Source organism: Colias croceus, chromosome 2 (assembly GCF_905220415.1).
Source record: "Colias croceus chromosome 2, ilColCroc2.1".
NCBI lineage: Eukaryota > Metazoa > Arthropoda > Insecta > Lepidoptera > Pieridae > Colias > Colias croceus.
This window is the reverse complement of record NC_059538.1, coordinates 1448279-1736636: the sequence shown is the minus strand read 5'-3', so window position 1 is coordinate 1736636 and position 288358 is coordinate 1448279. Positions and strand designations below refer to the sequence as shown.

The 288358-nt window shown below is 35.5% G+C and overlaps 12 protein-coding genes across 22 annotated transcripts in view; 6 read left to right on the top strand and 6 right to left on the bottom strand.

The window, feature by feature from the left end:
- LOC123704976 overlaps nt 1–45357 on the top strand; it is a 49253-nt gene extending 3896 nt beyond the window's left edge. Inside the window, exons 2-32 of the mRNA XM_045653501.1 lie at nt 7185–9556; nt 9646–9710; nt 10350–10537; nt 20619–20818; nt 21188–21359; nt 21769–21954; nt 22373–22670; nt 25732–25908; nt 26246–26404; nt 26573–26791; nt 27121–27234; nt 27450–27660; nt 27834–27987; nt 28467–28572; nt 30742–30900; nt 30984–31148; nt 31248–32423; nt 32499–32569; nt 32640–32746; nt 32819–32957; nt 33551–33710; nt 33911–34029; nt 34102–34201; nt 34636–34708; nt 35400–35522; nt 38394–38525; nt 38837–38967; nt 39651–39792; nt 42032–42134; nt 42594–42690; nt 44373–45357. Of these exons, the coding sequence (XP_045509457.1) occupies nt 7192–9556; nt 9646–9710; nt 10350–10537; nt 20619–20818; nt 21188–21359; nt 21769–21954; nt 22373–22670; nt 25732–25908; nt 26246–26404; nt 26573–26791; nt 27121–27234; nt 27450–27660; nt 27834–27987; nt 28467–28572; nt 30742–30900; nt 30984–31148; nt 31248–32423; nt 32499–32569; nt 32640–32746; nt 32819–32957; nt 33551–33710; nt 33911–34029; nt 34102–34201; nt 34636–34708; nt 35400–35522; nt 38394–38525; nt 38837–38967; nt 39651–39792; nt 42032–42134; nt 42594–42690; nt 44373–44450 (7689 nt within the window). The 5' untranslated portion in view covers nt 7185–7191 and the 3' untranslated portion in view covers nt 44451–45357. The remainder of the gene's footprint in view (nt 1–7184; nt 9557–9645; nt 9711–10349; nt 10538–20618; nt 20819–21187; nt 21360–21768; nt 21955–22372; nt 22671–25731; nt 25909–26245; nt 26405–26572; nt 26792–27120; nt 27235–27449; nt 27661–27833; nt 27988–28466; nt 28573–30741; nt 30901–30983; nt 31149–31247; nt 32424–32498; nt 32570–32639; nt 32747–32818; nt 32958–33550; nt 33711–33910; nt 34030–34101; nt 34202–34635; nt 34709–35399; nt 35523–38393; nt 38526–38836; nt 38968–39650; nt 39793–42031; nt 42135–42593; nt 42691–44372) is intronic.
- A 204-nt stretch (nt 45358–45561) lies between these two features.
- On the bottom strand, nt 45562–126456 carry LOC123705268. Its single transcript, XM_045653980.1, has 20 exons — nt 126312–126456; nt 86062–86129; nt 73600–73675; nt 63142–63278; nt 61062–61145; nt 60635–60772; nt 59955–60091; nt 59335–59540; nt 58617–58775; nt 56967–57105; nt 56444–56594; nt 55337–55447; nt 54875–54984; nt 54329–54603; nt 53767–53993; nt 53128–53352; nt 52638–52783; nt 52058–52186; nt 47258–47385; nt 45562–46782 (listed from the first exon to the last, which is right to left on the bottom strand). Exons 4-20 carry the CDS (start codon nt 63271–63273, stop codon nt 46709–46711), a joined length of 2571 nt encoding a protein of 856 aa, XP_045509936.1. The 5' UTR covers nt 63274–63278; nt 73600–73675; nt 86062–86129; nt 126312–126456; the 3' UTR covers nt 45562–46708.
- LOC123705154 (cysteine-rich with EGF-like domain protein 2) lies at nt 101647–126270 on the bottom strand. 3 transcript variants are annotated; one of them, XM_045653820.1, is made up of 3 exons: nt 126053–126270; nt 104103–105082; nt 101647–103072 (listed from the first exon to the last, which is right to left on the bottom strand). In XM_045653820.1, exons 2-3 carry the CDS (start codon nt 105068–105070, stop codon nt 102883–102885), a joined length of 1158 nt encoding a protein of 385 aa, XP_045509776.1. In that variant the 5' UTR covers nt 105071–105082; nt 126053–126270; the 3' UTR covers nt 101647–102882. The 3 variants fall into 3 exon arrangements, with proteins under 3 accessions (XP_045509776.1, XP_045509782.1, XP_045509771.1); XM_045653826.1 differs by lacking the exon at nt 126053–126270 and adding an exon at nt 112801–112888; XM_045653815.1 differs by lacking the exon at nt 126053–126270 and adding an exon at nt 105165–105322.
- Nucleotides 126457–127764: 1308 nt separating the features above from the next.
- Nucleotides 127765–139949, bottom strand: LOC123705200 (casein kinase II subunit beta). Its single transcript, XM_045653893.1, has 8 exons — nt 139827–139949; nt 139516–139591; nt 139321–139423; nt 138787–138886; nt 138336–138427; nt 137661–137850; nt 136788–136888; nt 127765–127907 (listed from the first exon to the last, which is right to left on the bottom strand). Exons 2-8 carry the CDS (start codon nt 139585–139587, stop codon nt 127876–127878), a joined length of 690 nt encoding a protein of 229 aa, XP_045509849.1. The 5' UTR covers nt 139588–139591; nt 139827–139949; the 3' UTR covers nt 127765–127875.
- Nucleotides 139950–142502: 2553 nt separating this feature from the next.
- On the top strand, nt 142503–146685 carry LOC123705223 (casein kinase II subunit beta-like). Its single transcript, XM_045653921.1, has 6 exons — nt 142503–142873; nt 142946–143048; nt 144441–144537; nt 145261–145352; nt 145776–145965; nt 146428–146685. The coding sequence occupies exons 1-6, from the start codon at nt 142802–142804 to the stop codon at nt 146522–146524; spliced, it is 651 nt and encodes a 216-aa protein (XP_045509877.1). The 5' UTR covers nt 142503–142801; the 3' UTR covers nt 146525–146685.
- A 2188-nt stretch (nt 146686–148873) lies between these two features.
- On the bottom strand, nt 148874–153754 carry LOC123705063 (xaa-Pro aminopeptidase 3). 2 transcript variants are annotated; one of them, XM_045653642.1, is made up of 10 exons: nt 153564–153754; nt 153198–153460; nt 152614–152763; nt 152242–152378; nt 151679–151917; nt 151238–151408; nt 150802–150908; nt 150585–150722; nt 150004–150124; nt 148874–149437 (listed from the first exon to the last, which is right to left on the bottom strand). In XM_045653642.1, exons 1-10 carry the CDS (start codon nt 153604–153606, stop codon nt 149268–149270), a joined length of 1539 nt encoding a protein of 512 aa, XP_045509598.1. In that variant the 5' UTR covers nt 153607–153754; the 3' UTR covers nt 148874–149267. The 2 variants fall into 2 exon arrangements, with proteins under 2 accessions (XP_045509598.1, XP_045509607.1); XM_045653651.1 differs by having other exon boundaries at nt 153573–153754.
- Nucleotides 153755–154203: 449 nt separating this feature from the next.
- On the top strand, nt 154204–164321 carry LOC123705208 (casein kinase II subunit beta-like). 2 transcript variants are annotated; one of them, XM_045653903.1, is made up of 7 exons: nt 154204–154294; nt 154551–154626; nt 154698–154800; nt 155195–155294; nt 156100–156191; nt 162637–162826; nt 163265–164321. In XM_045653903.1, the coding sequence occupies exons 2-7, from the start codon at nt 154555–154557 to the stop codon at nt 163377–163379; spliced, it is 672 nt and encodes a 223-aa protein (XP_045509859.1). In that variant the 5' UTR covers nt 154204–154294; nt 154551–154554; the 3' UTR covers nt 163380–164321. The 2 variants fall into 2 exon arrangements, with proteins under 2 accessions (XP_045509859.1, XP_045509867.1); XM_045653911.1 differs by lacking the exon at nt 154204–154294 and adding an exon at nt 154328–154402.
- Nucleotides 164322–166253: 1932 nt separating this feature from the next.
- LOC123705036 (amidophosphoribosyltransferase-like) lies at nt 166254–196702 on the bottom strand. Of its 4 annotated transcripts, none has more exons than XM_045653592.1 (14): nt 196573–196702; nt 187905–188101; nt 185254–185362; nt 183172–183318; nt 182486–182609; nt 180454–180584; nt 179970–180088; nt 179442–179477; nt 171923–172012; nt 171491–171649; nt 170489–170616; nt 169343–169564; nt 168652–168772; nt 166254–168198 (listed from the first exon to the last, which is right to left on the bottom strand). In XM_045653592.1, the coding sequence occupies exons 2-14, from the start codon at nt 188092–188094 to the stop codon at nt 168044–168046; spliced, it is 1731 nt and encodes a 576-aa protein (XP_045509548.1). In that variant the 5' UTR covers nt 188095–188101; nt 196573–196702; the 3' UTR covers nt 166254–168043. The 4 variants fall into 4 exon arrangements, with proteins under 4 accessions (XP_045509548.1, XP_045509565.1, XP_045509557.1 ...); XM_045653609.1 differs by lacking the exon at nt 196573–196702 and adding an exon at nt 195234–195345; XM_045653601.1 differs by lacking the exon at nt 196573–196702 and adding an exon at nt 188320–188888.
- A 726-nt stretch (nt 196703–197428) lies between these two features.
- LOC123705114 (multifunctional protein ADE2) lies at nt 197429–203499 on the top strand. The gene is made up of 8 exons (XM_045653746.1): nt 197429–197588; nt 198510–198713; nt 199897–200154; nt 200250–200375; nt 200478–200563; nt 200839–201007; nt 202592–202809; nt 203150–203499. The coding sequence occupies exons 1-8, from the start codon at nt 197570–197572 to the stop codon at nt 203348–203350; spliced, it is 1281 nt and encodes a 426-aa protein (XP_045509702.1). The 5' UTR covers nt 197429–197569; the 3' UTR covers nt 203351–203499.
- An 895-nt stretch (nt 203500–204394) lies between these two features.
- On the top strand, nt 204395–214091 carry LOC123705185 (uridine-cytidine kinase). 3 transcript variants are annotated; one of them, XM_045653872.1, is made up of 7 exons: nt 204408–204583; nt 204959–205218; nt 205902–206041; nt 206455–206552; nt 207717–207765; nt 212681–212704; nt 213211–214091. In XM_045653872.1, the coding sequence occupies exons 1-7, from the start codon at nt 204488–204490 to the stop codon at nt 213354–213356; spliced, it is 813 nt and encodes a 270-aa protein (XP_045509828.1). In that variant the 5' UTR covers nt 204408–204487; the 3' UTR covers nt 213357–214091. The 3 variants fall into 3 exon arrangements, with proteins under 3 accessions (XP_045509819.1, XP_045509828.1, XP_045509836.1); XM_045653863.1 differs by lacking the exons at nt 212681–212704; nt 213211–214091 and adding an exon at nt 208240–210304 and having other exon boundaries at nt 204395–204583; XM_045653880.1 differs by lacking the exon at nt 212681–212704.
- A 4711-nt stretch (nt 214092–218802) lies between these two features.
- LOC123698954 (receptor-mediated endocytosis protein 6 homolog) lies at nt 218803–258685 on the bottom strand. Its single transcript, XM_045645792.1, has 33 exons — nt 258089–258685; nt 256423–256646; nt 252898–253065; nt 252013–252225; nt 251505–251688; nt 250742–250933; nt 249897–250003; nt 248819–248992; nt 247635–247807; nt 246587–246704; nt 245937–246078; nt 245157–245263; nt 243955–244063; nt 243301–243424; nt 242451–242554; nt 241605–241700; nt 241298–241365; nt 240736–240859; nt 240368–240459; nt 239579–239752; nt 238698–238863; nt 237896–238137; nt 237228–237355; nt 236514–236673; nt 236029–236140; nt 235105–235313; nt 233793–233935; nt 232212–232301; nt 231769–231883; nt 231159–231306; nt 220986–221099; nt 220438–220605; nt 218803–219860 (listed from the first exon to the last, which is right to left on the bottom strand). Exons 1-32 carry the CDS (start codon nt 258380–258382, stop codon nt 220459–220461), a joined length of 4761 nt encoding a protein of 1586 aa, XP_045501748.1. The 5' UTR covers nt 258383–258685; the 3' UTR covers nt 218803–219860; nt 220438–220458.
- A 348-nt stretch (nt 258686–259033) lies between these two features.
- Nucleotides 259034–286367, top strand: LOC123698631 (dual specificity mitogen-activated protein kinase kinase 7-like). 2 transcript variants are annotated; one of them, XM_045645375.1, is made up of 16 exons: nt 259034–259300; nt 266263–266354; nt 266963–267106; nt 267409–267636; nt 269439–269618; nt 270135–270281; nt 270825–270901; nt 271187–271450; nt 272322–272420; nt 272859–272940; nt 273229–273329; nt 273920–273993; nt 274311–274389; nt 280073–280188; nt 285183–285225; nt 285574–286367. In XM_045645375.1, the coding sequence occupies exons 1-16, from the start codon at nt 259156–259158 to the stop codon at nt 285650–285652; spliced, it is 1950 nt and encodes a 649-aa protein (XP_045501331.1). In that variant the 5' UTR covers nt 259034–259155; the 3' UTR covers nt 285653–286367. The 2 variants fall into 2 exon arrangements, with proteins under 2 accessions (XP_045501331.1, XP_045501322.1); XM_045645366.1 differs by having other exon boundaries at nt 285111–285225.
- The last annotated feature ends 1991 nt before the right edge of the window (nt 286368–288358 follow it).

The window sequence follows — 288358 nt, the reverse complement described above, 5'->3', positions numbered from 1 at the left end:
GGTGTTTGCCCATAAATCACCCTGCTTGGCCTCTGACCTCCGGGTTTTAAGGATTAGGGTCTCGGTTCCCAGGCTATGACTTAATACTTGAGGTGGTCTAATTTTTCACGTTACTTTTTTCGTGTCTATGCTTTTCGACAGATACAAAATATTTTTTGTTGTCTATGACATAAAGTGGGTTAAAAATATGTAATTAAATTATAACACTTCAAATTATGATAAGGATTTTCAAATATAATACAATATTATGTACATTGTACACGACATCTATAAAATTTAATATCTGCTCTCTTTTTTAGGGTTCCGTAGCCAAAATGGCAAAAACGGAACCCTTATAGTTTCGTCATGTCCGTCTGTCCGTCTGTCCGTCTGTCCGTCTGTCACAGCCGATTTACTCGGAAACTATAAGTACTACAGTGATGAAATTTGATGGGAATATGTGTTGTATGAACCGCTACAAAAATATGACACTAAATAGTAAAAAAAAGAATTGGGGGTGGGGCCCCCCATACATGTAACTGAGGGATGAAATTTTTTTTTTCGATGTACATACCCGTGTGGGGTATCAATGGAAAGGTCTTTTAAAATGATATAAAGTTTTCTAAAAAACATTTTTCTTAAAGTGAACGGTTTTTGAGATATCAGCTCTCAAAGTCGTAAAAAGTATGTCCCCCCCCCTCTATTTTTATAACTACGGGGTATAAAATTCTAAAAAAAATAGAGGTGATGCATGCTAATTAACTCTTTCAACGATTTTTGGTTTGATCAAAGTATCTCTTATAGTTTTTGAGATAGGTTGATTTAACTGTAATTTTGGTTAAGTTATTGTGCTTACACTGAAAACGATGGCTGAACCTTATAAGATAGATCAAATAAGTTTATTATATTTGCTGCTACGGAACCCTTTGTGCGCGAGCCCGACTCGCACTTGGCCGGTTTTTATAACTCTATTTTGTATAAAAAAAGTCTGCAAATAAGTAATAAAACTCTAAATGATAGCAACAATAAGCCATGGGTCGTAGTAAAACTCCAAAGACTTAATATTTTAATCATAAAAGGTGGTTGTAAAATTTTACGACTTCATTATTGACTGGTACAGATTAAACAACGTTGCTTTTATAGCGGGGAAGTACATAAAATGTTCTTATTTTATTTCGCGATTTAATCGCCCCATATTGCTTTCAGTATATTTTGAAGAAATCAGACTTTAATTATCTGCATACTTACCAAAGTTTGGCCAAATCAGCCCAGCTTTTTAAATAACTTACTTTTGCACTAGACTACTTCAAATAATAAGTCAAATTGATGTACGGCACCCAATGCTGTCAATTTTATCAAAAATTACTTTTCACCTAAGATTATTATGTACGAAGAAGTTGATAATGCTATACTTACGACAATCTATAACAGCACAAGAAGTTAACATGGTAATAATTTCTTACCAAGTTAATAATAATGAGCAATAACTGTCGTGGAATCTAATATTCCCGCCCCTCAATATCGCCTCGTAAATTTCCCATACTACAAGAACGATTGTTGTCAAAAATAAATCATAGCAACGTGAACAGAAGAAAAAAAAAGTGGATCCGAACTCCTTGGACAAATACTGGCACAATACGACTCTAGCCTCTATGGTTTAAAAAATAAAACGTTGACAGTGACAGCTGCGTTTGAACTTCGAACTTCATTTTTGCACTTCCTTAAACAATGACAAAGGAACGAACAGGATAACAATGGCTCGGAAGATTCGGAATCTGCTCCAGATCGGATAACAATTGCGTATTATTACTCCAATTTTTGTAACAACAATTGGGAAGACAACAATGCTCCCAATTTAAGGAAGCCTTACTTATCTTAGCTTTGATATAACGGCATCTGCCGTAACTTAAACAAGGAAATTTTTTGCATGATTATGTGATATACTAAAGTAAAATTATTGTGCAATATTGAAAGTATTGTGACATTAAACATATTTTTATTTTAAGGATCATAGATATTTTAAATTTTATTACTTAAACCTATTTTCTTCTCCATTTACCTATTTTATGTTGAGTTATTATTAAGATTTTAAGAAAACCAACCTCTTTTCTATAGTTACAATTTTCCCTAAAACATAATTAGTGGCTTGTGCCGGTCACAAAAAAAAATTGTCTCCGTTCTATATTCGAATTCATTTAAACCAAATTTAAACTAATTTTAAACCACATAAAATCAACTAAGAATATTACGTCAAGTAGGTATTCTAGTTATGTTTAATATTTACACATAGATAATATTGCTGTCTTACATCTGTGATTATAGCTTACTATGCAGTAATGTTAAGCCTTTCAACAGCTGTGTTGTATCAGCTTTTTTATCCTATAATTGGGCCGTGTTATGAAATAATTTTACAACCAGATAAGGTGGGATTACGTTATCTCAACTAACGATAATACCTATATTGATTTTCTTTATGTGGTATGTGGTATGAAGTATGTCTAGGGATCATAAGAGCACCTGTGGTTTATAATTGTTTTTTATAATTCCCTTATAAATTTCCTTTTTCGATGTTAAATTCTTGTATATGTAAGGAAGGAGTTAGGAATAAGGTGGGGAATGATTGAATTTTTTAAATATTTTAAGTCTCACGTTGAAAGATATAAAATACTTAGTTTATTTCAATTTTATATTAGATCATTTGTAGCGTCGTATTTATATTATTTTGTTAATTTTTTTGTAATTGTTGTTCATTATCCAGTTGTAATATGTGTCATTTTTGTGAATAAATGTTTGTTTATTGTCTATAGGTACTCTATATTATGTATTTTGCTTTATTTTAATATTAATAAGGGCTGATTTTTCAATCCATAGTTAAAACTTATCCGCCCAATAAAGTATTACACGATAATATTAAAAGTCACCTGTAAACTGTCAAATACGGCAAAAGAATATATTTTTGAAATGGTAGTTTAGTACTTTATTCGACGAATAAGCCCTTAATCTGTTTAATTATCCAATTTAAACAAAACAATCGCGATGAATCCTTTCAACCTACCTAAACAAAAGACGCATGTCACTAAAAATGTGACCTACGTCAAAAATTCCAACAATTAGTGGTAATTAAAAATGTGTTATTAAATTTGCCGCCAAAATTAACATAATAATATCATCGTCTATGCCTCTGCCATATGGGCATAGATTATAGATCAGAGATAGTATCCGAACATATTGTTAGTACGTTAATAGCTGAAGGTTGTTGACCTTACCAAAATTTACACCTGGAAAACAAGAATTAAAGATTTTTTAAATTTTAATGGGTTTAAAACGCGGTTTTTTTTTGTTCTGAAAATAGAGCTTTTAACTTTACCGTGCGTAAAACCAAAGAAAACTTGAAATATACTTTTTAATAAATTATTAATTAATTTAATAATGCGTCAATATTATTTTAAACAGAATCGAAAACGTTCGTCGCATGTGTTAAGAAATCAAATATTAGACTAGATTCCATTACCTGCTAATAAATATCATTCTCTAAACACATTTCATCATGTATCCTGTATATATATTTCAATATTCATTTCATAAACTGCACGCCCACACGAACTCGGCAAAGTAATAAAAAATAATCTGTACAAGAGTCGAATATCCGTTCAAAGATTTTATGAGATATTATTTTGCTCTAACTTTGTGTTACACATTTATTTACTTTTACTGTTCGAATCTAGTGTATGTTTTAGTAACACTAGCTCAAGTTTGTATCTAGATCAGTAAAATACCGACTTTAGAATATGTATAAAATAATTACGCGTAAAATTAGTACATACTTTTACATTTTTATAACATTCTCTTAAAGGTGCCTATACACTTACACTATACAGTTTATAAACGAGTAAAAAGTGTGTCTATTGATTAAAACTTCGTGAAAAAAGGTTTCTCTGTATAGCGCAGTTATATTGACGAAATGCGTAAATAAAAAAAATAGATTTTGAACTCACAACGAACACCAACGTTATCACGCGCATTGTACTAAAAGTTTTTGCCGCCAAAAGATCTTTGACCCCCGTTTTATGTAAAAACTGCCCACCCGGAAAAATTAAAAAAAAAATCCTCAAAAAACGACGTGTGGCACTCGGGGACTGCCGCGGTAAAGCTATTGCATGCTATGCCTTCAAGCCACACCTCCGCCCATCGGAGTGGGGAGCGTGTGGTTTTTTCGTTACGGAATTTCTCGATTCGGTCCCCGCGCTCAAGGCCCGCGATAGAAGCTATGCAATAGCTTAAAAACACAAATACCAATAAAAATTAAAATTCAGATCATTACGACTGGGTTCGCTCAACTTGGCTGCATAAACAATGCATATTTTTCCCATTTTACAGAAGTGTCCCCGAATAGGGGTGGCACAACTGAATTATTCATGAACCACCTGCCCTCAAACCGACGTTTGTTTTACAATAAATAACTAATTTCTAGTCATGCATAGTGTTTCTTTTAACAACTGTTCGCTTTTAAATGTGAAGCATATGATAAAGTGTTCTTCATTTTTTTTAAGAAATAAACGTAGGTATTTTTTTTTCGTGAGTAAACAGTAAAACATACGCATTTGTGGTAATATAATATTTTAAGTCATCTAAATATATTAAAATCAACAAGTTATAACTGCGTTAAAAAAAACCGACTTCAAACTTGCACTTGCAACATTTACAAATACAGACAAAAATGCTCATAAAATAAAAACTACTGGGCCTATACGAATAAAAATTTTATGGGACCAATTCGACACCATCCCGCATCGAACAAAAAAGAATCACGTAAATCGGTTCAGAAACCTCGGAGTAATCGGTGTACACTGTACATACATAAAAAAAAAGAAAAAAAAACATACCGGCCGAATTGATAACCTCCTCCTTTTTTTGAAGTCGGTTAAAAACACATGGATAATATTATAGAGCATGATGAAAATAATGTGTTACTAAGTACCTAACGTCTATACATTATTATTTATTACATCAAATAAATGCAAATCACTTTGCACTAATTTTAAAGTACGGTAAATTTTTATCTACATCATAAAGTAACTACTGAAAGGCGCCTTGTTCATCAATGAAACGAGTTTATGCGCTGAAATAAAAACTTCGATCATATCACTTACAAAAATATCACAAAGCTTTCTACTAACAGTAAATGCAGTATCATTAAAAATTCACTCGCAATTTTCTCGAGAGCTCCCATCGCAAAGGATAGTCTCTTACATTGTTGCTGATTTAATAATATATTATTTCTTTGAAAGCGCTACTTCGTGCATATTTCATTACCTACTGTAATCAACCCACTCGAGATGTACTCGAAATTCGTCTAGATAACCATCAGCTAACATTTCTTTCAATTAAGTTTCTTCACAATGGAAAAAATATTCGCTTTGGCACAAGCCGGTTGTACCTTTCATACCGACATCACTCCTCTTTGTTTAGCCGTATGTGTCACTCTTATTTCGAAAGCTATTAAGCATACATTTACTAGTTTATCCAGAAATAGGTTTTGTAAATTGACATTCGTATCCAATATGGAACCCGAAACTTGTTTCCTTACATTGAACGAAATGTCGTTGTCGCGACGCACGGACCGTACAAATCTAAATTTGCAGGGATCAATCTAGACCTTATTCCATTATACATTCAGGAACTGCGCGATCCAATTCCGTAACCTATGTTCGCGACGTTTTTGTTCTCCGACCCCAGGTTTTGGGAGTCGAGACGTGCATTCGATATTAAAAAATGCTGCGAGAAATCTTAAATTCAATTGTAATTTGAAAGCAAGGGAGAAGGATAATGGATCCAGTCGTACGCCCTGTTTTTGCGGTGTTGTATTTAGTTCGCGAATTCTTCAGGGTCGTTTTGTGTACACACTGGTTTCGGAACGCAGCATGTGTCTGTCATACTATGGTCCGTATAAAGCGCGCCAAGTTTCTAATTACACAGTCAATTTGGTACAGCGGGAAGTATGAATTATTGCCTTAGCGTAACCGAGATGAAATCGGCCGTTTTTAAATTCCAACAAAGGCACATTTAAAAGGAACTCCGAGGAATGAGTTTGCATAAGAATTGAATTTTAATAGCATATTAGACTGCGATTAGGATGCTTATTGACGTATGATTGACCTTATAATTCTCTGAATGTGCTATGTAATTATATTTCAAGGTCTTTCAATTAGTTGATGCAAGTAGTAATTTGTTTTGTTACGAAAATTTGAGTTTATTTTCACAAGAGCTCTAGCTTTAAATAAGTATTATTCTAACCTACAAAATTTTCTGGAAATAATAGATTCTCCGATTTCCATTTCAGTCATTAAACGCATCATCGTTTTAATTCAATTTGTTATCGTTCGGAAATAGATCACGATCCAAATATGAAATAACCATGGATAATTCTAGATAGTCAATTACAAGTCTATCACGACGTCGGCCATATTGTGATGTCCGTGAAATTGTTCTATGTGCACATTCCAGCCAGTAACTGTTAGAGAAGAATCGTGACAAATCAGCTGCTTGTCATATAGTATGATGGATGCTCAAATTTACCTGCTTTTTTGATTAAATGTATGAAAATCGCAAAATCACACTTAGAAGTTGAATATTAGATAACTGTTGTTAAAAATGTCAATAATATAATCACGCTTTTCAAAGAAGTCTAGTTGAAACACAATTTCAGTTTGCGTTTTAAATTCATTTGATTCTAAAGTGAAGTAAACCATTCTGTGTTATAGAATTAAACTGCATAGTAACTGGCTCATTTTAAATCGGAACATGTACTAAATAAAGCGCAAGATACAAAAGAAGTATCAATCAATCTTAATCTTGCCTTAGAAAGTATTGCATATAAAGGCTACTTACCACCGGTTTTGATACAAAAAATTGTTCGTTATGTTACCGTTCCGCCGCTCTTTGTAGTTAAGGTGGGTTCATTTATCTGTCACGGAAATTGTGTGTACTGTGCTTTTTATTTAATAACTTTGAAATAAAGTAGATCAACAAGACATTTGCGTGGATATAGGAAGGATATAATATTTTTTGTTGTTTATGACTAAAACTGCTGTGGAGATATAGTTAACATTTGTTAAGTGTATTAAATTTATAGTGTTTGAACTCATTGTTGCTCGTATATCGTAGATAATTCCGAGATATTAATATGTTTTTTTTCTTTGTTTCAGTTTCAAAATGCTTAAGTGGGCTGTCTATGGAAAGAAAAATCAAGATATTCAAGTTCATTCTGAAAATGAACACGAAGAAATAGATATTAATAGACGACCATACGATGATAAGTTAAGAAGATCTCTCGATGCACAATCTGTTAAAAAGAGCAAAAAACCCAGCAGATATCAGAGAAGATCTTTAGGTGCTGCTAATAGAAAATCTAATGTAAAAAATGTAGATAAAGAGAATATTAATTATATAGGAAATACACCAAATTATTTTAAAGAAGGCTTCGTTAAGAAGCTGGATAATAATGCGTTAAAAGATGTAAGTAATATTACACCTACATCAGTCACACCTAATTTTGAGCGGAGAAAATTTTACTACGATGAGAAGGAAGATATACCACCAGACTTACCACCGACTCCACCTACTTACAGTAGAAGAGTTCGTGAGGCAAAGAAACGAAAATTAGAAATGACTGCGTCGAATAACAATGAAGTTTTTTCTAGAAATAGCGCCGTATATAAATCTGAAAGAAGAATTAAACCTGTTGACCGAAGTCTCTTGAGTGGTTCAACTCTTAGTCATAGTGTATCTGAACCATCACTTAATGATTTATCTGAGAGGTTGAGTATGACAACGGGAAGTAATAAGAGTTCTTTTACTTTTTCAAAACCGCTCAGTAATATCAAACCAATATGTACTACAAAAACTGCAAACGAAGATATTGCAGAAATCGAATATGATGAGGATTTAGTCATCAATTGTATAGAAAAACCTTTAGTTGATAATAGCAAATTAGAAAAATCGACTTTACCGATCTTTGGACATCGAATGTTTACAGATAATCCCTTATACTTTAATAAAAATGAAGAGGATTTGATAAACATAAAACCACTGAAGAGGACGAGAAAAAAATCGAATGAATTTGAAAGTTCCTTTAAATCTCCTTCGATAGATAAAAGAGATGTTCATTCTTTAGTAAGAGAAGGTTGCTCTCCAGTATCAGTAACACCTTTATCGATTAAACTTGCTGCGTTACGATTTAGTGCTATGAGTACACATACGAGAACTCAAAGGGAAGAATGTCCGAAGGCTGATGTAACACAATATTTCCCAAAGGTAGATAACCCTTTCACGATATCGTTGAAAGACGAAGAAATTTCCACTGAAATGGAAAATAAATTCATACTAGATAAAGATTCTTTAAATAGTGTCGCAGAATCTACCGTTTCAACTACTGAAATGGGAGATATTACGCTGGAAAAAATGATTGAGGATATAATCAAAAGTACGAAGATAGTAAAATCAAAAAGAAGAATAATTCAACAAACTCATCATAATCCCCATATAGAAGAAGATATTTCACCAATGACGGAATCGAAAGACCTTTTTGTTAATCCGCAAACAAATATTAAAAGCAATTTAATAAAAGAAGCTAAATGCGTTAACATTTCTAGAGAAAATTCTGTGTCACCAAAATCAACACCAACCAAAAAATTGTTTCAAAGAGATACAACGAAACTATTAAAGAATGTACCTATTGGGGGTTTTATTTTAGATGATGGTGATGGTTACAATGAACGGGAAGTAAGAACTCCAGATACAGACATTAAAACTAAACAAAGATATATAGAATGTCTGAATAGGTCGTTAATGAGATCAAGATCGATGACCTGTGCAAGCGAAACACAGAATTTAGAAAACATGTCATCAGAATCCACGCCAGATTTATATTTAGCTGTACAAGAATGTGGAAACAATAGATTAAGAAGACAGAAATGTATACGCAGAAAGAAATCGACAGTGAGCAATGATAGTCAGTTTAAACAAAAACAATTAGATTCCAAGTCACTTATTCTCGCGCAAGATATGGGACTACCGAGTCCTGTATCTGCGTCACCGGATAAGTTTCCTTGTGAGCCTGCCAATGATTCTCACAACAACGAAGTACCTTTAGAATTACCCAATACTTCCTTAGCATCATGTGTATCACACAGCAGTCTGAAACCTTGCAAGCCAATACAAAACATAAGATCAAAGGAACTATTTACTTTGAACCATGAAAACGGCATACCTAGTCCCATTACGCCAATCCCGAATTTAAAACGAACGAGCAACATTCTTAGTGAAGAAAGAGCGCATAAAACTAGCAAGTTATATGAAGATATGCTACCAAATGACATAGCTACACCCGTAATTGAACATAGGTCGTCAAGAAGATGTCTCACGTACTCTCCTGAAGAAAATAGTATAAGTAGTAGTGAGGAAAAACGGGGTAGTATAGCCAGCAATCGATTGGAACGAAGCGCAGATAGATTTCAAGCTCTCAAAGGAACTATTGACTTGGAAATTATAACTAGAAATGAAGTAATAGACGTGCACGGTGAGTGGTGACTATCGGCCCCTTTTAGTAATTTATATTTATTCTGAAAATATAAGCAAATTTTATTGTAATTAATGTTGTTTTTGCAGTTATCCGATGTCGAGATTTACAGCGATCATCGGGGAAAGTGGACGACATCAACGCTTACGCTAAGGTACTTATTATTAAATTTATGTGCTTCCAAACTTTAATATTGTACTTTTCATTTAATTGTAAATAACAGATGTTTCATAAAGTAAACTTTATTATTTTCTTTAACAATAATCTTCAGTTGGCATTCTGATATTGCTTATTAAAATTGACCTTTGTTCTAAATGTCTATTTAGAATCATATATTTCTAACCTCGCGCGTGTTAAATAAAAAAAATTGAATGCGTAGCATCAAACGTTTAAATGGATCATTTATTTTATGATTTTATTGCCGCAAGTAATTTTATTACTTTTATTTCGTATGGTTTTATATTAGCTTTTCGGTTTAGTTGTAAACGAAACTGTGACCTAAATACTGTTCTTTAATTACTTATTTAAACAAAAATTTTATGAATTACACAAGCAGAGATAAATTGAAAGCTTTTGAAATAGAATTAAAGCTGCAGTTTTCAAATATTATGCAAACATCTTCATTAACTCTTGCATTCATTAAAAGCCTTTCCATTTTGTTAAATAACTGTCATTGCATTGTGTTTATTCAATTACATTAATGTGTATATTTTTAAAACTTTTGGATGGTGCTTACACCGCTCCACAAACTTAAAATCTTGACACATTTCAAACACAGTACACTCGTGTTCAGGTCGTGATCAGCGGTGTGACAGAGGCTCAATCTCTTCCCTCTCAGAGGTCTATATTTCAACGTACCTCCGTCCTCTATGGCAAGAGGGAACCGGAGTTCCAGAGGCACTTGAAGCTGCCCCTCCCTTCTGCTGTATACGACCACCAAATGCTCCATATTTCTGTTTGGCATCGAGACAAAAAATACAGGTTAGTTTCACAAGACAAACACGTAATTGAAGAAGCTTTAACACAGTAACGTTTCTTAACATCGTGATTGCGTTTAATTTAACGGATCATTATTGCTTATGATTATACCATGTAATCCATAATTTATGAGTAGAATGTCTACTTGTTGCAGTAAAAGTTGTATTCCAGAAAAAGAGTTCATAATTATATCATGAATTACAAATCAGCCTAAACTTTAAACAGGAAAAAGAAATACCCAATATTTTAAGCTGAAAATCAGGTGTTTTAAGCTTTAATAATTAATGGCATCATTATTAGAATTTATATTTTACATAAATAATATAGTACCTAAGTTTATTTCAGTATCAACAAACGTAAGATTTTTGGCAAGCGATTCACTCCAAACTCGATCATTCAAGAAGCTGCGTCGTGTGCAATCGAGCTTATCCGAACAAATATATATTTTTAAACCTCTAAGTGCATAATGCATTTAAAAATTCAGGTCAACTATTTATTTGCGTTATCTGTTACATTTATGTGTGAAATGAGACATAATTGTGGTCAAAATAAATTTTATTATAGTTAGTATTAGATTACCGCCCGCGGCTTCGCCCGCTTTGTCTAAAACCTAATAAATTATATATACTAAAACCTTCCTCTTGAATCACTCTATCTATTAAAAAAAACCGCATCAAAATCCGTTGCGTAGCTTTAAAGATTTAAGCATACAAAGGGACATAGGGACAGAGAAAGCGACTTTGTTTTATACTATGTAGTGATGATAGTGACTAGTGATAAGGAAAATGTTATTTCTGAAATATGAACATGTTATGTGTATTTGGATAGTAATTCATATTGCACGTCTCATTTTAAGTAAAGGAATCAAATGCAAGTACCATCAACTTAAAAAATCTATCATTACGTATGATATCCTGTCCAAACTAGCCAACCAACATTCTGGAGCTTTCTCAACTATACTACGTCACACGTCCACTCTTGTGCAATCTCAAAGACGAATTAAGCACTATAATAGCAGGATATTCATACATAAGATAGAGGGTACAATGCGCATCAGTGGTTGCGCACAACGATCGATCCTCTAGCCGCTAGCGTAACCCCGCCAGTCGGCATAGACAAGTCCACCCTACACCCGCCTCTTGCGAAATACGCAAAGTGTACAGTGCTTGTGATAGTGTGTGGATTGAGGATTTATATCGATAGCACGTAAGTAACGCACCTAGAGCTTACAACACCGCTTGTTGTGTGAATTTTTCAAGATACATTTTGGATTTTGACTTTTCGTGTGTCACGAGGAGCACGTTACCAAAATGTGACTTTTTTGTAATAACAGTAATATAATATATGCTAAACCCATAGGATTTAAATAATAAACGACATCAAAACTATATGGAATTCAAAATCCTCGTTAAAACAATGTAAATCATAATGAAAGCTCTAGCATCGTTAATTTAGTTAATTACCAACGCATTGCAAACAATACCACGTTAATTACATAGATGAATACATAAATTACTAATTGTATTCATAAAGTGGTTTGCCAGAATAAAATTATCAAATCATTTGTCGGTAAGGGAGTGTTCTTATTCAAGCGGAGTTATGGCGGTCTCTTATTTCACGATTCGTTAACAGAACACAATTTTTTTTTACAAATAGAAAGGCTTCTACTTCTCCATATCAATAGTAATAATTCTATATTTCCTGTTAATTCCTTCATAAAATTACATTTTCCTTTGTCGATCTGTACCTAGATATGAAAAGGTATCTAAGGTTCGACTCCTTTTACCTTTCATATCGTAACTCATCGATTTTCTCCATTTCATTAATGATTCCTCAAGGACATGTATCTCTACGTGTATATTCTTTCCTTGGCCATATTTCTTAGTTATTTAAAAATACATATAAAGCTCGGTTCAAGCGTCTATTACCAAATAACCTAATAACTCCCAACTCAAGAAAAACGATAATTGCAAAGTTCGTAAAACCTAGTGATCTCTATAACCTGGCGATCGGCCAGAACATCGAAACCTCTTAGCCACGAAAATAAAAAGTATTTTAGCAGAAATACAACAAAAGCCTTCATTCAATGCGACTGCAGTTCTAATTGCTACTCTAATGAGGTACCAATTAAAACCCTTTTTGTTTCTCAGCCAGCTTTCGAAATGAATGCGTAGGCACGCTTATTTTTATCGATCTTCAGTCATATTTAGAGACAATAACGCTTGTGTTCAAAATAAGCACCGTCTTCCTTTGGCTTAATAGGTAAATGCCATAAAAGTAATCACAGAAGAAGTGATCACGATTATCATAAAGATACTTGTAATTTAATGAGATTGGGTACACAATTTAGCAAAACATATGCAATCATTAAAATTTAGATTACTACTATTACTGGGTTTGGTAATTCAGACACTTTAATTTTAAGCCACATATTTATGCGTTCATCATATTTTAAAGTACTTCACATCCTAGCAGATAAGCCCGAGAGATTCAAAAGAGCATTCAGTCTAGTTTCCGCCCTACTGTAATTAAAACGTTATTAATAATTAGACCAACATCATCCCTAAGCTTAATAACCCTTGAATCTACCGAGTTTACAGTACTAATTCATAATATATACTCTGAGTAATATTCTGCGATATTTACAATAGGTAAGAAAATACCTTTAGTGAAGGTAATTAGTTTACACAAAGTAATTGGTAGTTCAAGTATTTAATATATTGTGGTTTGCTATCTACAGTTTACTGTCACATTAAATTATTTAACTATAAATTTATTTGGAGTATTAGAATATGAATTGTTTTTCACTGTGTGATAGAGTTCATTATGCAATAACTTGGTAGTTTTTGTTCAGTAAATCTCTTAACCTAACTATAATTTATCATGGTTTATCCTCTGGCAAGGAAATGTTAAGAAAGTGTAAGAAAGGTTAAAAAAAAGGTCCAAGAAAAGGTTTAACATCTATAGTTTCCGCATTTTTTTTATTTTCGTATTTTTGATAGATGGGAGCTTTTAGTATATTAAAACAGTATTATTACCTCTATAATAAGAAGATTTGTTGAATGGAAGAATTTCTCTGCTACTAATTCCTACCATTATATCTTCAAAGACCAACTTCTCTAAGAGCTTGAAACATTTCACGCTCCAATAATCTCGATTCCTCACAAACAATCAGTCCTTTCTCATCTATAAACTATTCTAAACTCTAAAGTTTCTTATCTTCAATACCATTAAGTTCTACAAGTAATCCATTTGACTTATTCTTCAGTACAAGGTCGTCTGACCATTGCTACATAAAAATGGCATTACAAGGAGTAATTCGGTAAACAGTAGACACAGTTTACGAGGTACGTGCCACCCTAAACAGTAATGGGACCATAAAACTACGTTCTTGTGGTCTTTCAGAAAGGGCTTAGCTACATTGTTGCTTCTTTAGTCTGTCTAGTAATTGAAATTGGGACATTTGTAATATTGGTAATCATGGCGCATGTAGAAATTATTAATTACTTGATTTTATGATCATCTTAATTTCATATTATTTCATACGTAAGGACTAAACGCGCAAGTTAATGAAAATGTAACTTTAGCATTAGCGTATTAAAACTGTTAAACGCATTTTTAAATAAATTTTTCAATTAACGCAAATCTCCAATATTCAAGAGCTTTCTTTAAGCTTTATTCAGTTTCAGAAAAAGATAACATCTGAATTAAATCAAGAAGATTCATGTCAAGATATTCTAGAATCATCCATATTAAGGTCAAGCCGCCTTCCAGTCCATTGTAATGACACTCCTAATCAGTATACTTAGGTCAAAAAGCTAGACAAGGGCGCGGTTCCCCATCGAGATATGCTATGGCCTTGCAAATTGCTTCATTCTATAATTAGCCTGTACTTCTAAATCATCGTTTTTGCATCATCATTAACGATATTCTCTATAGAATAAATAATAGCGCACTCATTCTGTGTTTTGACCTTATTGTTAAGACTCTTTGTTTTCTTTTGAAATAGCATTATATCCGAAGTCCGAACCATCTTTGATGTTTTTCTTTCGAAAGAACATTTTCCAAAGATTTTTTAATAACTTCAAGGGTTTACATTTTTACACAAACTCAGAAATATTAAATTACTGAAACTCCATAACCTTGTTATAGCCTCATCTTTTCAATTTCTTCATAATATTTTTTAATTAGAATTCTGAATTCTTTAACTTTTCCATCTTATTGAAAAATATAAAAACTAAATCTTATCATCAAATACGTAATAATCTAGCTATCTAACCTTTTCACTTCAAAGCCAACATTTCTCGCTATTACGTTGAATGACGTCAGCTCAAACCACACTCAGAATAGAGTATGATAATGAATTTAAAATGTACTTTAAAGTATGAAAAGCTTTACTACTTCTGCATTTATTCTCTTAGGCTTATCTTCCAGTTAACATGACAAATAGCGTATGAACATTTACATGAAAAAGTGATACTTTAACAGTTTTAAATAGGCTATCATTGACATAATCAGCGATACGTGAAACTGGCCCTTCCAGTTTCATCGCTATGATTAACTGCCTATTACTATAATTAAAAAAGTATTTCTAGATTCTCAATTATATGCCGGTATGCTAATCCGTACGCTCTAGTTAGGTAATGGGTATCCGTAATGTAAGTCACTTGGTTATCCGGCCGTAAAGTGGTGGTCGCTCCAGGATGTGTTTTTGTATCGACTCCTAACATTGTAACGGTGCTTTTCAATTATCTCGATTATTTACGGGTATTTACATATAAGGATGTTGGACGGAAGTCGTGTGCCATAACAATCCGATTATTCCCACACTCGATAATTAATGATGTCGGGTTCTTAATCTTGGGTTAGTTTGGATGTAACATATAATATGACAAGAATTGGATTATAAATTTATTTATTTTATTTTTATCTTCAATCAGTTCCAAAAGTTCGTGTTTATCAAACCCGAAATTTTGTGGGTCATTTGTAACAGGATGGCGGTTCTACAGGGGACTTAGTACGCAATGACTAAAAGAAAAATGATGGTCAGAACGCTGATACCGGATACCTTAAGATACTAAAACGTTTTATATTAGAGAATCTTAACATAAAATATTATAGTATCTTCACCGTGTGTGACGCGCTTTAGGCTACTATTAGTAGCACTTTCGAATCGTCATTACATAAGTATTTTTAACATTTACCACCGATTCGGAAAGCAGTATCTATGGAGAAGAATCGGCAAGAAACTCCATATTTGCTCTTTTAAAATCAAGTCAATATTACATAATATGTAACTTATATCTAACTACTACTAATCAATAAGTTAAACATCTTGTATTGAAATATATTATATTTTTGGAATTCTTACTTTCTCTCATCAAAATTTGTTCCTACTTAATTTTTTTAGGTACTAGAAAAGTTATTCTCATGAATTCGCAGATTATCAGATTATAGTCCATTTAATATCTTGGACAACTTAACAATAAACCCTTATCAAAACATTTAACTCAACTAACCTTTTGACATTAAATTTGTGTTATATTTTCAGTAATTTTATGCGGTCACCTTCAGTATCACCCTTTGACTTTTAATTTCTCGCGCAGAAACTTGGTTAATTTAGCGTGCTTGTTTAATAAGATATTACTTCTTAACCATAATTTAAAGCTTTTCAATATTTCGTAAATAGAATGGAATCATAATTATTATAAAAATAGCTAACTTTCATAATATTTAATACATATTTATCAGCTATTAATAAATAAAAAAACAAAAAGAAAAAGTGTGTCGAGCAAACGTGCCAGAAATGATACTTCTTTCTCAAGATTCAAAGATGCTAAAATCGTCGCCTTACTCTATGACGTGACGGTGTTGCCATGACGCGACCTTGAAATTTTGTCCTCAACGCACATATAAAGAAGTTTCACTTCAATAAAAGCAAGAAGATCATTTCTTAGTAAATACATACCAATACATTATGTATAATGCTTAATCTACAGCTGAAAAACGAAAAAAAAGAAAACCGAATGGAAAGCTTAATTATCTGTGACAATAGAAGAACAATGCAACATTCGCGCCAATATTCAAGAATGTTTGCGAATTCAAACCGTTTCAGTATCTTGTTTCATTAGCCGCGTCCCAGTTGCCTAATTACTCTTTCTGAAGTGGGGCATGTCCTTAACTCTGAGCCCTTACGTCATGAGATGATCTTGAATTGCTAGCCGAGTTTTTTTTTTGTTTTCTGTAACTCTTTGTAGCGATGTTCTTTTGTAACTCACGTGTGAGAGGCGACAGATATGTTAGCTTTGTTTAAAGGAAAACTACACTTTACAATTAATATTTTTGTATATATGAGATTCTCTCCCGTTTTATGGCCTTTTTATAGGATAATAATATCGTATTTTGTTGTACTTTTCTTAATAAAAACTAACGTTATCTAAACACTCGATGTTACAGTTGTATAAATTTTATGCCTGTGATTGTAAAAGACATTTATTGCACACAATACAGCCTATAAAAAGTGAATAAGGAAGTGTTTGTAAAGCCGAAGTTTTTTGGCAAGTTGCCATCTCCTTTCTTATTTAAGACATCATTTACTTGGTTCAAAAGAAAATAATAAACTGGACTACTTGGTTCTCGGACTACTTTCGTTTTTAAGTTCATCTCTGTGATATCATGCTGTAGGACTTGTATTTTATATCTTATTCATAATGGTCAATGAAACTTACCTTTTGAACCTTCTCCTGGCCAGGCCTTAACATTTATTATACATTTGATCTTCGGTTAGTAATATAAAGTACCTTTTTTTAGTAACTATACCTTTCAGTTTTATGTGTCTTAAGGGACACACCGCGCGCCATCTATTGAGATGATTTAACAACCATCTCAACCAATATGAAGCACTTTTCAGTGAATACAATATTGTAACGATGGAACACGACCTCTTCTTGAATTTATATATTTTTTTTTTTTTTTACTCTAACTATACCTTTCAATTGTTTAAAAATGCATTGACTTAAATAAACCTCGTTATGATCCTTCTGAATCACTGATTCTTATTGTAAGATGATATTATACCATTTTAGCTATGTGTAATGCATTAGATATTGTGATAAAACCTATAGAAACTTTGTAATATTAGAGTCCATTTCATTCAGGCCATAATAAAGCGTCCTTGACCAGACTGTACTTGGAATTATTTGCAGACTGTATTTACGTATTAGGAACACGACTTTATCGAGTGTGATTTGTGATGCCATAACCCAGTTATGCCAAGTTTTCAATGAAAATTACCCAGGTTTCCTTTCTAGAACAGATATACTATATAAAAACATCTAAGCCTGGAAAATATAGAAGGCTGATGATCTACCTGTTCATAAACAAACCCGATCAGGGAAACATGTATGTGAAATGTGTCTGCTTCATAATGCAGAAATATATAAAGCTTTTGACTTTTCCTTCACAGAACCTAGATTAGAGCTTGAATATTATTGTCTAAGTACATCCAAAACGCAATCTACCAATAAAATATTTTAAAGTATCCATTTCTAAAAACATTCATAAAAAAGTAAGCTATTAATCTCAATCGTTCCTTTAACAATCTAAATAGCCAACCATTTACAATGGCGTAATCAAAATTGTTATAGGAAATTGTCCAGAAAAACTTGAAATAGGTAAACTTTGTAAAAGAAGTTTAATTTCCACTTGAAAGGAAACCCCTCATAAGTAATGAAGGGGCAATTTCTTATGTTCGCGTGTCTAACAGCTATTTGGTCGTTTAACTCTTGATTACTATAAAATGATAGATATATTCGTTATTTTTCTTTTGCCCTTTAAAAGTAGATTTTACATTCGTAGTTAAATGTCAAACGATACAGCTGCTTAGTTCCTTTATTTTTTCATTATTTATTCGGTAACGAACGAAAAAATTTTACTGGTTTTCGTAACATTCTTAAATTAACTCGTGGAAAATATGTTGAATAAGTGTGGTAAATAGAACTACTAAATTTAATTCCCCAATACGGAATAATTACATCATAATTACTTTAACTACACGTTTCCGCGCAAACTGCATATATTCGTTTACTAAGTGGTATACTTCAATTAACTTTAATCAATTAAATATTGCTCTCAAATGCCATCACCATTTCAGTTCAGACCCGCTCATATAAACAAGAACCATGTCTTTCATCTCTCAAACGGTGGCCGGATTGAGTCACCCGCGTCGTGAGGAGGTACAACCTCGCCAGCATTGCTCCCACCAGCACGCCAGTAGAAACTTCCTTTCCAGAAAGAATAGTTTGCCAGAATGGGATCCACCTGAAAGTAGAGTTAGAAAAAACAGTCTCCCGGCTGACCTTCTCGATACGAAATCGGAAGCGACTCACAGCCCACCTATTTTAGAGGAAGAGTGACAACAATCTCCGTAAGTTGGTCCTCTTGGTGTCCCCCTGTCACTCTAGTTGGCATGGATGCACTACGTGTGAGAGGGAGAAAGGCTTTCTGGCAGCCCTTGCATGATTAGAAGCTTATGTGATTAGGAAAAGCACGAACCTATAGATGAGTGTTGTGATAAATGTTACTGTAAGCGAATATCTATGTTGTATGTAAGGAAAATTGGAGCAAATTTATTTTTAACGCATTGCTTTTACGTCCCTGTGTTTACGTATTAATTATAAAACTGATGACCAACAAAAATATGACAGAAAAGGTTTCTGCTATATAAAAGGTGAATAAATAAACGATACTGCAAAATAATTGACTAGTACTGATAAAGTAATCGCACTATCGATCCAAATAAGACATAACAGAAAGGAAATTAGACTATTATGGTCTAAATGTAGTCATAACGAACCAGAGCACTAATGAAATAACCAGTCTGTATATGGATGGGGACAGAATACATGAATGAGTTAAGAGTTATGTAATTGACTTGTATGAGCGAACTTTGACAAAGTTAACTGGCACTTTGCTTTTTAAAAGGAAACATGCCAAATAATCCAAATTGAAGATAGACATCTATTTTAACGACTTGCTAGACTGGAAAGAAGAAGTTACATAAGAAATACATGAGTGGACAAATGTCCTTGAAAAGTATGTAATTATTGGATTAACCCAGCAAGGTCGTAGAAACTTTCCCCTCGCCTGTTGAACTATTCAGGCATGCGAGGTTTTTATAAGCTAGACTTGTGGGAAACAGCGTTAGTCTGCGATGAGGTCAAAGACTTTGAATAATTAATTCACCTGGACTATGATATTGATTAAAATTGTTGCTAGCCTATGAAATACAAAAGAATTATAATAAAATTTTCAGGCTGAGCAGCATAAGCTGAGTTTATGAATAAAATATAAGATCTAACCGTGTGAATATACGAGTATCTACTGCAACTAAATAAAAAAGAAGAAATATAGCTTAATCATGTTTCATTTAGCAAATTTCATCACATTCTGTGAAGTTCAAGAACATACTGACTGGCATATAACATCAATTTAACCAAACTTAATATTTTCTTAGATAATAGTAACATAATGAAGATTGAAAATAATAGAGTGAAATCGCAAACAACGTAAGCCCAAAAACCTACATATTAAGGTGTCATTGTAAGTGGACCAGAAAACCTTGTCACGGTGCATTAACTTAATGTATGAGGAATAAATTAGTCCAATCATCATGACTATTACAAATTCATTCATATTTTAAATGAATAGTGAAATTTTTACCTTCTTAATGCTATGGGTTGTTCGGAGTGGCACTTCGTTACTTTGAAATTTGTGTCATCTTATCATCTTTTTAGAAAATAATGTGCTAACCAAATGCTAACTGTGCCATCCTTTTTTTTTAAACATCGAATTTAATGTCAATGTCTTGTGTTCCAAACCATCGCTTACTTGTCTCTTTTTTTTTTTTGAATAAACTATCTTACCGATTACACTTTGTATTATATTCAATGCAACTAGCCCAGAATTGGGGAATCTCTGACCCAAATTCATAGACCACCCTAACCATCTATGTTTTACCTGAAACAAAGGTGTTCATCGCTATGAATAATTCAACCTGACCTAAATCCAAATCTCCTTGTTACAGGAGGAGCGAGTTTCTAGGATGCGTCTCGTTCCCGCTAAAAGATGCTATTAAGAGCGACATATCCGGCACGTACTTCTTGCAACAGGCGACCGGCCGCCAGACGCTCGACGCGTGCCGCGTGACTGAGGATCGACGAACCATGGCCACGGATAACACGGAGACCAGCACCAATGATGGAACTAAAGAGAACAATGAAAAAGGTGATGATTGATATGAATAGACGATATTTTAAAGTGACCAGTTGATTAATTAGCAAAATTATTACGAGTTATTGCTTGGGTTGGATAGTTTAATCGGAATAGTTTAAAGCAGTGGGAATAAGTATAATTTATATATCCTTGACCTTTGGGAAAGTACTTTCATCAAGAGAAGTTTTATAAAAATATTTTCTTTGTTTTAACTGTCTATCTGTCAGCAGAATTAATCAGACACATACATCTTATCAAATTTAAGCAAACTGTAACATTCTGAAAAGTGAACAGCATATTACGTTATAACTTTTTCCCTATAGCATAATTCATCATTATCCTATAATCATTACCTTTTACATTATAAAAATAACCTTACAGATGTCGCAACAAACGGCCCTACAGCTAGTCAAGCGCAAGTCAACGCAGCATTACAAAAAGAAGCTGATGAGAATCTCTTCTTACGATATTTGGAACTCGACCCGCCGGAGGATCCGACCGCGCCGAGACGGGCACAGAGGAATGGGAGGACACCGTTTACGATTACTAGAAAGTGAGTGTTTTTATAGATGGTAGAGATTGATTGAGTTGTTAATATCAATTTTTGAATGAAATATAAATTTCTACTCAAGCGTCTACAAACATTAAACTTTTCGAAATGATTTATATACCCTAATAAACGTATTTGACATATAAAGATTAGACAACTTATCCAACTTATGATCATCCTATTGTACTAAAAATTTAAGCAATAAAAGAAAAAATGAATGTATGTTACGCCTTCATGTAATAACAACAGCTGGTCTACATGAAATTTGGGTAGAAGATATGGGTAATTTTTTTTATCTGGGATTATGTTATAAGATATGGGCATAAGGGTTACTTTTTTATCTGGGTTTAAGATAAAGGTTATTTATAAGGACAAATCAAACACCTCTTTAACCAACAATTATTTATTACAGACTAGTCCGCGGCACAGGCGGAGGCTTCGGTTTCACAGTAGTATGGACCCGTCCACCGCGCATAGAGCGTGTAGCTGCGGGTGGGGCTGCGGAGCGCGCGGGCCTGCGGGCTGGGGACTATATCGTGTTCGTGGGGAACAAGAATGTGGTCACAGCCAGTGAGGAGGAGGTCCGGGGGCTTGTCAAGTGAGTATAGGTGTACGAAGTATAGGTGTACGAAAATGATTCGTTTTGAGATCTTTTTTTATAAAAAAGCGGACAAACGAACTGGTGGGTCGCCCGGTAGCGAGCGATCACCTTGTCCATGAGCCTTCAAAAGAGCAAAAAGATCTGGAGGTGTTGTGAAAAACAGACTAGATATTTTTAGATGATTTCTTTAATCGTCCTGTCTTCATCTGACTAATAATAATATTAGCTGATGGAAATATACAACTAAGTTTTGACACTTATCTACGGATGGTAAAGTCACATCTGAGGTGTGAAACTGTCCTAAATAACCATCAGCTTACCAAATAAATCAGCTTAAAAGACCGAACATATATTTATTGAGACCAAACCATCACCTCTTACCACAGACACTTACTAACCACTTCTTCCTCCACAGATCAGCGGGCCAAACCCTCAACATAGAGACATTCCGCCGCGTCCCCCAGAACGGCGTGGGCGCGCGGCGTGCACAGCCCCCCCTCCCGCACCCCCCGCCGCACACGCCCCTCCCCCCGCACGCCCCGCACACGCCCCTCCCCGCGCACCCCGCCCCACAGACGGACACGCCCCCTCCCCGCTCGCCCCGCGCCGCGCTCGCGTCCCCCGCCGCCCGCGCGCCCACCGCCTGCTCCTCCACCAGCCAGTCGCTCGACAGGCGCAAGCTGCACCTGCCGCAGGTCACGTTCTCCAAGGAGGTCGGTAACGGCATCATTGTGTAGTTCTAGAACGTTCTAGAATGTTCGACGCGCGAATTAAAGCAAGCCGCACGTTCTCCAATGTTGTCTGCAGTGTCGTATTGGAACGTTCTGGAACTATCGTTGCGTACTTTAGTTAGATGCACCTGCCGCAGTGACGTTGGTAACGGCATCATTGTGTAGTTCTAGAACGTTCTAGAATGACCTTTTCCAAACTGGCGTCTAGAATATTTTGGAAATTTTTGAAAATAGAACATTCTGGAATTTATGACGAGTTGGTTGTAGTAAACTAGTAAATTGGTAATGACGACGACGACGACGACGACGATTATTGAATTCTAGAACGTTCTCGAATTTTGGACGCAAGGATTGTACTTAGCTACACAGATCACAAGTCTCCTCAGAGCTCGTCATCATTGTTTAGTTCTAGAACGTTCTGGAATTTTTCATTTGGTTTACGCAGCGTTCATGAGAGAGGAGGTTGATTATGCTCTTTTCTTTCTTCAGTGATAAGATTATTCTGTCTTGTGATTGAAATAGATTGATTGAATTAGTTTAAGACGCTCTAACGGCTATTTGTAAAACTTTTCAACTACACCTCTGGAGAACGCTGTAGTAAAATATAAAAGGCACGTCGACGAAAAAATAAACCTAGTCAAACGTTTTGGTAGATCGAATTTGGATTTTAATTAGAAAATTGGTGCTAGCGTAGACCTAGTGTATCTGTCGCAGGCAAATTGTATTATTTCGCCGTTTACAAATGCTCGGCATTTTGTAAAATGCTGAGGATTTACTTTTTCAAAAATTCTACAAAAAGACGGTCGCGAGCCGACGGAGCCCCACTTCGCGGGGCTCCTATTACTGCGTAGTTAAAAAAACACAATCTAACTTAACCCATCCCCTTATCCAAACAAAACTTCTGATTACGAATTCTCGACATAGTACAAAATGCCAAGCGTTTGTAAACAGCGAAATAATAGGTACAATTTGTTATTTGACTGCGACAAATCGAAATTGTACAAAAATACGGTGTGCTCCTCTAACCAGTACAGAAGTAAACATATTATATCTTTGTTCTCCTAGATTTAGTTTAGTGTAACACGATACATTCCATTAATTTAAAGTTTGCTTATTTTAATTTATTCTTCGGCTTGTACAGTTATTTATGTAAAATGTAGGTATTATAATAATTTCTCAGAAACTTTTTATGTGTTAGTTTGCGAATCGAATTAACACAAGGGGGAATCGTTACGTTTAAGATTTGTTTTTTCTTTGTTGAAATATATTTTGTTATTATTTATTTCTTTCTTTGTAAGATCATGTGTGTTAATATTGTCATTTCTATTCTTTTGAACTTTTTTTTTGTAATTTGTTTATTTTGTACGACACTCGATTTTATTTTTGTAGTGATTCAATTTTTTCTTAATGGAAGAAGTTTTGTTCCTGTTATTTTATTTCGTTTTTTTTCTAATTTATGTTTCTTTTAAGTGCAAATAAATTTATTGCTTTTATTTTGTTTTGTTTTATTTTTGTTTCATGCTTCCTTTTACTATTTTCTTATTCTGTTGTGGTACCTTTAATTAAGTTTTATTTACCCAAATGTATTTTATGAAATTATCGAATCATCATTCATAATCTACTCTTTCATATTACTTACCTACGATGTGATAGCAAATACTTCGCATTACAAATAATAAATTCAGTTAGACATGTATTGTGAAATACAAAGACATTTATTTTAACTTGTACAGTATACTACTCTAGTTTATCCTTGTCTTTCGAGCAATCGTTACCTTTTCTACTTATACATCTGTCAGAATCGACGTTCGAAATCGAAAATTTATCAATAATTCCAAAAGTTTTCAAACTTCGGTCAAGTGAATGGTTCATTGGGACGACAGTAAATCTCATTTGCAACCTTGTCCACAGTCCGGAACATTGTTAAAATTGCAATTAAATATTTTTTTGCTGTATGGTCGTGAAAAAAATTCCAAAAGTTCTGCAAACTTGACACAGATACCGGAATTACATACCGAACGGTTGTATAAATTTGCAACATTTTTCGTTGACCGGAACATGTTTATTTATAATTATTTTTAAATCGTGGTTATTTTTTTCGAGTAAGGTCTCGGAATAATTACGAAAGTTTTGGAACTTGGTTGCAAACTTCGAAAACATCTATTCTGATGCATTTACAAATTTGCAACCTCATTCAGTTGAATAAAAAAAAAACAATAATATTCAATATTAAAAGATGTTCCGTACACTGAGATTGGTTGCAAATTTAATACGTGATATGAAATATTATATCGAAAACTTCCCCAAGTTTGCAGAACTTTTGTAATTTTTTTCACGACCATACAACAAAAAATAATTTTAACAATGTTCCGGACTGCGGACAAGGTTGCAAAATGAGATTTATTGTCGTCCTAATGTACCATTTACTTGACCGAAGTTTGAAAACTTTTGGAATTATTGTTAAATTTTCGATTTCGGATGTCGATTCTGACTGATGTATAGTGTTTAATACTAGATTTAACGAGAGATAATTCTGAATGTTACAAAATTTTTTATTGCATTTTAAAACATGGTAAATACAATTAGTAATAACTATATCTACATATTTTCCAATCAGTATGTCTCTTCGAAGCAATATAGACAAAAAACAACAATATAAATGTACCTTAATCTCTCTAGAAACATCTATCATAGTAAAGACATTTAAATATTATAAATTAGGTACAAAATAATCAAAAAGACATTGCACAAATGCAAAAAGATACTCCAACCAGGAAGGAAGTGGTTACTGATTACTCCTAGCTGTCAGGGCAGTACAATGCAACTTGTCTTCATATACTTCATTAGTTAATTCGTAGTTTCATACCCTTGATTAGATTTCTGTAAACTTGACAAAACCAATTAATATAAAAGATCACCCAATCCTGCCATCTTATTGTACTGAAAATTCTCCGCACAAATGCAATAGTTCACCCAACCTTACCATCACAGTTAACATTATCAATGAAAGCAAAAGATACTCCAACCATAAAGTGGCTTGCAGCCGCCAGGTCTGTCCACGGACGGCAGGAAGCGGTCACTCCTGGCAGTGATTGCCAGGGAACAGCACTACGCAACTTGCCTGCAGTTTGGCTTAGTGCGTTTCGTCACACCGCTGGCTGAGAGAGCGGATCTGATCGCTCCTAGCGATCATCAGTTATTATTCCAAAATATTGAAGAGGTAAGTAATATGATAAATAAAGAAAACAATCGATTAGATGAGAATATAGAAGAGCTAATGAAAGATGGAGAGATAATGAAAGAAATACAATGTAGGTTGAAAATATAGGGATATAAATAAAAAACAAAAACATATTGTAGACTCAGTCTAAACTTAGTAAAATCTATGTATAAAAGTATGCTTTAATTCAATGTATGAAAAATCCACATACTTTTATTCAAGATAGTTTTATAAAAGAAAGAGAAGTTCAACCCGTTACAAACTGGACAATTCAGTGACAATAGCTCTAATTAATCAACAATCAGCCTCTAATAAGTTTAAATTGAATTAATTCCAGATTTTTAGGCTATCAGAAGATATTTTAGATCAAGTGGTTCAAGATGACGGGGAAATCCAAACATCAACGGTAGTCGCTGTGTATTTACAGAAAACGCCTGTGTTCCTTAGTCTTTATAAAAAATATTGTTTGGGATTGAAAAGAGCGGATTGTGTGCTAGTAAGTATTATGTAACGTTTCTTATTTATTCCCAAACTTGACTCGTCTCTTTATCTGTCTTTTTGTTGATTACGATACTACTGTATTTTCATCAAATTTAAGCTTCCAAATTCCGCATCAAATTTAGCATATAAAAAAGCTCTCCTCATTTCTCATTTATTTTTCAAGGTAAAAAAGTCAAAAGACCCCAGCGGAGCCTTCTCTCGATTCTGCACAAGTCCCCCTATACCTAGAAGAAGGCCAGACATAACGTCATTAGTGCACAAACCACTAGAGCAGTTCCGGGAGCTCTTGAGGCTGATGCGGGCTGCGGCTGCTGGTAACGGCTCTGGACCTTACGATCAGCTGGAGAAGAAACAACTTCAAGTTATTGTAGAACAATTACAGGTACTGTCATGCCATTACTCTTTAATGCCATAATATTTAGTTTGGAGCTGTTTGCTCCAGATTTAAGATATAGCCAACACCCTGTTCACTTTTTACAATATTGTTGATTGTGGCAAAATATTGGCAATAGGTATTTCAAAAAGTTTCTTTTCTATGCCAAAATTATTCAAAATCAGTATCTCATAATATGTGAAAATAATAAGATTGGGATACTTAAATTAATGGATTCAAGAAACAGAGTTATAATTAGTTTTCATAATCTAAATATATTAAAATATATTATGTCTGTGTCTTTATCATTTTCCTAACATGTTCATGTTGTCCAACAGAGTGGTTATCAAGATGTAACAGCTGGTTCAGGTCTAATGGGACTAGCTGGTGATGGCAAACCCTTACTGTCCGTAGCTGATCTTGAAAGTAGACTTGTGTTCACTAGATGTAAGGTAAGGCAAGTCCCACGTCATTTTTTTCAATATGTTATACGTTTTGACCGTATTTCATCGTGGTCGTCATCATTGTTGTAAAATTTGGAATTATTTTAAACTTGATTTAATTTTCAATGCCTCAATATTATTTATCTTGCGGTGTTACATATTTTAGTGATCTTTAAAACTTAGAATAACGTACCGTACGTAACTAATATTAACATTTTTTTCAGCCTTTCGTACTTAGCACTGCAGGGCGGCAATGGATATTTGGAGGGGAGCTGTCAAGAGTCGAAGGAAGAACGGTCAGACCCTATTGGGCGCTATTATTCTCAGACCTTCTTTTGTTTGCTACCGTCTCGAGGGACAGGGTATTATTTGTCACAGAAGAACCGGTTGCTTTAGCCACTGTTTCGGACGCTCAGTTCAATGTTAGAAAAAAAGGTAAGTAAGTTTCTTGTCTAATTATTTATTGCCTATTTAAACAAACATCTTTATGAAAATTGCCTCAGGTGATGTGATAATAATTTATTTCTTTTTTCGAATATTTAATGATTGTTAGGAAGAGGATACAATTTTTAATTAAAAAATTTATCAATTATCCTTTCTTCTTGCAGCGACGGAATTTCGGCTAATCCTTGGTCGAGCTGGTGGGGAGAGTCCACTCGTCTCCTGTGCTCCCAGAACTCCTGGAAGACAACGACCAATAGTGCTTCGAGCACCGTCTATTGATTTAAAAGCCGTGTGGCAGAGTTTATTGCAAAGGCAAATGTAAGTAATTTTTATACAATATACTTACTACAATATAAGTCACCTTATTGGTCCTAAAACTTTACAAGTACAAATAAAATAAACACAAGTACAAATAATAAAATACAGTACAATTATAAATTTATAAGTACAAATAAACTGATCAATCAAATTATAGATTTAATAAGCACAATCACAGCCTTAAGCACAATTATTATTTTTTATTTTTATTTTCTTTATTTAAGGATCACAAAAGGTCGTTACATGTGTACTTAGGTTAAATACAGTTTTTTATATATAAGTTGGCATATGCACAACCGGTTATATGTGACCACAGCTTACATGATTTTAACCGATTATAACATTATTTTAATCGATTAAAATTATGAGTTTATGTTAAAATATTTTTGTTGCTATGAAAAATAACCACAGTTTTTATATTGACAATCAAAGAAAATGAATTCAATATTTTATTAAAGTTTGATTTATTATTGTTACAGAAATCGAGCGCATACAATGTCAGGGACACCACTAGGCTCTCCACTGGATTCCCCAGACCCGCAACTGACCTTCAGCCTGGCGACACTCGACTCACAGCAACGACAGGTATCAGCCTCCAGTATACAACGACACTCGAGTCTCGCGCTATTACCAGCAAGCTCCTACCGTTCCCATCTAAACATGCTCGTCGAAGAACGACCAGAAAAAGAGGTCCGAGTTAGTTTCGATGTTCGAACTGATTCAGATTCCCCTCAGCCCCAACCCGTTAGAGGCCCTCTAGCTACAGTATGGAAAACTGCCCCCACACCAGAAACACCATCTGCCAATCTTTCACCGGCTGATTCACAAACCTTCTCTTCTCACTTTGTATCAACATCTAGCATCGAAAAGAATGGAGAACCCGCATCCCCTAGTGCCCTACTCACTCCCGATGGCCCTGAAGATTATTCTGGACATTCCCCATGTCGGTGGGAGTCGTTTGAAGCCGATTTAGCACTCGCTGACTTAGATGTCGATCCCTCTTATAAACATGATGTTGAAGAACAAATATTTTTACCCGATGACCCCCTTCTACCTCGTGTAGTTCTCCCAGAAAGGCCAACCCCTCCCGCGTATCTAGAACTTTGATCTGCGGAGTCGGATCCGGAGCTAGTAGACTCTTGCTTTCCCCGGATTCATAGTAAACACTAAACAGTGTTTGCCCCAAATGTTAGTACAACAATGTGTCAAACTCGTTAAGAGATATTGAATGTAGTAGTGTTCACGGCGTCTATAGATTGTTACGTTCTCAAACCTGAGAGAATATATTCTTAGGAGATTTAATTGGATTGTTAATAATTGCTTATTGATAATAAGGTTGTGGTAATAGATTTTGAGAGACATATTTTCGAATATTGCCCGTAATTTTCCAAAGAAAAATTTTAAAAAGTACTCGTAGACTAAGCCCCGAAACGACGAAACAGAGCTAGGCACTAACAAGTAAAACTGATTAAAGAACTGACTTTCCAAATGGTTATAATGTTACTGAGCGTATAATCATTCAAAACTGCTATTTTACAGTATTATAGGATTCAGTGTCAAAAATGTAACTATAGGGTACCAAGTTGTAGGTAATATTTATACGATACGAATATTTATAGTTTTCTAACGTTCGCTTCTTGAGTCTTCCGTCCTTTTCTTATGGCATTCTACTTGTTTTTTAGTACTTACGATAAATAATCCATCTTGGCGTCCTTCTTCAGATATTTGTCAGTTTGGACTCGTGTGTTTAGCTTTCTTGTTGATTTCTTTTGATAGATGTGTAATGCGCATGTTTATAACCGAGCCTTACTAATATTGTACAGGTCATGTGGATATTTGGCGATTAGTTTTGCGATATCCGTATCATAAAACACATTTTTGTTGCAAGGCATAATGTTTATTTTAGCATCATTATCACTTTTAGTAACGTACTCAAAAGGAAATGTGTTACAATGAAAAATGGTAGTTGCTGTTATATAATTCCAAATAACGTAGTGGCCGTTCATTTGACAACTTCACAAAATTGCCTATATTTATTGCAATTAACCCATGATCGCGTTATGTTATAATCGCTAGCATCGTAAAATGTTCACATAACCTAACTCGGAGTTTTTGTATGAATATGACCTAATTTTTCTACCAAATAAAATTCGTATTTAGTATCAGTAATTTTTGACCTTTTGGCTGTGTGTAAATTAAATAAGTCTCTTAGTAAATGTGGTAAAAAGATTTTATAATTTTGAGAAAACATTTTACTTGTTTCGGGTTTTTGTGAACTTAATATATTTACTGATTGGATGTTTTTTGTTTAGATAGGATCAGTATATTTTAAAATAATCGGTGAATAAAGTGAATTTGTCAATGGTGATTTTTTTTTATTTCGTATACCCTTGTAATTGTTCAATGAATCTAATAGTAATACTACCATTTTTCTTTGTAACGCTATACAAGAAATTTTACTATTGAATTAAATAGAATTTCAATAATAATCTAATAAACCCTACACTACACACAACAGAACATCTTTAACGTTACAATATAAGGTAAGTATTACACAAGATGACAATATTATGCAGTGATATAATTGGAGAATAGCACTAACATAACATTCCGGTGAGTAAAACCTTAATTCTTTATAATTACTATCTCAAAACTAATACCCAATCCACATACAGCATACAATTTCTTTGTTTTTTTTTTGTTCTCAGAATAAAAACAAAGAAATGCTTAGAGCTAAAATTCCACATTTTATAGACACGTCGGAGTTCCGCTGAAACGCAGACAGGCGCAGGAGGCAGTGCTGCAGAGGGAGGTCGCAGTTCTAGGAGTAAAGGGTCCACGTTGCACTTGCAACGATGGATGACGCAACTGCCTGAAGCTGACGAGCTGGATCCTCCTGAACCCGATATGGAGGTAACAAAAAACTTGAATGAATCTTACTTTACTTAAGTGAGATTTTCGTCATGCTCGTAATCATCAATATTTTCCTTCCTTAGATGTGGAGCATTGAAGAACTACGAAAACGATCTAAAGAATTAAATTTACTGGAAGTGGCAGATCTTGTTGAGAAGCATGAAGTTAAGGAAAATAAAGAAACAGTACAAGTTGAAAAGAAGGAAAATGAACACAGTCCTTCTAAGAGCAGTAACTCTGGAAGTCAAGTGAGTATTATTCATTTATCAATAGAATTAGAAATGTAATGAAGCTGAATCGCTGAATAGAATTCAAATTGATCATTGATTTATGTATTCCGCTTTCAGATCACAGTAAGAACTAGTCCAGTTGTTGTAGATACATTACCAGTATGTAGACAGTGCCACAAGAAATGCTTGTCGAAGCCAAATAGTCCTTTAGTGTCCCAAAAGGAATCGTTACCTTCTAAGCCAAAGCCAGAAGCATCTCCACAAAACTCGATTTCGAATCGAAGTTCAAAGAGTGTATGTAGTGCAAGTTGTGAAAAACGCAAACCGACTCAATTTCACTGTCACTTGGAACGAAAAGGTGCTATACGAATACGTCCAGAAGACGGCCCCAAAGCGGCCATAAAGGTTATTGATTCAATTGAACAAAGCCAAAAGATGTTGAAATCGAAATCGTATGAACTTAAAACTGATTCGCCTGTTATGACTCGAAGTAGCTCAGATGGTAACACAAAGAGTCAATTGGAGTTAAGAAAAGATCAGTCAATAAGATCGCCGAGTCCTACTTCAAGTAGTAGAAATAGTCCTTTATCCACAAGTCATACAACATGTAGCTCAATGGTATTTAATTCTAGCTCTAATGATTTAAGAATATCAAACTCAAATATAACGAATCCAGTCCAATGTGTGATAGCTCAAGAAAAATATATAAATGAAGTTAAGTGTGTGGAAAGTATAACTTTACCAAAATCAAGAACTTCATCTCATTCATCGTCACCAACAGTTTTAAAAAAAGAGGAGTTAACGAGACAAAAGGCTGAAACCGTGCTTAATAAAGTCTTAGGTATTAATATAGTAACTAGAAGAGAAAATGTTGGTACACGCCTGAGGACGTCTTCAGTTTTCTTAGATGATGACTCAATGCATGAAGACGATAACGATTTTAAAATAGAACGAGGTTTAAGGAGATCTCCTAGAATGGGTATTGCAGCTGTCAGTAGAATGAATGGAGATATTACTAAGAAATCGGAACTATGTGAAGAAATAAATGCTAATACAAGTGATGTTTTATCGGATGAAGATACAGAATTGGGACCACTTATGTTAATGGGTCTATCGGCTATAAATCCAGCTGCGCATTTGATGAGAGTAGAGCCATTTAATAGAGCCTCAATAACTAACTTGACTAACACTAATTCAAGGCCAAGTAGTATCGGCTCAGTTAAGTCAGAATCACCAATACCTAACATTGCTGTTGTACCGCCTACACCTGATTATAATACTACTAATAAGACTGTACGTTTCTATATTATAACTGAAGATATTACACTTTAATTAAAACTAGTTTATGTACATTCTCACATTTTCCAGGATGAGCTTATAGATGATTCTCCTGATTCTCCTGATGTCCCCGATGATCTCCCTTATATATCATTAAAAAGGTATTATAATTGTTCTTTTAAGTGGTGATCACAATTAATTATATATTTATTAAAGAAACATTAATTTCAGGTACGGTACAATGTCAAGTTTAGAAAGACTCCCATCTGATGAGACTGATGATGGTAATATAAGACTGACATCACAAGAGGTGGAAGCACCCAAACCTTACAATGCAGGTAATACAATCAATACCATATCCATTTTTCCTCCTTCATTTCATCAATATAATATTTTATTTGGTTTTTCAGTAACTAGTTCCGCTGCAGGCATAATGGGCTGGACAGCCCGAGCCGGGTCATTTGTAGTTGAAAAGATGAACATCTTCAGTCATACTGAAAACGTGCCAAATACTTCAATAGCTCACAAGCAGCCCTCTTTCTTAGAAAGGTATAAAAATGAATATTTTTTTTCACTACTACTTACTTATCATAAGATATTTATTGGAATTCATATAAAATGTTGAAACTATTTTCTTTTCACTTATTAGGATGAATCCAACACAATGGGATAAGAAACGCTGAGTGTGAGGTTAATTGAATCGTGGCCTAATCTAAGCATTTATCAATGTTATTAATAATTTATATTTTATACTAGTGTAGCTAATTATAGATAGCTAGCGAGGAGTTCTATAGTGATTTTAAAGATAATACTTATGTAATGTGTGTTACTTATGAACATTTTTTCCAGATTTTAATATTTTAGACTTAGAATGTTTTTACAAATTAGAACATTATTTAATAAGCTTTCGAGATTACTAGATGTAAAACAATGTGTGGGATTTATAAGCTAGAACGTAGAATTTTTTAAAAATAATCATCGTTTTTTTATTACTGCTGTTAATTAGAATTAAGAGGATAGACGAAATATAGATAGAACAAATTCAAGTTTTCATATTATTTTATTTGTGATATAGCTAGTTTTTGGACTGATTTTGAATTGAATGTATTTCTACTCATTAATTTTACTTTTCTACACAATAGGTGTTTAGGTGTAAGTGAATGGAAGTCAACATTAGGCACAGAAGATGGAACAGTTGAGACTGGAGAGGGAAGTGGAGCTAGTGGAGAGGAAGCTTGGGGGACGCCTTCATCTGGCGACCTCTCTGACAATTTACCAGATTCGGATCATGGCACTCTATCGGTATATTAAACAATAAATACTCTTTGCTTTACTAGTTTTTAACAAATACTTGAATTTAACATATATTTTACGGTTAAACAATGACAAACTTATTTCGTACATTCATTAGAAAATGAAAAAACAAACCCTTTATAGTCTGCAGAAATGCTGAAATAAAATGATGTGTTATTATGTAGTTGAACAGATACCAATTATTTCAGTCACCTACAAAGTCTTCTTCATCATATGCTGGTGATGATGATACCGAACTTATGATGGACGAGCTTCTAATGGCGCCGACAATAACAGGACCTACTACTTTAAGGCCACTTTTACCCAGGTAGGTATCGTAGTTTTAAATATACTGAAATGGGTTTAACTAAAGGGACTTATCAATGTATGTTGTTTTCAGAGATGTATTTAGAAGAAGACTAGAACCATTATTAGAAGAAGAGTGCTCTGACAGCGGCAGTGAAGACAACAAACCCACCCCTACCAACTCGGATGACCAGGTGAATATCTTAAAACACAGAACTTATCTAAAGAAAACTTAAGAATGATCATTGTCATTGATGTTTAGTAAATGTATCCAAGAATGATGTGAAAGACCTTTTTGAGTCTTGTAGATCCATCAATATAGTGTTCAACATAATTGTATTAGTCCTTAAGTAATAAATGTTTATGAAACTTCAGATGCAGTAATACTTCAACATGTTGGATACCATAGCATGTGAATGATAAGACAATTTATGTGCTTGTTGCATGATCCAAAATAACGATTTTCTATAATTTTAGGTTCTTCTCGGGGTTCCGCATTAGATTGTTTTAAATTTTGTATTATTTTCATACGTTAGACTTACTCTGGGGTTATTGGCAAATGTGAATAGAAAGTAGATAGGTTGTAACTCACATTGTGACTGGTCCGCTGGTGCGGCACTTGACGCAGGGCAGCGAGTTTGGCCCCGATGCTGACGATTGTTGCGACGCGCCGCACCTACCGCCCTCTGCTTCCGAGCCGGGTAAGTTATGTAGTGTATGGCATATATCGATGATATAGTGATTATGTTTAGAAAAAAAGCGATGTCATAATTGATAATAGCACAATGAATAACAGTATTTTTATATGAAAATTTAATGCTAATGAAATACGTGATAATGATAGAATCATAATATTATTATAATGATAATAATTTATACCCAAATGAATATGTATAATATGTTAATATTAAAATGTTGTTTAACGACTTTTGGTACAATTTTAAAAATGTTATTTGTCTTATTAGGCATGTATTGTTATGCATGATAAAATAGTAACGTTTTGATGTCCATCCATAGCATGGAAATAGGTGTTATCCCCTTTACAATTATTTTTTTATATAAGATCATTTGATGTATTTATTGTTGTGTTTGGTTGTTAATCATTCGTAATGTAATTGTTTAGATATTTTAATAATTTATATTTATACAGTTATTCAATATTTTCTTCAATTTAGCAGCTTTAAAATCCTTAAAATATTTATGATCGGTAAATAATAATCTTCACACATAGCTGCCGATTCCTAACTTTTATAAAATCCAGTCGGTTCTATTCCAATTCCAGGAATAACTGAACTGCCCGCCCATGGAAAATTTATTCCAAAGATTATTTTAACACACTTTGTAGCTAACTAGGTGAAAAATAACAACTAGTAATAGAAAATACTATTCCAGAAGCAGGGGACGGTGTGCGCGGCGCGGGGGTCGCGGCGGATGGCGCGGGGCGTGGCGCCGCATGCGACCTGAGTCCAGACCGGACTCCTACCAACGAAGTGCCTTCGATACCCTTACAATCTGGTGAGTAATGCCAATAAGAGATACGAGGTTTTTTAATATTGTGCCAGGACGTTAACGAAACTGGTCAATAGGCATGACGACAGTATCCATAAATGATCGTATTAGTGTTTTTAAGGGAAAATGTATAATAAATAAGTTTAATACAGTGACTTAAAAATCTTAAAAACACTAAGATTAATGAGATTATCAATAAAATAAAACATTGAAATTCTGCAGTTGGCCATCTTGACTAAAACACGCGTGACGTCACGCTTAAGTAAACAACTCACGTCAGATGTATTTTGTTGTTATGAATATGTTGAGAATACGCATTTTTATTTATTTTCTATTGTTTCACGTATGTTTTATCGACTCAGAACAGAAATATAATTGCGAATTCACGAATACGTGGTTTCGGGGTTCTCCGCACCAACTTTATACAATCATTTCTTATTATTTTCTCGCTTCAAATAATTACTAACACATTTTTGAGCATTATTTTAATGTGGATTATCACTGCAATACTGCACACCACTTATAAACTTTGAAATTCGTTTCTATAACACATATTAAATAAATATTTTTTTAATTTTCTTCGCAATGCATACAAATAATTACGTATTTACTAAAGAGTGACGTCACGCTTACGCCATGACACCTCCGAGCTGTTTTGGCACAGTTGATATATTTTTTTTGAAAAATGGCTTTTATCTTCGTTAAATTTAAGTATATTACCGAAATATAGGGTTTTTCTTGTATAGTAAACGTATACACACATTATGGAAGAGGATTTCAAAATCTTTCGTCATGCCTATTCTCCTTTATTAAAAGGCAGAGTCGCTACAGGAAGAATAATCTAATACAAATTTATAAAGAATAGAAAAAATTCGATCACGAGGCGGGACTCGAACCCGCATCCTTTCGCGCCATTCCGGGGCGGATGCCTAACCAACTCAGCCACTCGTGACCCGCCAGAGCAATCGAATTTATTCTATTCTTTCAGTTTTTTGTGTCTTAAGGGACACACCGCGCGCCATCTATTGAGATGATTTTACAACCATCACAACCAATATGAAGCACTTTTCAGTGAATACTATATTGTAACGATGGAACACGACCTTTTATAAATATAAATTTATATTTATAAAAGCATTTGAATGCCATAAAACCGAAAAAATATAAATTCAATAATCTAATACCTTAAAAATACGGGGAGCTATTACTAACTTTGGAAAAAAATAAATATACAATACATTGTATGTACAATAACTCATTATACGAAAATAGAAATTATTATAAATCCTGTGTAGATAAGTATCTTCTTCTAAGTATTTAACCCTTAAATTGATTTCGTCCGTTTTAAAAGACATAGTATTTACACACATGCTGGCGCTGTTATGGCAGACCTAAGCTTCGCTAATCGGTATATTGGGAAGAGACTAGCTATGTCCTTCGCGTACATGCAGGTTTTTTTACCAAAGCCATGTACAGTCGCGAATGGTGACCATTTGAAAATTGCAAAAAACGGATCTCTTGACTCTTTTGATAAAATTGATAATATCTGTAAGTATTTTGGCTATTTTGCTTATAATGTTATATTATTAGTTAGAATACGATTGTAAGTATAGTATTTTGACATAATTTTGACATATTTTACAATATTTGGTATACAAATATTCGTTTATATACGATGTCCCATAAAACGGACGTTGACAACTTGGAGTATATACTAGGGTATTCTTCACATGTCCTATGTAACGGACGTTGCCAATAAGGCCCTCCATTTTCAACGGAATAATTTTGATATATTTTTCTCTATTTTTATTATATTTTACAGGAGCATGACTTGGCAATCAATAAAAAATTCCCTCACTACCTCTGGCGGAAGCTGAAGAGTCTGGCGTTGAGTTGAGATGTCGATTTCGAAGGAAATGTAGACCTACAGGAGTGATTTCACTATGATAACAGTGTCAATCATTTACCCCCAGCACCATACCTTCGGAATTATACGACATATTGATTTGAGACACAATGAAGATTCAAAAAGTCAGAATTTTTACCATCAACAAAATATTATTGCTGCAGAATTACAGCCATTACATGAGGTGTGAGATGAATCTTCCCTACTTCTCAGTAGTTCTTCAGCCACAGCATCATGTTACTTACCAGAAATACCACCCAATGTTTGAAAATTTAAATAATATAATACCTTACAAATTAAAAAACAGGCAGACAATGGATATAATATATGCCAAAGAATCCAAAAAAAGCGATTTAAATTTCCTGTTCGTTTTGGTACTTCAGGCATGGTATACGACTTCTTTGCATACGATGAAGCAAACACATTTCAAACTGTACAATTTAGTGAATGGGAAGAGGACTTTCTTGGTGTATTAGATAAGTTCTCAGGCTATGTAATACTATTTCTATTCCAATTAGCATATTCTTAGGCTGTGATTTTTAGTACTGTCGTTTTTTAAAATCCATTATTTTTAACGATATCGTTAAAGTTTTAACCAACATTTTAAGACAGACGTTTGAAAAGCTTATTCTAGATCCTCCATAATTATAATTTGATAATAATTTTGAATTACAGAGTTGAAAATGTGCATTGTAGTCATGTACCACGGTTGCAGGAATAATGTACAATGTCCGTTATATGTGACGGTTCGAACATGTACATATAATTGGCAATGTCCGTTTTATGTGACATAGTGAAAACAATAGAAAAAATTAAAATTTTTAATTTTTTTTTCATTTTCCTCTTTTCTATCCTAATTCCAATACGTCCTCCAAATTTGGACATTATAAACACAAGTTATCTAGGGGTGACAATTTAAGGGTTAACCATGACAAATAATTTTGAAGAAAATCAAATTGGTGTTATTCTAGTTTCAAAAGAATATGTGGAACGAGTGTCTGTTGGCGGCGGCCGTCGGGACTCGCTCAGTTCAGCCAGTACCCCTTCCACACTCGAACGCACCACCATACACAACCCCACACCGATGCATCAGCTGTCACCAGGTATGGGAAATCGCCATAATTTGAAGTGTTCCGTAATGGAATAAGCACATTTTTAAATATAATTAATAATTGTTAATTAAATGTCGACTCTTTAAACTCTTATAGACAGTCAATAAACAGTTCCCAAGCCCACATAACTATCCATAGAATCGACTTCACGCTCCCTTTTATCCAATTTTTGCTGCGAAGCAAAGCCTTGTGTTCAATGTTCATGGTACGTATTTATTACGCAATATGCGATTCAGTTGATTGTCAGTTGTTGCAAATGTTACCACTTTGAGGGCATAAAGAGAATATTGAACAATCCACAGCTTCGGAGGCAGTCCCAGAGCCAGCACCAGCGGACCGTCCGGCGACGCCCGAGCGCCTCACGCCGCGCGCGGAGATGCGCCTCGCGCTCGACCAGGGGAGGGACATGCTGGCGGAGCAAGAGAAGTCCTTGGTAAAATTTATAAAACAGATAACTAAATAGTTTCGTGATGTGATAGGTTTTGCCTTAAAAGAGTTATTAGCAACCCAATTTTTTTTATTGAAGAACCTTGAATCAGAGATCTGTAATAATAACACTAGTTGCCCAGTTTTCTTATTTACTCTCCTTAGGAACCTTCCTTGTTCCTTAGCAAAACCATTAAAAAATTGCCGAATTGGTCGAGTTTATACTCAGCTTAAAGCAGCACATTTGGCGATATATTATTATTATATAAAGAACTAGCTGTGCACCGCGGTTTTGTCTCGGTTTACGGTTGGTCTTGGCGTAACCCTCCTCGATAAATGTGCTATCTAACAAGGAAAGAATTTTTCAAATCGAACCAGTACTGTAGGTCCTGAGATAAGTGTGTTTAAACAAACAAACTCTTCAGCTTTGTAATATTATTAATTATAGCTGATATTTATTGAATACTAGCTTTCCACCCGCGGCATCGCCCGCGCAGTCAAAGAAAAACCCGCATAGTTCCCGTTCCCATGGGATTTCTGGGATAAAGCCTATCCTATGTCCTTTCTCGGATATCAAAATGTCTCTATACATGCAAATTGGTTCAGTAGTGAAGGCGTGATTGAGTAACAGACAGACAGACAGAGTTACTTTCGTATTTATAATATTAGTATGGATGTTATGTGGTGTAGGGTGGCGGGTCCGACCACTGGTCGTTTCGCGCGGCGTGCCAGCGGTCGCTGGTGCGGCGCGTGGCGAGCGCGGACGCGGTGACGCTGTGCCGCCGCACCGCCCCGCATACTACTTCGCACAGTTCTGTATATGCTTGGAAAGGTAACGTTCTTTTTGTTTAAATCTCATTTATTTATTGATCTAACTCTATAATAGTTGTACAAAATAGGAAACCTAAGAACAGTACAACTATTTTGGCATTTTTATTTTTTACTGAATCCCACTTCCCAAATTTACTCATATTACAGTTATTAATAGGCCAGTAGAAATCGACACAAAAAAACCCTAAATTCGCAAAGCACGATGTAGTTCTGAATTTTTGGTATGTTGTTTGGATTAGTTAGGGTGATGTAAATCCCAATATGCAACTTCGAAAAAGTTGTGCTCGCTGCGCACCACGTGATAAACTGCGAAAATTTTGGACTTTTTTCACTTTTTGCTCTAAAAGTCATAAACTATGCGTTTTCGACAAGTATCATTCACTACATAAATTAAGGTTATTAAATTTTCAACAATTTAAGCCTAATTACAGCTCTCTAAAACTGTGGCCATTCGAAGATGGTTCATTTTTCCCGAAATATTAAAATTTTTAGTATTGCTCCCGTTTGAAGCAAAATATTGGCAAAAACCGCTCGTTCTATGAGAAGGTCGTTTAATAAAGTTGTAGTGCATTTAATTTTCTTTCATTAGAGCATAGAACAAAGTCTGTGAGACAAATAGTTCACTCACAATATCTGAAAAACAAAAAGAAGGTAGAAATAGATTTTTAAAGAATTGAAACTGAGGGCATATAACATCATAAAAGGATAATACTTTTTCATTTGCACTTTGCAGGATAGGTAATTAACAAAATTACAAAATTTGGGAAAGTAGGAAAAAAGATTATACGCAAATAATAAACTGCGAAAATTTTAGACTTTTTTCACTTTTTGCTCTAAAAGTCATAAACTATGCGTTTCCGACAAGTATCATTCACTACATAAATAAAGCTAATTAAAATTGCAACAACTTAAGCCTAACTGCATCTCTCTAAACCTTATAACAACTAAGCTGTGGCCTTTTAAAGATAATCAGTTTTTACCTTCTTTTTGTTTTTCAGATATTGTGAGTGAACTATTTGTCTCATAGACTTTGTTCTATGCTCTAATGAAAGAAAATTAAATGCACTACAACTTTATTATACGACCTTTTCATAGAATGAGCGGTTTTTGCCAATATTTTGCTTCAAACGGGAGCAAAACTAAAAATTTCAATATTTCGGGAAAAATGAACCATCTTCGAATGGCCACAGTTTAGTCGTTATAAGGTTTAGAGAGCTGTAATTAGGCTTAAATTGTTGCAAATTTAATAACCTTAATTTATGTAGTGACATAGTTTATGACTTTTAGAGCAAAAAGTGAAAAAAGTCCAAAATTTTCGCATTTTATCACGTGGTGCGCAGCGAGCACAACTTTTTCGAAGTTGCAAATTGGGACTTACATCACCCTAACTGATCCAAACAACATACCAAAAATTCAGAACTACATCGTGCTTTGCGAATTTAATGTTAATTTCCACTGGCCTATAATGGTTTATTAAACTCAAACTCAAACTCAAACATTCATTTATTCAATTAGACTACTATTTAGTAGCACTTTCGAATCGTCATTACATAATTATTTTAACATTTACCACCGATTCGGAAAGCAGTGATCTATGGAGAAGAATCGGCAAGAAACTCATTACTAGCTTCCGCCCGCGACTCCGTCCGCGCGGAAAAATTAAGATTTATTTTTTTCTACTTATTTTTCCGGGATAAAAAGTATCCTATTTTATGCCCAGAATAATAAGGTATAATTATACCAAGTTTCATCGAAATCGGACCGTTAGTTTTCACGTGATGCCTGAACATACAGACAGACAGACAGACAGACAGACAAAAATTTTTTTAATCACATATTTGGGTTTGGTATCGATCCAGTAACACCCCCTGCTATTTATTTTTTCAATATTTTCAATGTACAGAATTGACCCTTCTACAGATTTATTATAATATGTATAGATTACATGACATTATTTACATTACATGACATTAGGACTGTGATCTTCTGAATAATTCGCATGGCAATCGCTCTACCTCCACAGTTAATTTTGAGTTTTCAAGGAAATTTAGAATATTACTGTTGAATTTGACAATCTCTTTTTTACAATAGAATCTATAAATAATAAACTAAATAGAGGTTCAAAGGATAAACAACGTGACTAAACAGAATTAACTCATCGAAACACACACAATGTATTTCTAAAACAATAAAATTCTAACAGGCTTAACACATTATTAAAACCAAATAATCATCCCCAGCTCCAGAAAACGAAACGAAACTTATGGAGATGGAGCAACTGGCACGAGCGGAAGCTCAGACGATGCGTTCGCGGACGCGATCTCAATGCCAGAACGGGAAGATGTGAGTATACATTATTTAGTATTAGCTGTTCATACATTTGTTTATATACAGGATGTTTCATAGATTGGTGGATCGGTAAGTATTGAATTATACGATCACGTTTAGAACGACCAAATTACTTGAAGATCTTAAACTTGCTGTACTTGGTTAAAAGAGTTGACTCCTTAAATAGCAAAAATATTCAGAAATGTTATCATTCTAAAATGAAAAACTCGTGATCTTTTAGTGTAAACAACTCGTATTCAGTGTTGTTCCGTATTAAAACATTGCATAGAATCTTTTCGTACGAACTAAGAACAACGAAAGAATGCTCCTTGCCTAACAACAAATGATTTTGACAAAGTGGGGTTACAATGAGCATTCTCTCGTTTGATGTAAATGCACCGTAACACGTGTGCATACCTTTATCATTATGCTAGACTACATTTATATCTTCATGAACTACGACGACACTTCCAGTCTGGGTTTCCTCCGACGCCGCGCGTCCTCCGATAGCCCCCGCCGGGAGCCGTTCGTACTGAACAGCGCGCGCCCGTTATCCCCGCGCCGCACCACTGTGAGCAACCACGGCTATTACAAGATCTGCTTTGTCAATGGCCATATCTAAGCACCCCGCTGGATTTAACCTTCCTTTGCTATCTTTCAGGTGGCATGCAAATGCATTTAATTGAAATTTGATTGGGCCCTCTTCATAATGGTCAGCGTTGGCCCAATGATTAATGTTTGAGCCACTACGATGATATTTAATAAACATCTTTACTCGCCCAACGCTGCCTATTGTGAAAAGGGCCAATTATAAGTAAAAAGGTGTAGATATCGAGTATCGACCAACATTCGATCTTTGAAAACGGTACACTAACGCACATACGATTAAATGATAAAGTAAAACGACATTAATCAACTATAGTGAGCGAAGATTCAACTGAAGCAAAGTGTGGCAAATTAGCCGCATTGCGACGTGCCAATTCCGGACCTCTAATAATACAACTACACCTTTTTGCTTATAAATCATTGGATAGATATTGAGTGCATTTGAGTGCAAGCAAGGACTAAGCTCAAATGTTTTGGGAGTATTTGTGCCGAATGTATACGATTTCTCGAGGTTGTCTTTATATGAAAGTAATGCAAGAGTTAAATTTGGGAACATTCTCTGAATGCTAGTATGGGAACTCGCATCTTTAACTGCCAACTGTTTCTAGTCTTTTTGAGCTTACTCTTTCTGGAAGAATTTTTTTCTATTAATTAGGATATGATCGGTACAATAATTAAAAGACGGTTCACCTTACATCGTATTTCATTAAACTGAGCTTTGGTACACTTTAAGAAGCACCAAATTTTTAAGGTGAAGATAGCACTTAAGTAGTTTCATAGTTTTAATAATGGTAGGAAATATAAAATTCTTTAAAACAAGGACAATTGAGATACTCCAAAGTTTGTTAGCAAAATTGTACGGAAGTCAGAATCGGCTACAATAATATGGTCTAATAGGTAATAAGATTGTTAATGTACGACAATCGTACGCTGTTATTTTCGAAAAATTTCGCTAAAATTGTTGCTAATTTTAAAAATTGTTGTGCAATGTGTCTTTTTTGACATTTGGTCAATTGTTCTTTGCTTATTTTATAGTTAAATAGCGGTGTTTTCTGGGACAATTCCCTTTGTGACCTTCGCACTCACTGTTTTAACACAAGTATATAATAACTGAAAACATAAGAAAACCTAAACAGTCTCGTGCCAAGGTTACAATGAGAATGTTACCCCGCGTATCATCTTCTTCAACTGACAACCAAACCTGTCAAAAAAGTGTCAGTTTTCCCGCCAAAATGTACATTCAAATACCTTATATTATGTAGAAGATGATGCGTCAAAATTGGCTGAGAAGTTTAAATCCAGCTTATCAACAGCCTATAATCGACCGTCTTGTTTAAATCTGTCCATTTATTGGAACTAATGTTCTAGAAATACATTTTTAATCAAATTCATAGCGCTTTTATTTCGCCCTGCTTGTTTGCAACCCTATCCTTTCCAACACAATATTTATAGATATTTTTGTGCTCGATGTTGCATCTATATTAATACTTCAACAACCTCCATAATAATACAAATCGTATAAATGACACTTCCCACCATTATAATTACACAATATACACATATTCCGACTAAAACACTAAACAATTTTGAACATTATTTACAAGGCACGCATTAAGTATATATTGTTATTAATACAAATTCTTGCAGGAAAGACAATTCGACAAAAGATTTTGGAAACAAGTGACCCGGAGAAGACAATCTTGTGGTTCCATCAGCCAAATCTAAAGACGTTAAACATAAGTGTTCAAAGATAATAATAGAAGACTTAGAAGTGACAGAGAGTAGGTAGTTAGTGCAAGTGTTGCCATTACGGACATTTTAAAGAGGTTAGGGAAGTGAATTTTTAAAATAATGGACTTTTAGTAAAGGGAATGCCAAATGTTGTCAGGTACGTAAGTAATGCCAAAATTATGAACGAATGGGACCTGTCGATTACTCTTCATATCGTAGGTAGGCTCTTGGCTTAAATATTGTAGATAGGTGTTACAAATTGTAAGGCCTACAGTGTGGAAACTGAGAGAGCGGTCTAAAGTTTCTCATACATAGTTGTACATAGTAAAACATAGATAATATATAATTTGTACTAAGCTTAAAACTTTGTATAGTTACTTGTTTTAATGCGTACGCTGTTGACTATTGAGAAAGTAAATCGTTTCATATAATAATTCATCTTTTTAGACGTCCTTCTCATTCTAGTTTTGAAGAGCTGGTCCTTTGGGTGGCTACATTTTTAGAAAATCTATATACATTTTTAAATTTATTATTCCTTGGCTGGTTGAACATTTAAAGTGGTAACTTTTTTCTACGATAAAATCATTTTGAAAATAGACAAGACAGAGCAAGATATTCGCCCAACTAACTACTTACATTTCTGATATTATCATACTAATATTTCTTACACAAGTGAACAAAAGGCTTGGAGAATGGAGATGCTGTAAAGTACAGAAAATGTGTGAAATAATTTTTAATATAGTAACATTGCGTGTTCAACCAGCATACGAACAGCTTGTATTTGCGTCTCGCGATAATCTGTGAACTGTTTTTTGTAGTTAAATGTGACGAATTTATTAATTTTAAACCAGATCAATTTTTAAAATCTTGTTTGTGTCATATTTCAAAGGTGGAAAATAAATTTCTCGATACTATTATATTTTTCATTTTTCAGTCATTCCCCAATTTTTCATACTTACCTTTCTCTACAAAAGTAGCTTATGTCTTTCTCAAACGTCAGTTCTATCGATTGGCTAAGTTTCATCAAAATCTGTTCGGCAGTTTATATAAAATATCGCCGAATTTATAATGTTAAAGTAGGGGAAAAGCAAATAAAACAATCTAATTGGAATGTAAGTACATTTATTAAATTCATCAAGTAATCTAATTAATTGGTAGGTAAATACATTTGTGTTTAATTCTATTTTAATCAATATATTTTATCTATCCTTAGCACCCCAAAACAAGGCCCCATTTTTACAAAATGAAACCTTTGTTTTACAATCGTTTGCATTATTAATGCTATGGCTTGGTGCTTACAATTTTAAATTCTGCAATATTTTCAAAAATAAACGTAAAAATATCCACGTTATATAAACATCTACAAAACCGTGACTTTAACCCTTTCCTAAATCCAAACTCACATAGCAAAGGAGGCAAAATAAGAAAACGCGCTTAAAAAAGTACTTTTGCCTCATTCGCTAGGTATAGACAATCCGTTTATTTTATTTACAGCTAAGTTAAGCACGAAATTAGAAGCAATAGGCACTGGCAGGTTTGTCAGACTTAAATTAAAAATATACATCTACTGACAGTTCTGATAAAAAAAAAAAAAACAATTTTGGCGCCAATTTATTTTTTCTTTACTTTTTTTTATTTCTATATTGGCAACTTATTTTACAGTATTTGTTCTTAGTCATAGACCATAGTATTGGTAACAGGAAGTAAATATTGTTTTACATTAGAAAATTCTGGTTTATTTTAATTATAGCTTGTACATTGTATAGTATAATTATCTGTTATTATTTCAATAAAAATTGGCACAATGTTAGTTAAATATGGAAGAATTATGAGAATAGTATTAGTTACGTATTAATTATTATTTATAATCATTTGTTATTTAAAACTTAACAATATGCGAGATTCCATTGTCATAGAAATTGTTAATAGAAAAGCATATAAAGAGTAAATAGATTTTATTCTAAAAAATAAGAATTGGACGGAATTTCCTTATAAAAAGGTACATTTCAAGTAAAAAATAAGTACGTCGATTAATCACAAATTCAACATAGATTTTATTGTCACATAAAGGCAGTGATCAAGTATCACAAAGAAATGAGCTTTTCATTCAGCTTTCACTGTTGAAATATAACAAACCATAGACAATATTAAATCTCGAGATTTTTTTTCACGCGTATTCATCTATGGTTGCTTTTGAAATATTTCCTGTAGGTACAAGAGTATTCGTTCGGAAATTATTTTGACAGCTGCGTTTATTCCCGCCATTCTCTCGTCGCTTGGAATGTCCGAACTTCAGACGATGTGAAAGTCGTCAAGCCTTGTGGTCCTGTAAATAAATATAGAGTTTATTTTTTAATTTGTATAATATTTTATATAGATACCTATGTGATTTATTTTTAATTGTCTTTTCGCGATATTATGCTGGAAGGATTTCGGAGATGGCCGATGAAATTTTCATTTTGTATTTTATAATAAGGTGAAATTATATTGTACTGAGCTAGAAACTAGATAGTCAGTTTATAAAATAAACGAGCTAACTGATAATATCCTCTCTTTCCCCTCTCGCTCCCCTCTTGCTACCGTCTCTTTACCGTCTCCCTCCCCTCTTCATCTCTTCTCCCTCTCCCTCACCTCTCCCTCCCCCTCCCTCCCTTCTTGGTGCCCTCTAGCTGCGCTCTCCTTCCCCTCTCGCTATCGTCTCCCTCCCGTCTCCCTCCTCTCTCCCTGTCCCTAACCCTCTCCCTCCCTCTCTCTCTCCCGCACTACCTCTCTATCCCTCCCCTCTCCCTCCCCTCTCTCACCTCTCATCCTCCGTCCTGGCGTGGGTGTGACGTCACCGTCGGGCACCGTCCACTGTTCCGTCACTTCGGTCGCGGAGCGCGCAAGAGACGGTTGGCTCACGGAGCGGTGGAGGGAATTGCGCCACGAACTGAAATGTATAATATAGGTACATGTTTATTATTTATATTGTGTTTATTTAATACTTTATTGTACACACCAGAAGAAATACAGAAATAATATAAAATCAATGTAGCGATGTCGCTCAATCTCTTCCACTTTTATGTCTACTATTATTAAAGCTGATAATGTTACTTGTTTGGATTTGAGCGCTTATCTGAGATCTATGAGATACCGACCGGCTGTCAAAGTGTCAACAAGTACGAAAACATACCCAGTGTAAATAATTCCAGTTCAATTGTTTAAAGTGCACAAACTTTGGAAGAAATATTTATAAAACATAGTGAAAGTGCCCGTGAACAATTTAAATAATAAAATTGAAGAATTATTAATGGCATATTGATTTTATAATAACAGTAATTATTAAGAGGTTATAACATCTGATTTGATTCAATTGACAAATCAAGTCATAATAGTGACAGTTGTCTGATTTTGACACCTGTCCGATTTCAATCACAGCTGGGGTTGCCACCCGTTGTATAAAATTACCCAATTTTATAAATATAAAAATGAATGAATTTGAAAAACTTTTTGATAAACTAAGGATGGAGATGCAGGAACAGACAAAGAATATAATGTGCAGAATCGATGAAAAACTCGGCCCAGTTTTACAAGAAATTACCAATTTAAAAATGGAAAATCAAAATTTAAAAGCCAAAATAGATTATTTGGAAAGAGAAAAACGTCAGAAAAATATTATAGCTTTTGGAATAAAAGAAGACGAAACCTCAAGTATGGACCTATTAAAAACAACCATCAATTTATTAACATCTGGAACTGCAATTGATTTAACGCCAAGTGATATTAACAAAGTATACCGCCTTGGTAAGAAAAATTTGCAAAGTGATAAGCCTCGTCCAGTTCTTATCTCCTTTTTGAGTTTATGGCAAAAAGAACAAGTAATACAGAGCAAGAAAAAGATTAAAAACGTTTACATTGTAGAGGACTACCCAAAAGATATTTTGGATAAAAGGAAATTATTACAACAGCAACTAATTGAAGAAAGGGAAAAAGGAAGATACGCAGTTATAAAATACGATAAACTTATAGTGCGTGATAACAAAAATAAGAATGAAAATCGTAAACGTAATCGATCAGAATCACCAAATAAAAACATCCCAGACAACAAACAAAAACTTACAGAAATATCTAAGTCTCACAGGAAAAACGCTTTCGATATTATGAGAGTAAGAAGCAACTCTCTCTCCACTATCCCCTCCTCTGCAAAAAACTAACAAAACCCCGACAGCTGGTTAAAGACCAACTACAAACTAGAAGAACTTTTAGTATAGCACTCCCCAATCCGGCTTGTCACCGTGGGGTTTCAGACTACAACCCTCCAAACCAATCAACCGCATCTTACAATAAAACTTTAAATTATAGAAAATTCAACATTGCCACATTTAATGTCCGCACTTTGAGAACCGAGGAACGCCAAGCAGAATTTGAACTAGCTATAGAACAAATACGTTGGGACATAATAGGTATCTGTGAAACGAAAAGAAACGAAGAAGAAATGTTAGAAGTAGAAGGTAAATATATATTTTTCAACAAAGGCAAGGAAAAAGGAAGGAATGGCGTTGGTTTCCTAATAAATATTGCTCTTATAAAGGAAGTAGAAGAATTCATAGGAATATCGGATAGAATAATCATGTTAAAGATAAATATACCAGGTTACAGCAAAATGTGGACCATTGTACAGACCTACGCCCCACACGACCAAACTGATAGAGAAGAAAAAGACAGTTTCTATAGATTATTAACAAATGCATTAAAAGAAACACAGTACGACAATTTAATAATAATGGGAGACTTCAACAGTCAATTAGGTCAAAAAACAGAATCTGAAAACGAGATTATGGGCCCTCATACTTACGGTAAAAGAAATGATAATGGAAAAAGATTAATCAACTTTGCATTAGAATTTAACCTGAAAATCATGAACACACTATTTAAGAAGAAATTTAAGAGAAAATGGACTTGGATATCCCCGGACGCCAAAACCTGCAACGAAATCGATTTTATACTCACAAATAAGCCACAATATTTTGAAAACGTAGAAGTCATTAATACACTTAACTTTAACTCAGACCACCGATTGTTGAGAGGTACAATAAAATCAATAGAACCAAAAAGGTCAAGAAAATTCATAAAACAAAACTATGACAAAATTCCACCAATTCCAGATGATATGTTGAAAAGTTTTGGCCATATACTCAATAACGAAATGCAGATAAATAGCGATAAATCAGTGCTATTCAAATATAACGTATTAGAAAAAAACCTTATAAAATTAAAAGAAAACTTGATATCTGTGAAAGTTAAGAGAGATAAAGTGGGGGACGAAGCAAGAAAACTTTTGGAAACTAGGAAAGAACTGTTAAAAAATCGAAAATCCAATAAGAAAGAAATAGAAGAAATTAGTAAACAGATCAATAGGAACATAAGAAACTTTAAAAAGAAAACAAAAATTAAACTAATACAAGAGCAAATAGAAAAGACGGGTGGAGTGAAAAAAGCACAAAAACTTTTAAGTCAAGACAAAAATTGGATACCTAAAATAAAAAATACAACAACTAACACGACAAGCTCAAATAGAAAAAAGATTTTAGAAACTGCTACTATATTCTACGAAACACTATACAAGGACACCGCTACATTACCTATAGAAAATCGACTTTATAAGATGGACGAAGAAAATGAAGAAATACCACCGCTTCTAGTGAGTGAGGTAGAAAAGGCCCTATCATCCCAAAAAGACGACAAAGCACCAGGCGATGATAAAATCAGCAACGAAATCTTAAAGAAGACTGCATCAGAGACCCTCCCTATTATTACCCATTTATTTAACGAAATATATCAGACTGAACAAATACCCAAACAGTGGACCGACACAACGATTATCTTACTGCATAAGAAAGGAGACAAACAATTAATAGAAAACTACAGACCAATAAGTCTAATGCCTAACCTATACAAAATATTTGCCAAAACAATCCTAAACAGAATATCAAACACCTTGGATGAATCACAACCTCGAGAACAAGCTGGCTTCAGAAGCAATTATTCAACCCTTGATCATATTTTTGTTATTAAACAACTTATAGAAAAATGTAATGAATACAATCAACCGTACTATATAGGATTTGTAGACTACAGCAAGGCGTTTGATTCTATAAGACACGAATATCTTTGGGTGGCATTAAAACTACAGGGAGTCCATCAAAAATACATAAACCTCATCAATAACATCTACAGTCAAATTTCGGCTAAAATTAGGCTTGAGAGAGTTGGAAGAGACTTTGAAATACAGAAAGGGGTGAGACAAGGGGATCCCATGTCACCAAAACTATTCTCGGCTGTTCTTGAAGGTATTTTTCGGAATCTAGACTGGGACCTTTGTGGTATAAACATTAATGGCCAGCGCCTAAACCATCTAAGATTCGCAGACGATCTCATTATAATAGCTGAAACATCTGAAACTCTACAAAAAATGTTACAACAGCTTGCCGACCAAAGCGCAAAAGTAGGACTTTTAATGAATACATTAAAAACAAAAATAATGACCAATAGAACTAAAATTCCAATAGAAGTCAACAACAGGTACATAGAGTATGTGGAAGAATATTTTTATCTGGGACAGATCATATCTCCCAATGATCTTATGACAAAAGAAATAGAGCAAAGGGTAGCAAGTTCTTGGAAACGATTTTGGTCCTTGAAAAATATTTTTAAAAACGACGACATCTGCCAGTCATTAAAGAGTAAGGTTTTTGATACATGCATACGCCCAGTGATGACTTATGGTTGCCAAACATGGTGTTTAACCAAAAAACAGTTACAAAAATTAAAGGTGTGCCAACAAGGAATGGAGAGAAGCATGTTAAAAATTAAAAGACGCGACAGAGTAAAAATAACTAATATTAGAAAAAAGACGAAATTGCATAGCATTGTGAGGACAGTCAAATCTCTAAAGTGGCGTTGGACAGGGCATATAATGAGGAATAAACAAGGAAAGTGGACTAAAGATCTCTTGGAATGGTATCCCAGGGAAGGAAAAAGGAACAGAGGGAGGCAAAAAATTAGATGGGAGGATGATTTAAAGGAAATTGTAGGAGGAGCGACCTGGAGAAGAATAGCACTTCAAAGGCAATCATGGAAGAGTTTGGAGGAGGCTTTTGTCGAAAGGCAAGCAAGATACCCAGAAGAAACCTAGTTAAGCTATTAGATTATTATTACTTGTAAATATCTTGCAATAAAGGCTTTCATTCATTCATTCATTCATTCATTCATTCATTCATTCATTCATTCATTCATTCATTCATTCATTCATTCATTCTGAGATCTATTGGTACGAATTAAAAAATATTTTGTGTAAGTAATCCTGAGTTCATTTAACTAGAAGTGTAGTACAGATTAGGATTACATTTAATTTTAGTTAATTACTTAAATGTTTTGTTAAAAATTATGTCTGTTCACAATATTTATTTACCCTTGATTTACCAAAGTGAACTAAAAGGAAACAAAAATCTTAATTCTAAAACATAGTCATTTACTTATATACTAAAACACAATTTACCATACCAAAGCTGAGTGTAAACTAACAAATTTATTTAATTAAGAAAGCAAATCATCAAACTCACGGGTTCTGCCCATACTGGTGTTCCGAATCGCTATCGTCGTCATAGTACCGTCCCAACAACGTGCCCGACACCTCCGAGTGTGTGTCCGCGCGCTCGCGGGCGTAGTCCACCATCATCTCTGACATCGATCTGTTAATATTGAAAAAAGGAACTTTGAAGCCCTAGATTATGAATAAAATATAATACTAAAACGTAACTTATGAATAAGAAAGATGTCAAAACATTGTTTAAAAGCCAGTTACCGATGTAAACAAAGTTATCACTATCACTACATAGTGTAAAACAAAGTCGCTTTCTCTGTCCCTATGTCCCTTTGTATGCTTAAATCTTTAAAACTACGCAACGGATTTTGATGCGGTTTTTTTAATAGATAGAGTGATTCAAGAGGAAGGTTTTAGTATATAATTTATTAGGTTTTAGACAAAGCGGGCGAAGCCGCGGGCGGTAAGCTACTTAGAAATAAATAGAGGAAGTCAATAAATAGCGAAAAAGATTTATAAGATTTATTCATTATAAACCTAAAATCTGTAGTTTAAATTATTGTTATCGGAAATAATTATAAAGATAAATTCTCCCTCACCTCATATCCACATGATCGCTTCTATAAGACGACCTGCGTGAGCGCGGTTCCCTCAGTGAGGTCGCGTCACTGTCGTACTCGTACAGAGTGGGGAGCGAACTGCGCCGGGAACGGGAGTCCCATTCGCTCTTCTTGCGGTAACGGTTCTGGAAGAGATATTTTACAATTAAATAAATAATGTGTTATAGAACTTAAATTTAAGCACGACTAGGTACCCGAAAGAGTTAAGGATGACTTCGAACTTAATGCAGACAAGACGGACATTAACAAGTAAATTTTAAGCCTTTATTGATCCAAAAATCTGATTAAAATTTGATTGCTATGCTATCATATATGCATATTCACTAATTTGACATATTCTTTGCATTCGAGACATTAGCTAATTACAAATGAGTGAATAGTAAAATTACCTTAACACAAATCAATTGAATCGGATTTGTAGACAAATTATATATTGAAGGAAGCAATTGATAACTGATCAAGTTAGTACCTTCGGTTTATCCGGCGGCGGCGCTAGTATCCGTATAATGACCTCCCACTTGGGCGGGGTATATAAGGGCGCGAACCGCTGGTCGCGCGCCAGTCGCGTGAAGTCCTCGCGCGTGGACGAACGTGCGAGCTCGCGGCGGAGCGTGCTCTCGTGGGTTATGAGCTCGCGCCAGCGGAGACGCTCGGAACGGGTGAGGCGGTAGGAACGCTCGGTTTCGGATAGCACCTAGAGATTAATATAATGTTTTATTAAATCCTTTATTCTAAATAACAATAGAAAAATAATAATATGTCCATGTTGAAACAATGGAGAGGTTTCTAAACTAAAAGGCAATGCGAAAACTTGGTTAGATAATACTGATTTCAGAAACCGGGAGCAACCTTATTATTTTTTGTGGTCAAGCGCTTTCCTATCAAACAATAAAAAAAAAAAAAAAAAAAAAAAAAAATTAACAATGAAAAATTGTAAAGAGCAAAAAATAGGTATCAATTTCGATATGTATAAATGTGCAATAACTGAGGAATTTAATCCAGTTAATCTGAATGAATGAATCAAGAAAATAAACTGAAACATCACAATCATCACAAAAATGTTACAATCTATACATAAACAATAGCTTCATTATCATATTATATTTACCTCATCCTGCGCCTCGGTCTTCAAAACCCTGGTCAGCACACTCCAATTGGGAGGTACGGGTGGTGCTGGAGTGGGTTCCGGTACATCATCATCATCTTCCTCCCTGAACAGTGGGTTCCTCGCTGGAGGCAGTTCTGGTAGCAGTGGAAGATCGGGTGACGAGGGCTGGTAGGTTGTGGCTGTTTGCTTGATTAGCTCGGGGGAGAAGAGATCTGGACCGCCTTTACCTAAAAGATAACATTTCTTATTTAACGATAGGTATATCACAAATGATAGGTCTGGTTTGAGAAAATCAGGGCTTTAATTGAATTTTTAGACTTTGGAAAAAATTTCAATATTTTCAGAATATATATTTCGAATTCAGAGCATTACAAAATGAAAAAAAAAATTCTACTGGATAAGTACCCCTAAAACTTCAAAAGTAATAAGGAAATAGTGCATTACTATTTTGGACCTTCGATATGAAAAGCATTTCGTACTACAAACAACACTCAGTCTAATTTTAGAATCGGAGTGACCTAGCTGATTTGAAATCAGATCTTTTATGAATGACTACACTTACCAATAAACTTCTGAGGCGGCAGCGACATAGGTACCCTCTCCATTTTCGGCGTCAGCGTCATCCCGGACGCGGAGCTTATATCCGAGAAGTTCTCCCAATGCGAGTCCGGGAGCGTGTGGTTCCGGATCGTCACATCGAAGTGCGGCGCTGGAGGCGGCACTTGCTGGTACTCCGTCACCAGGCGCTTGTGCCGCTCTATGTCCTCTATGGTCTTCTTCTCGGTTATGGTTCGGAGGAACACGTCGTCTACCACGTGCGATGTTATCTCTGGTTTCCTGGTGATGATGAATTTAGCACTTTATTTTTAATATTTATAAACAGATTTGGACGAGATTTTAGAAGCAGGAAGGAAGGACTGTAAAGGAATAGTCAAATGTTTTCGACAAGGGGCAATTACACTAATTCAACTTTAACATGCAAAAATATTTTATACCCCACTCGGTGTACATGGTAACAAATATTCTCAAAATCGGTACATAATAATTTTTAGTTATCATAAAATAACTCAAAATTAGTCAATAATCATTATCACAGAAAATGCTGTACCTGGCAGGCATGATAGGCGTTTCTGGCATGGGTTCGAGGCTCTCCATCAGCATCTCTTGTTCTTCTGTCTCCAAGCGCTCCCTCATAACGGGAGGTGGTGGAGGTGGCTTCTATACAAATAAACATTATTTAAGAATTAACTAGATTAATAAGACGTAATAGGGCAAGCTATTTTTTAAAGCCATTTGAAGCTTCCCATATTGTACAGTTTAAGCTTCTTTTATAAGCGGCTTTACGATCAGCATGGTAAGTAGAAAATCCCGTGAAACTATTTTAAAAGCATTTTCTTGAATAAACACTTTAAAAAGTCTCAAGATCAAATTGAGAAAAAATCTTTCTGGAATTTTATTGGATTGATCTGTAAAAAATACTCCCAACCCATGAAGTTAGTAATTACCTTATCACCACAATTATTTTACCAAAAAAACGAAACATAGTGCAAATGGAAAACACGTGTCTTACCTTAATATGGAACATTCTGGCATGTGACCCGTCCGTCACTTCCGTGACAGAGTGCGTGTCTGTCATCTCAGTGTTCAGTGACACTATGGACCTCGGACGACGGGACCACTCCTGGTTAGTGACAATGACGGTCAACACTTGTTAGGTGAACACAGATGTATGAAATGGAATTGTGCTAGTGCATTGTAAGAATTGTGTCTTGACAGAATTTGGTGATACAAATTACGATCAATTTTGCAGTCAATCAAAAATTGTGAAAAATTGATAGTATGCAACTACCTCCTGGACACTTGGGATCCTGGATTCGATCCCCAGTGGGTACTAACAAAAAACATCTGGCAGAAGACAAAGAAGCTGATTCCTACGAGTCCGTGAAGAGAATCGATCAGTGAAACATAGAGAGCATTTGTCTCATAGGGTGAAACACGATTTCACGTATGTGTGTGTGTGTGTGTGCGCGCGTGTGTGTGTGTGTGTATGCAGCATTGTACGTGTTTTTGTGTGTGAAAGTTATCAATCGACAATAGAAGAGGTGAACTGATGGGTGAAAGTGTGTGAAATACTGTTTTCCTCATAAACTCATGTGTTGGTGAACTGGTTTGAACTTAAATTATATATTACCACATAATTTTTCTATTAAAAATACCTAAAACCTTGTGAGTCACACATACCCACTCACTCTTATTGTAAGCTGTATCAGTCTCTCATTAATTTAAAACAAAACACAATCAAGTGCACACTGCCTTATCTTTCATCAAAATATATGTACGTAATATTATCTAATATCCCTCAATTCTAGTCTCCATCTGCCACACACATTCACTCATCCTATACCGTACCAATCTCCACCCGCTCCACACACACACTCATCCTCCACCGTCCCGAGTCTCCACCCGCCCCACACACACACACACCCATCCTATACTGTAGTCAACACACATACCTGTCTCACCCGCTGCATCTCAGTATACAGCGGCGGTCGCAGCGGGCGCTCCGGCGGCTGCGGCTTTTGCTCTTGCCGTACCATTCTCTTATCAAACCCAATATACACACACACATCCTATACCTACCAGTCTCCACCCACCCCACACACACCCACACACATACCTGTCTCTCCCGCTGCACCTCAGTATACAGCGGCGGTCGCGGCGGGCGCTCCGGTGGCTGCGCGTGCGCTGCACGAGCTGGGAGCGGCAATGCGCCAGGGGATACTGTGCGTACAGATTCTTGGCGCTCGTGCTCTTCTATTAGCGTCTGTCTGTGGATTTGGTGGGTAGTGTCATTTTTTGACTACGATTTGTCAGTAAGAACATTGTCTGGATGTGGGCCTTTCAGCCATTACCAGCATTGACAAAATTGAATTTATACACAATGGTATAACAGGTATCAACATTCATAAAACAATGTCTAAAACACTAAAATTGTGTTTTCTTCATTGTTACATAACATTTAAACCGGGACTTTTCACTGATTTGTAAGTTTTTTTTTTCAATATGTAACATTCAATAGAAATAATCCCAAATTAAAACATCTAAAAAACTTAATAACCACAAAAACAACATTTATGATATTGAATTTTCAATTCAATAAAAATCGACCATATTAAACTCAACCAAATTACAAATCTCACCTCATACTCCCACCATCGACCTCCGTAGTAGTGATAGTGGACTGCGGTGAGGGCGGTGCGGGCGGGCGCTGCACGCGGACGCGCACGTCGAACGCCGGCGCCGCGCCTGCACGCGAGCGGGACTGAGACTCGTGGTAGCCTGGTTAGTGGTGTTATGTTATGTTTGGTTAAAGTGTAAGGTGCATTAATAATTCGAAGCACCGTGATATAAAATAATATAGTGGGTAGGGAGTATAAGTTGCATTAATTCCGGCTCGAAGGACCGTACAATGATTGGGTATAGTCAGTAGGTATAAGTTGCATTTATTCCGGTTCATTTTATGAATACGTGTAGTGAGGTGATGGTACGTTAATACCGGCTCGAAGAAACGTTAAAAGAACGTGTTTAGTAAGTAAGTATAAGCTATATTTCCGATTCGAAAATGAAATGAATATAGAGTATAAGTTGCATTAATTCCATCTCGAGAGATGGTTAAGTTAATAGGACACATTGATTTTATACATCCGGCTTCAAGGACCATTTAATATATACATATGGTACCATATACAGGGTTACTTGTAAAACACCAGCAACCTCGAAGGACAAGATAGCTAACATAATAAGTAACAACATTTGTTCTACGACTTTTGATAATTTGTTAGATTTTATTTTCATACAAAAAAAATATTCATTTAATTTTCTGTTTGAATATTATAAACTCTACGCGCATTCCAAAAATTACGTAAACAAGAAGCGAACGGGAGGGGAAAGGGGGCGTCGCGTCGTCCTTTCAATAATGAATAGAACATAGACTTACAAATGTTAGGAGAGTACAATAAAAGCTTAAAAAATCATTTAAAAATAATTTATTGCGTTATGCCAAAAGTCGTAGATCAAATGTGGTTACTTATGATGTTAGCTATCTTGTCCTGCGAGGTTGCCGGTGTTTTACAAATAACCCTGTATAGACAGTAGGAATAAGATACATTAATTCTGTTTTTAAGTATGTAAGGGATATATTGATATAATATAGGTCTGGCTTGAAGAATCATTGAATGAGTATAATTAATATAAGGTGCATTTATTTCCGCTTGTATTAAATTATTAAATAAACGTTAGTTCCGTTATTTAATGGCCTTAACGGGTACAGTCAATAGATAATATAAGCTTACATATTCTAGATTTAATGTATTTAATGGAAAGGTTGTTATAGATCCGGCTTGAAGGACTTATTACTGAATAGTTATAGTGAGGTGAAGTTACGTTAATATCCAAGGATTTACGAAACATGATGTTATGGATCCGGCTTGAAAAACCATAAAATGAATGAGTATAGTGGTATAAGCTGAATTAATTCCATCTCGATATATCATAAATTAATGAATTATTAGCACACATTGATTTTATATATCCAGCTCGAAGGACCATTTTATGAATATCTAATGGCTATAAACAGCAGGTGTAAGATACATTATTTCTGATTCTAAGTATTTAGGGACAGGTTACAGATCTGGCTTGAAGGACCACTTAATCATCAATTTAAATGATGCTCATATCTCTGATATTAGGCATCTAACTAGCCTGTGTAGTGTGTGGTTTAGATGGGACATCATTTAAGTTTTTTTTTTTTTTGTAAAAAAAATCACTATAAAAATACACAAATATCTTACCTTCACTCTGATACTCATCGATCATAAAGCCAGCATTAGCATGCGCATGTTCCGCTTCACTTGGCGTCTCTGAAGGATAGTCTGATGGGATCGTATCTGAGGCCACACTTGCGCTTTCCGCTGCTGGGTATACTGGGTGTGCGCGAGGGATCTTCACCTCTGTGCGAAGGGAATAAGGGTGGAATTAGCGTGAAACGTTTTGAAATTTGGAAATCTGAATAGGGAACTATTGTATGTATTTCTTAGTAGAAGAACATATTTAGTCCTGAGACAATGAGTTCAGGATAGAAAATAAAGGTCAGTATTGTCGATTGCTCGAAATCCAAATACCTTTAAAAAACTAAACTGTCTTATCCTTTAAAGGAACTACCTAAAATTATTTCGCAAAATTTTCAGATATAGACTGGACATGTTTGTATTTAAGGTACAAGTCCGAGACGGGCCGCAGACCGCAAACTGCAACAGCACACTGCAAGCGACAACACTTGTTTCTATGAACATCTATGAAATTGATTCTAAGCGCGGCGACATTGCTGCCTGCAGACGCAACGCGCAGCGATTCATAGATGAATCTATGCACAGTTTAACTTTAAAAAAATATAAAGTCACACAGATAAAACTTACAATCCTAACAATCTGCATCGGTGTACATTAAATTTATTAAATTGACGAACACAAAAGTTAATAATACCTATTCTTTATAGACGTCCAAACTTACCCTGAATACTCTCTCTACTAATAATAGACGCAGAAGAATCATCAATCAACCGTCTCGGAGCTGGCAGAGCTCTTCTTCTCAAGCATAAGTAGGAGACTCCAAGACCCAAGAGAAGAAGAGTCAAGAAGAGAATTGCGCAGATGATCATGAGTATGTGGGTTCCTGCGAGAGGAGCTTTCGCTGGGAGTGGACCTGGTACATCGTTCCTGGAAATTGTATATAATATATTAATATGCTGGTTGGGAGATTATATTCCTGCGCTAAATATAAAACATAATGTTGATTCTTTACAGATGCAGCATCTATGTTAGAGCGCTATGATAAACACTAACAAAGCAGATTTTTATACCTCTTATGTACATAATACAATAGATACTTACACATAATATTTTTTTCGAAAAATTCAGAATCAAGTAAAGTTAAGTAAAATTTTCTATGCAAAAAACGCTCAGTGCCCTAAAAAATAATGATATCAAATCCGTTCTAAGTCAAAGTATTCTAGCCTATGCAACTTATACTTTGAATGCAGACAATTTCTAATCGTAGCAAATTGGCCTAAAAATTAGGAACACTTTAAACAAATCCTGTTTCTACCTATTCAAATTTAAATTGTCACTTACGTAGCAAGCAAAGGTTCGTTGATAGCCACTATGGGAGGTGGGTATCTGCAGACGATGGTGATCACCTCATCGCCATCCATCTCCAGCCCGGGGTGGAATCTCACCACTATGTTGTTGGTGAACACTCGGAGGGGGTCCTGGAAAATTAGAATTAAAAAAATAAAATAAATCTTTATTTGCCAAAAACATTAACTTACAGAAATATGTACGCTGACTCTGATGCTGGATTTTTTAGCTACCAGATGTGCTATGGCACATATGCTATATGCTATGGCATGATGTAGATGATGACGTAGGATGTTTGGTATCTATAGCTTGAATCACGCTATCCAAAAGCTACTGAGCAATATTTTATTGGTATGCCTGTACTGGTATTTTCTTATTTATTAATCCCTTATAAACAGATATAAATCTCTAATTTTTGGCAAAAACTTTTTTAAGCATAATTAAAGTAATTAAAGTAAGTAAGCAAACTATAATAGTTTGCTTACATATTATCTTAAGTAAGAAAAAATATTTTTTAATCTTTTATTGTATGAACAAAAATGTAAAATAGTTTTTACTTTTTGTTCATTATGACTGCAAAATAAAGAACTAAAATGAATCAACTTTCTTATAACTTTTTTTTCATATTTAAAAAATAATACCTAATAATTTTGTATTAAAACTATCTCAAATACCTGTTTGGTGCCACATCCCTTGAGAGGCAACTCCAGTTTGTACGAAGTAGCGCCCTTGCCTGCCACTTGGCAGGCGGAGTTTCGGTCGAAATCAGCGTACGCGATCCCATAGAATTTCTCGTTGAATTTTAATTCGATCTGAAACATTATTATAATTTATTTAATATATATAACATTCCTACTGCTCTAATCAGTAAAAAAATAATATCGTCCGGAAATTTGCATGTTGTAGAATCAAAAAGTTCAACAATATAGCTAGCCCATTGGCCAATTCAAAGCCAAGTATACTTGGCCATACTTGGCTTTGAATTTGGGCATTTCGGTGGTCAAAATCTAATCGTATAGTTAAAATGGGTTTTTATTTTCGACTCTTTGATACAGAAGCATAATATTTAATACGTACTAATATAGTTGTTTTAAACTTTACCTGCATAGAACCTGCAGCACAGTTGAGCGCCGCTCTCGTTCGATTTAAAAATATCACAGGACTTAGGTCGTCGAGTTTTGTGACCTGGAAGTAAAAAATAGTTAATAAGTAAAAATTAGAATTGCTTTTATGAACTTTTAGTATAGCTGCAGTACTACAGTAGAGTATAGTATGAACTTGTTAACAATAATTATAGGTATGTTAGAGTCAAAGATATTGGATTTATACATAATATTATAACCACGTACATATCTGTCAACTGTGTTATAACTGTAACAATAAATCATTAATAAAGTCGTGTGTGTGTGTGTGTGTGTGTAAAAAATATTTTTTTAATGTGCGTGATGTTTTTTTATTTCTTTGACTAGATACCTCATTAAACCCTCCCTTTTGTTAAAAATACTTTAAGCGTCGATCTTTAGGCAATCTTGTTCCCTTCAAAGCCTAAAAAACCTATAAATTTCATTTATTTTACGACCCCGTACATATCTCTTGTTAAACTAGAGATGTACCTATTTGTCTTGTATTTGCACTGAAAATATATAACTAGCTGTGCCTATATTTAGCAGCGCTGTCTGCTGTCTTAATAAATCTGGCCGACTAATTATTTGCCAGCGGTTATCAGCATTGGGGCCCGTTTCCGTTCGCACACGTCACGGTATTTGACGCGTGAAAAATATGTTACTTACCTACTTTGTTTAATAATTTTAAGTAAAAAAATCATGCGTGTGAGTCACCTGATGAATAATCATGAATAATAAAATCATTACATTAGTTGGACGCCACTAGTATTATGGTGTATAGCAGCTGCTTTAACCACCTTTGCTATCCGTGTCATTTCATTTCATAAAGGTAAACTTCCATCATTAATCGGGGGAAATTATGTTAATTTATTTTAGGTATTTAACATTTTTTTACTGATACATGTTACATCTAGCTATGAAAATGGTAAATAAATGACTGCACTTATTATATTTACACCCAAATTGCTATGACTTCTGAATTTGAATGAATCTTTTTGAAATTGAACTTTAATTTTGAAGATTTGAATGTGAGGTGGCTTATGTCATCATCGCCATTCCCAATGTTCAAACCTTACTATACACTATTTTATTTACATAATTAACAGTTATTGCCGTCTTTAAATTAATTGTTTTTAAATAGTTAACAATGGAAACGCGTCCACCAGAGGCTAGTTTATTCGCCACACCGCCGGTCCGTTTGAGCGTTGTACTGATTGTCAGGAATCTCCGTAACAATGTACCACGGTCCGCACAATGTAGCACCGCTCGTTAAGAAAAAGAATAATTTCTGTATGCGATCTGATAACGAATGAATGAGCGTTTATAACATTTTATATAGCTGTGCCCCGCGGATAGAACTATGGGCAACGTTCATCCCTCATTTTCACCTGAGCGAGTGATTTTTAGTACAACGTATTGGAGGCGTCGAAAAATGGTATTTATTAATTTTTACATTGCTACATCATCATCAGCCCATATACGTTCCCACTGCTGGGACACGGGCCTCCTATGAGGGTACAGGCCATAATCCACCACGCTGGCCAAGTGCGTGTTGGCGGATGACACATGTCGTCGAACTTTTTAATTCTTCGACATGTCATCTTTTACATTGCTTAATGATGATGATTACAATGATGTCCGTTGGAATTACATATAGCAATTCTTAACATTTACGAGAAATTATTTCAATCGGTCTTAACGTTTAGGTACGTCCTGCAAAACTTACATCGTTTGGTATTTATTTATCGACTAGTGCAGAAAGTATCGATAAAGAAATGTCGATAATGAAAATGAGTGCATATTTCTAAAACCGAAAAATCAAACCAAATTGTGAGACTATACCTGAAAAATATCCATTTACTTACCTATGATAACTAAAGTTTTTCAGACATAATAAATGGGGACATCCATTTTCATGATAAAATATATACACTAGCGAATACGTGTTTGTTGACGCCATTACAAGATTGTGTCTTGGGAATAACTGTCAGTGTCATATCATCATATGGATCATGTTTGTTCTTTGTCGTCCTTAATTGATAGAACAAGAACATTACCTTTCCATCAAGCACGGTCTGCTCCGGCAAGCCCTCACCCTGGTACGCGATGTCGTTCGCTTGTGATCCATAGTTGGACTGCGCCTGCGCAGCGGCGAACGCGCAAACCAGTGCGCACCAAAATAGCGCCATTTTTGCTGTAAAAAATATATTTTATAAGTATATTTTGTAGGAATAAAAAAAATCCGTGGTTATATTATTATTTAATTTGTTACCTCTAATGTATACACTGCTTTACTGTTAAAATATTCGCAATGTGTAATTATAACATGCTTAGATTATTATCGATGTAACTACGTCATATTTAAACTAAGTTATGTATTTTTAATAAATAATTACCATTTCACTTAACAACTACCCATTTATTGTAACCATTTACCCGTTTATTTCAGTGTATTTTTTACGTTTTCAATTCCCTTACATTCGAAAAAGTACCTTACACACTACCCTTATATCGTATCCTTTTGATATTTATCCCGTTTTTAAAGTATTTACATTCATATTATTTAATTAATAAAACAAAACAGCCAAGTCCCGCCCAAAACAACTTTTCACAGCACAAGGTTGCCAGCCGTGTATTGGCGCCACACCTTGACATTTTTTGTGTTTGACAACCGCTTATGTCATTGCTGTCTATCTATACATCTGTGTATGAAATCCTGCTCTATTTTTTACAACAGTACCTACTAAACTAACTACCTGTACCTACTAACTATTTACAGTAGCATGGATCGGACATTGAATGATTAGGGGTGTTCTTATTTTCGGATTATATTACTTTTGTCAACAATTATCCTAACTACGAACATAATATTTAAAAAAAACTATTGAATTTTATGATATTTTTAAGAAAATCTAAGGGACTCTAGATTCTAGAACAACCAAAATTTTCTCTATATATCCAATATTTATTTTAGATGAGAATTACCTAGATGTTTGCTTCTATGCTCTATCTCTCTATATAGAATGAAAACATAAGTACTATTATTTTTATAGTATAAGGATAAACCTTAGTCACGCCTATTTTACAGTTATACAACCAGTCATGTGCATATAATTTTCTAGTATGTTGTATGTTCCTTAGAAAATATTTCCCGATTAACGACGTAGACAACTAGACACAATAAAACTGCGATTCGTTGACCTTATGTCGCCAATGCAGATTTCAGGTATGACATCATATTACGGATAAGAATATTAATGATTTGAAACCGGTATAACGTATAATATAATATTATTTAATTCCATTTTAAGATTCTCCTTATTAATTGGTTAAAAGCAAGTTATAAAAAGATACTATGTCAAAATTGCATTGCCGCCAATTTTCAAACGTCACAGAGATGGTCACAGATTAAGTATCTATAAATAACTCTATGACATTTTCGTCTAAAACCGCAGTAGGTGCGCTTATCTAATATGTACCTAAAGAAAGTACAAATATTAAGTTCAACGACATGTATTGTCGCAAAAGCTAATAAACTTATTAAAATGACCAAATACACGTACAGTTCAACGGCCGCCATATCATGTTCCGTGCTTGCTCGTAAATTTGGCGGCAAATGTCTTTGCCAAATGACGTTTAGTTTTCTGGAACTTTCAGAACTCGTTTTTACTTGGAACTGTAGAATGTATTATACAATTCCTGTGAAGTTCGTCCTTAGACTTTAAAAGACCTTTACAAAGAATCCGACGAGAAATATAAACTGATCATATCAAAGATTTTTAGAGCCCTATTAAAGATATTAACTTTTTAAATAAATTGAAAAATAATGGAACTTTTCACATTTTTAAATAATATTACATCGATCATCGTTAACCACGAACAAAAAACTTTTGACAGTTTCCACAGATTATGAAAGGTAATTTAACCTAATTTCCTTTTCCTCACAATGAAAATAAAAAAATCTAAGGAAGCTTTGCTCACGTAAACTCACATATCTGTAACTAGCTTTCTAAAATATTATCAGTACTTTTAATACATGAAAGTATTGAAATCCATTTTAATTGAGTCTCTCCAACTAAATTTCAATCAGTAAAAACGTTTATAGTCAAAAGAATGTCATACAACAGTTTTACAAAATATTTAAATACTCTGAAACGTGAGAACATAAACCAACACATTATGTCACATGTATTATATCTTATCATAATTTTTGTGGACGTTACTTTGCTTCTTAGAATGAACATTGTTGCTGACCGTACATTAATTCCATCACAGTTATGGGTATAACCGCGAAAAATTGTACATGAGTCATTTTTTCAATGTTCCCATTTTATTTCTCATATGGCATCAACATTTTTTGACAATAAGTGCTTTTTTAGATATGTAATAAAAGGTATGCTTGTGTTCTTTTAGATTCATAAAACTCAATTTATCTCTTGCAGAAATATTTTATTTTATATTTTTTTTACTGGCCTCACTTTTATTTCCATACAAAAAATATTTGTCCACCTAACACCCTTGTGACAAAAACTGATAACCCCTACGAAATGGTATGACTGCCTCGCATTTTTATGAAAAATTTAAGTTATTCGATTCTTATTCAACATGTACATAAAAAACTTTTAATGCACAAGGCCTTAATGGATTTTTTATGATTATTTTAAAAACTGTCCACTTTTTTTATACGTGTGTAACGTCACGTATGTAACGTCTCTAACTGCCATAATATAACAATTATCAGAATCCTTCTCTAATTTTCTTGAGTGGCAACACTATTGGCATGCTGGCAACATTTAAAAAACAAAGGCAGCCTTTTTTTTCTTTGAGAGAAATGATGTTTTGTGTTGATGTGAGATTTGTCGCTCGAAAAAAGTGTTTTTAAAGTGTTCGATTGCGAGGTAAGTATATATATTCTGTCTTATTATTATAAATCTTTACGTAGGTTTACTATAAAACTAAAGAATCAGACTACTTCGTGGGTCTTAGCATTCACAATCGAGAAGTAATTTTAATTTAAGGTTATGTCGCACGCATTTTTTGTCATGATTATAACGATGTGTAACGAAATGTGTTACGTTACAGTCATGACATATTGTTAGGCTTAGAACACATATGTCTATTAAAAAATTGCGCGAAATATTTTCAAATCTAAACGGCTGAACGGATTTTGATGCGCAAGATATCATTGGATTGGTCTAAAATATCATTGTCTATATATATTTTTTTATATTTTACCCGTCTGCGCATAAAAAAAGGATAACGTTTTCAAATCTAAACGGCTGGATAGATTTTGATGTGCAAGGTATCATCGGATTGGTATTTATCTCTAGAATATCATTGTCTATATAACTATATATATATTATAACCCGACTGCGGTTAAAAGGAGGATAATATTTTGTAGCCGTGTAGCCTCCGACTGCGTGTTATGAATTTGCAGTGTCAGTCGGGTTTTTTTAATTTTTTTTTCAGATGAGAAGATCAAATTACAGTTGGCGTTGACGAATGCCGAAAGGCAAAAAAATATCGAGAGAAGTTACAAGTTCAAAATCCCGAGAAATATAAAGAACTACAAATGAAAAATGCAGAAAAGAATAAATAGCGGGAAAAAATTCAATTTTTTTCAATACAATTTTGATTTATATGCATCTTTTTGTTTTAATTCATTATTTTATGATATGAATTGGTTTTACCTTTATCTCCATTTTTTCCTGTCGTGTGAGTGTGAGACACCGAGTCGACGTTAATTTTTTAATGCTAGGAAGAAAAGATGACTGTTATATGAACTAAGCTTTATAATGGTCATGTAAGTAACATTCAGTCATGTATGTAACGTTTGTTATTATGTCATGAATGTAACGGTACAATTTTTCGCGGTCATACCCTTATACGCGCTGTTACCCGCTACGTTATGTTTGAAGAATAATAAGTACAAAACAAAATTTAATGAACAATAAAGAGAACACGACACTGCACACAAAAATACTGAAAATTTCATTTCTAACCAAACGGTTCAGTTATTTCCTAATGACTAAGATTGTGCCACAGTTTTAGTGATAAATAACTATGAAGAGTTATGTATAAGATTACATACATACATACATACATATGTACATACTTATCGATAATCTAATCATCCATCATAGTACTAAAGACATACAGAGACACATCGTAGGTGATCTTATAAATCTATCTATTCATGAAAATGCCAATCTATCTAAAATTAGTATTAACTATCGAGATTATATTGATTATTTTTGATGTATGAGAAATATGATGTCGTCTAGTGCTAAATGTCGCTGAAAATTATTATTATCTTTGCTATTTGCTATATAAAAGATATTTGAAAATATAATTCAATGTTTTTATGACTGAAACTAACTTCACGAATAATTGCTATTTTTCTCGGTCCACGAAGTTACTGAATTAAGAGTATGATATTGAAAATAGTACAAATTTTTTGTTGCACACTATTTCCTTTAACCAATATCTCTATCTCCATGTTACATGTCTAACGATTTGTCTTAAAACAACATACATTATGTGTATGTTTGTACTACATGTTATAAACTTGATTATATTACTTAAGGATAAAACCCACCATGGTTCGATTAGCACAACTCAAAACTTAAATGTACGTGGATGTAAGGTAGTTCACACTCGAACGTCTGAACTTATTGAGTACTGCGGTTTTATAATTACACAAAGATGGCTAGTACATCTAGGCTAATAATATAAATTGCTCTACCCATTTGAAAAATTAGTTTTAGAAACTTATAAATTTTTTTCAGATAAGATCGGACGAACTTCTGTCAGAATTAAATTAAAAAATTGGGGGGCTGGTCGAGCTGCTTGTAACAAAAGTTAAGTACCCGCAAAAGCATTTCTCACAGAGAAGTAACAAGAAGACTCTTCTCCAACTATGATCTCAATTGTTACTAAGTTGTAACCGTTCGTGCATCACCAGCATGCACCTGACATATTTATGAGCACTTTGCATGTGAATGGAAGTTCAGTGGGCGCTGACATTGCACCTACTCATTCATTGCTTAATGCCCCAGCGGAATGCGGCTGAAGGTTCATGCCTTTACCAAAGATAATACAATACTATACTAGTATATACCAACTAGCTATTACCCTTCCTTCACTTGGTCAAAGATAATGCCCATGGGAATGATACTTCATAGCAGTAAAAAGCTCTAGACCACTATGCATAGGCATAAAAATCATACAATAATAGCGACCCGTTGCGACGTAATAGAAAGACAAAAGGTAAAAACCAACATGCTTTCTTGTGTGGAAAGAATAGAGAATTATTTTCGCTATTTTTTTTTCCTTCTTCAGTGATACAATATGGCTTCAATGATAATATGAGGACCGAAGTCGACTTCATGTAGTATGAATCGTGGAAGCTCACAGCTTTAAGCTCATCTTAAAGCGGTCACCCATCATTAAACTAGCACTTAAAAAAGCTGCTTAACCAACAACTTTTGTTAGGTATATTGCTAGAGATCAATATACCGGATCTTAGTATCGATGTCGAATGTAAAAAATTGGTCATTAAAATCGTCCAACTTCCATTAAATACATCGATAAAAAAGGAAACCACCTACCCGAAACACGCAACTTTTTGTAAATAAAACACTGCGCCTTCGCAAAAAAATTACAAATCAAACCATCATTGAATAAACGCAGTCGAATTTAACCCATATTGCGTACAAAATAAGAGTGATAATAGATGTCACTATATGACGTAATACGACCTCCCCAATACATTTTTGGTTGTATCCACTTTCACTTTTAACATATTGATAATATAAGTATGCGAGTTTATTGTTTCATTACGTATTAAATACAAGTTAGTGTAACAATGGAGTATGTTGTTTGCTTTTGAACATGTGCGTCGGCCGTCGGTCATGCAATTCTTTTCGTCGCTTTTGTTTTTAAAATATTTTTGTTTTTTTTAAAGAGTTTGTTTTTTTAAACCAAGTTTTAAAGAGCAGATATGGGATTCCAAAGATTTATCCGGTGCATTGATAAAATCTTATGTTTGTTATGTTACCAATTTAAAATTCGATTATTTTTGGAACGAGTTCGGAATTAATTATAGCATACCTAGTCTACAATTTTTAATATAATATGTTTATTCGAAGAAGTTTCATTAAATACGTTATAATTTTGATAAAGGAAAATCTCCATGAGTATAATACCTTTATATTATGTATATTTCGCATAATATATATTTATTTAACCATTTATTGTACCACACCATTTAACATATAATATATAGTTGTACAGATTCGAGGTAAAGTACAAAAGGTGACCTTATCGCTTAAAAGCGATTTCTTCCAGGCCTTCCTTTATTATATTTAATATAATATATATAGGTATACTAGATATTAAAAAGTTAACTCAATCTCAGACAGTTATTTTCGCTATAAAAATCCAACATTTCAACCATACCTCGTTAGCTCTACAGTTTGTTTTGGCCTAAATCCCGTTCCTTAACAAAAGCAGTAAAACATTTTATGTTAGTGCTAGCTTGTACCTGTATTGAACTAGCGACCTCGCGCCAGCCATGTCCTACTTTTAGAATGGTTAAATATTACATAAGACACATGAAAAACTTGACTATTGTGGGCGAAATGGGGATAAGATGAACATCCATGTTCCTTGCTTGCTTATTATATTTATTTAATCTAAAATATATATTTGGTAATCTTTTATTAAGTGTTGATGCGCCAGTATGGCAAGGCTCTACAGTTAGACGAGTGTTTTTATCCCTCATGGAAATCAAAATGAGTGCAGTGCAGCATGCTTTTTTTAATGTATAAGGAGATTATTTTTGGTGGTAAATGTTGAAAAATGTTATGACGATTCAAAAGTACTTAAGAAGACTCTAATTGAATAAATAAATGTTTGAGTTTGAGTTTTATGACAGCATGCTAGCAAAATACATATTAATTATGTATTTATTAATTAACCAACCCTAAATGTTTTTGAAATCTGTCGATATCTCATAAGCTTGAACTATATAGAGTAAAGAATTTTTACATTTGAAAACAGCTGCTTTTCCAACGTATGCGATTGCGTCCAAAAAGATTTTTTTTAACCTATATAGCAAATTTCAACCTTCATTATATTCATGATATCTACTATAATACTAATACCAACTCTGATCGGGGAACAGGCGTGAACGCGGTTGAACCTCGTGAAAACCGTCCACATTCACGTTCGCGTCTGTTTCACGGAGCTTCACGACACTTATGTGGAGCCGCCATTAATCCCAAAATTATAACTCTAACTTAACCATATTCCAAGCCTTTCAAAATTGCACTATCGATATCATATCGCCAAACCATCGAACTAGTCCAAACCAGTTATGAGTAACAGACTAAGAGCTGGTGACATACCGGTATGTTACACAATATACCGGTATCGGATTAGGTCAGATTTGTAGGACTAAAGCTGTCTTTGATACACTTTGTTATTATATTATAATATATTGGCAGTGCTGATAGTACTTATGAGTTGAAAATAACACACTTTGTTATTCAACTAAGAATAGGATCTGTTGAGCGCCATATTGCAACGTCATAGCTGTTAATTCAAACAATAATAATAAAACGATACAAAATGTTATGTCCTTCTTTGTCTCTGTTTCGGAATATACGTGAGTTGACATTCTGTTATATTACCTACATTATACGATGCATACTAATTATCAATGCATTCGCATATCTGAGATTTTTACGTGATGTAACTCTACTTAGGTAGCGCAATTGAATATGATTAAATCGCACTTTTTTATATAAATTATATTTCAATTTATAGATAAACTATACCAATTAAATTGATATGATATCATCATAACTATATTACTTGTCAAAACAAGAATATACGTACACATAATATACATTCATACATGATGGACAGTCCAGTAAATAGAGGACTCACTCTCCACTCATTGAATACCCGACCAATTAAAATACCACTATTGTGTGACATCAGAATGCACATAAATAAAACATTACGTCAATCAGCATTATCGGGAGACTATTTATGGCGGCTCTACATTAGTGCCGTGAATTTACGCACGAATTTACGCCGCGAATTCACGGTATGAGTCTCCACAGTACGCCTCATACATAGGATGCACGCAATCGTTCGTGAAAACCACCGTGCAATGGACGTAGAAGCTGCTGCCATAATCACTGTTACTATAAGTTACTATGGTAACTATGGCATGGGGCTCCTTCTCTCACGGGATACACTACCAACTCTGATTGGGGAACAGGAACTAACGCACGCGAACGCGCGTCTACAATCACGTTCACGCCTGTTCACGGAGCTTCATGGCACTAATGTGAAGCCTCCACTATATGAAACGATAAGATTAGTTCTTTACAAACATATATCGCTATGCCTCCTCGCACATCTCTAGTGAAAAAGCACCATTTGACTTTAGATCAAGTTGTGTACGGCTTGACACGTGTTCATGCTAGAACCTTTATAGAATGCTTTTATTTTGAGTTATGTATAATATGTAGTAGTTTATCAGATTATGTACTGTAACTGATTCTATCGTTACGTTAGTCTTTGAATGTACTGTTGGGAAAATTATAGCATATTTAAAGAACTTTTAAATCTGCGCATTTTACTTATTTATGCAATTTATTGATTTCTTTATTGATAATGAAAACCTACAAATTTTCCATTCAACCTATTTACTATAACTGTTAAATGCAAAGTGCATCGGCATTTGTTTTATATTTCTGTAAATGTACCTTGTACGATCACTTTTTACTCAATATTGTATTTATATCAACAAAGTGTATTCAACCAAGTCAACACTATAATATATATTCCACAAAAAATCACACAATTTATCACACTACAATCTTGTTCCCGAGAAATAGTGAGATATTTAAATAAAATCTACTTAACATTTTTCACACATACTCGATAGCTTTTTTGTTCGATACATCGTCAATACCTTCTATTTAAGCACCTTGTTATGCTAGGATATTTTTTCCACAACAACTAACGATTTAAAGAACACTATATAATTAAGAGGCAAAGAGATGTAATAAAAGGTTGCGAAATTGTTTAAGTATGGTGTAAGTAAGTATAGACGAGAGAATGTGAAGTAAATAAGGTAATAAGAAACTTATTATTGTCCAATTTAGTTGTAGGTTTTCATAGTAAATCTTTAAGCACTGCAAATTAGACATACGCTTTTTAAATCAATAAGATTATTTGAAGTATAAGTTGCAGTAAATAATAATACCTAATTATGTAGAGCGAACTCTATAACTGTTAAATAAGTCTTTAGTAAAATATGGCGAAGCATTTTTATTTTTATTACTGAGCCCATATAAAACTATGTGTAAACGAGTAAATATAAATATATTCTTTACAAGATTCATGAATATAAAGCTGCATTGAAGTGTCATGTATAATGAACCGATCTTTAGATAGCCTAACCTACCTTGTTAAACGTTATCAATAAGATTTAAACCATAAATCGATATCAATAAAGTCCAAATATGTTTGTATTTATTTCCATTTAAACGTTCAATGCGTTGCAATGTTGCAAGCTATCGAGATAGCCCTGAGATACGTTCAAGTATTGTGTTGCCATATCATCGAGCAAAAAATATAGAAATAATTGTCATGAATAATTAATTTTCAACAAAAAGTCGTATGGTAAGTAACTCCTGCATGCATTTACAAATATATTTAAATTTTAAGTAATTAAATTTCGGTACGCGAAGTTCTAATCTTTCAAAGGGTATTTGAATTAACATAATTTATTACTTCCTCTATAATTTTGAAACACATTCATATTCAAATATTATGTATCATAATTTTAATATATTGCAAGATTTAACTTTCCCATCTCTTACGTCACTTAACTTAAAAGTTAAAAATTATTTTTAATCTATCGTCAATCAACGCTTTCAATAAAAAAGAAAACATTCCTTTTTCAAATGACGCGGCAATTCGAAAAAGAAACGTCAAAAATTCCCGCGCAAAATGTAAGGTTATGTTCACAACATTAACTCATCTTGAAAGCATTGGAGCTATTCATACTTCACAAGTACACATAATTGCACTCTGAGCACATTCTCGCAAATTATTATAATTAGTGTAATTCAGAGTAATAAAGCACGTTAGATTCATGTAATTATAATGCGGTATGTTGGAGCTAAACAGTCTCAGAAAAGTCGTAAATATGCATTTTTTTATTCGTAGAAAACTTATTTTATTTACTAGACTAAAGATTGAATAATATTATAGTTTACAGATTAAAAAATACCGAATGAATTATATTCCATTTGCCCTAAATGTCTATATTATAATGTCTATAATACGTGCAAAAGCAACAAAAAATAAATATTATTTTAGTAGCGAGCTAAAACAATAGCTTTTATTTGATATGTTTTTTGCACTGAATACATAACACCTAATACATTGTGTACTGTGAATTAATCCATAAAATTAAAATACTTACAATAAAATTTATTTTCTAACACAAGATGGCGGGTTTCGTTCTGGCGGGAAAACTTCGTCACATCTTTGTCTCGTTTCTGCAACAAGAGATACAAAATTACATAATATATAAAAGACGATAAATAATCTACCAAAAAGTTATTTTCTTACATATATTATATACGTTCTTATTATTTGTTTCTTTTTAGCAGTAGCATTCCTACTTACTACGTCTACAAAAAAAAATCATTTATAAACAGTTTGATAGCATCTTATGCATCACCTCCTTTTATAGCAGCAATCGAGTTTCTATTAAAACAATAAGTAGACATAATAACAGTAACAATAACGGTCATCATATTATATCATCAAATTGCAATAACCGATCACAATATGTGCAAATACATTGAACTATTTGTTTTTTTTTTGTGGCCAGTAACAAAAAAGTTTCTTAGTAAGTAGTTATCGAAACTTTTTGCTAATAAAGAATAGCTTTCAAATGCTATTGTATCTTTTATCAGATAGTCAATACATTGTAACCTGTACGTGTACACTTGCTATAAAAAGTCCGTTACTATCACAATGGTGATAGCTGTGCCCCCGTCTGTATTGTATGCAGATGTCGACAGATAATAAATATATAGTCATGACGCCTACTGGCGTTTTAACTTACTGTATTACTAAGTGTGCATGAATGTGAAGATGCGTCTTGTTTAGATATATCTATACGGGATAGTTCTACTAGATCTTCTTCATCATCATCATCATCAGCCCATATACGTTCCCACTGCTGGGACACGGGCCTCCTATGAGGGTACAGGCCATAATCCACCACGCTGGCCAAGTGCGGGTTGGCGGATGACACATGTCGTCGAACTTTTTTTTTTTTTTTTTAATTCTTCGACATGTCGGTTTCCTCACGATGTTTTCCTTCACCGTTCGAGCAGTGGTGATGTTACAACATGCGCAGATAAATTGAAAAATCAATTTATTTCCTGCGCGCTCGCCTGGTCTCGAACCACGGACTTATCGATTCGAAGTCCGAGGTCTCACCACTGAGCCACCACTGCTCCTCCAGATCTTCTTATACAACACCAATTCTTTATAAGATTATTTATTAGAAACAGTCCCATGAAGACTCCCTATGTTTCAATTAAAATGATACAATCACATCGACTTCTTTATACTAGAACAATGAATAAAACAAGTATGATAGATACTTTATGGACGATACCGCAAATGTCCTGCGAAAAAAAGAACTTTCCAATTATTTTACCGAAGTTATAAATATGTAACTCTATTATAAAAAAAGATAGAGCAGAAAACTGATGTTCTGTGTTGTTTATCTGCCTCTAACCCAATTTTTGTTTATGATTCAACCATGGATTCAACAAAACAAGATATTTAAAAACTTTATATAACCGCCCCTTCAGAATTCTATTACAAAAATTTCCAAATATATTTCAAACTAACATAGATTCCTTTAGTCTGCAAAAACTTTTTACAACATTCATGGTTCACCGTTCATACAATCACGAATCATTCTTCATCATATCACTCATCGTTCCACGGAAGAACGAGAGTGGAATTGCAATGAGTGAGTCAATTTGTAACCAACATGTCGCATGGAACAAATATTCTGAGTATTGACTCGTACTAATCATAAATTGTAAACGTGTTGTCATATTAATTGATTGTTTTACGACTATTATTCATGTATGCTAATTTCTAAAAGTCCTACCTACGAGAGCTAATTAAAGATTTTATAACGATTTGAATTTCATTTGTTTCAGCTGCATACATTGAGTATATAGTTGGATATTCGAATAAAGAAATAACGCATGTAAAATTTTATGAGCGAAAATTTTCATGACTCAGAAACAATCAATGCGATTTTGATACACTTTTAGCCAAGAATGATGAATATGCAAGTTTTGTTTTACTAACTTATTCATAGTATACCCAATGAAAAATAAATATGAAAAACATAAGCTCTTTACAAACACAGTGGGATAATAAGCATAAATCGCGTTTAAAGTTCATTATTCATATTAATAAAAGATTAAATCCGTTTATAAATTGATTGTTTAATTAATTACAACAATTATTGTATTAATTTACCTTAACTGTGATAGTTAAGTAATAAATTGCGTTTTTCATTAAGATAAATATTAAATGGGGCAATGTGAAAATAAGTAGAAAATTCATGATCTAATCGTCTTTAAATATTGTTTTTCAGGTATATTTTTCCTAATGGGTAGAGTTTTAACGTACTTAATTAAGGTTCAAAAACTTATTTCTATTCTTCTTCTTCTTTATATGATATATTATCACATACCTACTCATTATTATTTTTTAATTGCATCAAAGATTATTATTTTCGGGTTAATAGCTAACTTCACGTACATCTTTAATTCCCATTGTTTAAAATCCTGGCTCATATACACATGAATGCGTAACAAAATCAGTAATGTATATCAACAACTGCCCCTTCACAACTACTTTTAACACTTTTTTTTTACCACTGTTCAGCCAGTACTTTACACTAACCGACCGGCGAATTGCACTCCTCCTTTTGTCGCTCAAGACCATGAGATAAAACCTTTTTTCTGTAATCACATGTTTATTTTTTATCTGAGGCTGTCAAGGTCGCGCGGGAACGGGTTGATACAAACGTCTAGTTAGCGAGATATGTGACGTGGTGGTATTTTTAAAAGCTTTTTGTGAAGTTTATTTTTTTGATCGCAGCTACAATGAGGTATTTCTCTTCTTTTTAACTGAGCATAATCGCGTTTAACGAAGTATTGAAGCCGTGTGTGAGCGTTGCAAATATTAAATTGTCGTTTTGAGTTGTTTATACGGACTGAGAAGAGACCGCGACTTCTTTAGTGCCAATCATTTAGTTTTTGTGCGAGTTAATTTAAGGACGCTGTCACAAATCTGCGTTACTCAAATTTAGGTATCTAACGTCGCCACGTGGTTCGCGGGAACATCACGCTCACGTAAAAGACGTAAACATAGCGCATTCCATTTTATAGACCATCTTCATACTTGATATTATTATTTATTTTTATATTTTTATTGAAATTGATTCCAGAAGATTACTGGGAACTTTAAAAATTCATTTTGCTACTATTATTAGTAGGTACGATCCTTATAAGTATTTTAGTGTATTCAACCAACTTAAAAAAGTGTGACTATTTTACAACAATTTGAATATGAATTGTATTATTGATACAATATCGAAGTTTTTTAAGAAATGTATAAAATACTTTTTTAAGAATTATTATCATACATAATATTATGTTACCGGCAATATATTAAACCCGGCATTGTATGCAATTCTTAGTAAATGTATGTTATTTCGAGAAACAGTCGGAATGAAATAAATTAAATTCGTTACCACACATTCACATTACCTATATCTTTAAATCTGAACTTTTCCTAAGTAGCAAACACATTTGCAAATGTGGGTGGTTTTTGGGGTAGCTATTAACCAATATGAGGTCAAAACTAAAATCCAAGATGGCGCCGACGAAAATTTGAAATCTTTTCGTCATGGGTGTCATTTTCAAGGAGTTGGAGTCGCTATTAATCAATATGAGGTCAAATCTAAAATCCAAAATGGCGCCGACGACAATTTGACATCATTTCGTCACGGGTGTCATTTTCATGGTTTTTGGGGTAGCTATTAACCAATATGAGGTCAAAACTAAAATCCAAGATGGCGCCGACAAAAATTTTATATATTTTCTTCATGGGTGTCATTTTTATGGTTATTGGGGTAACTATTAACGAATATGAGGTCAAAACTAAAATCCAAGATGGCGCCGACAAAAATTTTATATATTTTCTTCATGGATGTCATTTTCATGGTTATTGGGGTAGCTATTAACCAATATGAGGTCAAAACTAAAATCCAAGATGGCGCCGACGAAAATTTTACATATTTTCGTCATGGGTGTCATTTTCATGGTTATTGGGGTATCTATTAACCAATATGAGGTCAAAACTAAAATCCAAGATGGCGCCGACGAAAATTTTACATCTTTTCGACACTGGTGTCATTTTCATGGTTTTTGGGGTAGCTATTAACCAACATGAGGTCAAAACTAAAATCGAAGATGGTGTCGACGAAACTTTACATCTTTTCGGCATGGGTGTCATTTTCAAAGTTTTTGAGACAGCTATTACCAAATCCCCAATGTAACCGTCGATAATTAGGTATATTTTTCTTACTCCTTTTAAGTAAACTTAAATAAAATAACAAAAACGTTAACAACCACAGTTTTGTAGAAAGTCTTAAAAAAAAAACAATTTTAAAGAACATTGAAATGCATATTTAGAAATTTAATATAAAACGCAACTCTGTGGCAATAATGTTAATATTCTGACAGATATTATTAACTTTAAATATATTCTTTAAATATATTCGCTAAACTTTATTTAAAAAAAAGTTTATCTAAAACATTTAAACAAAGAGAATAAAATAAAAAAGAACGTGTGTGCCGAGAAAACGTGTCAGGAGTGAAACTTCTTGGGCGAGATTCATAGATACCAAAATCGCCGCCTTGCTCCATAACGCGACAGTATTACCATGACGCCATCTTGAAATTCGACGACCATCTTGGATTTTAGTTTTGACCTCATATTCGTTAATAGCTACCCCAAAAAACCATGAAAATGACACCCATCACGAAAAATGTCAAATTTTCGTCAGCGTCATCTTGGATTATAGTTTTGACCTCATATTCGTTAATAGCTATCCCAAAAACCATGAAAATGACACCCATGATGAAAAGATGTCAAATTTTTCGTCGGCGCCATCTTGGATTTTAGTTTTGACTTCAAATTGGTTAATAGCTACCCCAAAAACCATGAAAATGACACCCATGACGAAAAGATGTAAAATTTTTGTCGGCGCCATCTTGGATTATAGTTTTGACCTCATATTCGTTAATAGCTACCCCAAAAACCATGAAAATGACACCCATGACGAAAAGATGTAAAATTTTCGTCGGCGCCATCTTGGATTTCAGTTTTGACCTTATATTGGTTAATAGCTACCCCAAAAACCATGAAAATGACACCCATGACGAAAAGATGTAAAATTTTTGTCGGCGCCATCTTGGATTATAGTTTTGACCTCATATTCGTTAATAGCTACCCCAAAAACCATGAAAATGACACCTATGACGAAAAGATGTAAAATTTTCGTCGGCGCCATCTTGGATTATAGTTTTGACCTCATATTCGTTAATAGCTACCCCAAAAACCATGAAAATGACACCCATGACGAAAAGATGTAAAATTTTCGTCGGCGCCATCTTGGATTTCAGTTTTGACCTCATATTGGTTAATAGCTACCCCAAAAACCATGAAAATGACACCCATGACGAAAAGATGTAAAATTTTTGTCGGCGCCATCTTGGATTATAGTTTTGACCTCATATTCGTTAATAGCTACCCCAAAAACCATGAAAATGACACCTATGACGAAAAGATGTAAAATTTTCGTCGGCGCCATCTTGGATTTCAGTTTTGACCTCATATTCGGTAATAGCTACCCCAAAAACTATGAAAATGACACCCATCACGAAAAAAAGCCAAATTTTCGTCGACGCCATCTTGAATTGTTTTACCCCACCAATCTATTCAACAACCCATAAAAAAGAGGATCTCAGGCAAGGTAATTTTAAATTACAAATAATTGGAATATGAAACTTATACAGAACTTTACTCATATAAAGTATCAAATATTTCAAATCACGAAAAAGACAGTGCACGCACAATAATCTTTTTTATTTCGTTTTTATTTTTGGCACGAGGAGCGATACACCCGTCCTTCCAAGAGCGCTTCTGAGCGCGGTCTGACGAACCGCGAGAACAAAATGTATGAAGAAATCGACAAGTATTTTTAATTTAGCTCATTATTGAAATAAAATTTTGATTTAGATTCATAAAAATTACACCATATATAAAGGACTATATATCCCTCAATAAGATATAGTTAAGAAGATAGATTAGGCTCTTAATTTTCCTAAAATGGTACCGGTTTAGACCCCATTTTTTTGCATTTTATGCGTTTATTGTGATGGAAAAAACGTATTTCAGCGACAATTTTGTATGACGTCGTACAATTTTTATAAGATGAACGTAGAGCTGAATATATTATCTTTAAATTAAGATATTACTATGTTCTCACGTGTAATTGCTTTAAGTTAAATTGGTACCGAAAAACAGCGTGTTTTTGTAAAAATACGTTATAGCGTCCTTAAAGGAGCCTATTTATTTTTTCTACGTAAATTACATACTCTTTTAGATAGATTTGGCCATGATTTTTCTTTTAATAGTACCACAGACTAATAATAATATACTACTTACGTACCTACACAAATAGTACGTAAATCACCAATGACGATTTTTATCTAGATTAAATAAATAAACAAGTAAAAATAATTGACAATTGTAATATACTATTCAAATGCTGGAATTTTAGAAAATTTGGAACATTTACTTATACATTTTAATTTATCCATACTAATACATATAATTATTATAAATGCGAAAGTAGGTAACTCTGTCTGTCAGTCTGTTACTCAATCACGCCTAAACTACTGAACCAATTTTCATGAAATTTGGTTTTAATACTCAAGAATGGACATAAGCTACTTTTTATCCCGGAAATCCCACGGGAACGGGAACTATGCGGGTTTTTCTTTGACTTTGGGGGTGAAGCCGCGGACGGAAACATAGTTTCTTATAAAAATATATTACCTATTTCTTAAATCTATATACATTTAAGAAGAAAACGTGTATACAGTCATAAAATAAACACAGAACCAATATAGCGTTCAAGGTTGCGAATGAAAATGTATTGAAACAGGAAATTGAGTCAGTGGTGATGCTATGACAAGAAACATACATAATTACGAGGATTCACACTTCTAGGATATAACTTTAGTTATATTATGACTTGATGACTTGGTTCTGTTACTTATATTGTTATTAATATTATAAAAATGCAATTCCTCTCCTCAAACTAACTTCCTTCCGTACGTCTGGTTGTCTGGAAGAAATCGCTATTTAGCGATAAGACCGCCATTTGTTTTAATTTATAATTAACCGACTTCAAAAAAAGGAGGAGGTTATCAATTCGGCCGGTATGTTTTTTTTTTATGTATGTACACCGATTACTCCGAGGTTTCTGAACCGATTTACGTGATTCTTTTTTTGTTCGATGCAGGATGGTGTCGAATTGGTCCCATAAAAATTTTATTCGGATAGGCCCAGTAGTTTTTATTTTATGAGCATTTTTGTTTGTAGGTATTTGTAAATTTTGCAAGTGCAAGTTTGAAGTTGGTTGTTTTTAAATTTTAACGCAGTTATCACTTGTTAGATTAAGTTCCTAGTTAAGTTATGTCAGAGCAATAAAGTATGAATAAATAAATAAATAAATGCAATTATGTGCCTTATATTGTTTCTATAGGTCTATTATATTTTATAGTTTTGTGAGGTTCGAAGTCGCAAATATATTTTTTCATAATTGTGTTTGATTTTCGAGGTAGAAAAATTTAATCGTAAAAAAAGTAAAGAGGAAAGACAATGAATTATGTAATAAGCATATATATTCTTATATTAAATTATAACAAATACATAATACATCGTAACCTTCTTTTTGTATTAAATTAAATTAATACTAACCGGATGATCAGAACAAGGTAAGACTATTATCACGCTATCCAAAATATCTGACCTCAAAATTATTGTATAAACGAGGTATAATTTGCGTTCGAAGCGTAGTTCCTTACACAAATTCCTTACATAAATTCCAACATTAGTAATTTAATATTCTTCAACAATACCCAATACCTATTATACGTATCCAAAATTATATTCTATTATATTGTTATTTCTTATTGCTTGCTTATTCATTTCATAATTAACACATACTAAACTACCCATAAACTTGACCAAAAATATTATCTCCTATATATATTATATAACTTATTCATTATATATTTATTGAATATATGTACTTATTATTATCTAATTGCATACTCCTTCTATCTTAGAGGCGCAAACTAGCCATGTGGGTATCTGGCAGAATTACCAGCGTTGTGGAGTTTGCCTCTGCAACATTTATGCTGAGCCAGGGCCTTTTTGTAGCTACAATGCAATTTTGATATGTCTGATGTAATTTCGATTGTTATCATGATATTTTATTTTTGTAATTTTGTAATCTTTTTATTTATTTTTGTATTTTTTTTAATGGTGTCTTGAATGTATAAGCATATCATTGTGTTGTTTGGCTCAATAAATCTTTTTGTATTGTATTGTATTGTAAATATAACTCAATGTTCAATGTTTTTGTACGGAGTTTTCAATCGAAGCTTTATGACCGTCAATAGTAATATAAAATATTATATTCTTTTGTTCAAGTTTATTTCTATAATTTAAATCGTAAACATAATATATAAAATCTAAAACAGAAACTACGACTGTTATTATGAATTTACCTACCTATATAATCTATACTAATAATATAAAGCTGAAGAGTTTGTTTCTTTATTTGTTTGTTTGAACGCGCTAATCTCAGGAACTACTGGTCCGATTTGAAAAATTATTTCGGTGTTAGATAGCCCATTTATCGAGGAAGGCATGCTAACACCAACAGGAGCGGAGCAATGCGGGTAAAACCGCGGAGCACAGCTAGTATAGAATAAGTCGTCTATGACTTAGACAATTCTAATGATAAGAGAATGCTCATTCATGCAAAAACCGACACACCGATAAACATGAAATTTGTAACACAAATAAATACATAGTTTACAACCAAGTTAAACATATACAAAACTTCTTATCCCGGTATCTCTCAGGAAAAGCCGCAGCGGCATGTCTACAATACGTTATAACATATTCAAGACCACTCCAAACTCATACAAAAGACATCAACGATACCTTTGACCATTCAAGAAAATTACTACAATTGATTTTCATCCTTAATTCTTTAGGCTAGAGACTAAAATTTAATAACACATTACAGTTTTCCTATAAGTCGAAAGAGTAAACAAATCGTGAATAAACAATCGTGGACGGATGTCAAACAATTCGTCGATACGAAACGCAAGCATGATTTGCCTTCACAAGTTGGTTGTTATATTATGATTTCAATTCTAGTTTTTATAAGCACTATAATAAGAACCATTTTCCTGTCAAATAGGAGAACTAACCTTTATCAAATACATTTGGTCGTTTGAAACAGGAAGAATAATTTTCACCTTTAAATTAAGCTGGATAGGGTTCGATTTAGAATTTAGTGTCGGTATCTTAATTTCTATGAATTATTGGAAATCCTAAACATCCTTACAAGGAGGAAAAATAGCATAAAATGTCTGGCTCTTTGTACGATAGATTATTATTAGTTATATTATAGGAACTGTTGAAAAAAGTAAACGAAAGGAAGCGAGATAGGTGATGGAAAATGAGATATTATTTTACTTATCGCGAATGTTGAAGTCGTGGGCAGAGACTTGTACAAGTAAGTATACACTTTCCTGTTTACGTATAAACTATCGAGATAAACATGTATCATGTAAGAATATTAAAAAAATCAGTTCATAATTACGAAATTCCTAGGTCAAAGTTTGTAAATCTGGAGATAAATAATAAATCTCTATGAAATTGTTGATCACACCAAGATAAACATATTACATCAACACAATAAAACAACACTTTTATGACCATTTCCTCTATATACACACATACACACACTATACACTAACACACACACTAACACTAATTCAGACATAACAAACACGATCAATGAACTACACTCCTAATTAAGTTAGCACTTGAAAGATATGAACCTGTTCCCGGGTTTATTCGTTTGATCTAGAGTTAGCTGGTAAAAAAATTAACCGACTGCGATGTGTATGTTTCTTTGACTCTTATTTAAGTGTAGGTAAATAGTTCGATTTTTGATGTAGAGCTAGAGAGAGTAGAATTGTCACAAAGGAATAAGGGGTATTGTAGCCCCTTTTTTAAATTTACGATATTAATTAAATAATTGTTACCTTTTTATGATTATTACAACTAATCTATAAAATGAGTAGTTGAAAATTGTTCATAAGACACGTACATTTTTTGCTCTTGTATCTTTACTTACCTACTTGCCATACTTTCTTACAATAATACCTAATCTAAATTTCGTACAAATAATGACCACTATTAACAAACAAGACGCCCTTACAAGTATTACACAAGCACAGCCTTCGTGACTCCTCTGGCCGTAATTATATGAACAATTCACGGCTGTCAGAGCATTACTGTCACAACCACAGGTACTGTTATTATGTTTTAGGGTTCCGTAACGTTTTAAGAAGTAATTAAAAAGACAATTAAAAGTTTGCTTTTTATATCCTCCCCGTACTTAGAAAAATAACATAGGTGTTCCATCCAGAATGATAACGAGAAAGTTCAATATTTATTTTGGTCATTACTTGAAAATTATTTTTATATGCTGCTTTTAATCTGGCGTTACCTTTGTTACCTTTGATACAATACAATACATAAGTTTATTTGTAAACTCACCCACATAAGCATGAAAAAGTTTGCAATAAACATCATTTTTTTTTATTACTGGTATTGTACAATAAAGTGTATAAATAAAATAAATAAATAAATCATAAAACTTAACTACATTATAAGTAGAAAATATCTTAGCATTGCAATCAAAAATATTTACCTGTACAAAACACAATTCCTCTACCATACAATTATGTAGGTATACTCAAGATATATTACAGGGTATATTTCACCCTGTGACATACGTATATTGAAATCATCATATATTTTGGAAGCGAAAATACGGGACCGCATTATGCAATTTGAGTGAGCGTGGTAATTGGATGGTTTTAAGCAAGAATGTACGTCAACGCGTTTTTGTGTAAACAAGTATAATTTACCACCCAAGATGTTAATGTAAGTGTATACATTTTAAAATTTCGCGCTTTATTTTTGAATACAAATAAAATATCGTGTACTATATAATATATAAGAACTAATTGTGTACTTAAATATCAGAAAGTTCTAAAAGGAAGAATAATAAGTTAAATCCTCCATTATAATGAAAGTAGAGCTAAAAGACATTTTAAAGACAATACATAAATTGGAAAAAAAACGTGTGTGCTTTAAAAGTTATAATTTCCAAACGATTTTAATCGTATTCTTTTTAACGCCTCTAAACGTTGCACCTCTTTACCTACAGCGAACGCGATTAAATACGATAAAAAATTAAGGGATTAATTTGCGCTTGAGAAGATTTAAAATTCACAAATTTAATTCGTAACTAAGGCCAATCAGTATTATGCCTTTAGTCGTAGCAAAATATTACTACCATCTTCATTACCAGTTAAAAGATAAAAGAAGGAGGAAAATTTCCCACTAAAGAAGGAAAAATGTGCATACATCTACAAGGTATGTATTAGAGGAAACATTTGAACATTAACACCGTATAAAACACGGATAAAATGATACCACAACAAAAACTAATGTCTATTTGAGCCGCTTGATGACATAGCTACAAGCATTAAAATGTCGTTTAAAAAACTATAATAAACACAAGGGTAGAAACGAATTACCAGCTATTATTACTTTTTCTTGACTTATTTTAATAAAAATTATAATGAAGATGACTGCGGCGTTAAGAAAAATTCCATACTCAGAACGGCAAAGAACAAAATTTGAGATAGCAGATTAAAAATGCCCGCCGCATGCAATAAATTGGCGGGCATAGACAGGCAACATCGCTCTACATTATCTGTGCCCTATATTATTTTTATTCTGTGATCTTTCTCTCGAAGATTGTATCAATGACGTTCTTGCGTGCATTGAAATAAGGGTTGAAACTTTCGTTTTTTGCAAAGATGAATTTGATATCCAGGAGTTTTATAATTTTATTGGTTCGAAGCGTGTTGTGCGTGAATTATTGTCGTGTTTTAATTGATACAAGTGGGCGTTAAATGTAACAAAGATAGGCGATACAGGAGTATAAAATATTGAGCAATGTTCGAATGGAGAGGACGCAATAAATTGCGATAGTCTATTTTAGTGCACTGGCAATTTTTTACGCTTTATTTTATAAGTAACAAGTTCTTACTGTTTACATTATTACAACTAGGACTATTTGTATCGAGGCAGTATCTGCATGTATATGTATATTTTGAATACTCGTTTTTATCACTCAACGAAAAAAAGGAACTACCTACTTTTGTACTCGAAATAGAGATCCCACAGTCGATTAAATTTATAAACTTATACTTCTACCGTTCTACGTGTTGGAAATTTCAACATCTATGTTTAACCTTGTTTTTTTATCTAAATATTTTCTTCCTTGCCATTTTTTAAACGGAACAGAAACTTGCTATCATTTAATCAGCTTACAGGGAATAGATACATACAAAATTTAATATAACTTATTTACCTCGTTATAGCTATGTTGTCTTCCATAGATACAGTAATCTTTTATGGCTGCATAAAGACGTTCGTTATCTGAAACAATAAAAATAAAAATTAAGTACAACCTTTAAACAAAATAAAATCGAAACACATTAATTGGTTAAATATATTCTTTAAATAAATTAACCTTTAAATTTTTTTAATCAAAACACTGCTCACTTGTTTTTGTTTATTTATTTTTTATTGTTACAATAATTGAGGTTAGATAGAATCTCATTTCCCGCGTTTCCCGCCATTGGCCTTCTAAATTCATTCTTAAATAATCTGTCAAAAATTTCAAACGTACTTTTTTCGAAGCCCCGCTGACCAAGGTCCTGTCAATGTGACTCCTTCGACATTTGGCAGCCGGTTCCTAAACTATTGGCGAGCGAAATTGAGCTTCAATAACATAATTCAAAGTTCTTTTTAGAATGTGATGGGTTTTAAAATTGAAAGTTGCGAGATGCTTTTTATTTGTTGCATCCCGAAGACTACTAACTAAGTAGCATGCGTATTTTTTGGTTGGCTTCTTAGAAAAATGAAAATTCATCATCCTTATTCTTCAAGAATATGACGAAACATATTATTAACTCACCACAGATCTACAAAAAACCCACAGATAAAGCTAAATTCAAAAACATTTTTACATAAAACTCTGTTCGTAAATAATTTTTTCTAGAAAAATTCTTACTTGTATGTCCTTCAAAGTATACTTATGTGTAATTACATACTGTTTATATTATTACTGTTACTTCCTTTATGAGTTATTTGTTTTATATTTTGTAGTGTAAAAGCATTTAGTTTTTATAATAATTATTAGGTTTTAATACTTAGGCACTATAGAAACCAACATTCCTTGAGTATTATTACACCGACGTGACGTGGTTCTGCCAGTCTGGGAAAATGTTTATCGAAAAATAGTATTTTTATTTACGCAATTTCGGACTATAGTACTAGATTATATCTAATTATAATTGTAGAACGGGATATTCCAGCCAATTTTTTAAAAAAACAATATTCAATTTTTTTTTGTCCAAAACTTGAAGTTAAATGTGTTTGCACTAACATATCTATTGAAATAAAGAAATCTAAATTGAAATGCTCATCAGGTCACTAAGGTAAGATCGTGAGATAATTTTGAAGTGAGAGTAATTTTATCATAAATCTCCAAACCACATTATGCCTCTATCACATTCTCTATCAAACTGTAAAACATAAAATCTGTTTTATGAAGAGGTAGATTTTATATTTTGTATTGAATAAAAAACTCTTATAAAGATTTCTGATTAAAAGAAAGACAGTACATTTATTTTACAGTTATTATAACAATAAAATAATTAAAAATAACTATACTTACATTACAAAGTACCTAATATCCACTGATTTGAGAATCTAAGGACATTTACGGAACTTAGATTAGGTATATTATCCACTGACTTTCAGTGGAGACCACATTGACACCCTGACTTCAGTGAACATAATATGAATGGAAAAAAATGTTGTGTGGTTTTATGAAACCACGGTAAAAGTGAAACTTTTTTTCACACTATAGACATTTAACTAAAAATTATCGTATTTGTAAAATAATTATCGTACGTATCGTGCGTCACGCGACATGCGCTACACAGACCAAAAAGTTTGAGACGATGTAATAAAAGTTTCACTTTAAAAAAATGTGACTGACTGACTGACTGCCTACTATTATGATCATAATATATTAGGCATAGATCAATACTTGTAATAGTTATTTTAAATTCACGGTGAATACCGTACACAAACTTCCTATACAACATTTGGTTAATCAATGCAACTAAACAGATTTCGACAAGTGTATACACTAGTCTTAATATTTTACGGGTATGTACTTATGCAGGTAATTCGAGCACGATCGTGCCGTACCGTTCCGTTGTCGTGATCTTACTGTTATTCGACTTTTATACTATACGACACGATTCATTAATCGTATACTTAATTAAGAAAATCACATAAAGTCTTTATTTCAGCAAAATAAAACAAGTCACCGAAATTTCTGTTACTTATTACATGAATACATAGATTAATTCGTATAGAAGTACTTAGTTTATCTCGTGGAAACAAAATTAAAAAGTGCGTGTATGCCGAGCACGTGTCAGAAATTAAACTTCTTTGGCAAGATACAAAGATACCAAAATCTTACTCTATGACGTTTTTTTTTTTTTTTTTTTTTTTTTTTTTTATTGGTAATAGGGAAGCGCTTGACCACAATCTCGCCTGATGTTAAGCTGAGATGCGGTCTAAGATGGAACGCGCTTCCCTAGAAGGTACCTGTTCACTCTACGCTTGAAGACCCCCATATTGTACTCGTCGGGGAACACAGACTCAGGAAGCATGTTCCAGTCCCTCGCGGTTCGGATAAAGAATGTGGAACCGAACCGCTTAGTCCGGGTACATGGAACGTCCACCATATGGCGATGCCTAGAATCTGTGCGCCTCGACGATCGATGGAAGAACGGGGATGGCGGAACGTGGCGATGGCGGACGTGATGGGATTGCCATGACGCGACCTTGATATTTTACTCTCAACGCATCTAAAGAAATTTCACTTCAAAAATACTGAAAACAAAAGTCTTTTTTGTTTTCAGCATTTTTCTCTTTCATCAATTACTCCACGTCTTTCATCAATTAAATATTATTGATGAAAGACGTGGAGTCATAACATAACACATATAAATACAGTTTTAAAAGAAGGATCTCATCTTCTATTAATTTTCTAAATAGGTACATCGTTTTGCAACGATTAATGCCACGTGTCGTGTGTTGTAAATCAGATTTAGAATTGTGATAACAAACGTCTTACCTTTTTTAGTTGAAAAGCATTTAGAAAGGCATAACTTGACACAAGGTAACGCATCGAATAAGGTTATTTTTTATTGTTTCACTTTATTGCTGGCCCACATTATTATATTCGTATTTTTTATTGAAAATTTAAAAAATAAGCTTATAACCATCTGATAACCTTACTTGTGCTTATATAATAAAACTGCTAGCTATTGTTTGAAAATTTTAGGAAACTACTTTATCTTGTATGTATCAGATCTTCGACAGTATTTTGTATATATCAGATTTGTTAGGTACCATAATAAATCCGCCACACTGGCCAAGTGCGAGTTGGTGTATTTTAGATGTCAAACTTTTTCAGTTCTACGCTGCTTACGCTACATTTTCTTTCACCAATACTGTATCTAAGCGCTTTCTTAACCGATGTACCAAAAAAGGAAGTTTTTCAATTCTTATAGTTTTTTTTATATATTTTATTTTTATGGAAAAATAGGTGCTCAATCTTAAGACAGTTAGTTTTAAATTTATAAGTATGTACTAGCTTTCCGCCTATGGCTTCGCCCGCATTTTCAAAGAAAAACCTGCATAGTTCCCGTTCCCGTGCGATTTTCGGAATAAAACCTATCCAAGTTATCCTCATATGTGCTAAATTTAATTGTAATCGGTTCAGTAATCAGTAGTATTTGCGTGCAAGAGTAACAAACTTATATGCACATACATCTAATATTCTCACAAACTTTCGCATTTATAATATTAGTAGTATTTATAATTTAAATGTTAATAAGAGTTTTAATATCAATAATTATAATTAATGAGTAATAGGATATTGCACAGATAGTATTCATTTAATTAATTTCCGTGTTCTGTGAACTTTATTCTTGTGGTATACCTATGACTAAGTAGAAGGTGTGATGAATATTGATTGATGTGTCACATAAAATGATAATTAGCGTTTAAATAATAAAGGCTACAAATCTGTATGAGCGGCGATCACGATTATCACAAAAAAGTGAATTTCACGCGAGTTAAGCTCACATGTAAAACTAGTATACCTATAATAAATAAATAAATCTATATACATATATAATAAATCTGTAGAAGGGTCAATTCTGTACATTGAAAATATTAAAAAAATAAATAGCAGGGGGTGTTACTGGATCGATACCAAACCCAAATATGCGATTAAAAAAATTTTTGTCTGTCTGTCTGTCTGTCTGTCTGTCTGTATGTTCAGGCATCACGCGAAAACTAACGGTTCGATTTCGATGAAACTTGGTATAATTATACCTTATTATACTGGGCATAAAATAGGATACTTTTTATCCCGGAAAAATACGTAGAAAAAAAGTAAATCTTAATTTTTCCGCGCGGACGGAGTCGCGGGCGGAAGCTAGTTGAAAATAATTCTGAATAAAAAAACCGTACTCTTTGAACTGAATATGTAATTAATATGATTGGATGTATATAGGATATTCAATATAAACGAAAAAATGGGAATGAAATAAAATATATCCCATATTTCTTACTAGAGTCTATCTATCTAGAGATGTCGATATATTATTGAGAAGTATGTAATTTGAGATTTTGATATTCGAAATAAGATCCCCTAAACAAATTAAATGACAACTTATGCATATATTGAACAACAGTCTTTGAAAATATGTGTAATAGAAAGTTGTCCATAAATTATAATTCCATAATTCGGGATTTTATTGGAAACTCATCGCAACGGAAACGATAAAAGTAAAATAAGATGGCATGCTATGCAACCTTTTTTACATAGTATAAAGAGAGAAGTACGCCAACTGCCGGCGTTTAAGAGCGCACGGTATCTAAACTCGCTCGGCAAAGGGTTGTCACTTCTCACATTGATATCTACACTAATATTATAAAGAGGAAAACTTTGTTTGTTTGTTTGTTTGATTGTAATGAATAGGCTCATAAACTACTGGACCGATTTTAAAAATTCTTTCACCATTCGAAAGCTACATTATCCACGAGTAATATAGGCTAGGTTTTATCCCGGAAATTCCACGGGAAAGGGAACTATGCGGGTTTTTCTTTGAAAACGTGGGCGAGGCCGCAGGCGGAAAGCTAGTAAATAAATATTATAGGACATTATTACACAAATCGACCTAGTCCCACAGTAAGCTCAATTAAGGCTTGTGTTGTGGGTACTAGGCGACGATAAATATAATATTTAATAAATACATATATAGATAATAACACCCAGACCCAAGAACAAATAATTGAGTTCATCACACAAATATTTGCCCTGACCGGGGATCGAACCCGGGACCGTCGGCTCAGTAGGCAGTTATCTAGTTACTTTACCACTGCGCCAACCGCGTCGTCATAATCAAATGTAAACAAGTATATTTTCATAATCCAACTTCTACTGTAAAAATCTATTACACAATTCCTAAAAGAGAGCCGATAAGCCCTCATTACAATAATGCACCACAACATTTCATAACCATTCGTAACATAATCAACTAAAACAAAAGCGAAAGCGGAGTTTTAATTTTATGACCAAAACTCTCATGACATAAAATCAACAATAGAAAATCTCTACATCATTGTTACGCTTCTTTAACTGACTTTCATCTCGAGCATTTCTTTAAGAAAATCGATATGTGTAATCGATGCTGATCTTGTTGCATGTGATATCGATTCGCGGATATCGATTTTGTATCGAGTTGCAATTCCCGAAGATCATCATTGGATAATGGATATTAAGGTCACAGTGTCACCGGCCGTGAATAGCTGTAACTTTGATTATAAAAGTGTATGTAAATAATATGTACAGATCATAGTACCTAGATACTAATTTAAAGACATTGTAAATTGTAATAGTTAGTGGTAAGTAACGGATTTCTCGCGATAATAGCTGTTGTTCTCTCGCGTGGATAGACTTATCTATACGACTATACTCTTTACACTTAGCTGATATTAGGTTTGTTATACGTATTCCAGTCATCCATTATTTGCGTACCAAAATCTAAAAATTTGTCAAATCGCTTAGTGTATATTGCGTGAATAAGAAGACATAATTAATGTTACGTAAAAAGAAACACAATATGTTATCTTTACTTTTTCATTTTTTTATAATTTTTATTAGCGTTTGCTTGTGGTAGTGGTTTGTCTTGGTTCAGAAGAATTCAAAAAGGATTAACTAGGTATCTATCTATTTAGCTCTTCGTCATGTCACTTAAATCTTTATCTCACATTATCCTTTTACCTTACATCACTAATAACCATACAGCATTCAACTATGTAATACCAACCCAAAGGCAATCGTTCGCAATCACAGCTTCGTGTGAAATACTTAAGTTATCATTGTTAGCCCACAGGACGTCTGCGTTTAGCAACAGGCAACACGGAAGAATATCAGGTTTTACCCGTTTCTAGGTCTAAGCTAGATTAGATAATATCGACGCATTCAGTGCTTCAAACGCGTTTGAACGCTTGTGCGAATTGAGTTCAAGTTTATTTCTTTTTTTTTTTTTAATACCACAGATAAGAAAAATTATTTGTAAAAATGTATGGGGCAATTATAGTTAATCTCTTAAAAACAAAATTCTACCTATGTTTTTAGTTTTCCAAAATGTTGTTCTATAATTAACTTATCATGTATTATTTTTACTTATTAACCTATGTCATGTTTCATTATTTTTTTATAGTACCTACATTACAGTAATATTCTCGTCGTCAGTTTAGTTCGTGGGATGTGTAATTTGATCCTAATATAGTCAGGACTGCTTTCAATCTCTTCCAAGAATACTGTTGAATAGGTTTGTGGTATCAAATAAAAAATTTGGATAATTTTAATTGGTACCTATAACTGACTACTGCACTAACTAAACTACATTAATGTACAATATAGAAATTTTACCTGAAAATAAAATTTGTATTATGTTTCCTAAGACGTCCGTAGTCCATTATGAGAGAGAGTACATCGCCTTTTTCCCCGTGAAGTCGCTAGATGGTGCTAGTTTTAAGCCCGTCACGTGGTACCGCCGCCAGCGCCGCGAGTGGTGGGGACAAAACTCACCACAGTTCCGGCAAGCCACCAGAAATATCCTCATTGTTCGTCTCATAAATGATACGGTAGCACTGGTGCAAGAATAACACCAGGAAGACCTTATCTGGACTACGGACGTCTTAGGAAACATAATACAAATTTTATTTTCAGGTAAAATTTCTATATTATGTGTTCCGTTTGACGTCCGTAGTCCATTATGAGAGAGTTGTTTGTTATCTCCTGGTGGCTTGATAAATAAAACGCAACAATGTGATAGAGTAATGCCCCAAAAAGGTTATAAATATCCTATAAACAAAGTATATACTTAATGTATAAAATCATGACTTTGATAATTATTGAAAATTTGTCTCAATACCTTATACATGGTACATAATACATCCATAAATATACTACAAGTACCTATATCTTGTCAATATTTTAATCAGTATATGCCTTTCAACCTGAGTAGGCTGAAAAATCTCGATTGTGATTACTAAAGACTTCTATTTTGATTAGCATTATAAACACTACGACAATAATATAATAATAATTCCACCATGTGGCGGAAACACGGGGGTTCGAATCCCACCTTGTGATCGAATTTATTATATTCTTTAAAAATTTGTATGTAAATACTAAATAATAATGTTTATAAACATCTCTCTAGTTTACTTTTGCAAGAATGTCATTAACTAGATATTTTTCCAAATAGATTGATGATGCTACTATAACTATGTAACATCACCCAGATTTCGACCTCGACTCGAAAACAGCTCGCTTTACCCTGCCACCTATGATAGCCGCTGTAGCTGGTCTCACCGGATGCTGTGTAGTAATAAACAAATTAGTCAGAGAACCTCTTATGGATTGGAAATGCAAAGAAACGTTCTTATGTGCCTTGGAACTGGATTTATATTTACATAATAATTGCTAGTATGTGGAAGAATATGTTTTGGAGCCCAATGCGGAATGCGAGGTTAAAACGCGTCTTCACTATCGACCCATTGTTTTGAATTGTAATGTAAACAGGAATAAATAGAGAACACATCCAAAAGCTAATAACAGTAATCACATAGCTGCGCGTTAATAAATGCAAACAATTTTTTGTTTATTTTATTAATCACATAGATAAATAATTATTATGCTGATTTATTTTAAAATTATTTCGATAAGAGTTTTTGAATAATCTTCCTTGCCTTCCGGATTTGTAATTTTGAAAGATTTGTTCTAGCTAAGGAAATACCCAGAGGTAATGTTTGCTTAAATGATCAGATGAAATTTTAATATAATTTTATTTTAATACAAACTGACTGATTTTATGTATAAGAATAGTGTACTAAACCGTCAGTTATACATAATTTAGCTAAGCATTTAGCATCCTTTTATAGCCTGGTCAGTAGTTACCAGCAGTCTATGTATGTTTCTATTTTTTTAAGCTGTCCATCAAGGTGTACAACAGATTGATCTATCCAAAATGAGCCAGACTTTCAGCTGTAGGTTCTGTATATGAGTTGGTGCTGAACCTGTGCGTGTTTGTCAGTGAACGATTGAGAAGACTTATCCTGATACTAGCACGGCTCTTGAGGTCTGGGTGCAAAGACTGGTTCTTCCACTTGGGTAGTATTATAATGAACTCGAGGCAATAGAGCCGGTTGTTTAAGTTTAAGTCTGTCTTACTTGAGATGACGTAAGCTGTTTGAGCTGTGATTAAAATTTATTTGTAGAATTCCCCTCTGAATGGAAATGTTTGTGTCGACTGTTCGAGCACGTTGCATTAGGAGCCGGCGCGATTGCGCGAGGATTCGGCTTCCTAGCTGTACAGCTTGTGAAGTGTTCAAACGTTCAAACTAATAACTCTTGTCAAAGAGATCTCGTTCTGCCTTTGAATGAAATTTTTTCTTACTACCTCGACTGTCAAGGTTAGGAAAGCTATTACTGCAAACATTTCAATTTCCATACCAACTTTTTTGACACTGGGTCCAAGGTCCTTTCATTCAATGCTTTGACTTTCATGTGAATTGGATACGGCTGGTAGATATACTTGTTTTTACACTTACTTGCTTTTAAAAGATGTTTTTGAACTAGATCTTTAACAAGTGCGGCAGTTCATTCTTCCCCGGAGGGAGACAAAGGTTTCAAAGTTGATTAGCCCTAAGAGGCGTTCCTGTAGCGCTGTGGCGTGTGTCAGTACATCCTTCCCCGGAGGATGATAAAATTTGCAACGATGACAAACCTTGATAGGCGTTCCTGTGGCGCTACAGCGTGCGTAAGTGCATCCTACCCCGGAGGGTGATGAAGGTTTCAAAATGAAAAGCCTGAGAGGCGGTCCTGTACCGCTGCAGCGTGCGCCACTGCATCCATCCCCGGAGGGTAATGGAGGTTGCAAAAATAATAAGCCCGTGGGGCGTTCGTGTAGCGCTGCGGCGTGCTCCAGTGCATCCTTACCCGGAGGGTGATAGAGGTTGCAAAAGTGCTAAGCCTGTGAGGCGTTTCTGTAGCGCTGCAGCGTGCGCCAGTGCATCCTTCCCCGGAGGGTGATGAAGGTTGCAAAGGTAATAAGCCCCGAGAGGCGTTCCCTTGGCGCTATAGCATGCGGCAGTGCATCCTTCCCCGGAGGGTGATGAAGGTTGCAAAGTTGAGAAACCCTAAGAGGTGGTGTGCCTGCTTGAGGGACCAACTGCCTGCTATTAAGCCTGTTTTTAGGCACTGACACTTTCAATTTACCATTTCCATTTTCCAACTTGCTTCCGTGCTCCAAACCATTCGTAGAAAATCTTAAACGCTCGGGTGTCAGAATAGATTCTATCGGATTGATATTCCAAAGTAGGTTAGAGACGAACTTTATTTCGAATTGAGTTGAATTGCAATTCCAAAGTCTCTGCAAGCCAATCAATTGGCGATTTGTGCTGAACAATGAAACAATATAACATAATATGTAAATTTTTTACATTTCTTGCAAAATAAATAATTTCATTTAATTTCAATGTGGTATACATGCTGTTCTGGTGAATGTAAATCATTGCCCACGTAGATCACCAAGTAAAGGCCACAGTCCCTTGGTTCTTGAGCAGTCCAGTTTGTGACTGTCGCAAACATTCTATGAGCTGACGCTAGCCCGAAGGGCTGATACGTTATCTTAAGTAATCGACCTTCGTTTATGATGTATCTATAATATCGATATGGTATTCAATAGTGATACAAGGATATAGGAGGCGTCGATACGTACGGGTAGTCGATAGCCTCGCAAATACAAAAATTATAATTTTAAGTAAAGTATGTCATGTCACAGTTAACAGTGGGTGTGAAATTGAAAATTACTCTGTATTTGCAGAACTTGCTTTTCTTAATTATAAAAAGGGGTGATTAACAATAGAGTCGTGGTGTTCGATTGACGAACCCCTGATGTTCAATAGTGGCTTGAATCTCCAAAGACATAAAATATGATGTCCGAGTTAAAGAATAAATAAATATTATTACCTCTAAGTGAAAACTATGGCTGGTTTTCGAATTACATGGTATTCGAGGGTGATGAGATTAATTTGAGCTTTGTTTGTTGAAAATCTCTCCCCCCCCCCCTTTTTATTCTTTTGGTGTTTCCCCTGATTCTAACTTTTGTATTGATGAAATGATTTGAAACGACTTAAAAAGTCGATCTTAGCGGTTATTGAATGTACTGGTAAAAACTGATTGTGACGAGTTTTAAACCAACTTATCAAATCCGCCTATCTGCATACGCAGCGTATGCCATGCCAGGCGTATGCCATGATTAGTAAGTTAAAAAAAATACATTCCACAGCGGGAGGAATTTTATATGAATTTAAACTTATCAATAATCTCCTTCAAAGCATCTCTATTAATTCTTAAGTTTATTTGTATAGAGAATAGATATCGCATTTAAATTTAGCAGTAATTAGGCACAGAGTCGCGGACTAATTTAATACGTCAGGCAAAAATTATTATTAATATATTTGTAAGAAATTGATAATAATAATTTACCTATTTCTATTGTGCTTACAAGATATAGGCAACTACATTCTACTTGATTCGACTCGTATCGGATGGATTTTCTAATCTAACGATAATAAGAAATCGTTTTTTTTTTTTTTTTTTTTTTATATTTACCCTCAATTCGGAAAAGGAAGGCACAATTCACATACATTTATAATGTCCGCGTAGCGAATACGATTCAAGGAGGAATAAAATCAAAAGATCGAAACACGTTTCGGATCTGCTTTCGGCAATTAATACTATCTTAAAACCGATATTTGTGAAAATGGATTATCTAACGTGTAACATCCAGTAATAACCATTCACGTTGAAAGATTTGTATTGAAATCATCGTAAATCACGTATAATGTATTAATAACATGACTCACCGTGTTGAGACAATATCTCAAACCTGCACACGAGCGGCTGAGCGCGCGCTGGCGGCGCCATACACGCTGCGGCGGTTCCTCGTCGTTGCTGGACCCCGAACAAGTAGAACTCAGCTCGGAAACACGTAGAAAGCGCACTGTTAAGACGCTCGACACGATTCGGTAGGCCCTTGGCCTGCGCTATAGACCTATGGTCGCGATGCCACGCTCGTGGTTGCAGATTTATACTTCATATAAATCCGAATTTCGTTCTTAGTTTGAAATAACGATAACGCAGGTAACACTATTCAATATTCATTTCACTATGAAACGTAACGGACTTTTTATAAAACTATAAAACTATTTAAAAATAAAAAACTGAACTTTCTACTTCAATCTCGAAAGTTCGTTTAAAATTGTTACTTAAATTTATTTAAATTTAAATTATGAATATATGTATTTTAAAATACAGTATTTTAAAATAACATAATTATAATCTAACGACTTGCGTACGGTTTGAAAAACGACGCAACAATGAGGATATTTCTGGTGGCTTGCCGGAACTGTGGTGAGTTTTGTCCCCACCACTCGCGGCGCTGGCGGCGGTACCACGTGACGGGCTTAAAACTAGCACCATCTAGCGACTTCACGGGGAAAAAGGCGATGTACTCTCTCTCATAATGGACTACGGACGTCAAACGGAACACATAATAATGTATTTTTTTTTTCTGGATCTTATCTGTGTAGTTCGTTAGTGTGTTAGACTGAAGTAAAACTGAAGAAATATGTATTTTTATTACCTGTAGTTCAAGTTAAAAAACACAACCCAAATGTTAAACTTTTATTTCATTTCGAACATATTCTTCACGCATGCAAATGCCGTGATGAATAAAAAGTATAAGGCAATTAACACACGCGAATCGGTAAAAAAAACTAAGTGACAACACTTCGTGCATACTACCAGACTATAGGTCTACCAGAATCTCATGGCATATTTATAATTATGAAATAAAAGATTTTCATATGGCAATTTTATTTGACAACTATCAAATTGGTTGTCAAATTATTTGTCTTCTTTGGAATTTATTAATAATTTTTAGGATTTTGTCTAAAAATCTTCGAAAATGTCGAAAAAGCTGCTGCGATCACAAGCAACAGGTGTAGTTTATAATGTGTATAGAAAAACATTCGATGAAGAAGGGTCAAACACATAACAATTTTCAATTTAAAATATTTTATTGGTAAATTGGACTTACCCGTTTTGATACTTAAAATTAAAAATATTATAAGTAGGTAGCTATAATATTGTTTGTTGATTACAATATAATTTTATTAAAACTTATTACAGGAGTTTCCAATACGGCTATTCGTCAAGTCCAAGCTGTCCAAGTCAATTTTATATTGTGTGTATCTGTTAATACTTACGAAAATAAACATAGTTTTTATTTATTTTATAAAAAAATATTAGCATTATCTTGTTTTGATCTGCATTATCATTACATCCATATTTTTACATGGCATAATGATAATATAGGTATGTGTAAATAATAATACATTACATAGATAAAAGTAATATGTATATAAAAGTAATATGTAAGTATGTACCTACATAATATTAAGTGGATATCTCATTATTAAGTACAGTATTGTTCACTTATGTAATGTGACTAATGATGTTGAGGACAAAATAAAAAATAGGCAGTATCAAGATCGTTCAGTCCATTTTCCCTAGGGTTGCACACTCAAAATTTTGATTTCCCTAATTGCCATCAGATTCTGGTTTACCTATACTTACTACGCGTCAATAACTTCGATTGAAGAGACCGCGTGTATCACGCACTGCAAGTACTGGACGCAATGAGCTGAAGAATTAATAACACTTTAATTTCTACTTAATATCCAGTTATCTACACGACTCTACACTACCTAGAGCGTAATTTTATTGCGGGCAGGAGCTGGCTAAGGATTTACCAAAAAACCTGTCATAAATCGTACCTACCTACTAAAATTTAAATCTTCCTATAATTAATCATTATTACATTTCTTCTCCTCTGGCTTGGTACGTTTATGCAAAGCGTTTATTCATAACTGAAAATATGATTTTGAACTAACGTAAACATTTTCAGCGTTATTTTTAGCAATGTTATATTTGTTGATCCGTCTCTATCTGTTCTTCTACGTAACTTTATGCAATTTCTGCCATCTACATACCTACACTTGTCGTATGTAACATTTGTTCAAAGATCGTTTACGTTAACAGTCCGTTTCTTGCTCCGTTTACATCAAAACAGATAAAAAATATTACTGCAAAAACAAGCTATCATTTCGTAGATATTAAAAGATATATGTAAGTATAAACCAACATCTCGATTCCGCAAACTGGCAAATCAACTTGACTTTTTTGGTCAATCTATAACAAAAACCTGTTACCTGTTTCAAAGTTCGCCTGTATACATAATCCTAAAACATTGAGTTTTAAATGTTCTTTTCTTACGTTTATCTGTGCTTTTCGAAATGAGCAACTTTAATATTTATGGTTCACGGGATTTCAATTTCATCTTGTTTATGGTATGGGTAGGTATAATCAATTATTGATTCATGTGATTTCGTTTTTTTGTAAAAACTAAATTGGCTTGCGTGTAAGTGTCAAATGTAAAGAAGTTTATGGATCAAGTTTGATATTCAAATTAACTTGGGAACTTATACCCTATACTGACTATTTAAATTCGAGTTGAATTACGCGTTTAGTCCTATATAGGTACTTACCTATATGCTTGTGATAAATTTTTATAAATAAAAATGTATGACTGGATTTCTTAATATTAAGATAACCAAACATTATTGTTACCCTATTTACTTAGGTATTAATAATAATTAGAGAACCGTTAATGTTGTAACCTATTGTATCTATCTAATTATTATAACCAAAAAAGTAAAAATTATAGTCGTGTGGGCAGTTAGGTATTTTAATCATTTCTATAAATAGTTAAGGACTAATATGGTCTTGCCAATTTATAGGTATTCATAGATTGTACTGACACTTTTTGATCGCTCTTAGATAGATAATTAAACTTGTTATTTAAATCGACTTAGTATCTATTCCATTATTTAATTAATAAAGATACATTGAATACTGGTTTGTATCTTAATTAGTCTATAAAAAGCTTATGGAGATGCTCCAGTTATCTATAAAGTCTGGACATATACACACATGTTGTCTTAATGATTAGCTCGACTATTCAGCAAAATTGCCATTTTTTGAAAAAAAAATAAACAAAAAGTATTTTTAGTTTTCGATGGGTACGAGGTAAGTAGAAGCCACAAATACCAAAAAGTGTCTCTAGTGTTCACAATATTCATCACCTTTTAAATAAGAATAACAATGCGAAAAAGGCGTGTTTACTTATAACAATTAGCACTGTCAAAACACACATTACTTCTGAAGACACGTAGAGGCTATTACGTTTGCATATGTGTTACGTAATTGCCACCTACTGAACGACCGCAAAATATTAGCTCAAGCGAAATACCTATTGTAACTGTATATTTTGAATTGTTTCAAATCTTGTATACCTATAAAATATTTAGTTAATTGATCGATTAAAAAAATTACACTCAATTAGGGAACGCTATCCAATAATTAAAAAAGCTCATCAAAATTTGAACCAATTCCTTGTATAATTTTACGTAGGTAACGTTATTTAAAAAATCCTATTAAAGATTTTTCAGACTTTTACTATGAAAATATCCTTAGCGAAAAGATGAATATCTAATTAGGTATAGGTAGTAGGTATTTATTAAATAATTTTCTAAATAAAATTTAAAAAGTGCACGAATTTAACCTGTATGCAGCCTTTCAAGCTACAAGCTTATAACTTGTACCCAAAAGAACGTACACATTACAAGCAAAACGGTGTCAAGGTCACATATCATGATTGACAGCTCCTGTTATACCAATCTTGAGGCTTTGATAATATTATCATTGTATTTATTAGAGACAATTTTAGAAAGATAACTTTTTAAACCCAGAATTTTGGGAATATTTTTTTGTCTTTGCTCGGTTTTTTTGTATACAGTAACTATGTGGGTTGTCTGGAAGAGATCGCTGTCTTAGCGATAAGACCGCCTGTTGTGCTCAACTGTATCTCTTTCTTTTATATATTTGCTGTTGTAATTTTTATGTCCTGTTGCACAATAAAGTATTGTTGTTGTTGTTGTTGTTATGTGCCTAATTGTAATATTAAACACTTATTTTATTTTGCAAGTTACAATCATGAATCAGGGGAAATTAATACATCATCCTCATCATCACATCTACAAAATTCAAGAAGCAGTCTCTTAGGTGATATATATAAGGGCTAAAAGAAACAACAAATATCTCCTAAATAATATATTTTCAGCTTTCACATAAACGGAATCCAGCAAATAAATTATACCATTAAAATAGGTCAACACAACCAAAACCAATTTTTATAATTTTAAGATCATATTAGTTAAATTAATTTAATAAATTAAAGTGTTCAGAAAGATTCATACAAAAAATTAACGAAATTTTGCAGAACCTAAATGAATAAAATCTCACTTTGATATCGATATGACTAAAGAACATATGGTGATTTTTCGTTTTACGTATTATAACATAATCAAAACCATTTTATACCTTATAAATTATATTTGTAGCACAAAATAAGAAAAATATCACAAAAAACATGGACTGTGATTAACAACCTTTAAGATAAAATTAATAATAAAACAAATATGATACAGCATTAAAATAATTATGTATGAATTATTACGTATACTTACTTCTATATTAATAATGTTTGATTATTATTAATAATAAATTAATGACAGATAGGCCAAGGGAGTTTACAAATTACAAAAATACAGGAATTTTTGAGTAAAGGACGTACAAAATAGACATTTTTACGATAACGGTCACAAGAATACATAAAATAAAGTATGAAAACTCGATTTCCCAATCTTTGCAGTCGTCCGAAACACAAAAAAAGAAACGCATTAAAAAAATATCGTACTTTTTCACGATCTCACTATTTCTCGATAACTGGTTAGTACTTATTCATAATTTGCAACTTTATGCCGTGAATTGAAAGTTTGGGAAACTCATAAAAAAATTATTAATCGGATGTAGGACAAATTTTATTTAAAAAAAGCTATCAAATATTTGGAAAGACATGAAAAATACCTTAAACATGGAAGTGCAAATAAAAAAGTGTCAAAGCAAAATTAATTTAATTTTCAAATAAATTTACATCTATTACAGTGTATATTTATTAAAAGAGTAGGTACAATAACCCATTACTTGTATATTCATATTCGATTCATGTTTGTTTCACTAGTTTCACGTCTTTATATTCAAAATAAAAAAAAAATACGAAATTACTTACTAACGATATTTTTCGTCCTCAAAGAACCATTAAAAATGTCAAGTATATAAACAAATCAATTAAAACTCATCCCGCATTCATGACGTACAACATTCGACCAAAAAATCGCGATTTTTTTTAATTTTTTATACAATTTAAGTCCCATGAAAGTAGTGGAACAAACGCCGTAAAAAGTTCAAAGATCCTAGCCTACGTATAAAATCTTATGTGCGGAAAAGTTGCATCAAATCAAAATCTTTCATATTGACGAGGCCGGTGTGGCCATTTATCATGCAATAGTACTCAGCTCCAACAATATACGATATGACCATGATGCCAACAAAGCTCCCAAGGGACGCCGACTTCGGAAGTAAAATGCCGGTCGCAATCAAAAGCCCGATGTAAGTAATGTACCTTTAATAAATTGAGTTTATTAATGATTAATAACTTTATGTGTAGCTGTTTCCATGGGAACTGTGAAAGTTAGGTTTTCTTTGTCTGAATAGGGGTTAGTATGATTGATTTATAATATTATATGAATGTATTAAATATTGAAACTGTTAATAATTAATATAGATGACTTGTTGAACCTTGAAGTTACGCGCCATAAAAGGCTACACCAACATAATTGTGTATGTGTCACAATAGCATTGACATAGTCTAAAGTTCATAAAACTACATTATTACATACTGCTGCTTGTATAGCATGTAAAACTAAAATAATCAACTTCTATGTATTAAAATTTTTTGAAGAGATTCCACATACAGTGAAAAAAGCCCATTGATATGAAAATTTTATAAAAATTACAACCTAACAACATAAGGGTTTTAAAAATAACACATGTGACTATAAAACCGCTTTTTTTATAATTAATATCAAAATCATTCAGAACTTGCCATAGTTTAATAAAACTCTTACTCCCCTCTTTTAATTTATGTTAACATGATATGTAAAGTTTATAAATAATTAAATAAGGTATATAATTATGTAAAAATACTTACTTCATACTTATCATGTAAAAATAATATTTTAAATATATAGTTTATATTCTAAAAGCGGTACATTAAGTTTAACTTGATGAGTATGAATTTAACCCCCATTTGCAAAAAAAATGTTCTTGCAAAGCTTCCAATGGAGTATCAACAACCAAATATTTTGATGAATGAACTAACTTTAATAGACAAAAAGCAAATCATGAAATTAAAACAGAATATAAATATTAAATAATATGATGGTATAAAACATACATAATATAGTACACAATCCCTGTAGAACCCTGGATGAATAAAAAAATACATAGACCAATTCCCATCACCAATAACTAAAAAAAATCTTTACCTAAATTATCACAAGCTTATAGCTCCACTTTTCTGTAAGAAACACAATCTCATTAGAAGAAAAATAAATAAAAACTTTTTTAACAAACAACAGAGCAATAATTACCTTGTCGTGGTGAGTATTTCTGATTGGTCTTCATCTTCCCTGTTAGCAATACATAATTCTCCTTTCTTTGAATACCCTGTAGCACATTTACTGCACATATCTGGTCCATCGCCATAGCAACCCTTACAGGATTTATCACAAGCTATACACTCATAAGAACCCAGTGTATTCTGACAGAACTGGTCCGCGTTACATTTGTTCAAATCGTCACACTCGTTTACATCTAAACAGCCTTCTTCAGAGTCAAAAATGTACCCATTTTTGCACGCCACACAGTCTTTTGGTGTGCCTGCTCTACAACCACCCATGCAGGATCTATGGCACTTGGAACATAGGATTTTATTCTCGTCCTTGTATGCTAGGAAATAACCTGAAGAACAGGTTTCGCAGTTGTTCCCTGCATAACCAATATCACAAAGGCATGTTCCATTACCCTTGCGAGTTCCATCTCCTCTACACTTGCCATTCCCGCTGCATAACTTCTCATGGTCACCGGGACATGGTGAACAATCTTTACCGAAATGGTGCTTCGGACAACACAATTTTAATTTATCAATACAAATATATGTGTATAGGTCATCAGATTCATCTGGGTTCTGTGCCCACCATTCTTCAATGAACTCTTCGGCCTTCTCAGCTACGTGATGGCACTGAACCGAATGTTTCGACTCCTCCTTACATATACCGTCTTGAATATCTACGAGCCGAATTTCACTTCGTTTATACGATTTTTTTAGCTTCTCCTCCTCCCACGCGGCATCACCGCCTTCGTACTTCCCTCTTGCTGTCCTTTCGAGGCCTTTTTGAAACGATTCTATGAATAACTTACAAGATTGGCACTCGCCGAGCGATTTCGACTGACTTATTATACCGGGGCTTATAACTGGCGGTTGGACCGTGCAATAAACGGAAGTAAGCAGTATTAAATTGATAAAAGTGGCGGGTAATACTATTCCAGATCTTATCATCGTAGTTATATCCTGAAACGAAGAGATTTTTTATAGAAACCACTAAATATTGTGCGGTATATACCGACGTTGAAGGCACAACAGATTTACGTACCGACGTTACGCTTACAAACTATTTTACGTAAATTTATTTTGGCACTAAACGCTACCGTCCTAAGCAGCTTTTTAACAATATATGGTGATAATCCATGCAGATTTTAATTAATAAATTATCAAAAGACTGACGTGTTTTATTCCGACTAGCTAAATAAAACTGACGGATGAGAAATGACGTTTCACATCAGCGAGTCTGCAAGTCAACTGCAAGTTTGACATTCAATATTTTACGTCATGCTACGTTCCGTTTCAAGGTGTAAGTACCTATGTTATATTAATTGTATAATTTTTTTAAAAAGTTCAATCACAAGTTCAACATAATATAATTATTGTAACATATCAGATTATTCTGAAATATCCCAATAAATTAATTTATTATATATAATTTATTTATTCGAAAGGAATTGAAGAAATTATTAAAATAAAATTTCTATTTAAAAATAAAATTAAGATATTAAAAGATTGAATAAAATAAAATAAAATCTACTTACACATCTACCATCACTCTACACTTGATGATTTATCATTTACCTAACGCTATTATCACTATAAACGCGGAACTTGCTACGATAGTAACATGGTGCGAGCAATTTGGCCTTACAATTACAATCAACCCTTCCAAAAGCCAAGTGACCATTGTTGGAAGTCAGTACCTTATTTCGGAGATTGACTGGGGTATCTTGCCTACTGTAAAAATTGGGTGTGTGGATGTTCCTTTTAGCAAACAAGTTAAAAATTTTCAACATCTCCAGCTACTCAGTCGTAAATTATATGCTGCATCTAGCTCTTTACGACGCCTTCGCAACTTTCTACCCATACCGACAAAGGTTATGTTAGCACAGTCTCTTCTCCTTCCTATTCTTGACTACGCTGATGCTTGCTTTCTCGACTTAACATCTGAGCAATTGGATAAGCTTGAGCGACTTCAAAACCATTGCATTCGGTTCGTGTACGGTCTCCGTAAATACGACCATGTCTCTCACTTTCGTAAGAAGCTCAAGTGGCTCCCAATCCGCCTTCGCCGGAATGTTCATTACCTACTTCTTTTGTATCGAATCCTTTTCAATCCCAAATCTCCTTCTTACCTAAAAGACCAGTTCCAATTCCTGCACTGTGATAACTATTCTCTCCGATCTGTGGACAGGTTAGTGTTATCTATCCCTTCGCACCGCACACATTTCTATGGTGGCTCCTTTTCTGTTACTGCCGCCGGTTTATGGAACTCCCTGCCCGTTAGCATCCGAAAAGCTCAAACATTGTCTAGCTTTGCCAAACAAGTCCGAAGCCATTACCATAACTTAGCATTTAACTCCGATCAGTAAGTTCTATATTATTTTAATTAGTATTTTGCTTTATTTTTCATTGTTATGGTTTTCTTCTTCCTCTTGGTTTTAACGTATTGTATGAATAACGTATGTATGTTTTTTTTTTTATATAGTGTTATTTAGTTTTATATTTTATTTTATATATGTGTTATAAATATTGTATGTATTTTGTGCATATGAGTATGTATATGGATTAGTTATATGTATGCATATATAAGTGTATGTATTTATTATTTATGTAGTTGTGTACTTCTGACCTACCTCCTCCTTTATTACTTCACACAGTGGGTTGCCTGGAAGAGATCACACTTTAGTGATAAGGCCGCCCTCTGTGCTAGTTTAGCTATAAGTTTTAGTTTTATGTTATTTGTATAACTAGCATAGTAAAGTGTCATAAATAAATAAATAAATAAATAAAATATGAATGAACTAAATACCAACCTTTAGTTATTACCGCGAAAAAGTTATAACTTACAGAAACATCATCGCCTGTGTCCATAAATATCTCACGTACGAACGCGTGGAGCATAATTCTGATGAAAAATTATCGATTTTACGATACGAGTCTCGCAGATCAATATCATATTGTGCGAATAAGCGAGTAATGTATGAATCGAATCGGCGGAATGATCATCACTCATTCGTTTTGATTCCCGCTTTCAGATTAAGTCTCGTCTGATTACAATGCTATCCATTAATTGAACAAAGAAAAGGTGTATGTACAGTTTTTGTATGAACGTAGAAATGTCTCAAATTTTTCAAATCTTCAAATAAGTGGGATCTTAAAATCAATAGGAAATTATATAATTCGAAGCTTCATAATTCCCTATTCAGTATTCCTTAGCATGTCAATAACAATAATTATTATTAACAACACAATATTATATTTATTGTAAGTAAATAGAGCAATGATTAAAATACATATAGCGTTAAAAAATTATTGTAATCTTGAGATCGAGTTTCAAACAAAATTATTAATTGGATCATTAAGCACAAGAAGCAGGCGCGTAGCTACCGCCGTATCTGCCGTATCAATATACGGGGCCCCCACGCCAAGGGGGCCCCCAACGTGCGTAAGCAAAAATTATTAAAAACTTCCCAATTTTTTTCAGAAATGATAAAAGTCAAAAAAGCAATTTTCTGGCCTCCTGTGTAAAAATTTTGGAATAAGTGACAGATAGACAGTAATTATGATGAATACTTAAATATTTCTTTTAATTTTATGCAAACATTTTTTTTTTCTTTTGTGAGAAACCATTCCTAAGGGCCCCCAAACAAATTTTTATACGGGGCCCCGCCAAGGCACGCTACGCTTCTGTCAAGAAGACATAATTATTTTAAAGGTCTATGTATAGTGAAGTTCATCTCAATCCCTGCCATTTGATTGGACCACGGAACTATAATATATTATATTTTCATGGTTTGGACAAAGCACTTTACCTAACGTCACATTACGTAGACCATCTACACGCTTACATAATTTCCTGCTTTCACCAACTACAATGAGCATTTGCCTCGCTAAAGATGAGAATAAATGTTACATTAATGTTAATTTTTATGAGAACATTTCTATTACTAACACTTTAGAACAGAAGTGTGAATTAGATATAAATCATGATACTGCACTTATTAGAATATTTTGAATGCATAATGTACTGTTACGATAATTTTGTAAAAATATTTGGGCTGTCATTGGAAAAAGAAATAACAATTATATCAAACACTAACTGTGCCCTGCGGTTTTACCCGCAGTTGATCTTAGCGTGATGATATTTTATAGCCTTCAAGCCTTCCTCGATAAATGTGCTATCTAACACCGAAAGAATTTTTCAAACCGGACCAGTAGTTGAGATTAATAGTGCGTTCAAACAAACAAACAAACTCTTTAACTTTATAATATTAGTATAGATTTTGTAACGAGTATACCTACTTGTTGCAAAGTCCTCTTTATCCTAATAATTATGAAAGTCCACGGCGCCGGCCGGCGCTTAAATTCCCTCCTTACGGGTTATCGTTAAGTAGTATAAAAAACGTAAAAAGAAAAAGCACGCATGAATCCGCTATTGTATTAAAACGATAAGACATCAACGCAAATAATAAAAGTAGAATGCATCGCAAGCCGCCAAGAATTACGATGTTTTCTAACTATAAACAGGCTAGGACACAATTAATATGAACATATAAAGCTTTATAGTAGTTATCCTGTGCTTTGTGTGAGTGCTCTGTTGCGACTATGGTCTGTAGTTTATTTTAATCTATGCGCGCTTTTGGCGGGAACTGGGTAACCACAGATTATCTACTCCATTTAAATGTTAAATAAAACAAAATGGATCGTAACACCGCGGTTTAATATAAGCCTGTTTGTGGATTATAGTTGATATCATAATATCTTTGAGCTCACTCACTGCTATAAGATATTAAATGCTGCCATTATTTCACTTCTATTTTATATGCAGATAAAAAATTGTCGGTGAGTTTTATTTGCAAATTACAACGTGAGACTGAATATTCAAAGGTGTTATTATGGAGCTGTATTATTGATAGAGCCGGGTTTGGTGCCGCCCAAGTGCTCGTATAAACGATTACTGCGGCAGTATAGACACTTTAGAAATATATTTTTTCATCATAAATACATGAGAACTATAAAGAGTGTTAGTAATTTTCTGAGTTAATGTACTTGAATGTTCGCCCATCTGCCATATTTGCAGGATATTCCCTTGAAGTTAACCTGGTAAAATATGTTAGCATTTAGTTTTCAGTTCTATTATTTTTTCTATTCATTAAAAGTTTTTCAGATTAGATATATGTTGATTTGAATAAATGTACAGTACTCCAAAAGAGAAAACTTCGTCACAGTTCGGTAACTGTCATGTTCCTCGAGCATCTGAAGACAATATGTATATAGAGTGGTTAAATGCATTTTCTTCATGCATAATTTAGTAAAATTTGTTTAGTCAAATGAAATACATTTGGAAATACGACAATTAACGAAGATTTGCATGTGCATTATTACTTTTGGAGTACTGTACTTAGAGTCTTTGGATGTTGCTATTATAATTTTCTTTCTTTTTTGGGAAATATGGTTTCTTGCTACAACAATATGTTTCAAAACCAATAATTTTAATTCAAAAGCTAAATTATAATATTAAGCTACAAATATTTCACGTAAATCAAATTCAACGTAGATTACGTTGAAATTTCTCTAATTTATATAAATTACTACAATTTGTATCTAAAACCTTCTATTATTTTACATTGGGTGAACTCTAAACCACGAATAAGATGACTTTAATAAACAACCACAAAATGCAGAGTCATCTAAAATATCATAAAATAATTTGTTCGATACAATCAGCTAATTATAAATTGAATGTACGTGAAATTAATGCCGTTGAGTTCTTAATTACTTCCGTTGTCGATTGCTTTTTTTCGTGACTCAAATTTTAAGGTCTGTGGGATCGCTACAGATAAAAAATTCCATGCGTTAAGGGCCATGTAGATTAAAAATAATTAACGGAAATACATAAATTGTTATTTCAATCAAAGTCAATTGATTGGAGTGTTCAAGACACGAAAACAAGAAATTATTAATTTTAGAGCTCTCTTAATTCGTACCTTTTATTAATTGCACGGTTTTATATAGATTGTCTCTTATAAAATAGTTCTCATTTATATCGAAATCATTGAACAAATATGAAATAATAATAATAGACTCCGAACAGTCTGAGATCATTCCTTTACTGACAAGTGCTAACTGTTGAAAACCATTATTCTCTACCAGTCTTACATATTATAACGTTTCATACTTGTTTCATTCTATAAAAACAGCAATTATATACAGTCAACTTGAGCCAAGTTTTTATATGGAAACTGTTTAGTAAGCGGATCGCCGTTCTTGAGTCACAGAAATGACGTCATGTCGCAAATGCCAACCGGCCGAGCAAGGCCTCCGAATAACGCCTACGATGGAAACCAGAATATTGTCGCCAAAACTTGGAATAGACCAACAATCCATACTAATATTATAAATGCGAAAGTAACTCTGTCTGTCTGTCTGTCTGTTACTCAATCACGCCTAAACTACTGAACCAATTTTCATGAAATTTGGTATGGAGATATTTTGATACCCGAGAAAGGACATAGGCTATTTTTTAAAATCCCGCAAAAATTACGCAATCCCGGAAATCCCACGGGAACGGGATCTTTACTTTGACTGCGCGGGCGAAACCTAGTCTTATATAAACGAACCAATACTTAAATTGAATGGTAAGCTTTTTCTCTCTTCTGTGAATGGCAATCTTTATTTTAAATCTATCCATAGTAGGTACTTGTGTAGGTACTATTCAAAGTAAGGATTTTTCTTCTGTGTTCGAAATACAACAATTATAAGCTAAAAATTTTGAGGTTTATATTTAAAAAATCGAATTAAATCCCTACGAAATAACGGTATATATATTTACTTAACTTAATTCGCATTCAAGATTACACAGGCATAAAATATACTCAAACGTCAAAATAAAATAATTTAAACAGGCATGAAACATAAGTGTTTAGGGTAACAATTCAAAACCCGTCGTCGTTTTAGATAATGTCGCTTTTAAAGTAATAAACTGCCATAGACCACCATGGACCATGTGAGATATAGGGTCGAAAACCTCGAAAACATGGAGATGGGAACAATAAAAAGTCGTTTACGATACATTTATACTTATCTATACTAATATTATAAAGCTGAAGAGTTTGTTTGTTTGAACGCGCTGATCTCGGGAACTACTGGTCCGATTTGAAAATTCTTTCGGTTTTAGATAGCCCATTTATCGAGGAAGGCTATAGGCTATAATATAGCCTCCTGTCCTGTTGTACTTAGCGTGACAACGGGAGCAAAGCCTCGCGGGTCAGACCGCGGAGCAAAGCTAGTACAATATATAATTCTTAATAATAATAAATCCTTTATTTGCATTTAAACATGGTATTTTAAGGTGTTATAACTTACAATATTACAGCATGTTTAGCCGTTATTTAACAGCGTGCAAAATTATTTTATTACATAATATCTGATATTCAAAGTATCTACTCTATCACTCTTGTTAAAAAAAAACTAGAGATCTCATAGAGATCATGACACATCGTATTTATGTCATAGTTTTCAAGGTCCTCAAACGAGTTTCAAATAATATATTCAATACATCATTATTTACTTAGTTGCGGATTTATTACAAATGTACATTAATATTTTTGTGCCTATCTACGTCTTTTGTAAGCTCTTTATTCTTTATTAGGATTGTTTTGAAGTGATTGGTCTTATTAAACGATATAATATCATTTAAATAATAATTTTGCCATGTAGGCGTAGATAAATATACCTATATATAATATAGTAACAGTCAAAACCGTAAAATGACTGAGGGCGTCGGTCAAAAATGTTTTTGACTGATTTTTGCAGAAGTGTTTTTGGCCGACAATAAGTTTTGACTGTAACATACATAAAAAAATGTACACACGTAAGAAGTGAAACTTCTTTATGACCTTATTTTTCAAAAAATAATTTACAAATGCAACTTTACAGAAATACGTCGCATCACGCGTGGTAGGGATAAGAAAAAGATGGCGCGTAACGGAAAAATGTCACGCGTAACGAAAAAATGTTACAATAATTTTTTTTCCAACCCCGATAAAGAAGTTTCACTTCAATAAATTAATTCTTTAATTGACAAAGATTTCACATAGTTTATAGATATTGTATACTTGCGTCAATTTTAAGTAAAGCCAAGAGATAGATATTTTTGTAAAATAACATAAAACCTATTGATAACAGTAGATAGGTTAACAGTTACGATAATAGCACTTGCAGTCTTTTCTTCTTTTATAAAACATTTATAAAACCACAAATATCACTCATAATTTCTAAATTGGCCTTCCCAGAAGTCAGAATACATTGCTCCCTATATAAGACCTTTTTCTAAATGTAATCTAACATGTGGAGCAATGTATGTCCCCTCATCAGGTAACTTTAGTCACGTAGAAGCATCCTGCCAGTCGAGACTATAAAAAATCCACAGCTAATCGTCGGTCATCGCTCTATGCTTACTTCGAAATGGTTTGAAGTGAAGAAATTACATGCTTACAGCAATAAACATTGAAATAATACTGTTTATTTACTCTATATGACTATATCTAACGCTTGAGACTGTGTAGGATGTAGGTGCTTATAATGGTCAAAAAGGTATTCAAAAAGAATTTTATATAATGATCAAAATGTAGAGACCGGTATTAAATATCATTTTAGCAACTCTACATCTGCATACTTACTAAATTTCAGCTGCTTCAGAACACAGTTTCTCGTGAAACAGAAAACAGAAAGTAGCATTTTCGCAGCCCATCTTCACGTCCGTGCGAATTAGCAATATTAAGTATTTTAGGCTTACATTTCATTTTTGTATAACTACTAAGTAACTACCTACTATGCAATTAAGTTTCAATTTGAAAATAAATTACATTTTGTATTTGTGTTAAATCGCATAAACAATTAATTAGGAAATGACTAATATAACAAAAAAACAACATATTTCTTGAGAATCTCATTTGTAATTAAAAATACACGATTTGGTCTTTTAGCACACATATCACGCAAACAAAACACAATATTATGATTAAGAAGCCCGCCTTAATTTTTCAGCGGTTAAGATAAAAAATCTTGTCATTCCGTTTTACGGAGACGAGTAAAAAGAGAACTCGTCACTTCAAATCGAGCTGTATTACTTACATTAAATATTTAATTTTACTGCCATAGCGGGCGCGCCGGATGCTTACGGGAAAGACAAGTTCCATTTTGGACGTGATGTGTACACAAGTGTTGCCAGCCATATTGCCTAATTTGGAACGCCGATGACAAAGCGGCGTTCTAGATCTATTGTGCGATTTAAAAAAGTTATAGGTCTACCAGAATCTGATGGCATATTTATATTTAAGAAATAAAAGATTTTTATGTGGCAACTTATTTGACAACTATCAAATTGGTTGTCAAATTATTTGTCTTTTTTGCAGTTGATGAATAATTTTAAGGATTTTGTCTAAAAAATCTTCAAAAATGTCGAAAAAGCCGCTGCGATCACAAGCAAGAGGTGTTGTTTATAATGTGTATAGAAAAACATTCGATGAAGAGGGGTCAAACACATCACAATTTTCAATTTTGAAGATTTTATTGGTAAATTGGACTTACCCGTTTTGATACTTTAAATTAAAAAATATTATATGTAGGTAACTATAATATTGTTTGTTGATTAGAATATAATTTTATGAAAACTTATTACAGGAGTTTCCAATACTGCTATTCGTCACGTCCAAGCTGTCCAAGTCAATTTTGTAATGTGTGTATCTGTTAATACTTACGAAAATAAACATAATTTTATTTTATTTTTATTTTATTTTATAAAAAATTATAAGCAGTTTTGATCTGCATTATCATTATATCGATATTTTCAAATGGCATACTGGTAATGAATATACAAATATAAGTATGTGTAAATAATAATATGTATTACCTGTATAAAAGTAATATGTATATTTATAATTGTATATTATACATGTAAGTATGTACCTACATAATATTAAGTGGATATCTCATTATTAAGTACAGTATTATCCACTTATGTAATGTGACTAATGATATTTGATATGAATGAGGACAAAATAAAAAATAAGCAGTATCAAGATCGTTCAGTCTATTTTCCCTAGGGTTGCACACTCAAAATTTTGATTTCCCTAATTGCCATCAGATTCTGGTTTACCTATAACCAACTTTTTTCTTTTTCAATAATACCAGACCATAGATAATTTAAAATTCTATTCTAAATTCAAATAGCTTTTCTATTAGCGTTGATGTATTCTAGATTAGATAAGTTCTTTCCTTTATTCCATTTCGTTGTTTGGCCTAAAGCGCTAAATCGGACTATCGATGCCCTGTTATTTGGCTAAGTGCATGGAAGATAATAGGCAGGGCTTAGGAATGCTGCATAGGATACAAAGAGCCACTTTTGTGCACGCTTACCTGCAGGCGACTTTGGTGTGGTCCAATCATTTGAAGTGAGTAATATTGATTTGTTGTTTATATTTTATAAGACTTATATTTCAATTTCAAAAAGATCTCATCGTTTTCCTCCGAGCTTTATAATATGTAGTTATAGTAGAGACTAGAGATTCAGGTGATATGTCCAATAATATTGGCTTATATTATGGCTATATGACTCTGTTTACCTAGGAAAATGTGCATACCTACTTTGTCATTTTATCTAACAGATACAATGACAAAGTATGCACATTTTCCTAGGTAAACAGAATATATCCAAAAGATATTAAACCATCTACGGTCTCTTAAGTATATATTAGTCTGATATGCATAAGTTTATCTAATCCTAAGAGAAATTTCTATATTTCGGTAAATATTTATGTACATTAACAATGTGTCTCAAATTATTATTCATCTCTGTGATTTTGTAAGATATAGAATGAATAAAAAATATTATAATTGATATTGCGTGTCAATCTGTTTGTTGTATTAATTGCATTTAAAAAGCATTTTGTTTATTACATTAAAGTCTTGTCATAATCGTTTATGATTCTAATTTTGAATTTCGACACCGGTAATTGCAGCCTTAAAATCGATTCAGTCAATACGCGAGTGGACGGTACCGGTTTTTTTGAAAAAAGTTAATGACAGGGCAGGCGCTCGAGCATGGAGTCGAATTCGTTACTAATTTATGACACGATTCAAATTTCAAACTGCATTTAGGGTGCTTATCCGATACGTTCGAAATTGCAGCACTTTTTATTTTTTTTAGGGTTGCCACTCGATTGGTGTAAAGTATTAAGAGACCTTATAATATAATATTGGGTATTGATATGCTGAAAGTATGGATTAAGGATTTAGTAGGTATGCACACCACAGACATGCATAAATGTACCTAGATTGATTGGAATAGGTACATATATATTTATTCTAGCCTATACGTATTACGTACGTATGCTGTGAGATATTACGCATCCTATCTTAACGATAAATAAAATAAAATAAAATAACTTATCGAAAATGTAACTGTAGTAAGTACAAGTCTGTGAATATGGGTGGCACGTAACGGCAAATAACATACATAACATATTATGACAACCCTATCCACATGTCCACAACACGACACCACGGTGTAGTGAACACCCTTCCCAGATGCAAGACAAAACATCAAAAACTCGAAACCATAATTTTGATGCTACTACTTCTTATGTACGTTTAAAAATAAGTTTAACATTAATTTATCTGTTAAACAAAAATAGAATGAAAAAAAGCAATCGACTATCGATACATGCAAAAAAATGTTTCCAAACAGGTGCTCAGCCTCATGTCTTTAATCAAAGTTTTTATCCAATAATAATAACGAACGCAGTAACGAAGCGGCTGCAGAAATGAAAAGTGACCAAGAAATTTTATATTCGATGTTGACAGTTGACATAGATAAAAAATGCGCGGCCTTTATTATCGATAGATCGCAGCATGGCGTCTGGTACCATAGAGTAATGAGATCGTGTATTTACGATGTGTTTTTGCTTTGTTAGGATGCTTTTAAAATATAATTATTATCATATTATATTGACAGCAAATTATTCCTAAAAAGAAGTATACCTACCAGTTACCTAGTACATCAAATGGGTGCTATTAAAACAGTTCAAAAATTACGCTATACAAGTCATAACGTAAGCGGGTTTACCTAATTTCAAATGGATTATTTCATATGAATTCTCATAATTAAAGAGCGCGTAATAACATGTGCTAAATACTGATCACCGGGGTGGAACGAATTTTATTTACATCGCATTAACCATACTGTGATGTCATCTCTATGTTAGAATTACTTTGTAAGTCGTAGATATGCTTTTTTGCTTTTTCTTCGTCACAAAGATTCAAGTAGGAATATTTTCGTAATAGAAGACAAATATTTTTTTAGAATAATTAAAAATTCATGTAATACAATTTTAAATTATTTAAAAGCTTGCTTTATCATTGTATCATTATAATATCTCCAGATGTATATATATATATATATAAAGTTTTTATTATTTTCCAACTAGCTTTCCGACCGCGGCTTCGGCCGCTGTGTCTAAAACCTAATAAATTATACTTATAAATATATAAACCTTCCTCTTAAACCACTTTATCTATTAAAAAAACGCATCAAAATCCGTTGCGTAGTATGTAGTGATAATTACCAACCAACAGACCATGATTTTTAACTTTAAATTTCAATAAAAACTCAACACAATGATTTGTCAAGATGCCCACAGCTTAAGTTGCATCTCAATCAAGCGAACACAAAAGATAGCCAAAGGTAGAAAAGGTAAAAAAACAAAAACCTCATTACAGTCCTGGAGTTAACAGCTTATTCAGAGAATTAGTTTCGTTAATCACACCGGAATGGTTGTTTTATGGCCATCAATGTAGGTAGAGATCTTTTTGAAATTTATAAGACGGTGCAAAGACTATATCAAAAAAATAAACAGAGTGAAAAAGCCTTCTCAAATTAATAGTGATCCTACCATAAATATAGAACATTACGAGGATTTTATTAAGCAATTTCCCAAATATGTTGAAAGGTTTGAACCAAGAATTCGTTGAAATCAGCTTAATGTTATACTAACTCTTTACTAACTACAATTACCTGTAAGACAATATTATAACCACTGAAAAAAAAAAGAAATTTAAACTTTTGTTCCAAATTCGAACTATTCCTTTTCCATCATACGTCAAACGCACAAATTCCCGCCATTTACCCATGATTTTACCACGAACGTAGGAGAGGCGGAACAAGCGCATTCCACCGCGGGCCTGTGAACGGTAGGTGTACTTAGAATTTCTGAATGGCCTAGGAACCCATTAACGGGCCCTGTTCCTACGATAATGCAGAGGCATGCCTGTCGAAATGGCGCGTTGCACTATCGTTGCTATGGCAACGCGATACCGTATACAGTCGTTTGGAAATGTTCTGTGAAATCTAAAAGCTATAAGGAACTCCAGATTTTATCCAACGTTTTACATTGTAAGTACTTAATGTGATATTTCGATAGATGCTGTGTTCCTAATGGCTAGCATACGACCTGCGTCAGCAATAAATTATACATTATATTTTATTGATTAAGAATAATTCATTATTAACTATTAAATTTATGGTTTTATGTATCAGATTAACGTGAGATTAACGAATGCATATAAACAACAAGAGAGCTAGCATACCATAAAGCAGGGCCGCGCCGCCCCTGTGTGCGAAGTGTGCGGCGCACACAGGCGCCGAGACAATAGGGGCGCCGCGCCGCCACTGCCACCTAAATTATTTTTGTTACCTATATGATTGTTTTTTGTAGTGAAGTATCGACAAGTAAGTAGGTACAATAGGCGCAACATAGGCCTTGTAAACAACAAAACATCTATAACGCTTATTGAACAAGTCTTTCAATATTTAATGTTTATTATTATTCACGTTTATGGTTTCATTTTACGTTTAGGGTTTTAGTTTACATTCCTTACGAGTTCAACGTTAAAACGGCGGCAGTTCTTTGAACCAGAGAAAAAGTACTAAGTAGTAGTTATTTTAAACCGTAGAGGCGCCGAGTTTGTATGAGTACGAGTGAGTTTCTGAACGCAACCCGATGCGATGCGTGCGACGCAAGCGGGGCCCGAGGGTAGGGTCACGGGTATTCCCCGATTTTAACGAACGAGATAGCTAAGGCAAAACAAAACAAATGAACAATCATTTGATTGAAAGTATGTGTGTGTTTTATAATCATTGTTTGACTGATTGTTTTAACGTGTTTTCACGATGAGTGATAGTAATCATGATAAAAAAAAGAAATTATCTGGTTACCAGAATCTAATAAGGAATAGAAAACAAGAAGAAGAATGTAATAAAAATGCAACTAAAATAAGTAAATATTTTACGGCTCAACCATCCACTTCGACACAATCTTATGAGACAGAAACCAGTCATGTTATCGATGAAAGTGTTATTAAATCTGATTCAAAAAACGCTTCATGTAGTGGTAAGTGTGTACTTTTTATGAAATTTTGTATAAAATAAATATTACTTATAACTTCAGTTTGGGATATTTAAAAAAAAAATTTTTTTCAATTTTGAATGGAAAAAATTAACTTTTTTTCGACGATTTGACAGAAGGAACAGACAGACAAAAATTGTAAAAAATTATATTTTATTTTATGTATCTACTTTTTACTGAAAGCGTACATCCATAAGCATTTAGTAAAAAGCGGTTATTTTAATATTACAAACAGACACTCTAATTTGTAAAAATATAAATAATTATTCATAGATAGATAAATCAGTTTATTCAGACAAGGAGATAGATAGGTACTCATGTGAACAATATTATGTATTTGTTTGTCTGTTATTAATTTAAGATGTGGCCGCCGAAGTTACGTCTGTGCCTGTGCCTGATACACCATCGCATCGTCACCGTCAAGACAATTATCGTCACCAATACCAACTTTTAAGACTTGTTGTTTTTTTAAAACATAACATAGGTAGGTAATAGTCATATTAGTATCTATTATTATGCTTAGAAAAAAGTCAGCTTCTTTGTTATTCATATTTAAGTAAGTATTAAATAAAGCATGTTAAAATTTTGTTCGAGTTTTATTTTTCGCAGTAATTGGCAAGCAGAAGCGAACGGGATTTACCTATTTAGTATCCTAATTCCTAAATGTTCCACAGTTTTGTACACTTAGATATTAATGTTAATATTATCTAAGTACTGTAAAACTGGAGAACATTTATTTCAGTCAAAATTAACAATTAAAAATATTCATTCAAAATTAAAATCGGTTTTTTATGATGATTTCTTTAAAAAAGAGGCGCATCATAGGTTTCGCACACAGGCGCTGCCGGGGGTCGGCGCGGCCCTGCCATAAAGGAAAGTCGGCAACTTTTGTGTTGTCAAATGTCAACAATGAGTAAATGCACTGGTATAAAGCTGCGTTTCCATCAAAGGAAATTTAACTACCTTTGTGATGTCAACATTTTGTTGGTTACAAGATTGAACTCCCGGCGAGCTTATTATAATTATTTTTAACGATGTCGTTAACAATAAATGCTTAGGTCATAAATTACAAAGGTATTTTAAATATTGGAGCAGTAAATTTTAAACTCAAACTCAAACTCAAACTCAAACATTCATTTATTCAATTAGACTACTATTTAGTAGCACTTTCGAATCGTCATTACATAATTATTTTAACATTTACCACCGATTCGGAAAGCAGTGATCTATGGAGAAGAATCGGCAAGAAACTCCATAGTTGCTCTTTTAAAATCATGTCGATATTACATAATATGTAAATTATATCTAAATACATAATATATCATAATATACAAAGAACTGTCCTGTGGTTTTTACGCGACAACCCTCCATGGGTTTTTATCGTCCATATATTCCTGAATACTGTAGTACGCTCTCTGAACTAGTACATTTTTTATATAAGTTTTAAATTTAGAACTACTAAACTCTCTAATATTATGAGGAATTCTATTGTAAAAGCGTATACCTTGACCCATAAATGAATTTTTAACTTTAGCTAATCGGAAAAATGGCATTTCAAATCTATTTCTGTTCCTTGTGCCATAACAGTGTCTATCTCCTACTCTTGTGTGTAAGTCGGCGTTTTTGTGTACATGCAAAATATTATTAAATATATACTGTGATGGTAGAGTAAGTATACCAGTATTCTTAAAGAGATCTCTTAGTGAGTCCCGAGCACGTAAATTATATATAGAGCGAATGGCTCTTTTCTGTAAGATAAATATAGTTTCTATATCTGCTGCCCTGCCCCATAGTAGAATTCCATAGGACATAATACTATGAAAGTAGCTGAAATATACCAATCTAGCTGTATCTTCATCGGTGAGATGCCTTACCTTTCGGACTGCATATGCTGCTGAACTGAGCTTACCTGCAGCGGTGTTGACATGGGCTCCCCACTGTAGTTTCTCGTCCAATGTTAACCCAAGAAATACAGTCGATTCTGTAGGGTGTAATACCTCCCCGTTCAAGGTAATATTTCTGCTCAACTTTTTAACGTTAGGTAGTAAAAATTCAACACAAGTTGTTTTTTTGGCATTTAATAATAAATTATTAGCAGTAAACCAGTCGGATATGTGTAAAAGAGTACTGTTCACTTCGTCAACATTTGGGTCATGCCTATCCACATTGAATATTAATGAGGTATCATCTGCAAACAGAACTATTTCACACCTATCCTGTAAATAATAAGGTAGATCATTGATATATACCAAGAACAAGAAGGGTCCTAAAATAGATCCTTGTGGAACACCAATGTTAATTGACGCACCGCTAGAACGTTCTCCATTAACAACTACAGTTTGTATCCTATCATGAAGGTATGAGGCTATGAGGTTCTGAGCTTGTCCTTTAATCCCATAGTGATTAAGTTTGCGCAATAAAGTACAATGTTCAACGCAGTCAAATGCCTTGGAGAGGTCACAAAATATCCCCAAAGCATTTTTTGAGTTTTCCCATGCCTTATATATATGTGTTAGTAGTGCAACTCCAGCATCTGTGGTTGAGCGCCCCTTTGTGAAACCAAACTGTTTGGTGTGCAGCAAATTATTAGAAGCAAAGTGACTAGTCAATTGGTTTAATATTAACTTTTCGAAAACTTTACTTAATGTTGGTAAAATCGAGATAGGTCTATAGTTGTTACAGTCTTCTTGATCACCTTTTTTAAATAGAGGTATAACTTTACTAAGCTTTAGTAAATTAGGAAATGTACCATAGTCACAACACCTATTAAATATGAAAGCTAAATTGTTTGCAATATTTTCTATTATATTATTAACTAAATTTACGGACATTCCCCAAAGATCACAAGTATTTTTTAAATTAAGTGTCTTAAATGCTGTAACAATATCATTAGCAGTTACGTGACGCAATTCAAATAATGTACTGCACCCCGCAACATGGTCCCTCAAAAAGGTCTCTGCAAGTATTGAAGACGAATTTAAATTATTAGTAATGCTAGCAGGGACACTACTAAAGAAATCTTCAAAAGCAAGCGCAACATCAGCATTTTTGTCAATAACCATGCCATTATTTACAAGTTTTATGGTATTACTTGATTTGCTTTTACCCATTTCACCATTAATAATAGACCAAACTGTTTTAACTTTATTATCCGAGTCGCGTATTTTATCCCTGATATACAAACGCTTCGCAGTAAAACAAACAATTTTAAAAGTTTTTGAGTAATTTCTAACATAACTAAGAAAAGATGGATCTTTATTATATTGCTTCATACCATATAACTCATAAAGAACAATCCTACACCTATGTATGCTAGGTGTCGCCCATTTACTAAATGGTAAATCCTTGGTAATATTTAAAGATTTAACTTTAAATATTTTTTCAAATTCACTATGAACTAAATTAAAAAGATTTTTAAACATTTCACAAGGATTATTATGACAGGATAAATGCAGTGTAAACTGATGAGTTATGTTCAGGATTACCGAATATTAGTGGCGGGTGTTATAACACCTCCATGCGGGGCATTAACATTATTCTTAACTAGTTTCTTTCTACGGCGTTACTCACGTGCATTCGTCTTATTGCACTACCAAATACATACATACTAAGTATTCCAACTTTACTAAATTTTATACAAATCCTTACGAAAAAAACATTCAGATTGCATATTATAGTACCTAACTAACTATTTCGTTTTATTTCTACCTTTATCTTTAGTTTCCTGTGATTACCATTAAGACAAACTTATAAGATTAACAATTTATCTTTCTCAACAAAAACCCTGTAAATAATTTAAATTGCTCCAGTGCACAGATACACAATTTGCACATGGCGGTTTATTCGAATAATGTGGAATTTGAAAACGGAAACATTCTTAGCACGTATACGGCATAAGAAAGTCATTATAAGATGATATAAGCATTTTAACGTAATCGTAAATCTTTAGCTAATCGGAAAAATGGCATTTCAAATCTATTTCTGTTCCTTGTGCCATAACAGTGTCTATCTCCTACTCTTGTGTGTAAGTCGGCGTTTTTGTGTACATGCAAAATATTATTAAATATATACTGTGATGGTAGAGTAAGTATACCAGTATTCTTAAAGAGATCTCTTAGTGAGTCCCGAGCACGTAAATTATATATAGAGCGAATGGCTCTTTTCTGTAAGATAAATATAGTTTCTATATCTGCTGCCCTGCCCCATAGTAGAATTCCATAGGACATAATACTATGAAAGTAGCTGAAATATACCAATCTAGCTGTATCTTCATCGGTGAGATGCCTTACCTTTCGGACTGCATATGCTGCTGAACTGAGCTTACCTGCAGCGGTGTTGACATGGGCTCCCCACTGTAGTTTCTCGTCCAATGTTAACCCAAGAAATACAGTCGATTCTGTAGGGTGTAATACCTCCCCGTTCAAGGTAATATTTCTGCTCAACTTTTTAACGTTAGGTAGTAAAAATTCAACACAAGTTGTTTTTTTGGCATTTAATAATAAATTATTAGCAGTAAACCAGTCGGATATGTGTAAAAGAGTACTGTTCACTTCGTCAACATTTGGGTCATGCCTATCCACATTGAATATTAATGAGGTATCATCTGCAAACAGAACTATTTCACACCTATCCTGTAAATAATAAGGTAGATCATTGATATATACCAAGAACAAGAAGGGTCCTAAAATAGATCCTTGTGGAACACCAATGTTAATTGACGCACCGCTAGAACGTTCTCCATTAACAACTACAGTTTGTATCCTATCATGAAGGTATGAGGCTATGAGGTTCTGAGCTTGTCCTTTAATCCCATAGTGATTAAGTTTGCGCAATAAAGTACAATGTTCAACGCAGTCAAATGCCTTGGAGAGGTCACAAAATATCCCCAAAGCATTTTTTGAGTTTTCCCATGCCTTATATATATGTGTTAGTAGTGCAACTCCAGCATCTGTGGTTGAGCGCCCCTTTGTGAAACCAAACTGTTTGGTGTGCAGCAAATTATTAGAAGCAAAGTGACTAGTCAATTGGTTTAATATTAACTTTTCGAAAACTTTACTTAATGTTGGTAAAATCGAGATAGGTCTATAGTTGTTACAGTCTTCTTGATCACCTTTTTTAAATAGAGGTATAACTTTACTAAGCTTTAGTAAATTAGGAAATGTACCATAGTCACAACACCTATTAAATATGAAAGCTAAATTGTTTGCAATATTTTCTATTATATTATTAACTAAATTTACGGACATTCCCCAAAGATCACAAGTATTTTTTAAATTAAGTGTCTTAAATGCTGTAACAATATCATTAGCAGTTACGTGACGCAATTCAAATAATGTACTGCACCCCGCAACATGGTCCCTCAAAAAGGTCTCTGCAAGTATTGAAGACGAATTTAAATTATTAGTAATGCTAGCAGGGACACTACTAAAGAAATCTTCAAAAGCAAGCGCAACATCAGCATTTTTGTCAATAACCATGCCATTATTTACAAGTTTTATGGTATTACTTGATTTGCTTTTACCCATTTCACCATTAATAATAGACCAAACTGTTTTAACTTTATTATCCGAGTCGCGTATTTTATCCCTGATATACAAACGCTTCGCAGTAAAACAAACAATTTTAAAAGTTTTTGAGTAATTTCTAACATAACTAAGAAAAGATGGATCTTTATTATATTGCTTCATACCATATAACTCATAAAGAACAATCCTACACCTATGTATGCTAGGTGTCGCCCATTTACTAAATGGTAAATCCTTGGTAATATTTAAAGATTTAACTTTAAATATTTTTTCAAATTCACTATGAACTAAATTAAAAAGATTTTTAAACATTTCACAAGGATTATTATGACAGGATAAATGCAGTGTAAACTGATGAGTTATGTTCAGGATTACCGAATATTAGTGGCGGGTGTTATAACACCTCCATGCGGGGCATTAACATTATTCTTAACTAGTTTCTTTCTACGGCGTTACTCACGTGCATTCGTCTTATTGCACTACCAAATACATACATACTAAGTATTCCAACTTTACTAAATTTTATACAAATCCTTACGAAAAAAACATTCAGATTGCATATTATAGTACCTAACTAACTATTTCGTTTTATTTCTACCTTTATCTTTAGTTTCCTGTGATTACCATTAAGACAAACTTATAAGATTAACAATTTATCTTTCTCAACAAAAACCCTGTAAATAATTTAAATTGCTCCAGTGCACAGATACACAATTTGCACATGGCGGTTTATTCGAATAATGTGGAATTTGAAAACGGAAACATTCTTAGCACGTATACGGCATAAGAAAGTCATTATAAGATGATATAAGCATTTTAACGTAATCCATTTGAAAATTAAAATATAACTTTCTTCTCAAATGTTTCAAGTTTCGGACAAGTTCATTAGATACGAGTTTCTTGGTAACCCAAACCAACGAAGAAAGAATAAACTTCAAAAAAGTTTAGCGTAAGTAGTCTTTTCATCTGTTATAATTAATATAAAGTTTAAGTAAACTTACAAGAGAATTAAAGATCATATACCTAAATAAATTTGTATCCCACTTTAACCCGTTAAAAATTACCTAACAATCAACTCCATTTTCAAAATGTTCTTCAATAGTCCCTCCTAATTGCCCGCCTAAAAATATCGTCTAACAAAACGCGTGTTATAAGACGCAAGACTCACATCCTGCGCTATTGTTCAAGCTCAAATGATCATTATCTGTGCAATTAATCCGAATACCACTTAATAACGTCTGAGATCACACGTTTTTTACTCCTAGAGTCGTTCAAATTTATTTGTGAGAGTCATATTATTTATTTTCATTTGTAGTGAAAATAATTTTCTAATTTCAAAATTGCGTCAAAATTAATTATGTAGTTTTATTCCAGAGTCATTATTATGTTAAATACACAATAATAAAATTTACATTATTTTATATTTGATTCAATACATACAGGTTGGTCAAAAATTCTCGTTGTACGAATTAAAATTCCTAAGCTACTAAGCACTGAAAAAATAGACAACACTTGAAAAATAAGACTTCTTCATGCGCAGTCGGGTAATTTGAATACAAGAACCATCAGTAAAGGCCTTATACATAGATTGTGCCAACCTTACGCAATGCAGGCATACCGATATTGGGCAATCCCAATGTACACTCACATCAAAGTGTAAGTGATATTCACGAGTCAAGTCCTTTCTAGTACTGGTCTATTTCACAACGATGGAAAAGCTCTACGTATTTGTAATTTAGTAAATTTCTAAAAAATTCGCCAATATTTGCATTCTAAATTATATTGATTATATAACATACAACCTTGCATATCTTGGTCTGTTACTACCTACATTAACTTTAAGAAAAGCGTCGATCGCAAGTCAGACATTTTCCCGATGAAAAACTCGCGACACTGCGCTCAGCAAATAGAACTTTGCAATCATAGACTAAAGTACAACTTACCTATGTATTGTTACAACACAGCTGCAGCTATCTCACAACGGAATCGTTTATTCTAACAGGAATCTAATTGCGCGCTCATGCATAACAAACAACTCTGATATTATTTACAATAAAACCTTCATTTGAAAAACCTTCTATTGACTTATTGGCGAACACGCACGCAAACCTATCAATAAATAGGTACATTTATCTATTAACAGTTAAAAGCTAGTTCCCACAAGAATATGTTGTAAATCATACGTATAAACTGTTAACCAACCTCTTTCGTCGTCTGATGTTCGGGTCCAAAATTGCGTTGCAATTAAAAAATCAACAATCACAGAACTATTATGAAACACTATAACGGCACGTTGACAGTAAGGCGCGGAGTTGCGGCGCTGAGCGACGTGCGCGGGCGCTGACAGTTCGACACAGACTGACGATGGAACAAGATTATGCAGTGAACGTAATGACCTTCCTGCCCACAAGCCTGGCCAAAACCTCTTTTCCTTGTGACTCCATATAGAGAAAATGACATTTATCAAAAAAAATAAAAGAGCACCAGATTTGCCAATGCTTTTAATACCAAATGAATAGAGCGGATTGTAGAGCAGCGAGCTTTTTTCACAGTTACACGAAGTCTGAGAAAAACAAATATTTTCTGTTGGAGTGTGATCGATATTTGAGAAAGGAATCAAGATTTCAGATACCGGGATGTTTATTTTTCCAACTACTTTTGAACTCGTCAAGCTTCATAAGCTCTACATGCTAACAAGAAAATTGTAAATAAGTTACTTAGGTACTTACTTTCTCTTACTGATCTTCATTTACCCTTCAATTCTTCATCCACAATGACCTTCTAAAATCTGCTGCGCCTTGCTGGTTTAACACCCATGTTAAATTGTCTGAAGGTAGAGTTGCCTTTAGAAAGAAATCGTCTCTATAACTTCGCCTATAGATAATAATTATCTTCTTACTCATATACCTACCACGGCATAGTAGGTACTGAATGAAAAGAAAAGTAGGAAAGTTCCTTCTGTACTCATGATAAATGATAACATCTGTTCATAATCCGATACTCTATTTAGGGCGTTGCCTTTTATTACGACCCTATAGAGTAAAAAAAATAAATAGAGAAAAAAAACAAGGGCTGCTCTATAACGCCACTCTGACCGCCCCCTTGGTACAGTGGTTGACGCGTGAGCGTAGAACCCTGTACCCAGTAGGTCCTGGATTCGATTCCCGGTGGAGACGAAGAAAAAAAAATGTCTCGTTCTGGCAGGACACAGAAGGCTGATCACCTACTTGTCCCTAAAGAAAATTGATCAGTGAAACAGATGTATAATATGTGCATTTGCCCCTTACCCCTCTAGGGAACATGGGACTTCACTTTCTAGCCACTGCTTTTCTTGTTTATATTTTCTGTGAAAAATCTCGTATTAATAGCTCTACTTTTTATATTATCAACTAGCGGTCCGCCCCGGCTTCGCCCGTGGTGCATGTTTACGTTTTCTCCCTCATGAGAACCATCCTCATACTTCAAGGAATATAATAAAAAAAAATGTTCGAAATCGGTTCAGCTATTAGCGTGATTTGTGCATAGCAAAACATTTGGCGTTTCGTTTTTAATAATATTTTCCAAAATTATCTACAAACCGTAAGTACTCCGTAAAATCATAGAAACTCTCACTAAAAACGTTCTTAAACTGAGGATCAACATTAACAACCCAAAATAAACATAAATAACTTTATTCCAATAAAAAACAATCTCATAAAAACTAACTTCAATAAATATTAATTATTGTTCTTTGCTAGCGTTACCGTTGTTTTCTTGATAACGTTATTCATTTGGGGAGGTTTGCTGCCGTCTTCGTCTCTGCAGCAAACAAGACACTGTTAGCACAGATTAATTAATATAATACTATACTAGTACTATATACCTAGCATTAGGTTTAGGTTAGGTTTTTTTCTTTTAAGCTATTGCATAGCTTCTATCGCGGGCCTTGAGCGCGGGGACCGAATCGAGAAATTCCGTAACAAAAAACCTCACGCTCCCCACTCCGACGGGCGGAGGTGTGGCTTGAAGGCATAGCATGCAATAGCTTTGTCACGGCAGTCCCCGAGTGCCACTTGTCTTTTTTTTTTTATTCACAGATCTAAAACATAAAATTTTTTATAATTTTTTTTTTTTATTTAATAAGGAATTGAAAAATACTACTTTATATTATAAACCATAACTATCAAATACGCTAAAGTTTTGGATAGCAATAGCAAAACGCAGCGGTTACTTCAATATAAAAATAAAAAATGTTTAAGACCACTAGCGCCATCGCGCGGTTTCTCTCGTAGGCGAACCAGCGGGCGAAATCTATATAGCTCATGTGTTTTTGTAGTACGTATAATCAAAATCCGTTCAGTGGTTTTCGTGTTGTGTTGCGCAATGTAAAAAAAAAACCGTTCAGTGGTTTTCGTGTTGTGTTGCGCAAAGTAAAAAAAAGAAAACAGTCATAAGAACTACGAATACTTAGATGTGTAAACTTAGGTACCTACAACGTAGAATTGTAATATTAAAACTAGCTGGTGCGTTGTGCGCGGGCTGCAAGCAGCCCGCGAGCCCCTTTTGCCCCTGGGTTGAAGCAATAGGGCAGTCATTTGAAAATATATTCGAATTTTCTGTCCATTTGTTACATCTGCTGACAGCGATTCTACAGTCAGTCGCTAATGCTTATAAATTCCCCATTCAAGTGTTTTCCACTCCGGGAGGCTGTCCACCTTCGAGGGAGCGTAGTGCGCGGGCTGCAAGCAGCCCGCGAAGCATCCCAGGGCAGAAATCTTCAGTCATTTGAAAATGCATTCGAATTTCCTATCCATTTGTTACATCTCATAACAGCGATTCTACAGTCAGTCGGTAATGCTTATAAATTCCCCATTCAAATATTTTCTATTCCGGGGGGCTGTCCACCTTCGAGGTTGCGTGGTGCGCGAGCTGCAAGCAGCTCGCGGCTCATCTCAGGGCAGAAATCTTCAGTCATTTTAAAATGCATTCGAATTTCCTTTCCATTTGTAACATCTGCTAACAGCGATTCTACAGTCAGTCGAAACTGCTTATAAATTACTTAATCAAATGTTGTTAAATTTTTGAAACGTCTTATCGATAGCGGGCAGTGACTTTTCATAATAAACTGTTCAAGAGTTAACCTAACACGCTCGTCGCTTCGCTCCTCGCTACCTATTTGAATATTTAGGCCGGCCGCTGCCGCGACTCGCTCGCTTCGCTCGCTTGGCTCGTGCGATAGGTAGTTCAAAAGTTAACCAAACACGCTCGTCGCTTTGCTCCTCGCTACCTATTTGAATATTTAGGCCGGCCGCTGTCGTGACTCGCTCGCTTCGCTCGCATGGCTCGTGTGGTAGTTCAAAAGTTAACCTTACACGCTCGTCGCTTCGCTCCTCGCTACCTAAACTGCTTATAAATTACTTATTTAAATATTGGTAAAATTTTTGAAACGTCTTATCGATAGCGGGCAGTTACTTTTCATAATAAACTGTTCAAGAGTTAACCTAACACGCTCGTCGCTTCGCTCCTCGCTACCTATTTGAATATTTAGGCCGGCCGCTGCCGCAACTCGCTCGCTTCGCTCGCTTGGCTCGTGCGATAGGTAGTTCATAAGTAAACCTAACACGCTCGTCGCTTCGCTCCTCGCTACCTATTTGAATATTTAGGCCGGCCGCTGCCGCAACTCGCTCGCTTCGCTCGCTTGGCTCGTGCGATAGGTAGTTCATAAGTTAATAAATATTTTCTACTCCGGGAGGCTGTCAACCCTCGAAGTAGCGCGGTGCGCGGGCAGCAAGCAGCCCGCGGCGCCGTCCTTTGCCGTTGCTATTCAATCACCCTTCCTACTATGGATATTTCCATACAAAATTTTCGAAAAAAAAAATTTCGCATTTTACCAAAAAAATTTATATGCCTGGAAGCGGACCAGGTTTTGAAGTATTTTTTACTTCGGCGACCCCGACCTACCTGTCACCGGTTCAGAGAGCCGTTGAATTTCGTGATGTATGGAAAATGGAAACCGGGGGTCGGAGAGAAATTCTGAGTATGCAGTTTTGTAAATCTGGCCGATTAAAGCACAGAAGTCAATTTTCAGACCGATCGTAAAGTAACCGGCGCCACCATCTTGCTTTGAAAAATTGGCCATTTTTGAAAAAAAAATTGCGTCCAATTTGAAATTTCTCGATTGCCCTGGTAGCGCCCCATCTTCCTGATCATTTTTTAGTTCTACACCCCCCACCTATCTCGCGCCGTTTCGGAGAGCCGTCGAATTTCGCGTTGTATGAAACTCGGAAACCAGCGATGGAAACTCGATTATGAGTATGCCACCTCAATGTGCGGCTCGATTAAAGCCCCTGTGCCAAGTTTCAGCGCGATCACACCAGCGATGGCCGTTTTAGAATTTGTATGGCGGCGGCCATTTTTTCCGCCATTTTGAATTTTTTTCACTATCTGTGGTAATTGCTCGAGGTCTACTCCAACTTTAGTTTGAGCACCCCAGATGTAGCTGCTACCGTTTGCGCGGGCCGTTGACCGTCTTGGAGAGATGAGGGAAAGTTTAAGATTTCGGATTTTTCTGGATATCCTGGGAGCTGGACGAGTACGAATGCGTCATTGGTGTATTTCTCCGTCGTGCCACCTCGTCTAAATTTACGTTTTTATGTTTGCGCCAAAAATGGAAAAATTCCAAAATCGAGCGTCCCACTGTGGCTCCCTGGTAGCGTCCCAGGGTGGTGATCATTTTTAGTTCCGGGCCCCCCAACCCAACTCGCACCGTTTCCGCAGGCCGTTGGAGTTTACGTTGTATGGAAGTTGGAAACGGGGGCCCGGAGCCACTCGAACGGGGCACCGATCGATTCACCAGCTCGAACAGAGCACGTGTGCCAAATTTGGGACGTAAGGATTCATAAACGGCGATTTTGGCAAAGTACGGCGGCCATCTTGTTTTCGCGAAAATCCCCATTTTTCCACCACCCCTGGTAATCGCCACCAGTTCCTAGCATTTTTTGTTCAGACACTCCCCCTCCAAGTGCCACCGTTTCTGCGCACCACCAGGGGTCCACTCGGTATTCGAAGGTGATCGAGATCGCTATATTTTTCCTCTGGTCACTCGGCGCACCTCTACACGATCACGTCGAAATCCCCCCCACTTTCCACTTAGTTTCCGAGAAAAGCGATGTCAGTCAGTCAGTGAGTGAGTGAGTGGTAGTGTAGCTTTATATATATGTAATTTACATAAAAATATACGTTCTATACCCCGCGGTTTTACGCGCATTACTCTGCTCCTATAGGTGTAAGCATGATGATACATAGCCTATAGTCTACTTTGATACATGGATTATCAAACGGCGAAATTATTTTTTTAATATCGGACCCGTGGTGCCTGAGATTGGCGCGTTCAGCTTTATAATATAAGTATAGACTAAGCATGTCGGTGAGCCGAAAACCTTTTTCCCTACCAATAAGTGTTGGTATTTGAAGTGTGTTCATAATGTGAACAGGCTGATAATAAGCGCTGCCAGCGCGGATTATCAGCAAATACTGAACTTGGTTTTCTTTTGGTTTTAAGTTTGGTTAAGATAGTGGCATATTCGTTTGGTTAAGATAGTGGCATAGCTGTGAATGTTACAAGCGCGTTACAGCGTTACTGCTACTTTATCATAACTACATATTAATTCAAAATGATGGAGTTAGGAGTGCACATTGCACGTGTATAAGCTGCCATGACCAAAAATTAAGATTTCCTAAATTCGATGATTATTCAATGAATGCATGAATGATGAGAATTATTAATTCGATGATGAGATTCTATTATTATATTGTCATCGCTATGATAGATTCCTTTAGGCTGTGTTTCCACCAGAGATGTGCGATTCATTTAGTTTGAAGCGATACTATTGGTTCGTTACAAACACGAATGCCTCGCTACGAATCCTCGCAAATCTCTGATGGAAACGCAGCCTTAATATCAAATTTAATAAGTGTTATCTGTGTTACCTACGTAAACTGTACGTATTACATAATATTATTATATTCAAAAAAATATAAATATATAAATAAAAATATGCCAAAAAATGTTGTGTGGTTTTATGAAACCACGGCAAAAGTGAAACTTTTTTTCACACTATAGACATTTAATTTAAATAAAAATTATCGTATTTGTACGATATTTTTAGTTAATTATCGTACGTATCGTGCGTCACGCGACATGCGCTACACAGACCAAAAAGTTTGAGACGATGTAATAAAAGTTTTACTTTAATTATATCGGTCTACCGAATATCTATTAAGAGCTAGCGCGCAAGAGCAACTTTTGTCTCCGCAACTATTTAGTCTCTCCCATAAACTCGTCGCTACGTGCGCGCACTTTCTTACTAGCCCATAGAGTTGATGGGAGAGACAAAATAGTTGCGGAGACAAAAGTTGCTCTTGCGCGCTAGCTCTTTCATGACATTTTAATATACCTACGAGTACCTACGTGAAGTATATTCCAATTTAGAATCCTTATCACCAATTTCAATATTTTACCCAAGGAAAGCATGCAGGATTTTGGTTAAATTAAAAAAAGACCACATTTCTAGTATTATTTTTATTTACCATTACGTAACCAGTACATTAACGTAAAACTTGTCGCCCTTAAACAAAATGCTTTCTTTGAGAGAGACAAAGAAAAAAAAATTGCTTAATAATACTAATATGTAACTTATATTTTACGGGTATAAAAATTACAACATCTATATCGTCAGAATTTAAGATGGATGATATATTAGCGAAGTGCATTACCAAGTTTTAAAACGTGAATTTATGTCAAAAACTTTCAATTCATAACCTAAAACACCGTTTAGTCCCAAATTGCCGTTAATAAAAATTTACTATCTGCTATAAAAACGACTCAAAAACATTTAAAATTCATCTGTAATGGTAGGTACGTTAACATCGACTTAAAAACCAATTAAATGAAAGAAAATTACTACTAATCTATATGGAAAATTTTGTCATCATTTAGTTTTATTATTCCTAACCTAATTAATCGATGCCGACTTTAAAATCAAATCAATAACTTCGACTCTTCTATAATTTCATTAAAACAATTATATTGCAGCCATAAACATACACACACAAAAATTTCGAACATATTATGTATACTGAACCATGCGTTATTCAGACATAGAGCGGCCGTACATGGGCAGCTCGAGCAGTTAACGGCATTGAGATAATATTACTACGTATGGAGGAGACACCACGAACAAAATCTGTGCGCCATTTTTTTGCTCTCACTAAGTTTTAAAAATTATTATCTAGTTAGGTACTTACCGATGAAAGTTATTCCTTTGCACTTTTCCGTATTATTTGTATTATTTGTGCAATATAACACACACGAAGGCATATTTGATGTGTTTCACTTTAAAACAAATAAAAAATGAGCGTACAGTTACGCCATATGGCGTATGTTGAGCGGAACATAAGTGATGTAGGCGGTGTCGCCTCCATATGTATATCTCAATGGTTAATGGCTGAGCGACGTACACGGACTGCTCGAGCGGTCGGTCGTTAACTCCTCGAGCTGTCGCTACAAACCGCGCAATTGACGGCTTGAAGCGGTCGCGACGGCTCGAGCAGTCCGTGTACGACAGTGAATGAATGTCTATAGTTAACTACGCGGTCGCGGCTTCAAGAGTTCAAGCCGTCCGCGTCGGTCTCAACTGCTTGAAGCGGTCCGTGTTGGCCATAAAGGCCTATTCAACTAGAGTGGTATCCGCTACCGCCGTGGGTAGCGGTATCGCGATGGCTACGCGATTAAATCCCTTACGAAGTATCGGTCAATTAAGGAAAGCTGGCATGTTCACAGTACTCACACTTATGCAATTTCACTTACAGTATGTTCAAAAATAAATGCGACTCTAGTTTCATTTTAGACTTGAATTGTAAAATGGGTGCGTTGTAGATAAATATATGCAAATGATATACACTGATACATAGATGAAAGCATTAAAGTAATTACAATCGTAGACATAGTGCTGTCACAATTATAGGCAACTACCACTAACAAATACAACATTAAATCCAAATCTAAGACACACAGTCTGCAGCTAACTGCATATTAGGTAAAAAATACACATATACATAAATCCAATTTTGACGGCAAAATAATCAATTAATGTTAAAATAAAACTAAATTTAATCAACTGTGTTTTGGCAAAGTTAAAGTTCACATTTTGTGATGCTACTTTCCCTTTAATTAGGTATGCCCCATAGTAACTTTATTGGGTTGAGTTCTGGATGGTACGGTGGAAGGCGCAATACACTATGTCCATGATCTTTGAGGATTGCATCACGTAAAAATTGTGTATAGTTTGGCTTATTTTTTTAATAATGTGGATAACTTTGATTATTAATTAGTAATTTGATTTTTGAAAAAAAAATGCCGATTTTAGTCAAAATTTATATTTTTCTAACAAGATCCTTATCATCCCAATTTCCACCTTGGTGAGAAAAATTGACATTTCTAATGAAAATGAACAAAAAATTAAATGATTTTATTAAATACTGTAAAATAGTATATAATTCTTCCATTTACTGTATCACAAAATTCTTCATAGATTTTTAGATATTCGTACTACACCAATTACATCACCCTGTATTTATAAACAATTGCAAAATATGACACATACATAGGCCGGGAGATACTGACACAAAATTTCGGGTCATTTGTAACAGAATGGCGGTTCTACAGAGGTCTTATTACGCAATGACAAAAAGAAAAATGATGGTCAGAACGCTGGTACCGGCGGACTAGTCGCGTGGGCGTAAGTCACACTCGTCGGATAAGTAAGACCCCTCTAGACCGCCATCCTGTTACAAATGACCCGAAATTTTGTGTCAGTATCTCCCGGCCTAACATGTGCAATGTGTAAATGTGTTGACGTTCCAGCTCTTCTTAATATACTTATATATTATAGAGACTCATATCGCGTACCCATCTGAGATCGCATACCGCACTAGTTTGAATAGGCCTTAAATTAGTTTTTTCTCTCCCCTATTTCCCACCTTTTAGTAATGCTGTCATAAAAAGATTTGGCCTATGTTCTTCTCGAAATCTTCTCTATTTATATAATATCAAACTACCTCCAAATCAGTTAACAATATTCGTTCATACTATTAGTATGGATTTAAATGCACCATGGATTTAAAAAGGAAGAACGATCATGAGAACGAACGAACGAACGAACGATATGGACAGAGTATGACTAACTTATGAAGTTGATTTTGCGTACTTTCTTTAAATTTTTGTATTCTTGATAGAGAATATACAAGCTATTTTAAATTTTTGCGTCAGAAATTTAAAGTTCTCTTTTCTTTGATTGAAATTATCAAGGGACTGTTATGAAGGCAGATTTGTAAATAGTTAAAATACGAAATGACTTCAATTCGATATCCCCACCTGAATTCTTTCCCCGTCCAATCAGTTTTGAATAAAAAGAAGACTACCTACTTTTTTCATTTGAAAAATAATTTTAATTAATTTATTTTAGAAAAGCAAAATGACACTAAACTTAAAACAAAACTACAATGGATGAAAATATTACTCTAACTAAATACTTTATATTGACGGTAGTTCCACAAAACTTTAATCTACTGTAGTAAAATGAATCATTTCCTAATGGGCCCTATTCACAAACGTTGGGCGAGTAGAGGCCATTGCGATAGTGTAGAGGGCCTAAATGTCTATGATCGGCCATCATTGTAGATTTTTATTCATAATCGCCGTAATGGCGGCAAACATCGACGATCATTTGTTGGGCCAACGCTGCCCATTGTGAAGAGGGCCATTTAGATGTGCACCATTGATTTAAAACTACAGTCAATAGCGCGTGAAGGCTTCAACAGTGGGCCAGTGAAGGACTATGTCTTTTTAAAACGCTTTTATTAGTTTTTATCAAATATCATTTATGAACAAAATGCCTATCAACGTGTCATTGCTATTTTTAATATAATTAAAAGTGAAGGTTGATCTTAAATCGGATCTCGTACTTATATTATAAGTGAACATAATAAGGCGTGTATTACAGAATCGTGTCAAAGATACGGTTCCCTTTAATGCCAAGATTTCAGGGAGTATTGTAACTAATCAAATTTGAATATATCCATATTATGTACCTTTTTGTTTATCATTCAAGAGTTCAAGAGTTAAATTCTACAGAGCAAAACTGATTAGAATTTTGTGTTATCAATCAGATTATTTAGCGACTATTTAATAACCACACAATTTAAATAATAAATGATTAGTTAATTATTTCAATTATTTAAGGGGTAAGTAAAACTTAGAAACAGAATTATTGAATTAAAGTATTTTTATTATCTAATGATATAAGAAATGGAAAATAAAAACTTCATTGCCATAATAAAAATCTATGAAACTGCAATATCGTGATGTATCCAAAACATAACCTAACTTTATTCCCTCATAAACATCAATCCGTCTCATTCGCTCTTACGACGCAAACATAAGAGCGAAAGAGACAACACCAACCATAGACAATCTACAATCGACACATACTATAGCATTGAACTATTCGAATCGAGCGCAACAATGAACCGTGAAAAAACTATTTTTTCTTCCATACATCAAGATTTCAACGACAATAAAACATTCCTCGTTATTATTTAGCTTTATTATCACAGCTAGGTGTGTGTACTAGCGTTTACCGTTGTTGTACGAGAGTGTACGCAGGGACGAGCGCTTGAGTCCAGCGGCCGCTTGCAGTTGGATCTGATAGGCCAGCGGGTGGATCTTGAAGCCGTATAGTCTGTAAACAATTATACACGAATCAATCCATTAGACTTATTAAACCGAGGAAATTCAAATATATTTTTAATTATTATCACGAGACGGGATTCGAACCCGCGTCATTCCGGGGGAACGCCTGACCATTCGGCTACCTACATTATTGCTGCTGGATCGTGATCAGATAGAGCAATCGAATTCATTCTGTCTTTCAAATTAGTATGTCTAAGGGACACATAATATATTTTCTAATATTTAAAAAAATATATTTATAAAACATTTGAAAGCCATAAAATATCTAATTTAAAAAATTAATTTGAATTAATTACAATTTACATGATAGTCACAGTCAAATTTTTTTTTTCTAAAATCCAGATAATAATGCCTTAACTTTAGGCAGTGTGAATTTCGATAATTAATTCCAAGTCTTGCAACTGATACAGAGCATGACGGGTCAGAATTATACATTAAAATAACATTAACAGTGAAATCTCACTAATCCGGCTAGTCAAAACCGAAGTGTGCCAGATTATTGGAATGGTCAGATTACTGGATAAAATTGCAATGCAGTACGTAGTGCGATACTCTAGTATCGAGAACTAGCTGCTCCGCACGGTTTCACCCCCGTGGCTCCACTCCTGTTGGTCGTAGCGTGATGATATATAGCCTATAACCTTCTTCGATAAATGGGCTACCTAACACCGAAAGAATTTTTCAAATCGGACCAGTAGTTCCCAAGATTAGCGCGTTCAAACAAAGAAACTCTTCAGCTTTATAATATTAGTATAGATTACCTGGGCACAAACTGCGACGTGGGCCGGTGGGGCCTATAGTCGGGGTGCACCATGAACACCATGTGCGGGAAGCCGGTGCCGAAGTAGGCGCCATCAGTGTGGTGGTGACGGGACGACTTCGGCGTGTACACGTCCATACACCGCGGGCAGTACAGCTTCACCATCGCCTCGCCGGGCACGTCTGACAGTCCTGTGGGGGAAAAATATACATTTGAATTGTAATGATATTTATATGAAACTAGCTTTCCACCCGCGGCTTCGCCCGTGCAGTCAAAGAAAAACCCGCATGGTTCCCGTTCCCGTGGGATTTCCGGGATAAAACCTTTCCTATGTCCCGGGGTAAAAAGTAGCCTTCTCTTCCTTCCTTTCTTGAGTATCAAAATATCTCTATACCAAATTTCATGCAAACTGGTTCAGTAGTTAAGGCGTGATTGAGTAACAAACAGACAGACAGAGTTACTTTCACATTTATAATATTAGTATGGATTTAGCTGGGTTGCACTGGTAAATAATTTTCGTTTTCGAGTCTAAATTAATTTAAATTAAGCTTACTCTAGTTCTTACTAGGTTTATAGCACACTTCAAAAAGCACACAACACACATACACAATCTACATAAAATAAAAGTATCAAAAATAATATGAAGAAGTATGGACTTCTTTTAAGTTTAACTTACCAATAGGCAGCATTGGCTGACATTCACAGTACACTCTTGGACAGTGACCAAAGTCACCAGTTTGGAACTTCTCTAGCATTTGACCAATTCCTCTGAAAGAGAAACAATTTTCAAAATATTAGAGCCTTGTTTAATTTCTTAATTTGAATCAAAAATGCAAAAGGAAGAAGTCAGTATGTACACACAGATTAAGTTTAAAAGCCGTACACGGACTGCTACAAGCAGTTGAGACTGACTGCTTGAATCCACGACCGCACGATGAACTAGACATTCATTCACTGTACACATGCCTGCTCGAGCAGTCACGACCGCTTCAAGCCGTCAACTGCGCGGTTGATAGTGACAGCCCAAGCAGTCAACAACCGACAGCTCAAGCTCAGCCGTTAACTGCTCGAGCAGCCCATGTCAGCTGCTCTAAAATCGTCCATAGATTTTATCTTAAGTTAATTACCTGCTAGTTAAAATATATCTGGCATGTATTAATCCATACAGCATTTCCGAGGCTTGCTCAACAAGCTCTGATTGATTTGGGTTTTCTTCCAATCCATCATCTAAAAATATTATCATATTAATGTTGTGTATAGTGACAAAACAATAAAACTTAAGCATCGTTTTAATGTAAGGACTAAAAATAATTATTGAGATGAGTGATATGAAAACTAGCAATATTACTTACTGAGTAATTTAGATTGAAAAGGTCTAAAGAAAACTCTATGATAGTATATTGTCTATTCCACAATAACATTTTTTTGTCATTAACTTTTTATGGCAAATGATGGCTAACTTTCTAAGTGATATAATATAACCAATACAGCATTAATCATTATCCAATTAAATATTTACTAGGTATCTAGTATGTTAAAACAGTACAACCTCAAAGCATATTATGACAAATAAATGTAAAACAATCATGAATACATTGAAACTGTTATTCAATATTATCCTAATATATCAACTACCTATATATACATTTAATTATTCTTACCAGGTTCTAAATCTAATATCATATCCAAGGCCTGTCTATAATGTGGTACTTGTTCATTGAGGCCTGTCAAGTTGAATTTATCACTTATATAGTCCTCATCCACCTAAAAAATAATAAATATTACACATGTACTCATATTTGAAAGCATTTAAGCAAATACATTTATTTACTCGACAAAAGATAAATCATCTATACCTCGCAAAAGAATTCATTTCCTCTAAGTCCGCAGAACCATGTAATCCACGATACCTCCTCCGAGCTGCTCATTTTTCTTAAAAATAACAAGTTTCTATTAGATTTCTTGAAGTTTCGGCATTAATCAGAATTTAATAAAACAGCAGGCGTAGAGCTCACAGCGTTTCTATGTTTTGACAATTAATATAACACCAGGTTTTAACTTTTTTTACGTTAATTGATGCCTAAAACTAACTATGGATAAGAAATTCATATTATGATTGACACACGTTTTATGCATATAAATTTAATTTATTACGCTAGAACCTCACCTTTTGGTACCTTGATTAGCCACGCTTGACGGGAGGAGATTCTGCCTCGGGATGAGGGAGAAATTTATTTTGATTTTGATGCTTGTTCGTGTTTCGTCTACATGCTTCTTGTCTATGGTAAAATTTCAAAGTAAAATTTTGGAAGCACCATTTAACGTGCATTTAACAAATTAAAATCTATCTGTGATTTATATTTTCTTTGGACATACATATATAGGCTAAACGTATATTTTATAGTTCTGGCTTACTTTTCGGTGTCCGAACACCGAAAGCATTGCTCAGGCATAGCACCATAAACCTCCATAAACCGTCTGTAATAGACGTACAGGCCAACGACGACGGCTTACTTTTAATTTTGAATCGGATTATAGGTCAAATTTTCCTGTATACTTACAGAAAATTAACAAAAGAAGTTTATCGTCTTGAAAAATTGCAGTATTAATTTTATTTATGTAGTATAAAAATTCCAATATCGATTATTAATACCAGAACCACCTACTCGATTAAAATAATGTTCTACTTTGACAACAATTACAAGCAATAGGTACCACTAAATTAAATATATTCGATGAATATTTCAAACTACTTAAGGCCCCGTTTCCACCTGCAAGTAAACTTCTGCGAGAACTGTCCAACAGTCTGTCTGTCAGCAACTTGCAAGTCTAATTCCGCGTTTCCACCTGCAAGTAGACTTGCAAGTTGCTGTCAGACAGACTGTCGGACATTTCTCGCGGAAGTTTTCTTGCAGGTGGAATCGCGGCCTAAGTCAGACATAGTTCCAGAGTACGTAACTACCGTAACTACCTAGTTCGTAATTCGCACAGTATTTCACATAATCATTACAAAGTACTCTGTGTTACTAACATATTTATATATTCATATAAATATGTAAGTATATTACATAATCTGTGTTATAGGTTTTCGGCAATTTGGGCACGGCAAGGGCACGAAAGTTTAAAATGTATAGGTACTTCGTAGTTTTTGAGTTTTGGGCTCGTTTTGGGTCTCAAGCACAGAGTCTCAAGTGTAGACAGAGAAAACCACGAGAAAACTGTCTCGAGTCCGCTGTTGTTTTTGAATTTGTGACAATTGACATATTTTCAATAACGAACAAGTTGAGCCCAAGGTTGAGCCCAAGTTGAGCCCAAGGTTGAGCCGCTCCGAGGTTGAGCCCCTGTCACGAGCCCTGTTAAGTGTCAATAAGTTACTCTATGGGCCCTGTGCTCTGTGTGACTGTTCATTGTGCCCAAGAAGCTTATATCTAATTCACTCACACAGAAGATTAAAACCTCAGATTAAAACTAATACACTGGAGATTGCACTATGAACGTTGACTTGTCACGGGAAGGTATGAACTTGAATGACGCCTGGTTGTTTTTTTGTCCCTTTCACACCTAACTTGGCAAGTTGGTGTGAAAGGGATGAAGGAACAACCAGGCGTCATCAAGGTCATACCTTCCCGTGACTTGTCAACGTTCATAGTGCAATCTCCAGTGTATTAGTTTTAATCTGAGGTTTTAATCTTCTTGATTGTGCCCAATAAATAAATTGAGTCGATACATATCAAACTCCGGTAAGTCCACTCCCCGCCAAAATTGAGATAACAATGGCGCCAATTTTGAATTGTAAAACTAAACCAGTCTGTACTTTTCAAAGTTAGGTAAGTCAATCGTATCTCTATTAAAATAAGGTTTAAAGTAAATGTTTTTTTTCAAACTCCGGTATGTCCGTCTACAGTGGTTTATCAAACTCAGGTAAGTCCATTTCGACCAATCACAGCGCAGTATGGCACTAAAATGGCTGCCATTTCTCTCAATTTTGTTGAAGCTAACACGTGTGTCCAATGCTTATAAATCGTTTTAATTGATAAATGATGGAAGAAAACAGTTTTACTATAGAGGTGGTGGTTCTAGACAAAGCAAGGAAAAAAACAATAACAAAAGCTAAAACAGAAAAGGCTCAGAAAAAAGCTAAAAGATAAATGAAACTAGACGCACAGCACACGCACAGTAGTTATTCCCAGCCATGAAGCCCAGGGCCGTACTGAGATTTTTTCAACCGTTTTGATTTATTGACCCCGCTCTTTGCCCAGCAGTGGGATGATAAAGGTTAATAATAATAATAATTTATATCTTTTAATTTACATATTATATTTTAATGTCCAATGCTTACAACGCGACGAACTATCTACCCATTTCCACCACCTCAGTACGTCCCAAAACTGAGTTCTATCAAATCCCTGTAAGTCCATTAGAAATTTTTCAAATTCCTGTAAGTCCAAGACGATGTTTTTCAAAACCTGGTAAGTTTTGCTGGTACATATCAAACGCCTGTATGTCCAGATTTAAATCTAATTTGGTGGCATAATCATTAAGTAATACATTTCTTTTTCTTCGTAAAAATAATTCTAATGTATTATATTATATCCGTCATAAATTATAAAGGTCCAAACATATTGTTTTTATAAGTTATTAAAAATACCTCGATTCCCACATTTCTGGAATGGACTTACCGGAGTTTGATATGTATCGACCAAGTATCGACTCAATTGTGCCTGTAATCAATGAATCTGTAATCTGTATTCTGTCCATAGACAATAGAGGAAGGATGTATAACTGAGAATTCTGTCATCTGTGTTGTTGATGACAGTGTAACTTACTTAATCTGTGATGACAGTTCATGAGTTGGACGGACTACAAAAATATAACAATTAATTTCTGTTTTATATTATTATTTTTTTGTGTATTCTTAGAGCAAATAGGCGTGATAGTTAACTTAACAATTATACTTTATTCACCATTTACGTGCTTTAAGACAGAAATGTTACTTAATTCAGACGTGTAGTAAAGTGATTTTTAAGGTTACACATGAAATATATTTTCATCCAAACATAGGAATGCTTCATAATTGGCCATACTGAGTTTAATTCGGAATTCATTACCGAAGGTTTCGTAAATAAGTATTATTTTAGCAACATGAGTAGCTCGGATGAGGCGTCGTGGATCAGTTGGTTTTGTAGCCTCAGAGGGAATGAGTTCTTCTGTGAGGTAAATAGACTTCATCTACTTTTCATTACAATAAAGTATACATATATTAATGCGGATATTATCTTATTTTAGGTGGATGAAGAATATATAAGTGATAAGTTCAATTTGACGGGTCTTAATGAACTAGTACCACATTATTCACATGCCCTGGATACTTTATTAGATGCAGAGCCAGGTAAGTGTAATCTGTGAACCTTTAAGTGTAACAGACTAATAGGCATGACGAAAGATTTTGAAATCCTCTACCATAATGTGTGTATACATTTACTATACAAGAAAAACCCTATATTTCGGTAATATACTTAAATTTAACGAAGATAAAAGCCATTTTTCAAAAAATATTTATAAACTGTGGCAAAACAGCTCGCAGGTGTCATGGCGTAGGTGTGACGTCACTCTTTAGTAAATACGTAATTATTTGTACGCATTGCGAAGAAAATTAAATAAATATTTATTTAATATGTGTTATAGAAACGAATTTCAAAGTTTATAAGTGGTGTGCAGTATTGCAGTGTGAATCCACATAAAAATAATGCTCAAAAATGTGTTAGTAATTATTTCAAGCGAGAAAATAATAAGAAATGATTGTATAAAGTGGGCGCGGAGAACCCCGAAACCACATATTGTGTATTCGCAATTATATTTCTGTTCTGAGTCGATAAAGCATACGTGAAACAAAAGAAAATAAATAAAAATGCCTATTCTCAACATATTCATAACAACAAAATACATCTGACGTGAGTTGTTTATTTAAACGTGACGTCACGCGTGTTTTAGTCAAAATGGCCAACTGCAGAATTTCAATGTTTTATTATCAACATGTTTAAAAAATACTCTAGCGACCAGTCTAAATTTATGGATAATTTGCTTTCCGCCCGCTATGTAGAAAACCTAATAAATTATATATTAAAACCTTTCTCTCGAATCACTCTATCTACTAAAAAAACCGCATCAAAATCTATTGCTTAGTTTTAAAGATTTAAGCATACAATATAGGGATCAAAAAGCAACTTTGCTTTATATTATGTGATGAGCAATGCCTTCAATTTCGGATAGCTATATTAATTGCACTGCCTCCTTGGTACAGTGGTTGACGCGTGAGCATAAAACCGAGGGGCCCTGGGTTCGAGTCCCAGTGGAGACGAAAAAAATGTCTCAGTCTAGCAGGACACAGAAGGCTGATCACCTTCTTGTCCCTGAAGGAAATCGATCAGTGAAACAGATGTATGCATAATGCATGTGCCCCTTACCCCACTTGGGGACACGGGACTTCACTTCTTATAAAATTTCAAAGACTTGAATTTGATATTTTTGTTTTAATGGCATTCAAATGCTTTATAAATATAAATTTATAAAGAATAGAATAAATTCGATCGCTCTGGCATGTCATGAGTGGCTGAATTGGTCAGGCATCCGCCCGGTTAGGCGCGAAAAGGATGCAGGTTCGAGTTCCGCCTCGTGATCGAATTTTTCTATTCTTTATAAATTCATATTTTCAAAGACTTGTTAAAGAAACTATATAATTTTAATTTTACTCAAATTATTACATATTATTTAAATATTTTAGATGATGATATAGACAGCGTGCTGCAACCAGATCTTTTAGAACAAGCATCCGAATTGTTATATGGATTAATACATGCCCGCTATATATTAACAAACATGTAAGCTATGACTGAATTACATTCATTTCTTATGTTTGTAGACAAGTCTAAGAAATTGTTTTCTTTTTTACAGATTTTATATATTACTAGCTTCCCGCCCGCGGCTTCGCCCGCTTGGTCTAAAACCTAATGAATTATATACTAAAACCTTCCTCTTCAATCACTTTATCTATTAAAAAAAGCCGCATCAAAATCCGTTGTGTAGTTTTAAAGATTTAAGCATACAAAGGGACATAGGGACAGAGAAAGTGACTTTGTTTTATACTACCTATGTAGATTGTAGTAATTATATTTGATGTGAACCCTATTTAATATTATAAATGCGAAAGCAATTCTGTCTGTCTGTTACGCTTTTTCTGCTTAAACCTCTCAACACACACATTGGCACTGACAATCTTTAGACCCTGAGAAAGAACATAGACTACCTTATTGCGAAATATGTACCACGGGCGAAGCCAGGGCGGACCGCTAGTAATTATATATATCTTCTATAAACACTGAATAAATCACATTTAAAATCTGTTTATTTCTAAAAAAACAATAGCTATGCTTGTCTGGCAGCTGAAATCGCTCGAAGCGATAAGACCGCCCTCTGTACTTGTTCTGTACTTTGCTGTATAATTGTTTTATCCTCTCTTTTTGTGTACAATAAAGAATTTTTATTATTATTATTAATAGCTACTCAAATTAAATCAAATACTGAATGACCTTGCTTGATTTCAGAGGTATGGGTCAAATGTTAGAAAAGTTTAAAAATGGCGATTTTGGTTATTGTCCGAGAGTGCATTGTGAGAATCAGGCTGTGCTTCCCATTGGTAAGTCAAAATTTAATCTACATATAGTTCTTAAATCTTAATATACTATTATTGCTTGAAATATGTTGAAATGTGTTTGTAGCCATTGGCGAAAGTCCTATATAATTCGCCGTTTTCTGGTTGAATTTGCTATTTAATTGAATGACTAGCGCATTCATTGAATGACTCCTATTTATGTGTAGTTAAAAAAACAACAAACCTAACCTAACCCATCCAAAGTGACGGGCAAAGAATATGCTAAATAACGTTTAGTCAAGATGTTGTATGTTACATTAAACAACTTGACGAATTATCTTTAAGTCATTCAATTAAATTTCGTCACTCAATGAACGCGCTAGTCATTCAAAAAAATAGCAGATTCAACCAGATGGCTGCAACATATGTATTGTGTATTCACATTGCAATTTGCAATGTATGCTTCAGGTCTCTCAGACATACCCGCTGAGGCGATGGTAAAGTTGTACTGCCCGCGATGTATGGACGTATACACGCCGAGGGCGTCACGGTTCGACCACACGGACGGCGCTTACTTCGGCACCGGCTTCCCGCACATGGTTTTCTTAGTACATCCAGAATATAGGCCGCAACTTCCCACATCCCGATTTGTGCCTAGGTAATACGCACATTCACTACACTAGTTTAATTTACTAATAGTAATATAACACCTAACTCACAGTGCAACTCACTAGTGTACACTACAAACCACTAACTCACAGTTCAACTTACTAGTGTACACTACAAACTACTAACTCACAGTGCAACCCACTAGTGTACACTAAAAACCACTAACTCACAGTGCAACTCACTAGTGTACACTACAAACTACTAACTCACAGTTCAACTCACTAGTGTACACTACAAACTACTAACTCACAGTTCAACTTACTAATGTACACTGTACACTACAAACTACTAACTCACAGTTCACTCACTAGTGTACACTACAAACCACTAACTCACAGTGCAACTCACTAGTGTACACTACAAACTACTAACTCACAATGCAATGTTTTTTTTTTCATTCTCTGATTTTTATTTGTTATTAAAAATTATTCATGTTATTATTTCATTTCAGATTATACGGTTTCGAGATTCACCCACGAGCGTACGAAATTCAACTAGAAGCGGCCGCCAAGAGGCCTGACCGCTCGGTCAAGGGTAAAAAAAATTAACGCGAAGAACGAAGGCCGCGCCTTCTCGAATATTACTTCTAGAAGCTAACTGTCAAATGGAACGTTATAAATTTGAAAGGAGAGTTGGAATCTTTTTAAAACGATGTTTGAACTGTTACTTCGTTTTCGTCCTTAGATAAAATAGAAACTTCTGGAATTCGCCAAATTATTTTTTTTTAAGAATTGGCATTTAGGGACAGGAGTTAAAATGTTTAAATCGTTTTCAAACGAATGTCTTGCTGTTGGTCTGATGAATACAGTTTTAAGATTTTGTTGTTTATACAAACTACACAATATAAGAAGTATTCCTTCAGGTTTCTATATAAAAATGAGATTACTAAGATACTTTATTGTAAGAATAATTTTAAAAAATGGACCAATTATTATGTGGATACATAAAGCAATAATTCTTTTTTTTTTTTAGAGAAAAGATCTTCTAGAAAGTCTTTAGAAAAAGTAATAAAATTATTAGACAGTTAGCAAAATAACATGGAGCGAACTCTCGAATTAGCCTCATGTAGTTAATAAATTATTATTGCATAGTCAAGTTATACTACATATTTTTAGTTATTATTTACTTGTCCAATTGATTTATTGTTGTCACACACGCAGTATTTTGGCATTTTAACTGCGTTTTTTGTGTGTAGAGATGAACGTAAAAGTAAAATATAAGTATGAATTAATTAGAAACAAATAAAAATCATAGTATAAAGAGAAAAGTAAGTTATCTTCGAACAAAGGTACATCGCGCCGTTTTTATGTACGCGGAGCGTTTGGCCACGCCTTCCGTTCATGTACGTACGCAAGCACACAACGCCGCTCAGTTCCTTCTCATGGACCATTCTCGTACAAGCCGCGTTATTGCTGTGAGCGGTCGGTGTTTGTTTATACAATTATTTAAAGCTAGCTTTCCGCCTGCGGCTTCGCCCGCGTTTTCAAAGAAAAACCCGCATAGTTCCCTTTCCCGTGGGATTTCCGGGATAAAACCTAGCCTATGTTGCTCAGTGAAGATGCAGCTTTCTAATGGTGAATGAATTTTTGAAATCGGTCCAGTAGTTTATGTGTGAAAACCATACATACATAAATACATAATTACAAACCATTCCTCTTTATAATATTAGTATAGATAGATCAATGTGACAAGTTACAACCCTGTGCCTCGCGAGTTTAGGTACAGTGCGCTCTTAAAAGCCGGCAGTTGGCCTACTTCTCTCTTTATACTATGTAAAAAAGGTTGCATAGCATGCCATCTTATTTTACTTTTATCGTTTCCGTTGCTATGAGATTCCAATAAAATCCTGAATTATATTGTTGACAACTTTCTATTATACATATTTTCAAAGACTGTTGTTCATAAAGTACATAATATGTTGTCATTTAATTTGTTTATAAGGGGATCTTATTTCGAATATCAAAATCTCAAATTACATGTTCAGTTCAAAGAGTACGGTTTTTTTTTATTCAGAATTATTTTCAATTAGATTTTGGTTTCATAGGTTACAGTAAATGAGTAAGCGGAGAACCCAAAATATATTTACATATTTTTATATAGTACTTACACAAATTTCGGTATTATTGTACTAAAATTTAAATGTACATAGTATAGATATACAGAGATATAAGTCACGTTGTTATTTTTTTAAACTTGTATCGGATGTATATTTTTGTCGTTTTCTTTACCCTTTGTAAAGTCTCATCAAACATTTTGTTTACGGACATTTTTTCGTTAGTATACTTGTTACATAATGATAAGTAATAAATATTATAAATAAAGTTTAAAAAGCTAAAAATACGCTTTAATATAGAACCAAGTGGACATAGCATTTTTTTTTATTATTCAGAACAATGAGATAAACTCGTTAAATTATTATATTGTCACCAAACTTGATAGTTTGAATTAAATCTGTCGGATAAGAATGGGTCAAATTCGAGTCATAGGCCGGTTGCAGAGCTTCACTGACCATCAGTGCGTACGTCAGTCGCGCTTGTCATATGTATGGAAATACGCGTGCGTATGGTCGGTCTAGCTATGAACGGTTTTGTGAATTTCCGTACATAATATGACAAGCGCGACTGACGTACGCACTGATGGTAGGTGAAGCTCTGCAACCGGAAAGATGTCTCTTCATACAAACATACAGGTGCAACTAATATAAGCGTGTTAAAAATGATGCCTTTTCTTTATACAATTATCCTGCATGCTTTTCAAATTTAAAATATTTGTTTATTTTATAAAAATAAATTATAATACTTTCCTTAATATTTATAGTACATACGGGGTGTATGACAACAACTGAATTCTCTATGTCTCGTGTCACATCTCAACAAATATGATTAAATAAAACAACATTCATAGTTAAATTATATTATCATTTATTTATAATTAGTTATTTACATCTTATCATCTCGTTTTAGGTATTTTAGACTCCATAAAACTGATATTAATCACAATAAATATTTTATTAATTGTACCCCTTCAATATTGTTTCCAAAATATACATTATCAGTGATCGCACATTTGAGAAAACAAAATATCAGTCATTGAGAGTTGATCCTCAGGTAAACCTAACGCTAGCAACATTTTCAAAATAAATCGACCAAAAGAATAAATTCGATCGCTCTAATAGGACGAGTGGAGTTGGTCAAGCATCCGCCCCGGATCAGCGTGAAAAGATGCGGGGTTCGGGTCCGGCATCGTGATCAAATTCTTCTATTCTTTATAAATTTATATAAAGCGACCAAATTAAATATTCTGTTTTCCCACGATCGCCTCTATATCGTGCACTTCCTTTGCGCACGCGTCGGTTAATACGATCGGATCTCCTTCTGTTATAAGTACATCATCCTCAATCCTGATGCCCACTCCTCGGAACTCCTCTGGGACGGTAGTGTCGTCTGGCCGAATATAGATTCCTGTAAGGAAAGTACCTATTATTATAATTTTTTTATCGTATTTAAAGTATTTTTCAGGACGCAGTCACGTTTCATGCATTAAGTGGAAGAAATTATATTCTCTTGCAGACTCTTTATTTCATAATAAATCAATTCAAAGGGAAAAATTCAGGAATAAGATGGACGGAGAAAGTAATTTTGTCATCTTGAGTTGTGTTATATCTTTTTTTTTCGACTTGGATTGACACAAATTTTGAATACTACCCACAAGATAGAAGATATTTTGCTTCGGCTCTACAGTAATAAGGATACGTGGGGTGGGCACAGTTTCCCTCTATAATAAAAAAAAAAAAAATTGGTTGTCTGTAAAGTCGGTTTACTGACGATAGCTGTTGAACGTGACAACGTCCGTTTGTGCTTCTTTGTCGCTCGTTCCGCGCTCTCGCTCGCACTTCAAGCCTTACATGGAACGCCTCAGATGAGTCAGAGCGAGATAACGCCGCATGAGTCATGTTTTTTCGTGCGTGCAGCCGGTTTTATCGAATTATAAGACGTCACGTCAAAAAAAACCACCCAATCCCACTCACCAGGCTCCACAGTGACCACCATGTTGGCGCACACGGGCACGCGGCGCCTCACTAGCGGCGCGTCGTGCACGTCCAGCCCCAGGTAGTGGGACACGTGGTGCGGGCACAGGCGGTACGCGCGCTGCGGACAGACAAACAGACAAAAAGCTGAAATTGGAGAATTTGAGGCGGAAAAATGTTCATATTATCATAATAGTGAGTGTTGCCAACTCAGGGTCTAGTGTCGCCATTTTTCAGAGCTTAAGTAGCCTATGGGCTACTTCAGATAAATAAATTGAAGTAGCCTAAATTATATGGAGTTGTATTGGAGATGTTTCAGATTTGGCAGTTTACAGCTTGCGCAGGAATTGTTTTTGACAAACATGAAAAATAGCAAATATTGAGTTTAATTAGGCAGCAGTTCTTTAATATGAAGTGATAAAACATGACTATCACAGTTTAGAAGATAAATAATTTTGGATATACCACCGAATTCCCATAAGATAGTCCAATTTTTTTTTTTCAGTTATAAAAGTTCTTAATTTTAAAAACAAACATTATATATAACATACTTCAAATCTATTATGCTCAAATCAACTCACCCCTATTAATTCATTAGTATCTATATTCTTTGGAAGAATGCCTTCTTGTTGTAGGGATGTGCCGAGCAATCGACACATGTGGTCGAAAAGTTGGTCCAACGCTGGCCTCTGCTCGCCCAAAAGCTCAATTAGACGTTTCTAGAAAAGACATTTAAAATAAATACTCTTGCAATCGATTATACGGATGTATTTCACATGAGAAATTACACATTTTTACCTGTACAGAAAGAACAAGCTCGTACAATATTCTGTGGTGTTTGGAGAATTTGCCGGAGACAGGCCATGTGCGCGATATATCCGAATTGTAAAGCCAACGCTGACAACCTGAACAAATATGCACATAATTATATCAGAAAAAAAAAAAATATTTCTTATATTCGGATTCGTCACAGCTACGAAGCTAGGCCAATACCGAGGCTACGAAATTTTTTATCCATCACTGAAGAGTAAGTAATGTTGGTCTAACGTGCAACAGGAATCCGCCTTGTTGCGCGACCATCGTATGGCACCGCTGGCCCAACGTGGCCCACTGCGCTCACCCGCGTCAATCAGCAGCATATCGCGTTGATTCTTGGCCACATAGCATATGTGTATAATTGTGCTTGCATGTCATGCCATGCCGCTCGGGTTGGTCCAACGTGGCCCACACTCACCCGCGTCAATCAGCAGCATATCGCGCGGATCCAGTAGCTGGTTGTTGGCCACGTAGTGTATGTGCGTGGCGCGTGGCCCACCGGCCACTACCGGCGGAAATGCACCATGCTCTGCGCCTGACATGCGGCATGTGTACTCGAACACTGATGATATTGCGTGCTCAGATACGCCTGCAACCATACAAATTTATACTAAAACATGTGTGCCGAGCACACGTGTCAGAAGTAAAACTTCAGAGAATTCAAGGCAAGAGAAGAAGAAAAAGGCAAGATTCAAAGATACCAAAATCGTCGCTTTACTCCGTGACGTGACGGTATTACGCCGGAAGAAGCTTCACTTCAAAATAGTATAATAAATCCAATACGAAAATCTATACACAATCAATTCACAGTCAAACACACTACCATGACGCCCTTCAACAAAAAAAATCACATACCCACCGGGTTTCGTGCAAGCCATCGCCATGTTCACAGACTGGGATCCAATGTAGCACGTCTCCTTCATCAGTTCGACTTCAGCCGGCGACTTGACGACACGCATCTGGTGTAGCGCTCTCTGTGGGTCCTCCAACGCAGCCTGTCCTTGCCGTAGTGAAGAACGAATTGTCTCGTGTATATCGGGGTTGGCTGGTGTCTCGTTATGGTACCAGAGCACGGAGGGTTTCGATGCGGCTACTGTTCTATAAATATTTTTTTTTTTTATGTCAATAAAACCCCAAAAACATGAACAAAGAAAAAAGAGCGTGGGTGTCGAGCGCACGTGTCAGAAGTGAAACTCCTTTGGCAGGATTCAAAAATAACAAAATGCCTTACTCCATAACGTGACGGTATGGCCATGACGTGAAAATTTACTCTCAAACAGTTTCACTTCAAAAATGTATTTTGTGTTCAGTCTATATTTTCCATTTTTAATGTGAATGACCAGGTTGTTTCATCGTAGTCTTTCCTTTAGCTTGTGATAGTATCAATCACCAGCTCATCAAATACCACAAATACAAGTATACCTGTGTAGAAAATTATTGAAATTATCAACTGGTTGTGCTTCGTCCACAGCAAACAGGGTTGCGGCGACATTACAGCCTGTTCGTGGCCCTTCCCATAGTTCTGCATGACTGTCCTTGTCATGAACAAACAGTATTGACTGAAAATTAAACAAAAATACTTTTTCTTTATATTCACATGTACATAATTATAGCATTCAAATGCTTTATAAACAACATTTTTTTTAATAAAAGAAAAAAATCCGCTGTCCGCCACGGCAAGACGAAAGCCGCAGGTTCAAATCCCGTCCTGTGATTGTTTCTTTATTTCTATGATTTTAAAATATGTAAGTATTCATCTATATATCTATTACTATAATTTGAAATAAAACCTACCTTATAAGTATCTCTAGTTGCTGGTTTGACCATCACAAGAATTGCCGAGGGTTCCAAACATCCTGTCAGATAGAAAAAATCTGAATTCTGTCTAAAGACATACGGAATTTTATCTGACATATACTGCTTTCTTGCGGCTGGTATAACAATCTAGAAAAAAGTCATTAAATTAATTTTGCATTTATAATATGGTTTAAATTTTATTTTAAGTATGGAAATGTGACAAAATATAACTAAAAAACCGTCCAAGAGTGAGTCGGACTCACGGGTTCCGCACTATGGGGATTGCCTTTTATATTGTATTTAATTTTTTAATTTTTAGTATTTGTTGTTATAGCGGCAATGGCTAGCTATCACGCTTTATGGGATACAGCCTGGAGACAGACAGACAGATGAAGTCTCAGTAATAGGGTCCCATTTCACCTTTTCGGTACGGAACCCTAAAATAAAAGATATCTCCATAAAACACCAATTATTTATTTACCTATAATGTTATTTAATTAATCACAACTGTAATGAAAAAGTAAACAAAAATTTCTGCAGTCATTTAAAAAATTTTTTATAGAGAATTATGTAAACCATACCACATGCGATCTATGGACATTGTCCACTTCACCAATCAGCTTGCTAACTAACACCTCCCGGCGCTCCTTGTATTCCATTTGTGTGATGCCACAGGTCAGATGGCCGTGGGGTACCAAATGTGGATGCGTGTGACATGTCGGCTGTCCCACTATACCCTTTGGGATTGTAAACTGTGGCTTGAGTTCAGAGTCCGGCGGATTTTGCATGGTCGACATTTGACGGAGATATTTTTGCCGTAACACTCGGGTTGAGTTTTTCGTCACTGTAAATAAAGGTGTCTTATTCTCCCAATAATATTGAATAGAATAAAAGTGTACTTAGAAAGGTAGGTAAAGTCGTAATCAAAATTCATAACAAACACTAACCTAACTTACCAAATCGTAACGATAAATACTTTATACCATTCATATTTAATTCTTATGTAGATGATAGAAAAAATCTTTATGTTTTTATATAACTTTTATTTTTGTTAATATAAAAAGAGCGATAATTTGCTTTTCGCGAATTAAATTAATTTGACCAAGCTGAAAGCAGTCAAATAGACAGCTGTTGTGATTTATTGAGTGTCAACTGTCAGCAGTCAGTACATGTCAGTTGTCATTGATGTACTCGACATGACTCGACATGTCAATTTCTATGCTGCATTTTTTTGTGACTTTTTTAGAGGTGTGTTCATATGTTTTTTTTATCTACCCAGTTCCTTCGTACCACTCTTAAAGGCTTCTATCTTGGAAATTAATGGCTCTATGTATGCTTACTGTATGCTTTTCTAGTGTTTGCTTGTATATTTATTCGTCTTCTGCTATAACGAAAGTGGGTTGGATGAGACAAATGATTTTTTTGTTTGTTATGTGCTTAATATTATTAAAGTGCATTTACTGAGGCCAAATTTGTGGTCATCTATATTTTAGACATATTTAAAAGTATTTTTAAAGTTGCTATAAGAAAATACTCTAAAGTTTTGAAACTTTAGTTGAAATTTTAATTTGATCGGATCGAGCCATAGACTATCGAGCACCCAAACGTCAAGTATCAAATTGAAATTTCTCCCTCATAGAATCCTCCCGTCAAGCGTGGCTAATCAAGGTACCAAAAGGTGAGGTTTCGAACACATTTTTTATAATTTCCTGACGAATTACAAGCCTAAATCGCATTAATTTGCTACACACTTGTTTTCTTCTAACTGAAATAAAACATTTTTAAGGTTAAACATTATCAAAACATAGAAATATTGAAATCTATGCTTCTGCTGTGTTCTCAGAAGAAATTTTGTATTCCATTTTCATATATTCCTAAACCTATCTATCAGAAAAAATAGTCAGTAATGACCACATATTATACTTATATTTCAGAAAAATGAGCAGTTCTGAGGAGGTATCATGGATAAGTTGGTTTTGCGGCCTTCGAGGGAATGAATTCTTTTGCGAGGTATCTATTATAGATTCACATTTAATTCATCTTTATTTCTGGTAATATATTTGTAATAATTTTGTTTTTAGGTGGATGAGGACTACATAAATGACAAATTCAACTTGACAGGTCTCAATGAGCAAGTACCACATTACAGACAGGCTCTGGACATGATATTAGATTTAGAGGCAGGTAAGATTACTTGGATGTACCTACATTAGTTATTATAAGTAGCATTTTCCACGTGACAAGTAAATCTTTTGAAATTTGAAGAGTGGGGTTATTTTGAATATGCTCTGTTATGTTAGTTTGTCAATGAAACACGAATATAAATTTATAAAGAATAGAAAAAATGAATGCGATAAAACCAAAAATATCAATTTCAATGAAACCTGAATTTAAGCTATATAGTTTCATTATGTTTTCTAATTTATTGTACATAAATTTAAAAGTTTAATTTATTTATGTCTTTACCAGTTTTCAAATTATTCATTAATCTCATTAGCATTATAAATTGTTTAGAAATTTGTGAATTAACTACATAAGTAGTACAAATAAAATAACTATAAAATTATAATATTTTTAGACGATGATTTGGAAGAAAACCCAAATCAATCGGCGCTTGTCGAGCAAGCCGCTGAAATGCTGTATGGATTAATTCATTCCAGATATATATTAACAAGCAGGTATGTACACACATAATATAATTTTTACCCATATTAAATACTATAAAATTAAGTCAGCTGCTATTCTCACACGTAATTATGATATATGTAATCTATACAAATATTATAAAGCTGAAGAGTTTGTCTGTTTGTTTGTTTGTTTGAACGCGCTAATCTCGGGAACAACTAATTTGAAAAATTCTTTTGGTGTTAGATAGCCCATTTATCGAGGAAGGTTTCTACATAGCATAAACTAAGACATAGTATAAAACAAAGTCGCTTTCTCTGTCCCTATGTCCCTTTTAAAACTACGCAATGGATTTTGATGCGGTTTTTTTTTAAAAGATAGAGTGATTCAAGAGGTAGGTTTTAGTATATAATTTATTATGCTAAAGACAAAGCGGGCGAAGCCGCAGGCGGAAAGCTAGTAGGCTATATATTATCTTGCTGAGACAAACAGGAGTGAAACCACGCAAGTAAAACCGCGCGGCACAGTTAGTATACATATATTGTTGTGTGAAGTTTTAATTGTATCACAACTGATGCAACATCTAATATTTACATAAATGGAATTGCATCAGAAATTTAATATCTAAATCACAGTTCTCAGAAAGTTGTTTGTGATCTGTGTTTGTCCACTTGCTATACTTCAATTTCCTTTTTGTATGTTTTATTTTCACTTAATATTATTAGTTTTAGGTGAAAATCTGAATATTTATTTTATATCTTTGAGTCAATCAAAATATTATATTTTTTGTTGTGCATGCATCTGAATGCTTTGTTTTTCAATTTTTTATACCTGGAAATGTTTATTAAAACTTTTCAGAGGGATCGGTCAAATGTTAGAGAAATTTCAATCTGGCGACTTTGGTCACTGCGCAAGAGTTTACTGTGAATCTCAGCCTATGCTGCCTATCGGTGAGTCAAAAATTAGTTTATATTTAATTTATTAATCTAAGGGCCGATTATTCAATCCTTGGTTAAAACTTATTCGTTGAATAACGTATTAAACTACCATTTCAAAAATGTATTCTAATTATCTGTATTTGACAGTGTACAGGTGACATTTTAATATAATCATATAATATAATTTGAATTTGAATTTGAATACTCTATTGGATGGATAAGTTTTAAGTTTTAACCTAGGATTGAAAAATCGGCCGTAAAAAATATAAACAACTAATTTCTTCGCAACAATGTTCAAATTGTATCGCTCATTAGAAAACTGCCTACACACATAGGCAGAGTTTTGCCGTGGATCATTTTGATTTTTGCTTGTGATTGTGAGTCGGCCGACGGCACTAAGTCCGTTCGCGTTAAGAAAATAGTGAGTCATCAGTGCAACTACAGGATGAGGGTGTATTCACAGTGGAGAAAAAGTACAAACATTTTTTTTAAACATTAAATTATTATTAATGAAAAAAAAAAATGTCTTAAAATTACTTAAATCACTATTCAGTATCGCTAGATTCTTCAGTTACATTTATTATGAAAGAATTTTGTTCTGCGTGTTCCATGACGTCATCCAAATGCCACATGGTATTTTCTTCTCGTATCACGTGGTCGCAGCACTTCTTCCAACGATTAGCGTCTATTGATGTTATTGCGTCATATAATAATTTTTTTACGTCACTCATTTTAAACGTGGAGTTATTGGCACCAACATAATACACAACCGTTTTGTTCGAAGGTCAGATTTCAACTGGTCACTGTGAACTCGACTTTCTAATTTGGGGCGTGGCCAGGCCGGCGGACAACGATGACTCACTATTTTCTTAACGCGAACGGACTTTAGTCGTAACTTCTTGACGCGACACGGCGCAAAATATTTGCCGATTGGTCAAATTTGGCCTTGGCGCGTAGTTTCTTTGTCGCGTAGTGTGCGTGCTAATTTCATAAAAAGGATATTAAGCTGTGTCGCGTCGCGTCGCTATACTGCTGCGTAGTTACTCTTAGTACGGTCGGACCTTAGACGTTCAGGCCATAATCCATCACGCTGGCCAGGCGCAGGTTGGCAGATTATCGTGTTGATATATATCTATTATCTAATTAAAGTGAATAACATTGATAGAATATCTTAAAGTTTAACGGATTTAAAACGCGATTTATTCATTATATTATAATCCCGATGTTTCCCACGCTCGCTTCAAAGTGTGAAAATTATAATATAATGAACTAGCTGTTGCCCGCGACTTCGTCCGCGATTAGGTCGTTTTTCGTCATTCGTCGTTTAAAAAAAATACGTGACACTTTATTTTAAAATTTTCTTAATTACCTATTGTCTCTTTTAAAATTTAAATACATTAAAATTGAACACTCTGATAAGAAAATCTTAAAATCTGAAGAAAACATTAATGTGGTTTAAATTCTACATTACTTAGTATCAAATAATAATCTAAATTAAATGTAGATTAACAGTTTGAGCACACCATTATAGAATATGTACCTAAGTATTAAATTACGTTAGTTTACATGGTAACTTTACTAAAAACACGATGACTATCTTTCGCGCTCGATACCACAAACTAAGCATGTTTGTGGTACGTGGCCCGTGTCACTTGACCCCCCGCGAGTTCCCCTCCGTTGCTATGCGAAAATACATTCGTCGCCCTACTGTAGGAAAAATTGTAATACTGTGGCCTGGGCGTTATAACACGTCCAGGGAGTTCCTGAGTGCCGATATCACCATCTTGAGGAAAAGCTTCTAATGTCGATTTAAAACTGCATACATACGAATTAACCTGTACTAAAATTGTGAAATTAGTTCAATTTTAAATTTGAGAAATATTGATTTCTTGTATTCCACTATTCGTTGTAGTCGAATACAAAATATATTTAAACAAACTTAGGTTGGCCTTCAGGCAAAAGGGATCCTATCAAATGGTAAACTTGACCTTGTATCTTAAAAGTAAGCATGAACGGATCTTCTGATAATTATTGAGCACCAAAGGATCATTTGAAACGCACTACTATAAGAGCGAATATTGTCTAATAACAGTTTACATTGCACCACAGAATACATAATAGTAGCTAAACGCTAATTGCACAGTATGTTCCTCTAAAAGTAGTGATTTCAAAGGTTCCGGTGTATCTTCAAACGAAAGCCGACTCGCCTTACTACACTTTAAAGCATTACAATAAGAACATACTACGTTAATATCGCCTATACAGAAGATGATCTGTAATCAATTGTGAGGTTATAAGCAAACCCACTTTTATATTTGTCAGACCACACCACCGAATTCGTAGATTGTTTACCTCAAGACATTAAGACTATGACGAAATCTGTCTGCAGTAAGACGGGCCTCTCGCTATTCGTACGTTTCCAGAGACCGAATAGTTTCAATTCTTAATCTTTCATTAAACAAACTTATTAATCGTTCTTGTCTCATATAATTGTAATATTCGCGTCCCTACTCTAGTCATTGCTTATGCTCATGTTCATCTTATTATGATGCACCCTATCATTTGTCAAACGGTCTTCATATTGAGTAAGTAAAGTTTTTAATTGTGAAAAAATGTATTATGATTTACACTACATATTAACACTCTTTTATCATTTAACATAAAATATAAGTCTGTGAGTGTGTAAAAATAAATCCAGCTAATTACACATTAAACTTATGTTTATAATTTGGTATACGACATGAAAATATATTAATTGTCAAGCAATAATAATACAGATAAATACTGAACATAAGTATAATAGATATTAAGTAGTATTAGTTAAAATATACTTTGACTACTTTGACTGTAAGTTAAAGTTTATTTTTACTAACAACATGTAAATGAAGAAGAAATAATAATTACCAACGTACTAACCTTTTCTATAATACTTAACACGGCACATTTTTCAAATTATCTTGCTCAACTCTACTAAAAAATTTGAGGGTTTTGTTGGAACTTTAATATGTAAAAACTATGATATATCTAAACTACGATACAACTTGCATGCGGAAATGCTCATTACAATTGTGAATCTAAAGAATAACTAACAACATACTGTTCAATTTTATTGAGCTGATGAATATCTTTTGCCTGGAAGAAATCACCGTCGCCTAACAAATATAATGTGTTTTCTTATAAAACCGTTACATAATTTATTTTATCTACTTAATTAATGAAAATGATATATTTATAAAATATAAAACATATTATGTAAAATGATTAAAAATAAATAAATGAAGCAACTACGATTCAAAGAAAACATCTTTTTCAGTGTGAAAATGCTCTAAGCAATCCTGGATGATGAACTGTATATCATGTACCTACTCTGATCCCAGTACGGTCGCTACGTCGATAGCCATATCGATAAATATTATAATCAGATAACCGCAAAGTCAAAATAAAAATAAAATTTTGACTTTGCGGTTATCTGATAACTTAAAACATTACTTGTAAAGTTTTGAGTGCAAAATTTACGTTTCATTTGGCAATAACATTTTTTTCGGTACTAAAACGTAGTAGTTTGATATGTGGTTGGCTGCCCCTCCTCTCCTTCCTGAAAAATATCCTCCAAAATTTCCCGAGATACTTCCAATGATTGAACCATTGGACGTTGGACATTAACTTCAGTCAAAAATTGACGAAGCGGATGATTACTAATTTTCACTTAATCCTCGCTGCTACTGTCTTTATCATCAAATCATCAATTTTCAAGTGGTGTAGTAAAAATATCAGCAGAAATCGTCTTCCAAAGGCGATATAATTTTATTAGCATTGAATCTGTAAATAAAAAAATCAAAAGTTAACTGTAAATCTATATTCAAATTCAAATTCAAATTCAAATTATATTTATTTGCAAGAATGTAGTTACAAATTATAGATGTTTTCATTACAATATTATGTGGCTAATACATTCTACCCATTTATTGGGTGTGCAAATATTAAAAAAGAAAGTTGATTAGTTTAATTATTTAAATGTACACACAATTCAATTTTCACAATTACGCGAACGCACTACGATTTACACGATTATATCACTACACACTTCACTTATCACACACAATTCAGTTTACACTACTTCAAAGTCATAAATTCTTCAATGTCATAAAATTGTTTTACCATTAACCAGTTCGTCAGTTTATTTTTGAAAAGATTTACTGGTAGTTCCTTGAAATTGTCCGGTATTTTATTATATATTTTAATAGCCATAAATGTTACACTGTTTTTAGCTTTGTTGATTCTACACGTTGGGAAATGTAATTTGTTTTGGTATCTTGTCAACATATGCGAATTTACTTCTCCTTTCTTCTTAAAGTATTCCGGGTGATATTTTACAAATAAACATACTTCTCTTATGTACATGCAAGTTAAAGTAAGGATCCGTAATTTACTAAACAGAGGTCTACAACTGTCTCTTTGGTTCAAACCGCACAGAGCTCTGATACATTTTTTTTGTGAGACAAATACCTTCCGCACATCACAAGATTGTCCCCAAAGAATGATTCCATATGAAAGTACAGAGGAAACGTAGGCATGATAAGCATTTATTGCTGCATTCATAGAAACAGTATCTCTTAGACGCCGTAATACGTAAACGAAACGATTAATTCTGTCACAAACGTAATCAATGTGTTTGTTCCATTTTAGACCTTCATCCAACAAAACACCCAAGAATTTATGATGATCTACTTGTTCTATTACTTGGTTATCACACTTTATATTTAGGTTTATTTTGGAGCAATTCTTAGTATAAAATTGAATTATTTTTGTTTTTAATAAGTTAATTTTAAGATTGTTGTCTTCTAACCATTTTACAATATTTTTAACTGCTTCATTTATATCTCTCTCGTACGTTTCCTTTTCAGTACATTTAACAATTAGGGTAGTGTCGTCTGCGAATAAAACTGATTTGTGTTTCACTGATTAAAAAAGCTACTTACAAATAAAATTTTATCAAAAACTTCTGTTCCCAATGCACCTCAAAATAATAAAAGAATCATTCATTTCATTTCATTTAACAACTTACCAACAAACAACAACAACTTACCTTTTGTGGGAACGCATGATGGTGAAAATTCACAAAACACGAAGATTGCATTTGATATTTTTTGTTTTATGACATTCAATTGCTTTATAAATATCACTACATAGTATGAAAAAAGTCGCTTTCTGTGTCCCTATGTCCCTATGTCCCTTTGTATGCTTAAATCTTTAAAACTTCGCAACAGATTTTGATGCGGTTTTTTTAATAGATAGACTAATTCAAGAGGAAGGTTTTAGTACATAATTTATTAGGTTTTAGACAAAGCGGACGAAGCCGCGGGCGGTAAGCTAGTAAATTTATAAAACACGAAGATTTTTAAAATTGTAACTAATGAACACAACAATATATTATTATACTCTTTGGAACACAATCATTAGATTAACTGTAGATAATGGTGTCTATTTTTACTTAAAATAATAAACATCTACCCTCACTTAAAAAAAAATGTAGTTTATTATTTACACGAAATATATCTTATAGGGAACGGAAGATATGGGTTAAAGAGTTAAATAAATAAATAACATAATTATATTTAAATTATTAATTTTTAACATTGTGTTTAGTAGTGTTAACATGTAAATTGATTTGATTTTTACGAAATCTCATAGATGGCGCTGTTACAAAATTAACATTATACAACTTACATTCTTTAAGCTATGTTTCTCTTCCCAAGTTACTTAAATGGCATAATTTTTTATAGTGTCAATCTAGATATTGTCAAACAACATTTATATATGCGTCATTTGATTATTAATTTCCAATAGTTAACGTGTAAATTGATTTGATTTTTATAACATTTAATAGATGGCGCTGTTTCTAATTTGTCTTTATACTACTAAATTCATTAAACTGTTTCTCTGCCCAAATTACGTAAATGACATAGTTTTTATTTTGTAAAGCTAGATAATAGCATGGCTTACTCGAAACCAACATTTAAACATGAGTCTTTAGATTGTACGCTGTCGTAATACACGGAATACGTAAGAAAAATAAAGGTTCACAGCTCCTCCCCCGTAGGTGATAGCTTAATAATATGTAGCCTATAGCCTCACCCGTCCTGTTAGTAATATTCATGCAAAATTTGAAGTAAATCTATGCAGTACTTTTCGAGATTAGCTCGGACAAACATACAGACAAACAGACAAACAGACAAACAGACAAACAGACAAAAATTCTAAAAACTATGTTTTTGGCTTCTATATCGATTATAGATCACGGCCCAGGTATTCTTTTAAAAAAATATTCAATGTACAGTTTTGACTTTCCTACTATTTTATTATATGTATAGATAAATCGCGTTTAATATCAGTTCAATTTCTAAATATATACTCGCATGAAATCAAACTCCAAGTAATGTGTAAACACTACTGGTAGGTCTGTCCGACTTGCCCGGCGAGGCGATGGTGAAGATGTACTGTCCCCGGTGTATGGACGTGTACACGCCTCGGGCGTCCCGTCACAACCATACTGATGGCGCCTACTTCGGCACCGGCTTCCCGCACATGGTGTTCATGGTGCACCCTGACTATAGGCCCCACAGGCCAACGTCTCGATTTGTACCCAGGTATAATAAAAAAGAGCGTGTGTGCCGAGCACACGTGTCAGAAGTGAAACTTCCTTGGCAAGATTCGCAGTTACCAAAATCGTCACGTGACGGTATTGCTATAAATATTAAAATATTAAGGTCGCGTCATAGGAATACCATTTAACACGCCTAAAGAAGTTTCACTTCATATTTTTCATTCTTTTCTGGACCGCAACCTATACAACGCATTTTTTTGCGTTTTTGCATAGCTCTTGTTTTGTCTCATTGATTATAATTTTTCACTATGCATTCCTTTTATAAACCAAAACTGTTAATATTAAAAAAAGTGACACGTGTATGCCACACATTTTTTTTTCTATTTCTAAACTTGCCTATCGTTCAAATAAAAAAAAGAATTAAACTGTGTTAGGCATGAAAAATGAAAGTTTGACAATAACAAATATAATATGATTACAGACTATACGGCTTCAAGATCCACCCCCTCGCGTACCAGATTCAACTGCAAGCGGCAGCAAGCAACAAGCAGTCTTCCTCGCTACGAACTCTCACATACAATAACGGTAAACGCTAGAAGAGACCAGAGACAAGACCTCGCAAAAAAAATGTAAAAAAAAGAAAAAAAAATCGAACATTTTTAAAATGAGAATTTGTGTACGGAACATTCGAACACCAAAAATTAAAGAGTACATTGTGATTACTGATTAAACATTCGAAATATTGTAATATTTTACAAAATGTTGTAGAATAAATTACATGGAACAAGTTATATTGTTTTTAATAAATCGGAGAACGCATCTACCAAATTTGTATAAATGAAAATAAAAGCCTCTAGATATGGTTAAGAATGGGCGTCGTTTATCCAACGATATGCTGTCTAAATTAATTTTTTATCTATTTTTTTAGTATAGAATTAGTACCTATAGATTGTAATAATTATTCATTGTTAAGACATTATTTAATAAATAAATACGAGTGAAACATCATAATTTTGTTCACCTTCCAGCTGATTAAAAATAGAAATAAACATTTCAAACTAAAACATTTTCATGACTTTTTTCTGTTTTACCGCTTTCAAAATTTAATTTATTTTAAACAACTAGACTCGCAAACACCTCTTCTCTAAAAAAATGGCTCATTTCGTGTCAGTAATGTTCAAAGTCTATTTAAGTTTACGCTCATCAGAAAACTCTGACTATAGTTTTGCTTCAGACAAATTTGGACCATGTTTATGAGTCTAGTTGTTTATGTACATACTTCAATTGTATTCTTATTTTTTACGCTCGAAACAGACTGTAAACAAGTGTCAAATCTCAAAATGATGCCTCAACTACAAACCTATATACATTTATAAATTCAGCACAATAATATTCATAAGCATTTTTATTGGCATAAAATACAGTATTTTTTATGATATGTATTATTTATAATATCAAAATTTGAACAACTACTGTCGTTACTACTATATGTTTCATATATATCTACTATAAGTACAAAATATATGTTTTTTTAATCATTGGTTTTTTATTTCCTACCTCTTCCTTTTTACTACTCAATGGCATGATATAAACTATTACTGTGCCGAACGGTGGACGAAGCATGGGTAAAAACCATATATTTAGCTTGCCTTTTCTGTAGCATAAGTAGCGTTAGCTACTATTATGTATTCTGTGTAGTGTGTAGTAATTACTCAGTTACCACCCAGTTACCTACCTCTGCCGCGATAAAAAACTGCACTCGTTTCATTGCCACGTATTATAAAAAATAAAAATTACAGAAATATACAGGGTTAGTTTTCAATGACTAGCCAAAATTTAAAATTTAGATCTAATATTATTGTCGAAAAAAAATAAAATAAAATAATAGCATTCATTTGAAAATGTCTGAAAAATTTCCTAAATCGTAAACACGCGATAAGTTCAACGACCTCGCTCGTGCGAGCCGCCAGAATCAATGCACTTGTGTGCGTGCGCGCATCGCCAAATTTATGTGTGTGCTAACTTCTACCTATCTAGGTTTTTGAACTGAATTGTGCTTTTGTAATGTCCACACGTTCGCTTTTTTAGTTGCGGACAGGAATGAAATCTAATTAAAAAAATTTTTTTTTTTCATTAGATCGAAAATGTTAACGATTCTGAACCATTTCTGAAAATTTGGCCGGTCATTGAAAACTAACCCTGTATAATTATTTCATTAACTAACTAATTGGAACGTTAATTTTGAGTCTTCGTAACGCGCATTAGTTATAAATCTAAATTTATAGCTGCTTGCTGCGCCCGTGTTGAACCGAAATAAAAAATAGCCTTAATCATTGCTTATGGCTGGTTCACACTTTGATTAGTGTGAGTGCAGGTGATTAGTGCGAGTGCAGGTGTGTAGTGCGAGTAGTGTCCGATTCAACTGCGAGTGCAGGTGATTAGTGGGAGTGCAGGTCAATGGTGCAATTCGCGACGCTACACACTACGCTAAACACTAAACACTAAACACTCGTGTCCAGACGTGTTTTGGCAGGCACACTGCGAGTGAGGGGGAAGGGAGGGCGCGCGGGACGTGGCTACTCGCAGTCCACTCGCAAAAAAATAGAACACGCTTCTATTCACTTTACTACACAGCCTACTAAACACTTGCACTAAACAGTCGCTGTCCACACGTAGTTACTAAACACCTGCACTAATCACCTGCACTCGCACTAATCAAAGTGTGAACCAGCCTTTTCTCATGAATAGTGAAGCTTATGGTTATGATAGTGAAATAATTTTCATTACGGTGCGGTTCATTTAGATCCAACAAACATAGAGCTCGATCAGTAAGATCATTCTTTCGTGATCTTTTAGTGTAAACGAAAACTCGTATTCGGTTTTTCGGTATTTCGGTTCAGTATTAGAACATTGCATATAATTTTTTCGAACGCAGAGAACAACGTTAGAATGCTACATGCCTGTTTACACTAAAATAATTTGACATACTGGGGTTAGAATGAGCATTCGCTCGTTTGATGTAAATGTACCGTCATAGGATCAATAGTTCCGAAGATTATCTCGTACAGTCACAAAAATATTTTTCCATTATCCTAGTGTAAGTAGTCTGTAAATCTGGTAATAATTTACTAATATATAGTTTAGGTATTTCGTTATTCTTTGTTTAAGTTAACAGCGACCGGCGTAACTTACACGGTCCATAGCCCAATGCTTTTTTTAAATTGAAATTAATTATTATTTATTAAGAATTTTGTTTAAAAAAGGTGAATGAGCAACACACAAATTACTTATTAAAACGAATTTATAATATTAGTAGTGGGTACTTGTGGGTGCTTACATTTAGTCCTACAGTTGTCTTACTTCTATTACTACCCCATTGTGAATTAGTTTTAATTTCTTTAAAATATCGAAGTTTATTATTGGTTACATTTTAAAAATATTAAATAAGGAATTAAAATAAAACACACGTATAACATTTGTACTTGGTATTTAATAATAGAACAAATTAGTAACTAAATAAAAACAATTATTTCGAAATAAGCTTAAAAATGTTAAAAAGGAAACATTCGATTTCAAATGAGTTTTGGAATGTACATACAGTCCCTAGGTTTTAAATCAGATCACCTATTTTTATTCGATTATGCACTAAAAGTCCGAAAATTTTATGAATGAATACTAAAAAATAATGTGGAATGAAACTTAATCTACAAAATACATATAGAGTGTATTTGACCATATTTATTTCTAATGATAATTCTTTAAAAGTATTCTTCACTTATACTAGATATATATCGTAAAAATATTCGAACAACCAACATATTGTATAATATAATAATTAATAATTATCTGAGCAATATGTCACTGCTCATTCTATTCGGGGCGAAACCAGCACAACCCGTCACAAAATACTTATAATGTACAAACATCCAATTATAGATAAGGCACTTGAAGACATACATTTATGGGTATTTAGAATGTCATATGAGGTTTTAATTATATAATATTATATTCCAATTATGTTTGAGTAGAAAACAGGTTGGGTTCAAGGCAGGTACATCTGGAGTGATTGAATTCTATATAGTTTTAGTAAATTTTACAAAGAACTATTAAGCTATTGCATAGCTTCTATCGCGGGCCTTGAGCGCGGGGACCGAATCGAGAAATTCCGTAACGAAAAAACCTCACGCTCCCCACTCCGACGGGCGGAGGTGTGGCTTGAAGGCATAGCATGCAATAGCTTTACCGCGGCAGTCCCCGAGTGACACACGTCGTTTTTTTATAATTTGTATGTAACTTTATAGGACATCCACACGTCTGCCGAACAACGTGACAAACAACAAACACAGGGACGGCGCTATACAGAGAAGCGAGAAGGAAATAAGTACATCTCTTTTCTTCGTATAGTGCTGTCCCTATGTGTTCGTTGTTTGTCACGTTGTTCGGCAGACGTGTGGATGGTTCATAATACCTACATAGTATGTTTAAAATACCTACTCCGATACAGAGTATTTCAACTTATCAATCTTTCGAGCAACACTGTAACTTATAAAAAAATTGTCTAACCAGACCGAACCATAAATTTAAATCACTCCAGACGTTCACATAAAATTACCTCTACTATGCGATCCAACTAAGAATAGGATTGATTTTGCGACATTTTCTGATATCTTAGATATTAATCCAAAGGAATTTTTCATCCGGGCTAAGCAATAATTTTGGACGAAACAACGAGGCAAAAAAAATAAACAGTTATTGCAATACAGAACGGATTTGGTGTAGATAGGTTACCAACATGTCATTTGATAAAGCATAATTCAATTATTGTGAGCGAAATAGAAAACTGAATCTGGCTAATTAGTTTACTATTAATTTACATTTCTACGTGCGACCTGGAGCGGCAACCTATTTACTTATAACATCATTGCGTGCAAGCGAGTCTGACAGTTGAATCGAATAGTAAAAAACTTCAATCCTACCAACATCTACCAATCTACCAACATTTACTACTCTTCTGACAGTTGAGTCGCATAGTACAGTGCCACAAACTTAACTGACCCGGTGAAAAAAACTGGAACTACGTGTCGCCAGTAGTGAAATCGACATCAGTGACACCGTCACCGGGTCAGTTAAGTTTGTGGCACTATACAAAGTCCAAACCTATCGTTATTCCAACAGTTGAATCGCACAGTACAACCTACCAACATCCACCAACATCCACCAACATCCACCATCATCCACCACTATCCGCCACTATCCACCACTACCAGTCCACATCCTCGGGCAGTCCCCCCGGGTAGTCCCCGGTGAGGCAGGCGGTGCAGTGCCCGCCCACACCGTCACTGGGCGTGGCCTTCATGTTGTAGTGTATGGCACTCACTAGACCCTCTACACTGAGGTATTCCAGACTGTCGGCGCCTGGAAAAGGGAATAATGCAGTTTTATTTGAAAATGACAGTTGCTGGAAAAGTTGTAGTACTCGAGACACCATAGATTTATTATTACATGACCCAAGTGATTTTTAACATATCCAACTAATATAAATGCGAAAGTTTGTGAAAATGGATTTTAATGCAAACGCGGGCGAAGCCGCGTGCGGAAAGCTAGTAGTGCATAATTTGAAGAGATTCGCGTATAGAAAACCAGTAAAATATTTCGTTTTGGAATAACAATAAGGGAATATTTAACATGCTTTACACTAAAATCCGGGATAAAAAAATTTACCCTCATTTGTTAATTAGAAGAAACTATTTTTATAGTTTGATTTAAACGTTATGATTTTATAAAAACAACAAGCATTCGTCTAACGAACATGAATAATCTAAAGAAAATGCATAATTTAAATTTATTGATATATTTCTCTTCACTTACCGACATGTTCAGCCAGTTTAAAAGTGTCCATTTTGTTGGCGATCAGCTCCTCCCGCGTGGGGATGTTGATACCCATGTAACACGGGTATTTTAGAGGGGGAGACGCTATCCTTATGTGTACCTGAAGATCATAAATAATTTAATAAAAGAAGTGTTTCAAGGCAAATCCGGCCAAAGGACCAAATTAGATTTTATAACATTTTGAAAAATAAAAAAGGTGAATGGAGTGCATAAATCCAACTGGAAGGACCAAAATTTAATGACCATGTATAAACGATTGATAAAAAATAACTAAACATGAAAATACTACTAAACTATTGCTAAACTATAATTGACGATCATTTTTTTTACATTTTTAGTAACAACTTAATCAAATTTAGCATATTTTTAATAAGAATGAAATTTTTAGTTATTTAAGTTTATATAGGAGTAGTATTATTAGTTATTGTTATAAGTATCATAGGTTTCCACCCGCGGCTTCGCCCGCGCAGTCAAAGAAAAACCCGCATAGTTTTCCGGGATTGCGTCATTTTCCCGGGATAAAAAATAGCCTATGTCCTTTCTTGGGTATACTATTAAAATATCTCCATACCAAATTTCACGAAAATTGGTTCAGTAGTTTAGGCGTGATTGAGTAACAAAGAGACAGAGTTACTTTCGCATTTAGTATGAATAATAGTGAAATACAAACCTCAGCCGCTCCCGCATCTCTGAGCAACTTAATAATCGGTCCAATCGTGTTCCCTCTCACTATAGAATCATCTATGAGCACGATCCTCTTGCCCCTCACGTTCTCTGATAGAGCCCCGAACTTCTTAGCCACGCCGAGCTGACGAAGCCTGGTGGAAGGCTGGATGAACGTCCTCCCAACGTATCTGTTCTTGCAGAGCACCTCCATGAAGGGGATGCCGGACTGTAGGAATAATATTTATTTATTCTTCATTGTTTATACAGTAAGGAAATACAAAAATGAAAACAAAACAAAATAAAAGACGAATTTGATATTTTTTTTGTTTTTATGGCATTCAAAATGCTTTATAAATTTATAAAGGAAAGAAAAAATTCGATCACGAGGCGGGACTCGAACCCGCATACTTTCACGCCGCCCCGGTATGGGGTGAAAGGAAAGCGTGTTAGTGCTAGCTAGGAAGGTGTTAGTTTAAATAGGTGTTAATTTATTCAATAACTAGCTTTCCACCCGCAGCTTCGCCCGCGGAGTCAAAGAAAAACCCGCATAGTTCCCGTTCCCGTGGCATTTCCGGGATAAAACCTATCCTATTTCCCGGGGTAAAAAGTAGCCTATGTCTCTTCTCGGGTATCAAAATATCTCTATACCAAATTTCATGCAAATTGGTTCAGTAGTTAAGGCGTGATTGAGTAACAGACAGACAGACAGAGTTACTTTCGCATTTATAATATTAGTATGGATTATTATTAACTAGCGGTCCGCCCCGGCTTCGCCCGTAGTACATATTCACGTTTTCTCTACATAAGAACCATCCTCGAACTTCAAGGAATATTATAAAAAAAAATTAACGAAATCGGTTCAGCCGTTCTCGAGTTATGCGCTTACCAACACATTTTGCGATTCATTTTTATATTATACTAGCTTCCGCCCACGACTTTGTACGTGCATCCCCGTTTTTCCCCGTTCCCGCAAGAATTTCGAGAAATCCTTTTTAAGGGGACGCCTACGTTATGACATCTACCTGCATGCCAAATTTCAGCCCGATACGTCCAGTGGTTTGGGCTGTGCGTTGATAGATCACTATATCAGTCACCTTTAGAGTTTTATATATATAGATAAGATATATATAAGAAGATAGATATAACCCACCTGTCTCGCATACCCGTGAGCAGCTGCAGTGCCGGATTCAGGCACAGACGACACAATGTCCGCGTCTACGGGCGATTCGCGCGCCAACATGCGGCCGCATTGTAACCGCGCTGAGTATACCATTTGACCTGAAAGAAAAGGACCAATTTGTTATGTCACGCGTTATATTGGGCTTATATAAAAATAGAACTTAACTTTAGCTACGATGACAATTTTATCAAATACTAGCTTACCGCCCGCGGCTTAACAGCTTTGTCTAAAACCTAATAAATTATATACTAAAACATTCCTCTTGAATCACTCTATTTAAAAAAACCGCATCCGCAACTGCATACAAAGGAACAAAGGGACATAGGGACAGAGAAAGTGACTTTGTTTTATACTATGCAGTGACATATATTGCTTAAGGTTGCCCTTTTATTAATTGCAACCAATTTTTTCCTAATAATTCTCAATCTACCCACATTTCTCGAAAACCACCTTCAAACGTGCTATCCACAGTCGCGAACCACTCAAAGATGCAGGAGTGCTAGCAATCACCGAAACCTTTGTTTCATTTATATTCTTGGTTTTATGGCATTCAAATGCTTTATATTTGCTCTGGCGGGTCACGAGTGGCCGAGTTGGTCAGGCATCCGCCCCAGATGGCACGAAAGGATGCAGGTTCGAGTCCCGTCTCGTGATCGAATTTTTTCTATTCTAATATATAAAAATCAATGCCACTTTTCGTTGTAATTCCATAACTCGAGAACGGCTGAACCGATTTCGATAATTCTTTTTTTATTATATTCCTTGAAGTACGAGGATGGTTCTTATGTAGAGAAAACGTTAATATGTACCACGGGCGAAGCCGGGGCGGACCGCTAGTTCATTATAAATTTATACCTTTGTTTCATTTTTTAATTTTCTCAAACTACCCACACCTTTTTTTAATTTTCGCTACATTTTCTTTTTAATAATTCCAACTTTTTTGGGCACAATGTTATTTTTGTAACTACCCACCTTCAAACATACTATCCGCCCTAGCGAAGTACACATACTCGAAGATGCAGAACGCCTGCTGCTTGCCCGCGGGCCGCTCTACCACGTCCACTGTTCTAATGCCGTGACGGGACATTTCAACTATCTCTCCGGGAAGCACTTCACGCACGTATCGGGCACCTAGAGAAAGAGATGGTTAAGAATTAAGATTAAGGGCTAATAGAAGATGTACAAGAACAACACTGAATTGGCTTGAAACAGGGAACTAAAAAACAGGAAAAAAACCGACAAGTGCGAGTCGGACTCGCGCACAGAGGGTTCCGTACGAACATTTAAAAAAAATTTTCTGTCTTTTAGAATAATAGCGTCCAATTTGAGTACCCAACCTACTATCCTATACATACAAAAAATACAACTTTTTGTCTTAATTTTAGAGTTTAATCTTCAACTTACCAATAGACAAGAATCCACAAGACTCAGACGACACGACCCACCCCTCGGCCCTGTCTTCAATACCGTTCTTTGCACAGCCGTTCATCAAAACTGTTGACAATAATGTTTAATAATATAATTTAAAACGTTATTATTCTTAACAATAGAAAAAAATGTATAAGAGTAAAACTGAGATTAAGCATGCAATTAAATAAAAAACAATAAATCGAGAAGGTTAGTAATACTGCCCAAATTCATTTACAAAGCAGTAATTAGTCAGTCAAATATATTGTAACTAGGTTCCCGCCCGCGGAATCACCCGCACAGTCAAAGAAAAACCCGCATAGTTCCCGTTCCCGTGAGATTTCCGGGATTGCGTCATTTTTTCGGGATAAAAAGTAGGCTATGTCCTTTCTCGGGTATCAAAATATCTCCATACCAAATTTCATGAAAATTGGTTTCATGAAATTAGGCGTGATTGAGTAACAGACAGACAGACAGACAGAGTTACTTTCGCATTTATAATATTAGTATGGATTTTAGTCCAAAAAGCAATTAGTCTCTATTTATCCATCTTACTTATATTGGTTCGCCAAATAATCACTATATCCTTCTTTTAAGAGGGCACACTCTTCACAATGGGCAGAATTAGACGAGTAGAGACAATCACGATAGTGTAGAGGGCTTAATAGTATATGAGCGGTCGTCATTGTAGATGTTTATTCATAATCGCCGTAATGGCAAACATTGACGATCATTTGATGGGCCAACCCTTTTTTTTTTTTTTTTTTTTTTAACGTTGGGAAATGCATTTACGCATCCCCCTTGGCAGTTTTGCTGTCCAAGGGGGTATGTGGGACTCGCTGCAAGCCATACCCACTAAAACCCAACGGTGGCCGTCTTTCGCCCTGGGCGGCGGGGGTTGACAGCCAGGCCTTATACCCCCGCCGACCGTGTGGCGACTGCCGCTTCTTCGCGGCTCGTCGACGCCCGGAAGTGTGCAATGGCCGCCAATATTGAATAATATCGCCGTCCATTTCCGGACCTAACCATCTTATGACGCGAGGGGATTCAGTTTTCTTGCCGCGAGCATAACTACAGTATGCGCGTATCTACGAAAACCTCCCCCCGTGTTTTTCCCTTAAGTGTTATGTTACGGCTGGCGCTGGTCATATAGACGTCTGCGCCTACCGGGTCTGCGCCGTCGCAGAGGGTCCGCCGCTGGGTCATTTTCCCGGGCCCTCTCTGCGTCCTCCTTCCTTTTCATTACCGTCGCACAGAACGTGACGACGGTCTTCCATGAATTGTCAGTTTCGTCCGTGACCATTGCCTCTACAAGAGCTTGTAGGGTAAGCTGGGTGTCTGCTCCCAGCAGGCTCTGGAGGGACCCACGTTCGTCTGTCCAGGAAGGGCACTCCACCAGGGTGTGCAAAGCCGTATCTTGGAGGCTGCTACAGTGATGGCAGACGGGAGCTGGCTCACGACCTATCCTGTTCAGGTAGCTGCCGAAGCACCCGTGCCCAGACAGAACCTGCACCAGTCGGTAGTTGATCGACCCCCATCGCCTTTCCACCCATTCTCTGAGTACTGGTCTGATTGCATTCAGAGTCCAGGCCCCCACGCAAGACGAGTCTAGTTCTCGACGCCATCGGCGAAACACCGCGTCGCGAGCTTCCCGTTTCCATTCTTGGAGTGTTTCGAGAGGCAGGTTCTCGTCTCTCCCTCTTGCCTCAGCTCTGCGCCAGTAAACCTGTGAAAGGGCAGCGGCTTCAAGGTGCCAGGGTGCCGTTCCGGCGATGACGCAAACCGCATCGTAGGAGACGGTACGGTACGCCCTAGCAACTCTTAAGGCTACCACTCGTTGTGCCCGCCGTAGTACGATTGTATTGCGCGTCAGCAGTTTGTCCGCCCATATCGGACACCCGTACAATGCTTGTGATCGCACAACACCAGCAAAAAGTCGGCGACACCCCCAACTCGGCCCTCCAATATTTGGCATAATGCGGCAGAGAGCCGCTGCCGTGGTGCCGAGCTTGGTGGCCAGTGCCGAAAAGTGAGCTTGGAATGTCCATCGCGAATCGAGCACCAGACCAAGGTATTTCAGTCTGGGCCCAATTCGGATGGGCACTCCACTCACTACAATCTCTTCCCCCGGTGGTGGGGCCCTCCGGTGGCCATGGAAGCATATAGCCTCAGATTTTTCGAGGGCTACTTTTAGACCGAGACTTTTGATTCGGCCGACCACCTGTGCCACTCCAGCTGTGGCTCGGAGACGCGCCTCCCTGAAATCTCGGCCCGTGGATACCACTAGGGTGTCATCGGCGTAGCAAATAGCGCAAACTCCTTGCGGCAGCTCTCCTCGTAGTACGTGGTTATATCCGATGTTCCACAGAAGAGGCCCCAATACAGAGCCCTGTGGAACACCGCATGCAACTCTGTGACTACCCCAGCCGCATTGCCTTTGAAAGGTAATTTGACGCCCACAGAGATAAGAACCGATAATACGGCGTAGATACGGCGGTAGTTGGTGTCGGGCTAGGCCGTCTAAAATTTTGTCCCAAGGCAGGGTGTTAAAAGCATTGGAAATATCCAATGATATTGCCACTGCTACCCCACCTTGGGAGACGGATCCTTCACAGATGTCTCGCAATCGAGCTATTGCATCCACTGTAGAGCGTCCCTGCCTAAAACCAAATTGCGATTCCTGCAGGTCTGGTCCTATCTGTGACAGGTGGGTCTGAATGCGGCTGGAGATTATGCGCTCGAAAAGCTTGCCGGCTTCATCAAGCAGGACGATTGGCCTATATGCTGATGGTGAATCTGCTGGTTTGCCACTCTTCTTTAACAGAACTAGGCGCCCCGTTTTCCAACGCTCTGGAAATCTACCGATCTTAAGGCATTCTGTTAAAAGATCGCAGAAGCGCTGATTCAATCCATGAGACAAGGCATGGGACCATACTCTACCGTGCACTCCATCCGGGCCCGGGGCGGTAGTCTTCCTTTTCAGACGGTCTACTGCTGCATTCAATTCGGCTAAGGACACGTCCGGAATGGGTTCGCAGGTCAGCTCTTCTTGATCAACGCTTCCGACTCGACTTGCAAGATCAGTTGCATTTTGTCTATGACCTGGAAATAGGGTTGTCACCACCTTTTGAAGCAGCGCTGGCTCCAACGTAGATGTTAGCGGTGGGGCCCAGGGACGCAGCTTATTCATTACCAGCCTGTAAGGGCGTCCCCAGGGATTCAGGTTCAGCGTGTCCATCAATTCAGCCCAGGCTCTTTCCTTCGCGACCGCAATGGCATCTCTGAGAGCCTTTTTGGCATCCTGATACATGGTATATCGTTCAGTCTCCTCAGTAGTTGAATAATCCGCACGCCTCCTCCTTCGCCTATATTTGGTATATCGGCGTCTCGCGGTTACACAGGCTAATCGGAGCCGCGCATGTTCCGTCGACCACCAGTAAACTTTGTTATGTGGGAGATATCTTTTCAGTCTAGACATTGCGGCATCCGATATTTGCCGCATTGTATCGGCAAACCATTCCGCTTCTGTATCTACGTTTTTAGCGTCAGGTTTTGGACACCACGCCCTGATTAAAGACGCTAATTCTAGCAGGTTTCTATCTAGGCTTTTAAGGGACCATCTCGGATTGGTCTCGACAGGAGCATGGTTTGTGTTCCTAGCAACGCCTGTCGTAGGGAGAACCTCGAATCTGATGTATTTGTGATCAGATAGGGTCTCAACCTCCGACAGGACCCGCCAACCTTGGACACGACAGGCAAGAGAGGGACTCGCGAAAGTCACGTCTACCACTGAGCCTCCCCGCATTCGCACACATGTGTTTTCGGTGCCTTGGTTGAGCGGAACCAGATTTTGGGCCGCGAGCCATTCTACTAGGACATCTCCACGGGCATCCGAGGCAGAAGAACCCCAAGCCACAGACTTAGCATTGAGGTCTCCAGCAACGATGATTTTATGAGGGCGGCCCCATTGAATCAGGGAGCCCACTTCTCCCAAAAACGCTTCAAACTCAGGAAGCGTTTTATTAGGTGAGAAGTATGTGCCGATAACAACCGTGTCGATGAGCCTAACAGCCACGCAACCGTGACCCTTCACCTGTGCGCGAACCGGAGGTGATCCCTCCGCCTGTGTCATCACTATGGCAGCTACTTCATCGAGGTCTCCGATCCAATTATCACGCCCGCTGGGTACAGCGTAGGGTTCCGATAATATTGCAAGGTGTATTGACCACTGTGCCAGGCTCTGGATCAATAAGTCCTGAGCCCTGGCACAGTGATTAAGATTTGATTGCAGGAAGCGTAGAGCCATGCTATACTGTAGCGGTTTCCATAGTCTCCATATTATTTGATGCTTCTGTCTGGGAGCCCGCAGTAGGTTTTATGGGCCTCTTTTTGGGCCCCTTGTCCGCTGAGCAGCCGTTGCCGCCTAAGCGATGGTCTGCTTTCCTGCCAGCAGCCGCGCATACTGTGCAGTTGGGCTTAGCGTTACAACTGGCGGCTTTATGGTCTGGCTGCCCGCAGCGGTAGCACAGCTGGCTGCGGTCACATTCCGCAACACAACGGTTAGCAACGTGACCAACTTCTAGGCAGCGAAAGCAACGTAGCTCCCGTGGTTTTTGCACCCTTACCCTCGCCGCAACCCATCCAACGAGGAAACGTGCCTCGCTGACTTTTTTGGCCGCTGTTACAGGGCAGTTTACCCAGGCTGCGTACAATCCGGTTTTGTCCTTTTTTATCTGACTCACTCTTATCTGTTCAGCCGAGCATTCACCTTTTTTGACTATGGCTTCCTTCAGGTCGTTCGCTGTTATAGACGCATCTAGACCTGACACCCGTAGATCCGCCATTTTTACGGGCCTAGAGACTTTGATATTTTTGTCCTTAAATAGGGTCTTCAGTTTAACCGATAGCAGATCAGCCTTCTCGTCGCTTCCCGGTCCAGAAATCTGTATGATTGTGGCTCCCGTGACCGCTTGGCGAAATTTCACACATTCGATTCCGGATTCCTTCAAGTCTATTTTGGATCTCGCCTCTTGGATAGCTGTAGCATACGTTACACCGCTGGTCTGGGCCTCGGATGGAATTGTCAGAACGACTGCCGCGGACCTCGGAGCCCTTAGCTTAGGTTGTGCTGACTGCGGGTGTTGAGACGCTTTTCGCGATTCCGCCGTGTGCTTAGTGAGCCCGGCCTGCTGCACTTTGTTTGCACTCGCTCTGCCCCTCTTTGCAACAACTGACCATCCCTCCTCAGAGCAGGTGGCTGCAGGCACAGCAGGGGATTCCACGTCAAGATGCGTGGAGACCACCACCGCGGGGGAGATATCAGGGACCGGTTCTTCCATCTGTTTTTCGTTACCTAATCCTTTTCCCTTCTTCTTCTTCTTCTTCTTGTCGTCCCTCTTTTTCTCCTTAGTTTCTTTGTTCTTCGTCCCATCTTGGGTCATTATGGTTTTAGTTCCCCTTAGTTTTGGTCTCGTATCCTCTGAGGCTTCAGAGAAACTCTCCTGTCGAATATCAGCGATCCGGCTACCTCGTCTATCCGCCGCAGTAGACGGGCGGGATCGCGATTGCGGATTTGGTTGAGGCACTAAGTTATTAAACCGTGCATCGATCAGCTCTCCCAGTAGACGGATCATCCTGGCTTCGAAGTCCTGCGGCAACTCCGCTGCTTGTGCAGAGGCAACCGGGCCCCGTTGCATGAGCAGTCGCATTTCTCGCATCTCACTTTGGAGAAAGTCAAGCCTTATGCGCAAACGCTCATTTTCTGCACGAAGCGCACTTGTTTCGTCAGTTAACGTCCTAAAAGCAAGGGAATCGGCATCTTCTCTAATTGCCCTAGCAGCGTTTCTCAGATCGGCTACATAGGTCGTCTTTAGGCGATTGGACGCTTTGGCGATCTGTTCTACGGTCGCCAGATTAACTTCGATCCTTTTCCGTAGATCTTCGGTCGCTGTGTTTGTGTTCGCGCCAGTCGTCTGCAACTCTACGGCGGGTGAACGCACAGGTTTTGGCTCTGGATCTCCTGAGCCTGCTGCTCTGTGTTCTACTTCCTCTTGGCTATCCTTTTCTGCCCTGTGCGCCTTGCGCAGGCCTGTCCGAGGTTTTCTTCCAGACGAAGATGGGATGGAAGTGTCACTAGAGCTTCCATCATCCAACCGAGAACGTTTTCGACATCGCCAAAAACGTGACTCCTTATTCGGGGTACATAGAGCCTCCCGGCGAACCATGGGGCTCATAGTAGTTTGTGAATTGATGCTCGCCATAGAGTGGGGAGAGTCCGACTCTGCGGCCGCATCTGTTACCGCATAAGAGCGGTTGACAGTTCCACCAGCAGCTGTGGTAGGTGTTGGGGTAGCGCCTGTCACACGTTCCAACACAACATTACACCTTTTAATCGCCGATTCTCTCGGCATATCGCCTTCTACTTCAAGTTGGGGTTTCATATTGTACTTGGTAAGTTCCCACGAGCATGGGGGATGTATACGGTCCGCCCGGGAGGTGCCCCCTGCTCCCGGGTAACCCTATTACGCCCCGGAGGACGGGCGGTATCCGGGGGTTGGCCGCTCCGACTTGATCCACTCGCCAAGCCACCTGCCACCCGGCGGGAGGCAGGAATTCGACGCCGCGCTTTGGCCCCGGGGGGCGCCCCAACGCCGAATTGGAGGGGTTTTTTCTGAGGTCACCTTCCTCTTGGGCCGGCCGATTAAGGCAAGCCCCCTGGTCTCTAACGTGCCGCTAGACATGACAACGTCGCACGTTAGAGGTAACAGTTTGCCCGGCGGAGGGCCAAAGCCCCAATGCCCAGCAAGGGACATCCTCCCGCTGAGCCCGCCGCGCCGCGGTTCACCAACCGCCATCCATCGCTGTGTTGCAGCCGTTGGTCTCCAAGGACCTTCTTCAATGATGCCAATGACATTCCGTCAAACGTCAAATAGCCGCATCCCGTATAGTTTTATGAAAAACAAATCGGGAGCGGCACTTGTCTATTCCATATTAGCTTCCCCAAGATGCTGGCTTGCAACCCAGGTACTAAGCCCCCCCGCCACGACAAGGCTTGGAAAAATGGGGGGGTGATGGGCCAACCCTGCCCATTGTGTGACTTACTATACAGGGTGTAATCGTTAAGTGTGCACAGGCGATTATTCCATAACTATTGCAGATATCAAAAAACTTTAAATTGATATCGAAAGCTCTTTACCTAATCAGTAAAATGACAATAATAACTTTTTTTAAAATAAAACGGGAAATATCCAAAAAAATTACATCAAACCCGCCCATACATTTAATTTCCCATACATTTTGTATTCAAAGCAAATGTTCGGAGTGAGCTCTATTTACAGTTTCTAAGTTACAGAATAATCACCTGTGCACACTTAACGATTATACCCTGTATACATAGACTAAGGGTCCAGCTGCCCTTCGCCGCTCTTTCGGTGTGAGTTGACCCTAATGCAATGAAATGGCCGAATCAATGTTAACGATTTAATGGAGTTATAAATGACAATGAATCATGCGTTACCCGCGGCATGCTGCGCTGAAGTTTGCTTGTAGACATCTGAAAAGGTTTTTATTATTAATTATCGGTATAATATCATGCAATAATGCATAACATCCAGTAAATTAATTGATTTGAACAAAAGATTTCATGCAATAGCCATGTACTTGTATCATGTCGTTTAGTTTTTAACCTACTTTAAGCGGACATATTTAATTTAAACTTTGCACACTTACACTACAATAATTACATATTTTGTTTAAGTTAACCTACATACATATATAAATTATTTTACAATATTATTGGTATCTTTTAGTATTTTTAATTTGAAAATAAGTACTTGAGCTGCAAAGTGACCAAAAAAAATATTAATAATCCCAAAAATTTAAGAAATTCCAGGCTCATTCCAAATTACATTATAATGTATTTTTTTTAGACACGAAAGGAAAAATATTCCTCAAAAATTTCAGGAATCCCAGACTCATTCCAAAACCCAAAATTCCATTATTACCAATGTATTTTTATTATTTTTTTCTAATTTTCAATACTTACATGAGGATCCTAAAGGCAGGATTTTGCCGAGGCAGAGCGGCCTGTTGCCGTACGGATCGCGTACGGCGTATATCTTGTCCTTTAACATTATTACTAGCGAGTAACTTAGCGGGGCCAATCTGGAATATTTTTTACGTTTTTAACCGACTACAAAAAAAGGAGGAGGTTATCAATTCGGCCGGTATTTTTTCGTTAATGTATAGCTTATCTGTGGATAAGGCCTTTTATATTTTTCTAGATGTAGTTGATTGTGTATAGTTCTACTGTTTCATTCTGTGTTTTCGCGAGAAAATAGTATAAAAATTTAAAATAATGTCTGCTAACGTCCCAATATGTGCATGTCTATAACCATATCTTAAAAGATTCAAATTTTTTATAGATTGTAAAAAATTTTTTCGAGAAAAAATTTTCAGCCATGGCCTGGGATAAAAGACTAGTTTTTACTCGTCTATTTCTTCATTGGTAAACTAAATACCAAAATTACCTCATCAAATGGTTGATTCTGGCTGGCCAGTCAGGTCCATTAGTCTCCCCCTCTGGGGGGTTGAGGCACAGAGCCTGCGTGATCAGCTCTGAGTCGGAGTGCGTTGAGAGACCTACTCCACGACCAAGCACCTGTTATAACAAAAACACGTTTGATTTGAGACATTCTGCCTTTCTTGGGAACTTTAGTTTAACAGGAACTTGTCATATGAGGCTAGATCGTAATTTTCAATAATGATATCTTAGTTAGGTTCATTATTTTAGGTAAAAAAAAATATAAGAAGCTTTATTTTTATTATTATTTTAACTTGACTTCTAGCAATAATATTATGGAAAAGTACTTTTTATCGTTATTTTTTCAGGCACTGTCTTCTTTGAGTTCGGATAAAGGTAACTTTTTTTTTAATAATTATAGAGTTTTTTTTTCAAATTGCATGTAATACCATCTCATTACTTGCGACATGAAGCAATAAAATAGCTGAAGCTTTTGTGCTATCCATAACTGTCGAAAATACAAGAGCTACATAATAATGTATGTACAATAAGTCCTGTTGGAATAAGAGTACATTTATATTGGCAGCACTGTATAGTATTCGCGTAGACAAGATGGCAGATGCTGGTTAGCAATATTAAATATGTAAAAGTCAGTGGCGGTACGTTCATACAAGCCGAAAAGCCCGGCTTGCCTAAGGAATTCGCTACGAGACAGGAAAATACCCAAATTCACTTTTGAATATTCGCGCGCAACGAGCAATTCAAAATTTGCTCCGAAATTCAATGAAAACTCACCAACGAACAATGTCGAATTCGAGTCAAACTTTTTAATTTCATCCTTCTTGCTATCTAAATAAAGTCGTACTTTGTATAAACAGTGCGGTGTCCTTCTTGAGTGACATATAGTTTTCTCGCTTGCACTCGTGGGCTTTTACCGGGCTTTGCGCTTATCTCTTCTAACGTATGAAATTTCGTTGAAGTAGCTACATACCTATCTATAGAATTCTATAGCAATTTATATGGCCAACTAAGCCGGGCTTTAACAGTGTGAAGATAGTTACGATTGCGCGTCGCGCGAACGAACGTCGTGAATATTATTGTTAGTATGGTTTAGCGCGTGATTATACCGGTGTAATTTAGGTTAAAGTTTTTCGAATTTTGTGATAAAATAAGTGTCGCGACACAGATTGTATTGTAAATTGTGATGGTTTGCTTTGTGCTCAGCGGGAAAGGTAAAATCATTAAACTTTACTGTAAAACAACGATTAATTTCTTCATCAAAACCAACTCCCGATTTGTGCAGTAAATAACATAAACCAAATTTTAATTGTAATGTTTACGAATTAATCGATTTCATGAATGAGAATTGGTTAGAAGAAGCCTTCTGATGAAACTTGCACATATTTTGGTATTTACGATTCTTGCTAGTTGTTCTTCCACGGAGCGTGCTTTCTCAGCGTTAAATCGAATTCATAGGTAGGTAGGTACGTATTTAAGAAATACACAAGGCCAAGAACGCCTTTCTGAATTAACAATGACTGTCATTGAGAAAGAGCTGTTAATTGAATTAAAACAATCACCTAAGTAGGTACCTACTTCTATTCTGATGTTATAAAATATTTCCTTCAGAAAGATCGGCGTTTTGAATTAGAATATACCTAAATGATCTGTACAATTTTATAATATAATGTCATACAGTTTTATATAATTTATAGATATAGATTTTAATATGATTGTAATGGTAAACGTTTGACTCAACTGTTTGCGGGCGCGCGTGAAGAAGGTTTGATTCGGTATGTTCACATTTTTTATAAGTTTTATAACGAACATAGGTACCTACTTAGTAACACAGTGTATACCTAATTCAAGAAAAGGGTACCCAGCAAACACTTCGAAAAATTTGGGCTTGCCCAGTCCTTACACCCTAGGCACGCCACTGGTAAAAGTGTAAACTGTTCTTTTCTCTAATAAAGTAAGTGAAGTTAAAACATGGTGTTTAATTCAATATAAATTAATAAGTCCAGTTCTCCGTGTCTTACCATTTTCCTAAGACTGCTGCAGTTAACAAGTTCTCCATTATGTGCCACTGCGAGGGCTCCATGCGCTGTGTGAACCACGAACGGCTGGCAGTTTACTTCCTCTGACGCTGCTGATGTGGAATACCTTTGGATATGTGAGGAAAATTATATGGATCTACCTTACATTAAAAAAAAATATTTCGGGACAATTTTCACACACGGCACGATCTGATCCCATACTAAGCTTTCGCTTGTGTTATGGAAACCAAATAGCTGATAAAAATATATAATAATTTTAAATAAATACTTATAATATAGATAATTAACACCCAGACACAGAGCAAACATCTATGTTCATCACACAAATATTTGCCCCGGGTGGGGATCGAACCCACGACCTCTGGCTTGGAAGGCAGGGCCACTACCAACCAAGCTAACCGGCCAGTCGATGATTAATCGATGATTCAATAGATTATTATGCGACAAATATAAATATGGTCTGATTTTGCATCCATGTCTTCCTGACTTCTTCACAACAAGAATACTATTTTGCAGATTGATTTCATCGCATGCTCGACTCAACCAGTGTTGAAAACAAAAAAAAAATGCTTATGTTGTTAAAAAAAATCCTTATGGTATAAGTCATAAAGCTTTCGAGCATAGGACACAAATATAAAACAACCTATTTATAATACTTAACGACATACCTAGTGTGTCCAATACCGAGGTTTCCCTTCAATTTCTTCATGGCTTCATCGTTGAATATATTGTTTATGAGACCCATCCCCTTGTGTGAGTTGAATGTGCGCGCGCTTTTCCCCTCTGACGTAACAATACCGGCTGATTCTTGCCCCCTGGAAAAAATATAGACATGTGAAATTATATTATACTAGCTTACCGCCCGCGGCTTCGCCCGCTTTATCTAAAACGATTTGAAATTTAAACTATCCTATCTCTCAAGTTTGATCAAACTGCACATGGTGTGTGAATTTTATTATAATCGGTTAAGTGGTTTAGGAGTCCATTGAGGACAAACATTGTGACACGAGATTTATAATATTAAGATTGAACTGGTATTTTCATTCCACAGATCTACCTGGGAAAAAAATACCAATCCAATCTGGGAAGGCGGAAACTACGTCTGAGCAGAGAGGTTTCTTGTTATATTATAAGACACATAGTGTTTTAAGGATTTTTGTATAGATTTTTATCTACATTTTCCATTTTTAACTATCCTCTTTCCACTCTGATTTGTCTGAGGCGCTAAAGACAAATATCTCTCATAATTTACATATTTTACGACTCGCTATCGATCAATATCTATTTTCTTCTAATATTTAATTCTTTCATATCCCAACTCTCCCAGTTTCTAATACAACTATAACATATTTTTACTATACAAACTGAGCCATATTCTCTATTCATCCCATTATTTCGTCGACACAAAGATGTCAAGTTTAAACGATTCCGATAAGCGGCTATCGTCGAGTTTATCGTACAAGAATGAATTCAACCTTGTATTATGCCAAGGTCCATCGCCGTGTGCGATCCAATTAGAAAAAATCCAGTCACACACAGTTAACTTTATCGAAATGTAAACTTATTAATTATCAGTTATCCGGCTTGATTACAGAACAGCATAGGCCGGTATAACTATTACACCATATTATAATAATATAAGATAATTATACTTCATACTAATGATGCTATTGTTAGTTAAACATGAGGTAATTAATCTGTTTGTAAAAGACGTTTAAATCACTTGATTTTTTTTAACAAATTTTTTATTTGTGAATGAAGTTCAAAATATCTTAAAAGTTATGGTCTCCTAGGAATGTTTTTCTATAGCTGTAACTACTCCAATGCACCCTATATAACCCTATGAGGAATATGCCAAACTGCAATTAAGGGCAGGTAATTCTACAGTTCTTCAGCGATGCCGAATCCCACATGGTTTTGATTAATCCGGTACCAAAATACGGGAAGAACGAAGACCGATGAATCTGATATACTTCAAGATAACAAACAAACAAATAGTTGTGTGTGTTGGTTTATGTCCTGTACGTAGTAAGTACATAGAAATATTTGCTTTCGAATTTAAAATGTATAGGAGTTCGATTTTTTTGCACCCGAGTGTAGTTTTGAACATATGAAGAATTTCCTATAGATCCACCAATAATATTTTATTTAATGAAATTAATTCCATCACTTTAATTGTTTACACCATTAACCATATGATCGTAACTTTGGTGTCAGATTTTGTGAATAGATTCACAACTTATTCTTTTATATTTTATGAAAGTATATTTTTAGTTTCCATGGAAAGGAGCATGACTGGCATCAAAAGAAAAGACAAAATAAAGCAAAGCAGCATCAGATACAAGACTAAGGTCCAGGACATAACACTGAAGATAAGAAGGCAAAAGTGGAAATGGGCGGGGCACATGATCAGGGGTAAAGAAAAATGGAGCAAAATAACTACACAGTGGTACCCAAGAGAAGGAAAGAGAAAGAGAGGTAGACCCCAAAAAAGATGAGACGATGACATCAAACAGGCAGCGGGTATAACTTGGGGTAGAGTGGCCATAGAAAGGCCCGAATGGAAGAGATTGGAGGAGGCCTTTGCCAACTGGCAAACGGACACGCAAAAATGGATCAAACCTACCATATATAATACATACACGTCTTCAAAAGTCTGATCAAAGGCTAATAAATAAATAAAAAATATTTTTAGTTTCATCATTAGTAATTTCTTACGAAACTTTCTACAATAAATCAAATTTTAATACCTGTGTTGTAGCGCCACCAGCCCCAAACATATAACCTGGCCAATGTCCACTTGAGTGGGCCATTCTCCCGTCCCGATTGCTCCGAACACACCACACTCGTGTGTTAAACCTGTAAATAATAAAAAAAAATAAAAAAAATGTTATAAATTTATAAAAAATAGAAAAAATTTGATCACGAGGTTCGGTTTCGCGCGAAAGGATGGGGGTTCGAATAAATTATCCTATGTAATTAAATAATTACGTGCTCATTTTCTATTAACTTCAGTCACTAATACTGAGCTTTATCACTGTCCAATTGTCAACTTTCACCCCGATAAAGTTGTTATTAAAGTTTCCCACACAAACAGGGAAAAGGGGCAGATTTGTGACGACAATCATATTGTTTATTATTTTGATTGATTACATTACATTGAACTTGAAACAGTTATTTTGCCATTGATTAGTAATAAATCTAGGTGTTTGTTTCTCATAGTTAATTTGGCTAAGTGGTTTAGTCCTTAACAAATGAGCAATTATTTTAATTTAGGATTCAGTTTGATATAATATCGTGTTCTTGATTATTATTACCCTATTGTCTAAGTTTTTGTTCACGATTTATTCCGACTAGATTTCCGCCCGCGGCTTCGCCCGCGTTTTCAAAGGAAAACCCGCATAGTTCCCGTTACCGTGGGATTTCCGAGATAAAACCTATCCTATGTGTTAACTGTTAATCCAAGTTACCCTCTATAGACTATATGTGTGCTAAATTTCATTGTAATGGGTTCAGTAGTATTTGCGTGAAAGAGTAACAAACACACACACACACACATCCTCACAAACTTTCGCATTTATAATATTAGCACATAATACATAATACATAGTAGCTAAACGCTACAGAACGGACACTCTCCGCCTCCCGCCAAAATTAAACACTTACCTCACCCCGCACGATAAGCCTAAAAATGGTCCGCATTTTTCTGCAAGGACGATACGCAACGAAGATTGACAACATTAATCAAATTGACTTAAAGTAATTTTTCGTAGAAAATGGTTAGATATTGTGCTGTTTACGGATGTATTTCATCAGAAAAACGCGAATTTTTTTTACGCTAGTCACAAATGTGCCAACCATAAAGCGTTAACACACACATTTGCAGTCTCTACAGTGTGACTGTCAAAACGATAATTTTGTATGGAGTGTCCGGGGTGTGATATTAGTAGGAAGGAAGTCCACATAGGCAGGGGCTAATCCCTACTAATATTATAAATGCGAAAGTAACTCTGTCTGTCTGTCTGTTACGCTTTCCCGCTTAAACCTCTCAACCGATTTTGATGAAATTTGGCACAGACAATCTTTAGACCCTGAGAAAGAACATAGGCTACCTTTTATTGCGAAATATGTACCACGGGCGAAGCCGGGGCGGACCGCTAGTAACTATTATATTGCTATTTCTATATCAAAAAAAAAATTATTAAATTAATGAACGTAAACATAATTTTTAACCGATGTTAACAAAGAGGAATATTCTTAATTCATAGCCTAAGTGTTTTTTTTTCTTTTCATTGTTGTATACTGAGATCTAATGAGGCAGTATTATGGCTTTAATTTCAATTTGTTCTACCAACTAGCCCAAAGTATCTCATCATTCTTATATCACTGATGACGTTAGCACATATCATCAAACAATTAACACTCACTATATTATGAGGTGAGAATACATGACCTGTTGACACTTGTGTATTTTTTTAAGATTCGCACACACAATTTTATGGTCATATTATCAATCACCATGTGAACTGATATAATAAATAAGAGTGTCATAAAAATTGTGACGTGATATATGCGTGTTTATTATGGAACTATGATGACATACTAGGAGGTCAGAAAGTATGTGATAAGAGAAATTGAGATATTTTTTTATGATTCAATCAGCATTACTGTTACATCACTTTGTCCTAGATTCAGGCCGAAAGTAATGAATTAAAAGATTTTTTTTTTCTAATTGCTGTCTTTCTTAGAACTAAGATAGAGTGAGTAGATAAACGATATCAACTAATGTTTTCCAAATATTAAACTGCCCATTGTAATAATGGTTTTATATTGTAGGGCTTGTTGCTTGTAATTATTGGCCTAAACAGTAAGGCCAATATTTGTTTACAATAACGGTAAAATAAGGTAACTCCGTGGCATACTAATTAGACACGCATAGGCAATGGAGAAGTCTTCAGTGAATATAGCACAGACAACTTGCTGGAGGTGGAGGCCACTGTCTCACTCGCGAAGTACCTGCTTGAACGGACGCCTTACACGCTTATCCTTACATATACATACGTATGTTCGTTTCTCTGCCAAATCTTCACGTTTATGCATAACTAGCGCCCCGGCTTCGCCCGTGGTACATATTTCGCAATAAAAGGTAGTCTATGTTCTTTCTCAGGGTCTAAAGATTGTCTGTGCTAAATTTCATCAAAATCGGTTGAGAGGTTTTAGCGGGAAAGCGTAACAGACAGACAGACAGAGTTATTTTCGCATTTATAATAATATTATAGTAGAGATATTAGAAGTATTGTCTATGGTAACGTTATTTTAACGTCAGCATCATACTTATAAATAAATAAATGTTCCTAGTGTTTAATTAGGTATAAAATATAAGATGTTAAAGGAAAGCTACCTGATTCTACAGCACCACGGCCGAATCTCTTGCTTTTTAATTTGACTTCGCCTTGTGTGTCACACTGACAGCTGTCACTTTGACAGCGCAGTTCCGGTCTGTCATCCATGGTTAGTCTGTCATGCGTTGAGTTGAGACTAGCCTCATCGTTTTGCAAGCGGCAGGAATTTGGTCCTGTTGGACCGTCCATATTAAACCTGTAAATGTGAAACATAAATAAAATAAATTCAAACGTTTTATTTAGAAACCTTAGCACATCGTTATTTGGATAATTGAATAAACAATGATATATATCTTTATTTGAGTATATAAAATGCAAAATCTTAATTATTCAGTTAAATCATGCATTTACATAACCTATTAATTCATTCATAAATATTAACAAGTCTATAAATCAGACACTAATTAAAGTTACCTGATGTAATTATTTATTGAGCTACAATCGCGATCTTAGGCCACTTTATTTCAAATTATTAACCGTTTATTTAGGCTGTGTCCGTCTAACGTTCGCTCTGTATGAACACTGATTGAAAAAAATAAGCCTAGTTAATGTAGCCTTGATACGGCCAATTACGTGATAAATGTAAGGAGACTAACTATGTTGAACTCCAGTTTGAGATTATATTGTCCCCAGCTTCAGCATCACAAGCAATGACATTTGACGATAAACAAAACAATCCAATGTGGGTTGTGACGCAAGCAAGTTGAAAACACTTTGTCAAAACAAACGCGTATTTTATTTTTATGTTTTCTCCAGAGATATCTTTGGAACCAATTGCTCCACAGAAATGGATCTTTATCGATCCAAGTAATAATTCTATATTATTATTACCTAACCTACTTATGACGTAAATTCTGAGCCGAGGTCAGAATACAATTTGGAACACAATTCATTTAATCAGTACCAGCTCTTGCTAATTTCGGAACTTATTTTTATTACAATATCGATAGCGTTCAGCGTTCGCCATCTCTCTACCAGTAAGAAGTTCCCGCAACATCGAACTATGGAGATATTCAATATTGTATTACAATATTAATTCCTATATTGTAATACTGTGGTTTAAGCTTGTCAGTGTTTGGGTTGTTGTGCTTATATTTTGTTTAACTACTTCAATGGCAAGACTTAAGAAAAACTCTATATGTGTAAAATCTCGTTTATGTCCTTTTACTTCCAAAGTTCTTCCAGTATTTTTGCATAACTTACACAAGAGAAAGCAGAATTGCCTGATACCTACATATATTAAACTTTAGTCCCAAGTGAAACCCTTGACTGACTAAAATACTAATTACATCAACGCGAACGTTCTCATGCTACCCTTGTTACACACAATTGCGCAGTTAGCTTGCAGCAAAAGATACAACACTTTACCAAGTTTTTGTCAGTAACAGGTATTGCGTTTTGTAAACGTTTATTAATGATTATTTATTTAACAACAGTGTAACTCATAAATGATTGATTTCTAAAGTATTCAAGCATGACGACATTGGTCACGCGAAACTGTTTATTATTTCATTTATATTTCACTAATGCTGAATTTTTATTTTACAATTTTTTATTTTAATAGTCTAGTAACTGATAGCTAAATAGCATTAAAATCAATTAGTATCGACTTTATGATAATTAAATACAGATCAATCAGAGTAAATTACATCCTCAGTTAATTAAAATAAATCGATATAGGTAAAATATTTTGCTACAACACAAATAATAAATGATTTTGATCCTCTGTTTTAGCTCGCTAAGTCGCTAGTGTATCTGATTGAACAGGGGCCGTATTATATCCTCTTATTACCAGACAGTTTACGGCCTGAATTGAACTGACCGGCAAATTCATATTATGTTCTTAAACACCAGCCATATTATATGCGATCATGAAATAAGAGGTCCTAATACGGCCGCATTACCTTATAAGAGTAGCATAACGGCTTTTAACTAAGAACCTCTGTTATCGCCCCTGGTACTTGGAGTTACCATGATGTCTTAAAGCAGTATTATTTCCAGTTGCAGTGTGGAAAAATGACTGAGCTATATCACTTATACAGGTCGTCTAGCGCCATCACTATAATATAGCCTACTCTGGAAATACTAATGTTTTATGACATCACGGTAACTCCCCCGGAATTAATAATCTTTGTGCCTAGCACAAGATTTTATAACAATCCACATTTACACTTCAAAGTACAACAAACAATCACACATATTTTTGAATTATCATTAACAGCATAATCAAAACAACGATATTTACAGAACTAGATCAAACAATAAACTCGAATAAGTTCGTCGAGGTGCAAGTTCAGATGATGAAATGATACCCAACAAAAGTAAGTTATTTTTAACCATACGCAATCTTAACCTCCCTGTCGTCAGAGTGAGTGTGATCAGCTGTGCAGGGGGTCACTTATCTAGTGACATTACGATAGTATATTTCCACAGTACATCAACAAACATGCTACGATAATTGTCGCGATAGGCCAATAATATACGTCGCTATCATTCAGTGGTCCATTTTACCGGATTTTCTATTTGTTTCCAAGTGTAGGAGTACCAGTAAGGAGTAAGAAAAATCGAATGGATGTCAATCCAGGAATACCTAGGTTATGGGGTATACTAGCTGAAATACGCAAACTTATTCTGCGATCAATTCATCAATAGGAACGTCGTAGTATGTTATAGCCCTCGACAAATGGACTACCCAGCCCAGGAATTTTTCAATTGGAACCAATGTGTAATTATTATTTTTTTAATATTTCAGGACAGTTTTCACTCTGATTCCATACTAATTACTAAGCTTTCGCTTGTGTTATGGAAACCAGATGGCTGATAAACATACATATATAATTTAAAATAAATACTTATATATAGATAATTAACTCCCAGACACAGAGCAAACATGTATATTGTATGTTCATCACATAAATATTTGCCCCGGTTGGGAATCGAACCCACAACCTCTGGCTTGGAAAGCAGGGCCACTACCAACCAAGCCAACCGGTCAGTCATTGAGACTTGTGCCATAATTTAAACACACAGACTCTTCAGGTAATATATCAAAAAAAACTGAGAAAATCTGATAAGAGTAAGTCAAATTTGAGAGCTGACCCAGCCCTCCTCACATGTCAATTCTTAACAACCAGGTGTTTGTGGACCATTTTACAGGATAGCCACACGCCCATTCACCAATATCCAACGACCTTCTATATGTTTGTAAACACATACTCTCTAAACACCGTAACTAGTATCTGGACCGAGGATACGCATAAGTCAGATTGCGATCCGGTCGTTACCCTCACCAGCAATTGCATGACAGACAAGCAATGATTAATTCAAATACTTGTCTCGGATAATTGCAATGGCAACATTCAATGCTAATTTATTGTAGGTACTTTCGTAACGGATAGGTTTTAGGTTAACAAAATGCGGAGATGTAAACATTTTCAGCAAGTTTACGGTACAAATTTTAAAATAAAATAGAAATTATCATTGACGGGTACGAATCCTGACTGATACAATACTGTGGAAGAAATATGCTATTCTGAATTAGTCTATATCATTTCCACAACACAAATTTAACGAAAACGACTTCATAATGCAAAAGAAAAGCACCAGGATCTATTAATAAGTTCTAGTCATTTACAATTTATGAGAAAATAATTACATATGAACTTACAAGTGGGTCTTGTAGGAAAAATATGGTAATCAATGTTTTTGTATAGCATAAGTACACTATCCAAAATTGTTATACATAAACCAGTTATTAGCACAATAAATACTAATGAATGAATGATATTCATATCAGATACTGACACGATTCTTGTACCGGCTTGTGGTTTTGCAATCTCCAATAATTATTAGGTGTCATGTCACTGAGGCAATAATTCTTACTAAGCAACATTTCCTTGCTATATTATGTAACTTATTGTACTTTGTAATTAAAGAATATTGAAAAATCTAAATTGTAAACAATTTGTCAGGCTTTTATATTTGAAAGAAAAGCTTAATCAACGAAAATCACTACATAGTATAAAACAAAGTCGCTTTCTCTGTCCCTATATCCCTATGTCCCTTTGTATGCTTAAATCTTTAAAACTACACAACGGATTTTGATGTGTTTTTTTTTAATAGATAGAGTGATTCAAGAGGAAGGTTTTAGTATATAATTTATTAGGTTTTAGATAAAGCGGGTGAAGCCGCGGGCGGTAAGCTAGTGTATAATATCTTGAAGTCTGTGTGGCTCCAAAGAATGTCTGGATAACCTCTGTGAGAAGACTTGCAGATGATATAATGTTATTACTCTAGTCAGGCTGCAAAGGAGAGACTATTAGGACAAAATTTAAGTTATCGGAAGTTAGCAATGTGCAATTACATGTTGAATACCAAAAATACATCACTAACACGATTCCGAGACAGATGCATATGAAGCATATATAAATAAAATTCAAAATCAATTTACTAAGGACCCAAATCAATTTTGGCAATAAATAAAATCGAGACGTGGTTCGTTAAATAAGGCCAATGTTATAACGAAAGAAAGGATACCTCTAACGGATACTGAGTGTGCTGATGAATTAGCAGCCTTTTTTAAAACTGTTTATAATAAAGAACGGCTATAATAAAGAACGGGTTGAAATTGGAGAAATGATTACAATTTTCAAGTATCAAAAAAAAAACTTGACAATTGTAAATTGACTTAAGACAGAACAAACACGGGGCAAGTGGGACACAAGCAGACAAGCAGACGTGAGAGTGTAATTCGAGAAAGTGCATTAAATTAAATTCCGTCTCTAATGATATTTTTACTCATTATTAAAATGTCACTAAACTGAATTAATCTAACATTACACAAAATATTGCGAAATAACTGCATTAGCAAATATTTACGATACATTTCCTAAATGGAAGGTTAACCCGACTGCAGCCTTACAAGTACAAACTAAGTAATTCCCACACCTCTGTTCCGAATATTTATATTTTAAATTATTTAATTAGGCAACGTTTCGCTTAGACTTTCAAAATATAAAAGCATGTTTATTTTTTTTTTGTTGGTAGCGATGAAAAAAAATTTTGCTATAAATGTAGGTATATGTATATCGAAGCAACGGTAAGAAATGGAAATGAAACTACGTTAAATGTTATGTTGGTACCAATGAAAAATTTTGTGCTTATTGAAGCAAATGCAACGGTAAGAAATAAAAAACATAAACAATCTCACATTCTTTATAACTAACCTTACCAAACTTTTTTATTAAATTATAATGTATGTAGTTAGTTATGTTCGGGTGAAAAATTGCAACTCAATTTTGAACCAGATATTTTGTATATTCGTTCAGTTTGGATGACAAAGAATGATTGCGGCATATCCAAGATCGCAGACCAATTATTTTTATCGAATAAAAGGGCTTGCTAAGAATAACACGAAAAATGTTATGATGTCGTTTTAAAACAACATGGTGGAGTCTTGGTGGAGTAGGTACAGCCCGTATATCAGTTAAATAAAAGCTTGTTTGGAAAAGGTTTTTACCTTAAATTTATTAATGTAAGAAAAATTTCCGATGTTGCTAAATAGCATCCTAGCATATCAGAGACCTATTGACTTACAGGCCGTCGAATATGGGCCAATAACACAATCGCTATTAGCTATTATTAATTAAATGATTGCTTATCGACGCGTAAACATTATATTCATATATTCTAACTGACGCTACGTCATTATGTTAGAAAGCGTGATATTAATTAACTGCAAGTTATAAATCATTTGGTATCACTTGTACACAAATTAGGCAGCTACATTATGTAATATCTACTATATAAAAATAAGACGGGTTTTCCTTCCTGACGCTATAACTCCAGAATGCACGAACCGATTTCCACGGTTTTGCATTCGGTCTCGGGCTCCGTGAGGTTTATAGCAAAGTAAAGGTGTCTCTGATGGCGAGACGGAGTTCACCCGGTTTGCAAGTCTCATATGAAAATAATTATATTGATTAGTAACAATAACCGTTAAAATGGTAACATATTTTGTTAGTTTATGACGTTGTTCTTTGTAGGGTAGTCTCATTATTTGCGAGTTGAGATCCGAGTCATCAGTCATACATAAGCTTTTTATCCCAAGTCAAGCCGGGCAAAGCAGGAGCATTTTTTTCACATAATAATTTTGATTTTATTTTATAATGTAATTTATTTTAAGTACTTATAATTTTACTTGGAAATTATTTATATTTGTATAACTACGTAGGTAACCAATATTTTAAAATTACTAAAAATTGAAATAAAAAAAAAAAGCAAAAAATGTCTCGGACTATAATCCAGAGGTGGCGCGAACACCCTGTGATGGCGGGTGCTTTTTAAAAAAAAATAAGCAGGAGCATATATGATATTTTGCTGTGATATTTTGCCACAACAAGTAGGTAATCATAATGATGACAATCTACGAAATTGAAGAAAAAATTAGAGAAATAATGCAACGATATAGATACAACTTAAGTTACATTTGAGTTTAATTTTTAATTTATACAATCTGCTCGCATGTTATACATGTGCATTTAAAACAAAGGTACGTGTCCGGTGTCGCATTTCTAACTGACACGAGGATTTTAGTCTCATTCATGATTCAACTACATAACAATGTAACTAAGAATGAAAGAAATACTATTTTTATAAATATAACACGCAATAGTAAATACGAATATTAGCTATGCATAGGACGTCACTATCAACATTTTTACAAGCACGTGATCCTTAAAGAATTGCGTATAGGGTAATTAAATGTAATCAATTGATAATGTAATTTTAACTTTGGGCGTTTAAAAATTAAGATAAGATTTTATGACCTCTGACACTTGAACTCGAATATCAACAGTCAATAATAATTATTATATACGTGTACCGTATAGGCAATGATACTCATTATTGCTTAGCAATTTTAACATAATTAAATACATACATATTTTGTACATATAATATTTGCAAGATTAACATTTTCATTTATTCAAGTCAGAATTTTGAAGTGGTAAAATTTCGCAAAAAATATTAAAATTGAAAAATGTGAGCGAAGCGAAAACGAAATTTAAATAATAGGTTTTGGTCTGGACTGGATTTCACAATATTATATGTTTTGAAAAAATCATCCCATAAGCCTTTTATGTGATGTAGATATATCAAGACTCCCTAAGTAAACAAGAAAAAATTATCATTACTTTTAATATGAAAGAAAGTCACATAATTGTAAAAAAAATAATAAAACAAAAAAGAATAAGAAGGAAGAATTACTATGGAATGTTTTTCCAAAATTTTTCCAGTGATATCGAAAACTATTATGAAATTTCACTTACTTATATTAAAAAAATCTGATTATTATTGGTACCTATTGGAAGCGGCATGCTTTTCCCTTGAAACATAGACTATGAATAAAGGCCCAGAAATCCTTAAGTTTGATTTCTAATAATGATTTGTGAAAATCCATAATTACAATCATAGATTGTTACAACTGTTTAAGATTCAAAATTTTAAGTTCCCTCAGAATAATATTTTTACATAACATTTATTTAATACAATACTTTAATACATAATACAATACTCCTAATATATAATAACAAGGCAACATGAAACTAGCAGTGTTTGTATAAAATTTAACGAAATTAAGTTTCTTGGCTAACTTCAACTTAACTCACAAAATTGGTCTATAGCGAGTGTTATATCTCTCAGATTTGTAAATATATTGATAGTAACTATTTTTAACTATTGGGAAGGTCATCCACAGCTATCTTATTATAACATATTGGCCGGTCATTATAACAATCCGCTAGTAAGATAATTGCAACTTTGTAACAGGGTTTATAATAATTATATGCCAAGTCAAAGTTCTTGAAATATAAATATGTCATTGTTAAAGGATAAGTATGATAAGTATACGATTTGAATATTTAAATAAACACAATATTTCTCAATGAAATATCAAAGAGAACTTCAGTTAATTTTTTATATTTCTATTATGCGGACTTACAAAACAATACTTATGTCCTTAGAAATATTAAAAAAACAGGCAACTATTGCAAAATTAAAAGAAAATATATTGAATATTTAACTGAACTTTACTAATGACCTCATCTGTCTTTACTTAAAAAAATTGGTTGAATTATTTGCATGTCCAATGATCATAAACAATAGGTAAACATAAGCGTCTATTCTATTCATCTTCATGTAATACTTGTGTAACATGCAAATTATTTATATTCCAACTGTAGCTCGAGACGAAGTAAAAGTATAGCAAAAACTGATACTATTTTAGTTCATTGATCTTACAACATAACTTGAGATTAAGAAAAAAAAAATTAAACTAAGAATATTTAAAAAATATTCATCATAAGAAACTTTTACGCGACATTATTTGACTAGTCATTAGACTTTTTAACAGCTAAAGGTAAATAAATTAATAAGAAAATAATAAATAACACCAAAATCTATATTTACGGCCATGTGGATATGTATAAATGACATCTCAAGATGACCTGAACATATTAAAAACCCTTTATTTATTGAATAAAATCAATATCAATGAGTTACTACGAAATTTAGCCGGATTATCATAATTTCCGTAAACTTTCTGACAGGTTTGTTAATTAATTTGTTAAAAAAATATTTATTTAGGTAACTAAAAACTACTTCACTTACCTCTTATAAAAAGACACACAAACAGATAATATTGTTAGTTTCGTAAACAGTAGGTTGTTGAAGCGTAGAAGAGCAACAAGTATCAAGAACAAGAAGTAATTGAGCACTTGTACTTGTTCATTATTTGAATTTGAATTGAAAGTTAACTGCGCGTGCGACTAAGCAGGAGTCTCAGTGACAGTGACAATTAGGTTTATAGCGCGACTCAAATAATTTGATACTTTGAATTTATATTTTATTTTTATTGAATAAATATATTCATATTTCATAGTATAGGTAATCTTAAAGGTACAAGTTGTATAATTGATAATTTTGTATCCGCACATTATTATGTAAAAAAAATGTGTGCGTGTACTAGTTGTACACACGTAAGAAGTGAAACTTCTTTATGACCTTATTTTTCAAAAAATAATTTACTATATGCAACTTTACAGAAATACGTCGAATCACGCGTGGTAGGGATAAGAGTAAGATGATGCGTAACGGAAAAATATCATGCGTAACGAAAAAATGTTACACTAAGTTTTTTTCCATTCCCGATAAATAAGTTTCACTTCAAAAACTAAATTTTATTGAGAGATACATATGTTTGAATGTATAATGTTTATTTTTACATACTTCATTGAAGGTACAACGGATACTTACAAATATATGATTCCTATCTTTAATCTTTTAAAATTATTTTCTAGATAAGTCGATAGTCAGATGTCGACTATTTTAATAATTCCCCTGTGACGAAAAGACAAAACTATTCATTATATAAAAATAAATAATAAAATATTAATTGTTCATTAGTAATCATGATTGCGCGGTCGCAGTGTACAAACATGTTATCTATATTAGCTAGCGCCTAGCCGTCAAGCAAGTGCGTCAACCAAGCACATGGTGGTCTCAGATGCTTCAACAAACTTTATAAAAGGCACTCGCTGATCAATTGTCGTGCAATTTTATTTTAAACAACCAAATAATATATTCCATTCAATAACTTTTCAGCATCATGGCTTCACCTAAAGAAGGTAAGTGTTTTATTCATATTATAGCACATGGTATAACCCGGCAACGTAAAAACGATGTGCAAAAATTATGAGAGCGTAGTTTTTTTGACAATTTGATATGTTTACAACAGAGGCATCTATGTTCGTGACCTTGAAACTAAATTATGATCAATTTTGGTTTATTGTACGCAGGTCGTTATTGTGTATATAGTATTCTGTATTGGTATAGTATGAATGGCCATGAATTTAAAATAATCAAATTTTATGCGTGTATTTCATTAACTATTTTTTACGAAATTATTGACGATTTTTAGAATATTTTAATAGATTGGGGAGCCGGGAGACATAGGAAAGTAGCACCTAACATCATAAAAAATTAAGTTAATAAAATAGGTATCATGAACTTTATATTGTAACTTATTGTAAAAAGGTATTGATATTGATGGGAAAATAATATAGTTATTTTCTATTTGTGTAAAAAGTCAGTTTTTTTTTACATTCTTCTGGTATAATAAATATTATATATGCTTTTCACCTGCGGCGCACTCAAATGAAAACCCGCACAGCTCTTGTACCTGTTTCCATGCTTATTGCCGGTATAAAATCTATATCCTGTCTCCGTTCCTAAACTAGGTATATAGGGTAGTATCAAATTTCATCCAAATTGGTTCAGTTGTTTAGGCGTGAAGGAAGGTAGAAAGATAGACAGACCCTCATAGAAACAGAGCTACTTTCGTATTTATGATATCAGTAGGGATTCAGTTTTATTATTAAGTCTAGATGGGGATAGCATATTACAAGCATACATTTACATTTTAGGGAAGTACCTAGGTCATGGAATTAAGCTAATTATTAATATTTCAATTAATTGTCAATATTAATTAATTTAAAAAAATATTTATCGGCCAATATTCTTTTTAATATATTTTTTTCTAATTTCAGTTGTCGGTTTCAAACTCGGAAAATTAATCATCGAAGGCAAGACAAAGCAAGTATTTGACTTGCCTGATGTGCCTGGACATTGTATGCTCATCAACAAGGACAGAATCACAGCAGGCGATGGCGTCAAAGCGCACGATATGGAAGGAAAGGCCGAGATCTCAAACCAGACGAATGCGAAAGTCTTCGAAATTCTTAAGGCTGCAGGTACGCACTGCTTACCCTCTTTAATAACTGTATAACAACCAGTTATGTTTCCTAACATATCCTGATATAGTTGACTAGTTCGATTACCTGTTATTAATTATCTTGTCCATATTGTAAGTTAAACGAATAGACCTGTTAGTCTTCTTACACTACTAGACTTATTGAGTAACGGAAATGACTGGTTTTTCTTCAGATCGGTTCTAAATTAAATGCCTTTCAGACATCTTCATCGTTCATGTCCTATAAATAATACATAAACCTGATAGATGAGCATGGAGCTATAAAAAAGTAGTTAGTAATAACTAATAATGCTTCATAAAGTAGGTACTAAGTTTTTGAGCCTACAAAACAAGTAATAGAAAAACGGGAACACAATCCTCATGTAGGTAGTAGACGTAGTTGTAGACAGTAAAGTAGTTGATTGTAATAGTTTGTTTTAGAAAACCTTGTCTTCTTGTGCTGAAAATTAACGCTAAAATTAGCCTAAGAATAATTCTTGCATACATAACATGCAGTGTCATCATTATAAATTCTCCCATTTCGTAAACATGTTTATGTCAATAAGATATAATTTATAAATAAGAAGATCAATAAATACCTACAGTTAGTTTACAAATGTATTGTTAACATTATGACCTCTCGATGTACCCGATAATCTTCATCGGTAAAATTACATCATCTTGTTTATAAGGTCATTTGATTACAAATAGATACGAAAATGTAACAACTATAATGATAAAGTAGAAAAATAATATTTTATTAGATTATGATAATTTATAGGTTTATTTTTATGATGTGGTTGGGGAACAACAAGATAGTACCTAAGTCCTCAACTAACTACATTTAAAACAATGTGAATAATTATCAACCGAAACTAATTCGAAATGAGATCAATAATAGGATTTTCAACACAGGTATCCTGTATTTATGTAAAACTTAACTGGACAGAAGTTTCGATTACATAAGGACATTAAAATTCTAGGCGACACTTACTTCGACCAAAGAATACGTATCTAATCATAATTCATGCGGCTAGATAGAGATCTATAATGAGGAAGAGTCCTTTCCTTAAATTCCATTATGAGCTTATATCCACAAATACACGTAAATAATTAATTTGCTAAGTATATCAACAAGACAAAACTAATGCATAAGCACTCATAAACTCTAAAACAATTAACAGGTATCAAAACCGCCTTCGTGAAAATTGCGTCACCAACTGCATTCATCTCAAAGAAATGTGAAATGGTACCAATTGAATGGGTAACCCGAAGATTGGCTACTGGTTCTTTCTTAAAGCGTAACCCTGGTGTACCTGAAGGATTCCGTTTCACACCTCCCAAACAGGAAACCTTCTTCAAAGATGACGCTAATCATGACCCACAATGGTCTGAAGAACAGATTGTATCTGCTAAATTCAATGTTAATGGAGTCGTTATTGGTAAGACTATCAATATTAATTTTCCATCTCGTATGATTGTTTAATTATTTAATCCATTTTTTTTTTATAAATATGATAAATGATAATTATTTCAGGTCAGGATGAAGTTGATTACATGAGAAAAGTAACAATACTCGTCTTTGAAATATTGGAAAAGGCGTGGGCCCTTCGTGATTGCGCTCTTATCGATATGAAAATCGAATTCGGAGTTGATACAGATGGTACGTAGATCTTACTTGCAGGGTTTGTATGTTTTCGTATGCAACAATAATCGAATTATTTGAATAAAATCTGTTGATGTAAATATTTTTACTATATTTTAGGAAATATCCTACTCGCCGATGTTATCGATTCTGATTCATGGAGGTTATGGCCTTCCGGAGACAAGAGATTGATGGTTGATAAACAGGTAACTTTTAGACTTAAATCATACTGTATAAGGATAAATAATATTTAAATATTGCTGATGATTTGAAATACAATGAGTATGGATATTTACTTTAATATTGCTCCTTTATCTCGGTCATACAACTGGAAAGTCATGAAAGCCGTAAAGAAATCCCATCAGGATAATAAACCAAAATTGAAACACTGATGTCTCTAATTCAATCCGTAATTTTTTAAAATAGCTTAAACATATAATTGCCTCCAAATATCGGTATTTCCATGTTTATTTTATTATAGGTATACAGAAATCTATCAACAGTGACCGCTGCTGATTTGGACACAGTAAAACGTAACTTCGCATGGGTAAAAGATCAGTTAGATCACTTGAAGCCGACCATACATCACAAGGTTGTTATCTTCATGGGTTCCCCAGCAGATGTCGAACATTGCAAGAAAATTGCCAAAGGTTTGTAACCGCCGGTTGTTGAATTGACTAACCATAGAAGTACTCATAAAGTCTCTTAATTTTTTGCAGCACTTATAAAAATCTCGTTATTCATGTTCACTAATTTTTTTTTATGTTTATTGTATTGAGAAGTAAAAATTACGCAAAACTCAAATAAAAAGGTCCACAAACGTTATTTATGCCATCTAGTGTTGCCCAAATGCAAGAACAAGACGAGACTTAGCCAGTCTTGGTCTTGGTCTTGCGCCAATACATCTGGTCTTGGTCTTGGTCTTGGTCTTGCGCCAATACACCTGGTCTTGGTCTTGGTCTTGCGCTCCCAGTCTTGGTCTTGGTCTTGCAGCAAGAGTCTTGCAAGTCTTGCAAGTCTTGCAATTACCTATTAGTCTATTACTATTTATTAAAGTTTACTTTAAATCTTAGAAAAACGTATTAGAATTGGAACATTGTGAGCTTGATTTAACATAGCCATAGTAAAGATCTAGCAGATTAATAAATAACTGAAGATTTGATAAGAAATTCGAAAAATCAACTCACCTATATGTCGTTTTCCATGGAAGTAACTGTTTCTTAATAAACATTTATGATTTATAAGCTTACATTTGCTAAAACATGTAAAAAACAAATTAATTACAATAACTTGACTGTATTTTAAAGAACAATACTTATCTGTTTAGAAAGAGATTGAACCCTCAACTTATAAGAAAAAGAGTTTTACGATTTATCATTTATTTGAATAAAACAAGAACATATAAGTAATCAATATTATAATAATAATATTATATACAAGTACTAGAATGAATTAATATGACATCTACTACCTATCCTTACCATTTTATCTTAATCATAATACTACTTGCGTGATCAGTATTCATTTTCATTCTAAGCACTCTGAAACTTATTTATTCTTTGGAACACCTGTAGGTACTCTTAAAAAAATTAGAAATTATTTTGCATGAGTATAACTACGCCCTATGGCGGCAATCAAATAGTGTCAAATGTTATGATTTCGGCGTGGCGACCACGATTGTTTTAGATTTCAAAAGATGCCGCCAAGTACTTCCGAAAAGCGGCAAATTTCTTTGAGAAGTAAGTACCTATAGTAAAACCTTTGATGTCGCATTATCAAAGTGCCGATGCGATGGTTAAAACATAACTATGCATGCACTCAGTTTGATTTTAATAGATATTTTTTTATTCGCTATGTTTATGGTAGTAATGCGCATAGGTCCAGTTTTTCATATTCTTTGATACAGTTTTTTGCGTCTCATAGAATTCCTAAGCGTTCCTACCTAGTTATACACCGAACTGTTACACCTAACTACTCAGTGAAATAGCGCTAAGTCCTAGCTGCAAGACGCAAGAGTCTTGCAGGCTATGTCTTGTTCTTGCTCAAGTCTTGCACGGTCAGTCTTGGTCTTGGTCTTGCTAAAAATACGCGGTCTTGTTCTTGGTCTTGGTCTTGCAAAAACGCAAGACGCAAGACCAAGACTGCAAGACCAAGACTGAATTTGGGCAACACTAATGCCATCCACAAATTCTGATTCAATTCCAAAATAAATCATGAATGCGTCAAAATTTCAGCTTCCAAAGAGCTAGGTTTGGACGTTGATCTACGTGTTACATCAGCGCACAAGGCCACTGAAGAGACACTTCATATCATGCAACAGTATGAAGACACCCACGGTGCACTAGTATTCATTGCTGTGGCTGGCAGATCAAACGGTCTTGGCCCAGTGCTATCTGGCAACACTTCATATCCCGTCATCAACTGCCCACCCCCATCTGATAAACTTGTTCAGGTAATAACAACATTTTGAATAATTATTTTACTAGCTGTAACCCGTGGCGTCTACGCGGTGACCGGTTAAAAGTAGTATATTTGATAATCCAGACTATAATCCATGTCTGTACCAAATTTCATACAGCTTTGATAACCGATTAGTTGTTTTTGGGTGAAAGTGAACAAACATACATTATTACAAACTTAAATTTTTATAACATTTGTATACATTCAGTTGTCTTTCTATCCTGTTTGACCTAAATCCATCCATATTTATATATCCAAATAAAATTCAAATGGTTATTGTCTAAGTAATAGATACTTAGTCATACACATTATAACATAACATTATGTTACAGGACATCTGGTCATCTCTCTCCGTACCCTCCGGTCTTGGATGCGCTACCGTTATCTATCCCGACAGCGCGGCACTTATGGCAGCTCAAATTATCGGCCTTCAAGATTACATCATTTGGGCCCGTCTTAGAGCTAAGCAATTGGAAATGGCAGCATCCCTAAGAGTCGCAGACAAGAAAATCAGAAACTTGAGCTTGGAATAATCTAAGAATTTTTATATCACTTATTGTTATTTCAATCGAATATTAGTCGTTAAACTTTCGAACTGCTATTATAAGGTTGTTTTTATATTATTTCGTCAATGTTTACTATAACATTCCATGTTATACATAATAAAAATTATTTTATGATACACTGCCATCTTTTATTTTAATTTAATTTAATTTATTTTTATTTTAAACACTTTATTGTGCTACCAACATATAGTAGATACAATAAAAACTTAAACTAGGACATACAACACAGAAGGCGGCCTTATTACTAAAAAGTAATCTCTTCCAGACAACCAACAGATTGTGTGAAAAATAGTAAATATGTAGTTATTTAGCCAGCGCAGCCAGCCGCAGCAGCCAGCGCAGCCATCCTATTTATTTCCAAGTATATTATATCAACGAGCACAGGACATGTATATTTTAAACAATAATGTAAAATCACAAGAAGTTTTCCAAAGACGGTCTATGGGAACTTACCGGTACCTTTATTTTTTATTTTCTTGATGTACATCTTCTATATAATAAAATCATACCTATATTTTAATCGAATTAAAAAAAGCAGTAGGCTCTCAAAATTCCCTTTGTTACCTCAATCCTTGCCTCAAACTTTTGGCTAGGTAAACCTATTTTGATAATTCTTTTTCTTAATTTGAGTGAGTCACTGAATTCCTCCCCAAACATTGTATCCGAGAATGGTTATTCAAACGTGAACCATAGAGTTGGTATTAAAAACAAGTATCTTATTACGAATATTACATGCAAACTTACAATTTTCCTCTTCTTCCCCTCCTTGCAAGAATATACAAAATATAAATATTCATTGTGTGAATATATTTAAAATTATATTATATTTCTATCCATACACTGCCACATTAACATTATTATTATTTTAAAATGGTTTGTGTAAAACAATTACTATTTTTAATATTAATATTAAAAAAAATTCAAATATTCGATTGCTGCGCCGCGCCGTGGCTGCGGCGCGGCTGTTCAAATCACAATAGTATTTATTGCAAGTTGCAACACCCAATAGAAATGTCAATGTCAGCTCTCCGAAAGAGCTTTGCAGCTGTGAATTGGGGAATTTTAGGTGTAAGATTAACGCGCAGATATATATTTACGTACAAAATGAGTGAGAAACCAGCAGATTACAGTGTAACCAATGGTTTTGAAAGTAAAACCCCGTTCCTGATAGGCGTAGCAGGCGGTACAGCCAGCGGAAAGGTTAGTGGTCATCTTGATCAATTTATTGATTTTCTAAACTTATTATGATTGCGTAACGAGAAGTCTACATATACTATATTCAATGAATTTATATAAATATAGTAGACAGCAATAAATGTTTATTTTACAAAGGAATTCATGAATCCTCTTTTGATAACAATGTGATATAACCTTAAATCTTTGTAGTACATTGTTTCAAAACAAACATCCGCCCTAAGTCATACTTCAATAAAGATGTAAGAAATATTGTTCTGATCTTATGCTAATATGAGCGTGTAATATTTGTGTATTAATTTAAATAATCTTTGTGTATAATACAATTGTTATGAAGACACTCCTAATATGATTTCAAAGCTAATTGAATGGACATTCCAGTCAACAGTATGCCAAAGAATAATGGAAAAGCTTGGACAGCAACAGAAGGAGCAGACAGAGAGACGTGTCGTGTGCATCAGCCAGGACTCTTTCTACCGCTCACTCACACCCTCAGAGAGGCTCAGAGCTGAACGAGGACAGTTTAATTTTGATCATCCAGATGCGTTTGATGATAAGAAACTACTCACAACATTGAGGGAAATACTTGCTGGAAGGAAAGTTGAAGTCCCAGAATATGATTACATTTCAAATTCCATAAGGTGAATTTTGTTATTTATTTTTTTTTTTAAACCTGTTTATGTAATTCTTCATTTTGAATTATAAATCAAAGGAATGACTCCAACAGAGTGCTAAAAAATATTATTAATGTGATCTATATATTGTATAGGGCTGAAATATTGTAATGGTTTAAAAAAGTAATTCATAACAGATTTATTAGATTTTTTTTGTGAATTAACATTATGTAAAAACTACTGACCCAAATGTATGTTAAAAACCTTCAAACACAATATTTAATTTTCAAATGGATTGGAATTTTGTTAGCCACAACCCAAATTTCTCTATCTCGTCTTATATGGTGTTTCTGTGATTGTAAAAATATGTCTTGAGCGCTTTGGGCCATAACATGATTTTCATGACATAGATCTCTAACTGTATCCATAAGACAGTGCACTACTTTTTCAGTCCATGAGCGTAATTATTGTTTGAGAGTAACATATCACTTCATAGTATAAAACAAAGTAGCTTACGCAATCTGTATAATATGCTTATATATTTAAAATTACGAAACATTTTTTTTATTACTAAGATTACGAAACAGTTTTTTTATTACATACAGTGGTTCTTGAAGGTTTAGTGAATTTTTTATTAGGTTGGAAAGCATATTATGTAATAAAAAAAGTGCAGTAATTACCACTAGCTTTAACTAAACTCATTCCACCAGTGAGCGTTCGCACACCATCTACCCAGCCGACGTGGTGCTGATCGAGGGCATCCTCGTGTTCTACTTCCCGGAGGTGCGGGAGCTGTTCCACATGAAGCTGTTTGTGGATACCGACTCGGATACTAGACTGGCGAGACGAGGTATGTATTTTTAGATTATTATCTTTTAACGTGAATAAAGGTTTTTTTAGCCGTAATATTTGTTCAGTTTTCAACCACAATTTCTTATTTATGTTCCAACTGTGGAGCGAATTTCAAGGTTTTTTGTTGTTGATGTGACACCATGTTTATTATTTTATTGTGATCAAAACTTCAGTTACACCAAAAAATCTTCAAAATACTTCGTCTGTGTTATCAAAATCAAGTTGATACTCAAAATAAGTTAAATTTGAATATGAAGCATCAATATTTATATTTATTGTTCTGTTTGTTTATGCGCGGTAAACTCGTTACCTACTGCACCGATTTTCATTCTGTTTACACAAATCTACTAATCTAGGAAGATTTTAGTACTTATGTAATTTGTTAAAACAGAATAAATATTTTGTCCGCAGTGCCACGTGACATAATGGAGCGTGGTCGCGACTTGGAGCAGGTCCTCAACCAGTACATGAACTTTGTGAAACCGGCCTTCGAGGAGTTTTGCCTGCCGGTAAGTTTTTTGGCAATAATGATAATGATAAAGAAGTTTATAGCATAATTAAAGAAAGTCGAATGTCCTTTTTAAACTACGTTTTAATTAAAAATAGACTCATTACACCTGTGTCTGCTCAGTGCAGACCGGTGTTCAAGATTAGCAATATAATAAACTAGCTTTCCACCCGCGGCATCGCCCGCGCAGAAGAAAGAAAAACCCGCATAGTTCCCGTGGGATTTCCGGGATGAAACCTATCCTATGTCCTTTCTCGGGTATGAAAATATCTCTATACCAAATTTCATGCAAATTGGTTCAGTAATTAAGGCGTGATTGAGTAACAGACAGACAGACAGGGTTACTTTCGCATTTATAATATTAATAGTATATAGATTAATCTAAGGGTTAGTTCACACCGAGACGAGAAGCGACGCGACCCTGCACGCCCACTTTAAAAGAGTGACTCAAAATTCTATTTTTTCAAAGACACATTTCATTTTGAGAATTAAGAATACGCTGCACTACGCAGCGCTGCGCCTCGAGCAGCCCGAAATCACTAGCCTCTTTCAGTATTGTCGCGTCTCGGTGTGAGCTGAACCTAAAGAAAACTTATAAACTAACGCAGCAAAAACTACTCCCACATTCCGCGCCTGTGCGAACGTGGTCGCCGACCTGATGAATACGACGTAATAAGATAACTATTATTTATGAAGTTAATAAAGTAATATCTTAGGCCTTAGTTCGATAAAATGTCGATGTAGTTAAACTAAAGAAGGGGGTTTAAAGCTTAATGCAAGATCCAAATTGGTGATAAAAATTTGTTGAATAACAATAATTATAGATCCTATAATGATAAATAAAACTATAAGATCTACTAAGCTAAAAGTAAATGTCATAAAATTGTAACAAAAGACAAAAATACACATAACAATGGAAAAAATAGTGTTTGTATTTCGTTACGTTCCATTCTTGAAGTGAAACTTCTTTATCGGGGTTGGAAAAAAAATTAGTGTAACATTTTTTCGTTACGCGTGGCATTTTTCCGTTACTCGCCATCTTTTTCTTATCTCTACCACGCGTGATTCGACGTATTTCTGTAAAGTTTCATATAGTAAATTATTTTTTATTCCTCATAACTTGTCTGGTTGATGACATACCAATGATTTATTTTCAATTTTACAGACTAAGAAATTCGCTGACGTCATCATACCACGCGGAGCGGACAACTTAGGTAAGATATATTTTATTATACTTATTATCGGTTTATTTTTATTTATTCTCAAAATTGTGCATCAAGATATTCAAGAAAATTAAGTTTCTTGAAAAGGTGAGTACAATGTCATAGCCACTGCAATAAGCGCGGTCAATTACGTAGTAGGTCACGAATAAATGGTAATTAATTCCAATATCATTTATATGCTTTTTAAGAAAAAATTTTTTTTTCCTCCAATCTCATTTATTCCCCATTTATGAATTCGAATAAAAAATCACTTATTTTAGTGATATTATGTATAACATTAACTACAATATGAAATGACAAACATACAAAGAACAAAACTGTCACACCAAAAAAACCCAACTATAAAATACAATCTCTCGCGTCCCATACCCGCATATACCCGCATATAAAAAAACACAATCCCGACCAACTTCTTGCAGCGGCTATGTCACCTCTAGCTGCCTAACCGGTATTCCATTGTTGCAGTGGCTATTGACTTAATCGTGCACCATATTTGGGACATTATGTACAAGAAACGGCCGCGCGCTAACGGGTGTAACGGCCACGCGGAGGAAGATGGCCGCCGGATGTCCGGCAGCTCGGAGGACACGTTGAGTCGATGAGTATCTGTATGATGGGATAGGTGGCTGTAACAGTATGGACGGTTTGATGGGATTTTTCGTTGCAATGATGTATATTTTTTGTATATTTTTGTTGAAATTTTTCTGCTCTAAAGACGGACGGAGGCACTTATTACTTAATAAGTACAATGTGTAAAACATGATTCGGTTGCTATGATGCGATGTAAGATGTATCACAAAATGTAACTTATAAAATTACAGTTGGTAATTAAAAAAAAAAATGTGTTTTTGGTGATTAGGTTTTTTAAATTTAACCTTTGCCACTCACTCGGTTGATCATGAAACTGCTAAGTGCCAATAAAGTATCGAATCTAAATATCAAGGTGAAAGCGAGATAGCTTGCGGTGAAATACCTGTTTACGGCGTTTTTTTATAGTTACAATTTATAAGTCAACCTTCTTGGGCACGAAATTTACGTTTCTTGACAATTTCAACAAACCGTCCTAACATGAACGGAATGAACAAGACAGTGACTAAAGTAATAATCAAAAAACGTTTTTAAAGGAGTAATAAAAGCCAATGTAAATTATAATTGAAAACTGAGTAAAAAAATTGTCTATAGTATTATCCCATCAAAAAGTTTCATACTCTGTATACGTTTTCGATGCTGGTAACTTTATAGACTAGGGTATGTTTAAGTCTCAAAGTTCGGGATTTTTAAACATAGACTAAGGCATTTAAATGGACATGATAATAATGAATTCCCGAATGTATAGGACTGTAAATTGTAATATACAATTAAGTTTTAATTGAATAATAAAATGATTTCGTTGTAAATAAAAGTATTGATTTTAAAATGTTGACATTCGTGATGCGATTTTGGACTGAATTAAACATTATCAAGTTGCTGAAACAATGGACTTTTAAATGTAATGGAGTGTTAAAAAGTCATATTTCTATATATTCGGGCATAAATTATGACCATAGAGTTACACAACTCTTAAACGTAGATATTATATCGATTGCATTGACTATGTATGCGTGAAAATATTCCTAAGCATGCATACTCATAGATTTTGAGCTAAGCTTGATCCCGAAACTGAAATTTTACATAAATACAATGGGATAAATTATAAAAAAAATAATATTATTCAGAGTAAATTGGTTTTAGATGAAAATTAATACACTGAATTAAGTACAAACTGTGACTAATTTATTGTGTATTAACTGACATCGTTTGATACAGAAGTAACTTATTGTCTATGCCCATAATCAGTATGAAAAAACTTAGCTTGGTCTATGACTATACAATTATACATACAACTGCGTACGTACGTACGTCATCGACTTATTATAAGCGCATAGACATTTATATAGTAAAGCATTTATGCTCCAGCAAATAGGTTAGATCGATATTTTTATACATGGTATACATTTGCTTTTACAATCTGCGCGTAACGTATGATATTAAAGTTTTTGATTTCTTGATATTTTGGAATTCTTGCGCTTATCTCGTTTTGGGTTTATAAGTATCAAGAAATTTAAAATTAAACGTTAATGCCCCAATTTAACATCTTTTCCATCGCCATTTTACGTTCTGTTTAGCGCACATATATTAAATATATAAAATTTACATTGTATTTGGCTTATGAATGTACTTTAAAATGTACTCTTTGTCTATGTTAAATGAATTTAACAAATGTATTAAACTTTAGTATTTGTATGTCATATTTTGGAAAATATAAAGTTTTGACCTTTGTAATTTAAACTCTTCTGCATGTGAAAATATGAATATTAATTACAAAATATTTTTGTTGTCATTGAAATTTTGCGCAAAACTCAAATAACTAATTTGTATAATATTAATAATGGCAACACTTCTGCACAAAAATTATAATAATTGATATAATTTTTTTTGTCTATGACAATCATACTTTTTCGTTGTCTATTAATATCAAATCGCGCCAATCGTTTTTAACCGACTTCAAAAAAAAGGAGGAGGTTATCAATTCGGCCGGTATATTTTTTTTTTTTTTTTTTTTTTTTTATGTATGTACACCGATTACTCCGAGGTTTCTGAACCGATTTACGTGATTCTTTTTTTGTTCGATGCAGGATGGTGTCGAATTGGTCCCATAAAAATTTTATTCGGCTAGGCCCAGTAGTTTTTATTTTATGAGCATTTTTGTCTGTACTCGATGACTTAATTGGAATGTAGCAAGTAACTTTGATTCACTTCCCGGTAACCGATTGAGCTGAAATTTTGTATAAGTGTGTAAATTGGATAGCGATTAAACATTATCATGACATAGAGCTGATTTGATGATGGAATCGGAAGGTGGCCATAGGAACTCAGTAATATATTGACTCAACTTTATCGAGTTTGGGCTCGTTTGATTCGTGTTGAAAATTACACTAAAAAGTATTAAATAAAATTAACTGCGTTAAAAACAACCGACTTCAAAAACGGAAAAGTAAAAAATAAAAAAGATTTGATATTATTAATTACTACATATTATTTAGATGTGCTATTTATTAAATAGGTTTGAAGTCGGTGCCAAACACTAAGCACTTAGTATTAAGCCCGTGCACCGACATCAAACCTATTTAATAAATAGCACATCTAAATAATATGTAGTAATTAATAATATCAAATCTTTTTTATTTTTTACTTTTCCGTTTTTGAAGTCGGTTGTTTTTAACGCAGTTAATTTTATTCCATATATTTTTTTAAATGGACTGATATTGACCGAATTCCAAACTGTATGTGATAAGTATAAAAACGAATAGAAAATGTAAAAAAATAATGCTTAAGAGAAAATGGAGAAAAAAAATTAAAAATCTATTAAACCTACTTAATTGCTCTACTTTTAGATTAAGGTAATTAATATATGAATTCGTTGTTGTTTGCAATTTTGAATCAATATGCAATTTTTATTTAAGTAAGTACTTGACATTTTGTGTAGTAGTATCGTTTGATTTCCTTGGATTACTAATATTTTCCGCCAATGTTAGTTTAAAACGAGCCAAATTTTTATTATTGTGTGTGACACATGCTCCAACATTAAGAAAAATCCAAATATTGGCTTATATAGTTTTGACAGAACTTCAGAATTAAAAAAAAGGAAAAATGCTAATCGAAAGATAAACTACTACTTCATGTATTTATTTTGCATTTATCGTAATAATTACAGTACTGTCACTTGTATTTATTAATTTGTTTTTGATGCATTATTATGTAAAGTTCTCGAATATTGTATTTAATGTTCTGTTACAAACAACTGTTGTATCCTTACCTCCAATGTAACGTATGATTTACTTATTATTTAAATAATAAAGTTGTTAAAAGAAACTTGCAAATATGATAAAAGAAAAATCTTTGTGTTGTCGCTGTCTCGCTCGTATAAGAATCGAACATCTTTCATTTGAAAATTTTGCACTTGTAATCATATTATCTTAGACATGTTAAAATATGGTTAAAGCATTGAGGTATTACTACGTATGGAGAGGACACCACGAACAAAATCTGTGCGACAAGCGCGGCGGCGCGGGGCGGCTAGTGTGTCATACGCTTTGTAGATATTCTGCCTCTTATTACTTATAAATTCAAACCAATCAATGTAACAAATAAATATTGTTTATCTTATTAAAAAATATGAATAAACTTATCAATTAAAACAAATCAATGTAACAAAAAAAATTGGTTTGAGACAATCTACTCTAACTCGTGTTACAAAATATAGTATAGTAGCGATGTCCTCTCTAGTACGTAGTACATAGTAACTCAATGGGTTAAAGTGATAATTTATGTCATGGATCGAAAAATAATAATTCAAATATTATTTACTCCTTGATAAGCATTTCTACTATTTGGGTAGTCATTTTTCGTGATTTGCCAAGTGTCAATATTTTTCACACCCATATACTAGCGACATCATTTTTGTTTGTTCTTACTCCCTAATTTTTATTTTAGTATTATATTATTGTATCGTATTTGTTATGTTTCTCTAGTGACGCACCTTTAAGCATGTTCTACTTGTGTAGGTTAAACTTGTACACTAGTGCTTAAGCAATAAATGTTTGCAAGGAATTGTCGTTTCTTTTATAATTTTATCCAAGGAATTTACTTTATTTTATCTTGCTAAAAGTAAAAATTATCTTTTCGCTTATTTTCCCAAGACAACATAAAACCTTTGTAGACCATAGACATAATAGAAATTATAAAAAAAGAAAAATAGGATTTCGTAAATAGAATTACGGACGGAAAACAAGCTACTTAAAAGAGGGTTGATATATTTCCTATTTCTAAAATTGTTTCAAATTATTAATCCATCTTATTTCCACAGTGGGTCTCGAACCTGGACCGAAAGGTTTGTCTCATCTGAGATTCTGTGTGTAGCTATCGGCGTCTTATTGAGCTCGACGAAAATATCCACTATAAGTAGATCTCAAGTGCATAGGTTCATTAAGGTGCATTCTCTATGTAATAAGGTTTAGTTTCATTCGTATTTAGTTATATAGAATGTGTATTCTTGCAAGGTAAGGTTCATGCTAGGTGTGTGTATGTACAAGATGTTTCGAAGATATTGTACATTACGGTTTTTGGGTAGATTATTGATGTCTTGTAGATTGTAAGAGCTAGATAATTGTAATGGTGTGTTGTGTTCCGATTGATGTAACTCAGTACAATATAAAAAGTTGTTGTTACCGTATATCTTTGTGAAGTTATTATAAAAGTATCACAATATTTTTATTTGTTGACTACATGCTGTGACAGCAGTCGTTTTTTTGTCATGGTCTTCTTTAAGTATCGTTTCGTAAGATAAATTAATTTTTAATAACTTTATACATAATCAATCATTTTTTTTATTTTCAGTTGCGATTGATCTCATCGTGCAGCATATATCCGAATATTTAAAACGGAGTCCCGCTGAGAAGCCTCAATTGGAATACGCGGGAATTTCAACGTCAGTGCCCAGCAGTCCACAGCGAAGTGGCGGGAAAAGTGGACGTCCACATTAAAAAAAAATAAAGAAATTAAACAGCCAGTGCCCCATTTGGCATTTTGGTTTATCTGTGCTCTAGATATAGATTCGAAAATGTGATTGAAATGCTTTTTTAATTTTATTTGACACTATCGGTAGTGTGTACGGTAAATAGACGCTATTCTTTTTCAATCACAGATTATCATCAATTGTTCGTCATAGAAATAACTCAGTATGAATAAGTTTCTCATATATTTAGAGAATATATCTTTAGATATATTATGCGTAAAGGACATTTATAGTCCGTAAATATTTTTTAAATAGTCAGTAGTGAGATATGAATTAAACAAATGAACTAGTCGAAATTTGATTTCAAGAGGCTAAATGGCTTGAGTACTTAGGAATTTTTAAAATATCCGTGTACTAAATAAACACATCGATTTGAAATTAACATTAAAATAAAAATTAGATAATATTATATTAAGCAGTAAAATTGTTATTACGTAACTTATTCGTTACGAAAAATCAATTCGTAGTTTTAACGTTGTGATACGTATCTCATAGCGTTAAAAGACTGCAGAGAAACTTGAAACTCTTTTTAGGTAGCAGAATTGTAACATCTTGCACTAGCATGGCATTAACGTAGATAACGTCTAAAGTTTTTTTTTTATTTAATTCCAAATAGAGTTAAATAAGTTGTATCCTTAAATAGATGAGGTCTGTTCTATTTTTCTTATATCTGAAATATGTATAACTGCGCGGCCACACACTTGACGAGTGGTTACACTCATGTCTCAGCACGCTTGAATATAAAAAAGTAATATTAAAATTCATATCAGTCCCCACCTAGAGTAACTGTATTTATTAATAATTGAACTCGTAATGAATAGAAAGTGTATTTATTTTATTATTCATCTATAAATCTTACAATTAGCGAACCAACCAAAGTTTATCATATTTAAATATGTTAAAATTGCAATTATTAATATGATATAGATAGTATGAATTACAATTCATACTATTATATTTAAATGTATTATTAAGCTATTGCATAGCTTCTATCGCGGGTCTTGAGCGCGGGGACCGAATCCAGAAATTGCGTAACGAAAAACCTCACGCTCCCCACTCCGACGGGCGGAGGTGTGGCTTGAAGGCATAGCATGCAATAGCTTTACCGCGGCAGTCCCCGAGTGACACACGTCTTTTTTATTTAAATATTTTTAATTAGCTTGACAGTCGATATATTTATTATTTTTATACATTTTACTGTTACTTTCCTTGCCATTAACAAAAATAATATTACATATACTAATTTAATTTGATAGTGTTATTTATAAACCAAAGAAAATTCTAAATACCTAATTAATCTTTAATGGAAAAATGATTTTACCAAAAATACGTGGACGAGAATGTCAAATTAAGATAGTTGGTTTGAAATTATAATTTAAAGTGTGTTATTTAAGTAGTTAGCTTTTAAAATTTAAATATTGTAAACCTTAAGGGCGCTTTCAATTTATGCGTATCATGTCGGACGGCTGCGGTGTCGAAGCGGTGCGAGCGGCCGTACACGGGCAGCTCGAGCAGTTAACGGCTGAGCGACGTACACGGCCTGCTCGAGCGGTCGGTCGTTGTCTGCTCGAGCTGTCGCTACAAACCGCGCAGTTGGCGGCTTGATGTGGTTACGACTGCTCGAGCAGTCCGTCCGAATGAATGTCTATGGTTCACCGCGTGGTCGCGATTTAAGCCGTCGTTCTCAATTGCTTGAAGAGTTGTGTACGACCGCCCTTAGACGCACGGTGCACGGACGATCCTCTTTTTCAAACAAAACGCTCCGTGCGGCGCAGGAATCGCGAACGCTCGCGGATTGCTCTGCGCCCCAGTAGTACACCAAACGCATAAATTGAAAGCGCCCTAAGTCAATGTAAACCTAAAAATAATATATAGATTTTTATGTCACAATTAATTATATGCAGATAAAAAAATAGTAACAGCATTTTCATTTTAAGAAATATTGAGTGAAAGTAATTTCTTACAGCGGCTCAAAAGTATATGTTGTAATTTTTTTATGAAAACAGAAATAGGTACAGAAAACTGTTGGCTGGCTTATATGCATCTTTTTTATGTCTAGGAAAACTACGTCATTTAAATAATCAGATTGAAAATGGTGGCTTTTTTGGAGGGAATTATGTGAATGTTCCATCAGTCTATGTAATGTTTTGAAGTAAAGCAAAAAAAAAAAAAACCGCAGCCATCTTCAATCGCTTCCTTACATGACTGTTTTTTTGTGTGTGTTATTGTATGTGGCCTAATTATGTTATTAAGATTGTTGATTTTAAATTGTTAACTTTGTAACGTTTTTAGTGAGATGATTTATCAAGTCATATTTATTTATTGATTTCTTTGCATTAATGTTATTTGTAAGAGTGTGATAAAGAATTTCATGCTATTTTTAATTGATTGTCATAGACATAGACCGTACTACTGATTGTAGTCATTTGTTTTACCAAATTATTGTTACGTGGTGTTTAAAATGTTTTGTTGTTACTTGTATGCTAAAACGAACAAGACATTTTTCTCTATTTAGCTTTTAGGGTACTTATATTTTGTTTGATTTATAATCCTCATATAGTTCTTATTTTTATATTCCCCTGAATATTATACACATTCAATAATTTTATAGTGAGCACTTTCCTAGCCTATTAAATCGTTATTTTGTAAAACACGATTGTACAAATATTTATGTCAATAAAGCTATTTTATTAATATTTGAAGTTGTTTTTATTGTTTTAATTTGCATTCTTTAGCCTATAAAAGGAAATTCTTGCTAAAATATGAATGAATAATCATAAAATTGAATGATAAGTGCAAAACAACGGTTTACCTAAAATAAAAGACAGAAAAAACACCAAAACTAAAATTAAAGCGTCAGTGTTCTCTAATGATGCATTTACATCAAACGAGCGAATGCTCATTCTAACACAACTAGGTATGTCAAATTATTTTAGTGTAAACAGGCGTTGAGCAATCTTTCGTTGTTCTTAGTTCGAAAAGATTCTATGCAATGTTCTAATACTGAATAACTAAACACGAGTTTTCGTTTAGACTAAAAGACCACGCTCTTAACTAGCACAATTTTTTAAGTGACATTTGCAGACTGTCTGTGATAAATAATGAACCTTATTGACGAAGCATGGGCTCAGCTGCTTTATACTTAATTAATATACTTACATAGTATATTATAATATATGATATAGTAAATTCCTACATTGCGTTATGTTTCCAATTTATTTGGAAGTTTAATTTATATGATACTAGCTGTGCCGCGCGGTTTCACCCGCGTGGCTCCGCTCCTGTTGGTCTTAGCGTGATAATATATAGCCTATATTACTCGTGGATAATCAATAATGTAGCTTTCGTATGGTGAAAGAATTTTTATAATCGGTCCTGTAGTTTATGAGCCTATTCATTACAATCAAACAAACAATTATATTAAATTATAATGTAAGCTGCATATGTGTAGGTATTTTATTATATACATTAAAATTATTATTCTGGCATTTTTATTTATTTTGCACCACCATGTTATTGACTCATTTATTTTCCTCGTCTTTTCTGGGTTAGTTCAGGATACATCGCCCATTTTTGCAAGTGACTTTCGTACACGAAATTATTGGGCGTCTCATCAAAATAAAGCTACAAACGGAAAATTAGCTTGATAGTAGTCACTTGCAAAAATGGGCGATGTATCCTGAACTAGGTTGCCTGGTAGAGATCGCTGCCAGCGATAAGGCCGCCTACTGTACATTGCTGTATTATATTTTTAAGTTTGTAAAATGTATTCTATAAGGTGTACAATAAAGTATTTTTCATTCATTCATTCATTCATTCAAACAAAGTTTTCCTCTTTATAATATTAGTGTAGATAGGTAATAGGATAGAAGGTACAATAAAACACCGGTATAACCATGATTATTTATTGCTAAATACATTTCTTTGATTACATGCATAACTACTATAGCTGTTAAAATAGATCTATACAATTTGAAATCTAAAATAATCTAGGCAAGATAAGTTAATATTTGAGAATATGATTATTATGACAGTTTGTATCGCTGAGAAATGATTCCCATCATATTACTGAATGCACCAAAGCAGAAATTTCTTGCGAAAACTAAGGCACAGCAAATAAACTATATTTATGATGTGAATCATTTCTCATCGACATCGAATATCTTAAAAACGATTACCTATATGGATACAAAAAATATGATTTTACATTACAATATATAACTTATAATATTATGCACTTACTTATACTTATATTCGACATAATACAATTAATATAAAACAAAGGCACGTCTTTATTTCTTAAAACAAAACATTGAATTGAAATAATATAAAACGTAACATGAAAACTTCGATTATTCTGTTGTAATGTAACATTGATAAAATATAATACGGACTAAGAAATTTCCTATTACAGAGAGAGATAATTTAACGCTATTAAAAAAGAAAGTAAACATTTTCTAAAGCGATCTATTTATTATTCATTAGAATATATAAACCCGCGTAATTTCTAAATATTTCTAAATTTCTAGATATTTCCAAGAAAATACAATCGATAGATTCACTGGTAAAATGCATTGCTAATTATAAATAAATTCGAATTTAACACCACAACAATTTGCATTCATAATAATTTGACATGATTTTAAATGAGTAACATGGTGCCTGCGAAACGAATGCATAAGTTTGATTGTAAAACTGTAAAACCGTAGTATATTATTATTAGTCTGTGGTAAAACCCTTTATTTTACATAATATAAAAGATTCTATGCAATGTTCTATACATAATTTAGAACCAATTTCGTTGCATCAGTAATCATTTCGAAATGGAAGTAAGTAGGGTAATAAAGTGTATCTGTATGATTTTTAGTTCCGATGATATTTTTTGAAAAAAATAAAAAAATTAATTAATTTATTTTTTGACTAAGACGAATCGTAAAATAACACATGTTATTTTTTATGTGGCATTTTGGAAGATATAAGTGTGGATAGGCCAGATGGTTTTCGTTCTTATAGACTAAAAGAAATTCGTTTACTTTGTAGAATTTGAATGATTCGATATAACATACCAGGAGTATAGTTTTTTTTATTATTGACCGTAAAGTAAAATAAAAAATAATAAATGAGTATAATGTTAATGAATTGTGATGTATTTTGGTAACGAATAATTTTTGACTGATTAATAATTATGTGTAAATGAAAAATATTATTAAAATTTATCCATTACTCGATTATATCTACGCATTTGTTTAATACGAACAATGATTTAAATTTCAACATTTAGGCGTATTTGAAATGATTTACAATAAAATCTAATTGTGAGTACAGAGTACTAATAAGATACCAACTACATAGTCTAGATCTAGACCAAAAAGGCGCGAAAAATGTTTTTTTTTTGCAACCTGCAATGACTTTTAAATCTCGTTTTTTTTTTCGTAATTTATATTTTATCATGCGACAGTTTTATATCTTTTATTCAATACTTTAATAGAAAATAGCAAGAGCCCGTACTAAAACAATTCCGGGATTTTCAAATTCATGTGTTTTTTTACAACCTTACCAAAGAATCATCCACCATCAAAACATCCAAAAATACATAACCTTCGAGCATTTAAAACGTTTCATCACAGATTATATACGTCAGTTTAAAGATTTATAGATAATTGCGAACATCTACAGAATAATTATTTTTTCTACACTAATCCAAGTAATTTAAGCGACAAGACTGTATTTAATACTCGTCCACTCTAATTGTTTTATTTATTATATATTATACATATTTAAAGGAGTGAATATTTAACGGTAATAGTACCTTATTATGCAAGGGATTCATAAATAATATCATAAAGGATACGGAACATTTTGCGCTAATTCGAACGATTTTTCAAAATGCGGTTATTGTTTTACGGTTAATGTTAATAAACGAATAGAAAAATTTAGAATATCCAACACATTTTGACTAAATTAAATTATCATTGTTATAGAAGCTGCACTTTAGAACATGTACAAAAAACCGTAGTGAAAGTTTACCTACTTTTAAAATAATAAATGGTAACCATTTTTGAACGATACCTATCATTTTTTGTTCTTTTTTTTAATAAAACATGTTGATGGATCTAAAGAGCCTAGACACATGCGTGTATATGCGTGAAATGTCACATTGACATTGACACAAAAAGAATTGTTTTTTATTTTTCTAATACATTCTTAAAGATCAAACATGGTTGTACTTTTCCTACTAAAAAAATACTTAAATATATATAAGTTACATTGTTGATAACATTGTTTTTCCATCTTTACACTTAACATTACTACTTGCAGTTATTAAGCTCCATAAATCGATTTCTTTACACATTTATACAAAACCGCGGTATAATATTTTCCAACATTTAAAAACAATAATTGATTATACCGTGTTGCGGCGCTCACGCATCGAGACACCATCCAATTGGAAGAATTTTGGGCGCGCTGACTTCTGCAAAAAAACAAAAAAAAATATGTTTAAGAATTATTTTATAATTAGTAAATTATGTAAAACTCTAAGTGTAGGTCTGTGCAAAATTTTGTAGCACTAGATTGTAGATACTGTGCTTTTTCTATAATTTACTACTTACCTACCACAATCGTATTCTTTTTGAAACGCCAACAATGTTATTAGCGATAGAATCGTTTTTTTCTTGTTTGTTGTCTGTCGATTTTAGCCAGAAGGGCTAGGACATGTTAATGCGGACGCGTGGGTTAACGGAAGGTTCACTTTGGTAGTGACATGCGCAAGGGCATCCCCCTTGACGGGATCACGAATCTCTGTTTGGGCTGTCGCTTGATGCAATACAGTACTGTAGAGAGCGGTACAATACAGTGCACAGTATACAGTACAGTGTTCATTACAGTACATTGCACAGTACAGTACAGTGCACAGTAAAGTATAGTGCACAGTACAGTACAGTGCACAGTACAGTACAGTGCACAGTACAGTACAGTGCACCATACAGTACAGTGCACAGTACACAGTTCAGTGCACAGTACAGTGCGCAATACAGGTCGATACTCACGGTGAGCAGCGCCGGCGGGGGCTACGTGTCTGGCGCGTAGTCCATGGTCTTGATGTACGCGACCGCGGCACAGAACTGAGTCCACCAGTACAGAGCTTCTCCAACTAACACGCTACCACCCAATGCGTTCACCAGCTCGATGGTAGAAAGCAGTGACGGTGGGTTCACCTGCAACGGCAATGGAGGTACGTTAATATAGTGCATGTTCGACTTGTGGGTACAAGTATACGTATAAACAGCGTATGTCACACGCACGTTCATGTCACAGTAGCTGCTGCGTAAACTGTGTCCATAATTTTGTGAAAGTCCCAGTATACACAAATTGTAAATTTCATTAAATGCTTTTTCTATATGCAATACTTTTGATAAAACAAAATGAACTATAATAAAATGATAGAAGAATTATTTTTGTACAGAGAATTTTATTGTCTTGAATTATGGGAACAAGGTTATAAAGTTATTTATAATTGTATTTGAAGAAAATAACAAAATCCACTCCATTTCAACAAAAATTAATTCAAAATTAGACAAATACAATTCAGGGTTACCTTTAATATAACGAGCACTAGCACGGGTGTCAGATCATCAGCGGCGGGCGGTGAGCCGTCCGTCAGCGACAGCACTGACATAAGCGACGATACCACACGCATTATGCATGCCACCTGTGATAAAACACCACGTAAATTATATAAAATTATTGACATAACACATTTTAGGCAGCTTACGCGGATCAACATTTGAGCCCCTCAAAAGAAAAAAGAACAAGTGATCAAGTTCCAAATATAGTTTAAATGGTACTTCTCTGAAATGCAAAATATTGTCACTCACAATGCGTCAACACCAATAGACTAGAGAAACATGTAAAAATTGAATATTATATAATAGCTATCTGGCTTCATAAGACACCTGTAACAGCTCCCTGACCTGTTACAGCACGTGTAAAAGCTCCGTGACCTGTTACAGCACGTGTAAAAGCTCCCTGACCTGTAAAAGCACCTGTAACAGCTTCCTGACCTGCTAAAGCACCTGTTACAGCTCCCCAACCTGTAAAAGCACCTGTTACAGCTCCTTGGCCTGTAAAAGCACCTGTAACAGCTTGCTGACCTGTTAAAGCACCTGTAACAGCTTGCTGACCTGTTAAAGCACCTATTACAGCTTCCTGACCTGTTAAGGCACGTGTAAAAGCTCCCTGAACTGTTAAAGCAACTGTTGCAGCTCCCTGACCTGTAGAAGCACCTGTTACAGCTCCTTGATCTGTAAAAGCACCTGTTACAGCTCCTTGACCTGTTAAAGCACCTGTACTGCTCCCTGACATGTTAAAGCACCTGTTACAGCTTCCTGACATGTAAAAGCACCTGTAACAGCTTCCTGACCTGTAAAAGCACCTGTTACAGCTCTCTGACCTGTAAAAGTACCTGTTAAAGCTCCCCGACCTGTAAAAGCACCTGTAACAGCTTGCTGACCTATAAAAGCACCTGTTACAGCTCCCTGACCTGTAAAAGCACCTGTTACAGAACCCTGACCTGTAAAAGTACTTGTTACAGCTCCCTGACCTGTTAAAGCACGTGTAAAAGCTCTCTGACCTGTTAAAGCACCTGTTACAGCTCCCTGACCTGTTACAGCTTCCTGACATGTTAAAGCACCTGTAACAGCTCCCTGACCTGTAAAAGCACCTGTTACAGATTCCTGACCTGTAAAAGCACCTGTTACAGCTGCTTGACCTGTAAAAGCACCTGTTAAAGCTCCCCGACCTGTAAAAAAGCACCTGTTACAGCTCCCTGATCTGTTAAAGCACCTGTAACAGCTTGTTGACCTGTAAAAGCACCTGTAGCTGCTTCCTGACCTGTTAAAGCACCCGTAGCAGCTTCCGGACCTGTTAAAGCACCTGTTACAGCTCCTTGACCTGTAAAAGCACCTGTTACATCTCCCCAACCTATAAAAGAAGCTGTTACAGCTCCCCAACCTGTAAAAGCACCTGTAACAGCTTGCTGACCTGTAAAAGCACCTGTTACAGCTCCCTGACCTGTAAAAGCACCTGTTACAGCTTCCCGACCTGTAAAAGCACCTGTTGCAACTCCCTGACCTGTAAAAGCACCTGTAGCAGCTCCCTGGCCTGTAAAAGCACCTGTTACAGCTCCCTGACCTGTTAAAGCATCTGTTACAGCTTCCTGACATGTAAAAGCACCTGTTACAGCTCCCTGAATTGTTAAAGCACCTGTTTCAGCTCTCTGACCTGTAAAAGCACCTGTTAAAGCTCCCCGACCTGTAAAAGCACCTGTTACAGCTCCCCAACCTGTAAAAGCACCTGTAACAGCTTGCTTTTTTTTTTTTTTTTTTTATTGGTTATAGGGAAGCGCTTGACCACAATCTCGCCTGATGTTAAGCTGAGATGTGGTCTAAGATGGAGCGCGCTTCCCTAGAAGGTACCTGTTCACTCTACGCTTGAAGACCCCCATATTGTACTCGTCGGGGAACACAGACTCAGGAAGCATGTTCCAGTCCCTCGCGGTTCGGATAAAGAATGTGGAACCGAACCGCTTAGTCCGGGTACATGGAACGTCCACCATATGGTGATGCCTAGAATCTGTGCGCCTCGACGATCGATGGAAGAACGGGGATGGCGGAACAAGATCGTGCAGTTCCGCAGCGCACTCTCCAAAGTGTATCCGATAGAAGACCGATAAGCTGGCCACTCTGCGGCGGTGACCGAGGCTCTGGAGCTTTTTGCCTACTAGGTCATCGTCGTTTATGAGCCTCTTGGCACGCCTCTCTATCGCCTCAAGCGCCTCCAGCTGGTACTTGGCGGAACCGTCCCAGAGGTGAGAGCAGTATTCCATGCACGATCGGACTTGTGCTTGATAAAGGTTGAGCAACTGTCCCGGGCTGAAATACTGTCTCACCTTCGCCAGAGTTCCAAGCTTTTTTGAGGCTACTTGGGCTTTAGATTCAATGAAGGAACCAAAGTTCAGAGTAGGCGTTAAGGTGATACCAAGAAGCTCGAGGTGGTTAGTTATCGGCACGGACACACCTTGGAAATTCGGAGTCAGGTGGAATGGACTCCGTTTAGCGGAGAATAGACACGCCTGGGTCTTAGACGCATTGAACTTAACCAGATTGGCATCGCCCCAATCGGAGACCGCCTGTAAGGACAAGTTCATGCGATCAACCATCGCCTCCCGTAGAGACTGAATTTGTGCCGTACTGGCTCGCGCGCTGGATACATATCTCTCCACAACAGTGCTATCGTCTGCGTACCCATAGATACCGGGTTTCAGCAGATCGTTGATGTGTAGCAGGAAGAGTGTTGCGGAGAGAACTGATCCCTGAGGGACTCCGGCATTTATAGCCATTTGGTCGGACGAGCAGCCGTCGACGACTACCCGAAGCGACCGGTCTCTCAGAAAATCTGAGATCCAGGCGCAGAGACCAGCAGGCAGACCGTAGGATGGAAGCTTACCAATAAGACTATCATGCCAGACCCTATCGAAGGCCTTTGAGATATCAAGGGAGACAGCAAGTGCTTCACCATGATTCTCGATGGCCTCGCTCCAGATGTATGTGGCGTACGCTAGAAGATCCCCAGTGGACCGGTTTCGGCGGAACCCGTATTGTCGGTCACTGAGGAGGTCGTTCGCTTCTAGGTGTGCCAGGAGCCGGCTGTTCAGTACACGTTCCATAGTCTTACAGAGTATGGACGTGACTGAAATTGGCCTGTAGTTGGAAGGGTCGGCACGACTGCCTTTTTTGGGCACAGGCTGCACGTTGGCAAGTTTCCATGATTTCGGTACTATTCCAGTCGTCAAGGAAAGGCGAAAGAGGCGTGTCAAAACAGGAGCAAGTTCAGGCGCACAGGTTTTAAGTACTATGGCTGGAATTCCATCAGGGCCACTGGCTTTATTCACATCAAGATTCCGCAGCGTTTTAAGAACCTCCGTCTGACGGATGCGAATTTCCGGCATTTTCGTCTCGCATCCAGGTAGACTGGGAGGTTTTACGCTTGCGGGATCCAGACGAGAATTTTCCGCAAATAGAGTAGCAAATAGGTTCGCTTTCTCTACGGCGGTGTGAGCCAGCGTCCCGTCAGGTTTCAGCAGTGGAGGAAGTGAGGGGCGGCAGAAATTCGATTCAACCGACTTTGCCAGGGACCAAAACGCTTTACTACCGGAGGGGTAAGAAGCCAGTTTGTTCCCTATACGGCTAACGTGGTCGAATCAAGCTTTCCGTAGAGCCTTCTTGCAGGACTTGGCAGCCCGGTTAAAGGCTTTCTTCTTTTCTGATACGTCCCTCGCTTTGCGGTGTCGAGCGTCAACCCAGGCCAGATACGCCTCTTGCTTTAGCGCTTCAGCGCGTCTGCAATCGGCTCTGAACCAGGGCTGAGCTTTGCCGGACATGGCTACGTCGGAGAATGGAATAAAGTACTCCATTCCCTGTCGCAACACATCAGTCACAGCATCCGCGCAGGTCGAGGGGTCTTCAGAAGAAAAGCAGACAGGCCGCCAAGGATATGATGCAAAAAAGGAACGCATCTCATCCCAATCTGCTGACTTGTATTGCCACACGCGCCGAGAGCCCTTAGGACTGGGATCGGGCGGCGAGTAGACAGATACAGATTTCACCAGACAGTGATCGGAGCTGCCAAGCGGCGAGGAAATCGCTACCGAGTAACGGTCTGGATCTGTTGTCAGCAGAAGGTCCAAGCAATTGGCTGTATGGCTCTCAACATCAGGAACCCGCGTCGCTCCTTGAACCAGCTGGGTGAGATTCAATGCTATAGCAAGTTTACGCATCTCTCTCCCAGCGAGGTCAGTGCACTGGTATGGGTATAGCCACTCCTGGTGGTGGGCATTAAAATCCCCCAGTAACACAAGCTGAGCGGAAGGGTATTTGTGCTGAGCAGCGTCCGCCGCCTCACTTAGGTACTCTGTGAGCCTGATCGTCTCCTGGTCTCCGCTGTGCGCTCGGTAGACACATGCATAGAGAAGTTTCTCTGGGCCTGTGTCCACCAGCATCCATAGTACAGAAAAATGGGGGTCTTCAAGATACCGGAGACGCCGACAACAGATGTCGTCTCGGACGTACGCGCACACACCTGACCGAGCTTTAAAATTGTGCTCCAGGGTGTAACCGGGATAGGATAGGTACGCCAAGTCAGACGGACATCTTATCTGCGTCTCCGTGAGGAACAAGATACAGGTTTTATGAGTCTCAAGGTGGAAGTGGACTGCAGCGAGATTTGAGTGGAGACCTCTGATATTGGTGAGGTCCACTTTCAGCGAGAGGGAGTGCTGCCGCTGTGCAACGTTACTTCTGTATCTTGCCTTTTTCATGTTTTTTTAGAGGAGAGTGAAGAAGGTGAGAAGACGGTAGTGAATCGAGACGCTTTACAACTGGACCTGAGACACACACTTAGAAGCCGCAATGACGGGGACTAGTCTGGAGACTGCGGGGACGCCCGAGCCCCCCCAAGTTGTCCATAGGGCCCTCTCATCCGGTCGCCAACCGGCACTATGGCGCAACTTGGGATTTTTCGCTGGTTGGCGGGGCAGCCTTTCACATGTGGCTAGCACGTTACTTGGGCCCCCTACTGACCAGCGGTCGGCCAGCGGTGCACCATGCCTCGGATCCCGCTACCCTCCATGACTAGCCACCGGAAGCAACAACGACAGTGTGCGTCAGATCGTCCCGATTGTAAGAGCGCAACTGATTCGACCCGTCTTCACCATGGCTACATCAGCTTCTTCATGCCGGAACACGAACGCTTGGCGACACGTCTTCAGCTGATGGGTGGTCCTTATAGCCGCGACAACTGTCTCCCACCATGTCACCTGTTTAGCACCACCCGGGGGCCACGTGTAGGGATTCAGAGTTCTGGGTATACTCCTACGGACGGAGGTGACTCGGCCCCCAGAGCACCTATAGCAGCTCCCTGGCCCGTAAAAGCACCTGTTACAGCTCCCTGACCTGTTAAAGCATCTGTTACAGCTTCCTGACCTGTAAAAGCACCTGTTACAGCTCCTTGACCTGTAAAAGCACCTGTTACAGCTCCTTGATCTGTAAAAGCACCTGTTACATCTCCCTGACCTGTCAAAGCACCTGTTACAGCTTCCCGACCTGTGGAAGTACCTGTTGCAGCTCCCTGACCTGTAAAAGCACCTATAGCAGCTCCCTGGCCCGTAAAAGCACCTGTTACAGCTCCCTGAACTGTTAAAGCATCTGTTACAGCTTCCTGACATGTAAAAGCACCTGTCAAAGCTCCCTGAACTGTAAAAGCACCTGTTACAGAACCCTGACCTGTAAAAGTACTTGTTACAGCTCCCTGACCTGTTAAAGCACGTGTAAAAGCTCTCTGACCTGTTAAAGCACCTGTTACAGCTCCCTGACCTGTTACATCTTCCTGACATGTAAAAGCACCTGTAACAGCTCCCCAACCTGTAAAAGCACCTGTTACAGCTCCCCAACATGTAAAAGAACCTGTTACAGCTCCCCAACCTGTAAAAGCACCTGTAACAGCTTGCTGTCCCGTTAAAGCACCTGTAACAGCTCCCCAACCTGTAAAAGCACCTGTTTCAGCTCTCTGACCTGTAAAAGCACCTGTTAAAGCTCCCCGACCTGTAAAAGCACCTGTAACAGCTCCCCAACCTGTAAAAGCACCTGTAACAGCTTGCTGACCTGTAAAAGCACCTGTTACAACTCCTTGACCTGTAAAAGCACCTGTTACAGCTCCTTGATCTGTAAAAGCACCTGTTACAGCTCCCTGACCTGTAAAAGCACCTGTTACAGCTTCCCGACCTGTGGAAGTACCTGTTGCAGCTCCCTGACCTGTAAAAGCACCTATAGCAGCTCCCTGGCCCGTAAAAGCACCTGTTACAGCTCCCTAACCTGTTAAAGCATCTGTTACAGCTTCCTGACATGTAAAAGCACCTGTCAAAGCTCCCTGAACTGTAAAAGCACCTGTTACAGAACCCTGACCTGTAAAAGTACTTGTTACAGCTCCCTGACCTGTTAAGGCACGTGTAAAAGCTCTCTGACCTGTTAAAGCACCTGTTACAACTCCCTGACCTGTTACATCTTCCTGACATGTAAAAGCACCTGTAACAGCTCCCCAACCTGTAAATGCACCTGTTACAGCTCCCCAACATGTAAAAGAACCTGTTACAGCTCCCCAACCTGTAAAAGCACCTGTAACAGCTTGCTGTCCCGTTAAAGCACCTGTAACAGCTCCCCAACCTGTAAAAGCACCTGTAACAGCTTGCTGACCTGTAAAAGCACCTGTTACAGCTCCTTGACCTGTAAAAGCACCTGTTACAGCTTCTTGATCTGTAAAAGCACCTGTTACAGCTCCCTGACCTGTAAAAGCACCTGTTACAGCTTCCCGACCTGTGAAAGCACCTGTTGCAGCTCCCTGACCTGTAAAAGCACCTATAGCAGCTCCCTGGCCCGTAAAAGCACATGTTACAGCTCCCTGACCTGTTAAAGCATCTGTTACAGCTTCCTGACATGTAAAAGCACCTGTCAAAGCTCCCTGACCTGTTAAAGCATCTGTTACAGCTTCCTGACATGTAAAAGCACCTGTAACAGCTCCCTGAATTGTTAAAGCACCTGTTGCAGCTCCCCAACCTGTAAAAGCACCTGTTTCAGCTCTCTGACCTGTAAAAGCACCTGTTAAAGCTCCCCGACCTGTAAAAGCACCTGTTACAGCTCCCCAACCTGTAAAAGCACCTGTAACAGCTTGCTGACCTATAAAAGCACCTGTTACAGCTCCTTGACCTGTAAAAGCACCTGTTACAGCTCCTTGATCTGTAAAAGCACCTGTTACATCTCCCTGACCTGTAAAAGCACCTGTTACAGCTTCCCGACCTGTGGAAGTACCTGTTGCAGCTCCCTGACCTGTAAAAGCACCTATAGCAGCTCCCTGGCCCGTAAAAGCACCTGTTACAGCTCCCTGACCTGTTAAAGCATCTGTTACAGCTTCCTGACATGTAAAAGCACCTGTCAAAGCTCCCTGAACTGTTAAAGCACCAGTTGCAGCTCCCTAACCTGTAAAAGCACCTGTTTCAGCTCTCTGACCTGTAAAAGCACCTGTTAAAGCTCTCCGACCTGTAAAAGCACCTGTTCCAGCTCCCTGATCTGTTAAAGCACCTGTAACAGCTTCCCGACCTGTTAAAGCACGTGTAAAAGCTCCCTGACCTGGTAAAGCACCTGTTACAGCCCCCTGACCTGTAAAAGCACCTGTAACAGCTCCTCAACCTGTAAAAGCACATGTAAAAGCTCTCTGACCTGTTAAAGCACCTGTTACAGCTCCCTGACCTGTTACATCTTCCTGACATGTAAAAGCACCTGTAACAGCTCCCCAATCTGTAAAAGCACCTGTTACAGCTCCCCAACATGTAAAAGAACCTGTAACAGCTCCCCAACCTGTAAAAGCACCTGTAACAGCTTGCTGACCTATTGAAGCACCTGTAACAGCTCCCCAACCTGTAAAAGCACCTGTAACAGCTTGCTGACCTATTGAAGCACCTGTAACAGCTCCCCAACCTGTAAAAGCACCTGTAACAGCTTGCTGACCTTTAAAAGCACCTGTTACAGCTCCTTGATCTGTAAAAGCACCCGTTACAGCTCCCTGACCTGTAAAAGCACCTGTTACAGCTTCCCGACCTGTAAAAGCACCTGTTGCAGCTCCCTGACCTGTAAAAGCACCTGTTACAGAACCCTGACCTGTAAAAGCACCTGTTTCAGAACCCTGACCTGTAAAAGTACTTATTACAGCTCCCTGACTTGTTAAAGCACGTGTAAAAGCTCTCTGACCTGTTAAAGCACCTGTTACAGCTCCCCAACCTGTAAAATTACCTGTAACAGCTTGCTGACCTGTAAAAGCACCTGTTACAGCTCCTTGATCTGTAAAAGCACCTGTTACAGCTCCCTGACTTGTAAAAGCACCTGTTACAGCTTCCCGACCTGTGAAAGCACCTGTTGCAGCTCCCTTACCTGTAAAAGCACCTATAGCAGCTCCCTGGCCCGTAAAAGCACCTGTTACAGCTCCCTGACCTGTTAAAGCATCTGTTACAGCTTCCTGACATGTAAAAGCACCTGTAAAAGCTCCCTGAATTGTTAAAGCACCTGTTGCAGCTCCCTAACCTGTAAAAGCACCTGTTTCAGCTCTCTGACCTGTAAAAGCACCTGTTAAAGCTCCCCGACCTGTAAAAGCACCTGTTACAGCTCCCTGATCTGTTAAAGCACCTGTAACAGCTTTCTGACCTGTTAAAGCACGTGTAAAAGCTCCCTGACCTGTTAAAGCACCTGTTACAGCCCCCTGACCTGTAAAAGCACCTGTAACAGCTCCCCAACCTGTAAAAGCACCTGTTGCAGCTCCTTGATCTGTAAAAGCACCTGTTAAAGCTCCCTGACCTGTAAGAGCACCTGTTACTGCTCCCTGACTTGTTAAAGCACGTGTTAAAGCTCCCTGACCTGTAAAAGCACCTATTTCAGCTTCCTGACCTGTTAAAGTACCTGTTACAGCTTCCGGACCTGTTAAATTTTTTTTTTATTTATTTATTTATTTATAACATTTATTTCAGGTAACAGACAATAAATTGTACAGACCCATAGAATAAATACCTTACAGACTAACATACATATAATATTTTTATAACTAAAACTATTAAGCACTACACTATATACAATTCACGGCACTGGCAGTGTCATATTTCGCTGAATGGGCTTCGGCTGGGTGTTGCGAAGTCGCCCGCGAAACCGCCGGAACACGACACCACGGGGCCAGAACTCCTCGCTCATGAAGATCGACAGCTGCTCGCTCGGTACACGCACAACAAATGAATTAAAATTCAAATTATTGCGCGGCTCCAGGCGCTGGACCCTCACGATAAACTTGGTCTTAACCCGCACATACTCCACTACATCAGAAGCTTGGGTGGAGTGGTGCAGGCGGGACACGTACAGCTGCGTCGTCGGTATGGCGGGCCGCAGCAGGTGGTTGTTACCGGTCGGGGCGGTACCGCACTTGTTGGAGGAGGGCTTCTTTTTCTTCTTCCTTTTCTCTACCTTTGTAAAGCCCTCCTCATCGAGTGGATGACTATTCACGCTCGACAAGTGTGCCGCACGGCGCGGGGAGTCCCTGTGCTTAACGGGATCTCCATCTCGGGTGATTTCTTGCCGCTTTACGGGAGGCTTGGCGGCAGCGGCCGCGTAGCCAGCCGGTGTCGGGTTGGCTACACGAGGCGGGCTCTCCGGGGGAGGCGCGGGTCGGGCGGGGCGCGGCGTGACGCGGTCGACGGCTGGCGAAACGCACCTGTAACACCTGTAACAGCTTCCTGACCTGTAAAAGCACCTGTTACAGCTTTTCAACCTGTAAAAGAACCTGTTACAGCTGCTCGACCTGTAAAAGCATCTATTATAGCTCCCTGACTTGATTAAACACCTGTAGCATTTCCTTACCTGTTATAGCACCTGTATCAGCTTCCGGACCTGTTAAAGCACCTGTAACAGCTCCCTGAACTGTAAATGCACCTGTTACAGCTCCATGACCTGTAAAAGCACCTGTTACAGCTCCTTGACATGTAAAAGCATCTGTTATAGCTCCCCGACTTGATAAAACACCTGTTACAGCTCCCTGACCGGTAAAAGCGCCATGTGACACCAAGATGGAAGGGCGCCGCACACACGCGCGGTACCCCACACTAGCACTAGCGACCCCGTGACGTCACCTTGTCCCTCGGCGTGCGGTACACGGGCAGGTGCCGCAGCAGCGCCTGCGCGTGCGGGAAGGGCGCCGCCCACACGTGGCGAGCCGCAACACCGGCACTTCGCGCGCTCGTACATGCCGCCAGACGACGCATGTGCTCGCTCAACACCCTGAAACGTTATAGGCACTCAAATTAAAAAAAAAAAATCATTGAAATACGTTCCGCTGGACAGCACCAGCTGAACTATTCTATTATTCTATTCTAATATTATAAATGCGAAAGTAACTCTGTCTGTCTGCCTGTTACTCAATCACGCCTTAACTACTTAACCAATTTGCATGAAATTTGGTAGTAGTAAATAGGAATTTTTTGTACCCGAGAAAGGAAAACTTTGTACCCCGGGACATAGGATAGGTTTTATCCCGAAAACCCCACGGAAACGGGAACTATGCGGGTTTTTCGTTGCTGCGCGGGCGCAGCCGCGAGTGGAAAGCTAGTTTTATATAAAAAAGAAATTTATAATATTCTGAATACGGTTTTTTGCTATATTAGGTACATATACATAAATGCGATGAAAAAGTAAAAAACAATAATTACTCGTGAAAATTAAAAAAAAAATCATAAAACTCACTGATCTCTAGCAATATCGCCATCTCCGTTCGGGAACAGCACTTGCAGGTACAGTCGCGCGAACACCGCTCTCTCCACCGTCACTTCGACACTTTCGATCACTGTTGGTGTCGCACCTAAAAATACATTTATTTTAGCATTCAAGTATTATTAACAACCTTACTGTCAATCGCTATTAAAAGATGGACATAAATGAAAAAAATATTCATTGAAATTAGCACCTTATTTCGTATCAGTTAAGTTCAATAGTGCATTGCTCTTCAGAAAACTCTTCCTTATACACACATAGGCAGAGTTTTTGCGCGATTGTGAGTCTAGTTGTTCATACAGTTGGTTTATTGAATTATAAATATAATTTTTCAGGATAAATTGATTAAAATTTCACATGACAAAGAAGCTAATTCAGAAAGAACTTACATTTTTATTCCAATAACTTCAACTTACCTTCCCAAGATGGATCGGCCTTAACTTCCGCAGTGATCGCCTTTATACTGGCCGTAAGTCGTGTTGCTTTTTCATCCATCAGCTCTCCACCTATGCAGCCAATTTTTTTATATTTTATTGATTATAACCCAAGAGCCCACGACGGCCAGACATTCCTTATTTTAGAAAAGTTGAAAGTTTCTCTGTATATGTCTCCGATACAGATAAGAACGACTAGCGATTATCAAGTCTGGGTTGTGGTACTTTGGCAAGAAACAGGTAGTAAAGGTGTATAAAATTGTACCTAACTTTCATTATATTTTAAAAGCTAAATTTTATATATATGTTACTTGGGGACGTATAAAAAGATGTTACCTCAAGAGCCGGGCAGTTTTCATGTTTCTTACATCTTGCCAGACACATTTAAAAAATAACTAACATATCATCAAATTAACGTTACTACCTAAAAGTGTATCAAATATGAAATAACCCACAAAAAACATTAGTTTACTATAATTAAAAAATAATAGTATAATAAATAAGTAATAAAGTTATTACTTATCTTTTACGGGGACTTATGTTGATGGAATTCCTCGTATCTCGATGACTTTTTAGTTATTGTGTCATCGAGATACGTGAAATTCCATAACTAATAAATAGCTAGTTTCATTACTTAACTATTTGTAATTACAATACACATTATGTGTAAAAATTACCTACATTGTCAGTAAAATAATGAAAATGCTGACAACACTGATAATTATCAAATTCGAAAACATTTCGTGATTATTTTTGATTTTTCAGCAAAATCAAAAATAATCACGAAATGTTTTTATTTTTTAAGACCTTAAAATGAGCTATAATTCTTCTATTTACAATATCACAAAATTCTCCATATATTTTGAGATATTTGATGCAATACCAAATATCCCTACTTTGTTGATGTGTGTAGTAGAAATTCGATTGCTGAGGTATGACCATGGATGGAGGAGTGGTCAGGCGTCACTACAGTAAGATGAAGGACATGGCCACACACACATCTTTTTTGGATTCTTGAAAATTTTCGAATGTCATTTGAGGAATAGAAAATGTTTAACATTGGTACGTGAATCTATATCTATACTAATATTATAAAGCTGAAGAGTTTGTTTGTTTGTTTGAAAGCGCTAATCTCAGCAACTACCGGTCAGATTTGAAAAATTCTTTCGGTCTTTGATAGCCCATTTATCTAGGAAGGCTATTAATCATCACGATAATACCAATATGAGCGAAGCCACGCGGGTGAAACCGCGGAGCACAACTAGTTATCTATAAAGTACAGCTGAATAAACACATTTGTTTTATTTACTTGTCTTATTTAGCTCCTTAAATTTACGAAATAAAATATATTACTGGGGTCTGGGAGGATTTGCCTGATTTTTAAAATTGGCATGTGTTTCAAGTCCGATTGACAAATGTTTCAAATCCGTATCGATTAATTCACTTTAATCGATGTTTTTAAGCAGGTTACCTCTCTACGAAGATAAAATTCATAGACGTCAAATGTTACCTATTTAATTGGCTCCACTATAATGAGCACTATAACAATTTATGTTCACTAACCGTTAACAGCATGGTGCGCCCGTGCAGCATGATTCCTTGCCAGCCTGCGCAGCGGGGCCCCGCGCTCGAGCTGCTCTAACACACGAGCTGCGCCTGCGCACCGACTACACTCGGACACTTCACTGCGGACCAGCTTGATCTGACTGTAAGCAGGAGATAAGAGATAGAAACGAAATTGTTTATCGCGCTAAAGGGGGCTAGATGGAATTAGTTTTGCTATAGTTGTAAGCTATGCGGCGTCTCTCTCTCAAAGAAAGTAAGCCAGTTATTTTGGTAACATTCCATCCGGGTCGTGTACACTTCTCAAGTTTTTGGGGAAATATAGTGTTCTAAAGAAATTATCATTTCTTTTGCGGCGCCTTTTTTGTCATGTTGTCGTTGGATGCATCGAACAAAAATTCGCCATTTTTTTTTGGTCCGACAAGGACAAAAGTTATTTTATATATTATAAGTTATAAGTTATTATCAAGTTTTATTAAGCAAATTAATTTTATCTTGTCAACATTGGCTAGCAAGCAAAAGACTTTTACATTCCTGTCACACATTTATTTATTTATTTAAGGTTTACCAGAAATTGTTACACAAACTGACAAATATACATAAAATTAAACTTAAGTGTACAATTTTGGATAGGTAAACACCACATTAACGAATAAAATTTAGACTTTGAAAGTTAAAACAACTTTATACAGAAAAACAAAACTACTAAGACATTTAAATACAATACAAAAAATCTAATATGTTTTTTGATGAACCAGGAACTTAAATTTACTAAGATTATGGGAAAATATATCCATATCTTTAGAATATTTGTTGTAAAGTCTACAGAGTCTGGGAATCGGAGAGCAGGAACCAAGGACAGTCTTACAGGGAAGATAAAAGGTTAACGGGATTTCTGGGATATGTAAAAGGAACTTTAGCAACGCATGTATGTTAGCGCGTTTAATTTAACGATAAAATTATAGTTTAAAAGTAAATCAATTGATGAACTTAATGATTTATTTTAATAATAATTAAATGGATAAAAGTATTAATAATCGTTTAATTATCAAATAATAATAATATTATATGTCATATTCAAAATAACGATCAAAACAACACAAATAACACCTGCGCTGACTCACACAGTCACGCCACTCGAATAGTTGTTATGATCGTCCTATAAATAACGGTCGTCTGCAGTTGCGAGTCATTCTTGTCTTGACTTTGGTCGAGTAAAGATGTCTAAGAAATATTATATCAGTATTTAATTACGTAATACAACCACGATCTAACATGTATGACACATTTTACATCTTCATCCCGCGCTCACCTGCGCAGATCGTGATGCGCGTGCGCAAGTGCCGCTCTGCACGACGCCAAGTACGCCGCGTACGGGCGGCGAGCGGCCAGATCTGCCCGTAACGCGGCCGCTAGGCGGGTTGCCCGTGCCCCGGCCGCGGATAGCGCACGTGCTGTTGCCGCTGCCTCTGCGCACTGCCCGGCCCGCACCCAGTCCGCTAGGGATGTGCTAGTGCAACGCTGGGAAAAAGGGCATTCAAAAAATAATTGACTGACCGCTTGGCTCGGTTGGTAGTGGCCCTGACTTCCAAGCCAGAGGTCGTGGGTTCGATTCCCACCCGGGGCAAATATTTGCGTGATGAACATACAGCTCTGTGTCTAAGTATTTATAAAAATTATATATATGTATGTTTATCAGCCATCTGGTTACCATAACACAAACGAAAGCTTGGTATGGGATCAAATCGTGCCGTGTGTGAAAATTGTCCTGCAATATTTATTTTATTTATTTAATTCAAGTCAACAGTAAGCAGGTATCTTATAGGGAAGCGCGCTCCATCTTAGACCACATCTTCGCTAACAAACAGAGAAAATTACAAAAAAAGGAAACTACAAAGATGATCGCGGTCAAGTGCTTCCCTATTGCTCATTAAAAAAAATATATACGGTACATATTAGACTTTGTATTGTAACACCTAAAGTCTGCCTATTAGATACGTAGACAGAGTTCAGACAACTTTGAAGTGTGATTATAAATCTTGTTGTTTATTGTATGTACATCAATTGAGTTAGTTAAATCAACAAAATCATAAAACACTGCACAAATCACCATTCATTCACTTAACACACACGCACATACACACAATTTTTCTTCTTATATAGTTATGGTTGAATTTCGGGCACTTGACAACTCCTATTATGATTAAATTGACCAAAATAAGTAAAGAAAACTCACATTAGGCACATATTCGACGCAATGGAAGTCAGTGTTGGACAGCACGGTGCGGAGTCGCCGCTTCATGCTGTTGAACACTTCTGGGTCGTTCAAGTCGACTACACCCTCGTTCCTAGAAAATTAATAAAGAACTAATCAGACTCATCATATGACTAAATTTCAAGTCAGGTCAGTCAAGTCGTCATCATGACTAAATTTTGCCACTTTTCAGTGACAAAATTTACTCAGCTTAAAACATAATTTAAAAAATCACACTTTAATCATGGATTATGGGCAAAAATCCCACGTTGAATTTACAATAATTTAAAGTATTTTAATATTTATAAGAATTTTATTGCTAAAAAGCTAACAACTGAAATTGAACAAAATCACAATATGTAAGATATTAGCATACCTATAGTATAACACGGATTTTTACATGAATGCCTACAATTACACTTTTATGATTTTACCAAATAATTTTTAAGAATATCCAAGTTTCATACCTATCAAGTTCACTGTCGGCCACATCGGACGGTCGGCGAGCCACCCGCCGCTGTTTCGTGTCGGCGTGTCGGCGATATTTGGCCAAAATCTCCTCAGAGCTCTCACCGCCTTCCGTGCTCCTATCTTCACTGCGAACATCTTCCTCTGTCACTTTCACCTCTAAAAAAAGAAAGAATAATAATCTTAGAATTTCATCTTTACTTTTTCCCACAATAGGGAATATGCATAAAATTTTAAATGGCCTAAAATATTTTTTTCTCGTATACTTATTATCGTAATATTATAATGAAAAGGATTTTTTTTAATTTACTTATTATTTAAACCCCTCAAATAATATTCAAAAAGTGCAAAATAAGGGAGCGAAATTCAAACTTCCAAAACGCGCCACCACAGGTCGAACGAAATGTGAAAAAATCTGACACGACATGGTATTCATCACTCCATAGTAAACACTAAGGAACACCCACTGGACGTGTCATGTGACGTCACGCAAAGCGCGCGCACAATGGCGGCGTTTGAACTGCTTAAATTTTTTAAAAGTTTTGAATTTCATTTTTAAAAATATCTAGAGTATTTTGAAGCCCATTGATATTTTTTTCTATGTTATAAAATAGTAAACTATTAATTTAAGACAAAAAAGAAAAACATGAATATTCCCCATTCACTGTAACTTAAGCTCTATTTTCATACAATTAAAGCTGAAAATCGCTTACCGCTATGATGAGATCGTCCCTTCTGCCGGAACATCTTAATCTTGTGCAGCAAGTTGCCGCCAGATCGCTTCACGTTGCTCTTGAGCTCGTCCAAGTTGCCGACTATCTCTTCTCCTACTATGCGTCTTCTGTGGATTAGAAGTCAATTTTAAAAAGGGCGTCTTATTAGGGCGTCTTAATTTTAATAAACTTTTACTGTTATCCGGTGAAATATAAGTTTTTTCATTAGGTTCCAAACATTTTAATTTTTATCCTAAGATTTATCTATAACATAGATATATATAATATATATTATATCTTTATGTGCTTACGTATCTGAACCTGAAAGTACGTTTATTATTCCAGCTGTTTCTAAGAGCGGCCGTACACGGGCAGCTCGAGCAGTTAACGGCTTAGAGACGTACATGGCCTGCTCGAGCGGTCGGTCGTTGACTGCTCGAGCTGTCGCTACAGACCGCGCAGTTGACGGCTTGAATCGGTCGCCAAGGTTCGAGCAGTCATGTGTACGGCCGTGAATGAATGTCTATAGTTCACCGCGCGGTCGCCGCTTCAAGCAGTCGGTCTCAACTGCTTGAAGCGGTCCATGTACGGCCGCTCTAAGCGTACTCTTTGCGATATAGCGGTAGATTAAACAAATAAGGTACCATTTTGCTTAAAATGCGGCTTACCTCTGCGTCTTTTCAGCGGTAGCATCGAAGCTAATGCTCTTCGGTATAGCGCCCGTACTCAATTTAACCGGCGGAGGACTGACTCGTCTCTCAGTGACATTCTCCGAGTTCACATCTTGGCTAGAACTGGCCGCTGATACTGACGTTTCGCTGTTCACTGACAACGTGCTGAGAGATATGTTGCTTGTGGTCTGGTCGCGTGTGTCCCGGCGTCGCTCTATGCGCGATGAGCTTATGTTCACCTTTTGAGGAAAATTATGGGGTTAAAAATTGATTTACACTTCACAATCACCTATTAAAATGTTGACAAAAATCGTCTAGATGGACTTGTAAAAAATATTCATTCAAATTGACACCATATTTGGTGACAGTAATGTTCAAAGTTACTTGTGTATGCTCTTTAGATAACTCTGCCTAATAGACGAATTGGCAGAGTTTTACTTCGGACAATTTATTAGCGTGATTGTGTATCTAGTTGTATATATTAGTACGTGTTTTGTTGAAAAATTATAGCACAAGATATAACCATATAATAGTGGCTACAACAACTATATTACACAGCTTCACAAATGTTTATTGCTTATATATGCTTGGCATAATCAATTCACAATTTATAAATAAATATTCAATTTAGAGCATTATGTAGTTCAGTAGAATTAGTTGCAACAAAGGTATTTCGTTACAACTACATCCTATAACCTAACCAAAACGTGCTCTAACGAATAACAGTTATTGTTTGTACCCATAACAATTGCATATCATATTCAATACACATTTATAAACATAAAACAAAAAAACTCACAACACTAGTCCGCATCTCGCTCTTGTTCCTAGAGACGGTCGCACAGTTCATTCTTGCAATCAGCTCGTTCACTCGCGGCTCATCGTTCCTCTCTGTGTCGCCGTCGAACCGCCCGTACTGAGATACCGAGAGAGCGTTGAACGAACTCTCGCTTGAGTTTAGCGATCTGTGGAGTAATAGAAATAATAAATTTATGATTTTGTATCCTACTTAATATTATGAGGATGTGTGTGTTTGTTACTCTTTCACGCAAATACAATGAAATTTAGCACACATATAGAGGGTAACTTGGATGAACACATAGGATAGGTTTTATCCCGGAAATCCCAAGCGAACGGGAACTATGCGAGTTTTCAAAGGAAAACGTGGGTGAAGTTGCGGGCGGAAATCTAGTTTACAATAATTATTGAATAACAGGTCACGTAGAGAATAAAACCGCGTTATTACGAGTTTCTAGTGATCTGCAGGATAGTAATATTATATTGAAACGATGTAACTTAATGTTAGTAAAAATTTTCTCGTTACCACCAAAATTATCTTTTCTAATCATAATATTATGCAAAAGTGTGTTTGTTCATTTATCTTTTTTCATCTCACGACAGACTTAAATGATATGATGTTTGTGTCTGAAGATTGTTAGAAGTCTATACAATTAATTAGGCGACACACCTTACTTTCTCTCGACAATTTCCTTTATCTGCGCGGACAAAAACTCCTATAGAATATGAACATATACAAGGATTCTATGACGTCATTGAGATGTCATGTGTTTTTGTATTTTTAATTATTACGGTGCCCAGATTTAAATTGGTTGCGTGCTGGTTCTCTGTTTCTTCCCCTTGTTTCTCTTATTATGGGTTGTTACTAATAATACTACATACCTGTCCATAGGATCGTTCTCCTCGTAGCCCTTGGAGGTGGAGGGCATATTGTACTTGGTGCTGAACCCATCCAATCTTGGAAAGCTGTCTGTGACCCATTGGCTGGTGGCGTCTGAGCCTGTGGTGTGCTGGTTCTCTGCTTCTTCCGCTTGGTTCTCTTGTGGGGGGTTGTTGCTGTAAACAATACATTGAAGGGTAAATCATGTTTAAATATTATACATAGTTTAAAAATGCTTATTTTTGAAAAATTTTAAGAATTAAATTGGAGCACGATGCGGGATTCGAATTTATTAACATTTTTCTAATATCTATTTCAAGTTCCACCCGTATTCGTAAGCTGTGACAAGTAAATATTCTATTCATACAAGAAAAAATAAAAATAAAGGCAAAATTACTTCTAAATGAGTTAATGAAGTACTAGAGATTTGGATACGATTTTTATCAAGTCCAAGTCTTCTCTTTCGAATGGAAAGATATAATATGGCATTACTTATCATGCATATTTTTCTTAGAAAGTAGATACATAATCTATATATATTAAACTCAAAGGTGACTGATATAGTGATCTATCAACGCACAGCCCAAACCACTGGGCGTATCGGGCTGGGCATGCAGGTAGATGTTAGGACGTAGGCATCCGCTAAGAAAGGATTTCCCGAAATTCTTGCGGGAACGGGGAAAAACGGGGATGCACGTACAAAGTCGTGGGCGGAAGCTAGTTTTAAATAAGATACAATACAAAACGAACTCAAAAAAAACTATTTATTTAATACTATCTTATTTACTTACTTATTTTGCGGGTAGTCGAAAACATCTGCGGTGAGTTGCGCGGGCGCAGTGCTCGGGCTCTCAGGAGCTGATGTAGCGTAGCATGTCATTACCTGGATAAACGATATTAACTAATAAGTATTAATAAACTGCCTTTAACTGGTCTATCTATATGTGTAAAATTTATTTAGAAACTGTTCAGTCACGAAAGAACATTTTCTCTATCATTTTCTCAATTCGTTACAAAACAAAATTCGTTATATTTCAAGTTATATACAATTAACTTTCATATGACTTTCAATTGAGATTGAACATATGGTTTCTATACAAACTTCAAAAGAGGAGAAGGTTCTATATTTCTCTGTATTTTTTTTTATAATAAAACTTACCGGATACCCATTGACAAGTATGCTCTTCCTATTCTCTATGGAGTAGTGCGCATGCGGCGGTTGCGACGCAAGATCAAGTTCACTGCCGCGAGACAAAGCCGCGGTCGCCGTTAGGTAGCCCGATCTGCAATACAATAATAATAATAAGTCGGTAATGATAAGATTTTTTAAGAAACATTCGTTAATAATTTGTAAAATAAAATGTTTTTATTATCATTATATGAACATCATTGATGTACATCTAACAACAAGACGCTAATCACGTTTGAATTTGTCAAACTCTGCCTACGAGTGCATGGGGCAGAGTTTTTTAATAAGCGATACAATAGACATTGCACATTACTGCCACGAAATAAGATGTAAATTTAAATGAAAGTTGTATATTAAGTCGCCGCTCGGACATTTTTTGATGACATTTTAAGAGATGATTGTTAGTTCAGTTGTTTACACCATGTTTATACTTATTATTTACGGGTCACGATGTTCAAAAGAAACGAATTTCAATATTTCTTTTTATAATTCAGCATAATTAATAAAAATAACAGATTGAAAATAAACTTACCGTCCAGGTATATTGGCTCTAGGTGTGTGCCGAGGACTGTTCATGTCTGGTCTCTTTGCGGTGCCGTTCTGTAAAAATCAATTTAAATATGCCATTTATTTGGTTTATTGCTTTTAATACAATATACTTATTATTGTATGTTAATAATTATATTTCAGACCAATTCTAAAAAGTGCAAAAAATATTAAAAAAAATATATCTCGAACCTACAACTAAAGTAGATTGACGATAAAAAAACCCCTTCATTTTTTTTAACAAACGCGGGTAGTTCCACATTCACCCACGTATATAGTCCACCGCACGTTACCTGCGGCCGCAGTATGCAGTCGTCGTGCGCGGAGGGACGGCGCGGCCACGACGTGTCCGACCGGGCCGCTACCGACACGCAGTCGTCTGTGTCCACCTGTACATTATTATTATTACAGTATTTAGTATTTAATTTTGTATATATACCTTTGTATATTATTAAGGGGGCGTCCATAAATTACGTGAGGTGTTATTTTTTTGACGTGACAACGTTTTATAATTCGATAGAGCCGGCTGCACGCACGAAAAAACATGATTCATGCGGCGTTAACTTACTCTGAGGCGTTCCATGTATGACTTGAAGTGTAAGCGAGAGGGCGGAACGAGCGACAAAGAAGCACAATCGGCCTAAAGACGTTGTCACGTTCAACTATCGTCAGTAAACCGACTTTCAGACAGACAACCAATTTTTTTTCTGTAATAATCTTAATTTATGGACGCCCCCTAACAAACTATGCATAGTTTGTTATTGAATGTAATTCTTTAACATGTGATGTGGTAACTTTTTATTATTTATGGCACTTGTATATATTGTGTTTATATGTATTTCATTCATCAAACGCGAAATTTTGTAAGAAGTATGTTATTTCGAATTTGTATGAAATATAGTACAGAGATAGATTGTAGTTTGGATAAGCATATAGGCTCTTTTTTAACCGGGTAACACGCGAGTGACGCTGCGATTATTATTTGTATTAGGAGAATGTATAACTGCATTATTTAAATAGTCACATGGTAAAATAACATCAATTAGTCTCACGGATAGATTTCCAGCAAATTAATATACATAATTCAAATCATTCATCATCAAAACATGCACTAAATAATAAAATAAATAATAGTTTACCTCAGTGTTCCGATCGCTATCGGACGCCAGCACATCGACGCTCCACGCGGACTCGCTCGCTGTCTCTGAGACGTCCGGCACATTTGTGTTATTGCCCGTTGAACCTATACAAATTATTATTTTTTTCTTTAATTATGGTCGAGAAAATAGAATATCCAATTACAAGTCCTAGAGCTACTAATACAATATGTTTTGCTTTATGTACTATTTATTACTACACTAATATTATAAAGAGGAAAACTTTGTTTGTTTGTTTGATTGTAATGAATTGGCTCATAAACTACTGGACCGATTTTAAAAATTCTTTCACCATTCGAAAGCTACATTATCCACGAGTAATATAGGATAGGTTTTATCCCGGAAATTCCACGGGAACGGGAACTATGCGAGTTTTTCTTTGAAACCGAGGGCGGAGCCGCCGGCGGAAAGCTAGTGTGCTATAAACAACTAGATGATGTACTATAAACAACTAGACACACAATCTACTATAAAAAGAACGTCAAAATTCTCCAAACGGCGTTGTACAAATCATTCATTCAAAATAGCACTTTATTGTATAGCAGTAATGTTCAAAATCTATTCTATATGCTTATGAGAAAACTCTGCCTAATAGACGTGTAGGCAGAGTTTTGCTTCGGACAGATTTGAAAATTATTGTTTTATTTATTGTACGTCAATTTTTATCTTATTAAATCTGACTTTATTTTTAATTAGCGATTAAAATGACTCTGACCACTATATTCATATAATTATCATTTTCCAGTATGTCTTTCTGTATGATAAATTTCAATGTTTTAAAATTAAAATACATGCTCAAAGTAGTCAGTTTTCTTATAAAACAACAACTAACCTTGATTATTAGCATTCTGTCCGTGATCACACGTATCGCCGATAGTCTCCGAGTCGGACGCTAGCACATCCGTGCTCCACGTGTCCGACATTATGCTGATTGTTTCGTCGCCTTCTAGAAGCTTCTGGAATGTTCCAACGATTTTTGTATAATGGTAAATATTTGCTTAGCAATTAAGTGGTTTTAACGTATTGCAGGGAACACGGCATATCATAGTTGATTAAGTTCTCGCTGAAGGAACAAAGTCTCCAGCAATATTCGACAACTGATGCTCAAGAAATCTTTATTGATTACGAGGCTGTAGAACTAAGTTTTTTAAGTAGCTATTCTACTTATTATTATTCCATTTAGGAAATACTAAAAAAAGCGTGTGTTCCGAGCATACTTGTCAGAAGTGAAACTTCTTTGGCAAGATTTAAAAATACCAAAATCGGCGCCTTACTCCATGACGCGACGGTATTGCCATGACGCGACCTTGAAATTTTACAATCAACGCGCCTAAAGATGTTTCACTTCAAAAGTACTGAAAATCCTTTTTCCAATAAGTTGCATTTTACTTTAGCAGTTATGGTGGAAAAAAAAACAGTTTACAATACATTTTACACAAAAAAGACACAAAAATACACAATTAACTCGAATAAGAAATTTACATACCTTAATTTCGAATTTACAGAACTTGTCTTCAATTTCGTTGCGCGTTTGCTTCAAGAGCTTAGCTTGGTTGGCGATTGACGTTTGGTTCACAGGCGCGTTTTGAGGTGCACTGTAAGAAAGCCAACAAGTAAATAAACTTTATTACTAAACTATCACACACACAAATAAATTTTGAAAAAGAAAGAGGAGTCACGCAAAATGTCCTATCCATTTAGCCTCATGCATTTAAGGGCCGATTTTTCAATGCCCAGATAAACAGTCTAATAACTACCCCTCGAATAGATTTATTCAATTGCTTATCTAACTCATAACGGGTCGCCTATTTTTCAATCGTGATTTATTTGATGAATAACTATCTGACCAAATATTTCCATATTGGCAGCTCTGCTTTTGGAGTGGCGAAACAAACATATTAAATTAGTCAGGTTAGTGCGGGATAGAGTCAACTTGCAATATGTCAACAACCGTCATTATGACTCACGTCAGGAGTGCATTTTAAGTTTATCTTGTGTTCTATGATTGTTGATTATTGTTTTGATTCGAGTAAAGAGTTTTGATTAAATTTGTGTTAAAATTTATATATTTTACGATGGAAACGACATAAAGGCAGCGTCCGGCAAATTTTCAATGGCATGATCATCAGTAGGTACTATCAAAAACATCAATTTCAATATGATTTTAATTGATAATTATTTTATAGAAAGAGTCTTTATTGTAAAAATTCTACGCTCTATGTTATTACATACGAAAATATCCCAAATTTGACGCGTCAGTTGTCAACTCAAACGTCTAATCGTCGAATAGCACGCTATCTGGCCGTTGGAGCAGCAGATAGATTTATTCCTCAAATAACGTAGTTATTCGATAGATAAGTCCTATTCGTCTATTGAAAAATTGAATATTTTGTTAACTGAAGAATAAAGTCTATCTAGCTGTTTATCTGGGCATTGAAAAATCGGCACTAAATTGAACAAGCAAGTCAAATTTTCAATTTGATTGCATTTTTTTAATAAGGAATCAAAAAGTAGTTTAAAATAGTATACTGATAAAATTGAACGAATCCCTCTTTGTTAGAATAATTCTGTAGAAATGAGTATTTCAACCATGAGATTTAGGCGTATTTGTACGAACCTACATATCAGATTGATTGATTTGTTGAAATCAATCTCCTACAAAATATTAGTGTACATTTATTAACATACCGCCTAGCCGGTTGATCACCCGCCGTATCTCCATCGGTCACCTGTGACGAAGGAGTCTCCCTCCCAGATATATTGGGACTGCCTCTGCCACTAACGTTGGCTGACACCTGTACATAGACGAAGTAGAATAAACAACTAGACTCACAATAACACAAAAAATCTGTGTGTGTACTAGTGTACACATGTTAGAAGTGAAACTTCTTTGTGACCTTATTTTTTCAAAAAATAATTTATTATAGGCAACAGAAATACGCCGAATCACGCGTTGTAGGGATAAGAAAAAGATAGCGCGTAATGAAAATGTTACACTATATTTTTTTCCAACCCCGATAAAGAAGTTTCACTTCAAAAATTGTCCGATGTAAAAGTCTGCCGAAAGAAAATTATGCAGAGTTTTCTATTGGCCGTTGCCATACATTGGACTTTGATGGTTATACTGCCTCGATATAAGATGTAAATTCCTACAACTTGGCTTCCATTAAATAGGTAATTTTGATTCGAGTTATTTATATCATGACAATGGCATAAAAAAAATGCAAAATAACGTGATTATCGACTTTACTCAATTGGTTTACATTATTGACGAACTATCGTTATTTTTTTTAAAGACGACAACGCTTTCAACACACTCAAATACACTAGATTCAATTGAAAAAGAGAGAACACAGACATACATATACATTTGACAAAACAATAACCTTTTTATTTCATTTAGTAGAAATAAAACGGAACACAAAACTTGTATTTTTGAAGTCAGTTATAACAAAAAACATCTCTCACCATATCAGACAAATTGTCATTCTGGTCCTCCGTCTCCAACTCAAGGCTGGAAGTGACACTATGGTTGGAAGCCGCTTCGGAGACAGCTTCGAGATTATCTGATGTATTGCCGAGAGATACCTCGTCGTGGGATACTGAGAACCTGTTGTAAAATGTGCTTTAGTACAGTGGTATAAGGATCATTTTAAAATTGACTTGTTGGGTTTAGAAATTTTGTTGTTGCAGTGGTACTATAAGGATCCGACTCGAAGGACCACATAATTTCAATGTATTTTACATCAATAAGAAAAGTTGTCCATGCTGGTTAAGTTAGTCAATAGTTTAACAATAGCCATTTTTACATACACAATTTACACATATTATAAGCTGCCGTCTTTTCTATTTTAAAAGAACATTAATAACAACACAATAACATTGAAGTAAAGGCCATTTTGCCTTAACCACAAATCTTGTAGGCTTCTGCACAAACGTAAAAAAGTTTTGTGAACATAATTATCCAAGTAGCATATTAACGACCTTACTACTTTAAAATAAAGATCATATTGTCTTACCACGTTTCTGAACAAGTGTACATTATTTTACGAACATAATTCTCCAAGACAAATAAAAAACAATTCTATTACATTGAAATAAAGTCCATTTTCCCATACCTAGTACGTTTCTGCACAGGCGTAGTAGGTCCGGGCGGTAGTGCGGCCGCGTCTTCCGTATCACCCGCCTCGCTACCGCCGTAGTAACATTCTAGAACTTTCGATTCGGGTACTAGACCTGTGGATGTAATTTATATTTTAATTATTTGTTTATTTATTATTAGCTTTTTGTCCGTGTGTTTCGTTGAAGGAAATTCACATGGAACGATGTTTTACGCCGTTAGTACACCGACGCATTCGCGAGCGGCAGCGAAACAACGAAAAATCTGTCAGTAGTATGGCAGGTTTTCACATATGATATGTCTCACTCTAGCACATAGATATATGAAATAGTTGCATCCTTGTCAGTATTGTTTCGCAAGGAACTGCGAAATGGCCATTACACAGACACATTGCGAAAAAGTTGCTAAAACATTGCTGTTTACTAACGTTCCGCAGATATTTCGCTACGCAGTAGTTTCGCAGAGATTTGCTGCCGCACGCGAATGCGTCGGTATACTAACGGCGTTAATGCGATAAAAATTTGTCAAAATACATAGAAAGAGAGAAAGAAACCATTTATTTCAACACACACAAACACACATTAATAGCATTGTAAATAATAAATAGTAATGGAAAACATTTATGTGGTTGCACAAAAATAACATAAAATACGATAGTGATATTAAACATTTTAATATTGTTTGTTCGTTATTTAATTACGAAATAGCATTCGACGAATTTGGATTAATTTATACTTTTTAAATCCGCTTTAGAATACATATATAAGAGTATAATGTTGAGCGATATAACTGAATTACGCGCTTGTTGATGGTTCGAATTTTATGATGTTTAACACACTTTTCTCTATAACAATAGACTTTTTCTTACTACATACAATATTATGAAAACCCAAAAAGTATACAAAATGTATATTATACAATAAAAACACACATAAAAAGTGTAAAAAGTAGTCTATCTAGTGCTAACATGCAGACTAAAAATTAAAATGCCGAATCTGTTTTTTTTACTACAGTTAATCAATGACGTTTCCAAAAATATCTCCCACCTACGTAATCCTGTTCGTCCACATTGGCCAGCTTGATCATCATCACTTCGGGTGGTTCCAGGGTACTGCCCTCCTTGTCCTCGTTCCTGGGCACCCGGGGCTTGGGCACTTTGCTGAGGATGCTGCGCTTGCTGCTCTCCGGCTCTTTGGTGTCTTTGGTCTCTGGTGTCGGTCTGCAAATTTTATCAATAAGTTGTTGAGCATTTTTATTGAATGAAACGAATTGAATGTAGATTTTATGTTGTTACTTATTCTAATCCATTCTAATATTATAAATGCGAAAGTAACTCTGTCTATCTGTCTGTTACTCAATCACGCCTTAACTACTGAACCAATTTGCATGAAATTTGGTATAGAGATATTTTGATACCCGAGAAAGGACATAGGGTAGGTTTTATCCCGGAAATCCCACGGGAACTATGCGGGTTTTTCTTTGACTGCGCCGGCGATGCCGCGGGTTGAAAGCTAGTATTAAATAATTGCGTTATTACCACTGTACTACTTACTCAGAAATGCGATAGACGACAGAAGATAATATAATCATTAGCATAACGAATATCAATGGACAGATTTTAACATACATCACTACATAGTATAAAACAAAGTCGCTTTCTCTGTCCCTATGTCCCTTTGTATGCTTAAATCTTTAAAACTACGTAACGGATTTTGATGCAGTTTTTTTAAATAGATAGGGTGATAGGGTGATAGGGTGAAGGTTTTAGTATATAATTTATTAGGTTTTAGACAAAGCGGGCGAAGCCGCGGGCGGTAAGCTAGTTAAAAAATATAAGTAGGCGCAAGCCGTAATTTTGCAGAAATTAAGTAACCATTTCGAGTAGGCAGCCTCTTTACCTACCCAAAATAAATTGCCGTATTTATTGTCTAACTTTGATCAGTTGTAATTATTACAGTACCTACATAAAATTTTTAATGATTCAAAGTGCATTTTATAGCATGCAATGTAATAAATGTATAGAAAAGGAGGAGGTTCTCAATACAATAATATTTTTTCTTTTTTTTTCGGGTCTGTAATCTCAGAACTTTCGGCCATATTTTGTATTCGAAAACCTTCCAGTTGTTTCTCTTTAAATGGCCATTTGAAGGCCTCTATTTTATTTTTTAACTCGTTGATAAATACATAATTTAGGCCCTTCTTTTTTAAGAATTATTTATTCTCCACTCACCTAGTAGCCGGCAAGTGCGCCAATTGCCTTAGTAAATCATGCAATCTCGCGCGATAGTTGGGCTCTAGCGTGTGCAGGCGCGCCGCGAGTCGTGCAGCGCCTTCGCCCCCGTCCGTGGGGCTCCGGTCCCCGTCAGCATCGGAGGCTTCTAGACTGGAGGAGGACGTGCTGTCGCTGGTGGAAATTATGACAAATAAATGGTTATATTGGGCAAGTATGCCTATTTGAACACGTAAAAACAATAATATATTTCCAAGTTTTTTTTGCAAGTATGCTTGATTTGAACACGTAAAAACAAATTTAAAAACAGAAACTTTTTTTTACACATAAGGTTCATTCAATATTTTTGTTGACTGAAAGTGACTAATAAGCGATTTGGCCGCGTAATAAGTTGTATTCTTTGTAATTCAATAAATAGCTCTAGTTTTTTGAGTGTAATGAAGTGTTTTTTAAATAAAAAAGCATTCCATTTTTCATTCACACAACATTTTGCAATAGCCAATCGGAATTTATATGAAAGCATTTGTTACTGTCTAATACAAATAATAATATTTTAATTATGTTGCTTTCATTAACTTATATGTTTAATAATACTTAAGTAGTTTTAAGAACAAATGTAACATTTAAGATTGTTAATAAAGACCTTATTTACTTATTTTGACGTGACAACGTCTTATAAATTGGTTTGTCGGGTGACACTTCAAGAAACTGCGTTACGCTCCGCTCACGTTATGCGCTCACAATGAGAGCGAGTGAGAGGCACGCGTCCCTTCCACTCGGGCATGGTTAGCCCGCCTAAGAGCGAGAGAGACAGACATAAAAAGTCGTTGTCACGTAAAACTTTCGCCCGTATACCGACTTTACAGGCAACCAATTTTTTTTTTATTTATATACTGTATCATAATATGCACTGATGCTGACGGCATACCTAACAGAAGCGAATGACACCATATTTTCCCGCCAAATATTATGACGGTACACAACAACGTAAAAATACACCAAGGTCTCTCTGGACACAGGGTCTTAATCAAAGAAAAATTAGTTTTTTTTTTTCACAATAGATAGTGCAAGAGCTTACCCAAAATTGGCGACTTCATTCGAGGAGGCGCTTCCGTTGGTCTCTTGAGCTAGACCGTTTGATGCGTTGTTGTTGAGTTTAGAGGAGATTCTTCGCAAAAACGAAATCTGTAACAAGATCAATTTTGTTACATTTCTTTCAAACACTTTAAACATTGATTTGATGTAACATTTACATTATTGCTAAGTGAGCTTCTCCACTTTTATTTCTAATTGAAATTTACTTAATTTATTAGACTCGAAGGACTATTTTTGTATGTGCCTTAGTTAGCATAGACTCGTCACCGTCTCCACTAGCGATCACACAACCTTCCAACTTGGTGTATTGGCAGGAAGAGGAGGGAGGTAGTTATCATACAAAATAACTAATAATACCCACCAGTGTGTGTACATCCTTATACGTGTACTAGCTTCCGCCCGCGACTCCGTCCGCGCGGAAAAATTAAGAAAAATTAAGATTTTTTTTCTACGTATTTTTCCGGGATAAAAAGTATCCTATTTTATGCCCAGGATAATAAGGTATAATTATACCAAGTTTCATCGAAATCGAACAGTTAGTTTTCACGTGATGCCTGAACATACAGACAGACAGACAGATAGACAGACAGACAGACAAAAAAATTTTTAATCACATATTTGGGCTTGGTTTCGATCCAGTAACTTTTTACATTTTTTCAATATTTGCGGGGGAGTTAGAGGTAAATTGGGGGAGATAGACGAGAAGTGGGGATAGCTAGAGGGGAAGGGGTGGGGAGCTAGTTGTTCATAAAAAAGCCACTAATAATACATGTGGAGGGAACGGAGGGGGGAGGGGGGAGGAGATCTTATGGGCTACTTATTCCTTACCAATGTGTGTACATCCTTATACGTGTATAGTGCTAGTGGAGACCTTGTAGGTGCGTCGGTACGGAGCGGGGCGTCGGGCGCGGGCGGGGCGGGGGGCGCGGGCCCACAGGTGGGACTGGTCACTGCTTCCACTAGTGACCACACGCAAGATCGCTCGAATTTCGTGTACAGGTCACGCACTTTCGGCTCCACCTGGATGGTAAAATGGTAATTGTATAGTTTACTGATGGTAATTGGTAATTGTATAGATGTCCAGGAATATAATAATATAGATAATTGTATAGTTGGTTTAGCAACGTATTCAGTTATCTGGTAGTTTTGATTGTAAACGTTTTGATGATTCGTGATTTTATAGTTTTGAACGTTTCGATTTTTTAATACTTTACCACCTTTTGCCATATCTTATAAAGACGAGCGATCTGGAAAAGACTGAGTTCGAAAAGAGCATCTCACAATCTATACTAATATGTATTATAAAGCTGAAGAGTTTGTTTGTTTGTTTGAACGCGCTAATCTCAGGAACTACTGGTCCGATTTGAAAAATTCTTTTAGTGTTAGATAGCCCAATTATCGAGGAAGGCTATATTATATCATCACGCTAAGAAAAACAAGACCGGAGCACTGCGGGTGAAACCGCGGGGAACAGCTAGTCTGCAATATTACTTCATCTTAAAACTCGAAAAAGTCTGCAAGTAAACATGTTTATTTGGAAAATGACTGACCAGGCATATTAAGTGGTTTAAAATTATAAATCAAATCTCACCTCTTGATATCTCGCCAAGCACAGCATCTGAATGATCTGCGCGATCTGTATGAGGTTGAACCGGGCTATATACGACACCGGTATATCGACCACACCATGTGCTTCTGGGTTCACAATGGCGGGGCATATGAAGTGATTGAAGACCAGGTCCGTGCATATAGCGTGTAGCTCTCGTTCCGTTATCCTGTAAGGAAAGGTTATTTAGTTATGGGAGGCCTTTTTTCGGTTAAAGAAATTGGAATGGAATGCCAAAAAGCTACTTTAAGCTACTATTTTTACATGTGTCACCCCAAAGTTATAGCATAAAATTTAATGTAGTTTTCACCAAATGTAGTAACTTATAGTAAAGTCATTTGACACATGAGCTAGGACTTTTAACCGCTATTCTTTGGCGATTTCTTAGTAACTGTTTCATAATGTGGTTTCAAGATTTTACTGTCATTTTAATTTCACTTACAAAAAAAGCATTTATAAATTGAGCCAAAGACTGCTTATATTTCCGACTCACCTGGAATGCTGTTTCAAGAGATGCACAATCTGCTGAACTATCCACGCGATAGTGGCCGGGAAGTTTGGCCAGTACTCCCTCAGTGAGGCTATGAACTTGCTGGTAAGATTGTAGAGGGATTGTACTGTCCACTTGCGGTATCTCGCCACTTTGGCCGTGTATTCTGTGCTGTTTGGCTGACCGAACTTCTTGAGACGGTCCGATGGTGAAAATCTAGAGGGAAAATTATTTCGAACTCAAAACTTTTTATTCGTGTAATATTTTACACGTATTTATGATTTTTTTTTATATGATGTACATATATTTAATGTTGATGACAGAACAAATAAATCCAATATATTTTTGTTGATAACATGTCAATCTCAAATATGTATGTATGTGTTTTTACATTGATTTATTGTTTCTTGTAAAATAACAAGGTAATGTAATAGAGAACAGGTGTAATTAATCATTGCGGTGATTACATGCGGTTGGTAATTTGATTTTCTTTATATCTTCAATCATATGAAACTTTATAACGATCCATCATTACGCCTGACCACAGAATAGTAAAACAATAGACAAATAATAATTAAACAGAACATAATAATTTGAAATATTAGCTATTGTTAAATTAGTTATTTATTACTACAAACAGCCAAACAAAAGTCAACTTTATTGTACAGTCAACAAAGTTGAATTTTCAACGTCATCCTAAATCCAAGGTTTATTTCCCTATACCTACCGTTTACATTATAAAGGAATCAGCATTGAGAAATAAATCATTTTAATGCAAACCTAATAACGGCGCTATTGTAAGAGTACAGATAACTTTGAGCTCTATCTCCTAGCATTAAGGTTCATTTCACTTCAAATCCATAGAACTCATCTATCATCAAGCCTTACCTTTCCATAGCCTTATCGGGATCAGCGTCAAGGAAGAACTCATCTTCATGTAGCACCGCCATGACGGGGCCCTGGAGAGCCGCCACGAGGAACTGTCTCGCTGGTGAGTGACCATCCCGGTATACACTGTAGAGCGACGATAGCGCACATTTGTTAGTGCGGAACAATCTAGAAAGAAAGAGGCCATATTATATTGTTACCCAGTGTCCCAGTACCAATTATACTTATTATTATAATCTGCACGCCAAAAATTAATATTCGATTAATAGCTGCGACCGATTTGAATAAACGCAGAATAAGAACATGTTGTGTGATTTTGATTATTATTAGGTACTCTAGATTTAGATTCGTTATTTTGCAATATATGAAAGAATAGAAAAACCTACGATAAATAGCAGGTTTGCAGTTATAGGTTCGAGTATATAGGTTTAAGGAATCGCTACACTAAAGCGAAAGACACTGGTCTGTATCTCGTCATAACATTTTTTTTATTCTTTCACACTTATAAAGTTTTTATGAAATTCTTTAAAAATAAGAGAATGTAGAGTCGTTTACTTTTAAGATACTTATAACATAATGAGGCTTTTGAGGGATGGACGAACGATTCAAAGCAGTGCCTAAAAATAAATATTTTCAACGTTATAATCAGAATGCGAATCCAAATCTTCGGAAGTCATTAGCATGTAACGCACACATTGTATATCTGCTTCCTAGAGAAAGTAAAGATTAATCACTCACTTTCATATCACGACAGTGCATGAAAGTCAGTGAGAGACAGAGCCAGTGACGGATTAAGACTACTAGATGCCCTAAGCAATCCATGCCTGTGGGCCCCCCTATCCGTATGTCAACTAGAATCGGTCTTTAAACCTTTACCGCCTAAAAACATTAGTTTTAAGGTTTTTTGTAAAATAAGATGATGAGATGTAACGTACTTTAGAAGTGGAGTAGGTGCGACAATAATAAAAACCAAAGTATAATTTATTTATTTATTGAAATGCGCCTTGCGGCTTTTCCGAGCATTGAATTCACGCAAGATAGTATTAACGTCTAACGTTTTTAACATATCGGACTCTATGTACAATATCGATAAATTATCGAGCCTTTCTTTTATCATCTTTGTCTTTTTTCATTTTTTAATATTTTTAATTTTGAAAAAGAATGTTCCGCTGAGTCAAATTAGTCCTAGAAACTTTTTTTTGGTGTGGTTTTTGGTGACGTGAGAGTGAGACGTGATGCCCTAAGGACGGATTTTTTTGTGCTTTTTCTGGTGCCCCCTCAGACGTGATGCCCTAAGCAATTGCTTAATTTGATTAAGGGTTAATCCGTCACTGGACAGAGCAGACATTCCTGTTTAACTGAATTTGGATTTGATTTTACCCATAAACACCGCATTATATAATAAGACAAAGTCCTCCGTAGCGTCTGTCTGTCTGTTCGCGATAAACTCAAAGCCTACTGCACTGATTCTCATTATGTTTTTATCAAAAGATAGCCTGGTTCGAGGAAGTTTCTGGTATTTAATTAAATAAGTTTAAAACAAGAAGGACGGCACTAGGAGCGGTTAGATGATAATAGATAAGTGTTGGAGACTGATATGATACATTCACTAAATATGATGTGTAGTTTGGGAGTTGGCACTGCACAAGGTAATGCAACTGAAACATAGAACTGAACAATTTGCTGTCCGAATAGATGACAATATAATTCCGAAAACCAACTGCATATAGAATTTAATGACAATCATATTTTCAACCTACTCCAGGGATGTCACGATGTTTTGTACAGGGATGTAATAAGCTTAGCAAGGAATGTTAATCCAATAACTATAGATAATCCTTAATCCTGTAGGATTTATTTGTTTCCCGTTTTTTATAGACCGAAAGATTACCACATCTACCCTAGTATGGGAAGTATCCCATAAAGGCGAAATTTTGTAAGAATGTATAGATGTTATTCTTTCAGCTAATCACATCTCTTAAATTTTTTGTTGACAGATATAAAATCATCTGGATAGGCTCATAGTCTACTACCGGATACCACGCGAATAAAGCCACGGGATCTAGCTAGTAATTTTACAGTTGGATGAGCCCACTAAATATATTTGCCAATAGGTGTAAAATTACGCATTCCACAAATTATACAGCGATCGACTTAGCTCAGATTACCGTGTAACAGCTGTCGCATGCGATTAGTATCAAATCATGTTCATTACTGTATTACTGTATTACGTCAGTATAGATGATATACTATGTTAGCTGTATAGATGATATACTATGTCAGCTGTGTGGAAGATTCAAGGTCGATTATTGTCTAATGTCGTAACTCCGTTGTTAATTGTATGCAGATTCATTTTCCATATTGCAAGTGCACTTTTTGTTGAGGAAAATATTGAATTCTGACATCACCTGTAGTTTTTGCGGATTTAGTAAAAACAAGCCTTTATATTGAAGTCTAGTAATATTATCCATACTAATATTATAAATGCGAAAGTAACTCTGTCTGTCTGTCTGTCTGTTACTCAATCACGCCTAAACTACTGAACCAATTTTCATGAAATTTGGTATACATATATTTTGATACCCGAGAAAAGATATAGGCTACTTTTTATCCCGGGAAAATGACGCAATCCCGGAAATCCCACGGGAACGGGAACTATGCGGGTTTTTCTTTCACTGCGCGGGCGAAGCCGCGGGCGGAAACCTAGTATGTAATAATTTGGCTTAAATTCTATGCCAAATATTACAGAATCTAGCAAAGATTCTTCTACGAGTGAGTTGGAAAGTGGCGAAATAATCCAGGGCCTTTTTAGCTACAAACACGCGGATATTCCGTCCATATCCAACAACGTTCAATAAATTATCTCAAATCTCAATAAATTTGTATAAAAATACTTATAAACTTCGAATCAAAAATAGCTTTAAGAGATTCAAATAACTAAGATAAATTAATCAACACAAAGGTGTCTGTAAGACCATCCATCACAAACATACATCGAGAGTAGAAGAAATATCGTCATTGCATGATGCGATGACTTTTTAATTTTAAACCGAGCTGTTGGTACTGGTTGGTTATTTTTTTATACCCAATTAAGTAAATACACCACTTACGGAAGATAAGCTATAGCACGCAAAACATAACCAGGTCAAGAATCATCAAATTCGTGTTCAAAGTTCAAAGTCTAGTGGTTTTACATTAAAACCTTAAACATTTTCGCATTTATAATATTATTATCACTCGTAGAATAGAGCAGCGTCTACATTATCAAGCCAAAATACGTATTTTAATATTAACCACTAGCTGTGCCGCGCGGTTTCACCCGCGTGGCTCCGCTCCTGTTGGTCTTAGCGTGATAATATATAGCCTATATTACTCGTGGATAATGTAGCTTTCGAATGGTGAAAGAATTTTTAAAATCGGTCCAGTAGTTTATGAGCCTATTCATAACAATCAAACAAACAAACAAAGTTTTCCTCTTTATAATATTAGTGTAGATTTACATAACTTTATCTCTAAGAAACTTACTTTCTAGGATCACTCGACGGCGCCATCTGGTGTTTGATCAAAGAACGGATAACAGCCAACAGGCGAGTCCTGTCCAATGGTGATCGACAGCTTCCATACAACCCAGCGACAAGAGCAGACGGTAGGGATGGCGGCATGTGGTCCTCGCCCAGCAAGAGGCAGAGCGCCATTAGGTGTGGCATGTCTTTTAGCCATCCCAGCAGCTCGCCTAGAGCATTCGCTTCCTGGAAGAAAAAAATGACAGTGACAAACCTTTGTTTGGTAAACTCAAAACTACCATTACTATTCTGTTCTCAAATTTTTGCTGATTATATCCATTTAATCCTCTAAAAAGTTGATTCATTGTAAATTTATATCAGGTCACACAAAAACAACGAAAATATTTTTGCTATAATTTTTCATCCCCTTAAAACCAGACAAAGCTGTGGCGAGAGACATATCCTTGCGAATAATAATAAATACATATGTTTTCATTTATAATACTTTTATGTCTTTCTTTCATGTCGCAGCAGAGCAATTTTATGATATCATTTTTTGGAGAAACTAATTGCCTTTGTCTTTGTGGGCGTAGACACAAGCAGAAAGCTACTACTTCATCATAAGGGTGCTTTTCCATTATTCCAATAATTTGTGAGGATTTGTGTTTGTAAAAGCCAATGATATTGCTACATCTAGTTTGAAGTGTTTAGCATTTGAAGCAATATAATTGGTTATTTACAAACATATTCCACACATGATTGGTGAAAAAGCACCCTAAATATTCTGTATTACAGCAGCAATGTATTATAATTTGGATCCTGATAAATCTAATATATCCTTTATATAATTGAGGAAATGCCATGATTCTATTATCCTTCCTAATGGGATAATATAAGATACATAATATTTATTTCATTTCTAGTAATATAATATGTTCGATTTTAGCAGGAGTGACTATCGAAAGACACAAACTACATGACACATCAAGGAATGTTGAATGTGAATAATTTTTAGGACTGTAGAACAATGTATAATTTATATTTTTTGGTTTTTTATGGCATTCAAATGCTTTATAAATATAAATTTATAAAGAATAGAAAAAATTCGCGGCGGATGCTGAGTTGGTTAGGCATCCGCCCCGGAATGGCGCGAAGGATGCGGGTTCGAGTCCCGCCTCGTGATCGAATTTTTTCTATTCTTTATAAAATTAATGTATAATTTGTTTTTAAATTGTACATACATATTAAATTAAATTACAAGTTATAAGATTTAAGAGTTCTGCAATTTGTAATATGCAGTTTAAACGCTACAGATCAGACCAATAATGCTAAATTTCAAAATTTATCTCACCTGCTTGCTGCTTGACTTGCTTATATTTACTATAGGAAAAAATTTAATTTGATAATAATTACTTGAAATGGTCCAAATGAATTTATTAAGGTCAATGGATAACTTTATTTAAATATTTTTTTTTTTGTTTAATCTAGACAAAATAATCCACATTGATCATTTTAAATATAATTAATCCACATTATACAAATAACTGAATGAATGACAGTTGAAAAAATGTTGTGAAAAGTGGGTGGATGTTTAATTTGTCTCATATTCTTTAAAATATTTATATGATAATGCACATGTTATAACAAATAGGGAAGTTAAAGCAGAAATAGGAACAAAATTAACTCACTTTGTACTTCAAGACCTTGTAAACATCAATAAAAGTGGTGTTCTCCAAAAGGCTGGCCCTTTGGCAAGCAGCAATGGAATCAGCCTCACATCTTGAAGTTATCAAGTTCGTGAGATTTTGTCGCTGTTGTGAACAAATCCAAGACTGTTGCAACAACTCTAAAGCACTTTTTTCCAGTTCTTCATTGAGATTTTGTAACAGTTGCCTCTCCGAGTTTATAAAGATTTTCTCTCGACGTAATTGATTTGCCAATTCAGCGATATTCATACATCCTTCTGTATTTGACTGCATCATTTTGAAAGATTATAACGCACTTTATCAACAAAACATTATGATTAGAAAATGATATAACTTTCGCATTTCAATACAGGAAACACTTCACATCCACTGTACTTTACGAATTCGTTGTTGACACAAAGAAATATGTAGGCACAATACAAAATAAATTACATAATAATAAATTCTGTGCAGCGGTAACACTATTTTAACGTTCTCGAGGGAAATAAATTGAATGCAGTTTCGTATAGCAAAAAGATGCAATACGCGAGTCGCGAAATGCAAAAAATTATGGACGTGAATGAAAGGTATTTTCGTTCATAAATCAGACTTGCGCATTCAAATGTCAAAACAAAATACAGATATTAAAAATTTACGGCGACGAAAATAATCTGTGTAGAGTTCTTCAAATTAAAAATTTAGTACGGTTTATCTAGAGAACATGATAAAATTATAGCTTATAACAACTATTATTTTAGTATTATTTAAATGCACCTACTCGGAGAGATTTTGGAGTGTTAAAACTATGGTTAAAACATACATTATACTCTTTGGTAAACCATAACCCATATTACTTGCTCTGTGTACAGTGCCATTTTAGAAGCAGGCAAAAATGGCAATTGGCAACAAGCAACCACAGAGTACTTTTTGTTGGCAACACAGATTTTATTTGACGAAAGGAAAAATCTTTGGACTAGTGCTCCTCGATTATATTTTTTTGTGTAAATAAATTGATAAATGTATAGTAATAAGTGTTTAGATGTAATTTGTGTGATATTTTCATTACTATAATGTCAAATACTTCACTCGAAGGAAAACTAAAATGTTTGCAAGAACGTTTTGAAAATGAATTGCGTATTCGTAGAGAGGGAGCTATTCACAACCAAGGTGGACATGGAGCCTCCAAACCCGGGAGTACACGGAGGCCTAGGCCTCGTAAGTATTAATATCGATCCTCACTTTTGTTAAAATAACTGCTGGGTAAATCCACATCGATACTGTCCGATTTTCTTTCAATCAAAACAATGTAATATAAAGCTTCGTCTATACCTTAAATATAAATTTCGACCACCGAATTTATGTTTACAAAAGCCATTTGTATATTTTTATTAATTACTTTAATGCAGCGGTTCAAATATAATTACGGTTTTCTTTATTACATGTTAGAGTAATGTTAGGTTATTTATCATTTGAAGGGCAATGATACCTATACTTCGAAATGTTATGGCATAAAAGTCTAACAAACATTTAACAGTATTTGCATAACATGGCATTGGATAATTATTTGTGGGTGGTTTTCACATTTGAATCAATTGTTTAAATGTTATGCTCAGGTCAAATGCTCTTGTGGTGTAGCATAATATTATGTATGTTTTTAAAAAAAGTTCAATGGACATGTTTAGTATGTACCTATATTCATTTAATCGGGAATAAATATAGGTAAAAAGTTTAAAATTTAATAGTAAAATGTTATGTATTCATAAAAATTCTTATTAGATTTATTTAATAGTTTTCACTTCAATAAAAAAGCAATGTTAATTAAACATACCTACAAATCATCAATGGCTATCAATTATCATTATACACACATTCTATAGTTTTAAAATACTATATTCATTCAACATTGTACTACAAAATTGCCACCCTTAGATGAAATCTTAATATATATAAATCTCGTGTCACAATGTTTGTCTTCAATGGACTCCTAAACCACATAACCGATTATAATGAAATTCGCACACCATGTGCAGTTAGATCCAACTTGAGAGATAGGATAGTTTAAATTTCAAATCGTTTAACCCTAGAACACTAACCTTATTTTTCGACGTTTAATACTAACCTTCGTCGTTTCGACTACGCTGTTTATTGGAGGGGATTTAAGGGTTTAATTTAAAAAAATATATTTGTAGTTATGTTTTATTTTAACCATAATGTATTAATCTACATATAAAAATATTAAAATATTTATTTTAACATAGTTTTAATTCAAATAGTCATCAAAATGAGATCACAGTTTACACGCTTTATGAACATTCTTAATTTTTTTGAAAAATTCTGTACATATAATATATACCTCTAAATTGCTCGAAATAAACTATTAATTACAAAAATAATATCTGGAAAATTAATTAAAAATATAATTTTGATAATAGCTTAGAATCTAAAACATTTGTGACACACATCAAGTTTGTGTTCCCCACACAACGATTTTTTGCACCTAGTGCACCTATTTTTAGTCTACCTTTGCTATACGGAGGGACATATAGCATATAATATGTTTATTTTATTTTGTTATGGAGGCACATTAGCAGCATTACTTTGCTCAGTCTCATTTATAACTTTCACATTGTTTCTTCCTGGCATGTTTAAAATTTATGTGATTGAGTTCCGCAGAGTATCAGTAATGTCACCAGTAATTATACCTGAAAAACATTGAGGATCTAAAATATCTTGAAAAAAGCGTACAGGCCCACGTACTATATATCTTTGTTCTTTGAAGGTCTTCTGCTTTGTGACCTTGACTGTTGTGATGACCATAATATGTGTTTGTCTTTCCCACGAAGAATGGTACGCGATGGTCTTATAATCAAATCGCTAGGGTCAGCTGAAGTGCTAGGTGTCTCATCTTCAATAGAACGTGGGGAGATGTATTACTACTTGCCTCATAATCTTGATCTGGAAATTGCTCTTTATTGACAGTAGAAACTTCATCATCACCCTCCGTTTCATGCCTCTTCAGCCTCAATGTGGTCTTCAGGCTCTCTCGCAGATGAATTTTCCTCATCGCTTTCACTTTCTAAAAATAACGTATGAATCGTATCTAAAAAATAAAATAATAGGCACCATTATAAAAGATAAAATAACGTAATTTTAACTTAACTAAATAGTACGAAAAGTTACGTTAATACTAACCTTCGTCGATGTGACGAGCCATGGTTGCTGGAACAGCGCGTGTGGACCTTCCACGTACAAAGCACTACCGTCCATCGCAAGCGCAACGGGTTGGCTGAGATTAGCTGAAGTCAGAAAACCATACGGTCGCGCGCGTAAAAGTTATAGCGATTTTTTTGGTGACGCGTCGTCGAATCGACGAAGGGTAGTGATCTAGGGTTAAGAGAAAGCAGGCGAAGCCGCGGGCGGTAAGCTAGTTGAATTATATATTACAACTAGCTGCTCCGCGCGGTCACCCCCGTGGCTCCACTCCTGTTGGTCATAGCGGGATGATATATACCCTATAACCTTCCTCGATAAATGAGCTATCTAACACCGAAATAATTTTTCAAATCGGACCAGTAGTTCCTGAGATTAGCGCGTTCAAACAAACAAACTCTTCAGCTTTATAATATTAGTATAGATATTCATACCTCTTGCAAATAAGCATCTATTCAAAACTTTATTTATATTGCTTTATCCTACTTTTACTCATTTCAGTCATTTCACAATCTGTTTATTTATAAACACCATTAGATTAAAAGATTAAACCAAAAAATAGACATACCTATATGCTATAAATAAAAATGAAACCCGTTTGTCACTTTTTTTTACATATTTGTTGAAGTATGAGGATGGTTCATATGTAGAGAAAACGTAAATATGTACTATGGGCGAAACCGGGGCGGACCACTAGTAGGCTACATATACTGAACCAACAAAAGCACTATGTTAATTAATTCAAGCAACAGTTTTATAGTGCCCATGTTTACCAGTGTAAACACAAGCAGTATAAGATTTATTAAGATAACTCCAACAAAATATATACTGCACCAATACTTTGTTAATAATAATAATAATAAGGGCGTAGGGATGTGACGACCCCATCGCCCACGGTTGGAATATCTATTGTCTACGTGACAATAGATATTCCACCCGTGCAATCAGTCAACCCGCAGGACACCTTGTGGCGGGGTGTCGGGGAGTAGCGACCCCGCGGGAACCGAGTGCTCCCGGGGGAGGCCCCTGTCTTCATCTCCGGCTTGCCTTCACCGGCCGGTCGGAGTGAAGCCTGACGAGGACAGGACCCCCACCTCTGGCTTGCCTTAACCGGCCGGCCAGAGTGGAGTCGCGAGAGCTTTTAGCTCGAAGGGTGGATGCGAAGCGTAAGTGGCGAGTGGGCACGTGATGCTGGACCCTCAGGGAGCGCGTGATCGGAGTTTAAAGTCCAGGGACGCCTCTCCACCCTTAGCTGCTCACAATATGTTGCCCCCTTGTCGCACTATTGCAGCGACTTATTTCGGGGGCCCATACAGTGAGAGGGCGAGTCACCACCTGCCAACATATTTTTACTTTCTTTTAGTAGAAAGGCAGGTGCCATAGTTTCCAATAGTCCCCAAATACCGGCCCATTTAACATCCCACTCCATAGCCCAGTTTATTTTGTTTTTCCATATCTCGAAATAGTCCTACATCGGCCGCGGACTGCCTAGGACTGTATCTCTATAGTGCAGTCATGGGCAGGCTGCGGCTGGTGTCCCACAACACAGTAAAGTTCTCTAAAGGGCCTCTGCGTGTTGGATCCGTGTCCCCACGTAAGCCTTCCAAAGGACCGGGTACCTTCCTTATGATGGTACCCGAGTATTATGGAATGAGATACACATAATAATAATAATAATAAATTCTTTATTGCACACCAAGTAAAATAACAGAGTAAAAAACAGCACATAGAAACAATGTACAAAAGGCGGTCTTATCACTTACAAGTGATTTCTACCAGACAACCTGTGATATTGGAAAATGCTGGAAGAATACATTTATGGAGGTGTGAGCAAAAGAGCACTTAATATTTAAAATAAATAAATAAATAAAATAACATACATATATTATATATAGTACACCAATATATATACCTACATATTATGTAATAATAATACATACAATGTTAAATAGTATACAAAAAAATTTAAAATATAATAGATAAATTTATAACGAAAGATAATATTTTTTTACCAAACTATCGAACGTAGATATGGTTTGTGCATGTTTGATTGAATCTGGCAACGAATTCCAAAGATTAATAGCGTTCATAGTAAAAGAGTGATGGTAAAAGTTAGAGTGGTGAGATGGAATTAGAAGAGAAAGGGAGTAAGGAGATCTCAATACCAAGCTGTTGGAGTGACGAAATATAAATCTTTCCTTAAGATAGTTCGGTGTTCTAGCGTCGAACAATATGCCGTAAAGAAGATGAAGCATGCGAGCATTCCGTCGAGAACGTATTGGCAACCATTTGAGTTTCGTACGGAAGTGGGATACGTGGTCATATTTTCGCAAACCGAATATGTACCTTATACCGAGGTTCTGAAGGCGTTCGAGAGCATCTAATTGGTTTTCATTAAGATCGGGATAGGCACAGTCACAATAATCGAGGATTGGATGAAGTAAAGCTTGTACTAACTCAATTTTAGTGGGGATGGGAAGAAGGTTACGTAAACGTCTGAGGGAACCGTAAGAACTAAACATTTTTTTTCGCACTTCTTGAAGCTGCTGTGTCCATGAAAGAGTCTGATCGAAGTATATTCCTAGATTTCTGACACTGGAGCTGTAAGGGATAATAACACCGTCTACAATAACCTTGGGAATGGTGACCCAGTCAATTTTATTTACGAAGTGTCGACTTCCGACTATGATTGATTGTGTCTTATCTGGATTTATATTCACTCCGTGCGCTTTGCTCCATTTTATTATTGATTCAAGGTCCTTATTGATTTGACGTACTGCATTAGGCAAATTCTCGTATGATGAGTGAGTATATATTTGCAGATCATCTGCGTACATGTGATATAAAGAGGAAATGTTGTGAGTGATGGAATTAATAAATAGAGAAAACAAAAGAGGAGACAGTACGCCGCCTTGAGGAACACCGGCAACGACATCACACCAAGATGAATAACAGTCATTACTGTAGATACGTTGACGGCGTCCTCGTAGATAGTCGTACATCCAGCTAATTACAGTATCGGAAATATTAAGAGAAGAAAGTAATTTTAAGAGAATATCATGATCTACAGAATTAAACGCATTACTAAAATCAATTAATGTGAGGAGAGTAAGTTGCTTGTTATCCATTGCCATTCGGATATCGTCGGTGATCTTAACTAAGGCAGTGGCCGTACTATGACCAGGACGGAAACCGGATTGGAAAGGATCGAAAAGACTATGGGAGTTTATAAAGGTCGTTAACTGGTTATGGACAAGACGTTCGAGAACTTTGGATAGGAAAGGAAGAATGGATATTGGACGGAAATCAGACAATGCGGAAGGATTGCTTTTTTTAGGAAGTGGGATAATATGGGCATCTTTCCATGATGTTGGGAATTGACAGGACGTAATGGAGAAATTTAGGATGTGAGTTAAAGTGGGAGTTAAGGTGTCGTGGATAGGAATGATCATATTACGGCCAATATTGTCACAACCAACAGATTTAGAGGCAATGGATAAGATAGCATTTCTAACGCTACTCACAGCAAATGGACTGAAACAAAAAGGAGGAGAATTAGGAAGAGAAGTATTAGAAAGAAGGTCAAGAGTACATTTTTTTAAATTCGGATCAAGTAAAGGAGAAGAGCAAAAAAAAGTGTTAAGTAAATCAATATTAACGTTAGAAGGGATTGAAGAAGGAGAAGGTTTGCCAACACCGAGAGACTTTAAAAATTTCCACACTTTGCTGGGGTCTCCGTTTTCAATTGAGCCGTGAATGTGTCGTTGTTGCGCGTCCCTGCACATTGTACTACAGCGGTTGCGAATCGTTCTGTATCTTTCGCGACTAGCTGGAGAATTATTTGCCTTTAATAAAGCCTTAGCACGATTTTTTTTATTGACTAGTGACTTAAGTTCAGGCGTCAGCCACGGCGCCGGTAAATGTTTGAGCTTAATGGGTCGAAATGGGGCATGTTTATCATAAAGTCGAAGAAGAAAGGAGTTAAATAAGTTTATTTTAGCATCAATATCATCAGCGTTCGTAATAAGTGACCAATCCAGGCTTTTTGCTTCCTCGACGAGACTTTCTATGTCCATTCCGCTGAAATTGCGCTGCATTATTACTTTAGGCTTATACTTCGGAGGTCGGATTTTGTATGAGACAAAGATGAGGTCATGGTAAGAAAAGCCTTCGGCTGCACATTGACCAAATTTGGCCACGTAATCAGGAGAGGACACTATAATTAAATCCAGAAGGGAAGGGGAGGAGTTAGGGAAATGATGCGTGGCATTCAGCGGGAGGATGTTCATATTGTAACAGTCAATCGTTGATAGAAGTTTCTTCGACCTGTGATCATTTTTTAACAAGCAAGTATTTAGGTCCCCCATTAAGATCACATGTTGGAAAGAAGGTGTAAATTTGTCAAGTAAGTGATCAAAATAAGAAAATGATGATCAAAATAATTTCATCAAACAAACTCAAAAATTTATTTATTCAATTAGACTTTTTAAAGAAGCACTTACAAATTTTTGTAACATATTTTTAACCGCCAATTCGGAAAGCAGTATCTATGGAGAAGAACCGGCAAGAAATTCCATAGTTTTTTATAATCATTAACCGACTTCAAAAAAAGGAGGTTTTTTTTTTAATGTATGTACACCGATTACTCCGAGGTTTCTGTACCGATTTACGTGATTCTTTTTTTGTTCGATGCGGGATGGTGTCGAATTGGTCCCACAAAAATTTTATTTGGATAGGCCCAGTAGTTTTTATTTTATGGGCATTTTTGCAAGTGCAAGTTTGAAGTCGGTTGTTTTTAACGCAGTTATCACTTGTTTCAATATTACAATTTAATTTTACATAATATCTAACATTGGTGACCCATATTTACCAGTCTAAACTGTAAACACAAACACCATAAGATTTAAAGATAACTCAAATAAAATGCAACAATACTTTGTTAATTAATTTGTCAAACATTGTTGCAGCGCCCATGTTTACCAGCAGGGAGATACCTGCGTTCCCACCAAGGTCACCGCAGGCCACTGACACTGAGCACAGAATGCGAGAGGTGTACAAGGTATGGTGCTAATTGGGTCTGGTGGTAATTGGTCTTTGTGTTTGATGTGAAGAGGTTAAGATAGGTTGTGTTGGATTTGAGTGATATTAATTTTAGAGCCGATTTTTCAATGCTTGGATAAAACTTATAAAACTACCATTTTAAAAATGTATTCTAATTGCCCGTATACAGACAGTTTACGTGACATTTTAATATTATCGTGTAATACTTTAATATTGGATGAATAAGTTTTATCCAAGCATTGAAAAATCAGCCCTTAATATAATAAATAGTTTCCAGAAGAATGTATTTAATGAATGTTGATGACATTATTATCAAACAATCTGAATGTTAGGTAGTATGTATCTTCTTATATATAAAAATGAATCGCAAAATGTGTTGGTAAGCGCATTACTCAAGAACGGCTGAACCGATTTCGATAATTCTTTTTTTATTATATTCCTTGAAGTACGAGGATGGATCTTATGTAGAGAAAACGTAAACATGTACCACGGGCGAAGCCGAGGCGGACCGCTAGTGAATAATAAAATGATTAAAGCATATTATGATATGTAGTTTTAAAATAAAATTTCAAATAAATTCACAATTTCCTACGTACATTTAAACAGGTCAGCGGCAAGCTAAACGTCGAAGGTGTAGAGTACAGATCTCACATAGATGAACTGCAACAGTTGGGGGAGCTCGGCAGCGGCACATGCGGCCATGTCGTCAAAATGTTCCACAAGCCCTCGGGGGCCGTTATAGCAGTCAAGGTATTTCTGATAGATAGATGTTTTTGCCATGCAAGTTTTTTGTTTTTTGTATCAATATTGTCTTTGATTTTGTAAGTTAGCTGTTACTTTGTTAATTATTAACTTTAATATTATAATTTGTCTTTTTTTGAATAATCGTTTTTATAACATATGCTAAAGAACTCACGAGTACCCTCGAAAATACATATTATTATTTTAATCCACGTCAACTACACTTGAAATTCATTTATTTAGACATCTATATATCGTTTTCCATAGCGTGGACACACGGCACAAAAACCCTAACTAACATAAAATTTCAGCAAATGCGTCGTTCAGGCAACTCAGAGGAGACCAAACGCATCCTAATGGACCTGGACGTGGTCGTCCGGTCGCACGATTGTCCGTACATAGTGCGGTGTCTCGGGTGCTTCGTAACGGACGCAGATGTGTGGATCTGTATGGAGCTGATGGCGTCTTGTTTCGATAAGCTGCTCAAAAGAGTGGGAGCTCCGATACCGGAGGCGATATTGGGGAAAGTCACTGTTGCGGTAAGTGCTTTGTAGTGAAATGAATGATCTAGTTGATGATGAATGATAGTTATTTATCAACTAGCTTCCGCCCGCGACTCCGTCCGCGCGGAAAAATTAAGATTTTTTTTTTCTACATCATCATCATCATCATCATCAGCCCATATACGTTCCCACTGCTGGGACACGGGCCTCCTATGAGGGTACAGGCCATAATCCACCACGCTGGCCAAGTGCGGGTTGGCGGATGACACATGTCGTCGAACTTTTTTTTTTTTAATTCTTCGACATGTCGGTTTCCTCACGATGTTTTCCTTCACCGTTCGAGCAGTGGTGATGTTACAACATGCGCAGATAAATTGAAAAATCAATTTATTTCCTGCGCGCTCGCCTGGTCTCGAACCACGGACTTATCGATTCGAAGTCCGAGGTCTCACCACTGAGCCACCACTGCTCCACTTTTTTTCTACGTATTATATAAATTGATACGTATTATATGGATAAAAAGTATCCTATTTTATGCCCAGGATAATAAGGTATAATTATACCAAGTTTCATCGAAATCGAACCGTTAGTTTTTACGTGATGCCTTCACATACAGACAGACAGACAAAAATTTTTTAATCACATATTTGGGTTTGGTATCGATCCAGTAACAACCCCTGCTATTTATTTTTTCAATATTTTCAATGTACAGAATTGACCCTTCTACAGATTTATTATATGTATAGATATGCAATTTATACTAATATCATAAAGCGGAAGAGTTTGTTTGTTTGTTTGAACGCGCTAATCTCAGGAGCTACTGGTCCGATTTGAAAAATTATTTCGGAGAGATAGCCCATTTATCGAGAAAGGTTATAGGCTATATATCATCACGCTAAGACCAACAGGAGAGGAGCAATGCGGGTGAAACCGTGGGGCACAGCTAGTATGTAATAGGTTGATTAAGAAATCTTGATACATAAATCAATATCATGTTAAACTAATAACAATCATGTTACCGTAGGGCGGGCCCGTACACGGACCGCTCGAGCAGTTAACGGCTGAGCGACGTACACAGACGGCTCGAGCGGTCGGCGTCAACTGCTCGAGCCGTCGTTTGTTGACCGCTCGAGCCGTCGCTACCAACCGCTCGAGCGGTTGATTTTTTTGACTAGTCAATCATTTATTTTCAAGGGGATAGGGAGCCGTCGACGGCTCTAGAGCAGTTAACGGCTCGAGCAGTCAGTGTATGCCTCACGACCGCTCGCGAGCCGTCAACGGCACGGTGGAATTTCGTCATGCAGTTGACGGCTTGAAGCGGTCGCTACGGCTCGAGCCGTCACGTGTACGGCGGTGAATGAATGCCAATAGTTCGCGCGGTCGCGGCTTCAAGCGGTCGGTCTCAACTGCTTGAAGCGGTCCGTGTACGGCCGCCCTCAGTTGCAAAATATTGCTTAACACTTGCTGCTGCTAAATCTGTCTGCTATAACAATTACTATTGCAGGGAAAAATACCATTTGAAAATCCTTGACCACTTCTAGTGTCTTATTTACCAGTACAATGTAGTATGTCTATGTTAGCATTTCTATGTTATGTACTAGCGGTCCGCCCCGGCTTCGCCCGTGGTACATATTTCGCAATAAAAGGTAGCCTATTGATAGATTGTCTGTGCCAAATTTCATCAAAATCGGTTGAGAGGTTTATTCGTGAAAACCATACATACATAATTACAAACTTTTCCTCTTTATATGTAATATTATAATGTATATTATATATATTAATCTCTTGCACTACAAGTATTACTTTAAAAAAATCATAATACAATATTCAAATTTCAGACGGTCAACGCGCTATCATACCTCAAGGACACACACGGAGTGATACACCGAGACGTGAAGCCCAGTAACATACTACTGGACGAGCGTGGTAATGTGAAGCTATGTGATTTCGGTATCAGTGGCCGACTGGTGGACTCGAAGGCGAAGACGAGGAGCGCCGGGTGCGCGGCGTATATGGCTGTAAGTTTTCGTATTCAACTAGCTTACCGCCCGCGGGTTCGCCCGCTTTGTCTAAAACCTAATAAATTATATACTAAAACCTTCCTCTTGAATCACTCTATCTATTAAAAAAAACCGCATCCAAATCCGTTGCGTAGTTTTAAAGATTTAAGCATACAAAGGGATATAGGGACATAGGGACAGAGAAAGCGACTATGTAGTGATAAAACCTTGGTATGGTGATAAAAAATCTTTGTAATATTCTTCTGATTCAATGTCCGATGCAAAACTCTACCCACTCGTCTATTAGGCAGTCTTGCATGAGCGATACAATACGACTTCGACGTTACTGCTACGTAATATGGTGTTAATTTCAATGATGAATGTTTTTGTATACACTCTTCTATTTTAAGCGATTGTGAGTCGCGAGTGTGAGTGTATAAGAGTGACAAGTAGTTACAAAAAATGTGTTTTTTGTTAGTTTCTATATTATTATGTAAATCGTTATAATTTCAACGTGTATTTTTTGTCTTTCAGCCAGAGAGAATAGACCCGCCGGACCCGAGCCGGCCGGACTACGACATACGCGCTGACGTGTGGTCGCTCGGCATTTCACTTGTAGAGTTGGCAACGGGAGTGTTTCCATACAGGGACTGCCAGAATGACTTCGAAGTGCTGACCAGGGTTAGTGGCATCGTTTATTTACTTTTTTTTCTAACCAGAGATTAGTATTGTTTCTTAATGTTATTATTTACTAGCTTTTCGCCCGCGTTTTCAAAGGAAAACCCATATAGTTCCCGTTCCCGTGGGATTTCCGGGATAAAACCTATCCTATGTGTTAATCCAAGTTACCCTCTATATGTGTGCTAAATTTTATTATAATCGATTCAGTAGTTTATGCGTGAAAACCATATATACATACATACAAACCTTTCCTCTTTATAATATTAGTATAGATATAGTTAACCAGAGATAGTAGACTCACTTCTAGCCAGAGATAACAGATTCACTGTTAGCCATAGAGAATAAACATGCTACTTTTTTAAGCTTTTCATATAGGGTAAACGTGAAACCAAAAAAACTGCTAGTCACTCTACTTAACTAAACAATGCAATTGATAAAGGGCCCCATTCATCTTTTATACATTATTACGTTTTATATAAAAATCATACCACTTTCTATCCTATTTGCACTTACATAAGTCTCATTTTATTTCACTGTTCACAGGTAATAGCGGATGATCCTCCACAGTTGCCTGAAGACAGTGATTTCACACCGGAATTCAAATCGTTTGTCTCACAATGGTACGTATGATTTATAATTGTAAAATCAATTACTTGGGACTTTTGTTTTTTGTATTCTTTTATAAAATGTTAAAAAAATAGGTTTTTGATCTAGTAAGTAGATAATAATAATAGTATATAGATAATTAAATGAAATTGCAATGTGATGCTTAAAACTTCAAGCTAAGTCTAACTTTGAAACAAAACCTTTAATTTTACTAAACATTACTTCTGGTTTTTTTTATTAGAACAGTTTACAATTCTATATCAAGCAAATACACAAAGTAATATTAACATTAATTTCAGCCTAACAAAAAACTACCGCCAGCGTCCCAAATACGCGAAGCTCCTAGAACACCCGTTCGTAGTGAAGTCAGCTCGCAGCTCCATATCAGTGGGGGACTGGTATGCAACATTACCGTTCTGCAGCCAGGGCTCCAGTCAGGGCTCCGCCAAGGGCTCGAGCCTCTCTGTGAATACTAACGGAGATGTGCCCGTGACTCCGCAGCCAGTGAGGAACTTTGTGACCAGCTCGCAGCATTGGATGGAGCACACGCCTACTCCGGGACGGTGAGTGGATGGAATAATCTTAATATATATAAATCTCGTGTCACAATGTTTGTCCTCAATGGACTCCTAAACCACTTAAACGATTATAATAAAATTCGCACAACATGTGTAGTTCGATCCAACTTGTGAGATAGGATAGTTTAAATCTCAAATTGTTTTAGAGAAAGCGGGCGAAGCCGCGGGCGGTAAGCTAGTAATAATATATAATTGCAATAAATTAGCTGTTTGGCTCTGACTGGGTAGTTGTTTTTTTACAAATTTTCAAAACAAAACCTTTATTTTTATGAATTAATTTATTTCTTGAGAATTGTGAAAAGTCTTTAGTAGTTAGACAAGTTAGCGTATACTATAACTCGCGCGAGTTAACTTAACACCTGAAAAATGGTCCTGTCCCTTTCACTCCATTCTATTGTCACGTGAGAGTGAAAGAGACGGGTATAGGTTTAAAGTTGACTCGCCCGGGTTATATGTTACATGTCACTTTTCTGTGCTTTTAATGGGCGTATTGAACAAAATATGATAATCAAATACTAAATATACTTTGCCTTGCGAATCATTTATCCATTAGAAATTCTGTTTATTTCAATTATGCGTGTAACCAAGTATAAAAAAGATGTGTGGCACTCGGGGACTACCGTGGTAAAGCTATTGCATGCTATGCCTTCAAGCCACACCTCCGTTCCCGTCCCGTTAGGAAGCGTGAGGTTTTTCGTTATGGAATTTCTCGATTCAGTCCCCGCGCTCAAGGCCCGCGATAGAAGCTATGCAATAGCTTAAAAACTCCTTGGAGAACTTTTCCAGTTGAGGGATCCTTCTATTTCATTAAGGTCACATTTGTATAGTTTTTTTACTCATAAAAATAATATTTCAGAGCGTGGTGGGCGAACAACGCCAGTCCGGGAGGCAGTAGTTCGCAGCCGACTAGCTTAGAAGCTGAGTTATCTAACCACTCCCCCTACCCAAGGAGAAGGTAATCTTATACATTAAAATAATAATAATATCATTAATGTAGAACATATGAGATTTTTACCCCAAATACTTTTTACAATGTGTAATATCTCTACGTTTGTATTTAAATCTACACAAATATTATATTAGATTTTATTTTGTGTTTGCAACAATTTAACTAAAAATCTACTTTACCGATTTAGAATAGAATAGAATAGAAAACACTTTATTGCACACAAAAACAAAATTTACAGAAACGATATTATTACTTATATAATAAATTTACAATTTGGCGGCCTTATCGCTTAAAAGCGATTTCAACCAGGCAACCATAAATCAGTAAAAAGGTAGATTTGTAAAATTCTTTCACCAGCAGAAAGCTTTATTATTCCTCAGTGACATATGTTATATTTTATATTATTTTTTTATAGCAAGTGTATAATTTATTGCAATATTCCAGAACGATAGACGCATGTGCGTCTCCCCCTCCCGCGCCTGTACGACGAGTGTCCACTGACAATAGATGGAGGGCTTCGCCTACTGTAAGCATAAATATTATAAGTATTATTTGTTATAACAATTATCATGCATAACTACTAATTTTCAGTTTTCTATTCATGTAATTTTTGAAGTGAATCTTAAGGCGCGTCGTCGTGTCAATACCGTCACGTCATGGACTATAGCGACGATTTTATTATCTTTGAATCTTGTCAAAGAAGTTTCACTTTTGACACGTGTACTCGGCACACACTATTCATTTTAAACTACTAATTCCGTCTCGAAGGGCTAAAAGTAAAAACATATCCGATAACTATTATTTAATATTTCAGAGTTCTGGCAACACGAGTCCCATAGTTTTACAGCGTTTCTATCACCAGAGCCAACAGAGACGGTCGCGGGTTGACTTACACGCAACGCCACGGCATAGAAGGTAATTTTTACTATGTATTTATTTTAATGTAACGTTAGCAAAAAAATATTGTGAAATTATTATTTTAAGGTTAGGTATAGGTATGCAATATATGTATAATATAATTATATATAAGAATATAGTAGGTAAGTACGTAGGCAGATTGTTGGCGGCGAACCTCAACTCTTTAAGGCCAGACTGAAAACCAGCGCTGTAGTACTCTCTGGAGTCAAACAGCATAGCTGTCTGTGCCTTTTGCCACAAAAACACTTTTTTCTTTTCTTATTTTTTTCCCAATTTTGTTATTAGGTTAAGTAGATTTTAAGTTTTTTTGTATCCAAAATTATTGTGGCAATAAATACATTCATTTCATTTCAAATAAATACTGTAAAGATAAATATGAAATACAAATGAAAAAATTGGATATTTATTATAAAATATACCAGCCTATTTGAGATCCTCCTCCTTTTTTGACATCGGCTAAAGTGAGTTAAATCTTTGAAAAACTTAAATGAATAAAAAGTTTAGAATTTGGTGGCTTTTCTACGGTATAAGTACTTGAATGATTATATTATTATTTACTATATAAGAATATTTGGTTATATTTTCAGTGTAAGTCGGGAACACAGCGCGGGAAGGTCTCCCGAGCCTCCGCCGCGGACATCGCGACATAGTCGGTCACAAGGTACGTATTACATGCAAAATCGACACTTAAAATATTTCATATATGCTGTTTATAAATTTTATCATTACCATCTCATACATAAAGCAATAAAGGCCATACATTTATTTAAAAGTATTCAAAACTAGCTTCCCGCCTGCGGTTTCGCCCGCGTCGTCAAAGAAAAACCAGCAAAGTTCCCGTTCCCAAAAGATTTCCGGGATAAATCCTATCCTATGTCATTCTTCAGGTCTCAAGCTATCTCTGTAACAAATTTGAAGTAAATTCATACACTACTTTTTGAGCTTTAGACGGCAAATAAGTATTCAATGAATTTTCAGCCAACGGCAGTATGGAATTGGAACCGCCACCGCTACATGATAGACTGCATCCACCTTCACCATTACTTCTTAACGATAGGTAAGTCTAAGTTCTAGGAAATGCTATTTGTGAAGTACATATTGTGTAGAATTTGGACACGAAAATATAAATATTGAAGTTTATAAGAAACTAGCGGTCCGCCCCGGCTTCGCCCGTGGTACATATTTCGCAATAAAAAGTATATGTTCTTTCACAGGGTCTAAAGATTGTCTGTGCTAAATTTCATCAAAATCGGTCCAGTAGTTTATGAGCCTATTCATTACAATCAAACAAACAAACATAGTTTTCCTCTTAGTGTAGATTAATATGAAGAGTAAGCTTGTTAAGTAAATTTGTTCAATTCCAGCAAGGGCTGAACATTTGTTAAATTTATAATGCTGTTTTAAATGCAGAAATGTGTATCTAGAATACTTTGTAAATTTAAAATATGTGCTATGAGACGCAACAGGCAAATACTTGTAGAAGTAAACGAATACTTTCGATACGCATTGACCAAAATAACGAATGTTTTTGATAACGTTAAATAGAAAAAAACTTGAGCGATGTCAAGGGACATCCGGATGGAACGAAGTGTTAAGTTAGAGAGAGACAGACAGAGAACCACGCGCACGCCGCACGGCTTACAACTCTAGCAAAAAGTGTCGTGACAACTTTTCGTAAGAATTTTTGAAGTTATACTTCAAATCGAGATCGAGAAAAATGATGAGAGTGAATTTTTACGATGCGCGCGCACACCGACACCTAAATTTAACAGCATGAAGTTAGTTCTAGGTGGTATGAAAATTGATAACTATGTTCAAGTTGTATATTCTAGTATTATGTCCTTACGCCGTTATTCGAGGCCTTTAAACAATAATGAGAGAGAGAGACATCTTTGATTTCCGGCCGACATTACGTAGTTGTAGTTCCAATTATCTCCACAGAGGGCCTCGTTGTCGCGCTTCCGTGTTTACCAGAGTGACGTTTGTACAGCTAAGCTTTTAAATAATGGTTCTCGCAGTAATAAGCTCATTGGCGTCTTAATTTTCGTACCGACAGTATATCTTGGGATAACGCTGTTAGCGTTCGTTTATTATCCTTTGGAATAAAAGTTGTAGTTTGCTATTATATTACGTTTTGAAAAAATAACGTTTTTCAAATAAAAATTTTAAATACTAAAATTAGTAACAGTTAAAAATTTAAATAGAAGTTGTTGTGTAAAGTGTATTTAAAATGAGTGACGGAAGTAGGGAGAAGATGCCAAATGATAATTTGGTATCCAGCGATTCTTCGTCGTCGTTATCGTTGGATGAAGAGGAGGTCGTACGTTCACCTAAAAAGACGGTTAAAAGAAAACGAAAAAGCAGCAAACCTAGTAAGAACAAGAAAGCACGTAAGGAAAATGAAAGTTTGTCATTACTTTCAAATCAGGTCAGTGAAATACAGCATTTTCTTGCGAATTTCTCCTCTTGTTTTGGCTACTACCCGCCGGGGTATAGTTATTGTTCTGATGGAATTAATCTAGATAATTGTGATCATGTAAGCGAACCGGCTGTCGACCCGAGCGTTTCTTTTAACTTCGATTTGACCACAAATTTAAAAGAGCCAACCGTAGCAAATACCTCAGCTGAACATTTGCAATTATTAAATTCTCTTCAACATTTCAATTCGGAGAATTGGACAAACGTACGTTATGCCGATATTCAAAAATTGTATAACGCTCGTCCGGGATTTGTTGATCTTGAAGTAAACGATGAAATTAAACAATTCGAAAAATCTAATAATTTAATTGCAACTGAAAAGTCGTTAAGTGCTATTACTCATGCGTTAATTATGCAAAGCGATGCGTTAAAAAAGGGCGTATCGGAATTATTACAATGGACTAATGACAGTGAGGAAATAAATAAAGAATCTTTGCTTTCTAAAATTAAAGAGACATTTTCGGGCAGTTTTCAAAAAATTTCTCTTGATTGCTTACAATTAGTATGCGGTCGGCGAGCGGATATTGTTGAACAAAGAAGGGATTTTTTCTTAAATTTGGTAAAAGATAAGTTTTTAAGGGTTAGTTTAAAAAAGATTCCGCCTTCTTGTGAATATATTTTTGAAAAGGAAGCATTTTCTGAATTTTTAAAAATAAATGGCGGTATAAATAAAATTTTTTCGCAAAATAAATCCTCCTTTTCTGCGCAAGAAAAGCGAGCTATTTCTGGGTCCCAGGCTGCGCAACCTGGACCTAGTTCGTTTATTCAGAACCAAACCGGTCGCCCCTTTGCACCGTTTGCGTTCAATTATAATAATAGTTTTAGACATTATGCACCTCCCAAAGGAGTGCGTCCTAATTATGACTTTAATGAGCGTTTATTTCGACCTCAATTTAGATCACAATCTAAGCAAATGCGTTTTAACCGACCGCAATCTAACAGTACTAGTGCCTCGCGTCCAAGAGGCAAAGGTGATAAAAGATTTTGACTATTTACAGACGTTTCGGGGGGGCAGGTTAACGGAGTTTGTGAGTATTTGGAAAGAGAGGGGTGCTCCAGAAGCACTGCTAAAAATAATAACAGGTTACAAAATTCCTTTTCAAGCGAAACCGCCCTTGGTCATGCCGCGCCATACCAAGGTCCACTATCAAACTGTTCCATCTGTCGAGATGGATTTGGCAATAAACAATATGCTAACCGAAAATATTTTACAGCATGCCCCCGAAACGCCCAGTTTTTTATCTACCCTCTTTCTAACACCAAAAAGCGACGGTTCAATGCGTCCAATTTTCAATTTAAAAAGACTGAATCAGTATCTCAAAATAACGAAATTCCGACTAATTTCGGTACATCGAGTTCCAGATTTTCTACAGCCGCACGATTTCATGGTAAAAATCGATCTCACCCAAGCGTACTGTCACGTGCCCGTGGCCGTGAGTCATCGCTGCTTTCTGAGGTTGATGTACAAGGGCCAGATGTTACAGATGACCTGTTTACCATTTGGGCTCGCAACAGCACCCAAGGTTTTTGCATCCCTGACGAACTGGACAGCGGAATTTCTGCGCGAAAAAGGTATTCGAATCATTGTTTTCCTCGACGATTTTTTAATTGTGTGCCAGGACAGAGCCAAGCTCGTCAACCAAGTGGAGTTCGTGCTAAAAAGTCTTCAGGAGCTGGGCTGGAAGGTAAACACCAACAAATCTATACTCTCACCTCAGACCTCTTTAGAATACCTGGGTATAGTATGGGACACGTGGCAGAACAGGAAGAGTTTACCACAAAACAAAATCCGGAAAATAAAGGTAAATATTTCACATCTATTGAAGAGTCAGGTCATAACTTTGAAAGAGGCTCAGAGTACTGCAGGCTTTCTAAACTTTGCCCGTCTCGTAATACCCCAGGGCCGGCTCAATTTCCGTTGTCTTTTAACACTTTCAAACAGACTGCTGAAACACCAAGACCGAACGTCGTTTCATCTGCCGCAACAGGTAGTCAAGGAGCTCAAGTGGTGGTTAGTAAATTGCGAGAAGTTCTCTCGAATTCATCCTCCCTCAACCACACATTTCTTAACAACGGACGCGGCGGATTCGGGTTGGGGGGCCGAGCTAAATGGTATTCATATGAAGGGAGAATGGGTGGGCGCAGAAAGCTTACTTCATTTACTACCTTCAACGACAGATCTAGTGTTTGCGAAATGGGGAGTGCCAGATGTAGATCTGTTCGCTTCAACACGAGCTCATGTGGTACCCAAATATGTGAGTCTAGACCAACGGGATCGACAAGCATGGAAACACAATGCGTTTGCTTGGGAGTGGACCTTCAGGTTAGCGTGGGTATTTCCTCCTCCGAGTGTCCTGCCCCGAGTTTTGATGCATCTCAATCGAGCGAAAGGTATGTACCTAATAGTAGCACCGAGGTGGCCGCGGGCATTTTGGAGAGCAGATCTGAAGTCGCGAGCGATAGCTCCACCCTTCACCGTCCGCCACCTGGAGACCAAACTAATAGATCTGACCACGGGCCTCCCTCCACCAAAGGTAAAGAATATGGTTCTCGAAATTTGGAAATGTGGGGGTGGACGCAAGCATTAGAAACATGGTCAAGCCAGCAAAAATCGCTCTTGCGGTCAGGATGGCGAGGCTCTACTCTTAAAACGTATAAACCTGCTTGGGAACGGTGGATTAATTGGTGTTTAAAACACAATGTCGACATTAAGAATCCAACAGGATCTGATTTAGCCAAATATTTAGCTGATTTACATTTAGTCGAAAAACTTGCATATAGGACAATTTTAGTTCATAAATCAGTCGTGTCCACTTTATGTAAAACGGAGGACAATTCTAAGTTAAGTTCGAATATTTTAGTAAAACAGATATTAAAAGCTATAGCAAATACTAGCCCAAAATTGCGCGCGGGTAACATTTGGGATACTTCCATTTTGATATCATGGTTAACTAATCATAATGTGCAGAATAGTAGTAACTTGTGGGAAATTTCACGCCGTTGTGCCATTATATTATTATTGTGTTCAGGTCGTAGAATACATGACTTGACACTTTTGAGTGTTGCAGAAGGCTTTTATGTAGATAGTACCGTAGAAAATTCTATAGTTTTTTGGCCCAAACATGGATCTAAGACTGACTCGGATTCATATGTTCAATCAGGTTGGAAGTTATTGTCAAACGCAAGTAACTGTAATATCGACCCCGTATTTTGGATTAGAAAGTTATTAGATCTGGGCATGGATAGGCGTAACTTGGCTAGCGTAGATAACTTATTTGTAACCGTTTGTGGCAAGGCGAAAGCCGCTTCTAGAACTGTAATAGCTGGTTGGGTGAAATCTGCTTTGAGAGAGGCGGGTGTTGAAGCTGCTCCTGGTAGCGTTCGATCAGCTGTTGCCTCTAGGAGCTGGTTAGACAATGAATCTATAGATAAAATTCTTGCAAGGGGAAATTGGAGGTCACAAAATACCTTCAAAAAATATTATAGAAAAGAAGTGAGACCGGTTAATAATCAGAATAATTCTTTATGTGCTCTGTTTGAGCCCTTATCACAATAATAAATTGAAATGAATATATTAATTTATTTTTTTTTTTTTTTTGTAAATAATCACATTGGCGTCTTGTTTACCAGGCGAAACCAAACAATGTCTCATTATTGTTTAAAGGCCTCGAATAACGGCGTAAGGACATAATAGTTGAGTTTTACTTACCATTAAAACTCGTATTATGTCCAGGAGCCTTATTCGAGGCCTTACATTAAGACCTGCCTGGTAGTTAGTTTGATTAAATAATTAATAAAATTAAATTGTTAAAAATAATGAGACTCAATGAGCTTATTACTGCGAGAACCATTATTTAAAAGCTTAGCTGTACAAACGTCACTCTGGTAAACACGGAAGCGCGACAACGAGGCCCTCTGTGGAGATAATTGGAACTACAACTACGTAATGTCGGCCGGAAATCAAAGATGTCTCTCTCTCTCATTATTGTTTAAAGGCCTCGAATAAGGCTCCTGGACATAATACGAGTTTTAATGGTAAGTAAAACTCAACTATTTTTTTCCATACGCCAAAGAAGTATAACTTCTAACGCGTGTACATAAGTACACACACTCTTTTTTTCCGTCTAGCCCCCTTTCACAACGCGCGATAAGGAACTTCGTTCCAAAAAAAAAAATCTTAGTCTCGACTTGATTACACGTCTAAGTTGACCAGTAATTATAATATAAATACTGTTAAAATAAAAAATAAAATAAAATTGCAGGTTACAAGAGGGTAGAAGTCAGAGTCTGACCCGTGCGGAGGTGCGCAACGGTTTCCGCGCGGAGCTGGCCGCGCCCGCGCAGCCCGTACCGCACAAACACCACCACGACGATCAGGGTGAGCACACACATACATGGAATATATATATACACACACGTACACGCGAACATACATACACACAACATACACACGCGAGTGCGAAGGGACTTGTAGTCTTGCATACACTGATCACGTAAAAAATACATATACAACAAAATTACGTCAAAAATTTTTTGCTAATTTTTTCCTGAAAATCCATGTTATCTTCTCTAGCTTCGCGTAGCCGTCATATACCGCTTCTCTAATGTGAGCATTTTGTCAACGAACACATAATCTTAAACGATAGCTCACGTGCGGGTGGCATAGTTGGGCGGGTTGCTTGTTATGGGTGTACACATATTCGTCTGGAATTCGTCTGGTATTTTATAAGTATTTTTTACGTACTCAGCGTATGCAAAACTATAACCTCCTTTGACCTTAGTTTACCAACAGTGGGACACCCTGTGTACATGTCGCACGCACGTAAGCAGTCTAATATGTACGTACGTATAATACGCGCTGACGCATATAATATGCGCACGCGCACAAATCTGAGTAAGTGCACACACATAATCACAAACTAATATGGATAAATATATGTTACAGTCAAAACCCTGTACCAGTCAAAAACTTTATTGACCGATAAAATTATTGTATGAGGTGATCGACCAAGGGCGTCTGTCAAAAATTAAAATCCTTATTGACTGATTTTATCTGACAAAATCAGTCAATAAGGATTTTGACAGACACCCTCACTCAATAACCTTATTGACTAATTTTACCGGTCAATAAGGTTTTTGACTTGTGAATGATTCGTAAATACACACACAGACACCACTAAACCTGCACATACATAGAAAGTAGAAACACAGATAAAATCTCACCTATGTAATTATGACTGCGTAGTGCGTACGTGTGTGTTATAAACAGTATTCAATATCTTATTTATATTGATAGTTGATACATAGTCTATTTAAAAAAAAAGTTATACTTTATCAATGGTTAAATTTATGAATAAAATTTGTAATTTTTCATATACTATTAATAATCAAATATAAACATATATTTTTTATTCCACCAATCAACATATCAGATACATAAAATTAGAATATTATGAGGTTATTGTTTATTTTTATTTTATTTATGTTATTGTTTTTCATAAATCTTCCATGTTGTATGTATGTACCGAGGGCAGCCAGCCTATGACGTATGTCAGAAGTGAAGTTACATAGCAAAATGCTGCGCTTGCCACTCTAATCATTATATATTTGTTTGGCAAATTATTATTTGTATCAAAATTTTAATTTTAGTTTGCAGCAGTAAAATTGGAAATATTTTTTACAATAAAGTTAAATTTCTTAAGAGCTAGCGCGCAAGAGCAACTTTTGTCTCCGCAACTATTTAGTAATGCCTCCTCTACACTACTCGCGAAGTTCCTCGGTGCTACACTACACACTCGTTCAACTTCGCGAGAGCGCATACATTTTTATTCAGAACGAACTTCGGGTAACTTCGTGCCCTTTGACTCGGGCGCAAAAACCGACAACAAACGGACTTCGGCCGAGGCGAGGTAAAGTCGGACGAAGTAAGCCGAAGTGCCTCTCTACATTATTCTATTCGTCTAACCTCGTTCAACTTCGCGAGTAGTGTAGAGGGGGTGTAAGAAAGTGCGCGCACGTAGCGACGCAACTCCCCATAGAGTTGATGGGAGAGACAAAATAGTTGCGGAGACAAAAGTTGCTCTTGCGCGCTAGCTCTTAATATTTCAAAGTACATAATTGAAAAATATATTTTACAATTTTAAGAGTAATTTATATTAAAAATACTTTCAAATTATTTTTATGTACACGGTTTTATATAATATTATAAATCCATAAAAAATATTTACCAACGAACAATTTTATGAATTTTTTTATCGGAATAATTTGCCAAACACCAATCACTCATTTATGTTCCTTTATTCCTTACACCATTATGTATATAAGCAAATTAAACAAAAATAAGTAAACCGCTTTCGATGAGATTCCTCGCTTCATGCAGCTGCGCTTTGGCTGTGGGAGATTAGAATTAGAATTTCTGGAAGTACTCCTGTAGCTCTAACAATATATATTAACATTATGAATAATATTATATTTAAGTTCAAATTCTGTAAATTGTAAATTATTGTGCTCTTTTTTGTAAACATGTAAGAGTGATAAAAGACGAATTAAAATAATGTAGAAGTTATCCATAATTATTATAAATATGCATTTAAATACATATATTGAGTATTTTATATGATCCTCAGAGGCTTTTTAAACAATTAAAAAAGTCATAATTTTTACACGGTGTATGAAAAAAAAATATTTACACTAGTACATGTTTACAAAGTTTATTATGTCTAGCAATCTAATATGATTGTCTATGAATCACATCATCCGCCAATAGCATCACAGTATTACGTATTCGATTATCCAATCAGATTTAAAATGTTCCGCAATTGGTGGATAAGAATATCACCTACAAATTCTATGGCACATATTGGCTTTTTTAGTCAGTCTTTTTGTTATAAATATTTGACGGGTGTTTTTATTGTTTTTCATATTATTTACATATTATTTTTTTATTTATTTCATATGGTTTTGCAGTTTTTATTTATTTATTTACTTAAGTATAAAGATTTTTTTTATTTGATAAGAGGTTTATTATTAAGAATTGACTTAAAAATTACTAGTAAAGTGAAGCACTATAATATTACATTAAAAATATATTAAATTTATTTGTTATTGATCCATAAGTATCTACAGAATGTCGTCATTTATAAAATACAACAAATGAACACATTCCTTTGAATTGCATCTGCAGAACTAAATGTGTATTGTACTCAAAATAGCATAATTTTTCCGTCTAAAAACTACTTCACTTGATTTTTAGATACCTACAAAATATTTTTATACAAAAATTTACTCTTCACGCGCAGAAAGAGTGAGTTTCGATATTAAATAAGCTGTTACTAACAAAACTTTCCAATAATTTTAGCAGTGCGATGTCGTAGAAGTATCAATGTTTATTCACAAAAGTTCGCGCCAATATGTTATCTTTGTATATATCTCTGTGTTGCGGGAAATATTCGAACAGCGTTTTTTTTTTTTTTTCAAATATAGTGGCATTTTTTTCCTTTATTTGAAGTGAAATTTCTAAGCGCGTTGAAAGTAAAATTTCAACATGGCGTCATGGCAATACCGCCACGTCAGTAAGGCGATGATTTTGGTATTTTATAATCTTGCCATAGAAGTTTCACTTTTGACACGTGTTCTCGATTTTTTTTGTTCGAATATTTTCCGCCAAGTATCCTTTGCTTTGCCGCTCTCCTCACGCCCCACACATCGCCTGCCGTCTGTGCTCTGTCACGTGCCTCGCTACACTAAACACGACCTTAACACCGTGCTAATAACGGCCGCAATTGTATGACACGGGGTCGCCTCGCTTTCGGGTTTAGTATTATATTTGGCGTATACTTGTTACATGTAAGGAATGTTGGACTGTTCGTTTGCACGTAATTTGGATGCGGTATTCTGACCAAATATAAAATATCGTTTTTTTTTTTTTTTATTCAAGTATTCCATGCGATAAGATCCTACGATAAGTGCCCATTTCCCTGTCATTTTTTAAATTCCCGATTAAGTTTTTTTTTTCAAATTAATCCGCCAATAAATTCAATTCAATACATTTCGTACAAAAATATTTCACATAAATACTAACTTCTAGGCATGCTTCTTCCCCAGTCAAATCGTTGTGATAAATAATATTTATTAAGCTATTGCATAGCTTCTATCGTGGGCCTTGAGCGCGGGGACTGAATCGAGAAATTCCGTAACGAAAAAACCCCATGCTCCCCACTCCGACGGGCGGAGGTGTGGCTTGAAGGCATAGCATGCAATAGCTTTACCGCGGCAGTCCCCGAGTGCCACACGACTTTTTTTCATTTTCTGGATGCATTATGTCAATATCATTCATATTTGTATTATATATTCTACAATTCTACATATTATATAGTGCAAAAGAACAGTCCACTCTCACGATAGGAAAGGCTTAACAAGGTGTGCGGTAGCTCATTCATGTGCGAGTCGCTTCGCTCATCATCGCTCATCAGCAAGGCATATGGTTCAGTACGAATGGGCTCTTTGGTTTTAAAATTTCAAATAAAATTTTATTTGAATAGAAAGTATGAACGAATACTGAGAAAAGAATATTTTTTCGCGTAATTTAAATTCGGACGATCTTGGATATAACTAAAAAAAACTTGTTCATCAATCATAAATTAGTGGTAAACATTTGTTTAGGAAAGTTCAAATCAGCATGTTGATGATTTGACGGCAATATTCTTGCGTTGCAGAGTTGATAACGACACGTTGACAAGTTCTCGTCCGTGAAGCTTCACTATCTATTTATTGGTCTAAAATTTTGAGAACCGTTGATTGGGGTATCAAAAAAAAAGCTTCAATACAGTCGTATATAACATAAATTCCAATGTGACTTGAACAATTGGATATCGAAACCAAAGAGGCCGTTACTAGAGTGGGCAGCGGGGTGTGGGTGGGCTACACTCGCGTGGGTACTAGCGTGGGCTACACTCGCGTGGGTACTAGCGTAGGCTACACTCGCGCGGGTACTAGCGTGGGCTACACTCGCGTGGGTACTAGCGTGGGCTACACTCGCGTGGGTACTAGCGTGGGCTACACTCGCGTGGGTACTAGCGTGGGTACTAGCGTGGGCTACACTTGCGTGGGTACTAGCCTGGGCTACACTCGCGTGGGTACTAGCGTGGGCTACACTCGCGTGGGCACTAGCGTGGGCTACACTCGCGTGGGCACTAGCGTGGGCTACACTCGCGTGGGCACTAGCGTGGGCTACACTCGCGTGGACACTAGCGTGGGCTACACGGGCGTGCGGTGTGCGGGCTACAATGCGCGGGTGTGTAGGCTGGCTGCACTCGCTGGCGGGGCTGGTGAAGCGCCGGCTCAGCGGGTACGTCAAGTGGCATCACGTTGCAGCCAGGCGGGAGCGGCCCACGGTGCACCATAATCATAGCAAGAGGTGGGTACACTAAATGGGCGGAGGTTATATTTTTGTGGTTTTTTTTTATATAGGATAGCTAATGTGGAAATAAAAGAGCCATAAGAGCCAAAGTCGTAGTGTACGACTACTGGCTGGCATATTATGTCAGGAAATTATGAATTCATGTTGCAGCACGGGGATTACATTATTTTAAAAAATATCCTACTTTTTAGTTTTTTTTATAGATTTTAAAATCTCAATAAATTTCTGTGCAATTAACTAACATTATCTACGTTGGGATATCGTGAAAGCTGTTTTCATTTTCTGATACTGCCGAAACACTTATTTGTTCTTTTGTTCAAATGTATTTATGTTTAATCCCATCAGATGGGGCACGAGCGAGAGCTGGTCGGTGCCGGCGTCCCCCCTCCCGCCGCGCGCACCGCCGCCGCACCCTGCCGACTAACATACGCAGTACAAATACTACCCGACACTACTACACACTACACTACTATACACTACACTACTGCACGGTCCGAAAATTCGACAAACTGCCCTCCAGACTTCGCCTTAACTACGCAGTTACGCACTACACAGTCTACACAAAAGAACGCTACACGGACGGACACTACGAGAAGTGCACGGAGCGACACAACAACACTAAAAAACCGACACTACAACACAGTACACCACACTGCGCGGATCAAAGCTACTGGACACTTCAAGTTCCGGTAGTACGACACACTACACTACATTAAAATACACAGTACACTACACTAAAAATAATAACTCTACACGGACGAACACTATAACACACTGGCTAACGATCTTATTCTATCTAGCTAGCTGTCTTTTATATGGCAACCCGAAACTGTCAACTGTCACTTCAATGGATTGGACATGGATGACAAGACTAATCTGATGATTGTTAAAGAGGCAGGTATAGCTGCCAGATTTTAGAAGACTTTTATTTAAAAATCATTTAAAATAAACACTATAGAACACTGTAATACACTTCTGACATAATTTTGTAACACAGATGGCAAATTATAAGTAGATTGCAATCAGATTAACGGTTACCAAAGTAACGTGATGTATGAATTGTAACGGGCCGGACGCGGATTTATAATAGGCAACATGTTGGATTTTTGGCGCGTAATTTAAAAAAATACATTTGCACGTCTTGTAATTGAAGAAAGAAAAAGATATTTTAATTTGTTGAAAATTATCGTCTTATTTCTACAGTTTTGAACTTTGTTACAGTTATCGAAAGTTAACATTATTCAGGCGAGTAAGTAAAAATGTATGAATGGAAACATTTTATGGTGTGGCTTTTTTATTACGTGTCATACGTATTTGCACAGCGCAATATACAATTTTTCTCCGTAGAATTTGGTTTTCGTAAAATTTCTAAACTATTTAAGTTATTCCAATTTTCGGTTCCCGTTATTTAAATGATGGAAGGATTATTTTGGATTGCGCTAAATATGAATTTATTGATACTAAAACATAGGGAAGACCTTCGGGTGTGAATAAAGTATAATACGTTATGCGTTGGCTTTTGAGACGAGGAACGTATACGCTTTTAATGAAAAAGATTGAATTATTGCGTAGATTTAGGTATAGGGTAGAAGGGGATATTGGAAATAACTAGAATTCGACTTTCATCTGTAAAATAGCGCCATCTATGACCAACACTCGGAAGATCAACGCATGCAATATATCGGTTTTATGCAAGAAGCTTATATCTAATACACTGGAGATTGCACTATGACCATTGACTTGTCACAAGAAAATATAACCTTGAATGACGTCAGTGTTGTTTTTTTTCTCTTTCTGTGGGTGACCACACTGGTTTGTATATTCAGGATTTTTCTTTATAGAAAAAACTAAAAATCATGTTCTATAAACAATAACGACATATATTTTTAACAGTATTAATTATATTATAATATTACTGGCCATACTTTATAGGTAAGTACATACAATTTTAATTGGTATAAAATGATAGTTTTAAATAACTCTTGGCTACAAAGCCTGGATATGAACCGATATATAGCATTAACATCCTTTGTAAATAGAGGAAAGTTGTGTTTGGCATCAGATGCTGTTTACCAAATTGTAAGCTACTCAGATCTTCTTTTTAGACGCGTTGCTTGAAGCCAAAATCATCAAAGAAAAACTGTTTATAATAAACGCCTTGCACAAATTTCAGCTAACTTTACATAGTTTATTTTTCAAAAGGTATTTTTTTCTGGGTCGTAATCCTCAGTAATTTTACCCTTGATGGGCATATATATTTCTTTTTATTTTACTTTTTGGAAAGCTGAAATACCTAAAACAAAAAATATGAGGTAAGTTAAAAAAGTATAAATTTCAATGTAACAACGAACAATCTTATAACTACATGTGAGTGCAATACCGATGTCGAGTGTTGTTTCATTACTAGTAAAAATCTTGAAAATGGTGTTCTAAATTTCATCATAATATTGTTATTACAATATATTCTCTTCACTATCCATAAAAACTCGTCATCATGGTTACCTTACTTGTTAATTTTGTTTATTGAAAACTTGTTGAAAAATGATAAAGTATTAGGAAAATAACAAATTTAACATGACTGCTTTCTAAAATGATGCAAAATTTTACAATTTTTGCCATTGAAATGATTCTAAAGAGGTAAATGCAGGAGTATTGAGGAATATTGTAAATAACGTAAATATACACTTGCCTGTGAAATTCTATGCCAGAATTTGGTGTCCAAACACTTCTGCAATTTTTCACAATGCAATACATTATTTATATTCGGAAAATATTTATTAAATACGCAACAATATTAACTTAAATATTCGAAGCGACGCAATTTTTTTGACACTTATGCCATATTGTCAAAGTGAGAGTTGCTACAATTTTATTATGGTAACTACCCATAATCAGGGAGTATCGCTTTTTAATAATTGGTCCAGATACTTATTTTATTTAGCATAAATAATAATTGTCTCATCCAACAATGCTTCTGAATGACGTTGTTGGCAATTTATCAACAAACTCATGTACAAAAACTAACCTTTTGCACAGAATATTACGGCATACATATAGTAGCCTTGGGAAAACTTCGTATTAACAGTGGCAATACCAAGTTAGGTGTGAAAGTGATAAAACACAACAATTT

Coding starts and splice junctions, on each gene's coding strand:
- LOC123705268 (XM_045653980.1), bottom strand. CDS start 63,273: ATGGCGCTATTTTGGTGCGCACTGGTTTGCGCGTTCGCCGCTGCGCAG. Junction 60,092..60,634: donor AGGGATGTGGCACCAAACAG/GTATTTGAGATA, acceptor CTAATTTTCCAG/GACCCCCTCCGAGTGTTCAC. Junction 59,541..59,954: donor AACGAACCTTTGCTTGCTAC/GTAAGTGACAAT, acceptor TACAATTTCCAG/GAACGATGTACCAGGTCCAC.
- LOC123705154 (XM_045653820.1), bottom strand. CDS start 105,070: ATGATAAGATCTGGAATAGTATTACCCGCCACTTTTATCAATTTAATA. Junction 103,073..104,102: donor GAAATACTCACCACGACAAG/GTAATTATTGCT, acceptor AATTTATTAAAG/GTACATTACTTACATCGGGC.
- LOC123705200 (XM_045653893.1), bottom strand. CDS start 139,587: ATGAGCAGCTCGGAGGAGGTATCGTGGATTACATGGTTCTGCGGACTT. Junction 138,887..139,320: donor GATATTAGATTTAGAACCTG/GTAAGAATAATT, acceptor TAATATTTTTAG/ATGATGGATTGGAAGAAAAC. Junction 136,889..137,660: donor ACGTCGCAGTTTGTGCCCAG/GTAATCTATACT, acceptor AATTGTTTACAG/ACTATACGGCTTCAAGATCC.
- LOC123705223 (XM_045653921.1), top strand. CDS start 142,802: ATGAGTAGCTCGGATGAGGCGTCGTGGATCAGTTGGTTTTGTAGCCTC. Junction 142,874..142,945: donor GGAATGAGTTCTTCTGTGAG/GTAAATAGACTT, acceptor ATCTTATTTTAG/GTGGATGAAGAATATATAAG. Junction 145,966..146,427: donor ACATCCCGATTTGTGCCTAG/GTAATACGCACA, acceptor ATTTCATTTCAG/ATTATACGGTTTCGAGATTC.
- LOC123705063 (XM_045653642.1), bottom strand. CDS start 153,606: ATGAATGGTATAAAGTATTTATCGTTACGATTTGGTAAGTTAG. Junction 153,461..153,563: donor GTTACGATTTGGTAAGTTAG/GTTAGTGTTTGT, acceptor CTTTATTTACAG/TGACGAAAAACTCAACCCGA. Junction 151,409..151,678: donor GATGGCTTGCACGAAACCCG/GTGGGTATGTGA, acceptor GTATGGTTGCAG/GCGTATCTGAGCACGCAATA.
- LOC123705208 (XM_045653903.1), top strand. CDS start 154,555: ATGAGCAGTTCTGAGGAGGTATCATGGATAAGTTGGTTTTGCGGCCTT. Junction 154,801..155,194: donor GATATTAGATTTAGAGGCAG/GTAAGATTACTT, acceptor TAATATTTTTAG/ACGATGATTTGGAAGAAAAC. Junction 162,827..163,264: donor ACGTCTCGATTTGTACCCAG/GTATAATAAAAA, acceptor ATATGATTACAG/ACTATACGGCTTCAAGATCC.
- LOC123705036 (XM_045653592.1), bottom strand. CDS start 188,094: ATGGACGGTCCAACAGGACCAAATTCCTGCCGCTTGCAAAACGATGAG. Junction 185,363..187,904: donor CCGTGGTGCTGTAGAATCAG/GTAGCTTTCCTT, acceptor TATTATTTACAG/GTTTAACACACGAGTGTGGT. Junction 172,013..179,441: donor TTCAGCGCAGCATGCCGCGG/GTAACGCATGAT, acceptor TATTGTCAACAG/TTTTGATGAACGGCTGTGCA.
- LOC123705114 (XM_045653746.1), top strand. Junction 200,376..200,477: donor ATTCGGAGTTGATACAGATG/GTACGTAGATCT, acceptor ACTATATTTTAG/GAAATATCCTACTCGCCGAT. Junction 201,008..202,591: donor TTGCAAGAAAATTGCCAAAG/GTTTGTAACCGC, acceptor TCAAAATTTCAG/CTTCCAAAGAGCTAGGTTTG.
- LOC123705185 (XM_045653863.1), top strand. CDS start 204,395: ATGTCAATGTCAGCTCTCCGAAAGAGCTTTGCAGCTGTGAATTGGGGA. Junction 205,219..205,901: donor TACATTTCAAATTCCATAAG/GTGAATTTTGTT, acceptor TCATTCCACCAG/TGAGCGTTCGCACACCATCT. Junction 207,766..208,239: donor ACGCGGAGCGGACAACTTAG/GTAAGATATATT, acceptor CCATTGTTGCAG/TGGCTATTGACTTAATCGTG.
- LOC123698954 (XM_045645792.1), bottom strand. CDS start 258,382: ATGATGCAGTCAAATACAGAAGGATGTATGAATATCGCTGAATTGGCA. Junction 250,934..251,504: donor GCTTGGCGAGATATCAAGAG/GTGAGATTTGAT, acceptor TTTACCATCCAG/GTGGAGCCGAAAGTGCGTGA. Junction 248,993..249,896: donor AATGAAGTCGCCAATTTTGG/GTAAGCTCTTGC, acceptor AATTTCCACCAG/CGACAGCACGTCCTCCTCCA.
- LOC123698631 (XM_045645366.1), top strand. CDS start 259,156: ATGTCAAATACTTCACTCGAAGGAAAACTAAAATGTTTGCAAGAACGT. Junction 266,355..266,962: donor GAATGCGAGAGGTGTACAAG/GTATGGTGCTAA, acceptor ACATTTAAACAG/GTCAGCGGCAAGCTAAACGT. Junction 273,994..274,310: donor GCGACATAGTCGGTCACAAG/GTACGTATTACA, acceptor ATGAATTTTCAG/CCAACGGCAGTATGGAATTG.